Here is a 283,189-nt window from a genome sequence, read left to right as displayed (position 1 = left end):
TGTTTGAACATGAGAAACACAATTAGAAAAGTACTGCAGTGTAATTTTATTAGTAAATGGATTTTATTTGTAAAGGTGAGAACTCCATGTAAATGTTTTTTAAAAGACACTCTTTCTTTGCAGTCTTATTTTCAAGGTGTAACAAAGTGTAGATATATGTGTCTTTCAACAGATATTTACATGAAAGACACACCTAAACATTTGTTAATGGGTCATTTTAATAATTCAGTTTTATTTATATGGTGCCAAATCACAGCAACATTGTAAGGTAAAGACCCTACAATATTACAAAAAAAAGAGAATGAGAATTCCTTCATGGGAACTCCATAAAACAACATCATTCACAGAAGTGTTTATTTTAAAAGTTTGGCACACTTTCATCAAAATGAATGACTGAATAATCAAATATGGCTTATAATATGGCTTATGAAGGTGTTGGATGATCCTGATAGAGGACACACAAACGCACACACACACAGCCATAAAGACTTAAAGGCTGAGAGAGAAAGGGTGACACAGTTGCTATGGTGACAAAAGCCATTGAGAAGAGGGAGGGGGAGGTGTGAAAAATCCTGCTGTTTGGGTCACTGTGAAACGTAATTTACGGCCCCAGAAATGACACGCTTCTTTGCAAAGATCCGGACGAAATGGATGATGTATGAATCTACTGAATGCAAAAAACAGTGAAAAGACCAGAAACCAGAAGCATTTTGTGCTTCAATAATGAATTGTGCAATACATTAGTAAATTCATTTATGAATTCAATTTGGAGTTATTTGAGAGACAAACTCTACGTTTAAGATTAGGCTTCAAACTTTCCTTTTTGCTAAAGTATATAGTTAGGGCTGGATCAGGTGACCCTGAATCCTCCCTTAGTTATGCTGCAATGGGTGTAGGCTGCCGGGGGATTCCCATGATGCATTGAGTAATTCTTCTTCAGTCACCTTTCTCACTCACTATGTGTTAATAAACCTCTCTGCATTGTATCATACTTGTTGTCTGTGAAGGTTCTCAGTCATCCAGGTCGTTGTAGTCTAAGGAGCTTGGAAAGAAAAGCATCTGGACTTCTTTAAGTTTCTTGAAGACGTTTCACCTCTCATCTGAGAAGGTTCTTCAGTTCTAAAAGCAAATGGTGGAGAGTCCCAGATTTTGGGGGGACACTCCCATAGCGCTTAAAATTTTGCTCTTAGAACTGAAGAAGCTTCTCAAATCAGAGGTGAAACATCTTCAAGAAACTTAAAGAAGTCCAGACACTTTACTTTCTGAGCTCCTTAGACAATCATACTTGTTATTAATCTCTGTCTCTCGTCCACAGCATGTCTTTATCCTGTCTTGCTTCACTCACCCCAGCCAATCACAGGAGATGGCCCCGCCCCTCCCTGAGCCTGATTCTGCCGGCAGTTTCTTCCTGTTAAAAGGGAGTTTTTCCTTCCCACTGTCGCCAATGTGCTTGCTCATGGGGGGTCATATGATTGTTGGGTTTTTCTCTGTATGTGTTATTGTAGGGTCTACCTTACAATACAAAGCACCTTGAGGCGACTGTTGTTGTGATTTGCCGCTGTATAAATAAAAGTGAATTGAATTGAGTTAAAAACAATAATTAAGCATCAATATTTCAAACGTAATTAGCCTATGAACCCATTAATAAATACTCCAAATCGAAAATAGATTTCTCAGTTAAAGATTTTCAATCATTTTTTAACATACAATTTAAAAAAGAGAAATAAGTAAATAAATTCTGACATTTAAAATTCCACTCCTCATTTTCAAATCCATTTCCTCCTACTGCATTTTTTTTTCCAGTTAGCTCATGGATTAGCTATCATATTAGCTAATGCATTAGTTTTTGGATTCACTATGGGATTAGCTCTTGGATTAGCTATCCCATTTTTACCATTTCCTTTAAAAAAGCAATGCAAATTAGACACACTGTGCAATTTAAGGAGCTCTTTGATTGGTTAGAGACACATGCTGGCTGCCTGGATTTTTTTTACATTATTGATTGTGCCGATAGCTTTGACCTGCTGAGAAGTGTCTGTTCATTCTCAACTGGGCATCAAGGTCAAGATGATCATTAAGGACCATATTCTCTTAAGCCCAGCCTCTCTAGCACAGTACCATACCTAGTCAAAGATATAGTAAAGATACAGATATTGTATATGAAATTTAGTTATTAATAAAATATATTTAATAAAAACAATAAAAATTAAAAGGCTGAAATTAATTCAGTTTATTAATTTTCTCTGAAATTAATTCAGTTAATGAATTTTCTCTGTAGGGTTTGTGTCTATAAAGGCCCTGAATGCTGTAATGTATACAATAAATGATGTGGAAATCATTTTCACAGAGTTCATAAAGTTATATTATTAAATCCCTGCAGATATTTTGGCTGATGTTTACGTTTTCAGTTGATTTCTATGTGTAGGTTTCTTTGTTGATAACAACTTGGCCTTCTCTGCGAGATAAGGACACACTTCTTTTACTCCAGTTACACCGAATGACTTAACTAAAGTAACAGGTATAATTAAATCTTCATCGTGCTCCTTAGATATATTACCTCCCTGTCCTGTCTGGGACTCTCACCAGCATCGGTCCCACATTGCTATCGATCTTCAACACTTCACTGAGGCAAGGTCATGTTCCATCCTGTTTTAAACATGCTGAGGTAACTCCACATTGAAGAAACTGAATTTTGAATCCAGCTCTACTGATTATTATCGGCCTATTTCAAAATTGCCATTTATAAGCAAATTATTAGAAAAAAATACAGATACAGATTAGAGATTTTTGATCCTTTTCACTCTGGATTTCAGAGGCAGTGCTCCACTGAGACTGCTCTCTTGAAGGCCTATAATGATTTTTTAATGGCCTCTCATGCAGGAAACCACTGATCACAAAATCCTACTTAATAGGCTTAAGGTTTTGGCTGGTGTATCTGGCTCTGCCTTAGACTGGTTTTGTTCCTACTTCCTACTTATCTAATCGGACCTTCTCTGTTAGAACAGACAGGTTTTCTAACATTGCCGCCCTACCCTGCGGGGTTCCACAAGGACGCAATTTTTTATTCAGTGTTTTCATAAAAGACATTTACTACTTCTAGGGAGAACATACATCAGAACAATTTAGAAACCTTTTGTCAACCCCACAATGGAAAATGGCTGAAAACAAAAACAGGTATCACTTTAACCAGCTCCTAATTTGATCAATTCTGCACACAGCTTTGCAGTTTTCAGTCTCACTGAAATGCAGCCAGATGCTGCTCATTTTACATTTTCACTCTTTTCTTCAATTTTTCCTGACAACCTTGCATTTAAATCCACTCCCTCATTTCTCTACCTACCCTGTACCTCTACACTTGCCATCTTCTGAATATCTGCACTTCCTTCTTTCACAGAATAGTATGATCCCAGTCTGTCTCTGCATGCGATTGGCCGCATGGTGTGCCCATGTCACAGTAGAAATCGAAATATTAGACCAGATAACGTTTTTTCCAATCTTCTATTGTCCAATTTTTAAACCCATGTTCTTGAAGAACAGGAAACTGATGAATGCTGATGAAGACTATGGCCATGCCTCAACAAGTGTGTTTGTCTGTTACACGTTGTATGTTTTCTCTTTTTTTGGTTTCATTCTCTGTAAAGAAAAATTGTAGATAAGCAGTTTTTTTAAATTTCCTAAACAGTCCACCAACAATGCCACATTCAACATTATCTAAATCATCAATTTCGCACATTCTGATGCCCAGTTTGAACTTCACCAGGTTGTCTTGATCACATCTACATGCCAAAACGTACTAGGTTGCGGACATGTAATTAGCTAGCTTAGTAGGCAGCTGACACGGGTGCATTTAAAGTGGCTAGTGGCTGAGATCCTTTATCTGGACAGATGTAAGGGATAAATGTAGCTCAGGAGGTAGTGCAGTTCATCTACTAATCAGAGGGTTGGTGGAAGGTTGACTGCACTCAGTCTGCATACTGAATATCTTTGTGCAAGGTGTCAAGTTGCTCTCCGATGCATCCATCAGAGTACGAATTTGTGTGAACATTAGAAACCATTTACTTGGAAAAAACGGAGGACAAATGCTTGTATGAGTGGGAGAATAAGGCAAGTTGTATAGAGTGCTTTCAGTGCTCACATAGAAAGCACTATAAAAAAGCCAGAGTATTTACCATATAGGACCTGCACTACCTGGTTAGAGACAGCCCCACCTTTGCTTTTTTTAGAAGCTGCCCAAGCTACCTGTTTGAAAAATAGATGTTATATCAAGACAAAGCTTTCAAGTTCGCTTTTTGTACAAATTTATTAAAAATCTTAGCCACTTGTATACAAGTCTACAAAAGTATAAATGGTTCAAAAACAACAAAACAAAAACTAGTTTATCTAGGTATAAAACCCAACAGCAGTTCACTACAAACACCGTCTCAATGCACATCAGCTGTAGTTGTGGGATAAGCCATAAACATTAATTTTTGTAGCCAATATTAGCAACAACTTCAATCTCACAGACTTTAATCCAAATGTTGCCAGCATCGGCCTTAAAGTTCCTATATGATAACATGTGTTCCAACTACTTTCAGAACTTTGGCTTCGGAGACTATGCAAAGAAATCACAGTGATTTCATTTCATCTTTTCAATTCTTAACAGATAAAGATAACAGTTTTTAATTCTATTTATTGCAATTTAATATACTTTTTTTGGAGACGTTAGAACAAGATGACATTTTTTAAATGTTTTATTTTGTCTGAAATCCGGACATATTTCCTTCATTTTCATGTAGAAAAACTGTCACATCAGAGAGCAGAAACAGAGCATTTTTTTTTTTTCTCTGTTATTCTCTTATCCAAAATTGGAGGTCACATGACATATCTAGACAGTGGCTTCTTTGTGCTTTGTGTTGCATGTTTTCAGGCTAGAAGTCACCTGTTTTCAGCTCACATTTCATTATCATTTGATACACGGTGACGCTGAGCTGCACGCACACATATCCCGTTTGGCCAGGAATTATCCCAGAGTATGTGACGGAGTTCTCTGTGGGGAGAATGTTATCAGTTCTCCACCTCTTCCTCCTCCTCTGCTTCATTCTCGACCTCGGGCTCCTCTTCCATGCGCTCATCGTCATCCTCTCCTTCCTCAGCTCTGCTCTTATTATTCTCTGTGTCGACCTTCTTCTCTTTATCTTTCCGTTTCTGCTCAGACACCTTCTTTCCCTTCTGTCCCTTTTTATACACTGTTGACAAATACAAACACCTGCTGTTACTTGCAGTTAAATATATTTTACCTTAGGGCTACGATGATTTGTTGACATAATTGCTGACACTGACTAAAAAATAAATACATTTTTTAAAAAAGGGTCAACGTGGGATTTTACTTTTTGTGCAGCCATTTCCCTTGTTGCCAGATTTGGATTTTCATGAAGGAGACTCATCCATGTAGTTTATTGATGATTTAATATGTTTGCCAAAATTTTAAGTGATGCCCAACTCTGCTAAATCATTGCATTCTAAATACTATGCAGCTATCTGCCACCAGGTAGTGCATCACTGTTGAGAAACCATAAATCTTTTCATCTAGGCCTTGTGTTTTTTTAACACTATTAGAATGAGATCAGGGATACAAGTGGAAATTAGTTTTCTTCGAAAGATGGATGGGCAATAGGGTGAGGATTGCAGTCACTCGGAAGCAGTTCAGAGTAAAGCTCCTACTACTATTCCTACCTACTCCATATTGAAAGGAGCCAGCTAAGCTCCAGCCGCGCATGTCTTACCAGGAGGCGGCCCCAGCATAGACCCGGGACACGCTGGCGAGATTACATCTATTAGTTATAATGCATGCACCACACTATTCAGTCGCAATTTAACATCTGTGTGTTTTAAGTGTTTTCCTTCTTCGTTGTCTGTCTGGAGTGTAATGTGTAAGGTTGATAATGCACAATGAGAGGTGCTGCATTGTTAAAAAGCATGATATACTATTAGAGAATGTGATGAATGGTTTAAAATGCCTCTGTTGACAAAGTTTGGGGCAATAAATAATAGTGTGTGTGTGTATATATATCATATCGTTTGATATGATATCATACATACATTCATACATATTTAGGCGTCAAAGAAATTATTCACAAAAGCATCCCTAATACATACATTAGTGTTGTTTTTACCAACTTCACAAGAAATTAATAAAAGTCCTGATGTCACTGAACTTATTGTGGACTTCTTAAAATATCTTTAAAAGCTGAGAGTATTTTCAAAGTTTCACCTTCCAAAGCTTCTCTGAGGGGCTCCAGGAACCTTTCGAACTCCATCTCCTCCATTGCAGCCAAGACGTCTCCTGCATTCAGAGTTTTTCGCTTGGCCTTCATAGCAAAATTATTTGCGCTGAGAAAAAAAAAAAAAAGAAGGGGGGAAACAATAAAACACATTTAAACTGAAGCAGTTGTTTGATTCAGTGTTTGTGAATTAACATTCACATCATAGCATTCTTAGCTTGTTACTGTGCTGGAAATTAGAATAAAAACTGATTTTATTGATGTGCCAAAAGCACAACAAAATAACATGCATTCTTGTTAAACTTTTATTCTATGTATAAAAAATTTTTTAAAAGAGAATTTCGAATATATAAGTACAAAAAATATAAATAAATATATGTGCATGTATGTCAGAGTCATTATAATTTTGGGCTGGGCGATATGAGGAAAATTTCACAAATTTTGGCTACTCCAAAACATGATATATATGGCGATATGTCTTGAGCCCCAGCGCCCCCTGGGGGCAAAGGGGGAGAGCTGTACTGTAAGCCTCAGTGAAGTCAGTTTTATTTTTTTTTATTTTTTTTAAGAAAATATCAGCACGTGTGGTCCACAGAAACCTCAGAGTCTCAGCTTCTTGCTGATAGCTGTTGTAGCTCATATAACAGCGGGTTTAAAGTTTTCTTTGGTGTGTGGGAAGACGTTCACATGGGGAGTTTAAAACAGTCTTAATTTTGCAGTGGATGACTTTTCAGCTGGTGGAATAATTTCGTGGTACTGCTACCTAGGGCTGCTCAATTAATCAAATTTTAATCTTGATTACGGTCTGGGTTTTCAACGATCATTAAAGATGACTGAGCCGATTATTAGCACCTCCCTCGTGCTTTACTCTCGCGCTGCTCCGTGTGGCAAATCGAGCGCACCTCTCTGCGTTTCGAACACGCGTCACAAGAGGACCCGAGGGAAGCTTGGAATGCTCGGAAAGCTAAGTAGAAGTTATTTGGAGAGGAGAGGATAATGGCTGCTGAAGAAAGAATGCCGTTGGTTGAAAAGAGAGATAAAACGACTTCAGTGGTGTGGAAATCAATGTTCCCTCTAAGCTGCGCACGTGCGCAATTGCGCACTGCTGGCACGGTCTCTGCGCACAGAAAATCTGCGTTGCGCACAAAAAAAATCTAACCTGAATTGAAATTAAAATTAAAACTTTAACAATTCTGTTTTGCAGTGTTAGTCAGTGAGTGACTGGCTGCTCCTGTATGGGATTAGAACGATGCCACCTTATCCTATAGTCCAGCCAATAATGCGATTCACATTCGTATATACGCAGCCAATCAACGTCGCTGACAGGCTATGACAGCGTCCTTATGTGCCGACACCGGTGTTTTAGCTGGCAAAGCGGTGTGGCTGATGTGGAGTGAAGCCACGTTAATGACAACGTGTACAACCATTGGAGATGTGAGCAGGACAGACGGAACAACTGACGGAAAAAGTGTGGACTTTATACCAGTTTTTAAATTGTGTTGATAGGCCACGTAAAACCAGAGTTATGATAAAAATATCTCCAATGTTTGGTTTTCTTCCTGAATACTATCGTTGTTTATATTTACTGCGGGAAGAAACGGTAAAAACAGCGTTTTCTAAGGAAAACGCTCGAAAGCACTCTCCGCCTGTGAGCAAAAACAAAACCAAAAACCCCCCGCCCTTTCCTATTGGTCGAAAAAAGTACTGTGTCGACCAATCAAAAAATGATATGGCAACGTGGCATCTAGTTGTTAAGAAACGGGGAAGTTTTAGGAGTGACGGCGGTGTTCTGAGATGTGAGAGATTTGAGACGTTTAGCGCAAATCTTGTGTAGTTAGTGTGTAGTTAGTGTGTAGTTAGTGTGTAGTGTAGTCAATAGTTTTGTTGTGTGTGTCAGAACAATGAGGCGGCTGCTGAATGTTACAGGTGTTACAGCAGTGATACATCTCCTGTTGTCAGGCCTGCAGGTATCAGGCTGTTGTTCTCCTTTATCTCATAGTGGACAGAAATGAGTTTTTGGAGTGGCACAAATAATTTGTGTGGCATCAGATTTGATGCAGAACAGCTGATTGTTCTGTAAATAGTTTGAAATGTTTATTTAAAAATGCCTTGACTGCATTAAAAAAAATAAATAGCTGCAAAAAAGTTTGTTGTTTGCCAAACTGAGTTACTTTTTTGAAGAACTATATAATTAATTGCCCAACATTGGTCATTATATACTGTATTTTGCAGACAGAGTTACAGACTCTCTCCCAGACCACAGACTCATAATACAAGTCAGAGCTTTATGAAAAAAAGAAAAGAAAGAAAGTTTTGTTTTCAAAATTGGAGTTCAAGTTATTTTTACTTCCAATAGTGTTAACATACTACACAGGTCATGAACAGGAGTTTTTACATTTTCATTGTAAGTGGGCTAAAGCAGTTAATTAAAAGTAGTCTAACATAAATGTAAATGCTGTAATTTGATTATTTTAATAAACCATGTAACTTGGATGGATTAGATGCTGGCGTGACCACAGTGCACACGTCTGATGTCGCTCACAGTGGTCCAAGTGTCCGCTCAGGGAGTTTGTGTGTTCGCTCAGACACATGAAATATTAGAGGGAACATTGGTTGGAACATTATGGGTTCACGGAGTCAGACGTGGATCAAATATTGTGCAGTATTTTGAAGTTCACTAAACATAGATGTTTACATTTTTCATTTATTTTTTATATTGCAAACATTTGCACTGTAATCAGTATTTGCACACTATTTTATATTATTTTTTGACAATCTTTAAAGCCATTATTCAATACATTGTTATTGTTAAATAAATATCGTCAAATAATCAAGATCTCAATTTCAGTGAAAATAATCGTGATTATCATTTTTGCCATAATCGAGCAGCCCTACTGCTACCTTTTGTGCCAATAGTTTTACAGCATGTTTTGCAAATTACTGTACTTTGTTTGACATATTTTTCTCTATATAAATATATATAAAGACGCATGCTCAGTGCATTGGGCAGTGTTGGGCGAGGGGTTAATGATGCATTCACAGCGTGTGAGAGGAAATAAAAACTGACTTAAATGCAGACAGCTTAATATTTCCATGGCAACCTATACTCAATGGTTACGTTTAAGCCATTTTAACCATCGTACGTGGAAAAACTTGTGATACAGCGAGCATATTTGAAATATCGCCCGCCCCTATTAATAGTTGCTAAAATAAATAAATAGTGGTCTATCACGTTATGTAAATGGGATTTATTACTTCTTACCAGGAGGTGGCATATAACACAAACACACTGGCTGCTTGGGATATGGCTCTTCTTGCTTCTTTTGACACATTCACCCCATCTGGGAGCTGTTGAAAATAAACAGTACAGAAGTGTTACCTCAGAGCTACACTACATACACATTATCAGAAAACACAGTCAGCGAACAAAGGCCCATAAGGGGTTGGTCAGTATTGCATTAAATTAATTTTTCATGAAATAACAAGGAAATGAAGCTGCATCTGGAGATGATTCCAAGTGTTGAACTTATATTTGTTGGTTGTTCACCAAAACTCAATATGAGGTCCAACATGACTGATCCTGAGCCTGACTGATATATCAGTCAATCAGTATCAATACCAGCCAATAAGGAAACAAGGGACAAGAGTAACATGATTTAACCTGGTTATAAGAGTTGATGTTACAAAATTTGCCCACCAGAGGGCACTGTGCATCTTCCCTGTTGGCAACACCTATTTGGAACACCATAAACATAACCAGCTGAGTCAGGCAGAGCATAATAATTCACAACCTTTTATTCACAGCATAACCTGCTAAGCCTGCAATAATCATTTATCTTTTCTCCAACTACACAATCATAATTATTGATAGTCTAGTATTATAAGTAGTTCTGTCCCTAACTGTGGAATTCTTATCCATGCTTCTCTGCATTGATAATGCAACACAGATTTCTGCCTGCATTGCTTTTTCGAGTGGTGACCGTGAAGTTACATAAGTGTGATCCCCATTGAACATAAAAACAAACAAAAACAGAGAACGTAATGTAGCATTACATTCCCAGGTGATGATGAATATGAAAATCAAAACAACTGTAATTTATCATAAATGCTTTAAAAAAAGAAAGCATATAGATGTCAATAACCTGCGTATGTGTACAAAAATTTGTTGAGACTGGCCCATTAGTTTAGGAGATAATACACACACAGACATATATGCTTACATATGCTATGCTTGTTACAGTAAGGTGTAATAACAGCAACGTGACCATTAGGACTCATTGTGGAGATGGAATCTATATATATTTACAGTGGCTTGCAAAAGTATTCGGCCCCCTTGAAGTTTTCCACATTTTGTCACATTACAGCCACAAACATGAATCAATGTTATTGGAATTCCAGGTGAAAGACCAACACAAAGTGGTGTACACGTGAGAAGTGGAACGAAAATCATACATGATTCCAAACATTTTTTACAAATAAATAACTGCAAAGTGGGGTGTGTGTAATTATTCAGCCCCCTGAGTCAATACTTTGTAGAACCACCTTTTGCTGCAATTCCAGCTGCCAGTCTTTTAGGGTCTGTCTCTACCAGCTTTGCACATCTACAGACTGAAATCCTTGCCCATTCTTCTTTGCAAAACAGCTCCAGCTCAGTCAGATTAGATGGACAGCGTTTCTGAACAGCAGTTTTCAGATCTTGCCACAGATTCTCGATTGGATTTAGATCTGGACTTTGACTGGGCCATTCTAACACATGGATATGTTTTGTTTTAAACCATTGCATTGTTGCCCTGGCTTTATGTTTAGGGTTGTTGTCCTGCTGGAAGGTGAACCTCCGCCCCAGTCTCAAGTCTTTTGCAGACTCCAAGAGGTTTTCTTCCAAGATTGCCCTGTATTTGGCTCCATCCATCTTCCCATCAACTCTGACCAGCTTCCCTGTCCCTGCTGAAGAGAAGCACCCCAGAGCATGATGCTGCCACCACCATATGTGACAGTGGGGATGGTGTGTTCAGAGTGATGTGCAGTGTTAGTTTTCCGCCACACATAGCGTTTTGCATTTTGGCCAAAAAGTTCCATTTTGGTCTCATCTGACCAGAGCACCTTCTTCCACATGTTTGCTGTGTCCCCACATGGCTTGTGGCAAACTGCAAACGGGACTTCTTATGGTTTTCTGTTAACAATGGCTTTCTTCTTGCCACTCTTCCATAAAGGCCAACTTTGTGCAGTGCACGACTAATAGTTGTCCTATGGACAGATTCCCCCACCTGAGCTGTAGATCTCTGCAGCTCGTCCAGAGTCACCATGGGCCTCTTGGCTGCATTTCTGATCAGAGCTCTCCTTGTTCGGCCTGTGAGTTTAGGTGGACGGCCTTGTCTTGGTAGGTTTACAGTTGTGCCATACTCCTTCCATTTCTGAATGATCGCTTGAACAGTGCTCCGTGGGATGTTCAAGGCTTGGGAAATCTTTTTGTAGCCTAAGCCTGCTTTAAATTTCTCAATAACTTTATCCCTGACCTGTCTGCTGTGTTCTTTGGACTTCATGGTGTTGTTGCTCCCAATATTCTCTTAGACAACCTCTGAGGCTGTCACAGAGCAGCTGTATTTGTACAGACATTAGATTACACACAGGTGCACTCTATTTAGTCATTAGCACTCATCAGGCAATGTCTATGAGCAACTGACTGCACTCAGACCAAAAGGGGCTGAATAATTACACACACCCCACTTTGCAGTTATTTATTTGTAAAAAATGTTTGGAATCATGTATGATTTTCGTTCCACTTCTCACGTGTACACCACTTTGTATTTGTCTTTCACCTGGAATTCCAATAAAATTGATTCATGTTTGTGGCTGTAATGTGACAAAATGTGGAAAAGTTCAAGGGGGACGAATACTTTTGCAAGCCACTGTATATCCCTCTTTATAATTCCGGTATAACCCCAGATGTGCTTTCCAGTATTTGCCAAAAATGATTGGTTGGGTCAGCCGGTTTACTGATAATGAGGTTATCTGTGGTCTTATCTCCTCCTGCTTTTGAGCAGAACTGTATCTTGGATTTAAAAAAAAAAACAATAAATAAATATCAGGCCACGACCAACATGTAAACTCATTCTTAGATGAGGGCTTCTCCTGTCACTTTGGTCTATCAGCAGAGTCAAGGCGGTGAATATTCCTCCAGAGCTCAGACTGTATGGAAAACCTTCATGTAGGAAAAGAGTGAGAATGGGTGGAATTCGAAGGCAACTCAGGTACACAAACCTTAGAGACTGCTATAAGCTTAACAAGCAATAAGCTTGACTCATTTAAACATGAAATGAGGAACACTTGTGTACTGGCAGGGTCCTGGAACTGACAGGGTTTCGTATTCCTTTTAATCTGGACCGTTAAGCAGAGACTACCAACAAGCGACTGTCTCTTAAGCAGTAAGTGGCTCTATGTTGTTAGCCCAGCTGCACTGAAACACAAAAATCCAGCTGTTAGTTGTAATGTTCGGGTGTGTAAAGTACTTTATAAATGAGGACCGTGTGAAGGACAGCCTGTCTGAATCGGGTGACAGGTCGTTCTCCAGACCAACAAGCTGGAGTCAGAGACTGATTTACATGCAGCGTAGTGAGGAAAAGTGAGGAAAAGCTGAAGTGTTGGACTCATAATTGTCTGTCTGGTGACTGGGCTCTCCTCACTATTCTCATTTATAATGCGCTTTACAAATCCTAACATTGCAGCTAACAGCTGGATATACCCATTTGAGTGCAGCTAGCCAAACAACAACATCGCTAACCTAAACTAATTTAATAGCAGCAAACAACCAACCCAGTAATGTCAAGTTCTGCAATGACAAGCTGATGTGTTCTAAAAACTTAAAGCACTTCTGTCTTAAATCCAGCTTCACAGTTTTTGAGAGCAGGGCTCCATGGTGTCAATCATGGATAATTTAGGAGGGTTAAAGCTGCTGGTCCCGATGCCATTTGTGGGCACGCATTGCATCATTATGCTGACCAGCTTAGCGCGGTCTTCACCAGACTTTTCCAGTGGTGCATCAATAGTGGACAATTCCCCACATTGTGGAAGACATTTACTATCATACCTATTCCTAAAACCTTTGAAAATATCTTAAAGAGTATTATTGTGTCCTTTATTGCTGATCAACTTGATGCTTCGCAATTTGCTTATCAGCCAAGTAAAAGTGTGGATGACAAGAAACTTTTTAAATTAAACATCATCTATAGGCAACCTCGAAAAACCCAGTTCTCATGCACGACTTCTGTTTGCTGACTCCTCCGCTTGTAATAAGATACAGCCTCATTATCTGAGGGAGAGACTGGCCTCCCAGACCAACTCCTGGTGCCGATTTTAAACTTTCTTACTCAAAGGGTCCAACAGGTCCTTGTTAGTGGACAAATGTCCTGCAGGATTGTGTTGAGCTCTGATTCACCCCAGTGCTGTGTTCATCTGGCTTTTTTAACCACAGGGCTCGCAAAATCGCTAGCCCGACCTCCCGGGGCTAGCGATTTTTCCAGTCGGGCTACCAAAATCTAACTCAGCCCTGCCCGTCGGGCTATCATAGGAAGGAAAAATATATGTCAATGCTGTTCCATTCTTTCGCAAATGTAGCTGGGTAATTATGTCATTGGCATCGATGAGCCACTGTCAATATGTGAAATCGAGTTTGAATTTGTGCTTCTTCTTTTTTTTTACTTTCACTTTCACTTTGCGATCGCGCGAACTGTGTATAGAGAGCAGCAGCACTGATTGGTGAGTGACAGATTAATTGCGCACCAATTCCTCTGGCATTGTCTTATCAATCGTTAGCTTACTATTCAAACGTGACAAGTGAAATTTCCCACAGCAAACTAAAAGCAGCAGGATTTTTATTTTAGTTCTGCTGAGCCAAATAAGACAGGTCAGGGTGAAGAAGGGACAGCCAAAGAAAGCCGACCACAAAACGGAAAAGTTATGACAAATCAGACTATGAGGGAAAAAGAAAGCTCAGCTTTTTTGGTTTCATGGACAAAAGAATTTATGTGGCTGGAATATGACGAGCTAAATAACATGATGTTCTGCCGGGTGTGTCGTGAGTTTCCCTCGATATCTGAGTCGACAAGCGCCGTTGTTACTGGGACCAGTAATTTTGAGAAAGACCCCATCAGAATCCGCAAGAAATGCATTATTGCTCAGTATCTTTCCCAGAACAAACACCAATTGCAAAAACATACTAAAAATAAACCAAGCACAACAAGAAGTTCTGAAAAACCTGTTTAGAACAGTGTACTATGTTCCAAAGAGTATACCATTGGCAAAATGTAGCCATACTTGCAAACTTCAAAAAGCAAATGGCCTCGATCTTGGTTTCAGATTCAGGATCTGACACAGACTGATTCATGTTCTACACAGTTCCAAATATTTGAGTTGATGATTGTAATTTTTATACAATTGTTGTAATTTGTGTTTTAACAATTTTTTGATGGATGTTTTGTTTCCTTTACAATATTATACTTTAATGTATATTACTGTAAAGGAAACAAAAACATCCATCAAAAAATTGTTCTCTTTTTTTTTTTTCCCAGGCTACTTAAATTTATTTTGGGCTACCAAACACTGAAGAGTGCCTGCCCGAAGGGCTACCAGGGATTTCGAAATTTTGCGAGCCCTGAACCCACATGAGTCACTCTGAAGGGGCACACAAACTGCAGCAGCTCTGCACTGAGGAAACAAGCTACATTCGCTTATTTTGTGCAGAATATTGTGGGACGTTACGTTATATTGATCAGCCGCTGCCCACATTAAACTGTGACTGTCACCAGTTAATGTAGTTGTGTTTCCTGAATCAGCAAGTGTTGTTAAACAGGTGAACAGGATTTCCGGTGTTCCAGATTATCTGGCGTGGCAAATTAACTGGTGACGGTCGAACAGATGTGTGGTAGACTTGCTTTTAAGGAGTCGCTACCGACAAACCAGCAAAAAAACACTAAATATTTCATCTGTGACATTTGTGAGGTTACCTCAAACACAGGCCGTCCGCCTTGTTGCTGTTAAACAGCAAGATATTTAAAAATGTCACGAGTTTACCTGGTGATATTCTCATGCACGAGGAGACCGCGAAAACAGCAAACAAATAAACATCACCACGCTGATACTGTTCACAAGACGGCAAAAGTAAACGATCTGGAGAATCTCGTCTTCGTTATCGTCCCCCTTGCACGTTTTATTACTCCGATTTCAGCGTTTTCGCTTCACAACTAAAGCGTGCAGTTTACTTTGTGTGCACTCAAATTGAGTCGAGTCAACTAGCATCACCTGTGGCTAAGTGCCATAGTCTACAGCAAGATTAACTTGTAACACACATCTGCACCACGTTTTAATTTGTTTCGTGCACAATACGTTTGTAACTTTCATTTTTTTCTGTTTGTGCGTCCTGCAAATAAACCTTTAAACTAAATGAAATGGTATTATGTAATTATTTTTGGCCTACATCAGTCGGAAATGCAAAATTATATACACAAAGTTGTAGAAAGTCACCACTCCCATTGTTCATAATGATTTTAATATTTTTTTCCATAACAAAGAAATATGTCTTGAACAAATATATTACACATTAATATTTCCCTAGTGTTGTAACATCACATCCTGTTAGCATAGTCTGCCTGTGTTTTTTCTCTGGAAATGAACATTTTGATCCAATATAGGTAATACATCAACATGGCTGGAGAGAGTTGGTAGTTATATACAGTCTGTATAAGTGTGGTTAATTTAACAAACATTTGTAAGGAGATGGCAGTTACTGTGAATTTACAGCAGTTACACAGTGATTAGTAATAAACAGAGCCAGTCTGATTGAGTAGAGCTTGTGAGAGTGAGTGGATTTAAGAAAGTGAGTGACTCAGGTGTCTCAGTTGGTTTGTCATAAGTTTTTGAGTGTTGAGGTGAGTTTGATTTTTTTTGTTTTAAAGCTAAGCTAAGAATATTCATAATTTAATTTCCAGAACTTGCATATGATGCAAGTGATGACTGACGTATCACATAGCAGCTGGAGCGGTCTCAAATGGAGTTCAGTCCACTACTGCCACCTGTGGCCAAGTGCCATAGCCTACTACCAGATGAACTTGTGACACGGCTGCACTTACACCTGGAGCATTCAAATCGACCCCCAAACATGTGGAAAGATGCAATGCCAGCAATGTGGATTGTCAGGACTAAAACCAGTCATTAAGCAAAGACAACAGGGATCTTTTTTTTTTCTGTTTATTTAGCATTCAGAACATTTGTAGTCACCTTCTGTACAGGGGAAGTCCAGAAAAAACATAAATAATTCACAGTACCTGCCATCTCCTTATGGGAAAAAATATTAAAATCATTATGAACAATGGGAGTGGTGACTTCTATAACTTTGTGTATATAATTTGGCCAAAAATAATTACATAATACCATTTCATTTAGTTTAAAGGTTTATTTGCAAGACGCACAAACAGAAAAAAATGAAAGTTACAAACGTATTGTGCACGAAACAAATTAAAACGTGGTGCAGATGTGTGTTACAAGTTAATCTAGAGCAGGGGTCGGCAACCCTAGGCACGCGTGCCACCGTTGGCACGCGAAGGGTTAACTGATGGCACGCACGACCATAGCTGGACTGGACATCGGGCATACCGGATATTTGCTCGGTGGCCCGATGATTTTTTTTATTTTTTTATTTTTTTATTTTTTGGTGGTGGTGGTTTGGCCAGACGCTGGTCGGTCTGTAAGAATAACTCAGTTGTTTGGTGTTGGCTATGGCGTAGCTTCCAGATTCAGTAAAATTAACAAGTGGTGGAGGCCAGCAGGTGGATGAGGGAAGGGAGGCAGGAGGAGGAGAGACCGAGAGGCGGCCGCCGGTCGGGCGTCAGGTGAACTAAACTTCAGGTAAGAAGTTAATGACCTGCATTCTATCTGGGTCAGATATAAACCAAGTTTAGGTGGAGTTTATTTTCGTTGTGCTGACTTTTTACAGTCAGTTACAATAACTCGTACTGCGTGCTAGCTAGCATGATGGAATTTATATACTGCTGGGCGGGTGCTATGATTTTATTGATAGTGAACTTTATTTTATTCATAAGGTTAGTTAGTAGAGTTGCCAACCGTCCTGTACAAACGGAATTCAGAGAAATTATTACGCGTTTCGTGTTGAGCTGAGAAGGAACACAGTTTGTCCCGTACTTCAGCCAGGATGGAAAAAGACACAAAGCTGGAGTTATTCTGTGTCTTTGCTGCACAGCTGCATCTTCTTCTTCTCTCATTCTCTCCCCTCTCTCTCCTGTTGCTACTTCAATCATGAAACTGATCAATGATCAGCTGATCAGCTTTTCTCTCTTGTTTTTTTATCGCCCACTTTGTGCCAGAAAGAGGAAACCGCCGGATGTCGCACTAAACAACAGCAGCACGTTTAAGCTTGGTCAGCTGTTGTTAGAATTTATTTAATATTAATTTCTAGTATCAGCTGATGTTTGCTGGAGCCACAGCTGTAAAGCTGCTGGTCATGATATCGGTTTGTATATCTGGTGAGAGGGAAACATGCAGATGAAACCAGGAGATGTCCTTACTGAATCATCAGAGCTGAACAGGTGATGGAGAAACAGGTTTACCTTTTAGGTGACATGGATGAGTTGAAGGGAAGTTATGAACTGTTTCTCAGAGACAAATAACACCAGGATCATTTTCTAAGTAGCTGACAGCTGATAATTGTGCAGGGGCGGGTCTAGCAAAGATTTGCCAGGGGGGCCAGGTAGGGCATTAACAGGGAGAGGGGGCACAAAAGAAATACTTTCTTATTCTCATTTAAAATGTCTGGCTGTTATTAAATAATTATCTGAAGCTTACAACCAAAGTTTTTATCTGACGTAAAATGAATAGAAATCATACATTTACCACCAAGACAGTGTACATCACTGTCACAACAGCGTTTGTTTTCATTCAAAGGCTTTATGGCTTTAATATCTGGGGGGCCGGTCTTTAGTCAAAATGCATCCATAGACTCGAGACACAATGCATTTTTGGGACTTTCAGGTGTATGGACCAATGTTTTATTTTCTGATCAAACCAGAAATCTTTAATGAGCAGCTAGATTTGTCTGGCATTAACTGGCTGAGTTAATGCCAGTTAATGCGACATCGAAGCAGCTGGAATCTACAGCTGTGCATGTTCATGGAGCTGCATTTTCACCTGCTGGACATCACTACCTGACAAGTTTAACTGTCTTCAGAACATTGCAGAGGCCTTATTGACAGTATTTGGCTCTACATATCTGTGTGAGCAGATTTTCTCTCACATGAGTGTCCTCAGGTAGCCGTCTGAATGCTGGACACTCGGAGACCTGTGTCTCTGAGTGGGAGACCAGAGATCACATTAACATGTGTGTCTCTGTATTAACAAACATGCCATATTGGCCCAGTTTATTTTTCTTATCATTGTTGTGAGGAGACCATAAATAGCATTTGTATTTTCTGTTGTACAGTTCATTTGCTGTTATGGATAAAAAGTCTTTTTTTGTTTCAAAATAGCTGATAACTATTTGCTGATAGCGGCCAACATTTGCAAACAAATATAATTCTATAAAGTGGTTCTATATAATGTGTAACTGTTCATATAGAGCGTTATTAAATTTATTCCTAATGCAATCATATGGCACACTGACTTCTGAGGAAATTTTAAATGGCACTCGCCATCAAAAAGGTTGCCTACCCCTGATCTAGAGTCTAGATTCTAGACTATGGCACTTGGCCACAGGTGACGCTAGTTGACTCGACTCAATTTGAGTGCACACAAAGTAAACTGCACGCTTTAGTTGTGAAGCGAAAACGCTGAAATCGGAGTAATAAAATGTACGAGGGGGACGATAACGAAGACGAGATTCTCCAGATCGTTTACTTTTGCCGTCTTGTGAACAGTATCGGCGTGGCGACGTTTATTTGTTTGCTGTTTTCGCGGTCTCCTCGTGCATGAGAATATCACCAGGTAAACTCGCGACATTTTTAAATATCTTGCTGTTCAACAGCAACAAGGCGGACGGCCTGTGTTTGAGATAACCTCACAAATGTCACAGATGAAATATTTAGTGTTTTTTTGCTGGTTTGTCGGTAGCGGCTCCTTAAAAGCAAGTCTACCACACATCTGTTCGACAGTCACCAGTTAATTTGCCACGCCAGATAATCTGGAACACCGGCGAGCTGATCGGTGGTGTCGTGAGGGAAATGTCAGCACGTTATTTATGTTACAGAAAGACAGCGGATGGAACATCTGAAAAACGGAGAGTGGACTACATAAGCAAATCTAACCGGTTAACGTAAAAAACAGTTAACCTGGGTCACCGGCGACCTCCCAGAATTGCGTCCTGTATTTGTTTGGCGTATTTAAGCATCCCCAGCGTGTATAAAACAAACAAAAAGACAAACCGCGCGCGACATTGTGACTACTATCGTCTTTCGATGTTCACACTCACCGCCTCCTTGATGATGCGGGTGATTACCGCGTTGGGAAGGTTCAGGTCTTCTGGCCTCTCTGCCATTGTTCTCACTGTTTAATGTGCATTTATCTGGGCCCGCTGTATGTGCACCGCTGTTTCCGCCGCTCTAGGAGAACGGATTTAGCCGTTATCGTTGCTAAAAGGCTGTGGAGGACTGTTACCGCTGAGCTAACCGATTAGCGTCGTTGACAATGCTGTGTGCGTGGAGTTACTCAGTTCAGCAACCCCACGATAAAACTCCCTCCGTTTCAGGGCGTACGTTATATGAAGACACTGATATTTATCTGTTAAGTCTGAAAGGTTCAACTACAAACTCCGGTTGAAATTGTACGCGTTCACGTCAGAGTCGACTTGTTTTCAGACATTTCCCGCGAATCTTCCAACTACCACGAAGCTCCTACGTCAGCAATAAACTTCGACCTCTGACCTTCTTGTGACGTATGTCCGCTGTTAACGGGTGCAAAAAAGTCATTATGTAAAAATATTTTGATACAAATAAATGCATAAAACTGAGCAAAAATTCAAGAGTAGTCGTAAAAGTGTAATGTAAGTGTAATGTTTAATTTTCACAGTATAAAAAATGAAATAAAATATGAAAGTCTTCATCAAGGACTTGTGATTAACAAGTTAACTAATAAGCAAGCATTTCATACCAACGATAGAAATATCCTCCATTTTGGAACATACTAAGATCAAGAATTACAGTTAATTCTTATTTTTACAACAGCATTTGTTTCCATTCAAAGGCTTTATAGCTTTTCCTATAATACCTGGTGGGTACTCTAGTCATAATGCCCGGGTTGATTTTTTTGTCCCAGTTCAGCCCTGCCTTTAACACAGTATGTTGAATCTTAGCCTTGAATGTCCCACTTAGTGCAATGTGTAACATTTATCCATTTACTGCACCTGCAGTACCTGTATGTAGTCAAATGTGTGGTAATGATACAGATAATGAAATGTAGTTATTAATAAAAATGTATGTAATGAAGACCAATTGATTCAGTTGATTAATTTTCTCTGTGTGCTCTGTAGTGTGTGTCTATAAACGCCCTGAATGCTGTGATGTATATAATGAATATAATGAGCTCATTTTATAAAGTTATGTTATTAAATCCCTGCTGATATTTTGGCTGACTTTTATCATTTCAAGTGGACACTTTCAAGTGATTTTTGGGTGTGTAGGTTTGCTTGTTGACAACAACTTGGACTCAGGGAGATGACGAAACACCCACATCTGTTCCATACCACAGTCATGGAGGATGTTACAGTTTTGACAGCACTTTGAACTTAGCATCAAGCTCCCACACAGGAAGACCTTCAACCTTGCAGGAGAGACTGCCTCAGTGATGTTTGACTCTGTGTCCTCTGCTTTACCTCCTAATCTGTTTCTCCTTTAACACACAATTCAAATCATTTCTAACAGAGTCATGTACAGTTATTAAGAATGAAGTCTGTAACTTCCTCACATTTGTACTGTTACTTGTTTCATGAGTTATATTTAGGGAGAGTAAAGTTATTCACATAAATGACTTTTTTCCATTTTGCATTATGTTGTAAATGTACAGATCACTAGTCATACTGAATGTTAATGTGCAGACCAGGTGAATATCAAGTCTAAACTTGTTTAATTACACGTTCAGCAGACATCAAAGAAAACATCCTCATCCAGCTAAACTGGTATATTTTTTCAACCGTATGACCGTATTCCAATCTAAAGTGAATTCACTGTTTGAGCTCAGTTTCACTCTTTAACTCCCAAGAATAACACCTGGCTGAATAATCTTCTGGTTTGATGATTGGCAGATAGTTTAAAACTTTTTGCTAAGGCTGAGAATAAGAAAAGAGAAATGCTAACTGAAAAAAACTACAACAGATGTCTGAATGCATGAATTATTCCCAGGTAAGGATATGCCTAAAAGTTCCTCTGGAAATTTTTCCATGACAAAAATGTTTTATTACGCATCCAAGTTACTTAAGTGTTCTCGGATGAGTTGTGTAATTTTTCTCCCACTGTAAAATGTTGTGTCCACTTGAATTTAACCAACTTTTTGAGGCTGAAAAAGTCATTGTTAGATGCGGAAATTCTCACTAAAACTGAGCGAGAATAAAAGTTCTTGCATAATATGTGAAACTGACCCCTTTGATCACAGGTCATCTTACTAACACCCAAAATCTGGTTTGGTGTTTACATTTCTAATTTCTCCTCCTAATCACCTTCAATTAAAAGGTACAACCCAAAGCTGCTATATCTTAACAGAGTTTAAAGCACTTAACTGAGCGCAATGAAGGGGCAGAATGTAATATCCCAATATGATGACACATGGTCAGAGGTAACTCATGCATAACCCAGCATTTTACAAATGTAAACTTTCTTATTATACGTTGGATTTATTGGTTCTGTAGACCAGCTCAGGGATGTGAACTCTGCCACAGGTCTCATCATCATCTACCTAAAATTAAGGCATTTATTATTTTGTCTGTTCCCTGTTATCTTGCTGGGGGACAGATTTTTGGCTGATCTTAACAAGTGGTCATTGATCTCTCTCTGGAATTGCTGCACGGAGGATGTGACGCCTATGTAAAGTGCTGAGGTTTGTCTCTGTGTTAGGATGAAGCCATCCTCAGCTTCAGGTAAGGAAAAGTGGAACAAAAGATAATTAAATACATCTCTCCACATCTGCTGATGAATTCTTCAAAAACAAGAAACAGTTCGTTAAAAACACTTGAAGTAAAATTCACCACTCATTTACCAGTGACATCCATTAACTGACTAACTACAGTAAAATTAACTGGGACAGAACTGAATTTCAACAGTGTACTGTATAAAGTGAAAGTTTATTTGGCAGATGTGGTGTGATGCGTGTGTGACTTTCAACAGGATCCTCCAAAACTTTACAGTACTCATGCTACTTTACCAAACTCTTGATGCTGGATGTGCAGTTTCTGCTTTACATGCATTCATTGTTTATATTCAACAATCTAAGATCAGATTTTTCACGGGCCAAAGTTGTGTGTATTTCCACATTATTTACTGTTTACATCACAGCATTCCGAGCCTTTATAGCCAGGGCACACTGGAAAATTAAAAAACTGAATCCATTTCAGCTTTGGTTTTCTTTACATATAATTTATAAATAACTAAATTTCACTATCTGTATGTTTACCACACATTGATTACATATAAGTGATGTAGGTGCAGTAAATGGTCAAATGCTACATATACTGAACATTCAATGCTAAGATTCAACATACCGTGGTTAGAGGCTGTGTCTAGTTGAGAATGAATGTGTCCTCTTGTGTAATTAAAACAAATGAACTTAAATCAGTAATGTCATTTCTACTCTCTGCCTTGGCAGAGGGCAGTAATATAAGGAATGATAAAAGTGACAGCTATCATTGTAATCACCCTTTCTCAGTTCTTTTAACACTTAAGTATCAGAAAGTTATTATGGTAACATCTGGACTGATGTGTTTACAGGCAGCATTTTAATCATGGCTCAGTGATTTAAAGGCTGTAGGTTGCAGCCATTGCTCTAACAATGTGTATAAATGTTGAGTGAAAACACTACGTCCAAATGAACAGAATCAGTGTTTTGGGAAAGAGTCCTTTCATCTAAAACAGAGGGATTATGTCACTTAGTATATCCTGCAAAAGTAATACATGTTCCTAAATCATTCATAGATTCTGCACTTTATAATTTTGTCTGGAAAAATAAATATAATTATTTAAATAGATCTGTACTAAATAAACGTTATAATCAAGGGGGTTTAAATATGTTAGATTTCAATACATCAGATGTGATATTCAAGATGAACTGGATCAAATATTTCATTAGAGACAAACATAGATTATGATATTTAACACCAAACCTTAAGAATTCCTTCTTAAATGTGATTTTGATGTCAACAAAATTCCCATTCACTTATCTATTTTTCACAGACAGGCATTATCATGTTGGCTTCTACTCTGCACGTTTTTGTGTTTTCACCTTCAGATCCCCTGTGCCACCTGCTCCTGGATCAAAGACTTCCTCACCAACTGACCTCAATCAGTTCAACTACTTCCAAGCACTTTTTTCTCCAATGTGTGCTGTTCTATTGTTTTATATATATTCCTATGGTTTGTCTATATTCCTCTTGATTGTGTTAATTTTTCCTGTTTGTCATTTATTGGTGCTGTCTTGCTATTTATGTTTTATTCCAGTTTTAATTTCGTTATACATGTGACATGTGACATGTGACAACGACAATAAAGGCATTATTCTATTCTATTCTTGTCTACAAACATAAATTTTCCCAACATAAATCTCTTATTTGAAATAACAAAAACATTAAATACAAAAATAAATCAATGTTTTACAAGAAATGGATCCAAAATAATATTAATTATGTATCTAAACTAATGAATGAAAAACGTCAGGAGTTGTTGAGGACTTTTGATGTCCCAGGGTCTGTGAGAGAACACAGTTTTTGATGCAATTGCAATTATTTTTTTAAGGCTGCTACAAGACAGAAATGGACCAGATATAAAGATATAAAGATGTTCTCATAAATTCATAAATTCTCATAAATTGCATTAATATGTAGGATACAAAAAATTAATTAAAATGTGTCTATGATTCATTGTCCTGTAACTGCTCATTGTCAATTTTATTGGAATAGTAACTTTATGAATACTAATTGTTGGTAACTTAAAAGTCTTTAGTCACCAACAAGGTCAAGGACGTTTACTTTAAAATAATTCATCAAATATTTACAACAAACCATTTTGTTAAAAAATATAGAAATGATTTGCATGAATCTTTTACCTTCTGTAAAACAGTCAGAGAATCAGTTTTGCATCTTATTTTTACGATTGTATTCATATTCAGTTTTTTGGACTGAAACTGAACAATTATTTCAACTATATGCTGGTATTAAAATGAACCTACAAAATAAGGAAGAACTTTTAGATTCTATTTGGAAAACTCTGATACAAAACTCAATTCCCCTTAATTCAAGGCTGAACTGAAAGCCTACCTTGGGACTTTGAAAGGTTTAACAGATTTGAAAAGCCATGAAAAGTATCTTAAAATGCCTTTAAAGATTGTGTTTAAAATATCTGACATGTGGGGTACATGTCAGGTATTTCCTGTATGTTTCATTATTTCTTTTTCTATTTATTTTATTTATTGCTTTACATTGTAAATGTTCTCAACTTCATAAGTCTCGAATTTATATTTTTATATCATATACTTAACTGTGTTTCATGCCAATACTCATAATAAAAAAAGAAAGGGGGGAAAAGGAATGTGAAAGATACTTTGATAGTTAATCTGTTAGCTAATATGGAAGTAATCCCGTACTTAATCCCATGAAATAAATCTTTGATTTTTAAATCATTTTACTTATTTCTCTTCTTTTAAATTGTATTTTAAAAAGGATTTTGAAAATCTATTTTTTGATTTGAAATTCAAACCGAATTTTTTATTGAGAGGTTAATTTTTTAATGTGAAATCCATTTTTGATTTGAAGTGTTTATTAATGGATTAATTCATTTTGAAATATTGACTCAAGTAATGTTTTCTTTTAAATTAAATTATTAAATAATAAATTACTTTAGTCATGTTTAAATAATCAAAATAATTGGTGATTGATTAAAAATGCATATTTTATTTTACAATTCATTACAAAAGCACAAAAATTCTTTATTTTGATACATGTGACGCTTCTGGTCTTCCATATCCGTCCTCTTGAGACAGAGCTGAGGGTGCAGTCCCCATACTAATTCTGCTTTATGGAGTATTGGGTTTACGCATAAACCCCAATTGGCAGGGTACTTTTGAAACCCATTTATAATTAGTAAGGTGTAATTAATGAAGGTAGCAAATATTGGAAAGTCAGAATATATTTTATAACAAAAATTGGTTAGGGCTAGTCTGCGTATAAATACATAAGGATAAACCTATATGAATGCGGACTACTCTCATTACAAAGTGATGTTGGATAAAAAATAAAAGTGCAGAAGAAGAAGGACTTTGGGAAGAGAACTTTCCATATCCCGATGTAGTTCAGATACGGTTCTCCATAAAATATGCAGCAGAGCCAGCTCTTCCCACACCGGTGGATTCTTTAGGAAGTGTAACGAGGTTTGTTTATGCAGCACTACTTTTGTGTACCTCCGACAATTACTGCTACAAACTAAGATAACAATTTTCGGCGTTCTTTAATAAAAAAAAAGGTTTAGAAAAATTCCCAATGGTGTCCATTTTTCAAGTTTTACATTGCGTTTTCTAATTATGTTTATCCTTTAAGCACAGACGGAAGAATTGCGTCGTATTTGTTGGACCTATTTTCTTTAGGATGGCTGTGCTGCGTTTTTCTCTGTCCCTCTGTTGTCCGTGGCCGCCATCTTGAATTTTAATGTTAATTTCTTTTAAAAAATGTGTTTCCTGTGTTATTTTCTTTTAGGGTATCGTGCTACATTTGGATTTGTTTAAAGAAGAGCTGTTTTGTTACGCGACGGTTTAGCGTTTTAAGATCGTAAGTATTCTGTGTGTTTGGTGTTTTTCTTTTTTTTGTTGTCGACTGGGGTTATTTAACGATACCAAGCCGTGTAACGCTCTCAGCTTGCTATTGAACTCATTATGATGTATAACATTACTTACACCGGGTAACTCGTTATTTGCTTTCTTTGATAACGACAGTATATTGTATCTACATGGATTCAGGTACATTAAGTAACTTTTAATTCGCTGAGAAACTGAATATTTAGCCTATCGAGCTAGCTAATGGCTTCCATATCAAACAACCTGTGCTAATGCAGTTTGTTAGCTTGCGTTGGCTGGTGTATTCTAGTTGTTTGCAGGTAGACTGCATACCGTAAACTAGTTACTGGGACATGCTGGGAGCTAAATGCCGTGTAATCACCGAATATTTCATGATTTTTGAGACGACATAAATTTGATGAGGAGAGACTGAATACATGCAGTTAGTCGTTGCTCACTGACGATCAAGTTAAGTTACAAGGTGAAGTTTCATGTCGGCTAACATGATTCGGGGAGTGCGTTAATGCTCGAGGATTCGCTGAGGATTTAAATCAGCAGGCCCGGCAAACGAGCCGTATTTGGTCTTTTTTTGCTGAAATTTAGCAGCTTGATAGGGAAACGTCAGAGCAGTTTGTGATGTCGAATTGGTGTACTGTGGCATGAGATGGTCCTTAAATATGTGCACCAGTCTAACAATACTCGACATCAGCCTTTGTTTTTAATTGCGTTTGATGGGTAGTACTTGTGAGACGTGCTTAGTCTTTGGAAAATACCTAGGCATGTAGCCGGCAAGCTAACCACTCAGGCCTCGTTCGTGGCAATTAGCTTCAGGCTAACGAAGCGAACGGGTGGAGAGAGGGGAGTTGTCAGCAAACAATACCCTGCTATATTCACAACTGTGGTACAATTTCGGCCTCAGATTACGGTGTGGCCTTCCGGGTTTCTACTGCCTCTCCCATTCCCTGAGGATGTTGAGTTCTATAGTAGCTAACGTTAGCTTTTGAACCATAAAGACGAAGCACATTTGCTTCGATCACAACTGCGATGATGCCACACTTTAGCGCCCTGGAAACTGCTCGTATGACAGACTCATAAACATCATGGCATGGTAATGAAGCCGAAAACGTGTCTGTCATATGATGCATGCATTAACAGGACAGCACTGTGTGTATGGATGACAGGAGAGAAGTCATTTCTGGTGCACTTGACAGTAAGGCAATGCAATATATGGAATTAACGCTAAGCGGCGCTCGAGGATTATTGTTCTGAACTGACATTGCCCAAACCTGAAGCGTCTCACAGCGCTGGGTTCATTCACTGATGCTGATCACTTTATGCCAGTAGTGTTTTAAATGGCAGTTTACTGGGCAAACAAAAATAATAACAAATTGTCATCATTGAAAAGCTATAAGCAGCAAATTTGTCCTTTTTGCTTGAAATTAGTTTGAGATTGATTAAAGGAATTTATAGTTCAGATATCAGTGAAATCAGAAAAGAAAGAAATGCAAGAAATATGTTTACCTTCACTGTTCTACCTCTGTGATTGCCAAATGGCATCTGAGTAACTTTTCAAATCAGTCTTCTTTATATAGCGTCATTACACAGCATCGGTTACCCCAAGACACTTTGTATTGTAAGGTACAAACCCTACAGTAACTGTGTTCTGCTGTGTTCTCATTACATTACAAACCCAGATAATGAGGTATCTAAAATGAAGATGCCTTGATGTAGCGACGTTAAACAGAGCAAAAAGTGTTCTTAATGCAACATGAAAAGTTTGTAACCAGCAACTTCAATATTGGTTTGTCATTCAGTCAAAAAATATTCAACTTACCTTGAAGTTAGAAACTGAATATTTGATACCTGTTTTTAAACAGATTAACTCTATCATTCCACTTATATTTTCTGTTAACCAATTGAATTTTTGCAGTTTAAAAATTTCTTGTCCGTTTCTTCTTTCACCAGGTTTCAAAGTCTTGTCCCCAGTCTTCCCCACTCAAGAGTGTTGCTTCATCTCAGAGACTAAATGCAACTGGACCAGGGGTCTTGTGGGCATGAAGTGGCTGGGCGAATCCAAGAACATGGTATTAAATGGCAGACGACATGGAAACAAGTTGACTGGCGAGCAGACTGTGAGCCAGAGCCAGACTCGTTCTCAGCATCCACAACGTGCATCTCTGCGCCACAACAAGAGCCACACCAGAAACCGAAGATGTAGCCGCAGTGAGTTCAAAATGCTTGCTTTGACTAATCCAAGGATTCTTCAGCTGCAGCATACTTTAACTTCAGCATGCTTGTGCTTTTTGTAGGATTTAATGCAGCCAGTCTGGAGGCAGAAAGGCGCTATGTGCCCTCCTCTGGAATGACTGCCAAGGAGTTGTGTGAGAATGACGATCTAACCACGAGCCTCATCCTGGATCCATATCTGGGCTTTCAGACACACAAAATGAACACCAGGTTAGCAAATATGCCTCTGCTAATTTGCTTACAGCTTCTCCTGAGATTATTCCAGATGATAAGCTTGTAGTTACTTTTGTATCTCAAATGTCTCCTGACAGATTTCGACCTATTAAGGGAAGGCAAGAAGAGCTGAAAGAGATAATTGAGCGCTTCAAGAAACACGACAACTTGGAAAAAGCTTTCAAAGCTTTGACATCAGGAGACTGGGCTCGAAATATATTTCTCCACAAGACGAAGGCTCAAGAAAAGCTCTTCAAGCAGCATGTAAGCACACTATTATTATTTTTCCACTATTGTGCAAGCCAGCCATCCAATCACAAAGCTCATTATGTGTTTTCCATAGGTGTTTGTTTATCTGCGCATGTTTGCTACAGACAGTGGGTTTGAGATTCTTCCTTGTAACCGTTACTCATCTGAGCAAAATGGAGCTAAAATTGTGGCAACGAAGGAATGGTGAGAACCAATTGATATATGTTATTAATAACTATGAACTTTGGTTTTGTTTAAACTTGGCCATTGTCTAGTTCAAAAATAATTCCAGTTACAGTGATTTCAAACTTTTGATCTAATAATAATAATTGTAACACTATGAAAGGTCCTTCACAGGATGTGAGTAAAATATAGTAAAATATTCAAAAATAAAATTTCAAAAAGAAGAAACATGAGCAGTTTATTAGAAGTTAGAAGAAACAGATAACCAGAGTTGTGGTAGCGCATGATGTTAACTTACAAACTTGTTTTTAACCTGGGTGATAACCCTTTCTGCCTGATTTAATATCGCAGGAAAAGAAACGATAAGATTGAGTACTTGGTTGGATGCATTGCTGAGCTCTCAGAGAGTGAGGAGAACTTACTGCTGCGGCATGGAGAGAATGACTTCAGTGTCATGTATTCGACCCGCAAGAACTGTGCGCAGCTGTGGCTTGGACCAGCTGCATTCATCAATCATGGTAGTAATCTTCGTTTTACTTGTGGAGATCTTATCACGTCCTCTTGTTAAAAATTTAACATCACTGTTTTTCACGAGTATACTAATTGCTGTGCCCTCCCCCCACAGATTGTCGGCCAAACTGCAAGGTAGGCTTTCTTCAGCGTCTTTTGGGATCAGTCACTTTTAAATGTGGAAACTCAGGTTATTAAGACCTTTTCCGTTTGTCTTCCAAGTTTGTGTCAACAGGTCGGGACACAGCTTGTGTAAAAGTTTTAAGGGACATTGAGCCAGGAGAAGAAATCTCGTGCTACTATGGAGATGGGTTTTTTGGGGAAAACAATGAATTTTGTGAATGCTATACTTGTGAAAGGTAGGAGTATACGTCATGAGAAAACTAAACACAGTGTTTCAGTGTGGGTTGGAAAAACAAAAGAATTTGAGTAAAACAAACTCAGAATCTCAGTTGAGTACAATAAGAACAAATAAATCATACTTCTTTTTTTTCTTTTTTTTTTTCCCCTTCTGTCATGTAGACGAGGTACTGGTGCTTTCAAATCCAAAGCTGGACTGCCAGTGGAAGTACCGGTGATCAACAGCAAGTACGGATTGCGGGAGACAGACAAGCGCCTCAACAGGCTGAAGAAGCTAGGGGAGGGAAACAGGACCTCAGACAGTCACTCTGTAGGCTCGCACACCGATGTAGACTCTCAGGAAATGCCAAAAACACATCAGTGTAAGAGTCCTCTAACAGTTTAACATGTATTTCGTCTATCGCAGCCCAGATGTGAAACTCCTTGGGCAATACTGTCTTATATCTCTTAATTGTACCATGAGTCATCCCCAGTAATCTATATTATTTGTGCTGCAGGACTCCAAAATGTTACATTTGATTTCTTTTTTTTTCTATATACAGTTACTTATCTAAAAACATTATAATGTGCAGCCTTTTCTGTTTTTTCTCCAGCTGCCAGAAAAAGAACATCATCGTCGTCATCATCATCTGGCCTGAAGTATAAAAACAGGACTCAAACCAGACAGACTTTGTCAAGAGCCCTTACTACCTCATGTTCAAAACAAGGTCGTGTAAACAGGGTACCAAAGAGACTAAGATCCCAATCTAAGCCTTCACTAAGTAAAGTCCAGTTGCGAAGTCGGAAGAGGGTTGCAGAGCCCAAGGCACTGGCCAAACGAGAGACCTGCCAGTTGGGTCTCACGGACTCAAAGATGTCGCTGTGTAAAGGCGTCACTGTAAAGAAGGAGAAGGATGGGGAGGAGCTGGTGCAGCAGACACTGGGCCAGCAAGGCTATCTGACACGTCATACTGCCAAGGAAAATGGCCACCTTCCAGCTGTGCAGAGCAGCGAAGGCAGCCAGTGTTCGATGTACAGAACTCGCAGGTCCACAAGGACCCTTGTAAAAGCTCGGGAAACAGCATCTGGTGTTAAGCTAGAGCCCAGCGCCATGGATGGTTTGAGTCCAGTCCCTGGTGGGGTGGTCATCAAAACAGAGCCAGCTGACATGGAGGAGTACCTCCACCACGGAGTTGAGCTAGAGCATCCATCGTTAGATGCTGGCTATGCCAGAAGACGCTCAAGCACCAGGCAGAAACGGCCAGCACGGCTCAGGACCGAGCGGACAATTAAATGCGAAGACACATATGGGGAGTCATTCACGCAAGTGGTTGGCAGCCATGCTGCAGATTTCTCAGATTGTGGAAATATGCTTTTGAGCTTTGCTGACCAACATAGAGACTACAATTGCGTCACCCATGGCAGCAAATCTTTCCACCGGGACAAGGGAAAGGGTAGTTGCCGGTCTCAGGACAAGGGGAAGAAGAAGCGTCGGATCACAAGATACGATGCTCAGTTGATCCTAGAGAATAACACAGGCATCCCCAAACTGACGCTCCGCCGGCGGAGGGATAGCAGCAGTAGCAAGACCACTGACCCCAACGATCCTGTTGGCTCCTCCCATCTTTCTGCATCTACGGTCAATTCGCCTTCTTCGAGCAAAATTAGCATCAAGTTCAGCAAGGATCATGACAAGGATAAAGGCAGCTCCTACATCGCCAAACTGAATAACGGCTTTGCCCCTGTGGTCCACAGCAATTCCACCAAGCTGAAAATCCAGTTGAAGCGGGAGGATGATGCACGAAGACTATCACAGACAAAGGTGGACCAGATTTCCTTTAATGGAGACATGAGTCAAGGTCTAGAGACCAGGAATGGCGGACATCTGACCCAAAAGGTCCTGGCAGACCCTTCGTCTGACGATGAGGACAAGGAAGGGGAGGATGACGATGACTACTTTGATAATGAGTTTGAAGACGATTTCATTCCACTTCCTCCAGCAAAGCGGCTCCGACTCATTGTGGGTAAAGACTCCATAGACATTGATATCTCCTCCAGGAGGAGAGAGGATCAGTCTCTGAGGCTCAATGCATAAGCGGTGGACTTTTCCCTGTAAATATAGACGACCTGCTAATCAACTGTTGTGTTGATGTAAAAGAAGTACAGTAATTTAAAAAGAGAGAGAGAGAGAAATTGAACGTTATTAGAGGGTGCTGTTAACTTGAAACAAATTTGTTGTTCACTCTGTCACTTTATTTCATATAAAGACCAACCACCCAAAATATTGATTAATGGAAATTTTACGAGTCCATCCCGTGATAGGAATCTTTCTCATTTTTGGGAATAATCTAGCTGGCTCCTAAGTGAAAACAGAATTTGTTTTAAGCTAAACTATTCCTTTAAGTAAATGCACTTGTTTATTCATAATGGACGTGGATATTGTAGAAAGTGTACAGTATGGTGATTATTCCTCTCTGTCTCATAGGCAGGTATTTTACTGAACTTTTGGTTTTTGTCTTTTGTTGGTAAGTTTCAGTAGGCAAACTGCACTGAATGAACAGTGTGGAGTGGTTGGTCCAGAGGCATTGTAACATCATCCAGACAGTCCTTTAGGATGCAGGTGCCATGTTCTCATTATTTCAGTAGTTTTCCTGGGAAAGAATGTCTTTTTTCAGAGTATAATTTAAGTTCATCATGTGTATGTATGTATAGAATTGAATTATGATGTTAAATTTGGGCTATCATGAGCTTATCCACAGGAACAGTTTTCATTTATGGTATATCAGGTAGGTAGAGCCTGATCGATCCTTATACTAAATTTTTGCTACCCAAAAATTCAGTATTACATGCTTAAATACAAATAGCAAGTGAGTTGTATTGGAAGAGGGACATGCATTAGTTTAAAGTGAAAAATTAATGAAATGTCAAAAGTTCCTCTTGTGGTAATATGATTCCGACTCCAAAAGTTAGTTAATCTCTGTGGACTCCCATGATAAAAAGTGTTACACAGTTGAACAATTACACATTTTACAGCCGAGTTTTGGTAGCTACCTTGGGAGGTTATTACTTCCTTCGTAACAACTGTGTGACTCTAGATTTTGTTCAAGTCTTTATCGACTTAAGATTATGCATCACTCTTTGTATAACTGATAGTTAGTGCTACACTCTCAGTCTGCAGGATGTCACCTCAGGTGATTGAAGTCACAGAACTGGATCTCTTGTCTGTGTTTTTTGTTGTCTGTCTTAGTACAAAATGTTTTTTTGTTTTTTTTTTGAGTGGTTATTTTTCTGAGAAGTCTGTTCTCCAGGTTTAGGGTGTCGGATTCCTGTGTTTTTGTGTTACTCAGTACTAATGTGCAGGAACAGGTGCAATACACCTTTCTACCAAACAAAGCTAGCATTAGCTGTTAACATAGCACTCCAGCCACTCATTCTCATATGGTCACTTCTGGCTAGAAACAAACAAACAAAAAAATAAGTAAGTAAGTAAAGCAAGCCACAATGCAAATGCTGAGGCTTTAAATAAACTTTTATATTTAGTCTATAGTAATTCACAAAGTAGTTAGCAACTTGCAGTAGAGGCACCCCACCATTTTTCCCCCGCTGTGATGCTACTTTGCTGCAAGTGATATGGACAGCAAGAGGATCTTTTTTTTTTTTTTTTTTTTAAATACATGAATAAAAATGGAAGGAGGCGCTTTAGTGGAGAAAATGTGATGACACCTTTTCTAGACCTTTTTGAATGATTTCTTTCTGCGTTATGTTCCTTTTTAGAAAGGTATTTATATTGAGGCTTCTCAAACAATATGTGTGGATCTACAAAAAGATTTGTGGTAGGCTTATATATTGGTCAGGTTCTGTTATGTGTTGGAAACGACTGACAGAGTAAACAAGTAGTCCAGCTTTAGCAGCAAGGAACATGCATGTGTGTTTTTCATTGTTCAGACATTGAGCACATTTCTTTTCGGTAAATCCCTGTAGCCTATTCAGTGATGTAAATACACACTTTAAGCAGCATAATTTTAAAAAAACAACATCAAAAACAATTTTATAATCCAGCATACATAAAATTGTATTCTTCAAAAATTTTCATTTCTGGAGCTACTCTGTAATGGTAACATGGCACATGTGGTAGTTCAAGGTCATTCAGATCCACTTTTAAAGGCTACCAGTATATGCTTTTGAAATCCGAAATGTTAAAAGTAATGTACAGAATGACTGGCTTCCGTGTCACCGTTGAATGATGTTTTTCTCCACGCTCACTCTGTACTGTGAGAGTTTGTAAAATCAGAAGTGATGTCTGTTGACACTAGACTTTGCAGAGGAACCTTTCACTGTTTCAAATGTTCTTGGTATAGTACTGAGGCTTTCTTTTTTTTCTGTTTTTTTTTTTATACATTCTGTGGTGCTACTTTAATTTCCTTCCCACCTGTTTGATTTTATCTTCCATGTACGAATGGCAGCATTAACCTAGAATTTAGAAATACAGTGTATCACTTATATGTTTAGTCACTTGTTGTTTTTTAGTTTCCTTTACAGGAGCACATATACTTTCCAACAGCATTAGGTGCCTTAAAGAGCATTTTGACACATTTTGACAAAATTTCTCACATAGCTAATCATGAAAGAGTGTAAATGCTAAGCCATCTGCTTTTCCCAGAGAAACACTTCATCAAAAGCCCACCGTCAGTCCTTCTGTATATTATTTTCTTATTGTGTGGATGTAAATGAACAGCCCAAGGGATCAAGACTGAGACTCAATGTTAATCTTATTTCCTGTGTTTAATATGTACTGTTGACATCACCAGCAGCTAATCACCATTTTGACCATGCTCAGTGTGGCCCCAATATCCCCTCCTTTGGACTTGTCCATCCCACACTGTAAACTCTTCCAGGTGTTACCATCTGTGTGGTCCTTGTCCAATAGAAAGCTGTCACAATAACCAGCTCACTCAAAAAGTAAAAAGAAAAACATCTAAACAAATGTGAATAATTTGCGGAAATTTTTAGCTTGTTGCGTGGGTAGTGGGAATCATGTAAAGACAAATAAAAATGGGCAGTGCATATATTGTCCAATATGTAAATCATGTGAACACATCTTGTACTTATTTAACAGTTTTGAATACTTGAAAACTATATAAAGTTTCTTTGTGACTCTTGTTCCTTGAGCGTTTTGAGTTCTGCTGTTAAAGTGTACAATTTTCCCCTATTGGTGCTAGGACATGTACCTTGAAAAGTTCAACATAATCAGGATAATCACTGACCCTAAAATCGGCAGTCTGGTGGTCAAATGTAGGTGATTGTCGATAAGTCAACCCAAGATGTCACAAATCTTGTTATGGGCATATTTACAAAAAAGAGGCAATGTGAGCAGTCATAATCATAGGTCTATTTACAGCAGTTGTGCATTTTCCGAAGAAAGTGCAAACTAATATTAGAAAACATAGTTTAAACACACAATGCAAACTATTTAATCACACCATTGTAATGAAAGTGCTATATAGCATGTTATTTCCTAATATTAAAAACGCTCTGAATCTGGTGTAAGCACTTCAACTGGAATAGCTAAAAAGCAGTATATACCTTTTAGTTCTAAGGTTTTACATATCAACTTCAGATGAATAGCAGCACATTATACAGTGCCATTATTGAACAAAAACTAAGCCAGAAAGTAGAAGCAGTGTGTGAAAACTAAGTCCACCCTTACTACTTCTATTAAGAGGGCAAGTAGCAGCCAGATTCTGCTAATCAGATGTGGTTGATTAACTTATTATTCCAAACAGTTTAAAGTGTCATTCTTCAGTGAGAAAGATTATTAAGTGGAAAATGTCTAAGACAGTCAGTATTCCCAGAAGTCAACATGTCAGTAAATTCACCCCAAGGTGAAACCATGAAATAGTGAAATCATTTTTAAAAATCTGAAGACAAAAATCTCAGGCTCTAAGGGCCTCAGCATGTTAAATGTTGAAGCTCATAACAGTAAACCAAAAAAAGACAGACTAGACCAATATGTAAATATCTGACCATAATGCACAGTACCAGCATATTGATTCCCCCCCCATCAGCTGTCAAGCAGTGGTGGCAGGTTGATAATTTAAACTTCCTATATACCAAAGTATTCTAGAGTTAAATGTGAAGCTATCTGTCTGAAAGCTAAACTGGGTTATGCCACAAGATGATAATCCCATTCCCACGTGTAAATATACAACGGAAATAATCAAGTGGTGGAAATGCCCAGTCAAAGTAAAGCCCTTAACCCAATTGAAATTATGTGATGGGGTCTTAGGTGAGTTGTGCACAGTAGCACAGTGAAAATATCTGTAAGCTATATGAAGTTTCTTGGTATCTCTTGTTCGAGTTCTCATATTGAAGTTCCACGCTTGTTACAACAAACATCCCAGTATGATTTAATGCAAAAAGTGAAGATATCAAGACAAGGTTAAGATTTTGCCATTCACAATCAGTGTTGGTCAAGTTACTTGAAAACAGTAATTAGTTATCCTATTACTTTAATGATTATTTATTTTCAAATCTAATTAGTTACTTTATTACTTTTTAAAAACATGATACACAACCTGAATACGTTATAAAGCAATAGACCTTTCAGCCCAATTCTATTTTTTGTGCATAATTCATCATATAAAATTGAATCAAATGGAAAAGTCTATTTTTAAAACTTTTTTTTATTAGTTTTATTAGTTTTTTGACTTCAAGCAAAGATTGAATTATATGCAGCAGTGTTTGACTGGAAGAAATTTATTTAAACCTATTTTCTGCATATTCCAGCATATAAAATAAAATAAAATAATGTTTTGTGTTTACACTCACTCTCTCAAATAGATAGATGGATGCAAGTAAAACACAGCAAAAAATAAATAATATCAAAGATTCAGCAACTCTTAAATCTATTGTCACCTGTTTAGTAGGAGTGGGGCCGGTGGAGGTTTGCCTGGTGCTGCAGCGGTCATGTCAGTGGGGGAATCCGGGGGTTTCTCTGTGAATTTGATATTCCCATGGCGGTGTGCTCGGTGCTTGCTCAGATTTGAAGTTTAATTTTTTTGCTGTAGAAAGAAGTTTTCTTCCCAGAGTGTACAGCAGACGCTAATGTTTTTGTCACTTTTTACAGACTCAAACTCAAAGCATTTCCACGCTTCAAACGCTGCATGGTCGTACTCTCTCCCGCACTCCATATTATCCATTGTTGCATTTATCCATTGTCGCATGCTTGTACGTCATTGTCACGAGACACTCTCACAAACAAAATCACAGTTTAGTAATGCAGTAATGCAGCGTGCTTATGGGAAAGTAACAGTAAACTAATTACTTTTTTTGCAATATTAATCCCTTACTTTACTTGTTACTTGAAAAAAGTAATCGGGTAAGCATTACTGCCTGTCTCTGTTAACCATTATGTGATGTTCACATCTGTGGGACACATTTCAATATTACCAAAAGAAAAATGTGATTTATTATGATTTCAACTTCAGACTCCTTGCCTTCAGCTCAAACAAAGGATCACACGGGGTTCCACAGCCTAGATGGATATTGCAAAATAGGTAAAGGGAAGACTGAGAGAATATAAACACAGACGATAATGAGGGAACAGGACACAGGTGGGAACACAGCTGAAACTAATCGTGCACTAATGAGACACAGGAAGCAAAACCGAACACAATGCACACAGGACGAGAGACTATCAATGTAAGACAGTCCAGGTGTCAGTGTTAGCCAGTTCCTAAGACATACATGCTTGACACAAAGACAGAAACGTAAGCAAACATAGATGAGGTTGAACCAGACACAGAAACACAATGGAAGAAGGAAAAACTAGAGGAAAATAAGCAAGAATGAAAGAAGAACCAGAGTAAGACTAAGAAATCCCTTAGGTGAACAACTATGATACCAGTACACAATAATGTAACCAAGATTATAAAAATACAAAGCTAAAGAAAACTCAAAACCCTGGGTTAATAACGCAGGGACCATGGCGCGGACTAAGAACACAGTATCAGCTGTCAAGCATGGTGTTCCCACCACCATGCTCTGAGGCTGCCAGTAGTACTAGTACAATGTATAAAGTGGACGGAATAATAAATGAGGAGGACTACCTCTAAATTTCTTAACAGCAGTTCAGATCAACAGCTAGATGGCTAAGACTTAGATACAAATGGGTGTTCCAACCTGACAATGATCCCACACATACATCAAAACTGGTTTTGGAATGGAAAAGCTGACTAACATTAAACTCCTGGAATGACCTCAACCCTATTAAAAATCTGTGGACTATGCTTAAACATCATGTCCATACCAGGAAAGTGACCTATTTAGACAACCTCTACCAATACTGACAGGAAGAGTGAGCAAATGTCCAGTCAAAATTATACCAGAAGGTTGAGGTGTGATTTGATAAGTAACATTAGCAAGTTAGGGTTCATTCATTTAATGTTTTTTTTTTTTTCTCAATATAACCATTCTTATTTCCACCAATATCTTGGTCATGACAGAGTGTTTTTTTAATACAATTTATCACAAAAATGAACGGGGTTGTTATTCATAAATGTGCTCTAACAGAGCTAAATGTCAAATATTAACCATACAGCAGGTAAAATAAGTATTAAACACATCACCAATTTTCTAACTAAATATATTTGGAAAGGTGCTACTGACATGAAACTCTCACCAGATGTCAGTAGCAACCCATCCAATCCACACATGCAAAGAACTGACACCATAGATGTCCATAAATTATGTGTCATTGTGAGAAATGACACAAGGAACAATATTAAACACTGTAAAAATGTATTTATTACTTTGTACAAAGGCCTTTGTTGGTGACGACAGCTTCAAGACTCCTGTACGGAAAAACTAGTTGCATGCATTGCTCAGCTTTGAGCAATGCATGCAGTCTTCAAATCCTGAAGGCACCTTCTGTAAACTGTGAGTTTTAGTTCTTTCCATAAATTTTCATTTGGATTCATGTCAGGTGATTGTTTGGGCCATTCTAGCAGTTTTATTTTCCTTCTCTGAAACCAGTTGAGAGTTTCTTTGGCTGTGTTTGGGCTCATTGCACAAACTGTAAATACCAACTGTCTTAAATTCTCTAAATTTTTAATACTTTTTTCTCTCCTTTTCTCTTTTTTCATTATTATTATTATTATTACTGCTATTTTCTGTTATTTTCTTCTTAATATAAATGCACACTTTCTATATGCTCATGTAAAGCTAAGGAGCACGAGCCAAAGAATTTTCATTATGGGTAAATGTGGCTACACTGTTTATCTGTACATGACAATAAAACTTGAAACTTGAAACATTGTCTAGCACACAGGTGTCGAACTCCAGGCCTTGAGGGCCGGTGTCCTGCAGGTTTTAGATGTGTCTTTGATCCGACACAGCTGATACAAATGGCTAAATGACCTCCTCAGCATGTCTTGAAGTTCTCCAGAGGCCTGGTAATGAACTAATCATGTGTTTCAGAACATTTTCCCATTCATCCTTCCTTAAATTATATGAAGCCTGCCAGAGCCATATGCTGAAAAACAGCTCCACATTATGATGTCCTCACTTTCAAACTTCACTGTTGGTATGGTGCTCCAAACATGGTGTGCATTAAGATATCCAAAGAGTTCACTCTGGCTCATCTGACCAGACTTAATTCTTTCAGTATTTCATAGGGTTGTCTAAATGTTGTTCAGCAAACTTTAAATGCACTTCAACGTGAGTTTTCAAGTGATCCTTGGCTTGGGACAACTCTTCTGATAATTTTACTCTGTGGAAAATCTGGTGGGGAGCACCTGGTTGTAGCCAGTTTGTGGTGATATTATGTTCTTTCCACTTCCTTACTGTGGCTCAAACAGTGCTCATTGGAACCTTCAGTAGTTTAGAAATGTATCTGTAACCAGTGCCATCAGTATGTTTTGCAACAATAAGAATACAAAGGTGTTGCGAGCACTTATTGGCTTTACACATCATGAAATGTTTTTTGTGTGACAACTTGGTAACGACACACCTTTTTTCAGGGCATCATTTGGGATGGAACCAGTTGATATTAACAACCATGCCTACCTCATGGAGTGCTGAACAAAATGGAGTTCTATTTCTCCCACCTCTGTTTACTCAATACTGATTGGCTGGGCTGCAGCAACTTTTGAACTTAACAATTCCTTACATTGTTATAACCCTGTAGCACTGGGCAAGTCTTCTGTATCATTGTTGTGGAGTAAGGGTGTAACAGGGTGGCCCTTAGCAGCTAGAATCACAGTGAGATGGACCAAGGCAAGGGCAGTGGAACGAAAAGTATTTATTTGCCATATAGGTCTCCTTACAAACAATTTACTCGTCGAGCTTCTTCACAGCACAATTAACACTCTCTAATGACAACTGGCAACCTTAAATACTTTCAGCTGTCACAGACTAAACTATTATTCCACTCTCAGATAAATTCTTAAATCCCAACCTTCCACCACAGTATACAATACATCAATTTGAATAAATAAATATATAAATACATTTCACATTTTCAGATTATTAAATATTTTACATTTTAATCTGACACCAAACCCAATATTATAAAAACCCAAGCACAAAAGATTCCCCACATTCCCTTAACCCATGGTCTCTCCCGGAAAACCTTTAAATGGTGTCTGGACCTCTGTCATCCTAGATAAACATTTAGCAACCACATTTGACTTCCCTGGCCTGTACTGGACCGTAAAGGCTCCAGAGACAGGTGCCATCCTGCAATGCGGGCATTCGCATCCCTCATGCGGTTCAGCCACTGGGGGCACGATGATCAGTCTCTAAAGTGAAGTGAGGTCCCAGAAGATAATACCTCAAGGCCTCAATAGCCTATTTCATGGCCAAGCACTCTTTCTCCACCGTCTAATACCTCGTCTCCCTGTCAAGTAGTTTCCGACTCAGAAACACCACAGACCTTCCTTCACCATCCACCTCTTGTTGAAGGACAGCTCCAAGGCCCACTCCTGAAGCATCAGTTTGTAAGATGAATGGCTTGTTGAAGTCTGGGCTGTCCTGCTAGACCTCAGTGCTGCGTTCGATACTGTTGACCATAATATCCTATTAGAGCGATTAGAACATGCTGTAGGTATTACAGGTACTGCACTGCAGTGGTTTGTATCATATCTATCTAATAGACTCCAATTTGTACATGTAAATGGAGAGTCCTCTTCACCCACTAAGGTCAATTATGGTGTTCCACAGGGTTCAGTGCTAGGACCAATTCTATTTACATTGTACATGCTTCCCTTAGGCAGCATCATTAGAAGACATAGCATAAATTTTCACTGCTATGCAGATGACACGCAGCTCTATCTATCCATGAAGCCAGGTAACACACACCAATTAGTTAAACTGCAGGAATGTCTTAAAGACATAAAGACCTGGATGGCCGCTAACTTTCTGCTTCTTAATTCAGATAAAACTGAGGTTATTGTACTCGGCCTGAAAATCTTAGAAATATGGTATCTAAGCAGATTCTTACTCTGGATGGCATTACCTTGGCCTCCAGTAATGCTGTGAGGAACCTTGAGTCATTTTTGACCAGGACATGTCCTTCAATGCACATATTAAACAAATATGTAAGACTGCTTTCTTCCATTTATGCAACATCTCTAAAATTAGAAATATCCTGTCTCAGAGTGATGCTGAAAAACTAGTTCATGCATTTATTACTTCCAGGCTGGACTACTGTAATTCTTTATTATCAGGATGTCCTAAAAACTCACTGAAAAGCCTTCAGCTGATCCAAAATGCTGCAGCAAGAGTCCTGACAGGGACTAGAAAGAGAACATATTTCTCCTGTTTTGGCTTCCTTCATTGGCTTCCTGTTAAATCCAGAATTGAATTCAAAATCCTGCTCCTCACATACAAGGTCTTAAATAATCAGGCCCCATCTTATCTTAATGACCTTGTAGTACCATATCACCCTATTAGAGCACTTCGCTCTCGCACTGCAGGCTTACTTGTTGTTCCTAGAGTATTTAAAAGTAGAATGGGAGGCAGAGCCTTCAGTTTTCAGGCCCCTCTTCTGTGGAACCAGCTTCCAGTTTGGATTCGGGAGACAGACACTATCTCTACTTTCAAGATTAGGCTTAAAACTTTCCTTTTGCTAAAGCACATAGTTAGGGCTGGACCAGGTGACCCTGAATCCTCCCTTAGTTATGCTGCAATAGACGTAGGCTGCCGGGATTCCCATGATGCATTGAGTTTTCCCTTCCAGTCACCTTTCTCACTCACTATGTGTTAATAGACCTCTCTGCATCGAATCATATCTGTTATTAATCTCTGTCTCTCTTCCACAGCATGTCTTTATCCTGTTTTTCTTCTCTCACCCCAACCGGTCTCAGCAGATGGCCGCCTCCCTGAGCCTGGTTCTGCCGGAGGTTTCTTCCTGTTAAAGGGAGTTTTTCCTTCCCACTGTCGCCAAAGTGCTTGCTCATAGGGGGTCATATGATTGTTGGGTTTTTCTCTGTATTTATTATTGTGCTATCTACTGTACAATATAAAGCGCCTTGAGGCGACTTTTGTTGTGATTTGGCGCTATATAAATAAAATTGAATTGAATTGAATTGAATTGGAGCACTGGATGTGTGCAAACTGCTTCCTTGAGGTCTCTGAATGCTTACTCACATTCTTCTGTCCAACGCACTTTGTTGGGGGCTGAGCCCTTTGTGAGGTCATTCAGTGCAGCGGATCACTCTACAAAAGAAGGTATGAATTTCCTGCACCAGCCTACCAGACCCAGAAAACCTCTCACCTTCCTTTTTGTCATCAGAACTGGGAAGGACTGGATTGCTTCGATCGTTCCAACCGGCAGCTTTATCTTCCCAGAGCCAACCACAAAGCCCAAGTACTCCACTTCTCTCTTGGCTATGGAACACTTCTTGGGGTTAATAGTCAGTCCAGCCATTCTGATGCAGTGTAGCACCTTCTGTAGGTGAATGACATGCTCTTCCCAGGACTGGCTGTACACCACCACGTCATCCAGATATGCTGCAGAAAATGCTGACACATCTCTCAGTACATGATCCATTAATCGCTGGAATGTCGCTGGTGCACCTTGAAGCCCAAATGGCATGACTTTAAATTGGTACATACCAAAAGGAGTTTTGAAGGCTGTCTGCTCTTTCACTTCTGGTGCCAAAGCCACTTGCCAGTATCCCTTACACAGATCCGGTGTCGTAATGTACCTTGCTGATCTAACTCTCTCCAACAGGTCATCCACCCTGGGCATTGGGTAGGGATCAAAATTGGATACTGCACTCAATTATCTGAAATCAATACAAAATCTCAGGGTGTCATCTTTCATTGGTACCAAAACAGTCGGGCTGCACCACTCACTACTTGACACCTCAATGATTCCCAGATCCAACATCAGTTTTATTTATTTCTTCAGCGCTGGCACCAACCGCTCTGGAATTCTGTAGCTCTTTTGAGGAACCGGTGCATCCTCCTTCACCCGTATCTTGTGTTGAACCAGTGGGTGTTTCTCGAAAGAGCTGTGGGTCCACGAGTGGTTTTATATCAGCCTGCTCAGTAGGAGACAAATGAGAAAGGTCAACTGAAGCACAAACTGGAATGTTAGTTGGAAAGAACTTCTCCGTCACTTCCTCATCCCTAACTGAACGCACCAGTAACTGATGGACCGGCTCTTGTTGGCTGTGGAATTCTTTCAACAGGGTCACATGAAATGTCTGATATTTTTTTGGCTCTTTCTGGCATATTCAGTTCATAAGTGATTTTACTCACTTGTCTGACGATCTCATATGGTCCATGCCATTTTGTCAGCAGCTTGTTATCGCTGGTGGGAAGCAATAACAGTACTTTCTGACCTGGAAGGGAAGATCCTATCCCTGGCCTTCTGATCGTACCATGTGTTTTGATGTTTTTGTGCAGCTTTCATGTTGTCTTGCACCAATGATGCCATTTTCTCCAATCTCTCTCTCATGTTGATGACATAGGCTGCGATGTTTTCACCCTCTGCTTTGGGGTCCTCCCAGCAGTCCTTAAGCAGATCCAGTGGGCCTCTCACTTGGCAGCTGTACAAAAGCTCAAAAGGCGAGAAGTCAGTAGAAGCCCGCGGGACCTCCCGGTAGGTGAACAGAAGGTATGGCAGCCATTGATCCCAGTCAGCACCTGTCTCAGAGACAAACTTGCACAGCATACTTTTGAGAGTCTGGTTGTATCTCTCCACTAGCCCGTCTGTTATGTATTTTCATTGTTTTTTCCTATCAGCCTACCTCTCTGACATGTCTTCCCAATGTGATGTTTGTGTAAAGTTCGGTCAGAAGGTTCCTTTGTAAGTGCGCATGCGCCATTACCGTGCTGCCTGCTGTAACCCATAATTTCCTTCGGGATTAATAAAGTATTCTGATTCTGATTCTGATAATTTTGGTTGTAATGTTCTGCCGTCTCCTAACTATCTTAGCCCCCACCACGTGGGGGTGGGAACATAACAGTGGTTATACGTCAATGCTGACAGAAAGATAACATGTGTCTCCTCATTAGGATAGTGATTTGTGTTGGTGTGTGTGACTGTAGCCTGTAGATTTGTATTGTTAAATGGTAATTATGAGATGATGCATTTCCAGTACTGGTGGTTCCCAATTCTGCCTGTCAGTTAGCAGCTCACACTAGCTGCTGAAACATGTATATAGTGTATATATGGCTATATTGTATATGAATACCAGATATTATTTTAATATATCTGCACCACTACATTATTTTGGATAAAAAGAAAACTCACAAGTTGCATGTTTCTAATAAACTGAAGAGTAGGCTGATTTATTAAATATTCCCTTTCTTGGGTGAGGAAAATCATACCATATAACTGCGTTAAGTCACATTATGAAAAGATATCAGAGCCTTAAACAGGATAATTTTTACTAAGTGGGTCTAGCAGGGCAGGTGATACACACAGAATCCTTATAAAGATTCAAGATTCAAGGTCTTTATTGTCAATACAACAATATGCACAGTATACAGCGTACCGAAATGCTGTTTCACCCCAAGCCCCCTATGGTGCATTTATAAGAACATAAAAAACATCTCCAAGAGATATAAAACTAGAAATTACAAATAATAACTCGCTAAATTTGGGTAAAATTAAGAGATAAAAAGGTACTATTACTAACTATATCTATGTACAATAAACAAAGGCAGGACAGAGATAATACTAAGTGGTCATGTACAATTACAGTAAAGTGAGATGACTCTGCTGTAGGTATTGAATGCCAGGTTCAAGTTATGGTTAGGACATTGTAGACAAGACGGGAGGAAGACATGTGCAAGGTGCAAAATGTGCAAATATCGTATAATACAGATGTGTTAAAGCATGATGTGACTGAGGTGTGCAAATAAACATATTGTTCCCAGGTCCAGTTTGTTGTGGATTTGTGGAAGTTTTTGTTGTTTGAGTCTTTTGGTGAGTGTTGTAAGATGTTTGTAAAAGTGTTTGTGTTTATCAGTCCTTTGGTAGTGAGTTGAAGGTTCTGATTGCTTGGGGGGAAAAGCTCTTGTAGCGTCTGGCCGTTACGGTTTTGATGCTGCGAAACCGTCTGCCAGATGGAAGGAGGGAGAACAGTGCATGTGAGGGGTGGAAAGTGTCCTTCACTATGCTGTTTGCACATCGGATTATGTGTTTGTCGAAGAGTTGGGAGATGAGTGAGAGAGAGCCTCCAATAATCCTGTCTGCTGTCCTCACTATCCACTGCAGAGACTTCTTTTCAGCGGAAGTGCAATTCCCGTACCAGATAGTGACGTAGTAGCAGAGGACACTTTCAGTGGTTCCATGGTAAAATGATGGGAGGAGGGAGACTGGCCTTATTCAGTTTCCCAAGAAAGTGAAGATGTTGTTTGGCTTTCTTCATGATGGTGGTGATGTCCAGGTTCCAGGAGAGGTCATCTGATACATGCACACCCAGGAACTTCACACTGCTGACCATCTCAACAGCAGATCAAAGAGCAGATAAAAGATGATGTATTACTGTAGACTATATAAGTAGAATATATAAACATCTGCAGAAATAATATACAAAGAACACATACATGTGACAGCAATAATAACCCAAAATAAAACGGGTTCCATAGAACTGAATGAAAAACAATATCGAGATTAATTATAATGGGGTTTTTTTTTTTAACGTGGTCCTGACGCTCCCTCATCCTTTTCCCCGGTCTTTTTTGAATCTGACATGGAGTTTACCTGTGGCTGCAGTTTTTTTTCTAAACCATTCCAAACAATCCTGGTCTTAAGAAATACACTTAATTGTAAACTGATTAGAATCAATCTATCTGGTTGAATGGACTGGCATGCAGTGAATGTTATTTTTATTTTTTTTAACATGCACATTCAAAGTGCTTTATACAACATACCTCATGATCACCCACATTCATACAAGCACTGAGGCAGCCAGGGATTAAATTGACAACCTTCCAGTTAGATGACCTTCACTACCAGCATGCACAACCAGTAGAGTTAAAAAGGGATACAGGCAATGTGTTTGCCATGTTGTGCAAAATTCATGTGGTAAACATTTTATCTACTTAATTAAAATTCACAGATCTGGTTCATTTTCTCACTGCCCAGATTATGTATAAAGCAATAAACAATCTACTTCTGGACAATATTCTAAAATGGTTTTCCAAAATTTAAAACAATCCTGTATTTGTAAAACACGAGTTTTCTCTATATACTGTACTGTATATAGCAGAGATGACAATAAAGTTTACTTTGACTTTGAAGTTTTTGCATGTGTGTGTGTGGAGTGAAGCTGTGGAACAGATTGTTTTTTATATATGCATAATTGTTTATACAAATTTATTTATCTGTAAATTTGTATATCTTTTGATGTGTTACTGGAGTTATAAAAGCAAATACATGTAACAAATTGTAAGGAAGAATTTATGATGGATAGGCCATAAACAGGAAGAAAAAATGTTGACTATTAGTTACTAAATAGTGAAATGGGGGTAAAATAAGCATGTGCTTCTTCCTACTCCTTTTTGAACATTTAAGTTGAACCTAAAGAAAGAACATTAAATTGGTGTTTTATTTTCCTTTTGTTGTGCTTTGTCTCTTGTTTTCTCTGTTGTTGTTATGCTATTTTAACATGTTCAAAATAAAGATACAAAAAGAATACATGTATATGTGTAAGGATTATGGGTTCACTGTGTGGCAGGCAAGGTTAGGACCCAAAATGCAGGATTAAATGACATTACCTGGAACAGAGGAAGACTGAGGACTTAAATACACATGATAACGAGACGATGGGCAACAGGTGGAAACACAGCTGGAACAAAACTGAACACACATGAGATGAGTTACCCTCAAAATAAAGAGGGTACAAAGACACATAAACTTGACATTAGGACAGGGGATAAACAGATGTGGGAGCACATGACAGACCTCTGTCAAAGGATGATGCAGACCAAGAGGCACACGGAGAGCGAGAGAGAGAGAGAGGGCGAGAGACACTGAGACATGACTGGGGAAACTGACATCACAGGGAGGTACAAAGAACTAATGCAGGAAACTAGACACAAGTGGACGGGAAACACAGGGAGAAATGATAACAGAAAGCTAAAGACTCTATCGGAAACTAAGACCAACAGTAAATACAAGGATGAAACACTGAATAACTGGAAAATAAATAACCTCATAAACCTAAAGTAAATCATGAACCTTACTGAAAACTCACTTGTTTACTGTCACTACTTAAGATTTCGTTGCATTGTGTAAAGGTCTTGGCATGAAATAAGGAGTTTTTCACTGAAATCATATACCTGTCTGACCACTTGAGTAAATGGATAGAAATAAATAAGCTGCTAAAATTGTTTATTTTGCAGTCACAATGTGTAAGACTTAAAGATGTTCTATAAATGTCCAATAGAAATCCTCCAGAAGTTTCATGTATCATTGTATATCTTTAGCCTCAGAGTATTAAAACAAGATACCTAGTACATTTAGTAGATTCAAGAATCCAAATTCAAGTTTTGTCTCTTAACATCTTATGTAAGCAAAGAATCAATAAAGCCTCTTTGAAACCCGATGAGTGAAGAGGTCCCAGCTGTGATTCTGAGGTCAGTCCTCAGCTTTAGAGCTCAGATATTGTCACCAGTTTTTAATGTCACGGTTTGCCATGAACCAAACGAAGCCTACAGATCCACAAGTGACTCGTACAGCTTGACGTTGAAGCGAGCAAGCAACTGTCATGATTGTGTGTCTCAGCTGCAGAATGACACCATTTCACCAGCTCATGTTCTGCACTATTGTATATGCTGTGGTCTGTGGAGGAGCATTGTTCTCTTCAAACTGGCTATGATCTCACCATAACCCTCAACCCCCCTGATCAGCGTGTTTGCACTGAATGGCTATATGCAAAATATTATCACTATTCATGATTAACTTGTTTTTTATTTTTTAAAAGTTTCAGTTTGTCACAGTTGAAGCTAGTTTCCGTTATAATTTCTATTCCAATCATCTCACAACCTTTTCTCTGTTCACAGAGGACTGGGAGGAGGAGCTGACCGCCTGGTCGGGGTCTGGACTGGTGGGCTCCCCTGCTGCTGCAGGTGTACATGTGTCTCCATGTTGGGCGAGTGTGTGAGTATATGTATATGTGTGCATGAGGGTGAAAATGCATGTTTGTTTCTGTGTATGCCTGTTTGTCCATGTGTCAGGTCGGGTCTTCGACTCCACCTCTCTTAGACATCTCATGCTCTGGTGGGCCAGCTCTCCTCCATGCCTGTTTCATGTTCTGGGGGGCATGGCTGTGGCTCCCTACACATACTACTAAATACTTAAATGGAGAAACCTTAATGAATACAAGTGCACTCACACACACAGGTGTCCACACAGGTCCTCACAAATGCACACTATCTTGGTCGGCTGCTGCCTCTAAACATATGTATTATTAGTACTGTGCTGCTCAGTAACATTCAATATTTATTATTTACTGTTACTTATGCATGGACTTGTTTTGCTTGTTTGTTTGTTTTCAACAGGTGATGAAGCAGATTTTCAGTGTTTTCTCTCTCTCTCCCTCGCCTTCTGTTAACTTTCTACCCAACTTCTTTCTTTCTTCTTTGCATTCCCCCAGTCTTGTCCATTTTGACTGTAATAACTCAAAATAAAAAAAAAATTCTAATAAAATATGACTATCAACTGGAAAAGTATAGCAAAAGCCGCAATGGTCCACTTGAAAAAATAACTGTGTTGGGCATTTTGTTTGGCCTTTAGATAACAATTCAGTACCATTGATATTTATTTAGAGTCTTTTTCTCCAATTGATCTTTCGGAGTTAACTTCAATAATTAATTCCTCCAAACCATCAACGTGTCTTTTAGACCCCATTCCTACAAGACTGCTTAAACAAGTCCTGCCATTAATTAATGCTTCAATCTTAAATATGATCAACTTATCTCTAATAATCGGCTATGTACCACAGGCCTTCAAGCTGGCTGTAGTTAAACCTTTACTTAAAAAGCATCTCTAGACCCAGCAGTCTTAGCTAATTATAGGCCAATCTCCAACCTTCCTTTCATATCAAACATCCTTGAAAGAGTAGTTGTCAAACAGCTAACAGATCATCTGCAGAGGAATGGCTTATTTGAAGAGTTTCAGTCAGGTTTCAGAGCTCATCACAGCACAGAAACAGCTTTAGTGAAGGTTACAAATGATCTTCTTATGGCCTCTGACAGTGGACTCATCTCTGTGCTTGTCCTGCTAGACCTCAGTGCAGCGTTCGATACTGTCGACCATAATATCCTATTAGCACGATTAGAGCATGCTGTAGGTATTACAGGTACTGCACTGCAGTGGTTTGTATCTTATCTATCTAATAGACTCCAATTTGTTCATGTAAATGGAGAGTCCTCTTCACACGCTGAGGTTAATTATGGTGTTCCACAGGGTTCAGTGCTAGGATCAATTCTGTTTACATTATACATGCTTCCCTCAGGCAGTATCATTAGACTTACTTAGACTTAGACTTAGTTCCTCCTACGCCGGGCGGCGCATCGGGCAGCTAATGATCTCCATCGATGTCGGTCAGCAGCGACTGCTTCAGCTTCGTGCCAAGCAATGTCGACAGTTCTCAGATCGTCCATGAACGTTCGACGCCATGTGATCTTTGGTCGGCCTTGCTTACGCTTGCCAGTGCGTGGGAGCCATGTAATGGCAATCTTGGCTGGGCGATGAGGGGGTAGACGTAAAATATGGCCCGCAAAGCGGAAGCGCCTTTCTGCAACAACATCGGCTAACGGGCGGGTGCCTGCTCTGCGTAAGACCTCTTCATTTGTTATTCGGTCCCGGTAGGAAATTCTCAGGATTCGCCGCAGGCCACATTGTTGAAGCACGTTCAGGTGTTGAGTAATTGCACTTGTTGAGCGCCAGGTTTCACTAGCGTATAGTGCAGTAGGAAAGACGATAGAGTTTAATAGTCTGATCTTGACCCTAACATTCAGGGAGGTCGAGTTCCAAATAGGTTGGAGACGTTGCAGGACACCGACCGCCTTCCCTACTCTGACGTCGACATCCCGATCAGAGATCCCGTCATTCGAGATGATGCTGCCAAGATATGTGAAATTCTCCACCTCTTCAGCACGTTGTTGGTTGATCATGACAGGAACGCGGGCACGTGTATAGCCAACTCGGAGTACCTTGGTCTTTTTGGCACTGATTCTTAATCCAACTTTCGTCGTCTCCCTCTGCAGGGCCGCGGTCAACTTTTGGAGGTCTTCCTGAGTCGAGCCCAGCAGGGCGATGTCATCTGTGAAGTCCAAGTCAGTGAGATTACGCGCTTCGTGCCAGGGGACACCGATGCCAGCTTGGTCAACTGATCGTCGCATGATGAAGTCAATTACCAACAGGAAGAGGAAAGGGGATAGCACGCATCCTTGTCGGACGCCAGTATTGATCTTGAAGAAATCTGTGCAGCCGTCATCCGTCCGGACGCAGCAACAGGAGTTGGAGTAAAGACAACGAAAGACATCTACAAACTGCTGAGGGACTCCATAGTGGCGTAGGATAGCCCATAGAGTCAGCTGGTGGACGCTGTCAAAAGCCTTCTCGAAGTCAATGAAATTAATAGAAATCTTCTTTTGGTATTCCAATGTTTGTTCAATGATCATGTGGAGGGTGAAGATTTGCTCGACGCACGACCACCAGCCACTCCGAAACCCAGCCTGCTCTTCTCGCAATCGTTCGTCCACTGCGCGTCTTAGCCGATTCAAAAGAACGAGGCAAAACACTTTCCCGGGTACCGACAGCAACATGATGCGCCGCCAGTTGTTACAGTCACCCAAATCACCTTTCTTTGGAAGTTTGATGATGGTACCTTTTGTCCAATCATCGGGTACATACGATGTTGACCAGCAGGCGTTTAGGAGTCTTGTAAGGGTGGCTTCTAAATGGGGTCCGCCATGTTTCAGCATTTCGGGGAGAATTTCGTCCAGGCCTGCGGCCTTTCCACTCTTGAGGAGTCGGATCACTGTCTTGACTTCAGCGGTGCTGATTTGTCTGATATCGACAGGAAGGTCCATGGAAGGTGCCAGGTCTTCGGCCTCGAACAGGTGGAGTGGCTCAGGGTGGTTCAGAGTATCACGGAAGTGTTCGACCCAGCGTTGGTCTTGTTCAGCTGCAGTAAGGAGGACGTGTCCATTTTTGTCTCGGATTGGAACACCGCGGCCACCACAAGCCCCAGTTAGATCTCGTACAATGCGATACAAGGTTCGGGTATCGTTCTGATCGGCTGCTTCTTGGGCTTCCATGCCTTTAGCTTCGATCCATTCACGCTTGTCACGCCAGCAGCTGCGTTTGACCTGTCGGGCAAGGTCTCGGTAGGTGGCCATGGCCCTCTCATGCTGGTCTGCAAGAGCATGTGGGTCGGAGGCCACCTGGTCCCGAACTGACTTCGCCAAGCGACGTTGATCGATAAGTTCTCATGAACGGTCGGAGATCCAGCGTTCCTTGAAGCCGCCCCGTCGGCGGCCAATCTTCGATTCTGCTGCACCGACCACAGCCTCTTTTAGCTGAGTTTTCAGTATCATTAGAAGACATAGTATACATTTTCACTGCTATGCAGATGACACCCAGCTCTATCTGTCCATGAAGCCAGATAACACACACCAATTAGTTAAACTGCAGGAATGTCTTAAAGACATAAAGACCTGGATGGCCGCTAACTTTCCAGCCTAGCCTACCTCTAGCCTGGACTACTGCAATTTATTATTATCAGGAAGTCCTAAAAACTCCCTGAAAAGCCTTCAGTTAATCCAAAATGCTGCAGCAAGAGTACTGACAGGGACTAGAAAGAGAGAGCAGATTTGGCTTCCCTTCATTGGCTCCCTGTTAAATCCAGAATTGAATTCAAAATCCTTCACCCCACATACAAGGTCTTAAATAATCAGGCCTTGTCTTATCTTAATTACCTTGTAGTACCATATCACCCTATTAGAGCACTTCGCTCTCACACTGCAGGCCTACTTGTTGTTCCTAAAGTATTTAAAAGTAGAATGGGAGGCAGAGCCTTCAGTTTTTCAGGCCCCTCTTCTGTGGAACCAGCTTCCAGTTTGGATTCGGGAGACAGACACTGTCTCTACTTTTAAGGTTAATAATTAGTTCATTACCAGGCCTCTGAAGAACTTCAAGACACGTTGAGGAGGTAATTTAGTCATTTGGATCAGCTGCATCTAAAAGCTGCAGGACACCGGCCCTTGAGGCCTGGAGTTGGACACCCCTGCTCTAAAAGTAGAATGGGAGGCAGAGCCTTCAGTTTTTCAGGCCCCTCTTCTGTGGAACCAGCTTCCAGTTTGGATTCGGGAGACAGACACTGTCTCTACTTTTAAGATTAGGCTTCAAACTTTCCTTTTTTGCTGGATCAGGTGACTCTGAATCCTCCCTTAGTTATGCTGCCATAGGCGTAGGCTGCTGGGTGATTCCCATGATGCATTGAGTATTTCTTCTTCAGTCCCCTTTCTCGCTCAACATGTGTTAATAGGCGTCTCTGCATTTAATCATGCTTCCATTTAAGCATACTGGCTCTCTTCCAGAGCATGTCTTTTATCCTGTCTTCCTTTTCTCGGCCCAACCGGTAACGGCAGATGGCCCCTCCCCTCCCTGAGCCTGGTTTTGTCGGAGGTTTCTTCCCATTAAAAGGGAGTTTTTTCCTCCCACTGTCGCAACAGTGTTTGCTCATAGGGGGTCATATGATTATTGAGTTTTTCTCTTTATGTATTATTGTACAGTCTCCCTTACAATACAAAGCACCTTGAGGCAACTGTTTTTGTGATTTGGCGCTGTATAAATAGAACTGAATTGAACAATTCTGATTGCTACAATGCCGGAGAGGACAGGCTACAAAACAAACAAACAAAAAAACTATTTGATATTGCATGAGCAATTAATTAATTCACGTTTAAATTTCATTTTTGCATTTCATATAAGAACATTAGTGGTGCAGTTAAATAATCATTTTATGCTTTTATGTTCTGAAACGTAAGTTATAGATTGCAAGTGTCACTTTCTGTCTTCTATCTTGGTTGTCTTCCATCCATCTATTTTATTTGGTGCAAGCAAATATCCATATCTGTATTTTATTGAAAGGCTAAACATTATAAATCTGTTGTAATTATAGAATCCCTGAACAAATTTTAAAGATATAAATTTACTGTGTAGCAAACCTGTAAATGAATGTGCTGCCACACTGCTCCCCCTGGTGGATACATAAAACATTACCACCGATTTTCCTAGATACTTAGCAGCTTTACTACTCACAGTTGCACCATCTATTCTACGTCATTGGCAGGGGATATTATTACTGCCAAGCATCAGCCGATAATCAGTCAGGAATTGGCCGGGCATCCAGCATGGTCCTGTCAGGGACGAGGCGGCTATTTTTAGTGGCTTTATCTGTAAACAACTCCTTGGTGGCCAGACTCCTGGGGTGGACCAGGTTGGCTCTGAGTTCCTAAATGCTCTAGATCAGAGGTGTCTAACTCCAGGCCTCAAGGGCCAGTGTCCTGCAGGCTTTAGATATCACCCTGGGTCAACACACCTGAATCAAATAATTAGTTCATTACCAGGCCTCTGAAGAACTTCAAGACATGTTGAGGAGGTAATCATTTGGATCAGCTGCATCTAAAAGCTGCAGGACACCGGCCCTTGAGGCCTGGAGTTGGACACCCCTGCTCTAGATAATGCCTCTGCAACAACATGAGGAGATCTGGGGTGGTCCCTCTGGATTTGCAGACTAGGGTGGTGGTTTCCATCTTTAAGATGGGGGACTGGAGGGTGTGCTCCAACGACAGGCAGATCACTCTCCTCAGGCTTCCTGGGAAGGTCCTCTATTAGTCAAAACTTGGATACAGGAGGAACAATGGGGTTTTCACAAATTGAACTCTTTGGATGCCATAATAAACACTATGTTTGGAAGTCAAAACACACTGTATATCACCCCAAAATTACCCTACAAAGAGTGAGTGGGCACATCATGGTGTGGAGCTGTTTTTTAGCATATGGCACTGGCAGGGAAAGAAAATAAAGCTGTGGCCCAGCCAATCACCTGACCTGAATCAAATTGAAAATCTATGGAAAGAACTAAAGCTCACAGTTCATAGAACGTGCCTTCAGCATTTGAAGCTTGTTTGTGTGGAAGAATGGCCAAAATCACACCTAAGCAATGCATGTGACTAGTTTCTCTGTACAGGAGGCAGTTTGAGACATTCATGTTCAAAAATTGCCAGATTTCAATGTGAGAAAACCCTGAAAGTGGTACAATGAACTGTTTTTCCAACAAAAAAAGAAATCTTTAGATTGGTTTGAAATTATATTCCTCTTCAAAATAGTTCAGACTTTTTTTCAGATATTACTTGTTTATTAACACTCTCATGATATACTTTGTAATGTCAGTGACATTTTAGCTCTTAGAAAATGAAAGTGGCCGAGCACTCCAAACGCTAACAGAGATGAGAGTGTTCTGTAAAAGGAGAGACATTAGATGTCATGTGTTAATATTTGTACACAATTCTTACAGCATAATATGCTGAGTAGGACCAACATATTTGCTAAGAGTTTAACAAGCCCTATTTCAGATTAAATGATATCATTATGTAAAGCTTTGCTCTTCTTTTTTTTTTAAATCAGTGAATCAGCATGAACAAAAGCAATGATCCAAAGAAAACATTTACTTGCTCGGACTGTGAGTGTGAATTCTCTCCAAGATCACCCAGATCATCAGGCGTGATCAGCAGTAATTTGCTAAGTAAAACACTTTGTGAAAGGACGGGGACTGCTTAGAAAGAAGAAACATAGTTCGGTCCAGCCTTGGTACTTCAGTAATAATATCAACATCAGTATCAGTATCACAATACAGGTCCATAAACAAAATGTATTTTTATTATTAGTTTTATTAACATTTTGCCCACCATTTGCCATTTTAGGGTGGACTCATTTGGCTAGCAGGCTGTTATTTGCACTGGTGACAAAATAAGATATTCACCGTGCTGAGGTCTGTTCCACACGGTTACATTTCGAGCAGAATTCACCGGGCAGCAATGTGTTAAAATAAACACGTGGCATCGTTCTGATTCCATACGAGCTTAAGTGTGACAGTATGAAGGTATTGGGTTTAACAAGCCGTTTCTACAGAAGAATGGAAGTATTTACTGTGACAGAGGAGTCCTGCGCTCCGACACCGACAAGCTACAGCGCGGCGTAGCTCCTCCTCCTGGGGGATGATGGGGACAGTAACTGACAGTTGTTGCTGCCGAGCACGCTGCTTCTTCAGTCCCAGCAGCGGGTCTTTCAGAGGGCACAGGATCCTAACAGAAGTCGCGCTCAACCTTTTCTTCTTCACAATTTACACCGAAACACGTGAGTAACCACAGCTCCGACTGTGTGCGTATAGAGAAACGGCTTCTCTAAAGCCCTATTCTTCTTACCTGTGAGCGTCTGTAGCAGCTATGGTGATTGAGTTCAGCTGATCACGAGTGGAAGTTCGCAAAATCGGCCACATATCAGCTGCTTTGTGGATGCTGTGAGATGAAGGGGTTGGTGATATGGCGCCTCTGGAGAGGATTTATGTGTCTTTGTTCTACGGCTAAAGTGTAGTCTCCTTTACAGTGCTTATAAACTCATCTCTTAGAGTCTCTTGTAGTAGAACCCACAAAAATAAAATAAAATAAAATACCAAAAATATCCCTCAGAAGTTTTCTTGCTGCAAACTTTGTCATTCAGACATGCAGTGATCTGTTTAAAGCCTGAGCAAATGTGGTTCAAAGAGAAACAGAAGGCAGACTCGATGAACTCATTGGACTCTGTTGAAGTGCAGTTTTATTTATCAGGTACAATCCATCTGGGATCTTTTCATGGCCAAGCATTTATTCCCAATATTCGTTTAAAAGCTAATGCACGACTTCACTATTTAATGGTTTAAACTGAGGAAGAAACTTGCCTTTATAGTATGCATACAGTGTACTTAACAGGATACTGCAGTTATAATAAATCTACTTCAAATGAAACAATAAAAACGTTTTTACACCAGCTTTATGCTTGATCCATTAATTACGATTACTATTAATATTGTAGGTAAATAGAAGTAGCTTTGCAAGGTAATGAGTGAGAAGTGTATTTAAGCAAAGTGGTAAAAATATTGTCTTTCTTTTTTTTAACCAAACAAAAGAAATGTGTGACATCATCATATCCATTTGTGGATAATTACTTTTCACATTGCCACTAAACAAGCCACCAATACTGCATCTTTTCACATTATGCTGTACTTCACTTTTATGTAAACCAGTTTGGCAAACTGGTTGTACGTTGCTTATCAGACCAAACTTTTGTCTGTTTATGGATCTGTACTTTTATTCATTTGTTTTGCAAAGAAAGTACAAAATCTAATAGTGTCTAATATATGCAGGTAGAATGCTGGATTAGTTGAAAATGTGCTTGAGCAGGAAAGGAAACAATAGCATGTTCACTGCAAAAGGGAACAAGTATGAAGAAATCAGAGATCAGACAAGCAGCACAGGTACAGACAGTGGTTCTAGAGTACAGTTTGATTGTTTTTCACACTGTTTCACTTCACTACCAACAAGGTCTGTATATGTTGTGACAGGAGTTACAGGCAGGAGTTAAACTAAAGGACAAACAAAACAGATAAACACTGACCACTGTGTAGCCAGAAGCTTCAGTACACTTTCACTTTAATTCTCCAAGTTCTCCAACTTTACTATATTACGATGTTTAGGATGTTTTGCAGTCATACTAAACCCTTCAGCAAACATTGACAAATTAATAAATAATAAATTAATGTTCACAGTGTCCTCCAACTCTCACTGAAAGCAGAGTGGGTTGTCTGTTTGAGGACATGTTTCTGTTATAGATGAAAATGTGGGTCAGTTTGTTTTTTCCATGGTGGCGTCAATGCTCAGCCAATATTTTAGCTGCCTGCTCATCAGAGGTCCTTCATCTCTTTCTTACAATGTGAGACAATAAATCGGTTCAGCTCCAGGGCCAGCTCCACGATTCACTTTGGTGACTTTCCATATACCAAGAACAGAAGAGCATGTCTTGTTGGATAAATTGGACTGCGCTGCATACAGCTGGAGGTTAAACGTCTAAATGACTGTTGGATAAGAATGTTTTCATCTCTGTGAGCTCTGCATCAGTTTGGCTACATTCTGGAAAGATTTGATGAGAAGACTTGGGGGTCTCACAGTTTAACTCAGTGCTACACCTCTACCATTGTGATGCTGCATGTTAAGAGAAGGGGTATATTTCAAACATTAACCCATAGTGAGCCCACAACTTGTTTTTCCTTTTTGGAATTGCCTTAAAGCTAATAATGGGATTACCAATTTTTGGCTCCCTCAATCAAATTCTACTCCACAACTAACAACATGTGGACATGAGTCAAGTTTAACCTCTTAAACCCAAGAGCCTTTCTGAGGTTCCTGCTTGAAAATGACACGACCAAAATGCAATTTAAAAACTCTGTGTATCAAAATAAAGCTAGAGAATTCATCAGAGTTGTAAATTTTACAGCAGATGCTACTGTGTCAAAGTAACTGAGGATGGAACACTGAAACATACAATTTTTTTCCTCATCTAATTTTTTTGTATTTTATTGCACATAACCCTTTTGAAAATATGCTGTAGTAGACATTAAACTCCAGAAAATCATGAATCAATATACTGACATTATCTTTGCAAAGACTGATGCTGCTGAAGTGAAACAGAGCAAAGTTACAGAGGTTTTAGTGAACACATAGGCTGGTTCTGCAATTTGGCACAATCTGTGAGACTTGTTTCTTAAATATTGATGATATTACATGCCTCCAAACAGAATTTTGAAGAATTACCCAAATATACACGCATTACTGCGTCTTGTATGAACATAGAATTTGCACAGTGAAAATAGTCTCTGCAACTTTAAGTTCTCTGGGGAAGTAACTCCGGCTTCTATTTGCATGATGGACCTTGCCTTTTAATCATTTGAGCCTATAGCAGGGGTCGGCAACCTGCGGCTCCGGAGCCGCATGCGGCTCTTTAGTCCTTATAGTGCGGCTCCGCGTGGTTTGGGAAAATAAATTAGAAGTATTTCGCTAAAGTGTATTTTATTTATGTTAGTTCTTTTAAACTTGTAGTTCTAAATTGGAAGATTATTGTGATATTGAAATATAAATATAAAATTATATTCTATTATTTTTTCCTCGCTCAATATAAGCGTCACACTCATGAAGCCGGTATTCCCGCCGAAACACCGTGCATTTATCGAGACTTTCAACCCCAGGTAGGCCAATTATGGATCTTCGGATCCACATTATGTCAGCAGGTCCACCGTGAACTATGTTAAAGACAAACACTGCTCACGCCTCACAGACGACAGATGACAGCTACAGTCCTGCGTAAACTGACTTCGCACAGCACCGATTAGCAGACGCTGTGAGCAGAGGTTCAGGATCAGAAGTCCCATTGTAAACACATCACGGCAGACCCGACGATGTTTGCATGAACGCGCTTTTCAGCATCTCTTTATTGACCACTTTTCACATACGGTTGCTGTACGCATACAGCCGGCTGTAAGCCGCAACTCACAGCCCAACACACACCACCAACAACAACAGCAGAGAGAGCACAGACTTTAAGGCGGCGAGGCGTGATTGCGGGTGCCGCTCAGGTGCGTCCGCCTCCCCTGCAGCGGCGTTGCAGACCACGCCCCGCCGCACACATTAACCAGGTAAAATACATATTTAGGCAGAATTTTGCAAATATCTATTTTTCATTTTTCAGCAGCATAGTGCTTTTTTACCAATTATTTTTTTAAAGTCAGGTCAAGGCTCCAAAAGCCCAAAGGAGATATAAGGGAGGCGGCTCACAACAGTTTTTGTTTGCTACATGGATCATTTTAGTTCAGCTGGGTGTCTTTGCTTTTGTTATATTTCTTTAAGAGTTCAAAATGTGTTAATTACATAAATAAAATGTAATTTTCTCTGTAGCACTTCATGGATTTCATAAGCAGCACACCTTAGTTGTTCACATAAAGGTAGAAAACAATATATACAGTGTTATCTTCATTTTAGATGTCAAAAAGTATTTGCGGCTCCCAGTGTTTTCTTTTGCGTGGAAACCGGGTCCAAGTGGCTCTTTGGGTGTAAAAGGTTGCAGACCCCTGGCCTATAGAATCATGGTAATGTCACTGTGTTTACGTCAATCCCACCAATCACAAATTGCAAATACAGGTAACGCAGACGGCATGACACTCACAGATATTTGATTGGACAATGGTAACCAGGGAAAAAATTGTTTGGTTTTTTGTTTGACAAGAAACTGCTCTGAGGCATTGTGGGAGATCGAGTTATTCAGTTAATGCCTTTTAATTGTGGTGGATTCAAGTTTAGGTATGAAAGAATTCATACTAATGTTTTTCAAGCTTGAAGCATTGTTTTGGTCATGTTTTGCTGCTGGTTCAGTAAATTTTGATCTGAGGGTGACAAAACTTGCACTTTTGGCATCTGTGAGATGTCTCCTTTCAGTAGAGATATTGCTTGTTGGCGTAGTAGTATGTATGTAATATGGCCTTTTTCATCAGTTAGTTTTGGAGTTACTACAAACAGGGAACATATCGGATGATGTGTCTCTTCTCACTGGATGGTGCTGAGGTCTAATCTGACGGCAGCTCCTGTAATCACAAAGAGAACAGAATCATCACAAACTGAAATGTGATGATTATGACTCAGATCTCAAATAAAGCTGCTCCTGTCCTCGCACACTTCAGGATCTTAAGTTCTGCTCTTACATTTTTTTCAGTTCTGCTGACAGCTGACATATGGGCTGTTTGTTAAAAAAGATATAGCCTTATATACCAAATGGAGAGCTGCAAAGATGAGATGATGGAGGTTTCCAGTCTCGTTTCAGTGATGGTCCCACTGGGGTTAACTGTTTTTTTTTTTTTCTTGTTTTTGTTTGTTTGTTTTTGTTTTCCTGGACATTAGCTGCGTTAGTAACAAACTGAGATATCAGCTAGAAACTGGAACTGATTTTATAGTCAGTTTGTGAAGAATTTTCTTTATGTTTTAAGAAAGATAGAAATTGCTGTTCTAAAACTGAAGCGGAGTTTGGGCCCAGGCACGGCTAATGACGTCAGACTTAAAGACTGGATAGGCCACCTCGGGGAACACCCACACCTCAACAGGTGCCTGCTATTGGCTAATTTGTCTATTGTCCAACCAGTCCACAGTGGATTAAAACAATATGATATGTGCTATGATATATTATATCGTGCAAAAATACTAAAACTATGCAACACAAATATCAGAATCAAAGTGAAAATCATGCAAATAAAATCAAAACTGCAAATACAAATAAACACACTAAAATCAGGATAAAACAGACTATAAAACAAATACAAATTTCCACTGGGTGATTTTTACAGCACTGACTTTAATCAGTGTTTGACCTCTGAGTGATTTCTTTAATTGTTTTGGGGGGTTTTTGTTTTTTGGGGGGGAAAGTAAACGCTGGACTTCCTCTCAGCATTCTCACAACAGAGATATTCAAGTTTCTCCGTCTCTGCCAGTCAAAGCTGTTTTGCACCCCAATTTAACGGCATTATGGTAGTAATTTTAATCAAACCTATAACCTATAGCTGGTAAAAAGCCATCCAATCCACACCTGCAAAGAATTCAAACCATAGATGTCCATACATTACGCTATGTGTAATATTGAGTAAAGACACAGGGAGAAAGTATACTTACTGAAATGTATTTAATACTTTGTAGAAAAGCCTTTGTTGGCGATGACAGACTCCTGTATGGAGAAACCAGTTGCATGCATTGCCCAGGTGTGATTTTGGCCAATTATACCACACAGTCTTCAAATCCCGAAGGTCCCGTTTATGAACTCTGAACTTTAGTTCTTTCAATAAATTTTCAGTTGCATTCAGGTCAGGTGATTGGCTGAGCCTTTTAACGCCCAAATATGGCATCCAAAGAGTTCAATTTTGGTCTCATCTGACCAGACTGTATTCTCCTAGTATTTCACAGTCTGTCTAAATGTTGTTCAGCAAACTTTAAATGTCCTTCAGCATGCTTTTTCTTGTCAGAGAATCAGAGAGACTTTATCAATCCCAGAGGGAAATTGAGTTGTCATAGCAGCAATTTTGCAACAAACATCAAGCACTCATATAAAGTGAGTGTGGAAACAGAGATATTGATAGATAAATATTAAGATAAATAGATAGATATAAGAATATAGGTATAAATATACATATAAATATAAAAGGACTAGTATGTGTGCTGTGGTGTACAAAAGTGACAGGGTGCATTGAGGTGTAATTGTGTGGATGCCCTCAAGGGCTTCCACACTATTGAGTTCCTGTTTCTCTTTATTCTTTATCTTTATTATTGTGTGGATGCCCTCAAAGGTATCCACACTATTGAGTTCCTGTTTCTCTTTAAACTTTATTCTTCAAGTTGCTCCCCTGTTTTTCGGCACTTAACTACTCCCTCAGTTTTCAGCCGATTTTCTCCGTTCAAACTCTAAACTGTTCTGCTCTTTCTGCTAATTCCAGCTATGACTTTTGGTGTTTATTACTATTATACTTTTTAAAATATTACACTTTTTTCCTTTAATTTGTCCCATTGAAATGAATGGAAAACTTCCACAATTCTGCTAAAACTTGCTTGTTTTTGAAACGTAACTACTTCCTCATACTTTCACCCAGAAACTCCATTCAAACTTTAAAATGTTCTCAGATTATTGGGCTATTCCTGTGTGATTCAGCTTTTTCAGATCTTCTACCATTTTAATTTTATACCTCTTTAAGTTTTCAGTTCCAAAATTCTGATTTTTCAGAAAATACATGCGTTGCTATGGTTGCTATGCAATTAACTCAGAGTGAGCGCAGGTCTGTTCTGAATTTTCTCTTCATGTCTGAACAACTTCTTGCTACTCGCTCAATTTCCACTCAACCCCCACAAATTATACATCAAAACGTAGGTATTTTTGCTGGCTTTCAGACAATGTCACTATCTTTATTGTGAGATTTACCGTTTTTTTGCAATTTGCCTCGAAGTGACACAAGGTCTGAAAACTCCCCATTCAAAGTCTATGGGGAGGTTTTGAAATTCAGAGCTGAAATTCTGTAACGGGAGGCATTTTCAAATCGCCATATCTCCTTAACAAAGCAAAGTTAGGACATGAGGCTTGTGCCAATATATCTTCAGACACTGCTGACACTCACAGTGGAAGCAGTTTTTACAATTATCTTACCGTTGAGCAATGAATTATGTTTGTTTGAGGGGTGGAAATCTGTCCTCCTCTCAGTTTTCAAACTCTGAAAATGAACCCGTTTCTTCTCTCGTCATATCTCCGCGACGGAGGTACAAAGAGCAATGAAAATCGCAGTCAAAGTACACCAAAGTCCGCTGATTCACCCAGTACAAGAATTATGCTGCTAGCCCTCCTAGTTTTTGAGTTACACGTCGTTTTGTAACTCCAAAAAACGGCGTTTTTCGCCTCTCACCGCGATCTAATTGTGACTGGTCATCAATCTGTTTTTCAGACACCCGCCCCCTGTCCAGGTGGCGCAGTCAGTAATGACACGGCTCTGCAGCTCAAAGGTCGTGGGTTCAATCCCACCTTGGTCAACATTTTTTTTTTCACTACAAATTTATACACTATCACAGACCTGTAATTTATATTGCTAATTTTTTTCACTATAAATGAGTAGTGCAAAAACATACTATGTCTGCAACATCACAGTATATCTGTTATGTTATAGTATTACTACTAAATCACAGTATTTCTGCCAATTCAAATCCCGCTTATGGCAACATTTCTTTCAGTTAACAGTTAAACTTTTTTAACTCAATTTCAGCTTTTTCACCCCTTTTCAGCAAAATTTTCAGTTTTTTCACCACTTTTCAGCACAAAACCCAGCTTTTTCAGCTATATTCAGCAAAAACATCTTTTCAGAAGCAGAAAGAGTTCTGCAGAACTCTTTTCAGCAGAATTTTCACCTCTTTTCAGCCCAAATTCTGCGTATTCACTTCTTCTGCAAAATTTTCAGCCTTTTCACCTCTTATTAGCACAAATCTCAGCTGTTTTCAGGAAAAATTCTTTTGAGCAGAAATTCTGCTGATTCATCTCTTTTCAGCGCAACTTTCTGCTTCTTTACCTCTTTTCAGCAGAAATTCTGCTGATTCACCTCTTTTCTGCAAAATTTTCAGCCTTTTCACCTCTTATCAGCACAATTCTCAGCAGCTTCTGCTAATTTCAGCAGAATTGTCAGTCTGTCCACCTCTTTTTTGTGTAAATGAGTTTGGGTCAGTGAGATGAGTAGCTGCTTTGAGTCTGGCAGGGCCAGGTTCGAATCCTGCTCAGAGTGACATTTTTTTTTCACCACCATACAACTTTTTGTAACTTTTCATCTTTTTCAGCTTTTCAGCAGACAGCTTCAGCGTTAAGGCATCCACACTGCATTTTCGCAGGAAATGCAAATTTTCTAGTTAATACTGTTCCACATGTGTGGACTGACCCAAGTGCATGAATTAAAGATTCTGACAGCAGCAGAAGGAACGACCTCCTGTAACGTTCCCTCAGACAGCCAGGTTGAAGGAACCTGTTGCTGAAACTGCTCTTCAGATTGTCGTTTGTGTTATGGAGGGGGTGGGAGTCATTGTCCATGATTGCCAGCAGTCTTGCCAGCATTCTGTCACTGATCACCTCCTCCAGGGAGGTGAGCTTCATGCCAACAACAGACTCGGCCTTCCTGATGAGTTTGTTCAGTCTGTTTGTGTCCTTTGCTTTGATGCCTGCACCCCAGCATGCCACAGCAAAGAAGATGGTGCTCGCAACAACAGACTGATAAAACATATGGAGCAGACTGCTACATACATTGTAAGATCTGAGCCTTCGTAGAAAGTAAAACCGGCTCAGACCCTTTTTGTAGGCAGCGTCCATGTTGGCAGACCACTTGTGATCCAGTTGAACTCCCAGATACTTGTAGGATGTGACTATTTCGACATCAGTCCCACCACTGCACGCAGGGGAGGGTCGGGATCTGTTTCTGCCAGTCCACCACCAGCTCCTTTGTTTTGGCCACATTCAGCTGCAGGTGATTCACCTCACACCACCTCGCAAATCAGTCCTCTGTACTCCTTTTCCCATCCCATCTCCACACTTCCAATTATGGCTGTGTCATCAGAAAATTTCTGGAGGAGACAAGTTTCTGTGATGTACTTGAAGTCAGCTGTATAGATGGTGAAGAGGAAAGGGGACAGAACAGTTCCCTGGGGTGCACCTATGTTGCTGTTCAGACTCCCTGACACACAGCTCTGCAGTCTCACAAACTGCAGTCTGCCGTCAGGTAGTCTCGGATCCACTAAGACCAGTGGAGCCTCCACCTGCATGTCCTCCAACTTCTCCTTCAGCAGGGAAGGAGAAGTAAACTCCCTGGGCAGATAATACAAGCAAAGTCTGATGTCAAGTAGCTTGACGTCACAGTTGCAGAAACACTCTTTAACAGAGATATGTCCCAGTTACACCACCTGCAGTTCACAAACACACCCACCCCACCTCCTTTTTTCTGCCGCTGGCGTCGGTATCTCTGTCCATCTGAACCGTGAAGAAGCCAGGGATCAATACATTAGAGTCTGGTATCTGATCGTTCAGCCACATTTCAGCGAAGCACATTATGCTGGACTCTCTGAACTCTCTCTGGTTCCAGATGAGCGCTTCCAGCTCATCCATTTTATTCGCTAGGGACCTCACATTCCCCATAATGACTGCCGGCACACAGGGTTTAAATCTCTTCCTCTTCGATCTCTGTTTAACCCCCACTCTACGGCCCAGAGGTCTCCTTGTCAGTTCCTCAGTCTCTCAGTAATACTAAGTTTGACATTAAGCCACAGCATCCACCTGAAAAATACACATGCAAATATCAGGACCAACTTAAAGCTCTTCTGGTGCTAAGTGCTTTATGTTGGTTAAAACTTTAGTCTGATTCAACTTTTTAGTTTTTTGGAACCCAGCCTTTGCAGTGCATTGGTAACAATCAAATACATGAAGGTCAGGGAGGAAATCTATAGTGGAGGCAGAGGGAAAGAGAGAAAAAATCCTCATCATATCATATCATATCATATCATATCATATCATATCATACCATTCCATTCCTTAGTGTGTCAGACATGTAAGAGTCATTGTAAAATTGTCTGACTGTATTTTAACTGCTTTTATAATATGCTTTAAAAGTTTTTTGCTGTTTTGAGTTTTTCCTGCATGCAAAAAATATCTGGTACCCCTCCCAGGAGGTTTTGGCCTCCAATCACAGGAAGATTGTAATAAAAAACATTTTTACCCAGATTTTTTAAAACAGGGCTTTAACCCTTTCGTGCACAGCAGTCACTACAGTAGACAGCTATTCAAAGGCTGTTTTCTTGTATTTGTGTCAGTGTTGATGGTATACTTGCACATAAACCACTATATTGGACACTGATGTGTCACTCCATACCCTGCCACCCACTATTCGTTTAATGTTACTATAGCTGTATGACGTGTTTGATTGTAATTATTGATATTTTACCTTGTCATGCATGAATTATGACAACCTCAATCAGGATTTTTAATCATCTTTTCATGCCTAATATGAATAAAAATATTTAAGAAAAAAATCCTGATTGAGGTTGTCATAATTCCTGCATGAAAGTGTTAATTTACTCAAGCATAAAAACATATTATTAAACATATTATTTGCGTATTGTCAAATGGCCAGAAACAACAGGAAAATACATAACAAGGTAACAAAGACTCTGTGCTCTAACTATAGGCAGACCAATCATGCTTTTAAAAAAAAGAGAGAGAGAGAGAGAAAGAAGACGATGACGAGCCCTGTGGCTTAAAACTAAATGGTAAATGGCCTGTATTTATATAGCGCTTTACTAGTCCCTAAAGACCCCAAGGCGCTTTACACATCCAGTCATTCACCCATTTACACACTGGTGATGGCAAGCTACATTGTAGCCACAGCCACCCTGGGGCGCACTGACAGAGGCGAGGCTGCCGGACACTGGCGCCACCGGGCCCTCTGACCACCACCAGTAGGCAACGGGTGAAGTGTCTTGCCCAAGGACACAATGGCCGAGACTGTCCAAGCCGGGGCTCAAACCGGCAACCTTCCGATTGCAAGGCAAACTCTCAACTCTTGAGCCACGATCGCCCCCACTAACCTCATATATATCGAGCCTCATCCTCCTTTTCCCTTTTTCCCTTCTCCTCCATTGCCATCCACCTGCATGGGCACATAAGCTAATGTGCTATAAACCAACTCCACTTGCAACAATCTTCTCACATTTCTGAATATAAACCTGTAACTGTAATTATCTCATACCAGTATAATTTCACTGATACGATAGTTACAGTACTCAATCTTTTAGAAAAGTGTCAAATCTAATACTTTCTTTGTGAAAACAGCTGGTAAGAATGAAAACAAAAAGAAAAGAAAAAGAAAGACATGATAGCTGGAGGGTCTGCTGTGTAATGATGCGCTCTCCAGATTGCCAGAAATTTATGCGGATCTGCTGACCTGAAGGCGGATTGGCCCTGGGGTCTGTTACTATCTGAGTTGCCTGATTTGGTAGACCCCAGCCTCTATCAGTCTATTAGTGGCTGTGGGGTGTCTTGTTCTATCAGTTGGAAAAACATGCCGGGCAGGGTTTGGGGCTTCCATGATGGTTCATCTTCTTGGTTTCTTCTTTATTGTGTTTCTGCTGCTTGAGATATTTATTAATCACATAATCAGTTGTGGCCATCTGTCTGATGTGCTCATGTTGTTGGATAGTGGTTCTGACACTCACTAATCCATGGCCGCCTTCCGCTTAGTGTTCTGAATTTGGAGTTAAACCCTCCATGTATGGTAAGGAGCCTTCTTGTCTTGATGTTTGTGGCATTTGCCATAGAATACCAGAAGTGGCAGGTCCACCACTGGCATCCTATGCTTTTTACAGATTAGAGCCTGTTTACTATGAGCACATATGACAAACATGAAAGCGTCTGGGTAAGATGTGGAGTATTTATGCTGCTTTTAATGTCATTCAACATGGTGGTGGGTCAGTGATGGTCTGGGGAGGCATATCCATGGAGGGAAGCACAGACCTCCACAAGAGTACTGACAGGGACTAGAAAGAGAGAGCATATTTCTCCTGTTTTGGCTTCCCTTCATTGGCTTCCTGTTAAATCCAGAATTGAATTCAAAATCCTGCTCCTCACATACAAGGTCTTAAATAATCAGGCCCCATCTTATCTTAATGACCTTGTAGTACCATATCACCCTATTAGAGCACTTCGCTCTCACACTGCAGGCTTACTTGTTGTTCCTAGAGTATTTAAAAGTAGAATGGGAGGCAGAGCCTTCAGTTTTCAGGCCCCTCTTCTGTGGAACCAGCTTCCAGTTTGGATTCGGGAGACAGACACTATCTCTACTTTCAAGATTAGGCTTCAAACTTTCCTTTTCGCTAAAGCATATAGTTAGGGCTGGACCAGGTGACCCTGAATCCTCCCTTAGTTGTGCTACAATAGTCGTAGGCTGCTGGGGGATTCCCATGATGCACTGAGTATTTCTTCAGTCACCTTTCTCACTCACTATGCATTGAATCATATGTGTTATTAACCTCTGTCTTCCTTCTGTCACACGAAACCGGTCGCAGCAGATGGCCCCGCCCCTCCCTGAGCCTGGTTCTGCTGGAGGTTTCTTCCTGTTAAAAGGGAGTTTTTCCTTCCCACTGTCACCAAAGTGCTTGCTCATAGGGGGTCATATGATTGTTGGGTTTTTCTCTGTCTGTATTATTGTAGGGTCTACCTTACAATATAAAGCGGCTTGAAGCAACTGTTGTTGTGATTTGGCGCTGTATAAATAAAATTAAATTAAATTGAATACTGATAGAAGTTAAATAGTGTCTCTTTAAGTGAGACATGATTAAAATCATCTAGAATGAAGTTAGGTGCCTCTGGTGAAAGAGATTGCCATTTATTCACTACATCACTGCTGTTATTAAAAGCTGTGGGAACTCCCGGGGCAGGTAAAATGGACAAACTGGTACTGATAAAAGTTCAACATCTGCTGTGCAGATTAATTCCATGACAGTCACAGAGTTACAGTTTCATTCAGTAAAATAAAGACATATATCGCCTCCTTGAGTTTTCTGGGTCACATCGGCCTTTCGATCTAGACAAAAGGGTAATCTGAATCCCGCCAGAAAAAGGTCTAAAATCCTGATTGGCTCCACTAAGCAATGTCTCTATAAAGGCTAAAATGCCACAATCTCTAAAATCCTTTTGGAATCGAATGTTTCCCTGGAGCACACTCAGTTTGCTCCTCAGAACAGCCATGATAACCAAGGGCAGGGGAAGCCGGGTGTTTTCTCAGGAGCAACTTTACACCAGCTAGTTTACCCTGCTTCCTCCTCTTGCCTGACTCACTAGGGATAATTTTCTGTGGAAGAAGAGGCATGTGACGTGTGAAATGCTCATTTATATGTGAGTGTGCACAGATTCTGGACCAAAAAGCCTAGTTTAACAGATATAGCTGATAACCACCACTGTGATACTTACTGTCTCGACTGGGCTTGCCAAGTCAATTAATGCAAAGAAAGCCTGGCTGTGTTGAGCTTCTTTCATAGTATACCCTTGTGCCCTAATCTCACTGTGTGTTGCGTCACTGAGAGCTGCTGAGCTATGTAGTGTTGTGCCTGGTACTAGCAGAGGCTGGGAAAAAGGAGGAGGGGGTAGAAAAGGAGAGGCAGGAGGAGAGTTAAGTCTGCTTGTCGTGTGTTAGTTTTATTTATTTATTACATTTCAGAATGAAACCAAAGGCTGATTGTGTTTCAGCTTTTTTTCTGCTCCTTGTATAATTAAGACTCCATTGCAGAAGAAATAGCACGTTCTAGTGCATTTAAAGTTTGCTGAACAACATTTAGACTGTCTGTGAAATACTGGGGAGAGTCTGATCAGATCAGAGCAAAATTGAACTCTTTGGATGCCATAATACAGATCTTGTTTGGAGGTCAAAAACACCATACCAACAGTGAAGTTTGAAGGTGGAAACATTATGCTGTGAGGCTGTTTATTGGCATATGGTACTGGCAGTCTTCTAAAAATTGAAGGAAGGATGAATGGAAAAATGTACCCAGACATTCTTGATAAAAACTGACTTCCATCTACCAGGATGATGAAGATGAAATAAGGGTGGATGTTTCAGCAATGCAGTGATCCAAAGCACAGCCAAAGAAACTCTCAACTGGTTTCAAAGAAAGAAAATAAAGCTGCTAGAATGGCCCAGCCAATCACCTGACATGTATCCAATTGAAAATCTATGTAAAGAACTAAAACTCACAGTTCAAAACTCACTGGCCAAAATCACACTTGAGCAATGCATGTAACTAGTTTCTCCGTACGGGAGTCTTGAAGCTGTCATCACCAACAAAGGCTTCTGCACAAAGTAATAAATAAATTTCAGTAACAGTGTTCAATATTGTTCCTTGTGTCATTTCTCATTATGACACATAATTTATGGACATCTATGGTTTGATTTCTCTGCATGTGTGGGTTGGATGGGTTGTTACCAGCAACTGGTGAATGTTTCATGTCAAGAGCACCTTTCCAAATATATTTATTTTGAAAATTACAAACATGTTCAATACTTATTTAAGCACTGTGTTGTTGGTCTTGTCATGGAATTTAATGACACCATCAAAATGAATGCCAGGGTTACTTGAATGGCTCATAAAAAATGTCTATGCTTTTGACTTTCACTTTTAGATCACCCAACCCCACTAACAATTTGTCCTTAAAAGATCCAAAGTTTGAAAGCAGACCATAGAAGATCAGCTTAATTTTGTGTGTGTGTGTGTGTGTGTGTGTGTGTGTGTGTGTGTGTGTGTGTGTGTGTGTGTGTGTGTAGTTAGACAGTCACTTCAATCTGACTTTGCTACAGGAATTCACCAAAATCTTTCTCACTGGATATTCTATTCCCACTGCCATCCCTGTAGGTGCCACCCTTTCCAAACTGGAACAAACACTGGTGTAACCCATTTACAGTAACAGGAAAGTGGGTCGCCCACAGGGCTCCACTACCAGGGGAAGCATTGAGCAGGTTTTCCATATCTCACCCAGATTTCCATAGATTTATTGGACAGTAAATGCCACTACTCTGTGGAGGGAGAGCTGATTGATGGTCCATTCAGGTTGGTTTGTTTTTTTTCCATAGATATGAGCCACCACACAGAAGTCATTTGCAGTGTTTGGTATGGCAATCCAGTCAGTTACAGTTGCAAATAGAGAGAAAACCGGCCATGACCATTTGCACCCCTGACCTATTGACCACCTTGACCTTAAAGGGCTATAGGGACAGATTTCAGCAGGTGATCCGGGCGTTGGCATCCTTCATGCAGCGGAGCCATTGCAGCGAGGCAAATGAGCATCCTGAGAGGTAATAACGAAGGGAGTGGACTGGCCACCAGGTGGTCAGACTCCTCCACCGTGATATATGTGACCTTACTCTCTCTGACAGCTTCTGGCTGATGTACACAATGGGTCGGTCGACCCCCTTACCTGCTGGGACAAAATGGCCCCCAGCCCTCTGACACTGCTCCATCCACTGGACCAGATCTGGCTCCCCATTTTGGGTGAGATTAGTCAAGGGACTGGATAACTTTGCAAACCCAGGCACAAACCAACAGTAGTACCCAGCCAGCCCGAAGAACCTTTTTTGATCTTGGGACACGGGCAGGATGCAATGGCTGTTGTTTTCTCCATTTAAGTGCATCCACTCTGTCACACCTGCAACTGGTGCAGAATGCTGCAGCACAGTTTTTAACTGGTAAAAGAAAATTTGAGCATATTACTCCGGTTCTGGCCTCCTTACATTGGCTTCCAATTGAATTTAGAATCTATTTTAAAATCCTTTCACTGGTTTTTAAATCCTTAAATGGTCTGGCACCTGTATATTTGTCCGATCTGCTGAAGCCCTATGTCCCCCCTCGTTCACTCCAGTCAGCTGAGCAGCTGTTGCTCTCAGTCAGTAGATCACGGCTGAAACTTAGAGGAGACTCTACTGTTGCCCCAAAGCTTTGGAATGATCTTCCTCTTCACATTAGGCAATCTGCATCAGTGCTGGTTTTTAAATCCAGATTAAAAACTCATTTTTATTCACTGGTCTTTGACTCAGTGGGTAACTGACACTGTTATTTTATTGTTATTTAATTATTGTAGTTATTATTCTTTTTGTACTTTTTATCTTTCTGCTGTACAGCAGTTTTGTCAGCCGTGTGTTGTTTTTAAAGTGCAATATAAATAAATTATGGTATGGTATCTGAGATTGCACCTGTCTGCCTCACAAGTGCACTGTACCTCCCTCCATCCAACTGCACACTTCTTCGAGTTGGCTGAGTAACTTTGCGAGTAACTTTGAGCTAGAAGAAGAGAGTAATACAAGCACTTTGTCTCCTGGTGAAGGGCCATGCTGCAGCCCCCTCTCCGCCGCATCCTGCAGCCAGCGGGTGAAGGCAAAAGGTCGGTCCTTCGCATACATATGCACCCCCCAGGAACAGACCCAGCTGGGCCATGATAGCCTTACAAACATCCATGAAGGTGATTGGCTGGGCCATTCCAGCAGCTTTAGTTTCTTTTTCTGAAACCAACTGAGAGTTTCCTTGGCTGTGTGTTTGGGATCATTGTCTTGCTGAAGCATACACCCTCATTTGGTCTTCATAATCCTGGTGGATGGCAGCCGATTGTTATCAAGAATGTCTTGGTACATTTTTCCATTCATCCTTGCTTCAATTTTATGAAGACTGCCAGTGCAGTTTCCCCATGCTCACAGATTGAGGTCATACTGGTTTTGCAGGTGTAATCCTTTAGATTTGAGCCCCTGGTCCTGATCTGATCATCATGATCCACAGTGGTTTCTAATTCTTACAGCATCTGTTGCCACTTCTTTACATCAAGATCATCGCTAAAGCTGATCTGTTACAATTAAACTGCATCCTGTAATAATCTCCGCTTCTGGGTCTGTTAATGTAAATTTCTATTATGACTCTTCATTTGTCTCATGTTCACAGATAAATGACCATGGGGATAGGCTGCATAACAGTGAGCAAGTACTTCTTGTTCCTCTTCAACCTCATCTTCTTTGTAAGTATTTTAAATTTACTAGTGACTCATAAAAGTGTTCTGTTGCAGAAAAATGCACCTTTAGGATGGTGTTAGAGCAGCTGTATGTTTGTGATTGAGTTTATTCCATTTCATTCAGTTCATTTCAATTTTATTTAATATTGCGCCAAATCACAACAAGAGTCGCCTCAAGGAGCTTAATATGGTAAGATAAAAACCCTACAATAACAAAGTACATTTGATAACACATAAGTAAGCATGGGAAGACTGCCCGGCTTGTATTGTAGAATATCATGCTTTGGCCTCCTCTACTTTTTAGAAGAATTTTATAGATGTTAGATTGTGTCAAATGGTGCTAAATAGAACAGAATAGAATAGAATATAGTTTATTTTGAGCATGTAAATATAACTAAAATAACAAAAAATTAAACCACTGACAGGTGGTGAGTAACAGATTATCTTGTTACAATGCAATGTTATGTTGGAATACCAAGGGCCCAGGCGTTTAAGGCATTTCTGTCCAGGGTGTACTCTGCCTTTTGCTCTGTGACAGCTGAAATAGACTTTCCACCACCTTAAATTGGATAAGCAGAAGAAAAAGGATGGATCGATATATATGGTTTAAAGTAGTGCTTGTTTTGCTTTGACAGTTTAAGTCAGTTTAAGGCACTAACATCAACAGTCCACCAAAGTGACCAATCTTCCTTTGGGCTCTGCCCTCCAAACAGTGAAAAGTTAAGGTAGTTTATGCTGTGAGTTCTATGTATGCATGTTATTAAATTAACATGTAAGGAATTTAATTGTGCTTGCAATAGTTTGGGGGTGGTTTTTGCGCACTGAACTTTTGGCATACACTACTGGTCAAAAGTTTTAGAACACCCCAATTTTTCCAGTTATTTATTGCAATTCAAGTCGTTCATGTCCAATGAATAGCTTGAAATGATACAAAGGTAAGTGGTGAACTGCCAGACCTTTTTTTAAAAAAGGTAAGGTTACCCAAAACTGAAAAATAATCTACATGTAGGAATTATATAAAAAGGCTTTTTTTTCAAAATGGGTTAACAATTTAAAGCTGTTCAGCAGCAATGGAAGTTGATGAAGCCTTGAAAGCTGGTGCTACTAATTCCTACAGCTGTTCCAACTGTTTTGGATTACTTACAACCCCCTCTGTGTGCATATTAGCAGTGTTGGAACGCACCGTAAAAATCAGCTGAACAGTATTGTACTGCAGAAAGTAGTGCGTTGATGCAAAAATGGTGAGAAAAGGGCAATTATCAATGGAGACAGACCATCATAGCAAAGAAAGTCAAGGTGTCAGTAAGTACAGTTTCCTTCACCATCAAAAGGCACTCAGAAACAAACCCTGACAGGAAGAGGTCTGGCAGACCCAAAGACACAACTGAATCAGAGGACAAGTGTCTGAGAGTTAACAGCTTGTGTGATAGGCGTAAGCAAATCTAAGTTTCAACTATGAAGAGAAGACTTTGAGCTGCAGGTTTGACAGGACGAGTTGCAGCAAAAAAGCCATTGGCAAAGAGGCTTTCCTGGGCCATGAAACACCACCATTGGACTACTGAAGACCGGAAGAAGGGACTGATGATTCAAAATTTGAAATCTTCAGTTCATCACGTAGGATCTTGTACACCATCGAATAGGTGAAAGGATGGTTCCACAGTTCCATCAACTTTCAAACATGGAGGAGGAAGTGTGATGGTCTGGGCCTGTTTTGCTGGATTCAGGGTCGGTGACTTGTACAGAGTGAGAGGCACCCTGAACCAAAATGGCTACCACAGCATTCTGCAGCACCATGCAATACCCTCTGGTATGCACCTAGTTGGTCAGGGATTCATCCTACATCAAAGATAATGACCCACAACATATTGTTCAAGCTATGTCAGAACAACCTCAGGAAAAAAGAACAAGATGGTAAGCTTGAAAACATGGAGTGTCCAGCACAGTCTCCAGACTTAAACCCCATCGAGCTGGTTTGGGATGAACTGGACAGAAGAATGAAAGGTCCACATTTATGGGAAGTTATGCAACAGATATGGGAAGAACTTTCTGAAGAATATTGGATTTCTATTGTGGAAAGAATGCCACAGGTGTGTTCAGCTGTTATATCTGCCAAAGGTGGCTACACTGATGAGTCCAATTGCTTATTTGTACTATGCTTTCATTTCAGAGTGCAATGAGATGTTGAACTGCATAATTTTCAATAAAACATTGGAGAAAGTGAGGTGTTCTAAAACCTTTGACCGGTAGTGTTAATGTAATTCCAAACAGACATAGACAAACAGGCAAACATGTTGTTGGCTTGTTGGCTAATGTTAAGGAATATTCAATACAGCAGCTTTTTGTCAAAATAAAGGTAAAATGTCAAGAAATGAATCAACAATTTGCGGTCTTGCATTAAAACTCTTAATAGAAGTGGGTTTTCATTGTACCTGCATTTCACTCTCTGCATTTGCGGCTTTTGACATAGTCCCTACGGTTTAGTTTCCACTGTGTTCCTATTTGTACTGACAGATATTTCACCTACAGTTTACCTTTAGACATTTCTGAAAACACATAATTTCATGCTTCTCATTGATGAGTTTTTAGCACCAATTTTGATCAAAGTTTATTTTAAAATACATGAAAATCATGGAAATGAAGTGGTGTTTGTAACTATCAAATTTCTGGTATTGTGACATCCTTTCATTCTGATAGTTCTCATGCAGTTCTCATATGTATCCTCCAGCTGTTTGGGGCCGTCATCGTTGGCTTTGGATTTTGGATTCTCCTGGACAGTCAGACTTTCATCGTTGCCCTGAGTAAGTGCTTGATCAGGTGTGAGGTCATCTGTACTTCTCTGTGTGTTTTAACCAGTGGTGGGAAGTAACGAGGTACAAATACTTTGTTACTGTACTTGAATTAATTTTTAGGTATCTGTACTTGAGTGTTTATTTAAATTTATGGTTTTCGGGGTTTTTATTGTTAACTTGGTGTCCCTGGGTCTTTTCCCATGTTGTAGTTGTGTGTCTTTTTTTGAAAGAAGTATTTACACGTTACCATAGCGACCAGAGAGCATTAAGGGCCAGATAGGAGGATCTAACTCTTTATATTGTTGGCGCATTTCAGGAGAACGCTGCTAATAAAGTTAACAATTACAAAGTGAATTCTCATTTATTATTATATTTACAAAATTCCACAGTTTTTGTCTTCGTCGTATTGTTTTATTTTGTTGTATTTATCCGCGACACCTTAAAGGCCGATCCGTGAAAATAGTGTGTGACGTTAAACCGGTCCGTGGCCCAAAAAAGGTTGGGGACCGCTGATCTAGAGTGTATATCCTTTGAGTCAAAGTGGGCTGAAAGGAGTGCAGGTGTCCGTATGTTGTGGTTGCGGTACTTCAAATCTAGCTAGCGTTACATGGAGGAAACATGAAGGGAGTTATATTTTTTAAGTGTCAGGTAATTTGAAATTCAACATTTTTATCAGCTTAACAAACATAAACAAACATACCAACTGTTGTGTGCAGTTTGGCGCAGAGTGTGTTGCTGAAAATAGTTGGCAGTTTGTATGAGATAAAGATGTTAGCTTGTCATACTGTGGTTAATTTATTGTAAAGCACTGTGCTGGACTGGTGCACAGTGGCTGTGGTGTTCATTGCAATTGTTGGTTTACATCAACAATGCTAATTTGCATTTAAGATGATTATGGTTAGATTAATTTGCTGACTCCACATTTGTACCAACATTCTAGTAACAACACAATATACAGTATGCAGTCAGTGTGGAAAATGGGAATCGGCCAAGACATTTTGAGTTGTGATTCTTTTCCCTATGCTGAGACACTACGCAGATCTAAGGGTTCCCCACCTGCTGAATCCCACTGTAACCCCTTATTGTACTAGTTTTACTGTTTAGATGTGGCGGCAAAGTCACCCTCTACCGTGTAGGCAGCAGAATGTTCTTTTTAAAATGGTCTCTCTTCGCTTGCGTCCTACATAACAGATTCAAACTGAGTGCATTCAATAGAATTACAATTTATATTAAATATTTCAATTATCATGTAGGAATATTAATTTTATAATATTAATACAGCACAGGTATTGGTTTCCTTTGTAAAAATGGTAAGTAGGAATGTCCTTCCAGGAGCTACTTTTTACTTTCTTACTTTGAGTACATTTCAGAGCCTATACTTTTTCACTTTTACCTCAGTACTTTTACTTTTACTGGAGTATTTTTTTAACACAGGTATCTATAGTTCTATCTAAGTAAAGAAAGTCTGTACTTTTTCCTCCTGTGGTTTTAACTTTACTTCAGTCACTTTTCTGTGTGTTGTGCTCTTATTGAATAGGAGTATAAAAATAGCATTTGGTGTGAGTCCTACTAAAACAGAAATGTTATATTGTATTTTCTCCAGTGGATCCTTCCCACTAAACCCCTTATGGGTTGCATTTAGGCCAAAAAAAAACAAAAGGCTATGATTAAGAGCCTAAATGTGGCCATGTTCTAGCTCCAAGTGTCACTGTTTGTTTGTGTGACAGGAAGAAAAAAGAAGAAATGCAAACATTGGGAACCTCAGATTTTATGGTTTACTTATTTGAATTGTTAAAAGAAACTATGAAACTCAAAACTGTATCAATATATGATCAGACATAAGCATACCATTCATATTTTGCCAAAGGATTTCATTTTTTGAACATTTTCCAGCAAATTCTGGATAATTGATTTTTTTATTTTTTTTTTAAACAATCATCAGATCCCATTTAAAATAAGGCTAAAATCTGTAAAACAAAGAGACAGCTTACCATGAAATCCCTTTTACAGTAATTATTTTAGTAATGAATCTATGTTTTTTACATCCAATGTATTGATACTTCTGTGACTATACATCATAGACATTAAACCGGTGCAGAGAAACTATGTTACAGCCTATGATACTGATGAGTTATAGATTTTGGCTTTACATTATGATTTTTGGGGGGTTGGTCAAATATAATATATAATAATTTAATCAACATAAAGTATGTGCTACAAACTGTGTTTCCTAAACTTCTTCAATGTAGTAGTATGGACTACCTGTACATTTTTATGTAGTTATTCCATTAGCAACAATATTATCAGTAATTGATCTTAAAGAAGTCTGAAAGCCAACAGTTGTTGGTGATACCAGGAAATTATGTCTTGAGGTGTATGCATGTTGAGTTAAACAAATATATCCAGCTACTTTCCTTAATTTTTTGTATGTTTTGCTCTTTGCCTTCAAGCTGGCAGTAATTAAACCGTTACTTTAAAAGCCATCTCTAGACCCAGCAGTCTTAGCTAATTATAGGCCAATCTCCAACCTTCCTTTCATATCAAAAATCCTTGAAAGAGTAGTTGTCAAACAGCTAACAGATCATCTGCAGAGGAATGGCTTATTTGAAGAGTTTCAGTCAGGTTTCAGAGCTCATCACAGCACAGAAACAGCTTTAGTGAAGGTTACAAATGATCTTCTTATGGCCTCTGACAGTGGACTCATCTCTGTGCTTGTCCTGCTAGACCTCAGTGCTGCGTTCGATACTGTCGACCATAATATCCTATTAGAGCGATTAGAACATGCTGTAGGTATTACAGGTACTGCACTGCAGTGGTTTGTATCATATCTATCTAATAGACTCCAATTTGTTCAAGTAAATGGAGAGTCCTCTTCACACACTAAGGTCAATTATGGTGTTCCACAGGGTTCAGTGCTAGGACCAATTCTGTTTACATTATACATGCTACCCTTAGGCAGTATCATCAGAAGGCACAGCATACATTTTCACTGCTATGCAGATGACAACTCTATCCATCTATCTATCCATGATACCAGATAACACACACCAATTAGTTAAACTGAATATCTTAAAGACATAAAGACCTGGATGACCTGCTTCTAAATTCAGATAAAACTGAAGTTATTGTACTCTATAGCTAGGGCAGGATTAAGTGATCCTGAATTCTCCCTTAGTTACACTGCAGTGCATCTAGGCTGCTTGGGGATTCCCATGATGCATTGTGTGTTTCTTCTTCGTGACCCTTTTCCCTTACTACGGGTTTACACACCTCTCTGCATATTAGTTATTATTAATCACTGGCTCTCTTCCACAGTGTGTCTTTGTCCCATCTTCCTTTTCCTAGCCCCAACTGGTCACGGCAGATGGCCATCCATTCCTGAGCCTGCTTCTGCCGGAGGTTTCTTCCTGTTAAAGATAAAGATAAAGATAAAGATAACCTTTATTAGTCCCACAGGTGGGAAATTTGTTTTGTTACAGCAAAAGTGCAAAGTTATGTAGCAGAAATGAGAAAACACTGGAATGCAATAAAATAAAATAAAATAAAATACTATATACAATAGAATAAAATAGAATACAAATACTATATACAACTGAGTAAGAAAATACAAAAGTACAACTTTGTCAGAGAAAGAATTTCACATATAGCAGTCTTATTGCACGTGTGAGGGTTTGATCAGCTGCAAAAGTCTTTGTTGTGGAGTCTGACAGCAGTGGGGAGGAAAGACCTGCGAAATCTCTCCGTCCCACACCGTGGGTGCCGCAGTCTCCCACTGAAGGAGCTGCTCAGTGCTGTCAGAGTCTCTTGCATGGGGTGGGAGATGTTGTCCAACAGGGATGACAGCTTAGCCGCCATTCTCCTGTCACTCACCACCTCCACTGGGTCCAGAGGGCATCCTAGAACAGAGCTGGCCCTTCGGATCAGCCTGTTCAGTCTCTTCCTGTCCCCAGCAGAGATGCTGCCGCCCCAGCAGACCACTCCATAAAAGATGGCTGAGGCCACCACAGAGTCATAGAAGGTCTTCAGGAGTGGGCCCTCCACTCCAAACGACCTGAGTCTCCGCAGCAGGTACAGCCTGCTCTGCCCTTTCCTGTAGGGGCGTCTGAGTTATGACTCCAGTCCAGTTTGCTGTTCAGATGAACACCAAGGTACCTGTAGCTGTCCACAGCCTCAATGTCCATACCTTGGATGTTCAGTGGTTGCAGTGGAGGATGTTTGTGCCTGCGGAAGTCTACCACCAGCTCCTTGGTTTTACTGGCGTTGATCTGGACGTAGTTCAGCTGGCACCAGTCTACAAAGTCTTGAGTCAGTCCTCTGTACTCCCTGTCGTCCCCATCAGTGATGAGGCCGACTATTGCAGAGTCATCAGAGAACTTCTGCAGGAAGCACTGGGTGGAGTTGTGGGAGAAGTCTGCAGTGTAGATGGTGAAGAGGAACGGAGCCAGAACCGTTCCCTGTGGGGCCCCCGTACTGCAGACGACCCTGTCCGACACACAGCCCTGAGTCCTCACATACTGTGGTCGGTCGGTGAGGTAGTCCAAAATCCAGGTAGTGAGGTGATGGTCCACTCCAGAGTTCTCCAGCTTGTCCTTCAGAACCGAGGGAAGAATAGTGTTGAAGGCACTGGAGAAATCAAAGAACATGATTCTCACAGTGCTCCCAGCGGTCTCCAGGTGAGTGAGGGAATGATGTAGGAGGTGAATGACGGCATCATCCGCTCCAATGCCAGGCTGGTAGGCAAACTGAAGTGGGTCCAGTGATGAACTCACCAGGAGCCGAAGCTGAGCCAGGATCAACCGCTCCAGGGTCTTCATCAGGTGGGATGTCAGAGCCACCGGCCTGTAGCTGTTGAGGTCCTTGGGGCATGAAGTCTTTGGCACTGGTACGACACAGGAGGTTTTCCAGAGCTGTGGGACTCTCCCCAGCCTCAGGCTCAGGTTGAAGAGGTGCTCCATCACCCCACACAGTTGGTCCGCGCAGGACCTGACGACCCTCGAGCTGATGCCATCTGGGCCCACTGCCTTCTTGCCATTAATCCTCCTCAGTTCCCTCCTAACCTATCCTGGGTGGTTGAGAGGAAAAGGAAGTTTTTCCTTCCCACTGTTGCCAAAGTGCTTGCTCATAGGGGTTCATGTGATTGTTGGAGTTTTCTCTGTTTTCTTTGAATTACTGTAGGGTCTTTACCTTAAGATATAAAGCACCTTGAGATAATGAGATAATTAAATGAAGACATAACAGTCAGTGACATTGCTTTTAAAGTTTCTCGTGAAGTTTTTGTGAAGTTCTGTTTTCAACTAAAGAGCTTGGAAAGAAAAGCGTCTGGACTTCTTTGAGTTGCTTGAAGACATTTCACCTGTCATCTGAGAAGCTTCTTCAGTTTTAGGGTCAAATGGTGGAGAGTCCCAGATTTAAACCCTGTGGGAGTATCCCCGCAAGAGGGACAATGGACCCTCTAATGAATTCAGTCAGTCAGGAAAAATCACAAAAAAACAAACAATGGTTATGATTATTTTAGTACTTATTAGGAAGGGTTTTTTTTTTACATTTCTCATCTGCTCTTCTGTATTCACAGATATTTGCTTCTGCAGGTGTTCAAGTTGGGCATGATACTGCCTTACACATAACAGTTATTATTAACAATAGCAGTTAACATATTCCAAATAGAAATACAGATTTAACGCTGGTATCAAAACGTAAAACTTCGATCTGTCCTTAACCCTGACAGAGGACTGTGTGTCTGTATCAGTGCAGTACAGATCAGACGGACATGGTCGCTAAGGATTCTCAATAACCTTGCTATAGATCAAAAGAACACTTGGTGGGACATCAAAATTCTTGAGGGATATAAAATTAAAGTACAAGAATGAACACTAAAATGTCAAAGAGGAAAACTGGATTAAATGTTAGATGTTTAAAGTCTGACCACAGCAGAAACATTTTCATGAATATACTGAATCTTAAACCAAAGGCATATACCAAAAGCTTCAGTTTGGAAACACATCTGTTTGTAGTTGTTCAGTAACTGAAGAGCCATTGTTTGTTATGACTTAGCAGATTGTAAATCTAACATCAGAAAGATCTTTAAAACTTACAAGGTTAACCTGCAGTAAAAATATATCAAGATGGTAAAAAGAGATTAAGAGAAGAGAAAGATGAGTTGTGTCCATGAGGGGGAAAAAGGTACAGACATGACTGAAGAAGGGTCAATGAAGACATATAGAGACAGTGACCAAGTGTAATAGAGAAAGAATAGAACAGTGAACATCACTGAGGATGTTTGTCATCCATGGCTGCTCAGCAGGTGTCCTCATCAGACACAGGGCTCTTTCAGCTCTGTCCAGCATCAGTATGCATCACATCAGCCTAGTGCGCTCACTCCCTTACTCATCACTCCACACTCGCAACCCACAATACATCACTGGCTGGACAAAGCTGAAAGGATGGACAGACGGCCTGATAGCACAAGTCCAGAGAGTTGAGCTCAGGAATGTGGTCATACAACGCAAACCGTATGAAATGTCTACATGTCTCACTTATGTGCAGATGCATTTTTGTATCTGTGTTAATGTTTCACTCCAGTATCCCCACTTTTACTGTTGGATGTCATCTTCTTATACATTTGTATATATATATATATACATATGTATAAGAAGATGACATCCAAAGGAGGAGATAGAAGCCACTGACATCAAGACAAGAAAGCTCCTTATCATGCATGGCGGGTTTCACCCCAAGTCCAACACCCTGAGGCTGTACGCTAAGCGGAAGGAAGGGGGCTGGGAACTGGTGAGTGTCAGCACCACAGTCCAGGATGAGACAACGAACATCCACGAATACATCACCAAGATGGCCCCAACTGACAGCGTGCTCAGTGAATACCTCAGGCAGCAGAAACCCAAGAAAGAGGAGGAAGGCAAGGAACCATCATGGAATAGAATAGAATAGTTTTTTATTGTCACTGTTACAAGAACAGTGAAAGGCAGTTTGGCATCTCTCCATGTGTGTGGAGTACACAGTAGCGTAAGTATTTACACAATAACAGACAAATTACATTTACACAAGAAAGATATGTACAAGTTATACATACACCTGCAAACATACACGCACATACATACATATATGTATATATACATATTTGCATCCGTACATGCATACACACACATATTTCCACATACACGCTTACATCTATATACATACACATACATGCCATCTAACTAGCAGGTGCATTGAGAGGTGCAGTGTGATCAGTGATATTGCACATTGAGTGGGGGGGGTGCTGTTGGAACTATACTAAATAATGTTATAATAAATACAGTTTAAAGAGGTAAGGGTGTTGGTTGCATTGAAGTATAAACAGAAATACGATTTATAAATAAGGTGTAATGTCCATGAGTGTTGGCAGTGCCCCTGCACGGTATGTACCACCGGCAGATAGTGGAGGTGGCTGATATCCAGAAATCCTACCAGTGGCTGGACAAAGCTGGACTGAAAGACAGCACAGAGGCACTAATCATGGCAGCACAAGAACAAGCTCTGAGTACAAGATCCATAGAGGCTGGGGTCTATCACACCAGGCAAGACCCCAGGTGCAGGCTGTGTAAAGATGCCCCAGAGACAATCCAGCACATAACAGCAGGGTGCAAGATGCAACCAGGCAGGGCATACATGGAACGCCATAACCAAGTGGCCGGCATTGTGTACAGGAACATCTGTGCCGAGTATAACCTGGAAGTCCCGAGGTCAAAATGGGAGATGCCCCCAAGGGTGGTGGAGAATGACCGAGCTAAGATCCTGTGGGACTTCCAGATACAGACGGACAAAATGGTGGTGGCTAACCAACCGGACATAGTGGTGGTAGACAAACAGGAGAAGACGGCCGTAGTGATCGATGTAGCGGTTCCGAATGACAGCAACATCAGGAAAAAGGAACACGAGAAGCTGGAGAAATACCAAGGGCTCAGAGAAGAGCTCGAGAGGATGTGGAGGGTGAAGGTAACGGGTGGTCCCAGTGGTAATCGGAGCACTAAGTGCAGTGACTCCCAAGTTAGGTGAGTGGCTCCAACAGATCCCGGGAACAACATCGGAGATCTCTGTCCAGAAGAGCGCAGTCCTGGGAACAGCTAAGATACTGCACAGAACCCTCAAGCTCCCAGGCCTCTGGTAGAGGACCCGAGCTTGAAGGATTGACCGCCCACAAGGGTGAGGGGGGATTTTTTTTTTTTTTCTAGCTGAGCCTCTTGGAGGGCTAAATTCAATTCAATTTTATTTGTACAGGTGGGCCCTACAATAATACATACAGAGCCGAATACAGTGACCTCAGTTTTATCTGAATTAAGAAGCAGAAAGTTAGAGGTCCAGGTCTTTCCTGCAATTTAACTAATTTGTGTGTGTTATCTGGCTTCATAGATAGATATAGTTGGGTATCTATCTACAGATACAGTTGGCACAGAGATGAGTCCACTGTCAGAGGCCATAAGAAGATCATTTGTAACCTTCACTAAAGCTGTTTCTGTGCTGTGATGAGCTCTGAAACCTGACTGAAACTCTTCATATAAGCCATTCCTCTGCAGATGATCTGTTAGCTGTTTGACAACTACTCTTTCAAGACTTTTTGAGATATAATTAGCTAAGACAGCTGGGTCTAGAGATGGCTTTTTAAGTAACAGCTAAAGAGCGAATGACTTCACCAGAGTCCACTAAGTCCATGTTCTGGCCTGATCGTTCTGTTTGCACACACTGACAGAAAGAAGACAGAGAAGTAGAAGAAAATGAAAGTGCCCTCCCCTACTTAATGGGAGCCTTGCAGTGACCCACCCAATTCATCAGGATGCCCGATAAAAGCCAGATTTAGTCTTGACCAGCGCAAAAAAACTCTTTTGGTATCAAAAAGCTGCTGTCAGGGTTTACCAAACAGCTGCAGTGTCAGTTTTGTCACTGAAGCTGGAGACAAATGCCCATGGAAGTGTAAAATCCTTTGAGTAATCTACTAACAGTGCCCTAGTTTATAAACAAAGATGCAGTCAGTTCATTTCAACAATTACCTACCAAGAACAGAGCAGATTAGCAATGCAGATTAGCAGCTCAAAAATGCGTGCAGCCAATGAGGAAGTTAGGGAGGGAGTGTTGTCCTAACAAAAATAATCCAGTGTAAGTGCAGGTTTCAGACCTGTGTCTCTCTGAAAACAGGCTGAAGAAGAATCAGTATGATTTTTCTATTAGGGTCATCTCATTGTGAGAAATTGATGATGTTTGGTCCTGAGGACTGAGACTCAGGTAGAGCACTACACAGTATTCATCCAGTAGGGAGCTTCATTATTACAAATTACTCCGACATATAAACCTGAATTATTTGTGTAACAGCAAACCTGTGAGATGAGAAGAATAACATCAAACATTATTTACCATCAGATTTCAACCCTTCCATGTGTTACAGATGATACTGATACATTGCACAGTAACAGCATTAAATGTACTGTTTTGTTATTGTGCAGAGCATTATTAAATCTGCCCTGTGGGCTCAGTTATTATTGAGGTCGAACTCAAATAAGTATTTAGATTTTGTTTCAGAGGTCACATGGGAACCACAATACAAAAGCAGACTGGGAATCAATATTTTTTTAAGTTATCTGATAGATTTGCAGTGTTTCCGATATTATAGTCAAATTTTAGAAATGTGTTGATAATGAAGACATGCAGTCATCTACTTGGTGTGAAGCGCCACAAATCACCTTCATGCAGTTTGTTTTTTGTTCTTCTCTCAGGTCTGTACTATACGATGTTGAAATGTCAAAATGCTTCAGTTGATGGGACAGTTGATCAATTGCAACACTGATAACAAGTCCACACAGTCTGTTTTACTTTATTGTCTAACTGTAATGTTAGGTATATTTTGTATAACTCCCTACAGCTAGATTTAGGATGACTGGGAAAGTACTAACTCTTGTCTCACTCTTTTTGTTTTGTTTAATTAATGGGACTTAGAAAGATCGAAAGTCTCTTAGATTATTTTCTGAATCTTACACGACATAAAAATCACTTTAGTAAATATCTAGCATTTCATGGCATACAGGCAAAAAACAGAGGGATATGTGCATTTACACAACTACTTTACTGTGTAATTCCAATCCATGGATGAGTCGGGATCTGGTAGGTCAGCTGTAACATTCTTAAATTCAGTCTGACATTTGATCAGGTTGCTCAGTTATGGTTGAATAATGTAAACTTACCATTGTGATGAAATCGCCTTAGAAACAAGTTACAACTCAAACATGCAGGTGTGACCAATATGCTTTGCTACTTAAAAAGCATAAGTTTAATGTATATCCTAACAGTATGGTAGCCATAGTCACATGCTCTGACAGCTTGCAGTTTGTAACCTGAGATCTCTGTTGCTGATCCTCAGAAAACTCCACAGATGTGGAGTTGGCATGCTACATTTTGATCGGAGTTGGAGCTTTCCCCATTCTCATAAGCTTCCTCGGTTGCTTGGGGGCCATTTATGAGATCCGCTCTCTGCTGAGCCTGGTGAGTATGTGTGAGTATGTGTGTGTACCGTCCCCATTTAGACATGATAATGAAAAAATATAAATAATGTAAAGGTTTTCCTGTCAATATTTAACTGATTTTTGCATCCTTACTGAAGACCATTAGTGTGTTACATTAAGAGCCTATTCAACTACTGCAGTAACCCATGTTTTGGAAAGAACAGTTCAGCTAATCACAGTACTTTAAGTCCAGAAGATTTCCACAACAATAAAAGTGTCTACGAGTTCAGTCACACAGAGAGAAAAAAATCAAGCGATATGTTGACAATGCACCTGGAAGGGAGGTTCCATCACCTGGAGAGAAGTTCACATCAGTGTTTCCCAGAGTTCAAATAGAAGACACAACTTGGCATTGGCTATTGAGAGGAGACTGTGCATCAGACCTTTGTGGAGTAATAGCTGCAAATACATTACTGAGGGAGACAAAGTAGAAGATAGCTGAAGAGAAACAAATAGAAAGGACATCAGAACAGTGAGATCTGGACTTTGGTATCTGCACGTGTGCTTACCAAACTATCCACCAACTTCCATTCTATCCAATATCATCATTCAGCAGCTACACCCAGGCCAGAGTAAGGCTAAACCTGGGTTAGTCTCTTGCATACTTGAAACATGCCACCATGTTTTCCAGTGAGCAGTTGAGCCCTTTCATCAGTACCGTTGTTATCCAGTGTTGCAGTCCGCTGTAAATTTTTGTGGCTTTTTTTCTAGCATCTCTACAATGTTTCTTCTAAGTGTTGTGAAAGTAGTGATTGAGGTTTCACACAGCCAATTCTTCTTGATGATAGGAGATTTTGTCAATAAGCAGACTTTTTACATCATTTATTTACAATACTGTCAAAAGTTTTTCCCCCTTCCTGATTTCTTGTTTTTTTCATCTATTTGTGATATTTAAATGTTTCAGATTATAAAACTAAATATATCTTATATATAAATATAAGACAAATGTAACCTGAATAAATGCAAAATTATCATTTCATTTATTTAGGGGAAATAAATAGGGCCTCATTTGGTCAGTTAATCATCATTTGTGGTTCAACAGTAAGAAAGAGACTGGGCAAAAATGCATTCACGTGAGAGTTCGGAGGCGAAAAGCGCTGCTGAGCAAAAAGAACATAAAAGTGTATTTCACATTTGTCAAAAAAACATCTCAATAAGTCCCAACATTTTTGGGGAAAATATTCTATGGACTGAAGGTTTGTGTCCCGTTACAACTGGTGTTACATCTGGTGTCTGGTTACTAACACAGTGTTGCACAAAAAGAATATTATGCCAAAGTCAAACGTGGTGGTGGTAGTGTGGTGTTCTGGGGCTGCTTTGCAGCTTCAGGAGCTGAGTGACTTGTCATAATCGATGGAACCATGAGTTTTGGTCTCTACCAGAAAATTATGAAAGAGAATGACAGGATGTTCAAGTGCTCTTGGGTTAGGATAATGAGTCAAAGCACACCAGCAGGTTCACCACTGAAGTTAGAATCTGGACTTGAATCAGTTTGAGATGCTCTGGCATCACTTTCAGCAAGCTGCTCGTGTTTGAAAACCCCAGCAGGGCTGAATTAAAATAATAAGAAGAGTGGGCCAGAGTTCCTTCCCATTGATGTGAAACACTCATTGCCAATTATCACAAACGCTTAATTTTAGTTTTTGTTGCCATTAAAAATCAAACATTAAAAACATCGTTGCATAGATGGATGGATCTGAAATGTAACAATATATTTAAAAAAAAAAAACAAAATCAGGAAGGAGGAAAAGACTTTTTATCTTTTATCTCTGTTTTTTAAGTGGGCCACAGCACTCTTAACTTAGGGCAGAGGTTCCCAAAGTGTGGGGCCCGCCCCCTAGGGGGGGCGCAGAGCCATTGCAGGGGGGGCGCGGTATGAAAAGACAAAAAAAAAAAAAAAAAAGAGCGCTTGAACACTGTGGACAGGTTTTTGACGAGGCTCCCACACAAACGCAAAGCAGGAGATGAAGCATCGCCAAATATGTTTCCAAACCAAAGACTAGAAAATATGGTGAAGCATATCTTCCCTTTGGCTTCACCTGCACAAGTGCCAAGGTAGGTCTCCCCTGCAAAATTAGTTTCCCTGCGTCGGGAGCAGCGCTGGGCTCTCCAAATCACGGACAAACAGTATCCCACATTCTTGATTTTTAGTTCACAAACACTTCTTGTAATAACTACTCCTGACATTTTGGATATGTTAGCTCTTTATGCAGTAAAGTTACAGCGGGATACAAATAATATCAGGCTGATCCTGCCGTAATTTGTTCCCCCGGTTCAAATCACGGACAAACAGTATCCCACAGCTGTTTATGTTTTTGAACCCATTTTGCACAGAGAGACATTTTTTGAAAAATGTATTGACAGCAATGTTGAATATTATTACACAGGGAAAAAAACAACTACACGTAAAATAATTACACCGTGATGCCTCTGCCTTTCTAAATGCAGGGACAGTAACTGCGTGTGTATATGTAAGCGTGTAAAACCTGCAGATAGTCAGATTAACAGTATTTTGTCTCTATCTGCCATTCTGCAATTCATCTCATGTAAACAATAACGTGGCGCACAGCGTGACGTGAAAAGAGGCACATACCTTTGTCGTTGCGTGACGAACTCTGTAATCCTCGTCCACACATAAACGCAAAAAAGGAGTTTTAAATAATCTCCGTTTTCGGTGAATCGCAACGCCGTTTACGTGTTGACGAAAAGCCCAAACGCATAGAAACAGCTGCGTTTTCAAAAATACCCGTGTAGGTGTGGACGCAGCCTAAAAGAGTTAGTAGTATATTTTATTACTACCTGTAATTTATTGCCGTTTACTTGTATTTGCTTAATTGTTTACTAAATGTTTGAGGTGTGAAATAAACCGCAATGGAGTTTGTAAACAAAATATGGGTGTGTGTGTTTGGAGGATGTGTTTGTGCCGGGGGGTGGGTTAGGTGGTGGTGGGGGGGGCGCGAACATTTTTCTTGTAAAAAAGGGGGCCTGGCAAAAAAAGTTTGGGAACCACTGACTTAGGGAATGGCTGCCTTAGACCAACAAGCAAACAGCTCTGAGCACAAAACAGAACCCAACACTCCTCAAGAGGAGAAGAAAAGATAAAAACAAATATAGCTTCAGATAATGATGACAGTGCTGGGGACATTGTTAATGAGCAACCATGCTAAGGTTTGCTAGCTACCCGCTACACTATGTATCAGGTCATTTGTCTGCATTATCTACAAAGGTAATATTATGTTCTGTTTAATAAAAGTGCCAAATGGTAAAATGCCAAAATTCTCCATCAGGGGAAAACTGCATTTGGATATTGAGTTTATATGCAGTTTATTTGCTGCTCTCCCTCTTGACAACAGTATAACATAATAGAGAGGGATATGCTTGTGTATGCACCACTAACTAACATATAGAAGTGGGTCTGATTGTTCAATTTCAATTTAATTCAATTCAGTTTAATTTATACAGCTGTTCACATGCCCCTAAATTCTTCTATTCACTGTTTCACTGTTCTCTCCGATCCTCCTCAGTACTTCAGCGTCCTCCTGCTCATCCTCATTACTCAGTTTGCAGCTGGTGCCCTCATCTACTTTCAGAAGGATGTGGTGAGTGATGTCAGTTCAAATATTGCAAACATGAGTAATATACATTTTGTCATGCTTTTGTTTGTTCATCCACATGCTGTGATAAATGTACCCACCATGGACACAACCCCTGTGTAAAGAAAAAAAATCTACAGTAACAGTGACAGTGTTCAGACTTAGTTATTTAGTTTGAGGTATTTCAGCCAGAAGTAAAACACGGTGAAAGCTTCATGGTTAAGAATAGTTTTTAAAGTTTTTACTATTTGTTTTTCTTGGTTTATTTTGAGAGATGAGTGTTGAGGTTTTCTTTAGTTTATATCAACTGCACAGTCAGTCCTTTTGCCAAATACAAGCTGGGCACTGGATGTCACAGCATTTTATACTTTACTCTAGAAACTGGCCTGGCTCAGAGAGACAGGAGATTGTGTTCACACAGACAAATGAAAGCAGAACGCAACAAGAACAAGGATGTCAGCTTTTACTGTATCTGAACTTCTGTTGGAAGGTCTTCTCAGCCACTGTCTGCTGCTCAAGTCCAGGCCAAACCTCCCCTACTCCTGCTATGAGTTATGTCAGTCATTGGTTATGTCCAACAACAAATGCTTAGCTGATGAAGCAGAAGATTACCTACATCTGGTGGTTTGGATCAGTTCAGCAGAAGTGTTAAATAATGGTATACAAATACTTTGTTACTTTGAATTTTCATGCATCTCTGCTTTAATTGAGTAGTTCTCTTTATTTTGACTCCCTACATTTTTTACATTTTCAGAACAAGCTCGTTACTTTTGATTTGACAGATTTAAGGCTTCAAACATCAAACCGATTTGATCCTAAACAGCAACACATGAAAGGCAGTCCTGTACGTGTAAATCCCAGATGTCACATAACAAGAACCAAAACTGTGCACTATAGTTAGAGGGTAAAGTGGGTCAGAGTTTTGTTTTTTGGGGGGATTTTTTTGTTTTGTTTTTTACACAATACTGGCCTGACTGCAGGTGTCAATAAGCGGTATTTCAGTATCTAGCCAGCCATACAGAAGATGAGCGAGCATAAAGGTGTAACATGTTGTGGCAGGTCATTTCAAATTCAGTGTTTCTATCAGCTCAACAAACATCAGCAAACACACAAACTGTTTGTGTGCAGTTTGTCTCACAGTGTGTTGCAGCTAAAGCTCCAGCTGCTGTATTTCACAGGGAGAGAAAAGAAAGAGAGCCAACTTCACTCAGATGGAGAAAGATAAGAGGTTAGATTAAAGGTAAGGACTGCTCAGTGGTGTTTGATAAACTGGAAATTCATAGCTTACATGTAAGTCCTCATGTTTTTAAATCAGATATTGGGTCTGCACATGTGATATTAGTTTTTTTCATATTGTGAAACATGAAAAACAAACTGAGGTAGAATAACTGTGTTATTTAAAGGCTTCCTCTGCAGGTTAGTGCAGGATGAACAGGTTAGCTTGCTGTACTGTGATGGGTTTAAAGTAAAGAAACGTTGTGTGAGTGGTGCACAGTGGCTGTGGTTTCATGGTCAAAGTAAAATTACGTTGTAGCAGAGATTCATATGAATTTTAGCTGATGATGCTGAGATTCATTCACCTTCATGCCAATGTTATTCAGTCTAGTATAAAGTTGGTATAAACAATAGACTGTCAGTATAGAGGATGGAAATCAGCCAGGACAACTCGTAAAACATTTGCTCACATCTTGTTGAATTCAGGTGCCTAAATCCACAAAGAGCAGCAGGGCAGCTGATCACAGCATATACACTAAGAAAATGTAGTTCAAGTTCAAATTGTATTCATCACATACACAGTCATATGAGTACAACATGTAGTGAAATGCTTTTGTCCGTGCCAAAAAGAAAACAGTGAAAGTGCACACATCAGGAACAAGAAGAGAAAAAAAGAACTCTACTCAAACTGGGCTCCTAACTGGGAGACCAGTTTGAGGAGAGTACAAAAAACCCTCAGCACAAAAAGAGCACATGAATATTCACATCCACACCATGTAAAGCACGTGACATGCTACGGGGGGGAGGGTGTAGGGTAAGAAGTGACCCGGTCCAGACAGCAACCATCTTGTCCTGCAGCTGGACAGACCCGCCGTCTGCACCGTGTGGTAGCAAGCACAGTCTGAGTACTCTCAGCTCTCCCCGTCGCTTCGATCATAGCGGCCAGCCTTGTGGGGTTTTGACCAGCTGTAACCGCTTTCTTTAATCTTTGATAAGCCAGAGCCGAGCCAGCTCCGATCAGCAAGAACCCTGTTATCATGATTCCAAATAGGTATAAATCTTCTATGTCCTCAATTGACAGTCCCACCAGGACAATCAGGCTCTCTCGAACCCAGGCTTCTCTTTGAGAAAAGAGTGTGAATTGCATTGAGGGACCAGTTGATCAAATCCATAATTCTTTAGGTTTTAGAGAACAAGACTGAAAGGCTCTCTGTGTCACGATTAGTGCTGGCCAACCGTGGGGATGTGGGGCAAAGGAGGACCCAGGCGCAGAGCTCTGAATACAAGCAGTGCGTTTATTTACAGTGAGGTAAATAACAGATGCACAATAAATCCCCGTTGCTCCCTAGACTTCCGTGTGTGTGTCCCACTCCGACGTCCGTGCTCGTGCTCTCCGCTGTCGTGTTTCTGCAAACCCTGTGCTGCTGTCCTCCTTGTTCCACGTTCCTCCTGCAGGAAAACAACAGAAGCAGCCGTCAAACACTGACCCCCGCGGGCATACACGATCCGCACTACCGTACACTGACACACACTGACTTGGAGTTAAACTCAATGATCCCGTGTCGGAAGGAGCGCCATCACCGTCCTAAATAGCTCCCCCGACGAGCCGAATTAGCAGCAGGTGGTGACACGGGCTTCAGGTGTGGCCAGTCCTCCAGCAGAGCCACACCCATCAGGCCTGCGGGTGCCTGTCATCCATCCTGCAGCCACACCTGCAGACACACCCATATACACACACACCCTGCCTATACATACAAAATGTGGAACACAGACATGACAGCATAGTGCAGAAGAAGCACACATCAAATGATAGTAATAATAGTCCACACTGCTCACAGACCCCGAGTCCCCGGAAACGGGTCCACGACACTCTGAGGCTCTCTCTTAAAGTTAGTCAAGACTAGACAAGGACATGAGAAGCCAAGCAGGAAAGATAAGGTGAGGGACAGGGGGAAAGATGCGACCGCCTCCGTCAGAGCCAAGAGCTCTGTCAGAGCTCACATTAGAAATTATTGTGAGTTATGAGTTATTTTCCCCACACTGAGCCATTACAACCAGTTTACTGGTCCCCCACCTGCTGTATCCCACTTTAACCCCTGTACTCATTTTCCTGTTTAGAGGCAAAGTCACCCTCTACAATGTAGACAACAGAAAATAGATTTTAGATTTTAATAGATTTCCTTCTTTTTCTCTGCTCATGTTCTATTTAATTGGTTCAAGCTGAGGACAATTAGAATAAAAAAATCTGACTAAAATAAAGGTTGTATTCCCACCTGCTATTTTGTTATTACATTAATATAGCAGGTTCAGTTAACTTTACACAAATATAGCTGTTTTAAAAAAAACTTGCTCGAAAGAGTCACTTTTTGCTTTCTTACTTTGAGTGCATTTCATTCAGTACTTCAACATTTACTGGAGTACTTTTTAGGTATCCGTACTTCTACTTAAGTACCGAATGTTTGTACTTTTGTACTTAAGTTCAAAATACTTTGTACTTTTGTCATGGGGTGACTGAAGCCTATCCAGCTGCCATAGAGTGACAGACAGGGTTCAACCTGGACAGATCACCAATCTGACACAGAGAGACAGGCAACCACTCACATTCACACCTATGGGCAGTTAAGAATCACCAATTAACCTAACCCCACAGGGCGTAGGTGTTGATAGCCTGGATCTTGTTCTTTTGCCTGATCCTCTGCAGGTACTTGGTGGTTGCAGCTTTCCTAGCGGGCTCTTCATGGTTCCCATTTACCTGTGGGATCCCCAGGTACTTGTAGCTGTCCTCAATGTCTGCAATGTTCAATTCAATTCAATTCAATTTTATTTATGTAGCGCCAAATCACAACAACAGTCGCCTCAAGGCGCTTTATGTTGCCTTCTGGTAGTTCATTCCCCTCAATTCTGACTACCTTCCCTCTCTTTGTTATCATCCAAGTACACTTCTCCAGTCCAAATGACATTCCGATGTCGTTGCTGTATATCCTGGTGGTGTGGATCAGCGAATCCATGTCTCTCTCTTGGCATACAGCTTTTTGTCATCCATGAAGCCGGTGGCTGACGATTGCTCCGTTCCGAAGTCGGTATCCGTAGTCAGTCTTGTCAATGAGCTCACTGAGGGGGTTCAGGCCTATGCAGAACAGCAGTGGGGACAGAGCATCTCCTTGGTAGATCCCACACTTGATGGTGACTTGTGCTATTGGCTTGAAGTTGGCCTCTAGTGTTGTACGCCACATCCCCATTGAGTTCCTGATGAAGGCTCTTAGGGTTCTTCTGATCTTGTATAGTTCTAGGCAATCCAGGATCCATGCGTGGGGCATCGAGTCATAGGCCTTCTTGTCATAATCCAGGCAGTGCACAGGTTGGTCAGTCTGGTTTTCCAGTCTTGGGTAACTGCTCGGTCCACCAGTTGCTGGTGTTTCGCGCCTCTGGTATTCTTGCCATTTCCTTTCTGTGCCCCGCTCATGTATTGAGCCATGTGCCTGTTCATCTTAGCCGCTATGATGCCTGACAGGAGCTTCCATGTGGTACTGAGGCAGGTTATTGAGGCTGGTAGTTGGATGGGACCGGCCCTTTCTGGGGATTCTTGGGGATCAGGACTGTCCAGTCTTCAGTTGGCCTTTCTGGATGTCTCTCATCGACTAGCAGCAGGTTCATTTGTGCTGCCAGACGCTCGTAGGGTGCAGTCAGCTTCTTCAGGTCAGCCGATGTTTTATCTCAAAATAAGCATCTTTTTTGTTTAGGCTGAACAGCATACATTTGCATCCAAACATTTCGCTAGAATTTATATTAGTTGACAATTTTTGCTAACGGCATACAGTTTTGCTCCTACAGTCCTTCTCTTTTTTCTTTTGTCTTTTTGCATTCATACATTTTTTAAACCTAGGAAGTGTAAAATAAGTATAACGATGTTTTCCAAGTATTGTCAAAAGAACCTTTTTTGTACTTTCTTGCAAATGAACTGTAATATTTCCAAGAAAGACCTACACAATATGTTAGTCATCATAAATTAAATGAAGATATGATGGGCTGTAAGTATTGTTGTTACGCTTGACAAAAACTCACATATTCCTTCTAATTAATAAGATTCAAAACATGCCACATTGAGAAATGTTTATTTTACTTAGTGTCTGGCATAGCATGGAGTGAGGGTGTTTTAATTTAGTTCATTTGAATGGTATCCATCCAACAATATATTCACAAAAAGAAGATACAAAAGAGACACGTTGGCTCAAATATGGATACAGTGTGGGCATATTACACTGCCTATTTGTTTATGGTAATACATGTTTCACCAACTCTGTCAGCCTGCTGTCTTTCAGGTCAATGAGCAGATCTCCAAGGTCATCACTAAGGTACTGGACAAATACTCTGGGAACAATTCAACCACAGAGCAGGCCTGGGATTTCATCCAGACGAACGTGAGTTGGAAGCATGGACCTGAAATCCAAACCCATCAATAAAAATATCTTCAGTGGTACAAAATGGCAGAAATGCCCTAGCTAGAAACACAGGAAAATTCATTTTTAACAGGGGGAATTTGAAAACTTGAGGTTAACAATGCTTTACACTTTGTAACTATACAGTTAGACTTGTTCTTGTCAGCTGATGCTGAAAAATGCATTGAAAACCTAAGTGAAACAAAGAAGACAAACTAACTTGAATTTAAGTTTTCTAAAGAGACTAATAAGAATCTGTCTGAAATATATTAGAAAATTTCTTTTTGTACTAGAATTGACCAACAACAATCTTAATTTCCACTTAACGGGTGGCCGGAGCTCAGGAGGTAGAGCAGGGCATCTACTAATTGGAAGGGTGCTCAGGTAAAGTAGTAAAGGGTTATAAAAGGACCAGTACTTTTGCCATTTACCACTTCTCCATAAATGTGTTTAAAGTAGCTCTCTAGATTTCTCTTTTCAGCCAGTTTCTTCTGAAATAATCAGATTTCATTTTTATATGAACAGATTCTATCACTCGTGACAAAATAGCTTTACCTCTCCAAAAGTTGAATCTGTTCATCTGGACGTAGCGTTTTTTGGGAGAAACGTTTCGTCACTCATCCAAGTGACTTCTTCAGTCTCAGCTGACTGCAGGTTTCCCCAACCTTTATAAACAGTACATTTGCATAATGACTGAAACCAGCCCACTGAAGGAACAATGGGCTGTGAGGTCAGTTCCTTAATCATAATTATGCAAATTCCCATGACCATTGATCAACAATCACTGACCAAAACCCACTGATCAAAGAACACTGATCAAAATAGCTTTACAGTCTTGATAAGCAAAAATGACTTAATATCAACCCTTAATTTTCAGTAATCTAAGCCTCAGTTATTTTAATCAGCAGATTTTCCTGAGTTTAAATTTTAGCACTCTTAGTGTGTAGTCACCTTATCTCAACATACTTACAATATAATTATAGAGTAGAATTTTTAATATAAGATAGCTGCATGTTGTAAATACTCCATTTGACTGCATTGTGTGGATCTTAAAGGTCACTTCTAGACATCTGTAATCACAGAAAATTCTCACACTACATAAGTGGAAACTGAACATTTAACTTGTCTAATCCTGGTTCACACCGGCGTTTTCCAAGTGTAACAGTAACTAGAACTAAGGTTTGTGTGATGTCAAAACCTCCCCAGCAACATGTTGACATTAACAGGAATTTCATATAACAATACAATGCTTTCTCACCAGGGAAAAACTCAAAAATAATAACATAAAAACCTACAGTTCAAAATATGAAAGTATATTAATAACATCTGTAAATAAAATATCTTGATATTTTCTTCAGAAATGTTTACATGGGTGTTAAATTGAAAAACATGAAATCAGGCCCAAAGTACCTGCTCCAGAATGAGTATAAAATGATATGTATCAACCCATTCATCAGCCGTTCCAGTCAAACGTCCTTGGGAGTAATGTGTTGGCTTTTACAAATGAAACCTGTGCTTAACTCTGCCCATCTGTAGATGGAGTGTTGTGGCTGGATTGATCGTAGGGATTGGAGTGGTAACATGGTCATCGTCAACAGCTCACAGCTGCTGTTTCCCTGCTCCTGCCAGAACATCTCACTTATTTCTGGAAACTTCTCTGACAGTGGATTCTGTGAGGCTAAGACACCTGACTGGCCTGTATACGATGTGGTAAATGGTGTTTTCCGTTAATCTCACATGTTTGCTGTCTCTTAGATGCATTTCGAGTGAATAAGGTTCTTGTCTTAATCAGGGATGTGCCGCCAGCGTGGAGAGATGGCTCCTCACCAACACTGGGGTTGTGTTAGGCATTTGCCTTGGAGTGACTCTTATTGAGGTACAACATCATTAACTCTCATTAATCTATAACTAGCTGGGTTTCCATGAAAGTAGTTTACAGAAACAAACAATATGCAAAATAATACCTGTTACAGTTCATCGTCACTAAAGTGGCTTAAAAAAACATTTGTGAAACCTTTGGATGGATCTGGATTCTTTGTTAATCATAAAATGTTGTTAATTAAAGTCAAATACAATTTTAACAAAACTAATAAAACAAGCAGCTGCACCTTTCATGTCATTGCTGAACACACTGAATAATCACTCAGTGAAGGCTGAACAGTTCTCAAAAAAGCTCCTCTATTTACAGTGTTGTGACACAAACAAGCGTTACGTTATGCAGAACTTTTTCACAAATTTCTGACAAATCTTTGTCACAAATATTTGTTTGAAAGAAGAAGCACAGCTCACCAACAATTATGTTCTTCAACCTGCAAAGTGAGTGGCTGTTCAGTGTGTGGAATAAAGACTCTTTGTGTTATTATTTTACTCAGACTGTGTTTTAATGTTTGCTACTAAGAATAAGCTCATACCAGACTTGAGAAGTAATCGTGCTGAAATCTTGGTAATTCCAATGTATTGAAACTGTATATTGAGTTTGTTCAAGATGAACAATCTGAGTTGTTTATGAATAAATAACTTAAAAATAGGAAATTTAAAAGTGTCTTTCTCTGGTTGACAGCTGCTGGGGATGATCCTGTCCATCTGCCTGTGCAGGAACGTTCACATGGAGGATTATACCAAAGTGCCAAAGTACTGAAGCTCAGCAGAGGAAGTTACATTACTGAACTCAAGAAACACACAAATAGGGAGCAAAGTATTTGGTGAAATTGTATCCAAGGGTATAATAATGAAATATGTCTATTTTTTTTCCTTAGATTTTATTAGATTTTATCCTCTAAGGCTTTTTGTCAGTCTGGTTTTATTTTAAAAACTTATAGTTTTGAACTTTGGATCAAAGCGCAAAGCTGAAAAATGCTGAGAGGACACTGGGTTAGAGGAGGTTAATAAAGAAAGGTGTAGTAATGGAGGATTTCTTTCCCTGCCAGTGTTGCTGGTTTCCACAGTGCCAATTTGGTGCTGCATGCTTTTAGTTTCCCTTGAAAATCTGAAAGTAAACCATCTGTGCATCTGTAATAGTGAAGTGAAACAGTCTTTCAAAAATGGATATACCTTTCCTTTGGAGGCATTAATGAGAAAAATTAGTCATTGAATTTTAAAAATTTTAGAACTTTCCAATTTGGCCATCATGTTCGTTTTAGGTAAACAGCTGTGCTCCCGGAGAAATTCAGCCACTGGAGTCATTTCAGAGATTTTACCCTTGATTGTTAATCATTCAAATGCTTTTGACAATATACTGTAAAAGACTGAATTTCGAATGATTTGTTAGCAAATCATTCAAAAAAATATATATGCATGTATCCCATATGATGGCCATTTAAAAAAAAATATATGAACTCTGGTGTTTGTATCTACTTTTAATGATTTCCCTGTGATGATAAGATACTTGCAGCACTGTAAAGATGTCAAGAAAAGCAAAGTTTTGGCGATTCTGGAAAGTCCACTTGGTGGATGTTTTGTTTTATTTTTATATGCCAGTGTTTTGAGTTATTGTGTAATGTTATAGTAGTTTGTCTGGAATTTAAGTGTTTATTTGTAAGAATTTGAGTCCAAAAAGTATTCCTTCCAGTGTTTTCTACGGCAGGTCTCTCCTTCAACTTTTAAATGATATTCTTTCCCATTCTCCTAATTGCTTTTAAGTCTGGAAATAATAAAGGAAATAATAAGGTACTAAAAATATACTTGTCTTCTAAAAGTATCACAGTTTACTATTGGCATTTTTAAAAAGCAAATAGACCATTTTTAGGTTTAAGTATGGAACCTTGTTTAATCCAGAAGTTTGAGAAGAGTAGCGCATTAATTGTAACCACTTTTGAACTGTGTCACATGATGGAACTATTTTTAGTACGGATCCTTGGCATTCATTTGTGTACAATTTTAATTACAAGCCAGTATGTGGTTTTCCCAGTGGCCTGTTTTTTGTTTTGTTTTGTTTACAGTCACATAAATAACATCCCATTAACCTTGTAATGGTTTCTAAGAAACAAAAGGATGCATCTGTTTAGAAGTACATGGCCTTCTTCAATTATAGCTTGTTGGTGTCATAAGTATGTACTCATAAATGGATTCATATTTCATTTTGCCAATAAACTGATTACAGTACTTCGGTGTGATTCTTTGTTGCTCACAATGTTGTTAAATATATATTTTTTAAATGTAGTGTACTTTTTTTTTTTACCATGCTCTCTAAATATCTCTAACTCAGAACTTCATCTCTGAGACCATTGTTGTGGTTGTTGTTCTTAGATTAGACTGTTTATGCACCTACATGAGTTTAGCCTGCAGTCTAAAAGACTGCATACATTCTAATGACCAGCAGGGGGCGTCTCCTGATTGCCAATAGAAGCAATCAGGAGAATATGAATAGGAAAATAGAAAAACGGCCCTCAGCCAGTTTTTCCTACATGATAAAAAAAAATACAATAGTAAATGAAAGAAATCTGTCAGCAAGACTCTTTGGTCTTAAATTATATGAAGTTAATGTGTAAAATTAAAATAATCTATAGTTTAATAACTCAAAGCGCTTTATACAACATACCTCATCCATCCATCCACCCATTCATTCAAGCAACCTTTTATTTCTCCTCTCCTTAAGTGCTTTCTATCTACGCTACAATGGACTGGAGAGAAACTTGGGGTTAGCTGGAGTAGCCAGGGATTTAACAACTAACATTTTGATCAGTAGATGACCTGCTCTACCTCCTGAGGTACAGCCATATAGTAAGAACCCTTCCAGCATCCTGGTGGTTCTGCAGCTGATGCTCCCGTACCTCTTATCAGACGGCAAGAGGGAGAACAGGCCGTGAGAGGGGTGGTGGGAGTCTCTGATGATGGAGATAGCTCTGCGTATGCAGCGCTGTTTGTAGATCTCCTCCAGAGGGGCACCAACAATCCTCCTGGCAGTCTTAACAATCCTATTGAGTTATCACTTCTCATTGGACTTGCAACAAGCTACATTGTAGCTTTGAGGAATGGCTCATGGTCAAAGGAAACATTTATTTCACTTGAATCTCTTCCTTTCTACTTTTGTCGCTCTGTCTAGTTTCTTACCACATTAAGTACACCCTCCTCACCTATATAACAGCAATCTCCTGGAACTGCCAGGGTTTGTTACCAATTATTGCCGATACCGCTGTTATTGCTGGAGTGGTTTTCACTGTTGCCTCACAGCAATAAGGTCCTGAGTTTGACTCCACTATCTATTTTCAGTTCTCTTTGCATGTCCATGTTGGCATGGGTTTTCTCAGGGTACTCCTACATCCCGCCACAGTATAAAAACATGTAATTCATGGGGTTATGTACTTTCTAAATTGGTTATTTGGTGATTCTAAATTGCCCATCGGTGTGAATGACTCTTGCATCAGATTGGTGAACTGTCCAGGGTGTACCCCGCCTCTCGCCCTATGGTAGATGGGATAGGCTCCAGTGCCCCCACAACTCGATGAGCGGACGAGAATACAGAAGGGAATGATTCGGCAGCAGCTACCCGGACATATGTTGGTTAATTTGACAAAGTTTGCTCCATCTATTTCTATTTCATCTACTTTCTTTTTATTTTTCTCTTTTAGCTTTTCAGCTCCACTGTTTTGGTTTTGTTTTTCCATCTTTATCAAACACATCATCCACACCAAATTCTATTCGACAAGGTGTATGAGCACACAGGGAAGGTGGGTATGAAGGACTCTTTCAAGCAATCTGACACCCGAGCTTTTGGTTAATAGGGATTACCTGTGACTGCGGAGGAGGTGTGGGTGTTTGCAGAGACAGCTGGAAAGCTGTCGAGAGCAGTCAAAGTACCGAACAGGAAGCTGTGTGGCTGAGCAGCCATGAAGAAAAGCATCTAGTGTTTTGACATGCTGTAAAAATAAACTGTGTAACTATAATTGAACGCTGTGTGGGTCCGTGGTGTGTCAAAGACACTATCTCTGCTTTTAAGATTAGGCTTCAAACTTTCCTTTTTGCTAAAGCATATAGTTAGGGCTGAATCACGTGACCCTGAATCCTCCCTTAGTTATGCTGCAATAAGTGTAGGCTTGACACATTGAGTATTTCTTCTTCAGTCACCTTTCTCACTCACTATGTGTTAATAGACCTCTCTGCATTTAAACATACTTGTTATTAATCTCTGTCTCTCTTCCACAGCATGTCTTTATCCTGTCTTCCTTCTCTCACCCCAACCCGTCGCAGTAGATGGCCCCGCCCCTCCCTGAGCCTGGTTCTGCCGGAGGTTTCTTCCTGTTAAAAGGGAGTTTTTCCTTCCCACAGTCACCAAAGTGCTTGCTCATAGGGGGTCATATGATTGTTTGGTTTTTCTCTGTATGTGTTATTGTAGGGTCTACCTTACAATATAAAACACCTTCACCTTGAGGTGACTTGTTGTGATTTGGCGCTGTATAAATAAAATAAAATTGAATTGAATTGTGGGATGGCATCCTATTCAAATTCTTTAGAATTTGTCATCCGTCAGTTGATGTGGTTGTGTTGATCAGTTTGAATTGTCTCAGTAGAGAGCCATAACTAGGTTTCTGTAACACAGAGTAAATCAATTTTTTGATCAATCATTAAATCATTTACTGATAAGAAAAGAGAAAAGTTTTACACTTAAGTCTCTTTGCTGCAGTTGAGGATATTATAGTGTTTTTCTTTGTGAATTTTTATGTTTAAATCATTTGTTTCTCATTTTTGGTTTGTTTGGTTTTTTTGGTGGTCTGGGAGCAGATGTAGTCTTTATCTTTAAAGCCTACATCATGTTTTGGACACCACTCAGAGAGCCAGCAATTTAAGGAGAGCATGTGGCTAAACATGTCCCTCCTGGTCCGATTGGGAAGGAGACCAGAGAAAACTACGACATTGTTTTCACAAAGTTACACACCGATTCAATATTAATTTTAATGAACTCCAATTGACGTAACCAGGTGTAAAGCATAATGCTGACAAAAATGATAATTTTACAAAATGTACACGTATCTTTAGTCAGTAGTTTCAGGGTTCCCTCAGTGTCGCCTGCTCTGGCCATTGGAAGACATTTCACTATGGTTGCTGGTGTTTCCAGCTTTACATGCCTCAAAACAGAATTGAAAATACCAGAGTTTGTTCCTCGGCAGGTGTGTCACCGAGTGGGGAAAAACGATTAGAGACATGAACAGTTTCGGACTACACTTCCTCTTCACCGTCACCCAGCCAGCCTGTTTTCCCAGGTATTCGGGACCATCTGGTGGCTATGCTACAGGACAGTGTGAGCTACACTGGTACAGCTGAAGATGACATATTTCACATTTCAGTGAAGTCCATTTTTTTAATATTCCTGCAAATCCTGGACCCTCGCAGCAGGACTGTAAAAGAAAATCAAATATCATCTGATCCTGGGCATCTCATACAGTGATCACATTACAAACAATGAAGTCAGCATAACCACTGAACAAATAGGTTGGTTCATTTGAAGATCTTCTGAATACTCTTATGAGGAAAACTCCAATGGTACGGAAACGCCATGGGATCACAGGGACAGGAAAAAGCCATACTCCGAAGAACTTAAGCCCTCGCCCAACAGTGCAATGCCTGGAGAAGCCTGGTGACCTTTCTCTTAGCTTGGCAAACCTACAGTAAGGGATCCAAAGAGTAAAGGGATCGACATAAGACAAAACATAATTCCTCAACTGTGGCAGAGTTGTTGGGGCAATGTTTAGTAGCAGTTTTCATGTTATTTCTGTGGTATGATTTTGCGACTGTTTCTGTTGTTTGTGTAGTGGTTTGAAATCTTTTGTGGCTGAACTTTTTTTCTTTAAGGTCTTCTCACTAGAAGTTTGGATGTTTTTCTGCCATCTTGTAGTCCATATAGACTGTTCTTGAATTCTACTGAAACATGCAGTATAAATCCAAGTCTGTTCATTTTTCCTTTTTCACAAACACCAACAACAATTTTTTTTCTGTGATTCAGAAGAATCAGATTACGTTGAGTCTACTTAGTCTTCAGATTCTGTACTCCTACAGCCAAAGCTTGTAAACTGACACCACAGCAAAAACAAAAATGATAGCACTTTTCATCTTCGGGCTCGGGGTTCTTTGTGTTAGACTCTTGTAAGTATTTGAACTTGTCAAGTCAATCGGTTAACAAATGTGGAGGACACCTCTCGAACAGAGCAGGACAGCTGCACTGTACCTTGGACTGATTCTGTCACACTTGGGTGGAGGAGGTAGGTTTAACCACACAGACACAATCTTAAACAAATATCACTTAACTTGAAAGACATGAAAGGAGATAAAAGAAAAGTTGGAGATTGGCCTATAATTAGCTAAGACTAATTAATAGAGATAGGCTGATCATATTTAGGATTAGTGCATTAACCCTGTAAGACTCAACCCATCAAAAAATGGCCAGAAAATTCAGACTTTTTGGAACTGAGATGTTTAATAACCCTCATAACAAAATCCACACGTTTTTTTTGCTATATCACGTTGTGTATGATATCTTTTAATTATATATTTATTATATATTCTTTGTATCACATTTGATACAAAATGCAACTTTTTGTTAACAACAATGTTAATAATAACATTTTGAAATTATGGGAAGTGTTGATCATGTTGATGAGATAGAGGTCTCAGAAACTCATGTATCAAATATGATACAAAGAGCATTATAGGGCTAATTAATGTTAGGAGCAGACTTATAGAAATGGGGTCTAAAAGACACATTGATGGTAAATGGACTAGTTCATATATAGGACTTTTCTACTCTTTTATGAGTAATTGTTTTCTCCAATTGTTAAAATTTTATTTCTCAAGAATTTCATAAAGTCATTACTAGTTAAGCTTAAAGGAACGGTTGGCTCAACAAAGCTATGACTTTTGGTCAGTCTGCCTACAGTGCTGAACTTATTTTCCTCAATCAGTTTTGAATAGTAAGACGTTCTAGTTTTACAGAGGGGTTTTTAATAAAGCAGCAAACTATTTTTCCAGGCTAAATGATGATTTTCTAATTTAGTGAGACGCCATTTCCTCTCCAGCGTACAAGTTACCTGCTTTAAGATGAGCAATTCTAGTTTGAGGCTCCCTTTTTCAGAGGAGCTACAGTATCCAGAGTCATACACAGTGAAGATGTCAATTTTTTTTAATGAATATTTATATTATTAATAACAAGATAATCAGCCTCTGTCTGAGTAGCATTCAGGTAGCTGCTCTGCACTGTGTTGGCACATGGCATTGAAGAAGATAACGAACTCAGTAACAGCACTTTCAGAAAGACATCTGTTCAAATCTATTCACGACTGCTGTGTAATCCATTAAATCAAATCAAATCCCTTTTATTGTCACATCACATTACTGGTACACTGGTACAGCACATGTGAGTGAAATTCTTGTGTGCAAGCTTCACAAGCAACAGAGTTGTGCAAAAATACAAGAAACATAAGATACAAGCCAAATATAAGAACAGGAATATGAGAATTATAAGAATAAATATATGTACAAATATAAGAATGTATGCACATTACTAAATATGCATACCAAATATGTAAATACATATATATTTATATATGTGGGTGTGCGTATGCAGAAAATATGCAGAGGTCATCAGTATGAATATTGTGCAAAAGAAATGGCATATATGTACAATATGAATATGGCGTGCATAAGTGTCAAAGTTCCAGTAAGTGAAAGTGAGGTGTCTATGAAGTGTTCAGCAGTCTGGTGGCCTGATGGAAAAAGCTGCCCCTCAGTCTGCTGGTTTGGGACCGGGTACTGCAGTTCCTCCTGCCTGATGGAAGTAGTTTGAACAGTTTGTGACTGGGGTCACTGGAATCTTCGATTGTCCTTCCCACTTTCCTCAGGCACCACTTCTTGTAGATGTCCTGGAGGGAGGGAAGCTCAGCTCCAATTATCCTCTTCAGCCCCAAGGGGGTTTCTGAGCTTCCTGCTCGAAAATGCAATGCCTAAATTAAATTGATTATTTCTCTGCAATTACAAACTCTGTCCTTACAATCTTGGTATCAAAATGAAGCTAACACTTGGGACATTTAATCAGAGGTGTAAATATTAAAGCAGATATTACTGTGTCAAAGTTACTGAGACTGGAACACAGAAAAAGTAAGTAGATTTTATTCTCGCCTAATTTTTTTTTGTAATTTTTAGCATATAACCCTTTTAAAAATATGGCTCAGATCATATTTGGTTCCAGAAATCCAGTAACCAACATATAAGCATAATCTATGCAAAGATTTGTGTTTCTAAAGTAAAACAGTGAAAAACTACAGCCCTGTCAATATATGAATATCCAGACGTTGTACAAAAATGTCCAATTTTGGCACACAATTGGACACCATGCCAGTTAATTTTTTTAGGTATTAAAGAGCAGAAATTAATAAATTTTATTAACAGGCCTAAAAATACTTTATTTTAAAATATATTTTTGAAGAATTAACCACACATTTACATGTAATGCCCCTTTTCTGCTGTGCGCTTCATTGGCCTCTGGTCCTTTAAATTCTGATGGGCTGTAACCTTGGTTTCTTTTGGTCAATTTGCATGATTGACACCTCTTTTTAATCGTTTTAGCCAATAGATTCAAAGTAACGATGCCACGTTCACGTCACTTCAACCAATCAGACGTTGTAATGCCAAAACCCACGTGTGTCCAAATTTATTGCATGTGGCGTCTGTCCAGTCACGTGTCTGTAGGTGGGTCTAAAATGGAGGTTGTTGACGGAAAAACGGCTCTGATGCGCTAGGTTGGCATGGTAACTACCTGCTATCGTGGCTACCGGCTACCGGCGAAAATAACGGAGGAAATCAGGACGGTAAGCCAATTTCTGTCGTAGCGCATTTGCGCAGCTGTGTTTTTGTGGTCTTCTTTTGCGGCTAATTCAGTGAATTTTGGTCTGATCGTGGTCAAACTTGCTGTGTGCAGTCAGTGATAGCCCTGGAAGCTAACCAGCCTATTTTTTAACCGGTTATATGAAGTGTGAAGAATTTCTGGTTCGGTTTCGGTGTTTAGCGAACTTCTGCGCATTTACGTAACTGCTCGTTTAATCGCGGCTTGTTTTCGGTGTGTTTGGTGGTTGTAGAAATGGTTTATATGACATTTTAGCTGAGATTCTGAGGTTTCTGTGGATACCACACATGTCTGGATTCATATTTCTCAACCGGCGTTATAACCGATTAAACGTGATCTCCTCCTTTTTTGCCCCCAATGCCGGGGGCGTGGGGCTGAAGAGGTTATCTTATCAGCACACTGCACCACTCTGGAGAGCTTTGCAGTTGTAGGCAGTGCTGTTGCCATACCAGGTAGTGATGCATCCAGTGAGGATGCTCTCAATGGCACAGCAGGAGAAGGTCCTGAGGACGTGGGGGCTCATGCTGAATCTCTTCAGTCTCCTGAGAAAGAAGAGGTGCTGCTGCGCCTTCTTCACTGTTCTGTTCATGTGAACAGACCATGTGAGATCGTTCGCCAGATGTAAACCTAGGAAACAGAAGCTGCTCACTCTCTCCACAGCAGCGCTGTTGATGGTAATGGGGGTGTGTGCTTCTCTATAACTCTGGAAGTCCGGAAGTCCACTATCAACTCCTTTGTCTTTGTGACGTTGAGGGTGAGATGGTTCTTTTGGCACCAGTGTGTCAGGGCGCTGACCTCTTCCCTGTAAGGTCCCTGTAAGGGAACATTATGTTATTGTAATGTTACAATAATTTACATTATTGTAAATTTAAATGTTATTAGGAAATGATCAAAGATTAAGGTCAAGGTCAAGGTCAAATTTATTTATATAGCACATTTCCAGACAGACGATGCTGCACAAAGTGCTTAACAATATAAAAATGCCATTAAAAAGAAACAATGTAAAACAATAATAACAATAAAAAAAAATGATAGACAATAAAATAATTAAAACAATAACTAAGACTATTAAATAAGACCAAAATGCTTGGGTCATAGTGTGTTAAAAGCCAGGGCATAAAAATGTGTCTTTAGTAGTGATTTAAATTGATCAAGTGTTTATGCAGATCTAATATTTAGGGGAAGACTATTCCAAAGTCTGGGACCTGCCACAGAAAAGGCTCTATTGCCACGAGATTTGAGATTAGTCCGTGGGATGGACAGCATTAATTTTGAGTCAGACCTCATGACTTTTCCAGGAGCATAAACAGAAAGGAGCTCAGACAGGTAAGAAGGGGCTCGGGCGTTAAGCGACTTAAAAACAAAAAGTAAAAGTTTAAATTGGATCCTGTAGGAGACAGGAAGCCAGTGTAGAGAAGCTAAAACTGGGTTATATGCTCTCTCTCCTGTTTGGTGCCAGTTAGCAGGCGAGCAGCTGCATTTTGGACCATCTGAAGATGATGAATGGAGGCCTGGTCGAGACCAAAATACAATAAATTGCAGTAGTGCAACCTGCAAGTAAGGAAAAGGTGAATGACACATTCAAAGACGTTAGCCAGGAGGAATGGCTTTACCTTGGCCAGCTGTCTTAAGTGAAAGAAGCAGGATTGGACTCACCTGCTTATTCAATATAAAGGAGCATCAAGGTAGACACCGAGGTTTTTTACATGTGTTTTACAGTAGGAGGAAAGGGGGCCCAGAGTGCTATTGAAGTGATTATTGATGAAGTTGCCGAAAATGACAACTTCAGTTTTATTTTCATTTAGCTTTAGAAAATTTAAGGACATCCACTGTTTGATGTCATCAAGGCAGCGTAATAAGAGCTGGGGACGGTCTGACCCTGCTTTTAAAGGCGGATAAATCTGCAAATTATCAGCAAAGCAGTGGAATGAAATGTTGTACTGCACAAAGATGGAACCCAATGGCAACAAGCAGTGCGAACAGGGTAGGACCCAAAATAGAGCTTTGAGGTACACTGTATTTAAGAGGGGCTATTTTGGAGCTATGGGGGCCCATATTAACATAAAAAGACCTTCCTGACAAGTAGGAACGAAACCACTGGAGGGCAGATCCTTTTAAGCCAGCATGAAATTCCAGCCATGATAACACGATGTCGTGGTCGACCGTGTCAAAAGCTGCTGACAGGTCCAACAATAATAGGGCAGCAGGGCTGCCAGAGTCCAGAGTTAAAAGAATATCATTAAAAATCCTTAAAAGCGCCATCTCATTGCTATTAAAGCACTTTGAGGCGTTGTTGTGATTTGGTGCTGTATAAATACAGGGAGTGCAGAATTATTAGGCAAGTTGTATTTTTGAGGAATAATTTTATTATTGAACAACAACCATGTTCTCAATGAACCCAAAAAACTCATTAATATCAAAGCTGAATGTTTTTGGAAGTAGTTTTAGTTTGTTTTAGTTTTAGCTATTTTAGGGGATATCTGTGTGTGCAGGTGACTATTACTGTGCATAATTATTAGGCAACTTAACAAAAACAAATATATATACATTTCAATTATTTATTTTTACCAGTGAAACCAATATAACATCTCCACATTCACAAATATACATTTCTGACATTCAAAACAAAACAAAAACAAATCAGCGACCAATATAGCCACCTTTCTTTGCAAGGACACTCAAAAGCCTGCCATCCATGGATTCTGTCAGTGTTTTGATCTGTTCACCATCAACATTGCGTGCAGCAGCAACCACAGCCTCCCAGACACTGTTCAGAGAGGTGTACTGTTTTCCTCCTTGTAAATCTCACATTTGATGATGGACCACAGGTTCTCAATGGGGTTCAGATCAGGTGAACAAGGAGGCCATGTCATTAGTTTTTCTTCTTTTATACCCTTTCTTGCCAGCCACGCTGTGGAGTACTTGGACGCGTGTGATGGAGCATTGTCCTGCATGAAAATCATGTTTTTCTTGAAGGATGCAGACTTCTTCCTGTACCACTGCTTGAAGAAGGTGTCTTCCAGAAACTGGCAGTAGGACTGGGAGTTGAGCTTGACTCCATCCTCAACCCGAAAAGGCCCCACAAGCTCATCTTTGATGATACCAGCCCAAACCAGTACTCCACCTCCACCTTGCTGGCGTCTGAGTGGGACTGGAGCTCTCTGCCCTTACCAATCCAGCCACGGGCCCATCCATCTGGCCCATCAAGACTCACTCTCATTTCATCAGTCCATAAAACCTTAGAAAAATCAGTCTTGAGATATTTCTTGGCCCAGTCTTGACGTTTCAGCTTGTGTGTCTTGTTCAGTGGTGGTCGTCTTTCAGCCTTTCTTACCTTGGCCATGTCTCTGAGTATTGCACACCTTGTGCTTTTGGGCACTCCAGTGATGTTGCAGCTCTGAAATATGGCCAAACTGGTGGCAAGTGGCATCTTGGCAGCTGCACGCTTGACTTTTCTCAGTTCATGGGCAGTTATTTTGCGCCTTGGTTTTTCCACACGCTTCTTGCGACCCTGTTGACTATTTTGAATGAAACGCTTGATTGTTCGATGATCACGCTTCAGAAGCTTTGCAATTTTAAGACTGCTGCATCCCTCTGCAAGATATCTCACTATTTTTGACTTTTCTGAGCCTGTCAAGTCCTTCTTTTGACCCATTTTGCCAAAGGAAAGGAAGTTGCCTAATAATTATGCACACCTGATATAGGGTGTTGATGTCATTAGACCACACCCCTTCTCATTACAGAGATGCACATCACCTAATATGCTTAATTGGTAGTGGGCTTTCGAGCCTATACAGCTTGGAGTAAGACAACATGCATGAAGAGGATGATGTGGACAAAATACTCATTTGCCTAATAATTCTGCACTCCCTGTAAATATGTTGAACTGAAATTGAATTAATCAGACAAAAGGGGGTTTTCAGGAAATACTGCTAAATGTTACATTTTTGATGAATTATTAATTCATGTACTAACAGGGACCTAATGTTTAATAATCCATATTTCACTGGTTTACTCTTAGGTGCAGTTATGGATACTATATTATTCTTTCTTTGTAATTTTTTATGTTTTATATAATTTGTTGCCATTTATTTGTTTGGGAGCTGACAGAGGCACAGGGTTTGGGGCCATAACAGGAGGAGAGAAGCTGCAGACAGGCATGTAAGAAAAGCAACTCAGCTTTCTGGTTCCTACTCTGAATGGTGAAGTTTTGGTGGGTTAAATAAATTTGGCCAGATTTCTAGAAATGAGAGCTGCTCCATCCAAAGTGGGATGGATGGTCTCCTAACAAGACCAGTTTTTTTTCCTAGAAAGTAAGTTTGCTGATGTTTCTAGCTCCACATGTCTCAAAACAGAATCACCAGTTACCGGAGTTTGTTCCTTGGCGAGTGGGGAAAATTAATAGAGACATGGATGGGTTGGTAGTGAACGGTGGTCTTATATTTAGAGTACACTTCCTCCTCATTGTCACCCAGCCATCCTGTTTTCCTGGATCTGCCTGGGGAGAGCTAACAGAGCCAACAGAGAGTGTACGTTGGATAAAACACAAGAAGATTATACATAATGTCTTATTTCACAGAGTAAGTTTTAGTTAAACACAGATAAGCTACACAAAAACACCACTGTGCATTGTAACAGGAAGTGATCAGAATCAGAAAATCTTTATTGTCATTGTAACAAGTACAACAAAATTTAGTCCCTGTGGTGTCACAAAGTAAAAGTGATATATATATATATATACCTTTTGTAATTATATTTAATATATATATATATATATATATATATATATATATATATATATATATATATATATATATATATATGTCTCGTAGTGGTTAAACTACACGTCTTTGGAGCAGAAGATCGCAAGTTCGATTCCTGCCTGGGGCGCCTGTATCCAGTAAGGGTCCTAAGGCTAGACCCCCTATGCTAAGCGAGCCTACCGCAGACATGAGCGAGACAGATAAATATGAAGGCATGCCGGCTCGGACGTCGCCCGGATCAACAAGGTCCGCGTCAGGTGTTGAGGAACCAGGGCACCCTGATGACAAGTGGGCTACTGGAACAAGAAGGCATCGGTGGGCAAGAGACGAAAACAGGGCGTTGTTGAATGCTACTACGCAAGTAACCCTGGCGGAAGGGGTTACATGAATAGGATGAGGGACCTATGGATTCTTCGATACCCAACATCCACAATGACGGCGAAACAACTAGTAGCTCAGTGTTCCAACATTCGAAGAAGGGACTGCTATCACAGCTAGAGATTGACGAGGTACAACATAAATGCTACGGCAAGGAGGAGTCAGGGCGCCAGGTCAGGGGAGATATCATCACCCCACCCGAGATTGGGTACATAGCCCCAAGTGCGATAAGAGAAGGATCGTTGAGTGCCAGAGGAACTGACCTGAAGGATAGGATCATGGCCAAGCTTGAAACCTGGATCCCCGTGGCGGTTACCAAGATTACGTGAAGTACCCTCAGAAGGTCTGCTAGATGATGTTAACGCAGCACTACGGATGATACCTACAACCACGATTACCGACACTAACAAGCTGATCTACACTACGGCAGCAGTGATCAGTGAGATGCTTGGCTACAAGTTGAACAGCCACAAGGGGCAATACCCTCCATGGAGAAGGAGGCTAGAGGGCAAGATCAAAGTAGCACGGAGGGAGGTTAGCCAACTAACGGAGTTGCAGAAAGGTGCGACAAAGAAGGTGCATAAGAAATACAGCAAGCTGTCCATACCTGAAGCCTTGGAAACTGCCAAGCAAAGACTCACAGCCTTGGCCACCCGCTTGAGGAGGTACACCAGAGAGAGAGAAGGCAGGAGAATAAACCAGCTGTTCTTCACAGAACCAGCAAAGGTGTACTCTCAGTGGCAAGGGAACAATAACAGAACAGCACCACCAAGGCTGGAGACGGAGCAATACTGGAAGAGCATATGGGAGAAGGACGCAACCCATAACGGCAATGCTCAGTGGCTAGTGGATCTGAGGGCAGACCATAGCGACCTCCCTGAACAGGGTCCAGTAACCATCACAGTGGCAGATATCCAAGAAAGGGTCTCCAGTATGAAGAGTTGGACAGCACCAGGGCCCGACATGGTTCACGCCTACTGGCACTCCACGAGCGTCTGGCAGCACAAATGAACCAGCTGCTAGTTAACGAGAGACACCCGGAATGGCTAACCGAAGGTCGGACGGTCCTCATCCCCAAGGACCCCAAGAAGGGACCGGTCCCATCCAACTACCGACCAATAACCTGCCTCAGTACTACATGGAAGCTCCTGTCAGGCATCATATCGGCTAAGATGAACAGGCACATGGGTCAATACATGGGTCAATGAGCGGGGCACAGAAAGGGATTGGCAAGAATACCAGAGGCGCAAAACACCAGCTACTGGTAGACAGAACGGTCAGCCGAGACTGCAAGACCAGACTGACCAACCTGTGCACTGCCTGGATTGATTACAAGAAGGCCTATGACTCAATGCCCCACAGCTGGATACTGGAATGCCTAGAATTGTACAAGATCAACAGGACCCTAAGAGCCTTCATCAGGAACTCAATGGGGATGTGGCGTACAACACTAGAGGCCAACTCCAAGCCCATAGCACAAGTCACCATCAAGTGCGGGATCTACCAAGGAGATGCTCTGTCCCCACTGCTGTTCTGCATAGGCCTGAACCCCTCAGTGAGATCATTAACAAGACTGGCTACGGATACCGACTACGAAACGGAGCGGTTGTCAGCCACCTCCTGTACATGGATGACATCAAGCTGTATGCCAAGAGTGAACGAGACATCGATTCACTGATACACACTACCAGGCTATACAGCAATGACATTGGAATGTCGTTCGGACTGGAGAAGTGTAGTCGGATGGTAACAAAAAGAGGGAAGGTAGTCAGAACTGAGGGGATTGAACTACCAGAAGGCAACATTGCAGACATAGAGGACAGTTACAAGTACCTGGGGATCCCGCAGCGAATGGGAACCATGAAGAGGGCGCTAGGAAAGCTGCAACCACCAAGTACCTGCAGAGGGTCAGGCAAGTCCTGAGGAGTCAGCTGAACGGTAAGAACAAGATCCGGGCCATCAACACCTCGCCCTGCCCGTGATCAGGTACCCTGCTGGGGTAATAGGCTGGCCAAAGGAGGAGATAGAAGCCACTGACATAAAGACAAGAAAGCTCCTTACCATGCATGGAGGGTTTCACCCCAAGTCCAGCACCCTGAGGCTGTATGCTAAGCGGAAGGAAGGGGCCGGGGACTGGTGAGTGTCAGCACCACAGTCCAGGATGAGACAAGAAACATCCACGAATACATCACGAAGATGGCCCCAACTGACAGCGTGCTCAGTGAATACCTCAGGCAGCAGAAACCCAAGAAAGAGGAGGAAGGCGAGGAACCATCATGGAAGGACAGGCCCCTGCACGGTATGTACCACCGGCAGATAGAGGAGGTGGCTGATATCCAGAAATCCTACCAGTGGCTGGACAAAGCTGGACTGAAAGACAGCACAGAGGCACTAATCATGGCAGCACAAGAACAAGCTCTGAGTACAAGATCCATAGAGGCTGGGGTCTATCACACCAGGCAAGACCCCAGGTGCAGGCTGTATAAAGATGCCCCAGAGACAATCCAGCACATAACAGCAGGGTGCAAGATGCTAGCAGGCAAGGCATACATGGAGCGCCATAACCAAGTGGCCGGCATAGTGTACAGGAACATCTGTGCCGAGTATAACCTGGAAGTCCCGAGGTCAAAATGGGAGATGCCCCAAGGGTGGTGGAGAATGACCGAGCTAAGATCCTGTGGGACTTCCAGATGCAGACGGACAAAATGGTGGTGGCTAACCAACCGGACATAGTGGTGGTAGACAAACAGAAGAAGACGGCTGTAGTGATTGATGTAGCGGTTCCGAATGACAGCAATATCAGGAAGAAGGAACACTAGAAGCTGGAGAAATACCAAGGGCTCAGAGAAGAGCTCGAGAGGATGTGGAGGGTGAAGGTGACGGTGGTCCCCGTGGTAATCGGAGCACTAGGTGCGGTGACTCCCAAGCTAGGCGAGTGGCTCCAGCAGATCCCGGGAACAACATCGGAGATCTCTGTCCAGAAGAGCGCAGTCCTGGGAACAGCTAAGATACTGCGCAGGACCCTCAAGCTCCCAGGCCTCTGGTAGAGGACCCGAGCTTGAAGGATAAAACCGCCCGCAGGGGCGTGCTGGGTGTTAGTTATATAAAAGGTAGCACACAAGCACTCAGTATTATAAATAAAACCTTATTGCACATATAACACTATTGCATAGGATGTGATCCATTGCACTGTACTTGTCAGGTTGAATTGGAGGTGATTACATGTCATTTAATGTTACAGGGTAGAAACTGCTATTTAGACTATTTGTCTTTGTTTTGATGCGAGTATACAGTGGCTTGCAAAAGTATTCGGCCCCCTTGAACTTTTTCACATTTTGTCACATTACAGCCACAAACATGAATCAATGTTATTGGAATTCCAGGTGAAAGACCAATACAAAGTGGTGTACACGTGAGAAGTGGAACGAAAATCATACATGATTCCAAACATTTTTTACAAATAAATAACTGCAAAGTGGGGTGTGCGTAATTATTCAGCCAAAACAAAACATATCCATGTGTTAGACTGGCCCAGTCAAAGTCCAGATCTAAATCCAATCCAGAATCTGTGGCAAGATCTGAAAACTGCTGTTCACAAACGCTGTCCATCTAATCTGACTGAGCTGGAGCTGTTTTGCAAAGAAGAATGGGCAAGGATTCAGTCTGTAGATGTGCAAAGCTGGTAGAGACATACCCTAAAAGACTGGCAGCTGTAATTGCAGCAAAAGGTGGTTCTACAAAGTATTGACTCAGGGGGCTGAATAATTACGCACACCCCACTTTGCAGTTATTTATTTGTAAAAAATGTTTGGAATCATGTATGACTTTCGTTCCACTTCTCACGTGTACACCACTTTGTATTGGTCTTTCACCTGGAATTCCAATAACATTGATTCATGTTTGTGGCTGTAATGTGACAAAATGTGGAAAAGTTCAAGGGGGCCGAATACTTTTGCAAGCCACTGTATCTTTTGCCTGATGGCAGCAGTTGGAACAGATTATGAGCAATGTAAGGAGTCTTTTATAATATTTCCTGTTTTTTCATAAGGCAGCAAGGGCTGTTCAGTTCTTTGCCAGCTCTGTTGTGTTCACACCCCAGTACAGGTCCTCCATGATGTGAACTCTCAGGAAGAGGAGCTCCGACACCATCTCCACCCCATCCCCATTGATGTAAAGTGGTTTAATGTCCGTTTTCTTTTTCCTGAAATCCACAACAATCTTCTTGGTCTTAAATGTGTTCAGGATTAGGTTGTTGTCCCTGCACCACGTTGTTGACACACTCCAGTTCAGCCCTGTAGCCAAACTCATGCTCCCCAGAGATGAGCCCCACCAAAGTGGTGTCGTCTGTAAATTTGACTATGGTGTTACTTTGGTGGGCGGGGGCACAGTCATGTGTATACAGCGTGAAGAGCAGGGGGCTCAGCACACAGGAGAGCTAGTGCTGATGCTGATGGCCGAGGAGATGTGGGGGCCCACCCTTACCCTTTGTGTTTGTCAGAAAGTCCTTAACCCAAAGCAGGTGGAATATGGGAATCCTAGGGTTAACAGCTTGCTCACCAATCTGTGAGGGAGGCTGGTGTAAAAGGCAGAAATTTGTGACTTTTAGCGTGTTTGGAGTGTGCAGTTAGTGTGTGGTAGTGTATAGTGTGGTCATTGTGTTGTTTTGGGCACTGCTGAATGTCACAGTTGCTGCCAAAAAGCCACCAAAGGCAGATAACAGTGTAAACACTGTCTCCAGGTGGAAAACAGGTGCAGCGATACACCTCCTGTTGTCAGGCCGCAGGTTTCATTCCTGTGGTGTTCTCCTCTGTCTTGTGGCAGAAAAACTACTTTTTGGAGTGTTTAATATGTGTGTTGAAGGACATGTCTTGGTCAAAAATGACTCCAAGGTTCCTCACAGTGTTACTGGAGGCCAAGGTAATGCCATCCAGAGTAAGAATCTGGTTAGATAACATATTTCTAAGATTTTCAGTGCCGAGTAAAATAACCTCAGTTTTATCTGAATTAAGAAGCAGAAAGTTAGCGGCCATCCAGGTCTTTATGTCTTTAAGACATTCCTGCAGTTTAACTAATTGGTGTGTGTTACCTGGCTTCATGGATAGATAGAGCTGGGTGTCATCAGCATAGCACTGAAAATGTATGCTATGTCTTCTAATGATGCTGCCTAAGGGAAGCATGTTTAATGTAAACAGAATTGGTCCTAGCACTGAACCCTGTGGAACACCATAATTGACCTTAGTGAGTGGCACAAATAATTTGTGCAGCATCTTATTGTGAGACCTGATTGTTCTCTAATTTTAGTTTTAGTATTTTTAAATGGTTGTACAAAAAACACCTGAGGCATTGGCTGCATTTTTGAGTTTCAAGTTATGAAATCATTCACTAAACACCATTCACTGTCTGTGATTTTTACAGTAAAAAAACCCAAACTTTTTCTACTAGAGTTTTTATGTTTTCTGTGTGATTAGAGATAAATTGTTTTAATAAAGTATGTCATTGATAAAAATAACTAAATTCAGACAGGTGAGATCCCACATAGCAGACAGGTCTGGCGTGGATCTGGTGTCAATCCAGCACTACTGGCTGACTTCTGGCATGGTATGTGGTATGTCATCCAGATATGAGCCAGGCCTGGCATAGATGGCACTGTTTATGTGATGGCATGCCATATCTGGCCCAATTGTGGTTTGGTTTATGTGGCCCAGGCTCATAGACAACAGGTCTGGCCAGGATCTGGCATCAAGCTGGCACTTTTGACTGACTGGTGCCATGGCAGGGTGTATGTCAACCAGATGATGGCACTATTTATGTTCCTATTTTACTATTTTAGGTAGAAGACCCAAATGCCATGTTGCAATACTATACTGCCAACATTTCAAATGCAGGTTTGACAGGTTTGTGAGTGTGCACTTTATCCAAAACCTAGTGAGGGTTTACTCATGTTTACCACTGGGTGGCTGTAGCTAATAGTTTGCACTATTATGTTCCGGCACATGTTGTTATTACATAGCTTGATTATGGTACACATTAGGCTGACATCTGGGGCCAGAGCTGAAACTGTTCTGGGCCAGCACAGGACCACCAGTGTGTCTGCAACTGGCCTTGTGCTGGCCCATGTGTGGGCCACCTCTGGCAAACCAGATCTGGGCCACCAAAGGGCCGTCATTCTTTGCAGTATGTGGGCCATGTGTAAGCACATTGTGTGGGCCAGATCCGGGCCATACCAATTCTGCTATGTGGGATTGTGCTGAAAAGAATGATACCAAACAAGGTAAGGTACAAAAAAAAATTGAAGGTGAAATACAAAGGTAAAATCAAAAGTAGACAAAAATGGCCACTTATATCCTGGAGCCCAAAGGGTTAACTCAATAAAGCATGAAAAATTAGGTTTCAATTTTTGGTGAAAAACATGTTCATGACAGTGCAGATTTCTGACATTTTGTGTAAATTTAAGCATATAACAATTTGATTATTTCTAATAAGTTAGACTTGTGTTTGTAAATGAACCACCACAGTACATATATAGAGTTAAAAATTAAGAAATGCTGATTTGAGCAGCTTCAAAAACATTAACCCCGGGTTCTTGTGTCTCAAGGTAGCACTGGAAAACTGCTCTGCCTGCCGGGCCAGCGTGCCACTTTGCCTTGCTCATACCACTATGAGGACCAGATGCATATTTTCCAGCTATCCATACAATGGAGGAGTCCTCTCAATGAGCTGCTGTGTCACTATATCAAACACAAAGCCTTTCAGAACTGCACGGCTGGCTACACAATCAGCTACAGCCCAGGCAACATCACGCTTACCATCCTGCAGGTCAGACGGGAGGACTTTGGGACTCACATTTGTTCAGTGAGCAAACGGCATGAGTTCTCTGACTACAGCATTGAGCTGGCCAGAATGTCAGGTGAGTTTGACAGGTGAGGTGTGTAGCTTGATATTAACCTCTGTTTGTGCCTCTTATGCATGACCTTATATCTGGAATATACCATCTGGTTTTCATGCTACTAGGGGACCAACACTCAACCTGAATCATTAAAGATTCTTCTCACTATACACATAAAAATGTGTTTGTGATATTCTTTCCTTAAATTTTTGCTAAGAGAACTCCCAGGAAAAGAAATAGGTGTAGTAGTTGTGTAATTTTCCACCTTTCCCTTGGTAAAATGGTAAATGGCCTGTATTTATATAGCGCTTTTATGGTCCCTAAGGACCCCAAAGCGCTTTACATATCCAGTCATTCGCCCATTCACGCACACATTCACACACTGGTGATGGCAAGCTACGTTGTAGCCACAGCCACCCTGGGGCGCACTGACAGAGGCGAGGCTGCCGGACACTGGCGCCACCGGGCCCTCTGACCACCACCAGTAGGCAACGGGTGAAGTGTCTTGCCCAAGGACACAACGACCGAGACTGTCCGAGCCGGGGCTCGAACCGGCAACCTTCCGATTACAAGGCGAACTCCCAACTCTTGAGCCACGATCGTCCTTCCTTAAGAATAGCTTCTTGATGGCCTTCCTTCTATTGAGACCATATCTGCATTTCAACCCCAACTGGTTGTGGCAGATGTCCGCCCCTCCGTGAGCCTGGTTCTGCCGGAGGTTTCTTCCTATTAACCCTAGAACACTATCGCTGGGTGATTTACACCCGAGCAAATACATTTACATGATTTCTCTCTCCTGCAGCTGTTTGCGTGTCGAGGAGCCTGTGCCTTCACCAGGGAAGTCTCAAATGTCCCAGGAATGGGTGGACCAAAGACCAGCTTTCCAGAGTCATTATTTTGTTTTAGGAGGGTTTTTTTTTTCATTTTGTTAGACATGGCACAGTTGAAAGTAAAAGAAGACCACTCTAATTTGTCATGTGTTGTCATATTTTGATATATTTGATTACTTTTTATTGGTTATATTATATCGGGTAAAAATAACCCGGCATTAGTGATTGTGTTACTATTTATAGCGATAGTGTTCTAGGGTTAAAAGGGAGGTTTTTTTCCCATTGTCACAAAGTGATTGCTCAAATGATTGTTGAAGTTTTCACATATTATTGTAGGGTCTTTACCTTACAATAAAAAGCACCTTGGGGGAATGATGTTGTGATTTGGTTTTATAAATAAAACTGAATTGAACTGAATTGCAGTAAACATGGGCAAAAGAGTATCTCGCTGGTCCTATCTTTGGTCTTCTTTTTCCTATTTTTTAACTTTCAGATATTGTTTATCAACTGTAGTTAGATTTTTTAGGCCTGCCAGGTCTTTTCCTTTTTGTCCTCTACTTGTCCAGGTTCCTCATTTTTTAAAGGAAACATTGCACACCATGCTGAGATATGAAACTTTGTTTTAGGATATTTTTATTAGAAAATGCTGATCTCAGCCTGTTTTGGCATCATTGTGACGTCATAGTGCAGTCAGCTTCTTTAGCCAGTAGGCGTGAACCATGTCGGGTCCCGGTGCTGTCCAACTCTTCATACTTGGATGTTTGCCACTGTGAAGGTTATTGGATCCTATTCAGGGAGGTTTCTGTGGTCTGCTCTTAGATCCACTACAAACTGAGCATTGCTGTTATGAGTTGCGTCTTTCTCCCATATGCTCTTTCAGTATCGCTCCATCTCCAGCCTTGGTGGTGCTGTTCTCATATTGTTCCCCTGCCACTGAGAGTAAACCGTGGCTGGTTCTGTGGAGAACAGCTGGTTTATTCTCCCGCCTTCTATCTCTCTGGTGCACCTCTTCAAGCGGCTGGCCGAGGCTGTGAGTCTTTGCTTGGCTCTTTGGACAGCCTGCTGTACTTTTTAGGACCTTCTTCATTGCACCAAGCTTGCCAGCTGACACCAAACCTTTCTAGCGAGGAACATTAAATGTAACTTTAACATTACATTACACAACCTAATGTAATAACTAATTAATTAATACATGTCAACCTCACACATCAAATTCATGGGGCTAATGTTGTCACTGCAGCTTGTCAACAGACTCTAACATTTCAAATCACAAGCAGCGATGGTTGTGGTACTCTAAACTCTAAGTTTTAATATAACCTGCTTGTGTGTCACCAACTGCACTATTTAAATATTTTTTAGCCCAGAATGTAGTGGAGTAATCTTCAAAACAAAACTTCTGAACCAGCATGTTGATGCTGTTCGTGGAAGACTCCAGCCTGCACCTGATATGATGAAATTATCAGTTTTATATGGGGAATTATATCAGTCTAATTCTAACTAGCACATAATACTAATACATTTATTTATAAAGCGCCTTTCAAGACACCCAAGGACACTGTACAATAGGATAAAAAACATAATAGAACAATGACACAATGAAGGACAATAAAACAAAAGGACAAGATAAAATGAACAAACAGTGGGTTCACAGTGAATATGCAGATTTGAACAGATGGGTTTTGAGTTGAGATTTAAACTGGGGGAAAGAACCAATGTTTCTCATATCTGGGGGTAGAGTTCCACAGCCTGGGAGCAGAGCAGCTGAAAGCTCTGCTTCCCATGGTGGTGAGGCAGAAGGAAGGCACAGAAAGCTGGATAGGAGAAGACGATCAAAGTGAGCGGGCAGAAAAGGTAGTGCTTAACAGGTCAGAAAGGTAAGGAGGTGCGAGGTTATGAATGGCCTTGAAGGTGAGCAGAAGAAGTTTGTATATTATCTGGAATTTCACTGGGAGCCAGTGAAGTTCCTGAAGAACAGGGATGATGTGTCAACCTATCTCTAATAATCGGCTATGTACCACAGGCCTTCAAGGTGGCTGTAGTTAAACCTTTACTTAAAAAGCCATCTCTAGACCCAGCTGTCTTAGCTAATTATAGGCCAATCTCCAACCTTCCTTTCATATCAAAAATCCTTGAAAGAGTAGTTGTCAAACAGCTAACAGATCATCTGCAGAGGAATGGCTTATTTGAAGCGTTTCAGTCAGGTTTCAGAGCTCATCACAGCACAGAAACAGCTTTAGTGAAGGTTACAAATGATCTTCTTATGGCCTCTGACAGTGGACTCATCTCTGTGCTTGTCCTGCTAGACCTCAGTGCTGCGTTCGATACTGTTGACCATAATATCCTATTAGAGCGATTAGAACATGCTGTAGGTATTACAGGTACTGCACTGCAGTGGTTTGTATCATATCTATCTAATAGACTCCAATTTGTTCAAGTAAATGGAGAGTCCTCTTCACACACTAAGGTCAATTATGGTGTTCCACAGGGTTCAGTGCTAGGACCAATTCTATTTACATTATACATGCTTCCTTAGGCAGCATCATTAGAAGACATAGCATAAATTTTCAGTGCTATGCAGATGACACGCAGCTCTATCTATCCATGAAGCCAGGTAACACACACCAATTAGTTAAACTGCAGGAATGTCTTAAAGACATAAAGACCTGGATGGCCGCTAACTTTCTGCTTCTTAATTCAGATCAAACTGAGGTTATTGTACTCGGCCCTGAAAATCTTAGAAATATGGTATCTAACCAGATTCTTACTCTGGATGGCATTACCTTGGCCTCCAGTAATGCTGTGAGGAACCTTGAGTCATTTTTGACCAGGACATGTCCTTCAATGCACATATTAAACAAATATGTAAGACTGCTTTCTTCCATTTGCGCAACATCTCTAAAATTAGAAATATCCTGTCTCAGAGTGATGCTGAAAAACTAGTTCATGCATTTATTACTTCCAGGCTGGACTACTGTAATTCTTTATTATCAGGATGTCCTAAAACTCACTGAAAAGCCTTCAGCTGATCCAAAATGCTGCAGCAAGAGTCCTGACAGGGACTAGAAAGAGAGAGCAGATTTCTCCTGTTTTGGCTTCCTTCATTGGCTTCCTGTTAAATCCAGAATTGAATTCAAAATCCTGCTCCTCACATACAAGGTCTTAAATAATCAGGCCCCATCTTATCTTAATGACCTTGTAGTACCATATCACCCTATTAGAGCACTTCACTCTCACACTGCAGGCCTACTTGTTGTTCCTAGAGTATTTAAAAGTAGAATGGGAGGCAGAGCCTTCAGTTTTCAGGCCCCTCTTCTGTGGAACCAGCTTCCAGTTTGGATTCGGAGACAGACACTATCTCTACTTTCAAGATTAGGCTTAAAACTTTCCTTTTTGCTAAAGCATATAGTTAGGGCTGGACCAGGTGACCCTGAATCCTCCCTTAGTTATGCTGCAATAGACGTAGGCTGCCGGGGATTCCCATGATGCATTGAGTTTTTCCTTCCAGTCACCTTTCTCACTCACTATGTGTTAATAGACCTCTGCATCGAATCATATCTGTTATTAATCTCTGTCTCTCTTCCACAGCATGTCTTTATCCTGTTTTTTCTCTCTCACCCCAACCGGTCGCAGCAGATGGCCCCGCCCTCCCTGAGCCTGGTTCTGCCGGAGGTTTCTTCCTGTTAAAGGGAGTTTTTCCTTCCCACTGTCGCCAAAGTGCTTGCTCATAGGGGTCATATGATTGTTGGGTTTTTCTCTGTATTTATTATTGTGCTATCTACTGTACAATATAAAGCGCCTTGAGGCGACTTTTGTTGTGATTTGGCGCTATATAAATAAAATTGAATTGAATTGAATGTGCTGGTAGGAGGGGGTTATGGTGATAATGCGAGCAGCAGAGTTCTGAACCAGTTGAAGCTTATGGAGGGATTTTTGGGGGAGAACATGCAAAAGAGAGTTGCAGTAGTCAATGTGGGAGGTAACAAGACTGTGGACAAGAATGGACGTAGACTGGGTGGAAAGAGACGGACGTAATCTGTTAATGTTGCGTAGATGGAAGTAGGCCAAACAGGTGAGATTATTGATGTGAGATTTATGACACCAAGGCTCTTAACCTGAGGAGAAGGAAGAACTGTGGAGTTATCGATAGTGAGTGAGAAATGGTTCGCCTTCAAAATTTTGGATTTTGTGCCAATAAGGAGGATTTCAGTTTTATCCTCATTGAGCTTTAGAAAATTAGAGCTAACCCAGGATTTAAATTCGGATAGAAATCCAAATAATCCAAATAATCGAAAATGTACCGGCGAGTAGCGGCAGCCAGACGTGCCAGCGTTCACTCGAGCCAGAAGCACATGGCCCAACGGTAACTAGAACAAATATTTTGAAAAGGTCAGAATAGAAGCATCCTAAACATGACCACATTTATGCGACAGACACCAGTCACAACAAACAAAGGACGGGTTATTGCCTTTGTTCCCAAGAGCTCTCTGCTGTATCGTCAGCCCAGGAGCTAAGTCAGACCAGCTAAAACAGGGGCGAATCAATCCTATAATGCTACAAGGGCTGCAAGGCAAGGGGTTCTGGGTAATGTAGTCCATACTAACAGGGACATTTATACAGCCACCCCTGTATTTACACTGCAAATGGACATCATAGCAAAAACGTCTGTTGTACTATAAGGAGGTTTTCCCATCCTGCATCTGAGGCAGGGTAACTAGCTTGGTCGTGTGTAAGTGGGATCTTTTACTTGCCCTTCCACTGATCACACTATACCATCCACCCTAAGAAACACTTTTGAGATTTTCCCCAACTAGCCATATGACCCTGGTCAGCTGAGTCCACTATCACGACAACTTAATCTACAGCAAGATCAGGTGGCATTATGCCACTTCTGTCTGAGCTGAAGGCGATGGAGGCATCTCCAAATGAAATGGCTCTAGAAGTGTTCAGCAATGATCTGGCTTTGTTTCCATCTTTGACTGGCGATAAAGTTAACCTGGTCCATATGCCACCTGTGGAAATGAAGCATCCTGGTGCCCCATGGCCATGAGAATGGGTACGATTGGGTCAGGATCAGCAATATCAGACGATATTTAGCCAAGGGGTTTAGCATTAAGGATCCCTTCCATTTTACTGAGTGTCGTGAAGAGGACTTCTTCAGGCACTATTTGATTTGATCCTTTAGGATGACCTGGAGTGTGGACTTAACTGACCTTATTTCCCTCTCCCAGTCACCTCCAAAATGTGGTGATAGGATCAACACCAACATGCTGTTCAATGACTGCCGGCTTCTTTGCTGGATTTCAGATGTGACCTCAGACACTGAGCATCATGTGTTACATAAAAGATGAATCCTGACACTTTCTGAAGTTAATTGAATGTATTATTATTAGTTTTAAAGTATTTTTTCAAGTTGTAGTTATTGTACTGCATCTTACTTAGTTGTAATGGTTAATGAGCTCATCTAGCATTATGACACTTGTCCATCTGATCAAAACCCCAAATCCCTTGTTACAGTTTGAAACAAGGACCTGAGGCACATACAGGCAGCACTGCAGGAAAAGTGTCCATTTATTTACAATAGTGATCACATGGAGTCACACTTTTGTTATTTCTTGTTTATAATAGTTTGCCGTTTCTGGACTGTGCTGTGCACACTGAGGAGAATGGAAACAATAACATTAAAGTTTACTGGAAGCCCACACACATGGACCACACACTCTTGGACTCCCACCACCCTCTGGAACAAAGACTTCGAGTAATCAGGACCCTACAACACTGGGTAGAAAATGTTCTAGAAGGGAAGGGTTATCAAAATTGGGCTTTCATCAAAATGGCAAAGTTGCACAGTAAAGAAGTTCAGACACCAGCTAGGAAGAATCAGAAAGGAGAGTCTTCTCCAAGCACAACATCCCAGTGTACTTCAGACCCAGCCACACACTTAGACAAAAACTGGTTCATCCCAAAGACAAAACTCCCAAAGACAAGCTAAACAACGTAGTGTATGTTGTGCAGTGCAGCAAGGAATGCTCAGACCTCTACATTAGAGAGACCAAACAGCCACTTCATAAACGCATGGCACAGCATAGAAGAGTCACCTCCACGGGACAAGACTCAGCTGTCTATCTGCATCTAAAGGTCAAAGGTCACTCTTTGAGGATAACAATGTTAACATTTTGGACAGAGAAGACAGATGGTTTGAAAGAGGAGTGAAAGAAGCCATTTATGTCCACTGTGAATGACCACCTTTGAACAGAGGCGGTGGTTTACGACAGCAGTCCCCAATCATGGACCGGAGTCATTTGGTACCGGGCCGCGAGAGTTGTGAAATTTAGGTTTTTCAGGGTTTTTATCGATAACTCGGTTTCCCTAGGTCTTTTCCCGTCTTGTAGTTGTGTGTCTTATTTTGAAAGAAATACCATAGCGACCAGAGGCCATTTGACCTCAGTAAGTAATATGATAGGATGGGGCAAGGTTTTACAATGACCTCACCTGAAACCTCTGCTAATAATGACTCACACACTTTTCACAGCTTAGTTAATGTGCTGATACACATAATCAATAGTGGATCAATGACCCTCTTAGGGACACTCCCACTAGGGTTTAAAATCTGTGACTTTCCACTATTTGGTCTTAGAACTCAAGAAGCTTCTTGGATGAGTGAAACAACTTGAAGAAACTTAAAGAAGCCAATTTGCTTTTCTTTCCAAGCTCTTTAAATAAACACTGTACATATAAGTCATGATATCTATAATAGTACCTGTCCAGTGGCTATTTCCATAACCACATGGAGGCAGGGACCTCACAGAACATCTGTTATTTTTACAAACGTCAAGAAGTCACAAGCAAAGTGAGAGCACACCACAGCACATGGTTTAAACAAGTAAAGTTTATTTATCAAAACGATTTATTATTCACATAGACATAACATTATTTCGTCATCCCCCAAAATACACATTCAGAGCACCACAATGGCAGCCCAATATTAGACTGCTATTAGCTGTCAGCTCTGTAGAGTGGGCAATCATAATGAAGCAGTTCATTTAATTTGTAGATTCAAGCTGCTCTTCATATGTTTGCCCACCAGGTGGCACCAAAAGCTATTGAAAAGCTTTGAGTGATGAACCTTTTTTAAATACAAGCTTCAGTAAGCTTCATTTGCCCATCGCTAGTTTAGGGTCATGTTGAATGAAATGAATCATGTGTAATTTGAAAATCTGTCGTATTATTTTTCTATGCTATCCTCACTGACTAATTACTTGTGACTGGCACCTCATTAGCAAATGAGCAAGCAGTGTTTCACAGTCAGACCCACTCGTCCTTTTTCTTAATCTCAAACAGGACGTCATGATCATCACAGTAACTATTCTCATTTATATAATTGTAACAATGTTTTTTTTGTTTGTTTTTGGGGGGGGTTGACACAAGGGAGGCACTCCCTGATGTTCATTAGAAAAATGTTACACTGGTTTTTATTTTCATTTAATTTTTACATTAAAATACATTTTCTTTAAATGGGTATATAAACTATATAATATTTTAAGTATTAAGTATTAGGGTAGTATGTATATGCGCACCGCAGGGTATTCATTTTAATTTCCATCCTGTTTACTGTGAAGGAAAACTTGAGTCTTGTTTATTTTTTTATTTATACCTGAGAATTAGTCATTTCTTTTTGGGATCATGGCACAAACTGAGGCCTGAAAGAAAGGGAGTCAACTGTGTGTTAACAGCTCTAATGCTAACAAGGCACATTTGTTTTCCTTTAGAGTCTGTTACTTCAGCACCAACGGGTGGAATGAATCAGTCAGGTAAGAAACATTACATTTTCAGTGTTTTTCTGAGGTACTGTTCTCTTCTTATCACTTTGAAAGTCAGAGAAGTCTAACCAGTCTGACATCAAGAAAAGAGTGAACTGCAGCTATTTCTCTGTAAACCCCTGAGGTGGTCATGTGGGGAAATTCCAGTAGATTAACATTTTGTGAAATACTCAGACCTATATGGCACTAAAAGCCATGCCACTATCAAAATCACTTAAATTATCCTCAGTTTGAACTTGAGCAGGGTTTTTTGACATGTCTACATGCTACTGAGTTGCTGCCATATCACTGGCTGATTAGATATTTGAATTCATGTGCAGTTGAGCAAGCTTATCTAATAAAGTATCTGGTAAGTGAATAAAAACAGTTGGACATAGCAAAATTTCCAGTTCCATGTTTAAACACATTATATATCAGCTTTACTTTTCATGGGATATAAATAGTGTGAACGCATGATGTTTAATGTTTCCTTGTCTTTTCAGGCCTGACCTGGAGACTAATTATTCTTCATGCTTTGGCGTGCTTGTTGGTTTGCACATAGAAGAGGAAATTTATATATTTATATACATTAACAGACACAAACCTGTAAATTTACATAGAATCTAAATCCCACCTGTCCAGCAGAGACCTAAATAAAAACTTTGCCAAAGGATACGTGTGTGCTCAATCTTTTTCCAGAGGATGTGAGATGTTACTGTCATTCCTTTGAATTAGGTTGATACATTGGAAAGGTAGTGCAGACCTTTGTTTGGTTTTTACAGACAACCACAACTAAACACAGTGTATCTATTCATACAGCAGGTAAAACTAAGTAAAAGTATTGAACACGTCACCAGTTTTCTTAGTAAATGTATTTCTAAAGGCGCTATTGACATGAAATTCTCACCAGATTTCGGTAACAATCCATCCAATCCACACGTGCAAAGAAATCAAATCATAGATGTTGGGTTAAACTTGCTTGTTTTGGATTTTTTTTGTTTTTTTCCCCCCCTGTGTAGTTCCCCTCAGTTTCTTTGTGTTTGTTCCCTGTGGCCATCCCTCTGTTCTTTATGTCATTCCAATGACTTTGACTTTGACTTTGACTTTTTGGTTGTACTTTGTTAGCCCTGGATTGTCTTTGCTTTTGTGGCCCTTTAGGTAGCAGGATGTTAGAGTTCTTACTTGATTTTCCTAAATATTTGGAAGTTTCCATTTCACATATGATGATGAGAGTAAGTCCAGCTCATGTGAAATATCGTGTTCTAAACTACCCTGAAAATTAGAGATTGTGTTTGAGTTAAACCAACTACACCTATACTGTTCAAGTACCAGAGACAGATGTGCAAACTGTAATGGACTATGAGTGCATAATATATGAATGAATGAATCGAGGACGTTTTTGTTTCGTAAAGCAAAGTTTCATTTTTTTAGTTTAGAGACCCATAAATGTTTATTCTAAAGGTCTTTACACACCGGTTGTGTAAAATCCATGTGAATATGTCGTGCGTTTAAACTGTTTTTCGGACACACCTGTTCTTCATGCAGCTGTTCACACCGACCACTATTTTCACTGGACGAATTTGCGCAATTTTTTGTTCGAACCAAGCTTGTTTTTTCAGATCTGAATCAGGGCTCTAGAGTGCGACCAATTTGGTCGCAAATGCGACCAAATTTTTCAATGGTAACAAAAAAAAAAAAAAAAAATCTCTGCAACTCTCCGTGTGGTCAACAACAGACACACATTATGCCCCTATCGTGGACTAAACCAATCAGAGATAGTCAGGGGCGGGACCTCTCTGATTGGCCATGGTCCAGTTGAAAGTGCAGGTGGATAGAGGGAGGTGAGTAGCTTGAATAAAGCGATCTCGATTCATTAAATCCTGAATCGACTTTTAAATATAAATGTGTTTTGCCAGAAACGCCAGATTCTCAGATTAAAGCTCACAAAACTATTTCAACAACCACCAAACAGCAAATGAGAGCAGGCACACAAAGACGTAAACACAGACCCGACGCATCAGAATCAGCTTTCTGTTTCTCGGCTTTCTCACCCGACGGCCCGAACACGGACACGCTGTCGGAGCTCAGCGATTCTGATGCGTCGGGTCCGCGCTGTGTTTACGTCTTTTTTGCGCTGATTCTGAGCTGCAGATTTTGTCTCTCCAACCAAAATTCGCCGAGCCAGCAGCAAAAGAAGCAGCAAACTACGCTTCACATTTGATCAATGTCCATGAATTCACTCTGAGTTTTGCTGTTTTGCTTCCATCACGATAAAAATCACACTTCATGCACAGCTCTCTCTCTCTCTCTCTCTCTCTGTACTTCAAGAACAGTTTCCCGTCTCAAATCTCTGTTTTCTGCATTATTCATTGGCTTATTACCCACCAGTCTACCGTTGTTTACAGCGCTGTCGGCCGCTGTCTTTTTCTTTTCTTTTTCTTTTTTCACTTAAATGACCTCGGACAAGAAAGCCTAATTTCTGCTGTTCAATACTGAAGAAATTTAAACTTTTTAAAATTATGCAAACTTGCAGAATATTGCAGAATGTTTTTAAGGTTATCTGCTATAAAAAGCCAGACCAGAAAAATCTCCTTCATGTTTTTCTGTTTTATTCTCAGTTACTTTGACACAAAGGCATCTGCTGTGATGTTCACAATTCTGATGATGTCTCATGTGTATCAGTGCTGATAAATGATCAGAATTATAATATTTCTGACTGTCTGAGACTAAATTGAATCGAATCAGGATTATAGAAATTAGCCTAGGCCTGACAGAAGTGGATGTAGCTGTGGGTAATGAGAAAAGATGAAAAGAACTATTGATAACTTTTTTGTTAAGGCCTGATCCGTCTGAAATTCATAGCCAGCTCTGACACGGTGCCATCAATCTTTGAATGCTGAAAAAGCAGCAGTGTATCCAGAAAACACATTATATGCTGCAATAAATGCACTGCCCAAGTGTCCCCTCTCCTCACTGCCTTTCAGCAGCAGGCAGCAGCAAACAGGTCGTCAGAGGAGCCAAGATGATGATTAAGTTTAACATTTTCTACAATATTGACAAAGCACTTTAAGCACAAGATTGTTAGTTAATCATTTAGAAATGAATATTATCTGTATGGACTGCAATTTCCCCCCCAAAAAAGTGCACATGTAAAACTGCGGTGTTAAGCGATGCGGTTGAAAAATTTGAGTGCGCCTAACTTTGGTGCCGGTGCACCGCACCGGTGCGCCCATGGCAAAAAGTTAGTCTAGAGCCCTGTGAATACAGTATTTTTCTGATTATAAGGCGCAGTTGTTCTCCTAACTGAAGTTTGATCCGTTTAAACCTCACGTTAACTTTTATTGAGAGGAAAAAAGTTAGCATTCATCCTCCAGCCTGTGCTAACATAGCTGTGTCACTAGCGATCACTTAGCACATCATTATATACCAGCTAGCCAAAGTTGTGACAAACGTCACTGCTGTTTAGTTTTCTGTCTTCATTTATGTTGGAAGTGATAGCAGAGCTGTACGTTTGAATGTTTCAGAAATCTCTCAGTCAGAACATGCTATATCATGTTTAGGTGGAAGCTAGCGAGCTAACTTCCTGCTAACTTCTAACTCTGTTAAATTTAATAAATTCTGTTTTCATGGATGCCTGGATGTCAAACTTAATTGTTACACCTGGTAAAGCAGCAACACTGATCATTTTATTAAAGATGAAAGAATTTAGACCGTTTTTAACTCTCAGTGATGTTTAGGACCCAGATTACTCCGCGAGGCTCCTGACTACGGTAGCCGTAATGCTCCAACAATCCATCAAGCGGTGCGGCTTCGTAGCTTACCAAAGTCGTACTAAAACAGTTTTTGACAGATTTTTGAGCACCGTGTACCACATAAAATCAGTTCGAGATCAGTAAGCACAACCAGAATTCATACGTAAGGCACAGGATTTTAAGTGCGCCTTATAGTGCGGAAAATACTGCATACAGCCTCACACACACAGCTAGACGCTGCTCTGGGCCAGTCAGCTCCCTGAAACGATTTCCTTGCCTCAGATCTGGTCCCAACTCTGCTAACAAGAGCTCAAACGGCTCCACTGACATTCTTTGACATGTATGATCAACTCCAAGATCAAACCATAATGTTCTCCCTGCTGCTGCTTTCTCATGAGAATTGGATGTCAGTGCTAATAAGTGTGTGTGCTTGTACAAAGGGCATTCAGGCTCTGTATTTACAATCTGTCTAACTGATGAAGATTATGAGGAGGATGTGATGCCTATGTAAAGTGCTGAGGTTTGTCTCTTTGTTAGGATGAAGCCATCCTCAGCTTCAGGTAAGGAAAAGCGGAACAAAAGATAACTAAATACATCTCTCCACAGCCGCTGATGAATTCTACAAAAACAAGAAACAGTTCATTATAAACACTTGCAGTAAAATTCACCACTCATTTACCAGTGACATCCATTAACGGACTAATTACTGCAGAGTAGAATTAACTGGGACAGAACAGAATTTCAACAGTGTACTGTATAAAGTGGAACTTTATTTGGCAAATGTCCAGTAGTCCAGCCTGGAAGTAATAAATGCATGAACTAGTTTTTCAGCGTCACTCTGAGACAGGATATTTCTAACTTTAGAGATGTTGCACAAATGGGAGAAAGCAGTCTTACATATTTGTTTAATATGTGCATTGAAGGACATGTCCTGGTCAAAAATGACTCCAAGGTTCCTCACAGCATTACTGGAGGCCAAGGTAATGCCATCCAGAGTAAGAATCTGCTTAGATACCATATTTCTAAGATTTTCAGGGCCGAGTACAATAACCTCAGTTTGATCTGAATTAAGAAGCAGAAAGTTAGCGGTCATCCAGGTCTTTATGTCTTTAAGACATTCCTGCAGTTTAACTAATTGGTGTGTGTTACCTGGCTTCATGGATAGATAGAGCTGCGTGTCATCTGCATAGCAGTGAAAATTTATGCTATGTCTTCTAATGACGCTGCCTAAGGGAAGCATGTATAATGTAAACAGAATTGGTCCTAGCACTGAACCCTGTTAGAGTCCATACTAGTTACTAAGTCCTGCAACAGACTGGCAACCTGTCCAGGGTGTACCCTGCCTCTTGCCCCAAGACAGCTGGGATAGGCTCCAGCCCCGCCGGGACCCTGAAAAAGGGTTAGGGTTATAGGCCATAAGAAGATCATTTGTAACCTTCACTAAAGCTGTTTCTGTGCTGTGATTAGCTCTGAATGATTAGCACATCATGATTAGATGATGCACGCCATCATCTAATCATGCCTTTATCCCAGGGGCTGTGCCTCCGAGGAACCAGAGCGAGCGACAAGGTTTTCCAAGACCTCTGTCTGTCACTCCACCTGTTCCTGCAGTGTCTCCAGTTGTTTCTGATGCATCGCCACCAGCTGATCCATCAGCCACCATCTGAGGCAGTGCCTAAACTGGATGCCCAGGTTGGGGCTCCGGCATAACGGCCAGGTTTTCAATTCAATTCAATTTTATTTATATAGCGCCAAATCACAACAACAGTTGCCTCAGGGCGCTTTGTATAAAGTGCCTTTGGCACCACTGTGGAAGGACCTGGCACTGTGTGTGTGATGTTCATGATTAACATGCACAACAAAATTCTGGAGAATATGAACATTTGTTTTTGTAAAGTTCTGCTGTAAAAAGTGACTGTAAAATGTGTTGGGTTCATTTTATGAGAGAGAAAAGACAAATATGCTCAAAATTTATTAAAGAGACGTCTTTCTGCTCGCTCAGGAGACCCACACCAACAGAGCACCACACCCAGACAGTAAATGCTTTTTATTATGTGTGATCAGCCGGACACTAAGGTGATTGGTCAAAACAGTTTAGGTCTGGTGTCGGCTCAGGTTTCTTCTTCTGCAGCTTTCTGGCCACTTCGCCCATCACCATGGCAACCACCTCTTATCCTCCGTCAGACCTGCATAAAGACGGAGCTGGAGTGCTTTCCATAAGAGCAGTTTTATGACGGAGGCCCCATTGCTGTGAAGGGTCTAAGTGTATTGTAAAGAAGTTTTGGAAGTAGACTGTTACTCTGATACAAACAGACACAAGACTGTGTAAAAAATAAAACACAAATATGTGATTCTAATTATAAGTTATTCAATTTTATTTATACAGCGCCAAATCACAACAACAGTCTCCTCAAGGCGCTTTATATTGTAAGGTAGACCCTACAATAGCCAATGAGCCTCTCGCATATATTGTGGAATTTGTATAAATATTTTTATATGTGCATTTTATATGTTTATGCATTTAATTTTCTTTACGCAAAGTTTCATCAAGATCGGTCTCATCCAGGAGGAAGTAAGGAACCCACATACATAAAAACTTTACAGTACGATGATTACCCTTAGAAAAGTGTTCCAAAGGCATAATGTTGCATGATGATATTACAGTGTAAACATGTATAAAGGATAATCTGACATAGATTTGGTTGTTAAACTAGAGAAAGACTAGCTCTGTGTATACCTGTGCTGTTAGACCGGCATAAGATGATCTCAAGAATAAAACTAGGTCTGATTTCAATTCAATTTCGGGGAAACCTGCAGTCAGCTGAGACCAAGGAAGTCACTTGGATGAGTGACGAAACATTTCTCCCACTGAAAACGCTACGTCCAGATGAACAGAATCAACCGTTTGGGATTTACTTACCTGGAAGAGTGAGTAAGACCTTTCTGAGTTCTAGCATATTTTTCACTTTGTTTCAAATCATCAAAACATTTTACTATTAGATAACTCCAGTAAAAACTTTGCATTTTTAAAATGAAGATTTCACTTTAGATTGAGTAAGTTAACCATTTGTTCCGGCTGTTTCCCGTAATAAATGGATTAAGTTAAAAACTGCACGTTGTATTTACTGGGGACATCTATGTCGAACGTTAACAACATGAAAATATGACAAATATGCAAAAAAATAAGGAAACAGGAAGGGGGAACTTCACAAAGCTCTGTGTCATGAGAATCTGTTTCACCTGCTCGGTTGATTGTTTTTCCCCCGATTATTATTATTTTTTTCCAGTTTATTTCCTCCTGTCAAACTGTGGCATTTGTGATATTTTGTACTTCTCACATAAATTAATCTATTTATGATGAAGGGTTTTTCTTTTTACCATAGAAATAGCCAACTCCAGCAACAGAACAACCAATCAATTATGCAGCATTTATTGTCAGGTCTTTTATATGGTTTGGGAAACTTGGCATAGGCAATGAAAACAATAAATATGACATTTTCCCTAATGTAGCATTTTACACAATGTACAATATGTGTTTCTTTCTCCACAGCTTGCTTGATAATGTTCTATACACATTTCCAAACAAATAAACCTATCTCCATGCAAAAACCCTGAAAATGGGATGTGCACAAAAAAAGATAATAAAACACTAAATGCATTTCTCGTAATGAATTTGTGTCAATAAAAACTGCTAATAAACCACAAAGAGAAATGAAAAGTTGTGCTGTTTAATCGACATAAAATAGATTAAAAAATGGCCCATCTGCTTAAGAGTTTCCTATGATGGTGCAGTTTGGATAATACTGGCTGTTCCTGCTCATTTCTGCCGAGTTTATTTGTGTGCATGTGTGGAACTGCTTGGATCAGTAGTCAGTGTCAGAGCCCTCGGCATTGTCCACGTTCCGGGAGAGCATGTAGTTGTCCATGTCGATGGAGCGGCAGTTATTGATGGCGTAGCGCAGCCTCTCAGCCATGACAGCCTGGCTTGAGTACGGAGGCAAGCGCAGCTGGAAGAAACACGTCTGAGAGGTGGGCAAGCTGTCATAGGGCTGTGGAGGACACACAACAAATTCCAAATTACAGCAGGCTAAACTCTGCTCTCTTCTTCTAAATTCAATTCAATTCCATTGGCACCAAATCACAACAACAGTGGCCTCAAGCCACTTTATATTATAAGGTAAAGAACAAACAACAATACACTAAAGATTTAATGGAAAGTGAGTGAATGTGAGTGAATGTGAGTGAATGTGAGTGAAGAAGAAACATGCAAGCGGTGATGCATCATGAGAAGCCCCAGCAGGTCAGGCCTATTGCAGCATAACGAAGGAAGGGTTCACGGTCATCCTAGCTATAAGCTTTATCAAAAATGAAAGTCGGAAAAATACAGAGTTTCTGTCTACCAAATCCAAACTGGGCGGTGATTACACAGAAGACGGACGTGAAAGCTGAAGGCTCTGCCTCCCATTCTGCTGTACTTTAAATATCCTGGTGTAACACAGTATTGCCTAGATTAGCTCTTCTCCATGTTTGCTGTGGGAAATGGGCACTAGTTTGAGAGTGGCTTGATGGGGTTGGATTAACTGAAGCCAGGTGTGTTTGACTGCACTGACTCTGCTCTATCTGTAGCCCACACGACAAGCAAGATATTTTGTGACTCTGTGCAGGTATGGCACATGGCCAGATTCAAGATAACTTAGATGAAATATGTTTATGATGGACAGTTTGTTGCTCTGTGAATTGTATAATTAAGATGAGTGATGGAGAAATGAAGCTTTCTGAAGCACTGAAGCTTCATTACTCGAAGCTTTTCAGCACAGTCCTCTTTGGTGACATCTGGTGGCCAAAAATATGAAGAGCAGCATGAAACTACAAATTAAATGAATTGCTCTATTGCAGGGGTGCCCAATCCCAGTCCTCGAGAGCTACTGCCCTGCAGCTTTTAGATGCGTCCTTGTTCCAGCACACCTGAATCAAATGAATGGCTCGTTATCAGGCCTTTGCCAGACTTGATGGCATGCCGAATTGGTAATCCAACTATTTGATTCAGCTGTGTTGGAGTAGGGATGCATCTAAAAGCTGCAGGACAGTAGCTCTCGAGGACTGGGATTGGGCACCCCTGCTCTATTGAGATTGAGATTGTCAACTCTACAGAGCTGAGTTGACGGTTTCTGTTTAATATCATGTGACAGTTTTGTCTGATATCGGGCTGATATAGTGCTTTAATTAATTTTTGGGGTGACAAAATAAACATAAAATATTCTGTCTATTTTATGAACAAATCCAAAATAATTTCCTTTGGGATTATTAAAGTATTCTGATTATGAAATCATTTTGATGACTAAACCTTTCTTGTTTAAACGTGTGCCATGCTGTGTTCTCCCTTTGCCTGTGACTTCTTGATATTTTTTATTCATAAAAAAAAGGACTATATATTATAATGTGCAACGCAATCTTTTAATCGGCTGGGAGTACGCTTGTGCTGTGAGGTCCCTGCCTAGCTTGATTATGTATTTCACCAGTGACCAAAGCTTATATAAGACCACACCAACATAAAACCAGGGTTCACAAAGTGCTGTACATATACAAATAGCATAAACAAATAAAATAAAATTTAATTTAATTTAATAAAATTGCTCCAAAGGGGCTGTAGCTGCCCGTTTGGAGCAGCCACCTCAAAAGGACCTCTAAATTTTTACTTAGTTTTTGGTACCTTAAGGAGCTGCTAAGTGGCAAACCTAAGGGAGCGGGTCGGTGTATATGGCTGTAGTAGCTCTGAGAGGTAAGGTCCATTTAGAGATTTAAAAACAAATAAAAGAACTTTTAAAAACGATCCTAAAATGTACAGGTAGCCAGTGGAGTGAAATTAGAATGGGGGTAATGTGCTCAGACTTTTTTGTTCCAGTTAAAAGACGCACTGCATCATTTTGCACAACCTGCAGACCCACAATAAAGTGTGTTACAATAATCCAGCCTAGATGTAACAAAGGCATGGATTACTGTCTCAAAAAGCTGCTTTGATAAGATGGGCTTTATTTTGGCTGATTGCCTCAAATGAAAAAAAGCCAGATCTCACAAAAACTCTGACCAAGTTTAAGATCTGCCTCCATTTAATTAATGGAGGCTCCCAGACTTGTGATGGTTATAATTCTATCACTATAAATGTAAGGTGTGTTTCTTATGTACATTTTAGACCTGCGGGTAGAACTCCTTATTAAAGTGGTTTTTATTTAGGAATAGGCAGAACATCTTCTTTTTGTTGCTGACTCCATATCTCAATGTCGCGCAGTGGTTCACTATGTCTCGCACAAAAGCTCCACAAAAACACACCACAAATCCTGCCAATGATTCACTTCCTTATAAACCACTGAATCAGGTACTAAAGGAGTGATGTGCTGATGAACTAAGCCTCGGCACAGTGTTTCTGAAGCACTGTGTTGTTTTTTGACACCTGCACCTACTTACTTAATTCACTAATTAAGATGCAGGCCAGGGCTACTATAAGCCCGAGCCTAAAGGCAGAGTCGGTTTGCTGAGGTTGAAGACAAACTGTCCTACATTTTAAGATTAAGATAATGGCTGTAGAGTAAAAACTGTGGACACAGCAGCAGTTGAAAGATATAATTTGAGATGAATCTTGGCTGGGTGAGAGAGAGCCCATCAGGATGCAGGTGTGAGGACCGGTTGCTATAGTGACTCTTGTCAGGTGACCCAGACTTCTGTCAGCTTCAGGTTGAAATAGACAGAAATTTGTCCTGAAACAAATGCTTCCTAAGAGAAAACTGTTGTATCAGAAAAAGTCTTTCACCGTGAGCGCCAACAACTTCTAGTCTACCAATTCTTAAATTTTCACATCTGTCGAGTTTAGTATGTGGATGTCGTGACAGTGTAAAACAGCCTGTGATTTTCAGACGGCATTTAGAACTGTTTTAACATTGTTCCCAGTGGAAGAGTTGGATGGAGGAGGCAGCGCTTTGGGGACATTTATGAGAGAACCATAATATCTATCACAATAACAATAACAGGGGATGAAAGAGGATACCAGTGGTTATTATTTTAGAGTAAAATGATGGGTTTTTTGGTTTTATTTAGCCCATTTTTCAATTTTGTACTTCTACTTTTTACACTTAAGTTTGCTGATAATTTGGTAATCTAATTAAATTAAGCTTATTCAGGAAGTTCAGCTTTGACTATTTCAAATATTTTTAAACATTTCAGGCAAAATCTTTAAATTTCCAGCATTCACATTGCATTTTTGCTAGGAAATGCAAAAATATGTTATTGTACACTCATAACGATAGTTTTCTAATATTGTCCTGAGTTACGCAGCGGTCCATTGAAGATGGAGTACCAAAAGAACCAAAATGCCCCCAGATTAACTTAGACTGAGGTCCTCTGTCTCTGAATTGCCTTATCCAGAGAAAAGTTATTTTACCTGCTCAGCTCATTGCCAATACTTAGATATCTAAATATCACTTAGATTCCCCAGGAATTTAAGGAAAATAATTGTGCATTTATTCGTGATGACAATGCACTGCTTTACTCACCCTGTCCACCTTCATGATCTGAAACCTCTGGGAGATATCAGCTGTGTTAGCAGGGAGCCTGGAGCGACCTGAGACAAAGCGCATGAATAGGACACGCTCCTCGTTGGAGAACTCCTCCAGGGTCTGCCAAAACCATTGCACCAAGGAGTGCTGTTCATCCACCTCTCTGTAGCGCACCACCTTCTTGAGCACATCGCAGCAGATCTCCGGCATGCCACAAACCATCTGCTCCAGCTGCTTGGCAGTGAGCAGGGACAGCAGCGGCACCGGCACGATCCACGACATGCCCTCACGCACTGCTGCCACCTGGAAGAGATGAGCCCATAGGAGAAGACTTATGTCTGTGTTAAGGCCAAAGTCACATGTTTTATCTAATTGTCAGAACGGCTAAATAATAGAGATGTTCTTGTTTGTTTCCAGTCTTGCACACAGCTTGTTTTTATTAGGTTTGCCATGTTGAAACAGCAGACAAACACTGTGTCTGTATCTGGATCATCTATACATTCCCCTGTGAATGCTCAGTGGCTAACAACTTGTGACTGAGAAGTCATTAGCCAACGAAGTTTTGAAACAGTATGACCAAGACGTACAAGACAGACTTTTTTTCGTTCAATTTAATATGACCCAAATAAACTCCAAAGGAAAGTCAAGTCAAAATGCTTCCCAGACGTCTATCCGAAGTCTTTTTTTACAACCACAGCTATGGCCAATAAGCGGGTCTTCGACCCAACACAGGTTTAAGACACTTCCACACGGACCTAATTTTTATGACTTTGAAGTTACAACCATGTTTTTAATAAACACATATTTGTTTGTTTTTTTAAAAAAAGAAAAAGAGATTACAGTACAATCTCTTTTTCTTTTTGCTAGCACAACTAGCAATGTTGTGCTAGTCATCCTTTTTCTTTGCAAATTTTCCAAACAGAAACTTGCGGTGTAATGTATATACACACACACCGAAAGTAAAAATTATCCTCAAAAAAACCACACTGTGAAAAGAGTCAACATCAAGCCACGATGAGCTCGTCCTGATGTTTCTAAACAGGAAACATAAAACACTGAGAATCTGAGTCCATCCAATCTGAGGGGAAATAGTAACATTTTACTATTTCCATATCATTGCATGATTTGAGTTACAATTGCATTTGTTGCCCAAGGCAGTGATCTGATTGGTCAGATCTGTTTATTCAGATCCAGAAAATTGGAAAAATTTAGTTTATGGTGTTGTACTGAATAGGTGAGTCCGAAAAATATTTTTAATACACAAAATATTTGCACAGATTTGACGTGTCCGGTGTGTAAAAGCCATTTCTGTACCTGACGGTCGATTTCATGCAGTCTGTACTCAATAGCTCTTTCCACATATTCCTTCCTGTTGGAGAAAGTGAGAGGGATGCTGTTCCCTCCTGGGATAATGGGGACCATTTTACCATCTGCACTCTGCCCGACAAAGGAATCCAGAGGAATCATCTGCAAAACAAACACAAAAACTATGAGTACTGGCAAAGAGCTCACTGAGGTTAGAGAACTTTACTTTGTAAAGAAAGGGCCTCTGATGGAATTAAATTAATGATTTAAAAATATACCTAGAATCTCCACATCTCTAAGTCCTAAATAATAAACCTTGGGCCCTGTGGATCAGTGATAAACGGGGGAAAAAAGACATCTTTGTCCCCAGATCTGAGTTTGAAAAGAAAAACTGCTGTTTTTCTATATGAATGCGTAGTTAAAAACCAGTTATATCCATGGCCTAAAAGAAGAGGATCAAAATGAGGCTTTGTACTAGAATATGGCCAATTATATTATCAAAGAGAATGCATCAGAAAGACAAAGCATAAAATACAAGTCAATAACTTCTGCAGTCATGGTAAATAAAGCCCACTGTGTAAGGTTTTCTATAAAAGCTTTCCACTAAATCTAACAACCGTTTATTTTTCTGTTCATTTATTCATTTCATCCAACGTATGACAGCTCATGTGGCAGAAATTAGCTCTCATCTACAGCGTGTCTTTTTTTCAGTCTTCCTCCCCTCACCCCCAACTGGCTCCTCCTCCCTGAGCCTGCTGGAGGTTTCTTCCTGTTGAAAGGGCATTTTTCCTTCCCACTTTCGCCAAGAGCTTGCTCATAGGGGGTCTTTCGATTGTTGGGCTTTCTCTATATTACTGTAGGGTCTTTACCTTTCACCTTATAAATCCTAAAAGCGCAAATCAAGCCGTGCATAACGATATATTGCTCTGCCCATCAAAAAGTCATCATTTATCGGACTGACGAATGTCGGTTGGAAAAATTTTAGATATTGCTCAACGTTAGACGATACCCAGCCCGCTTTGCCAATGTAGCCTCTCCCCCGGCCTAATTCCAGGTTGGACCCAGGTAACCGTATCTCAAGCAAAGTAACATTACACAGGTTTTCTTTCATATTTCAACTGTTCTTAAATGTAGACATCTCCTTTGTTTTCTCTGTTGCACTAAAAATGAACCAAACATTGAATTAAATGTTCTATTAAACAATCCCAGTTAACACTGTAACACTGCTGAATGAATGAATGTGTTTGTGGCTGGTGGCTTGCTTTAGTGTGGTTTCAATTTAAATGTCTAAGTATAATCCTCACACGATCCGCCTAACATACAGTCAAAATGCTTTTCTAACCTCATGGAAATTATCCTCCGTGATGCCGCTGTCTTCAATGTGAAGAATGCTTTTGAGTGTCTGCACATAGAGGAGGTCCACTTCCTCCAGGTCCTCCAGCAACAAGGGGATGCAGCACAACTGTTTCCAAACCAAAGGAGCCAAGTGCAGATCCAGGGGCTTCTTGGTGCGGATGGCTACCCCCATAAGAATACCTAAGAATTTAAACTGGAGCATGTGTTCATCCAGGCATGCTGATGGGTTGAGGAGGAATCTATCAAAATCAGAATCAGAATACTTTAATAATCCATAAGGAAACTATGTGGGTTACAGTTGCTCCAAGGCAATAACAATAACAGACTAAACTATTACAAAGTTTACACATTTAAGAAATAGCACAATATACACACATACAAATCGCTCAATTATAAATATCAAGAATATTATAGAGGTGAAATGTAGATCATTGACATTTGACTCTAACCTGTGAAACTTTGTCATTTGTTATTTTATTGTAGAGTGTGTGCAAAAGGGTGTAATTGTTGCAGTGTGTACAGCGTATTAGATGGAGGAGCTGCACAGGCAGGAATGATTTCCTGTGTCGTTCAGTCCTGTGTCTCAGTCCGTGCTCCTGTGACTAGCCAGCAAGTCATGGAGTGTGTGGGAGGTACTGTCCAGCATTGTCCTTATCTTGGACAACACCCACCTGTCAGAAACACCCTAAGGGAGTCCAGCTCCATCCCCATAACATTACTGGCCTTGCCGAGCAGTTTATTGAGTCTGCTGGCATCTGTGACCCTCAACCTGCTGCCCCAGCATGCAACAGCATAGAGGATGGCACTGGCCACAACAGACTCGTAAAATATCCTGAGGGAGTGGTGTAGCTCTGGATTTCAGGCTGACTACAGGTAAGGCTGTAGGTGGGTGAGCATTCACTGCAGTGTCGAAGCTGCTGAAAAACACATTCAACTCATTAGCTCCATCCTCACTGCCCCCAGCTCCTCTGCTGTTGGACGGCCTGAGTCTTGCTGCCACTCCACACCTCTCACATGTGTGAAAGTTGGCAGTGTAGTGTCTAAGGTGACATGGTTGAAGTCACCCGAGATAGCAATGGAAGCAATCGGGTGCTGAGTCTGTAACTGGGCTATAGCAGAGTGGATAATGTCACATGCAGCTGTGGGGTTAGCAGAGGGAGGAACGTAACATTACAAGGGTAAATTCCCTGAGCAAATAATACGGCATCAGTCCAACAGCGCACTGTTCGGGCAACAAATCCGTTTTTTGATTGTTATGTGAGCACCGTTTGTTAACAAGAACAGCAAGCCCTCTTCCTTTCTGCTTACCGCTCGTGGCGCTGTCCCTGTCCGCCGGAATGGTGTGGAAGCCACACTGTCCACTGTCATCGGGAATACCCTGGTGCATCCGTGATTCGGTGAAACACATCAAGCTACACTCACGATATTCCCTTTGACTCCATGTCAGCACTGTTAGCTCGTCTATCTCGTTTGCTAGCAACGTTCCCCAATATAATAGACGGCAGACACGGTTTGTACCTCGTTCTCTCTTGAAGCCTCTGCTGAAAAATGTGGAACCCTTCACGAACGTACGTGTCATCCTTGCGCAGAGGCCATGCTAATCTTCCCTGTATCATATCCAATTTAGCGTACGTGCTTGCCAAAGCAAGCACCAAAGCCATCAAAGGAGTGTCTTTCTTTTATTTCAAACAAAGGATTAGTTACTCTCTTAAAGTCCTAAAACTTCCAACACATTAACTGACCTACATGTTTCATTAAGGTCTTCTCACCTGTCTCTGTTGTAGCCAACCTCTGCTGTGGCATTGGGAGATGGGATGAGCAGGTCTACAACTCCTGTCTCCAGTTCCTATGGATAGATATACATGACAGTGAAGAAGTAGTAGCACTAGTACATCAGACAGCTAGTAAACATACCTGACACATCTCTGTGATGGTGTCATCAAAGACCCCTCCTGCATCGTCAGCACCTTCTCCAACTAGTTTGACCTTCCAGGCTCTTGAGGGAAGTCGGAGATCTGAAGCATTCAACTTTACAACTTGCCGAGCAATCTGTACAAAGATTGGTTTACACTTCCGACCTCTGCAGAGTTCAAATGTGATGGAAAACCAAAGTGAAAAGGAAGAAGGGGGTTTTAAGTTTACCTTTAAGCACAAAATTATATTTATAACATCAGTAGCTGATGAAGTAGTTATGCATCTATTTTTTTTTTTTTTTTTTTTTTTTTACACAGTACAACAATTCCACCCTGGAACAGTTTCAAGCAACCATTAAAACCTCTAAAACACTGACATTCATACCAGTGATGAGTGCATGGAAACCTCTGACCAAAACTGCAGGCTAAAAATAGTTACCAAACAAACGGTGCTCAGTACTGACCGTGTGGAGATCCGTTTGACAGTGATCTGGGGACCGTAGTTCTTGCCCTGCACCATGGTCTTGCCTATCGACCGCACCATAGGCAGCGTATACACTCTGGGAGCCAAAAGGGGCCTTAACTGGCCCTGGACGATTCCCCAGGTACCGGCATTGTAATGGGAGGTACAGCTCTGCAGAATTAAAATGACATTTAGTATTTACCAATTAAGAGGAGCCCAAAATCTTTTGCCTACATTTGTGCAACATCCAAACTACAGGGAAGAAAAAAATCTTTCCAATTAAGATATAACATAGTAGTTCCCTTTCAATCCATACAACACATATAGTTTGGGATATCACGCCCCTGCATGTTGTGGCTTAAGACACTTCTATTCATGCCCTGTGATGACACATATACAACCCTGCACATATAGACTTCTGTAATCACATTGATCCTGCAGTTTTTACACTTCACCTCAGCGTAAGAACTGAGGGGATGCCAAGTTGGGCTAGCTACTGATAGTTAGTGCTGTTGTCTGCTGGCATGAAGTCAGTTTAACTGCCTCGCTGGTGTTAGCCTCCACTGCTCAGTTGGTGTGTGGGCTTCCCACAGAGTGGAAATTTCAAGTCTCCTTGTGTAGCACTGTTGCTTTGCATTTTGGCATGAGTACCAAACGGAAGCAAGCAAAGCAGAAATCTTCTGTTTCTCCCGTCCTAATGAGTGCTGTTTGCATGACAAGGACCAGCATGAGGTTGCCCTGTCTGCCTGGGGACTTACCACGCTAGGAAAAGTAAGCCTGTGTATGTTGTTGCCAGCTCCAGGGCTTGACCCTGGAAAGACGGAAAAAGTGCTAGAACGGCTGTTGCACTGCAATACCCTCGCTAGGGTTCCAGCTTTTCCAAATCTGAAGATGAGGAGTATCTGGTCGATGTCCCTGCAAATATCTGGACTGACCATCTCCTCCACCATCTTAGAAATCTCTGGCAGTTTGTGGAGTTTTTCCTTCCAGCGGATCCGACAACAGCCTATAACTGCCTTCCAGTATTCCCAGACTTTGTCTCCGAGCTAACTGCTTCACCGCTAACCGTCTTGGGTTAGGGAATCCCCAGCTATGGACAGTATTTGGAGCTGGACAGCACAAAGAAGGCTGGCTTAGCCAACCCGCCTCCTACGGAATGGCTGTAGCTGGTAAATTTACCATTTACATTTCTGGAGACATCCCTGGCAGCTTATCTGGCCCCATTCCACATATATGGTGTAGCTGATCCCGCATCTCTTCCATCCAAGCACTGTACATGCTCTGCATCTCAGCTCGACAAGATTTATAATGCTCAGGCGGGCACTGCCCATGCCATGAGCTCAGTCACTATGATACAGTCGTACCAGGCGATGTACCTGGTGGAACTTGGGTCCATTGTTTTCCCCAGACAACTACTTCTACCTTAATGAGAACCACGTCAAAATGGAATACATTCTCCGTGCCCTTTGTGGTGTGCTCCCTAACAGAGAGATGGCTTCAATAATAGTAGCACATCTGACCTTTTCTGACGTCTCAGATAGGGACAGTGCCATCTACTTGGGTGAACCAGTATCTGTTGTCAGGTCATTTGAATCTGAACTGAGGAAGAAGCAGACGGTAGCTTTGCGTGATATCATCCCCAGACATGACACAAATCCCAAGTTCGCAGTTTGGTCTCGCAGGCTAGCTGTTCCTCTTCCCACCGCCAAGAGTGGACCGACTGCTGCTAATGTGGGTGTACCACCAGCGAGAGCCCAGTCTCTGGGGTAACTTCCACGCCAGACAGCCTGGAGCTAAGGTCCACCTTAGGGCCCCAACGCCCAGGAGAAAGAAGTCTCAGTCCTCCTAGCTATGGGATTGAGTTAAGAAATGCAGGGAGATGCTGCTTCCCTTCTGTTTAAGTTGTCAGTCCCACAAGGCACTGCACTTTGCTAACACAGTCTCCCAAGCACAAACCCCCCTGCACACAAAAATATATTTTTGCTGTTTCAGGTTGTAATTCCTAGTTCGGACTTGTCAGATGTTCAGGTGACCACATCAGGTAATCCCACGTTTCTCACCCTCATCAGTGAGAGGAGTCTGAATTTCAGAGCAGCACAGGCTGGTTTCAAGCTCTCAACTTTCTTTGTCCAGTTCTGGGCCAGCATGTATTAGTCAGGATAGAAAATTCAACAGTGGTCTCTTACATAAACGTCCAGGGAGGGGCACGTAATCCTTGACTGTTAAACCTATCTCACTCTCTGCTTTTATGATTTAGTGTTCATTTTCTGTCTCCAAGAGCCACACATGTTGGGGCTGGACTTTCTCTCCAGGCAGGAACCCGGGAGGAGGGAATGAATATTACACCCTTTACTAGTGGCCAGTTGTGGGATCTGTTTGTTGAGGTAAAAGTAGACTTTTTGCCCTCATTCTTCTATGCAATTGACCACGATGCAACCATTTCCATCGGAGGACTTTGGAAAGCGTACATCAGCAGCACCTCTCTCTGACACTAGTGGCCACTAAAGTCTGGCATTCAGAGATTATCAGTCTGCTGGCTGCGAGGCCCTGACAGCCTGCTCTCTATAGGGACCCCCACTTTCAGGCTGAAGGATAGGTGATTCAATTGCATCCAGCACTGTGATGACTGCATGCTTACCTACTGAGAGGTCAATTTCAACAACTAAGGGTCTGCCCCGAGGACTGAGTGCTGACTTTTGGCTTGTGTCTGAAACACAGTGTTTATACAGTGTACTGAGGAAGTCACAGACTGAGACTGAAGACTGAGACAGGGGGGTGCTAATTCAGCTGCATATTTAGGTGACTGGCTCCTTCTAGTGCAGTCGAAACAAGAAGCGACAACACAAATGTCAGATTTCAAGATGCATTTGACCAATCCGAACTTCATAATAAACACCAAAAAGTGTGTACAACATGCACCTTTTCTGGGTTTATCCCTGAACTCAATCACCTTTACAGCCTTTCAGTTATGAGAGTGAAGGTGTTCAGAGCATGCCTTGCTCATTTTCACTGCATAAAATTTGGATTCTGCCTTCAGTTACTGAGGCTGGAGATGCAAATCTAAGTTTAGCCATTTTCTTCTTCTCATTCTGTTCACATCTATGGGTGTGTTTTCAGCTTGTTATAGTCAATGTTTTAGAGGCACTAAACTAACAGTATTTTTCCAGAAGCTGTTTCTGTAGTAGATAAAATATACAGTAAGACATAACTAACACTTAGCATCACTAACAAGTGTCACTGACAGGTCAAATATCAAAGGCTGCTATTTGCCTAAACTAAGCTAAAGCCTATTGGCTGTGTGCAACTTCTTAAGGGCAAATGTGAATCATTCAGAACAATATAACTGATATCACATTACAAAAAATTCTAACAACACATTTTTTACCAAATTTCTAAAAATGTTCTGTACAAGTGTCTTTTGTTTTTATTGTAGTTGTTGCCCACCTGGTTGTTAGGGCTGAGGTTGAGTAGTCTCCATGACGAGTACATGAGGTCAGAGAAGTGGTAGAGGAGCCGCAAACGGGCCCTCACTGCCTCGATGCTCAATTCTTGAAGTCCACTGTACTGAGGAGGCACTGCTGCTGGCAGGCCAAGCTGAAGAGGTACAGATGAGCCTGAGGAAGATTAGACAGAGTGAGATATGATCACCGTGAACATTGAGAAGTGTGGAAAGAAAAATCGACTTTTTCACTCATGGCAAAAGTTACATTAAAGTGATTTTCTGCTGTCATAGTTATTCTAATTATTGCTTGTTGTGGCAGCCATCCAAAGCTCTGTCTCTAGTTCTGTGAATTCCTTTGACATATTTTCTATGTGACATGAAATAGAACTTATTCCATCTCTGGAATAAGGCAGGTTTCTAAGCATAATACATAAAAATAAAACAATTATCCTCTGGTATTTTGTATGTCCCCGCAGCACAGCAGGAAATCTGATATCTGGGAAAAAGTATCAAAATATCAGGAGACATTATGTGAATTTTGTGTGTCTGTGTAACCTGGTGCTCGAGGCGGCACAGAGGGAGCCGTCCACGCTGCACTATGACAGCGTCCAGCAGAGATCTGATGGATGTTCTTGCCCTGCAGCGTTGTTACCAGTGTAGGTTCTCTAACATGGTTGGTGTGTCCCAGACCCAGCTGCACAACACAGTCATAAGTCAACATACATTAATAACGTCCAACCAGAACATTTAAGAATAAGTGTGTATAACAGCTCAAGATCAATTCTGAAAATAAATAAAAACTTACTGCCAGGAATGCAAACAATGCAAACTCGTTAGACTGTTGTGAGACAAGTTAGTTTTACCCTACTGATGGTATGTTGTTGCAGTAGTAATCCTGCACAGTATGAGAGGCACCGCAGGAATCCTGCTTAGACTCAGTGATACCGTAGCACTGTGGATCATTTGTTAGTCTAAGATAGCTGGCCGAGCCCTTTGTGACTGTGCTGGAGGACAGCTGAACGACGCACGTCCCTCTCCAGTTGCACACTGAGATTTGTGGAGAACCTCGTGCTAAATATCTTGCAAATGACCTGATTCTGGGTCAGGGTCCTGTGCGAAGCAGAGCAGCTAATCACTGCTACTACTGAAGGGGTGGCTGTAGCTCAGGAGGTAGAGCAGGTCATCTGCTGCGTTTGATACCTGGCTGCTGTAGTTTGCATGCCAAATATCTGTGGGCAAGATACTAATTCCAATGCTCTCCAAGACAGAAAGCACTTAGATACACTAGAAAAAGTTCAAGTTCTATAAAGCGTTATATAAGAACTAGTCCATTTACCAGCCTGGTTCTGCTGAAGGTTTCTTCCTGAGTTTTTCCTTCCCACTGTCACTAAAGCACTTGCTTGTAGAGTTTTGTTGAGGTTTTCTCTGTTTGTATTATTGTAGGGTCTTTACCTTACTGCATAAAGCACCTTGAGGCGACTGTGTTCTGATTTGGTGCTGTATATAAATAAAACTGAAATCAACTGAATTGAATCTACCAGTCAGTGTAGAGGCCAAAGATGGGCCAGAGACTTCTCTTAGGAGCTTTGAAACACTGACCTGAGAGAGCGTCCCTGCTCATTGGGGGCAACTCATTCTTTTTCTTAGCATTTACAGACCAATCTCAAAATTACCATTTATTGCTAAGAGTTTAGAAAAGGCTATGACTAAGCAGATTACTCCAGTCTTAAACAAAGACAGTGTGCTGGAGAAATTTCAATCTGGGGCTCATTTTACTGAAACTGCTGTTCTTTGAGTGTCCAGTGTTATTTTAATGCAAAGTGACGCTGGAGAATATTCTGACGTTAAACTCTACGTTTGATACTGTCCACCACCATACTTTCCTTGATAGGCTGAAATATTGGGTTAGTGCATCTGGTTCTGCTTTGGAGTGGTTCACATCATATCTGTCTGAATGATACTTTTCTTTGGCTGCTTCTGAGTCCTCGTCCTTTTATCTTGGCTATTGTGTGCCACAAGGTTCTCTATGTGTGTAATATAAGATAGATGACAAGGCTACATTTTTAGTAAATCCAATTACTTCAAATAAGATGAGCAGCAAACAGTATTATTGAGACTCTGACACTTATGTTCCCATGCACAAGCATTGTATGCATGTCACCTGTCCCTCCGAGTTGCTGCCCCAGGTGTAAACATCTCCTGTGGAGGAGAGTACCAGAGTGTGTTCAGCTCCTACAGCGACATCCTGGATGTGGATCCCTGAGAGACCTGGTACCTGTTGGGGCCGGTTGTGGTTCCTGGCTCGACCCTCTGGCAAGCCAATTAGGCGGTCTTCAACAGAAAAGGTAAAAAATATATTTGAATAACATGGCACAGAAAAAATCTCACTTTGACTTCATGGTGAAAAATCAATTGTGTAATTGTCATAATCAGTGTTAAAACCACCAATGGCCAAATCTAAATATCACACTGATTTTAATTTGTTATGTAATAAACTACTGTTTTCGCTAACATTCATTAATATGCTTATACATTATTGTGGCATTAATATCCCATATAAAATAAGAAAAAAATGGGACTGACGGGTTTGTGGGTTTCTGTTATGTCTTATAGAGTTTATACACCATCATAATGTCACTAACAGAGGTTTCTATCTCAGGGCGTACATTATTATTTTTGCATTAATACCATCAACATGGTTTTTGCACAATTACATTTAGCTTTTGTGCAGTCACAGCTGTTTCATCTCACTGCAGATCATGCTGCATTTTAAATGCAGAAAAAAAAAAAAAACACGGTCACGTTGTTCTAAACAATAGAAATACAGTACTAGCAGCACTTCCCTCTCTTGTGTCTTGTCAAGGCATTTCTATTGAACCTGTGGACTTGTGCAAATACTTAAAACTGTCATCGATCACAGTATTTAAGTCACATACTGACCACCTGTTAAAGAAACTGAGGCTGAAGTTGGGGTACCCTGCTGCCACCCTCCTGGTTTAAGGCATCACTCATCAGCCCTCCTGCTCACTCTCAGTTTATCCTGAGGCCTTAAGATATTTAACTGGCTGTAAACCTTTAACACATCAATTTTCTCTGGCTGATTGGTATATCTATAAATATGATTTTGTAAATCTTGGACAATTTTCACCATTTTATTCTTGTAATTTTAATATGCTTGTCTGAAACAGATCTTGTAATGAGAAACTGAGTCTCAAATAAAAATTAAACAAAATAAAAGCGCAGGTATTGGCTAATATGGGCGACATGGCAGCTAGGTCTGTCTTTCGTCGACGGGTGAATAAGACTCCAACGTGGGTGAGAGAAAGACTGAGAACTCAAACTCATCAGCAAAATGTTTTATGAAGTCGTTGATCAAGTGAGCTATAAGAACATTTGCCTACAGACTGGTCTTTAACAAGAATGCAGATTTAAGGCACTTCTAAATTAACTTTGTTTGTAAACCTGGAATAAGCAAAGCTTACCTTGGCCAAACGTGAAAACCTTGCCATCTTTGGTTAAAGCCACGGAAAACTGAGTTCCACAGGCTACTTTTTTAATACCAATCCCACACAGCACGTCCACTTTCTAAGGATTTCAAAACAGATCAGGGTCACAAACAGTTTCACTGTTTGATAGGCCAACAGATGAACTTCAGTTCACTGTTCAGGCATCAGAATGCAGCAGGTACCTGAGGTGAGGACTTGGCTGTGGAATTCCCAAGTCCCAGTTTCCCATAGTCTCCATCGCCAAAGGCCCAAACCATCATTCCATCAGCAGAGACAACTAAAGTGTGGTTCAAACCACAAGCAACCTGAGGATGGAGCACACGACAACACCAACTATCAATAGCTATGATAAGGCTGGACAACTGAAAATAATCAAAAACAATCAGAACTCAAAACTGCCCCAAAGTAGTTTCACCAACCAGAAATAATCTGCCAAAATGTCACAACACTTTGAGCACAACCATATTACTGTAAAAACTTTTAAAAATTCATATTATCAAGGGTGGGAGTAGCTGATGGGGTTGGAAGGTTGGAAGGTTGGTAGCTTGATCGGCTCCAGTCTGTATGCCAAATATCCTTTGGGCACAACACTGTGTATAAACGTGTGAATGGTAAACAGAAGGCAATTACGTAGAAAAAGCATAGAATAAAAAGTGCTCGTATGAGTGGGTGAATTTGGCAAGTTGTACAAACGCCCTTTGAGTGCTCAGGTAGAGTAGAAAAGCTCTATATAAGAACCACTGAAATATTTATTTCACAGTCGTTTTTTTGGATGTCCACAATCAGCATATAGCACCAGTGGATGATGACTGATGTCTTCATATTGTTCTCCAGTATAGAGAACAGTAACAGTGTAACAGTACAGAAATCCTCTGAATGTGCTGCGTATCGAAGCATTTCACAGACACCAACTGTAACAGTAATGAATGTCTTACCTGTCCTACATGGTAGCCCTCCAGAGCAGTGACCTTCTCCGGCAGCTTCTTGTTTGAAGTGTTTCCCAGCCCTAGTCTTCCATAATCACCATTACCAAAAGTGAAAAGCTTCCCATCAGCTGTGACTACGGCCGAATGTTTGAACCCACAAGACATCTAAAGAGTGAAGAAAGCAAAGAGCATTGTAACTGAAACTGCCTTAGAAGGCTCCTATCTCTATGATGTTCTTGTTAAAACCAATAAAGGTGTGCAGAATATGGAGCAGAAGTGTGACCCAAAGAAACCTTAATAGATATATGACAGAATTCTGCAACAGCAAAGATAGTGTCGGAAGTCTAACCCTCAAGAGAAAAAACTTTTAAAATGTTTTTTGGCTCAAAGTAGGCAAACATGTTGAGTTTTATTGTTTCCCACAGAATTACACTGTACACCGCTCAAAAAAGATTAAAAGAACACATCTTAAGGAGACTCTAGCCAGAGTATAACATCTGGAATACCAATCTGATCAGTTAAGTAGCACAGAGGATTAATGGATGCTTTTGTGTTAATAAAATCAACAACAGGGTGGGTGTGGCTCAGGTGGTAGAGCAGATCAGCTACTGAATGGAAGGTTGGTGATTCGTGCCAAATATCCTTGGGCAAGATACTAACCCCAAGTTGCCCTCCGATGTGTTCATTGGTGTGTGAATGTTGGTTAGTTTGCACTTGAATTTAGAAGTGCTTGTATGAGTGGGTGTGAATGAGGTGAATGAGGCATGTTGTATACAGCGTTTTGAGTACTCCGGGAAAGTAGAAAAGCGCTATATAAGAATCAGTGCATTTTAAGGAGCAACAAAGAGAAAACCCCAGCTTTACAGGTGGAAGCCACTGACAGATGAAGAGGGAACTTTTTAGTGTGGTGGGTCCTGGTTCCCCTGGGTGCATGACGATGTCAGGTCTCATGTGCAGACAGTATGAGAGAGTAAGCTGTTCCTAGAGGATGAATTGCCATTTAGTGGCCCCCATGCTCGCATAACCTAAATCCAGTATTACACCTCTGAGATATTATGTTTTGTCTATCTGAACCTCAGGTTGTCTCTCCAAGAGCTCAGTCATACCCTGGTCCAGATCTTGGAGGATATCCCACAACACATGGATATACAAACTATTCAATTTAATTCCATTTTGTTGATACATTTAGATACATGTAATATATACAATATACATATTTACTTATATTTATAAGGCAGACCCTACAAACTACTGAGTACCAATAAAATTTGTACCCTGTCACATCATTGTCTGAATTCAGCCCTCTGTATATATCCAACATGATTTTTTTGGGTACTATGGAATTGAATGAAATTACTGCTGTCAGCATTAATCTCGTTAAAATGACGTTAATGCCATAACCGCATTAACACGGCAAATCTCTGTTAGCGAGTTAACACGGATCGGCCCATGCGAGGGGCTGCACGGCACTAATGCATTGATTAGCTAACTGCGCTAACGTGTTGATGCCGTGCACCCCCCCCCATAACCGTTAATGCAGTTATGGCTTTAATGTCATTTTAACAAGATTAACGTTGACAGCACTAAATGAAATATATTTTTAAGGAGGGTGGAGACTTACCTGGACCACCTCCTCTCCTTGCAGTGCCTCAATCTGTCGGGGTCGTCGCTGGCGGTCGCTGTTTCCATGTCCAAGCTTGCCGTAGTCACCGTCTCCCCAGCTGAACACCTCGCCGCTCTCTGTCAGAGCCATGGAGTGACCATCACTACCGCAAGATGTAACCAACTGGGTCACAACAAAACCTGGTAAGAACGAAAAGCACATGACAGGGTTTATGTCACCAATCCGCTACCAAATGTTCTTTTAGCTCTATATTTCGTGCACACCAACTACCACAAATAATTTGCCTTTTAGCCGTTAAGCGTTCCGCTACATTCAACTGGCTTTGTGCCTGTTTGTTTGTTACTTTTGGTTGTGTACAGATGTTGTCATGTCACCTTGAAGAGCTGAGATGACAGTAAGGACATGCAGGTCATCTGAGTTGCCTTGTCCCAGGCGGCCATAGCTCCCCTCTCCACAGGCCAATACGGTGCCGTTGGGCTGGATCACAAAGGTGCAATTCTGCCCACACACCACCTACGAGAAGTGAGAACGTGAACGAGTAATCAGAATGAAGAGCTCTATGGGCACGTTCTGTCTCAACTGGGTATCTTGATTGCAATTCTTCTGTTTCTCACAGGTAAAAATAAAATACAGCTCACGCTGCTGTTTTAATTATAGAAACAAAGTTCAAAAAACAATATGTCCAGTAGTTTGTCTATGCACCTGCTGTGCCTGAGAGAAGGAAGGGGCAATGGTTGGAACCAGGATATTTCTTCCAGCCTCTGCTAGCTGACCGTGTCGGCCTGCGCCCCACAGAAACACGTCACATTTCCCTCCGAGGTGCCAGTCCTGATCATGAACCCAAACATGAAAAATGGAAGAAAAGAACTGGGTTAAAACTAGATGTAATATTAAATCACGAGGTAGGGATTTGGTTTTCAATTTTTGAGATCAAGAAAAGTTTGTGTTGTGTGGAAATATCCACCTTCCCATCTGGCCTGACATCCCTCTTACTTATCATCAGCCTTCAGTTAATCTCAGTGTTGTTAATGTTGTGATTTTGGTTGATTGAGACACTTTTTACACCACTTTTCACAATGACCTCTTGCTCTCTTTCTGCAGTCAGAGGTATTAGTACCAGATGAACCTGCGGTATTAATTTTAACATCCTATGTTGCCGTGTTGTCAAGTTTTCAGAATTTTAGAAAACTTGACCTCTGACCTTGATCTTGAGGTCAAATTCACTGGAATTCTAATCCATCTAAGATTTTTAGTAGACACCTATGGTTTTAGTTTCCAACTCCTACATTACTTCCACGTTGCTTCCCTGCCTGCTCGGCAGGGTGACAGCAGTACTGCATCGGCCTTTTACGCCGAGGGGTAAAAAAAAAAAAAAAAAGGTTATGATCACTTGTACCTAAATAAATAGATATATAGAGGACTGCAGTTGGATAAAATAGGAAGGGCTGAACGGGTCACACAAAAAAGTGATTTCCACTATTCAGACTATTGTAAATGACTTGGTGGTCTAAAATCTGTTAAATATATATCTCTTGATTGCCATCAGCTCATTTTGATCATATCCCCATCGCAAGGTAAACTCTGCAATCGGTTTTGGGCAAAGTGACTTTTATATAACCTATAGCAGCAGAAACATAACATAACAGTTCTATAAAGATATTTTAGCTGTAAACAAAGCCATAAGTACTGATTATAATGCAGAAGATAGAGTAGGTACAATATTGCAATCATAAAGATACTTGCAAAACATGTTATACTTTATCTCCCCCTGTAACTCCTGCTGACTACATGTTATTTATCAGTATAAGTAAAGACATAAACATTTGAAATCACTTTTTGGTACAACAAGGCAGAGGCAGTGTGTGAATGGGTGGACTGCTGGCTGTTCTGAGTATTGGGGGAACCGTAGCTGAACTGAGCAGAGAGTTCAGAGTGTGGAGAACTAATCTGAGACAATAGAGAGGGAACTGAATTTGGTTCAAATCTAAGGAGCAGAGTTAACGAGGTGAAGCTAAAGAGAAGCAGAGCAGTGCAAACACTGGATGAGAAGCCAAACACACATCATCCAAAATAAATTTTCATAATATTCTTCTTCTGTACTAATTAAACCATTTACATGTGTTAGCTTTTGTGTTCTATTTGTTCATTATTGTATTCTAATATGTATTTTAACCTTCTGTAATGAAACGATTTAATCTTCCTCTTAAACATTTCTAAAAATCTTACTTAAAATCAGAAAAATCATATGAAAATAAGCAGCTAAACTTGTTCAAGAAATGATGTCTCTGCCATTACTACATACTGCAACAGCAGTATAAAGCGTATAAAGCAGTACCCCCCAGAGGGGGGCCATTTATTTCACCTAAACTATCAAAATTACCTCTGGCCTGGAGGTGGCCCATGACATGATCTGTTCATCCATACTAGCTGACCATTTACTGTTGTCCTGTAGAAATAAAAGCAAAGGCTGTTGTTATGAGCTCTACAGTTTTTGACTACATTATAAATTACAGTTTAATCAGCTTTGCTCACCAGGAGCAGAGCCATTTCATCTTTAGGCACAGGTTCCAGGTCAGGAACGGAGAAGGACTCGGGGAAGGCTGCACCACGAGCAAGAGCCTCTGCCGCCTTTACTGTGGTGGAGAAACAGTCCAACCATGCCCACTCACTGGCGCTCCACACAGCGATGCCAGACTCAGGTGGACAGTGTCGAAGGTGGGGCGGCACAGGGGGACGGCACAGAAGCTGGTCCAGATGGAGACCAACAGCCAGAGAGGCAAGGCACTGCATGTACGGGCTGTGGACAAGCTGCTCCCCGCATACAACATGGGGCTGGAAGTAGAGAACAAAGAGAGACATTGTTAGTGTTACATACTATTAATCTGTCATGAATAGTGCAAGTTTGCTTGGATTGGCTTTTATTTTTTTCTCATAGAGTTCTCCAACCCAAATAGGGCTGATGAAGAAGGTTTTTTCAGCCCAAGAAAGAAATGTGCTGATATAATCATCTAATACAACCTCTGACTTCTAGTAGGGGCTATATCGTATCTCCCTCTACCTTCTCATAGGCATACTGCTCCTGCAACATGACAGGCAGTCTCTCCAGGAAAGCTCTCATGCAGGGTGCCAAGTTGAGGCCGACCACACCTTGCTTCTTCAAAGCCGTGCGGCAGGTGGCCAGCACATGGTTAGATGCCATGAACTCTTTGGAGCAGTTCACAACCAACACATCCTGGAAATCAAGCCATACAAAAGGCAAATGAAACTTAACTGAGGACAAATACAATCATACAAAATGATGGAGACATCGGAGTCAAATGAGACAACTTGCCTTTGACCTGTTGGAGCAGACAGCCACGCCCACATCTGAGACCCAGACAATGTTCTGGACAGCCCCTGACCCAGCTACTACAGTCTGGAGTACTGAGCCATCCTGTTGGAAATGGACACACGCACACGCACACAGTGTGTTCAGTGGAAAGCCATTCAGTGTCACTATAAACAGCAGCTTCATTCACAAGTGTAATTAAGTGTCATGTGTTCTTTCCATCTACATGTTTCCAGTCATCTGTGTGTGTACTTACAGTATTTACATATGAACTATGTGACTTCATTTCCATCTGTGTGTATATGTATGTTTCTTACCCGCAGGGACCAGATGTTCATGAGGCCTCCCACTCCTCCAGATGCCAGGGCCAGACCATCAGGACTGAAAGCCAGTGTTCTTACTGGAGTGATGTGGCCCTTTAGCTGGAACACACAAACTGCTCCATCTTCTGACCATCGGGAGGACTGCTGCACATCAATGATAGCACATTGAGGTGGAACAATACATTAACTTATTGCTCAAAAGTAAAGCAAAAGAAACTCAGCTGCTACTGGATGAATTTGGCTAAAGTGCTTTTACAGTAGAATCCTTAAAACACACACAAATACCATTAACTTAGGTTTGGCTTCATTCTCCCACCATCCTTCTGAGTCAGAGGAACAGGAGTCTGTGAAGTTTGAAATGTCTTGAGGAACAGTCCAGACAGAGACCAGACCATTCTGGCAGCATCTGAAAAGCATAATGACCCATAAAAACTTTTTTGCCTCAAAATAATCATTTAGTGTGGAGAAATAACAAAAACAGCAGAAGTGAAATCACAAAACCCAAAACAGAGAGCACATTAATGGTCAACGTACACGGCAAACATGCTGAGGGGCTTCGGACTGCATCCAGGCAAGCTGCACCAGGCCACACCATTAACCAAGGAGGGGTGTCTAAGGCTCTGTAGGCAGTGCCAGCCAGAGCCCGTGTCAGAGCAGGAGTCTGGATTGGCCCACAGTTTCACAGTCTCCTCTTTAGCACACGTCAGCAGGATCTGACCCGTTGGACTCCACTTCATGCTGCTGATCGACTCCTGACAAAAAGATTTGGAATCACTGTCAGCTATAAATGTACATATTATCCATCTAGCTGACAGAAAAACAGCTCTCTCTTTTTGAAATCTAAATGAAAGAATCACAACAAAAACAGAATGACAAAATTACTCCACCTTGTGTGCATCAATGACAACAATGGCTCCTTTATCCAAAGGTTCTTTGGATCCAATCAGCAGCTTTCCATCTGTGTAGCCAACGGCAAAAGGCTTGTCTTCACTGTACCAGGCAATGTGCATTATTGCCACTAAAAGAGAAAAAAAACTTCTGTTTTTCTTTCAGTTACACAAATAAATATCAAAGATGTGGTTGAACCTGAAATAAAAATCTCATACCGTCTTTCCTGTAGCAATGTTCCAGCTCTGTGCGGTGCATACCAGAAGAGTCCAGCACCTCGATGAGGCCCAGTGATCCATCCATTCGACCCACCAGCAGCATGTCTTTGGGCTCCCCACACCACAAGGACTCTGCTTCCTCTTCAGGCCAAGTTAGTGCAGACACCCAGTGAGGCTGCACATCCAAAAGCCCTTTACCACCTTGGAGACAATGAAAGCAGATCCATCTGTTAATTCATTAACACCAAACCAGGTGAAAGTGATTACACCTTCTATTAACCCCAGTGATGGCTCCGGACAGATGGTTCACAAAGCCAGGTGTATGGTGAGGGGCAGAAAATGATGCCTGGAACACATCCGGTGCCCATTCAGTTTTATTTTTAATAGAAGACCTCTCATTCATATTCTACAGGCCTCAGTCACCAGTAATACGAGGTGAGCCACAGATTATAGTGAAACAAGTCCTGCAAAACTCAGTGAAGCTCATCATTAACATATTCAATAACCCCCAGAGAAGACTGGACAAAATGAACTCTTTACCATTAACTTGCCAGATGTTGACCATTTTCTCCATGGCAGAGGCGAGATACTTTCCAGTGACACTCCATGCAAGAGGTGACAGGCAAGGATCGCTGGGAGACCCCAAACCAGACATTCCCTCCTCCAAAGAGTCGTCACTAGTGTAAGATAACATTAAAAAACAAAGTTAGAACTGTACTGAAGTATTTGACACCTTTGGGAGTATTCAAACTTATTTAAAGCCTCATCTAAAAGAACTTTATACAATGATGAAAACTATTTTTTTCTTTTGAAAGGAATGACGTGTGATTCTGTAAAAGAGACTCATGGGACAGGAGCCTTCAGGACCTGCCTTAGCATACTCCAATTTTTAAGATTTATTAAAAAGTAACCCAGTTACTATTTTCAGTATTTAAACTGTTACACAGCAGATAATAACTGCAGCGTCAGTTGAGAAAACCTCTTTTTCCAAATTGTTAACAAATATGGTTTAAAACAGTGTTTGCTGCCACGGCGTGAGTCAGTGTACTGCAGTAAACAGAACATGCCCATCACAAAGGCTGTGGTGTCACTACTTTGAAGTGAACCAGTCACATTAGGATCTCTGTTCCTTTGGACACCAACCTCAAACTGTAAAAGGTCAGGTTGGTTCGATCCTTGAATAACAAACCAAAAACATTTGTCCCACAGGGATCGTTAAAAGGCATCTTAATTCTCAAACTGGTAACTGGGTTTCTGATGGAGAAAAAAGATTTATTGGGGAAAAATAAATACGAACTGGACCAATTACAGCAAGTTGCCTCTGTTTAACTGCATGGGATCCTTAAAAAAAAACCCTTACTCCTTATTGAAGACACAGGTCTGCTGGAGGGTGTACTGGCTCTTGGTTACATTCCATACTCTCACCGTCCCGTCATTGCCACTGGTAGCCAAAAGGCCTTTCTTACTGCACCAACCACAGGTGATGACCTGAAGCAACAACAGGAGGATTATTTTAACTACCAAACAGAAATGGTGCAAACAACCTCACTGTATAATACAGAGAAAGAGCAAACTACCGACCCTGCTCTGGTGAGCCTCTAGTTTGATAAAGGAGCACTTTCGCAGGTCCCCTGCCATGTCAGCAAAAGTCTGCGGACGGTTCTGGTTGTTGTCGCGGTCGTGGGCGGCCAGAGTACGAACTAATTGCTGAGCACCCCACTGGCGATGCTGCGAGGAAAGTCGTGAGGACAGGCAACAAGCTGCCAGAGCGTTGGCCAGCTCCAGAGGGCCTACAGCGGAAGGATTATGGGAAGGATGGGCATACAAATGCGCAATTAGACCTGCTCGACACGGAACACAAAGTGACAAGAATGCCCGGTGAGTGATAGAAGGAGCAACGATGAAAAGACACAAAAAGTACAGAAAATGTGAATATAGAGAAGAAACTGGCACAAGCAGATGAGTTATGTCACTACTACATGAATTAAACAAATACGTGTATGACTGGTATCAGCACCAGGAAGAACATTTTAGAATAAGCAGAAGAACATAACAGCATCACAGAATCACTGTTCTTCTGAGTATAACTGGAGTATATTTATGTGAACAAAAACTACATTTTAATGACTTTTCTTTAATTATTACGAAAAAGTAACACATCATAACATACCAATATGAGATACAACTTCAAGGTAATCAAGATCAATTCCATGAAGTAAGAGAGAAACAATGACAGACGAAATGACATGGAACAGCTAAATGACTTTTCCTCAGAGTCTACAAACCTCTTTTCTCCATATCAGCCTTGTCATAAGCAGGTCTCAGTCTGGCCCCTTTATCTGCCAGGAGGGCCACAAGGGCCTGAGTCACCACAAAGTTAGGCGACGTAACCAGCTTGTTTTCCTCAGCCACGCCACGCAGAAAGCTGGGCAAGAACTTTCTCTGGATGGGGTCGTCCACGGTCGTCAGATTCATGCCTGTAGCCGCAGAGATCAGGTTCTGGGAAAGAAAAGGGGGGAAAAGCATCACCTTAATCAACATTTTTAAAGTGCAAGAAAGCTGAAAGGGGAGACATGGATGATCTGTCTGATGAAATCTGAATCAGTCAGTCTGGTTTGACACTAACTGAACAAAAAAAAGTGCAGACAAATTAAAGATAATGATTGTACTGTTACATTTACATGCAAAAGGAAAACTCAGAACAAAAACTGCTTTGTGTGACTGAAAGAAAAACAAATATTGGCCAATGCATTGGATTCTTAAATCACCAGCTGTCAATCTTAAAATCCCACATGACTTACAGTACTGTGCAAATGTCACAGCTGCACCCCACACCTGCTGCTCAACCTACAAATGCATTTTCCTTACTAATGTTGCACCTTTTAAAGGGAAATAGGCTTTCCAATAGTATCAGATTTATTCATTGTCAAAAAGCATTGTTAAAATAAATAAATAATCAACCCAACATACATTGCTTTACTTTCTGTGGACTTCATCACACCACCTCTGTATACACTGATGATGATTTGGACCATCATAAGACCTGTTGCCCTAGATTTTCAGATCAGTTCTCATATGAATTAGCAAACCTTAACCTTTTCTCCCAGTTTCCCTTCTTTGGCGATCAAGGATGACTTCCTGACAGCCACCTTTCCACTGAGACCATTTCTGATGAGGCACTGGCAAACAGCAGATGGATCAACTGAACACCAGAGCATCTCTTTCTTTGTAGGTCTTTACTGGACTTTTATCCATGTCAAACTATGTCATCTTTGGCATATTTTGCAGACTCGTATAAAAGAAATAACAATAAATTAGGTGCTACAGGCTGCTGGTAGCAAAGTATCTAAAGATAAAAAGGGGTTCATGTCAAGTTGTCAGTTACTGCATGTGTAGATATGCACATACGGTATTTGAGAGAATAAAACTTCGATGTAATGGTATGTTTGAGAAGGAATCTTTTCCTTTTGGACTGAACAAATTTGGGGAATCTCATCACCCAGTGACTGGGTTTTCAATATCTGAACTGAAAATCAAATCAATCATCAGGGAGATACTGGGATGGTGATACTTTACCTGAGTGCACAACTGAACTAGCAGCTTGGCAGCATTGGGACTGTTGGAGGCAAGACAGCCCACTGCTGTGCTGAGGTAAGCCAGGCAGGAGATGGGTTTGCTTGTCTTGGTGGCCCCACGGGGCCTTTCAGCATGGCCTGGGCCTGCAGACGGACTGGTGGAAAGACCAGCTCGGCCCGCTGCCGCGAGGCACATCAGCCTGACCAGAGTCCTAATGTCAGTCAAACCAAGGGACTCTAGACCTGCTGCGAGGCTGCAGCTTGATCCGCTGAATGGGTGGAAGGAGAGAAGAGAGAGAAACTAACTTATTGTTCTGATTTCTGTTTACCTGTGAAACACATTCATAAATATTTAAATTAATATTTTATTTATGAATACACAACCTTATCCAAAGGGTTAAAATAGATGTACTGTAATTATTATGAATACTCTCAGGGCATGAGTTCACACAATATCATATTTATTGACAATCCCATCACGGAACATGATGAATTTCTGAATTCTACAAAAAGCTTGTGTATTTTATTTAGGCTAAAAAAAGTATTTCACGCAGATACAAAAGGCTACCTGACGGACAGCAGGGACAAGGCTCTCATCACCATTGTCCTGGCCAGCAGCACCTGAGCTGCAGCTGTCACCCTCCTCAGTGCCATCACTCGATCATGGGGGTTCTGTAGGGCTGCTGCCTGCTCACCGAGGGTCACCCTACCAGAAGAACTCTTGTCCACTGAGGTCTGACAGCCTGAACACACAAACACACACTTGGTTTACTGCCACTACAGTCACAAACACCCAACTTCTAAAGATAAGAGGCCAAGTTTGCTAGACTGTTCCAGGGCGAAACGCTCTAATGGCATTAAAATGACTTTCATGTGAAGACTGAAATTAAAAGGTGTGGACACAGTTATTTTTGTGGCCTCACATCTGATCTGATGGTGAATTCATGTTTTTTTTTCTTTGTATCTCAGGTTAGGTCCCTGCAAAGTGTTCTGTGTTTAATGGCAGACCTGTCTGTAGTAAAATTCTACTTGGGTTAAATCCTGCACTTCACCCTAGCTGTCATCCACATAGTCACGCCACAGTTTTTAAGGAAAGAGTTTGGCCTTATATCAGGACATGTTGGTTCTATTTTAGCTGGTTCATTGAGCTGAACTGCTTTGCTGCCCAGGAGAAGAACACGGTCCCCTGCACGGTGATTATTGATGTTTTCTAACCTATCTGTAGTAAAGTCTCCTCCATGCTGTTGGTTGCCGTCACCATGGCAATAGAGGCTCCCAACGGGTCACTATCTGGAAACTGGACAGCCTCGGGGACAATCCTGCGCTCGCTCAGACCCAAAGGGCCAGCCAAAAGCTCAAACTCCTCCTCCCCTGTCAACTTCTCATCTTCATCGACGTCAAGCATGTCCCAATCCTCTGCAAGACCGAAAGACACCCGAGTTTAAAATCGAAGGAAAATTCAAAATTTGTCGTGTCAGTTCAACGCATCACATCCACATCCGAACAGTCACCATGCGTTACCTTCATAAACACTGTCTTGCTTTCCCAGAAGGTCAGGAGCCTGTCCCTTGTATCTGAAGTCACACCACAAAATAAAATCACAAAGATTCTAATATGATATAAATAAGTACAGAAATATTTTTTATTATTGTGCTTTTCAGCAGATTTTTCCCCTAATTTAAAACATAATTTTATTGCAGAAGTGTAAAAATCTAATCAACTTCCCGTTGCTTTGTCGGCTGTCACATACTGGAGTGCATACCTTTCCACAATGGGGACTTTGGCTTTGCTTTTGATTGCCAAGTACTTCTCTCTGCAGCCGCCACACAGCAGATAGTAGGGGTTTCCACTCCCACACTCCCCACCGAACCAGCCATCCACGTAGGAGCCGTTGCTGCGGTAGCCTTGCCGGTTGGCGCTGCGCCCACAGCCCGGGTGGCTCTTCTTCATGTGCTGATTGAAATTGGCCACGTTGGCCTCACACAGCTCGCACACTACCACTTCATCTCGATCGTCTGTCTCACACACGTGCTGTGAGTTGATGTACAACAGACACAACGATGTTTTAGAGAGACAAACATTCATGCAATATAATCTGAACCTCTGACAAATATGAATGAGCAGCCAGTTATCAGTACTGAGAATAAAGATCGAGTTATCCAAAACATGAGTTTCATTAGTTGCATGATTTAAGCTTTCAGGGGCAATGTCCTAATGCATGCATGCATGCAAGAAGATTTCAGGGGTAACGTTTAACCAAACAATGTGTTTATTTCAACGTGCATGTAAGTTTATTCAAAGAGATAAGTGATTAAGCGAAACCGCAGAATCATGATGGCAGCTCTGAAGTCACACACCCATGTTGGCCAATCCAGTACCTCCGGGATCCACATTCCCAGAATGTCAGTGTCACTAGCGAGGTCTTGGCCAAACATGGCCTCCATGGTCTCCTCATCAAGGTCCATCTCCAGCTCTTCATCCAGGTTGAAGTCATAAAGTGCACCTGGGTCTTGTTGCTGCTGTAAGGACGAGACCTCCCGACGTGACTGGCTGTGGTGGGCCTGCACTGAGCGGTACAGTCCAGCTACAAAAGAATCAAAGTTTCCCATGAGCTTCTGAGAGGAAGATAAATGTTCACTGTCTTGTAAAGAAAGGTAGGATATACACTTGTGGAATATTCTCACCAGCACGAGCCAACAGTGTGCGTGCAGCCAGGTCAAAGCGGTGTTTCCTGCCAGCAGCAGAGCGGCCTCTGAGTGGGGCACTGCTGGATGCAGATGCACTGTCCTGCTCCAGACCTTCAGGACTAGAAGGCAAAATATACACACTTTAGAGTATTCATAGTCGCAGACTAGCTGTCATTTTGGAGAAAAAGAAACACACTCAATAAACCTTGTCATCCCTGTGTCAGGGAAGTAGACTGGGCACCTCTGTTCTGTGTTGGGGTGACTCTCAGTACTTTCCATTTCTCAGTGAGAGGGTTGTAAAAGTACCACAGATGTAGGGCTGTGCGATATGACCAAAATCTCATATCCCGATATTAAGACATCTATCGTCCGATAACGATATAAATCACAAAAATGTAACATTTTCTGTAAATTCTGTGAATGTCGGGCAGCTCGACTTGCGTGAAGTGTTTCCAGCTGGGCGTCGCGTACCTGGAGTGGAGTGTTTTAACTGATGCATGAAACGATACATTTTTAGACATAGGTTGTAACGGCCGCCGTTTTCTTTGTGAGTATTTATTACACAGCGTGCTGCGGGGAAAAGCCTGTTCTAACGTTTGAGTCTAAGGTTTATTTTTTAGCACCTGACGGCTCTTTTTTGCTTCTCATCCGTAAATACTCTTCATCTTTCACGTGATTCAGTTTATTTTGAAAAGTCTCAACAGGATCTTGAGCTTTATTGTGAAAGGTTTATGTGGAAAATAAACAATTGGACACGAGGTGGTTTTACCGTCGTTGTTGCTAACGACAACGCATAAAAACAAGCGCTTGTCCGTCTGTAGTGTGGTTATATTAAATATAAGAGAAAGAGAGAACTTTAGGAAATTAATATAGCCACTACAGTGACCATCAAAATAATGAAAAAATATTGCCGTAAACAGTTTATTTTGCGACACCACGAAACAAACGATAGCGTAAAATGAAACAATAGACGTTTTCATATCGTCATCAGATATATATCGTTATATCGAACAGCCCTACACAGATGTACATTCTTTCTCTTCAGACACGGCAGAATTTCTTTGAAAATAATCTTTTTTGTCGTCTGGGCTCCAGTTGAATTAAACAGTGAGTTTAAGTTGCAAAAAAGAGAAAATGCATCTATGTGAGCAAGCTCTAAATACTTAGAGCAGCTTGGCCATAAATATCATGGTAATTTTTAATGATTAAAAAAACAACAACAACAACAATTGGGTGCAAAAATGTGAAATTATTTTGGATTTTCTCTCATCTACACAGGTTCAAAAGGAAACGTACTGCCTCAAATATATACAGACACATTACTATTATTTGGTTAAATGAGCCAGAGCAAGACCAGATGCTTTTGGTGACCACCAACAACTTTCTGACATGAATATAACTAGGGCTGTTCGATATAACGATATATATCTGATGACGATATGAAAACGTCTATCGTTTCATTTTACGCTATCGTTTGTTTCGTGATGTCGCAAAATAAACTGTTTACAGCAATATTTTTTCATCATTTTGATGCTCACTGTAGAAGTTCTCTCATTCTCTTATATTTAAAATAACCACACTTCGGACGGACAAGCGCTTGTTTTTATGCGTTGTTGTTAGCAACAATGACGGTAAAACCATTGCGTGGCTCCGCCGTCTGTTTGATTATTTTCCACATAAACCTTTCAAAATAAAGCTGAAGATCCTGTTGAGATTTTTCAAAATAAACTGAATTACGTGAAATAGTGTTTACGGATGAGAAGCTAAAAAGAGCCGTCAGGTGCTAAAAAAAATAAACCTTAGAACACGCCATGTATTAAATACTCACAAAGAAAATTGCGGCCGTTTCAACTTATGTAACACTCGGACTCCAGCTACACGACGCCCAGCTGAAAACACTTCACACAAGTCGAGTTGCCCAAGATTCACAGAATTTACAATAAATGTAAAATTTTTGTGAAAATGTATTATTATCGCGATATGAGATTTTGGTCATATCGCAGAGCCCTAGTTATATTTGGATATTTGACACTGTTCTTCACAGAAGAGTTCATTTAAATGAGTTGATTTCCCGGCACAGAGAATGCGTCTAAACATAGTCCACAAATTTTCAACATGGTTGAGGTTGTCACTTGGGAAGTCTTAATGTTGACCTAATTTTAACCTGCTTTATCCAATTCAGGAAGTTTTGATGTGTCCAAGTTTAGATGTTGATTCGATGTAAAGCTGAAGAATTTGGAAGTAGTCCTTCCTTATTCCACGCACTTTCTGCAACACACCAATGACAGTAGCCCCAGAGCATGGTGCCGCCATCACCATGCTTGTCAGCTGGTACAGTGCTATTAGTTTTAAAAAAAAAAAAAAGAGTTTTACTCCTCCAAGCATACATATTCTCTTTGTCTCATTTGTCCATAAACTTCTCTGGCTTGTCCATGTAGACAACAGAGAATGGTTTAGACAGTGACGTTGGTGTTCCAGCAGTTTTCAGTTTGTGGCATGCTTGAGCCGTTGTCGTTCCAGGGTTGTTCCTGTACATCATAACCAATTTTCTTTCATCTGAAAGTTTGTGTCTTCATTAAGATTTTGGCAAAGTGATGACATGTCTGAATAACCTGCACTTGCGTACATTTCTACCGACAATCTTTGAATAAACAGTTGTTTAGAAATCGCTCCAAGAGACTTTCCCAGCATCTGTAAATTCACAGATGTATTTCTTAGATCTTCAGTTCCTTGGACTTTGCCATTTTTATATTGACAGGGCGAAGCTATCAGTTGGCAATCATGGTCAACAATAAGGAATTAATAGGCCTTGCCTTTATCATTGTAGAACCTTCAGCAATACTTGTTAAAAGATTTTGTTGAATGTATGTTTGATCCTGTGTGGATTGGAGAAAATCCCAAATAAATTCGAATTTGTGCACCCAGTTTTTTTTTTTTAATTCATTAAGGACGTACGCCTGGAAAAAGGACAGTTACTGTGACATACATGTCCATGATGAGTGTATGTAAACTTCTAACCACAACTTTTAAACTTTACTTATCCTACTACTACTCTACTTAATTACGGTTGTAATTAAAATGCAACACGCTGCGAGCTATGAACACGCTGCTGTACCTTTCGCTGAAACCTTCCTCCACTTCGGAAGTGTCTGCGCTGGCTATGACCCCGGGAGAGCACAGATAGGAATTTTTATCCAGAGATTTGGCTCCAGTGATTGCCGTGGCACCAGGACAGGACGAGTCGGAGGCTTCACCACTGACCCCGCCGCCTCTGGCGTGAGGCTCATCGTGCTCGTCCTCCGTTCCTGGATGCTCGATCATCCACATGGCTAGCACGGTGATGTTCTGAGCATCTACCTCTCCTCGAGCACCTGGGATAAAAACATATCATAACAGGTCGACTATTTGTAGGGGAAATCTTGTTATGCCACATCACAGACACATAATGATGCACAGAAACTTTGTTATACAGGAGGAAAAGGTAGGGAACGTTCGAATATTCAAGATTTTAGGTAGAAAAAATAAGTCAACATTTTTATTATTCCTGGAATATAATCTTTTTACCCCGACTTCAAGTATTTTAAAAAGGCACTTGCTCTTTGTCATCACTGTTTTATGATTCTTCGAAAAATGGACAAAGATGGGCCGGTTACTGCAGATAAACTGACCAGTGGCTTCCAGAGCTTTAGTGATCTGGCGCAGGGAGAAGCCCATCTCCAACAGAGGCACAGCAATCGCAGGTGGAGGGGGAGACGTGGACAGTCTGCTGCTGGGGTCTGACAGGGCTGAAGGAAACAACAATGACATCACCATCATCGGGGTCAGGTGGTTGAATATAGTACCAAGAGATGCAAAATGTCAAAGTTGACAAAAAATGCAAAAAGTAAACCAGAATTATATTAAAATATCTGTTTGTGTTTTCTGTTTTTTCAACTTTTCCATAATGGATAAGGTCCAAGCTTTCCATAGGGCAAACAAAGAATACTCATTGCAGTTTGGCATACTTACAGGTACCTGTTCTGTTTTGTGGTCTGGAGGGCTGGGAGTCCGGAGAGGTGAGGCTCTGCCTGCGGCCAACCTCATCTGACGGGGAGGTCGGTAGGGATGACACTGGAGGAGTCTGGGCTCGACGTGTTGGAACAAGAGTGGTGGTGGGGTAACTGGAGAACATTTGCCTGCAGATGGATTAAAATAATCATCTCGCTTTAATCCCACACGGAAAACAAGACTACTCGTTAGCACAAGCTACATAACAATATGTGCCATCTGTTCTGACCTCAGGAGGCTGAGAGGCATGACCCCTGGAGACTCCGAGGCAGGGACGGTCTCTGTATCAGTCACAGGTGTGGTAGCTGTGGTAGTGTCCTCCAGTGAGGAGCTCATAAAGGAGGTGGTGCTGGAAGCTGAGGGACTGGTGGTGACAGGGGTTTGTGCCAACTGTTCACCCTCTGTAACTTCCCCCTCACCTTCTGGTTCACTTCTCACACCTGCGAGAGAGATTTAAAAAAAAAATGTTAATTTGTAGCTTTATTCTATGTGGCTTGATTATAAATTGGACTCTTTTAGGGGTTTTGAACTGAAACTATCTGCATGTTCTCACCAGGCTTTGCCTTCCCACCACTAGGCTCCTCCAACAACCCATTTACAACTAGCTTGTAGATCATAGCCTGCGCCCTCTCCAGGTCTGCCAGTCCCAGGGCTCGCTTGATGGGGGAGCGCATTACTGCCCGCTTCACCATATGACGCATGAGGAACTGCAGAGCTGCCCGCATCTCCACCTCATCCTGGTATACTGGTGAGGTGGCAGCTGTGTTTCCACTGGTGCAGGTGTTCAGATCAGCGTTGTGCCCACTGGGGGTTGCTTCTGGTAACACCTGGAGGTCAGGACAGAACTGGTGGTTAGAAATCTCATAATATTTGACTCAGATCTGTTTTTGATTTCACCAACTTCAGACAATGTATTTACATATGTACTTAACATACTTTACACAAAGATGGAAATGCAAAAAACCAGTCTGAAGAAAACTTGATAAAGGTTTTAGAAGACTAAGTTCCTAGTACTTTGGATGGAAGCAACTGTTCACTCCAGCATCAAATTTAACAAATCAGTCTTGTTAAGTAGAAGTCAAAGATTTCCTGTAAGAAGTCATATGAACTGCACAGCATGCCAAGTGCATGGACTGCTACAGTTTAAGTAAACGTACTAGGCAGGCTTCTTTACCTTTGGTATGAGGAGCAGCTCAGCATACTTGCTGCAGCTCAGCAGCGCACTGAGGGTCTTCATAGCTCCCAGGTAGAGGTAGGACAGCTGCACAGCATGGATCTCTGACTGAGTGGTGATGGCGGAAGGAGAGGGCTCGTGACTGCGGCAGCCATGATCATGGCCTTTCTTCCTGTTCCCATCAGCAGGAACATGAGCAGATGAAGTGAAAAGGCTCTCATTCCCACCTACCCCGCCTCCAGCCACAGAGGAGATCTCACTCTCTGACTTTGAGTTGGGCGCCACGTGTGCTTTCACCTCATCGAGGCTGTGGGACACGCGTAGGTCAGAGGTTGTGGCAGCTGAAGGGGCTCCAACGTTATCTTTTGAGTCGTTACGGTTGTGCCCTTCGCCGTCTGTCTTCTCCTCGCCGCCAGTCGGCTCATGCCCAGTAGAGGGTGTGTTGCGGTGCTTCTTCTCGTGGCGTCGGGCGCTGAGCTTTGTAGTAGTATCCTCGTGAATGCTGGTAAGGTAGGTGAGGTCCAACAACAAGGAGGCAGTGAGGCCACGGAAACGGGCCACATCAAAGGGCAAAGGCTCGCACGGGTCCAGGTTGTACAATGGAGTGTCACTAGGCGACCAGAAAGTTGGGAAGCTTTAATAGAAGGGAGTGGAGAGTGAAAAGAGACAAGGGAAGGAAACACAAAGTGAGGGAAAGGGTAGGAGAGAAAAGGCACAGCATGCGAGACAAATAAAAAAGTGCATTATGTGGGTATAACACATGACCATCCCAGAAGAATGTATGAACGATGAGTCAAAAGCCCAAGTCAAGATGTGAAAGAGTAAAATGGAGCAAGGGAAAACAGAGGGTGAAATGATGATTTAAAAGGAGGACACAGCAGAAAACATGAAGACACATCCAGAAATCACATTCAGCTCCATCTGTGATGTCAACACATTCCAGTAAACACGTGTTCATCAGCAAGACGAACACGTGTCTAGAGGACAGCTCGTTTCACATGCCATGCAAAGTGATGTTACTCTTTTCAAGCCCTGAAGTCATTATTCCAGAGAAACAGAACAACTGTTGCAGTCTAAGCCTTAACCTCCTAAGACCCGAACTCTTTCATGGCATGCATTTTTAAATTCTCTTTGCTATTTGAGCTGTTCGGGACCTGATGAATGTAAAAACCTTGCTCTACAAGGGCCTGATATCCACATATGAGGGCATTTGTTTTACATTTCGATAGAACAGCGGCAGTGTAATGTGCTTCTAACTGCATATCAGGTTAGTATCGTGGTCTAGACAACCCAAAATGTGATGTCCACATATGTGGATGCCAGGTCCTAGGAGGTTAAAGTCACTCTGAACTTTGTCTTACGTCTTTAGTATGTCATAAACATACATGCTGTACATTTAATAAGAATAAGCCAATAAACAGCAGAAAACTTTTCATTCAATACCTGATAGTGACCTCGGCTTCATCCCACTGCACCTTAGCTGAGGTACTGCCTTCCTTCGTCACACCCAGCAGAGTAGCATGCCTCCCAGTCTGTTTGTGCACACATCTGCCTCCGACCCGAAGTCCTGCGTCCGCCCCCCCAATCACTGCCAGGACAGGCCACACCTCTGTGCAGAGGGTTCTCAAGTGGTGCTCCGACAGTTCCCCCAAGCCGTGCTGCCGTCCGTGGCGACCTTTCTCCTCGTCTGTCCGTGTGGGTGTTTCCTGGCTTTCTCTCTGAGTGTCGTGCTCCTCGCGGCTCTGCACCGAGCGGCTCTTTTTCAGCCTCTGTCCTAGGCCGCCGCCAGAAGCGCCAGCTGACTCTCTAAAGCACGGCTTGATTTTGTGAAGTCGTTCAATCATAGTCTTGTTTATGCGATGAGTCCAGTGGTCGGTGCGATGTAGGATGCGGATCAGCTGTATGGTGGCTTCAGCTAGCACTGTGGCCACAGGGCTGCAGACAGGATCCCCAGGTAAGAGGTCTCGCGGTGTTCCCCTCATCTGCATGTCACATATCTTAACCTAGAGACCAAAGATAATGACAAAACATATACAGTAACTAACATATACTCAGAAACAGATCCTTTGAGGTGATTTCAGATTGTGGTAGGTGTTTTAAGTGTTTAATCAACGGTTGTTAGATGAGTGTAGATACAAAGACGCGTCTGACTAGTCAAAAAAAATCATCAGAATTCCAAGAGAACAAATCCATAATGTAATTTTGACTATTCGCAATTCAACAATTCTCTTTTTGGGTCTATCACAAAGATGTTCCAAAGCTGACAGACCTAATCAATAAAACATTTCATGTCGATGACATGTGCTAATTACTTAGCTAATTAATTGTGATTGGTGGACAATATTAGCCTACATACAGGCACATAAAACAGCGTCATGTGTCACATTAGTTTTGCACTGCATGATAAAAAAATACTATGATGAAGATCTAAAGACTTTAAAACTGTTTATTTACTGTTTAATTACTTTTTATAGTGAAGATGATGATGCATTTTCCAGTTTCACTATGAGTTACAACGGTTTTTGAACATTTACAAATTAATTTTAGATACACGTTTCCCAGTTTTGACTGATTAGCAGATATGTTGAACTGTTATGTGTATATGTGAAAACAGACATTACATCATGTGAAATTACTTCACAGATATCTTAAATGAACATTTCCATTAATTAATTAAACAGCTGGCCTCAGTGAGTAAATGTTTAAAAGGACTGACTCAGTCCAGCCACCTACCTTCTCTCCTGGATTACTGCTGTAGAACATCACACAGGGATAGAGCTCCGTGGCATCCACGTCCTCAAAGGCCAACTTGGGCTCCTTCAGAATCAAATGTTGATAGTTAGAGAAAGAACTCTCTCTTTCTAACAAGAGTCTAACTAAAGTCTTTTCACTTGCACAAATAACTGACTGCTCTCCTTTTTCACCCCTCACCTCTCCGTTCTTGCCAAAGGAGACAGTTCTTGCTTCCATATCCAGAACGCAGGTGATGAAATCTCCCTGAGTAAAGCTGCTAAGTGTCAGCGTTTGCTCCCCGTTATGATAGAGGTTTCCACTATATGCTCGGTACAGCCACATATCCGATGTGGTGCGATGGTTGAAGTCGTGCACGGGCCATCGTGACACACCCACGCATGTCCCCTCATTGCCTCGATTCTCCTTCACAATGTAGAACTACAGGTGACAACAAACAAAACTCTGAAACACGTAGAGAGCAAAATAAAAACAAAGGCTACCTCTTCCACCTCTGTGTTAGGGATATATAACAAAACTACGCTTATATTATTATATAAGGAAATCGAGCAGAAAAATTGACTAAAAACAATATTAATCTTATTTTTGAGTGTTGTCCCAATGACAAAAATACTGTACCTTCCACTGGTAGCATCCAGAGGAGATGCCAGTCGAGGCCAGGCCGTAGCCTTTACCCCCGCTGCCGTGTGTCAGCCCCTGACCGTTTTCCACTACACAACACTGAGCCTTTTCTGGGTCAAAGGAAATTTCCTGAATGGGAAGGTTCTCATCTTCCTCCTCTGTATCTCCCTGTGAATTCAAGCAGCTGTCAGCTACATAAACAAATAAAGATAAACATACATCCACTGCTAGGTGATCCTGCACACCTGTAGTTTAAGCTCCTGAACTTTTTCTTTAATCTGGATCGAGTGTTTGGTTTGAGCAATGGGACCTTCCCACATACAGTCAGACAGCAGGGAGAAGAGCCGTTCAATGACCTAGAGGACAAGAAAATATTAAAGCTGGCGGACTGACAACAGTCACATAGCACACACCGAGGACTTGTACAGAGAAACTATTAGCACCTGTGTCATTTGGTCGTCTTCCATGCTAGCCTCACAGGCAGGCAGGACAGCCTCCAAAACATGAAGAGCCAGGAGCCGAGTTCTCAAGTTTCCCACCAGAGGAACGCCTACATTTAATAACCAAAGGGAACGTCATTTTCAGTTAAGTTTATATTTGAGAAAGCACTACACATGATAGTAGTTTCGCATACCTGAGCAGCACTTCTGCGCTGCAATGTTCAGCAGCACCTCAGTCCATTTGGGGGACGCCATCTTGGACTGGATGGCCTTGGAGGACACCACCCTCCTTAGGAAGACCAAGAAGTCACCAAGGTGCAGTTCAGCTGTATGCTGTTTGCGCAGCAAAGCTGAAAATCAACAAAATTGCAATATAAGTATAATAACGGGTTGCACTTACACAAACACAAAAACGGACTTTCTTTGCAGCAAATACTGTTCACACCACATCATCTAAACCTCATACAAAAGGTCATCACTCATGTCAGTGTTGCTAAGTCCTATGATGATTTATCGTTTATATATCTCAAGATTTAAATAAAATAAACAAGCTTTAAACAAACACAGAGATGTAATGGTAAATGGTAAATGGCCTGTATTTGTATAGCGCTTTTACTAGTCCCCCCTAGGGACCCCAAAGCGGTTTACACATCCAGTCATCCACCCATTCACACACACATTCACACACTGGTGGAGGCAAGCTACAGTTGTAGCCACAGCTGCCCTGGTAATGACAACAAACGTGAGTTTCACCTCTGAAGTCTTTCCTTTCAGAGTCGGCGCTGTCCTCATGTTTGCCATCTTCCTGCTCTTTTCCAGCATGAAGAAGACTCACTCCTGCCTGAGATAACAGGTTTTTCAGCTGACTGCAAAGCAGGTCCAGCAGTGACTGGACAACCTTGGGACTCAATTTGTCTGCATATGTTCTGCAAATACAAGGAAAGACACTGGTGTTGCACTGCTTCTGATTTACAAATTCCTCTACTGCACCTTGTTGAGCTCTTACCCCGTGCTGATGGCGAGTATTTGCAGCAGCCGTGTGGAGGCCACCTTCAGGGCAGTGCTGAGCTGAGATACGCCAGGTTTTTGCAGGAGCTGGAGAGGCTGCCCCAGCATGGTCTCTGTCCCGCAGAGCTGGGACAGCACATTCAGCAGCCCACTGGAGATGGCCAGAGACACGTCCACTGGCTGGTAGCGAACGCTCAATGCAAACACAGTCACCAGCAGGAGGCGCTGCTGAGCTTCTACGATGACAAATGAAAAGATCAAAGAAAGGGGTCAAAGAGATGCTGAAGCTCACAGGCTGGGCCTTGTGTTTTAGAGGTTTAGAGTAAGGCAGTTAAGTTCTCTTTTCAAACACGCGAGTGGAAACATAACTTCACATCTACCTGCAGGTGAAGCTATCCTCAGTTCTATACAGCATCACTTTGGATTACCTATGTGGTGCTTGTTTGCCTGAAGTGCTCTTTCCAGTGTGACAGACAGTTGCTGGTAAATCTTATGGACAGCCGTCTGGATTTCCATTTGGAGGCTCCTCTTAGCTGCTTTTACACCATCCTGTCAAAAACACACACACAGCCACACAAAGACAGAGAGTTAAAAAAACAAATCGGTCAGTCCTATAGACATATGCCGAAGGTGAAAATACTGACGCACCTCTTCCTATCAAACAAATGCAGAGATCCTATATTGAGGATACAGCGCACTGCAAGGTACCACAATGAACTGGTAAACTCCTTTCGTACTGCAGGCAGCCCACTCTGAGTTAATGTGCCAGTGTACAGAACTTAATCCCTGAAATATCTTATAAAAAAAAAAAAAAGAACAGAAGGAAATCTCACCACTACCACTCACCCTCATCTGTCAGTATGTGTCTGATATGAGTGGATGAGTCAATGAATTCACTTCTATCCAATGACAGCATTACTAAAGTGAGTTTAGGATATCCTAAACTTTTCTGTTGGTAACCGCTGCTGTTTTTACCACTGTTAGCTGCTGTTAACTGATATTATTGAAACTGCATTTGAAGGCGATTTAGTACTGTTGGACTCGAACGCTCGGTAAATAAATCCTCATACAATGTGAGAATACAATCAGACTCTTCATCAGAAACAAAATGCGACTTTTAGGCCTCGAGCCTAACGTTAGCTTACGTAATGTTAGCGTATAAGCATGCTAATTGTCAGCTGTCCGGAGGCAAGAGGGTTGCATGTCTAATCAGCAGACAAAGAGCAACTGCAACAATGTTGTGCGAGTGTGTTTCGTGTGTTATAGCCGTGACCTCAGCTCAGCAGATGATGAAAGTATCCATGTACAAATATTAAATGGTCATGTATAGTTTAAAAGTGCTATTAGTGATCTTTAAATGAAAAGTATGTGGCTGGTCTCTTGAGCCAGACACCCGCTCTACTTCTGAGATTAGGCTTACTTTTGATCAAACTTGTAGTTAGGGCTGGATCAGGTAACCCTAAATCAGTCCTTAGATATGGTGCTATAGAAATGCTCAAGCTGCTATTTCTCCACTTCCTTCAGTTTATGTGTTTATGTGCCACAACTGAATGCTAGATTTTGTCTGGTCACTCTTGCAGTTGCATTGCTCTAGAGATAATTACTATCAACTCCAGAAGAGTCAATTCTTTTGGGCTTCATTAATAATATTATAATAATTAATATATTAGTATAATATTGACTGACATATTGGTCAATATTAGGTTTTTGTCAATACATTGGTATCTACATTTATACTGGCCAATAAATGAAAATGTAAAAACTAGAGATGGACCGATCCGATATTACGTATCGGTATCGGTCCGATACTGACCTAAATTACTGGATCGGATATCGGCGAGAAATAAAAAATGTAATCCGATCCATTAAATATCAAAAAAAACACCTCACAAAACTTGCGACACGGCGTAACTCGCCTCATAACCGTAGCACGTCGGAGCAGTATGTGTCACGTGATAGAGGGCTGTGTGTATTTGTAGCCTCGCTACCAAACCAGCATTTCATCTCCGAGGAAGTTATCCCAGAGAGAAGTAAAGCAAGTGTGTAAGTTCATCTCTGAATGTTTGTAAAGCATTCCCATGTTAAGCTTAACAACCGATATATGAAGCGACTGACTCTCTCTCTCCCTCACCTTCCTGCGGCTACTTCAATCGTGAAACTGCTTAATGATCAGCTGATCGGCTTTTCTGTCGCGAGTCCGTCTCTCTTCTTTGTTTTTGGCCCACTTTGCACCAGAAAGAGGAAACCAGCGCGAACAACAGCAGCACGTTTAAGCTTGATAAGCTGTTGTTAGAATGTATTTAATATTACTTTCTACACCAGGATCCTTTTCTCGTAGCTGATGGCTGGTAACTGTGCAGGGGCGGATCTAGCAAAGTGTAGCCAGGGGGTAATAGGGCATTAACAGGGAAAAGGGGCACAAAAACATACTTTTCTTTCTTATTCTCATTTAAAATGTCTAGCTTTTAATAAATAATTATCTGAATCTTACACCCAAAGTTTTAATCTGATGTAAAATGTATAGAAGTCCATTACTGTATATAGTAACTGTTAAGTCTAATATACCCTAGTAAGCTATAGTACTTTTTTCTTTGAGAAGGAACCATCTGTGAATTCTGCAATTCTGTTGAAGAAAGATGTTGAATCTATTTAATTATTCTTGAAAAATAATTTATTTCTGTGCATTTTTTTTCACCCTGCATCAAATTAAAGTTGATTACATCGATTAAGCATCATGAGGTGGAGGGTGGGGTTCCTATTTTTTTTGCTGGGAGTTTGCAACCCTATTAGTTAGGTTGCTTAATATTTCTGCTAAGTACTCTTTAAAATACCAGAATAGGGAGGATTAAGTTTATTAGATTGATCAGTGTTGCTGAACTATGAAATATTTTGGGTGCAGTGTATTTTTTACATACAGGTATAACAGAATAGCTTTAGTGTTATTGTTTATTTAAACTTGAGTATGAACTTATACAAAATGCAGCAAGATATTCAAAAAACAGTTTTATTGATTAAAAAACACACTATATCGGATTCATATCGGTATTGGCAGATATCCAAATTTATGATATCGGTATCGGTATCGGACATAAAAAAGTGGTATCGTGCCATCTCTAGTAAAAACGTGAATAAGACACAAGACAGAGACACCCTTTCACCATGTTATCAAAGTTTATGATGAATAGCGTGTCCACTAGAGGGCACTACAGAACTTCGCTGTTTGGAATGCCACAAACATGAGAACCAGCTGATCCAAGCAGACTGGCAGAGGGTAAATGCGTCATCAACAACTTGTTATAAACAGAAAACAAGATTAAAAAAAAAACTGCATTGTCACGTTTGTTTTAGTAAGAACTCATAAATAGCTTCATATAACAAATTATAGTGAAATCAGTTTGTTTTGTGTGTCTGAAAGAAAATGATGTCAGCTGATACATTGTATTTTTAAAACACCAAAAATCAACATTGTGCCTGGAGAAACCCAGTGCAAACAAAGGGACAACATTCAGACTCAAACCCAGAACAGATTTCCTGGTGGTTACAACACCCAAATGAACCAGTGATGTATTTTGATGATGATCGTTATTAACAGTAATTACTTTTGCAAACTTGGATCTATGTTGCCATCAAGAAAGGACAGCAAAGTTGAATCATTTCATTGGCTGGCCCGCTACGTTACTACTGTGACACCTATTACGTACTTGAATTTTTTAACATGCCAAATATCCTGTAAAGACATTAAGATGCAAATCTATGAGAAAACAGATAATGCCTATCATTGTCACAAATTGTCCAGACACTCACAATTCGAGGTATTCCTTATCCTGTGATGAGAGCCATACCTGGTAATGATGCAGCTGCACGTTCTCTCTCTTCAGCACTCCAGTTCCCACAGTGCCAAGGCCAAAACAGCCAGCCAGGAACTGCAACCTGACAGAGGTGAGCAGTGAAGATGACTGGAAGACTGCACTGGATCGATCTGCATTGTTCAGTTGGCTGCCCTTCTCCTCCATGCCTGAGATCAACACCACAATCTGGTGGAGTGCTTCCAAACGCAGCTGGAGACAGAACACATGGAACACTCAAATGAATATTCTGAATATTGACTGATAAGATAGACGTAATTAGCATCAGTAACATTGGTTTGTGAAGCCCTGTTACTAGGCCTGGAGCTGTAGATGTTTTTAGCCAATAAGTATAGCCTAAATAAGTCTTTACAAGGAAGCTGTGTTTGAGTGGGTACGGCAAGCCAGGAGGTAGAGCAACTGGGAGGTCAGTGGATTGATTCCCGGCTACTCTAGAGCAGCGTTTCCCAACCACTGTGCTGCGGCACATAGGTGTGCCGTGCCGTTCCACCTGATTAGTACTCTAAGTGATCGGTGTGAGTAACGGCCAGAACAATTACATCTCTTCCACTAGAGGGCAGTACAACTACCTGCTCTAATTAAATGGGTTGCCAAATGCCAGTAAAACAGAAGAAGACGAAGAAGAAATTACATAATAGTCATGCTGTGAGTGAGACAACACAGCACATAACGGCAATAGATAAATATATGAAAAGAAAAAGTAATCAGCCTGATCTGGGTCCTCGAGAAAATGCAGACCCAGAAGAAGGCCCTAGCATGAGCAGTGGTCAGAAGAAAGCACAAAGGTCTACTGGTGACAAACTGAGCCAGTTTCGCTACACCTGGTGCTTGGGGGGGAAATGATCAGTATGCTTTTTGTGACATTTTTGTTTAATGGTGTGCTGTGTGATTTTTTTAATGTGAAATATGTGCTGTGGCTCCAAATGGTTGGGAAACACTGCTATAGAGTGTGTTAGGCAAGATACTGAATCCAGAATGGATCCATTGAGCACAAATGTTAAACAACGTGCTTGTTTATAGAATAGTGTTTACTGAGGTCATGGCCAAGGGCTGTTTCTTCACAGAATTCTATAAGCCCATAAGTCGTTTCAAAACCATACGTTTTATCCCCTGGTGGCTATTAAAACACGCAAACCACTTTTCAAACCTGGAAGCTACCAACAAGTATTGTTTATACTCTATATGACTTGCAACAAATAGATTCCAAATTTGTGAGAAACACAGATTTGTCCAAACAATGTCTGAAGACCAACTCCTGAGACATGTGGTGCAGAACTATACAGGGCTCTAGACTAACTTTTTGCCATGGGCGCACCAAATTTTTCAACCGCATCGCTTAACACCGCAGTTTTACATGTGCACTTTCTTTTGGGGGGGTCCATACAGACAATATTCATTTCTAAATGATTAACTAACAATCTTGTGCTTAAAGTGCTTTGTCAATATTGTAGAAAATGTTAAACTTAATCATCATCTTGGCTCCTCTGACGACCTGTTTGCTGCTGCCTGCTGCTGAAAGGCAGTGGGGAGAGGGGACACGTGGGCAGTGCATTTATTGCAGCATATAATGTGTTTTCTGGATACACTGCTGTTTTTTCAGCATTCAAAGATTGATGGCACCGTGTCAGAGCTGCCTATAAATTTTAGACGGATCAGGCCTTAACAAAAAAGTTATCAATAGTTCTTTTCATCGTTTCTTATTACCCACAGCTACATCCACTTCTGTCGGGCCTAGGCTGCTCACTAGGGCTGGGTATCATCACTGTAGAGCTGGGCGATATAAGATTTTTTCATATCACGATATGTTTTTTTCATTTCATTTCAGGCGATAACGATATATATCACGATATAAGCCAAATAACTATATTTGTAAGATTTAAATGTGCCGTTGCTCACAAGTAAAATGTGAAATAATCAGCAGCTTGTTTTAATTTAAATATTTATTTCCCATAATAAGTTCAACAGGGTAGATGTACTTAAGGAACATGAGAATTTTTCAGATAAATAAAGGCAAATATTGCAAACTACACAAAAGGCAGCCGCTAAAGCATTTAAGTTTCAAAATAGAACAAACAAAACAGACTAAATTGTCAATTCCACTTAGAAACAAAATGTTAATTCTAAAAATAAATCTTAGTTTGTTTTACAGAAGAACAGACAAAATTGACTAACTTTTGTCAATATCAAATAAACTGAGAACTAAAAGGAAATTTTCAATCTCTCCTTGTTGTATAGCTTTCTGAACTTTCTGAATCCTTTATCATCCGCAACTGAAAATAGTTGTGGATGATTACTATACCATTCTAATGTGATGTTGTTGTCCCTGGCTCTCTTTCTCTCTCTCTCCCTCCCGCTCTGTTCCTGTGCTACTGCGACTGTAACTACCGCCCCCCCCTCTGCTCAGCGCAAAGCACAAGGCTCGCGCGCGGAGTGAAGCGGAAAAAAAAGTGCGAGAGAGGGTGAGAGAAAGAAAGAAAAAAAAAACCCACGGCTCGCGATAAGGAGCCGGCTCGCGTCGTTCACGTCAAGCCATTTCGTTCGCGACCGACACATCACTACGAAACACACTTTCCTCCGTTACCAGCGGCTGGCTGCTTCCCAAACCACACATGCGCGGCTTGGCACTTGTGCTGTACGTAACAAGTCACGTGACGTGACGCTGCGGCTGTGATTGGTTCGGCTCTGCGCTACTTAATTTGGATTGGCTGTTCTTCTTTTCTTTTCTTTTTTTTTTTAAGAGAGCAAGAGAGATGAGGTCTATCGCAATAGTTTAATTTTTCTATCGAGAAAAATTTATTTCGCAATACATATCGTTATCGTTTTATCGCCCAGCTCTACATCACTGATTTCTATAATCCATTCGATTCCGGTTCTCAAAGTCCTGATTCGATTCAATTTAGTCTCAGACGGTCAGAAATATTATAATTCTGATCATTTATCAGCACTGATACACATGAGACATCATCAGAATTGTGAACATCACAGCAGATGCCTTTGTGTCAAAGTAACTGAGAATAAAACACAGAAAAACATGAAGGAGATTTTTCTGGTCTGGCTTTTTATAGCAGATAACCTTAAAAATATTCTGCAATATTCTGCAATTTTGCATAATTTTAAAAAGTTTAAATTTCTTCAGTATTGAACAGCAGAAATTAGGCTTTCTTGTCCGAGGTCATTTAAGTGAAAAAAGAAAAGAAAAAGAAAAGACAGCGGCCGACAGCGCTGTAAACAACGGATGAGACTGGTGGGTAATAAGCCAATGAATAATGCAGAAAACAGAGATTTGAGACGGGAAACTGTTCTTGAAGTACAGAGAGAGAGAGAGAGAGAGAGAGAGAGCTGTGCATGAAGTGTGATTTTTATCGTGATGGAAGCAAAACAGCAAAACTCAGAGTGAATTCATGGACATTGATCAAATGTGAAGCGTAGTTTGCTGCTTCTTTTGCTGCTGGCACGGTGAATTTTGGTTGGAGAGACAAAATCTGCAGCTCAGAATCAGCGCAAAAAAGACGTAAACACAGCGCGGACCCGACGCATCAGAATCGCTGAGCTCCGACAGCGTGTCCGTCTACGTGCTGTCGGGTGAGAAAGCCGAGAAAGACAAAGCTGATTCTGATGCGTCGGGTCTGTGTTTACGTCTTTGTGTGCCTGCTCTCATTTGCTGTTTGGTGGTTGTTGAAATAGTTTTGTGAGCTTTAATCTGAGAATCTGGCGTTTCTGGCAAAACACATTTATATTTAAAAGTCGATTCAGGATTTAATGAATCGAGATCGCTTTATTCAAGCTACTCACCTCCCTCTATCCACCTGCACTTTCAACTGGATCACGGCCAATCAGAGAGGTCCCGCCCCTGACTATCTCTGATTGGTTTAGTCCATGATAGGGGCATAATGTGTGTCTGTTGCTGACCACACGGAGAGTTGCAGAGATTTTTTTTTTTTTTTTTTTGTTACCCGAACAGTTGGTCGCACCGGTGTGACCAAATATTTTTTTTAGTCGCACCATTGAAAAATTTGGTCGCAAATGCGACCAAATTGGTCGCACTCTAGAGCCCTGCTATAGTTTCAATATTTCCTAATGTTCAAATGTAAAAATCATGGTATTGTAGCTGTTAATTTTTCAAGGTACATGGATGGAGTCTTCCTTCAAGCTGCAGTTTGAATGTTTACTGGGTAAACTGTTTTCACTCTGCTGGAGACAGCTATGTTTTCCAGTATCCAGTGTATGTACTCTGTTTTGCCCAGCTCAGTCTTTTCTTTTTGTTGGCCAGTCTCAGACCATGAAGTCACCTCTTCACTGTGATGCTGACACTGGTGTTTGACAGGTGTTATTTAATGCAGCTGCCAGTTTACAACCCGTGAGGTATCTCTGTTTTAAACTACACATTCTCAGATGTTTGTCTTCTTGCACAGTTGTGGATCGGGGCCTCCCACTCCTTTTTCTGTCTATTTTAGAGCCAGTTTTTGCTGCTCGCTAAAGGGATATGGATAAGAGATTTTAAGTTTCCGCACAATTACTCAGAATAGCCTTCCTTTCTCAGGAGAACAATTGATGACTGGAGAACAATAAAATGACTGATGCTTCGGACACTAAACTAACCTAAATAATGCTGTGCCATGGTTTCCAGCTGTGCAGCACAACTGCAAAAGGGTTTTCTACTAATTTATTAGCCTTATAAATTTATTCATTTGGATTAGCAGCTATTCCAGGAATCTGATCCAGAGGACTGACAGCTGTTGATGATAGGCCTCTAAGCAAAACTGTAGAGACATTTTTAAAATATCATCTGACTAATTTGAATTGTTTTTGAATTTCATGATAACGTGTTCTTCTTTGGAAAATAAATACCCAAACTTCTGATGAAGTCTTTATATCATCAGTAGGAATCAGTCAATTTTAGACTGAGTGAAATGAGAGACAGGCATTACAGATTTCGGTCTTCAACAGATTTGTTGAGAAGACAAAGAAAACGTATAAAATACTGCCAGGTCTGTTCTGAAAAGGTATAACCATATAAAAAACAAAAATCCTCCACAAATGAATTAAAAACGTTTCATAGAAGGAAAGAACAAAATCGACTACGCTGACTTTGATTAACCATCATTTGGTTTGACTTCTCGTTAGCGCTGAGGAATCACTCACCTCTGCTCTGCTCTGCTGCTGTTCCATAGCCAGGATAATGGCCTGTGGGCTGGTGGACATACTTTCTTCTGGCTCCTTAAAAGCTGGAGCCAAGCCCACGTCACCACTGATGAAGCTGACCATGTTGTCAATGAGAGCGTGGATGCCCAGCGATCGGCTCAAGTCCAGGTCTGACTCTTCGTACGTTGAACTGTAACTCTGCTGACGGCTCAGCTTGGCCCGAAACCAGGACTCAGCCAGGGAGTCTGGTGAGCTGTGAAGGAGGCCTGAGAAGGAGAAGAAGATCCTGTTTGTTGTATTTGTGCACACAGGGGATCTATTGAGAGATGTGCTGAGTAGCTTTGAAGCACTTAAAAGGAGCGCATTATTACTCGACTGGAGTTCATCAAATGGCCAAATGCCGAATCTACATGCAGGCGCAAGCCTCCATTATGAGTTTGCCTGTGATGGCTGCACCGAGTATCCAACACACACTGAGGAAGAATTCTGCGGCTGAGAAGTGGAATGGGAAACAGGCTAGCGCGTCCACAAAACAACTCAGTCAAAGTATCAGCACTGATGACTTCTTCAAAAGTGCAACCCAGAAATTTCCATGAAAATTCTTCAAAGTAACAGATTACACTCTTCACGAGGAATGAGCCATCATAGTGCAAAGTAACAGTGCAAGCAGAAGAATGGCCTTAATGGAGACATTTATGTGATCCTGATTTCTTTATCTTTCTTTTCTTTACAAAATGAAAAGTTGAGGCTCAAAGAGGGCAGGGTGTGGGTATGGCATTACAGTCATGGAGTTATGAGTTAACAAGAGGAAGAAACATGCCATCGTTTACTTGCTTGAAGTTCCTCTTGTGTTTGGGGCTCAACTGCCCCAAAAGAAGCAAATAAACTATCCGTACAGGAATCAAAAGACAGAGAGACAAGAGTAACATATGAACGATAACAACCGAAAACCTGCATTGTCCTCTCTCCAAACATTAGCGGAGCAAATTAGCGCTTGGTCGTTACCTCTTTTTTTGTGGGAGAATGCCAAGTCTAGGTCAACATTTCTCCTTCCATTCTGAAAGGAAAAAACAGAACCCAACAGTTCAAAGATATGCACATTATGTTACCCTGTGATTCTAAACTGGAGATTCAGGCGGCTGAGGTGGAGGACAAACAGACTCAAGGACAAGTTATGTGTGTGGGCTTTACAGTTGTTGTGTGAAGGAAGGCAACCATTAAAGGTGGAATTCTAATGTCAACTTTGTGATTATTGGACTAACAGATGGCAGTACTGCAGCCACAATGTGTAAATTAATCTGCCTTGTGCCGTGTGTGTGTGTGTGTGTGTGTGTGTGTGTGTGTGTGTGTGTGTGTGTGTGTGTGTGTGTATAATGTTCCACATGTCAGAAGCAAGTGACACATTACAGTGAACATGATTTGCTTATTAACACTGGCACAGGGTTAATGTGTTTACTACCATCATTACTGTGTTCTCTGTGAGATTAAAATGACATTATTTTGTCAAATTAGTGTGGTGGGTCAAAGGAGACCAACTAGTTGTCTAAGTTGTTTGTCAACTGTTCTGCTGATGTAACAAAGAGTGTGTACATGCATTTGATTTACCAAAGTGTAACCTTCTTCATCTGACTCTGGCTGGGACAGGTCAGACTCACTCCTGGACTTCATCAGTCTGTAACTTGGGCTGCTCTGCACTAAACGGCTCTCTGCGCTCAGACTCTCACTTCTGTACACAAACATATCACAGCACTGTTAAATCAATGAGAACAAGACAGCTAAACAACAACAGTTCAACACCATGATTTTCACCTGAATGGTGGCACATACAGCCACATTCATTGTCTCCCTTTTTATAAAAAGGACACAAAGTACAACACAGTGCTCGAAATACAAAACACTGGAATACTTTGAAATTAAAAGGGTAAAGCAGAATTATGTTCACTACGAGAGGTTCTGAGGTGCATACCACAGGCCCCAAACCACTATGGTTTGAAATGTGAGCTATAGAGTTACATTAACACAGTTTTTTTGTGTGCAGACTATTACTTTAATTCAGTAGGTTTAACAAACATTTTATTAAAAAGTTTATTTTTGTTTATGCTTAGGAATGATATTACACCATGATAAATTCAGCACATCTGATGCTGAATTCGTTAACTGATCACTTGCACACTCAATACGAGGCACAACAAGTGAGAAAGGCTGAAAAAACAAACAAACAAAATGAATTACTGTCCAAAGACTTATGGAGTCGTGTAGACAACAAAATTAGCTTGTGTGTTATCTTTTAGTCCTGTGCAGTCACCTTACCTCACTGATATTGGGCACTTAAGACTAGTCAGATCATGACTAACTGAAGACAGCTCTCGATGTAGAGCCTTACAGTTGTGGTCAGTACAGTTCTAGTATAACTATGTAATGTGCTCAGTTAAGATTCTTTCCAATGCTTCACTGTAAAAGTTAACAAGAGCTTGATGCAGGAATTCAGTGTTTTTCCACCCAAGTGACGACTCAAAAACACTTTGAGACCCTTTTTCAAAGCACTTTCATCAAACTACGACCTTTAAATAAGCAGATTTAAAGTAACTATAGAATATCAATCTAATGATAAACTGAGCTATATTAAATATAACTGAAATGTTACATTATAACAGTATATGAAATAATTAAAATAAGTTGGGGGTTTTTAAGTATATATTGTTCCAGTAAAAGAGAAATGCACAATTAATGACTAAATTTCTTGGTAACACATGTGACTGTGCCCAATAATAAAGCAATTTCATTTTTCAGGGATGTCAACAGTAGCATCCTATTTCTCTCTGACCTGGTCATGAAGCTGAGGCACTCCTGTGTCCCTGTAGCTAACTGAGTCTGAGCTTCTTCCTGGTTCTGCTTGGTCAGCTCGCCCAGTACAGGGCTGACTCCCAGTATCAGCAGAGCACAGCGGTGGATCACAGAGTTACAGGCTGCTGTGTAAAGGTCTTGGCCTTCTGGAAGACCCGTACTGCCCCTTCTGCCCTCTTGAGCCAGAATGGTGTCTTCCTCTCCACCTCCTCCTCCTCCATTCCTGGAGCTAGAACCCAGTCCTGTGCTGCTGCTGGCCCGCTCTCTCTCCCGACTGCGAGCCACCTCCCGCGCTGAGAGAAAACATTGAAAGATTTCTGTGTTGTGCCACAATCATACACACACACACACACACGCATGCACACACATACACGCACACACAAAAAGACACACAAATAAGATGCAGTGTTAGAGGACAAAACAGCAGCCACAAAGAATTACTGGAGTCTAATATTCAATACTAAAGCTCGTGCTAAAGCAACACACTGCAAAGCCTTGTTCGGCACATAAATGTCCATATATTAGAGGACATGATTATCAAGTGAAGGTGTTCATAACAGTATGTCAGAAGTTTACACCTTTAAAACTGCCAGATTACACATGCTCATAGGTGCTATGAAACACCTTCCTACTGAGAAAGCTAGCTCATAAACTGTTCAACTTAGAACTTCACAGCATGAGAAATATGCATAAATCAGTTACAATGTTGCAGATTACAGCTGCGCTTTCAAATACATTATACTAAGTAGTGAAACTGTTACAACCTGAATAATAACCATTTATTAATAATACATCTGTATTCATACTAGAACCCTTTTACCAACACTACAGGCTACAGTGACAAGCAAATTCAATAAAAACACAGATGAATAATACAGACAGGATTTTAAAAAGTTAACATTTATTCAGTTATGTTCTCCAACTGGCTACTGCTTTGCACACTAAACACACACACATGCAACTACAGGCACAAGTACTTACTTCCAGCTGTCATTACTTCATGCTCCCTGTCATCCTCTTCATCGTCTTGCTCTTGATGGCCTTCTTCTCTCTCACGGTCAACCCTCTCTTCAAGTTCTGCCTCCTCGTCAATGGTGCGTGTGAAAGAGTGCTCCTGGGGGTCCATGTCCAGAGAGTCCTGATTGTCGGAAATCTGGTCAAATGACAATAATGGCCTGATTTTGGATACCATTGATATGACTATTAAGGTCAGTGGAAATGTGTGTATGCAGTTATGACCATAGTTTCTTGGACAAATACAGAATATATACACAACTTTGCCTGTGTACACCACCATAGTGGGTTTTAAATCAAATAATCAACATGTGCTTAAAGTACACACTTTAACTTCACAATCAATAGGTTTAGCAAAAACTTTGCATTAACTGTTTGGGAATTCCAGAGGTGGTTGTGGCTCATGTGGCGAAGCAGGCTGTCGATCAATCAGTCCCTGGCTACTACAGTCCATGTGTCCAAGTATCCTTGGGCAAGATACTGAACCCTGAGTTGCCCAAGATGCACCCATTGGAGTGCAAGTGGGTGTGTGACTGTTATATAAAGGTGCTTACATAAATTAAATGTGTGTGATTGGCTGAATGAGACCTGTAGTAGAAAGCTCTTTGAGTTGTCAAAAATTGAAGAAAAGAAAAACAATGGCTCAATTACATGGAGATGGTTCGGATTCCAAATGTCAGATGATCAGCAGAATAATGTGTTCTGTAGAGAATCCCTAAAAACTGTTCGGACAAAAGTTTCGAGCACTACTAATCTTTTCCACCATTTACAACAGCGCCATAAAGTGCAGTATGAAGAGTGTGAAACTTTGCTGTATCCCAGATCATAAAGCCTCCTGCACCGAAACAAATCACATTACAAAACTCCCATACCCATGCTGTGCCTTATGAGAAGTGGAGTGACAGTACTAAAGCAGCGGCCTATCATATCGCTAAAGACATGGTCCCCATCTCAACTGTGGAACAAGAGGACTTTATACAGCTGCTAAAAGCCCTGACCGAAGATACCAGATACTAGTCAAAAGTACTTTGCAAGAGAAGTACGGCCAAAAGTATATGCTCACCAAAATGTCTCACTTCCCATTGACCAGCAGGACCTGTGAGCCATACATGAATGTGACTATGCAGTTCATGGAAGACTGGAAACTGAAAAGTGACCATCTCCAGACCAGCTACAGCCCAAGACCACACCGGAGAGCATATAGCTGAAGCCCTGCAGGATGCCCTCACAAGCTGGAAGTTCAACCTGACGGACTGGTTGCTATAACGACTGACAACAGGGCGAATACCTTGGTGGTTGAGGATGCAGTGTTTTGGTCACAGACTTCATGTGGCCATTGGTCAGTACAATAGTGAATCAGCTGATTTGAAATAAGAAAAAAGATTACTAGGCATAACATTAAATAAAAAGTCTGTGAAGGTTCTCAGTCATCCAGGTCATCCAGGTCATCGTAGCATTAAATAAAAAGCTCACAGAATCACCTAAAGAGCTAAATATCTATATTGACAACAAGGCAATTATTTTCATAAGTAATAGCCAGCTTATACATCTACTGGCTATAAACACTGCACCTCACTCACCAGGCGATGCATAAGCGCTGGGGCAGGAATGATGGAGGTGCAGGCGACCGAAACACTTCCAATGGGAACGCCGATGGATGAAGGTGGGACAGGTGATGGATGTTGCCAGCCTTCCAACACCCTCCCTAGGTCTGAGAGGGATGTACCACATGCCGGTAAAGTGCCGGAGGTATATGCCATGCTATGGTTATCATAAGAGATGATGACAAGCTGTATTGAGTGAGTCATGATACTTGGATGGAAGAGGAACACACCCATTTGTTGGACCCAAAAAGCCGTTGGGAAATTATTTTCCAGGTGGCTCATTATAACACCAAGGTTATATGGGATATGATAAAGCTCCGGAGCAAATTATGGCCCAATTTTATTGGCCAGCCATCCAGGCAAATGTGCGCCGATGGTGTGGTCTAAGGAACTTGGAAAGAAAAGCGTCTGAACTTCTTTAAGTTACTTGAAGATGTTTCACCTCTCATCCGAGAAGCTTCTTCAGTTCTAGGGTCAAATGGTGGAGAGTCCCAGATTTAAACCTGTGAGAGGCTACATCCACACTAGCCCGGATAGATTTGAAAATGGCGTTTTCATCTGAAAACTCTCCGCGTCCACACTAGCATTTTCAGTCGTTTTCACAGAGTTGTGCGTCCACATTGAAACGGATGAAAATGCTTACGTTCCAGTCCTGCGCATGCGCAAAAGCGAGTGAGAATTAAAGAATTTGAAGAAAAGCTATCTGGAGCATGTACAAACTGATAAAATTCTTTTTTAGGGCTGTCAAAATTGAGAGCAATCAAAACAACCGCTGTATAATGCACTTCGCTATCTTTGTTATTTGGTCACATGACTGCATCACATGACTAAAATACGTCATCGTTTTAGAAAGTGTGCATTTTCCTGTGTCCACACAGCGACAGGACAGCTGCATTTTGAAATGTATGCGTTTTCGAAACGCTGCGTTTTTCCTTGAGGAAAGGGCCGTCTCAGTGTGGACCGGGGGCCAAAACGTTTTCAAATGAAAACACATTAGTGTGGACGTAGCCAGAGTGTCCCCTCAAAGAGGGACAAAGGACCCCCCTGATGATCCTCTACCTAATCACATGAGCCAAGGTGTGAAAATGGGTGTAGGTCACAATCAGCCAAGGTTTCGGATGAGCTCATTGTGAAACCTGTACAGCACACACTACATTGTTAAGTTTGTGTTTTGGAGTTTTGTCTTTCGGGTGAACCAGTTTGTGTCTGAGTGTGTTGCTGGGTCTGAAGTACACTGGGATGTCGTGCTTGGAGAAAACTCTCCTGAGTTTCTCTGATACACCGGCTACATAGGGGATGACAATGTTGTTGCGTCTGTCTTTCTTATCCTCCCTCGCTGGTGTCTGATCTTCTTTTCTGTGCCTCTTTGCTGACTTTATAAACGCCCAATTAGGATAACTGCATGCTTTAAGTGCTTCCTTTACATGTGTGTGTTCCTTCTTTTTCCCTTCAGGCTTAGAGGGAACATTCTCTGCCCGGTGGTGTAGGGTCCTAATGACTCCAAGTTTTTGTTCCAGAGGGTGATGGGAGTCAAAGAGGAGGTACTGGTCCGTGTGTGTGGGCTTCCGGTAAACTTCAATGTTGAGGTTCCCATTCTCTTCAACGTGCACAGCGCAGTCCAGGAAAGGCAAACAGTTTGTGTCTTCCCTGGTAAACTTTATGTTTTTATCCACGGCGTTGATGTGCGCAGTGAAGGATTCCACTTCTTGTGTTTTGATTTTGACCCAGGTGTCGTCTACATATCTGTACCAGTGGCTGGGTACTCTCCCTTTGAAAGAGCCAAGAGCCTTTCTTTCCACTTCCTCCATGTAAAGGTTGGCTACAATAGGTGACACCGGGGAACCCATGGCACAGCCATGTTTTTATCTGTAGAAACTAGATCTGGGCGATATGACCCAAAATTCATATCTCGATATTTTTTAGCTGGATGGCGATATAAGATATATATCTCGATATTTTTTTAAAGCCATAAAGTAAGAACAAAAAGAGAGTTGTTAGTCAAAGCTGTGTCCCAGATGTCACACAGGCACTTTTATTAACATACAGCGCAGATGTACATGAAAAAAAACTACTCAAAAATAAATTATGAGCATTTATTAAATAATGATGCTCTATAAATAAAAGAAAACTATGTTGTTTTGTGCATAACAAAGAGCTCACAATTGTGCAGTCAAAATGTAAACTAACAGACGCTGAGCATAATAACATAGACAGATTTGACAGCTGCTCTGTTCCCAACTTCTACTGCGTGACTGACAGCCTGGAGTTTGAAATCCGCTTCGTAACCATGTCTCTGAACAGGAGCCATTTATGGTCCTTATACACACACTGTCTGGTAATATTACGTTGAAGCACAGTACGTATCACTCCGCGAGGCTCCTTGGTAGCCGTAATGCTCCGACAATCCATCAAGCGGTGCAGCTCCGTAGCTTAGCAAAGTCGAACTAAAACATTTTTTGACAGATTGCTGAGCGCTGTGTATCACATAAAATCGGTTCGCGGTCATCAAGCACAACCAGAATTCATACAAAAGGCGCGCAGTCAACTTTTGAGAAAATGAAAGGATTTCAGGCCGTGCATGGCGTTAGCGTGGTTAGCTCGTTAACACGTTGATGCCGTCCAGCCCCACGCACGGGGCGATGCGCAGTAACTCATTAACGGAGATTTGCCGTGTCCATCTTGTTGCTGCCTGCAGGAAGCGATGGGGGAGGAGGGGGAGTTGTGTTCAGTGAAGGAGAGGCGAGGTCGAGTAACGTTGCATAGAGACAAAAGTGGACGAAAGAGAGGCAAACTTGCGGCTCCGCAACTATAATTATAACGTAACATAGACTATATCGATATAAAGGATATTGTCACATCTTATATCTCGTATAAAAATATATCGATATTTTTAAAAAACTCGATATATCGCCCAGCTCTAGTAGTTGTATTTGTATACAGTGGCTTGCAAAAGTATTCGGCCCCCTTGAACTTTTCCACATTTTGTCACATTACAGCCACAAACATGAATCAATGTTATTGGAATTCCAGGTGAAAGACCAATACAAAGTGGTGTACACGTGAGAAGTGGAACGAAAATCATACATGATTCCAAACATTTTTTACAAATAAATAACTGAAAACCCTAACCCTTACTATCCAAGGAAAGCATAGGTACATTCAAAGTCTTTAGAAAGTTATCCATTAGAGTGCTTTCCTGCGGGAATTCAGAGGTGTAAAGTTGGGAGTAAAAAGCCCTAAACGCTTTTTACCTTAGTATAGAGCAGGTCTACTTCTTTGATTCGGTTCACTAAATCGACTCGTTCTATACGGGCCTTTTTCTTCATATTAGCAGTATAGGAAATAACTTGTCCCCTGAGAAAGGCTTTTAGTGTATCCCAAATTATTAAGCTAGAAGTTTCTCCTGTGGCATTTGTTTGAAGAAACAAGGTTATTTGTTCTTCCATGAATTCCAGGAAGTTTACATCTGCCAGGAGAGTCGAATTAAAACGCCAGTGTCGTCTGGATTGAGGGATGTCTGGGAAACTCATTGATAGCACAACAGGGGTATGGTCTGATATTACTATGGTCTGGTATTCACAGGATTGGACCCATGGAGTCAGCTGCTTATGAATAAGAAAATAATCGATTCTAGAATAAGTGTGGTGTACCTGTGGGAAAAAAAAAAAAAAAAGAGTACCCTCTTCTGTGGGGGTGTAAGCTGCCAAACATCAGAGACACCACAGTTAGATAAAAAGGATTGGATGAAAAGAGCAGATTTACTGACAGTGCAGCGATTCGGGGAGGATCGGTCTAACACAAGGTCCAGCCAGCAGTTGAGGTCACCACCAAGTATAAGAGAATATGAGCTCAGATCAGGCAACAATGAGAAAGCACGCTGGAAGAAATCTACATCATCAATATTGGGGGCATATATGTTGGCCAACACTACTTTCGTATTATAAAGTTTACCCGAAACAAAAATGTACCGGCCACTCGTATCAGAAATTACATTATGTTTCTCAAAGGAAATATTTTGGTCAATTAGAATAGAAACGCCTCTGGCCTTAGCCTGAAAGGTGGAATGAAAATGCTTCCCTGCCCATCGGGACATAAGACGAGAGTTATCCGAATCACAGAAATGTGTTTCTTGTAGAAAGACAACAGCTGCTTTAAACTGTTTTATATGTGTGAGAGCACCTTCCTTCTTTTCACAGGGTGGTTTAAGCCTTTGACATTCCAGCTTACAAAGTTTAAGCGACTACCCATAGTCCTGCACTGAAAATTTAAGAAAACAAGTGCAGCTGAAAACAGAGTACGAGAAAGATGACAAATAAGAGACTAAAACAGAGAGTAGAATGGTTCCCGGATCCCCCAACTTGACAAAACAACATACAACTACCCCGGCTCTGAAGAATGTCTCCCCCCCCCCCATTCCCCATCCACCCCCCCACCCACAAGACAGCTGCTAAGGAAAAAAACAGCAAGCTCTCCAAAACACACATTGTGTACCCTCCAGAACAATAAACTCTTCCTGTCTAACACTAAGAACTGACTTTAGCTCCCATAACGATGATTTCAGTAAACACAACACTCGTGGATAAGCAGTAGAATTTTGTTAAAGCAGTCAGCATAGAACCACAACACAACCAATGACCAACTTTGGGGACAATAGAAGCAATGAGATATGAATAGCCTCCCTGCTTGTAAATAGCAGAGGAGAAGAAAAAAAAAGAAAAAAAAAGAAGAAGAGACGTCCGTAATGCCTGAATATGAACCAAAGTCCTTGCATATCCCAGGAGAGGAAGATAGTCAGGACAATCTACTCACAGGGCTGTCCCGCGGACAAACGTCAAGACCAGATAAGCAGGCTCTCAGGGTGATTCGGCTGTAGCGGGCAGGTCGTCCAAGTATCTCATCGCTTCATCAGCCGAATGAAGCCAACGTCTTGCGCCGTCAGGAGACGTGATGCGAAGTCGTGCAGGATACAGCAGAGCGGGCTTGAGACCTCGTTTATACAGCTCGGACATCACTTCACGGTACTCCGCTCGCTTGCTCAAAACTTCCGGGCAGTAGTCCTCCACCACGCGAATCTGCCGACCATGGTATTTTAGTTTCCCTCCTCGCCGGGCCTCTCGGATAAGAAGGTCCTTTACCTGGTACCGATGAAGGCGTATAATTACGGGGCACGATCTCTGTCCTGGGGCTGGCTTAGCGGCAGGTATACGGTGGGCTCTGTCGATCTCCAGGCGGGTCGGGAGCCTCTCCTTCCCGAAAACCTCGCAGAGCAAATCTGCAAAGAATTCTGTGGGACGCCCACCTTCAACGCCCTCCTCGAGTCCCAGGATACGCAGGTTTTGGCGCCTACTTCGGCTTTCTAAGTCCGTAACTTTAGCCAGAAGTTTAGTGTTAGATTCGCTGAGATTGGAACAAACGTTCTCGAATTCTCTAACCCGCTGGCTTAAGTCGTCCGCTGCTAGCTCTAAAGATCCGAGCCGCTGGCCATGATCTTCCACCGGAGAGCGGACTTCGTCAAACTTCGACTCCAGTAGGCTAAAAGATGTTTTGAAGTCGCTGGCCAATGCCTCCCTATGCTGCTCCAGAAGGGAGGAGATGGCCGCCATGTTCAGCTTAGGTGTGTTGTCCTCCTTTTCTGCCGCTTTAGTGCGTTTTGAGGCCATGTTAGAACGAGCAAAAACCAATTTCGGAACCCGGAAAATAAAACCTACGCAGTTCAATAGTTTTGTTGTGAATTGGCTGGTTTAGGAGTGGAAAAGGTAGAAAAGTTAGTGGAGCAGTCTTCTCTACATACTACATCCCCCTAGCGACCGGAAGTCCAGGTGTTTTGAAATGTTGTAAGTGGCTGAGTTTATGCTACTGACAATGGGTCTGAGTGGGACACCTTCTTTGTGGATCTTAGGAAGTCCATAAATACAGGGTTGGGCATCCCCTGGGTAAAGGTGGTGATATGTAGGGCGGTCAATGGTTTTGTCCTTTTCAAGGTCTTGAAGGCAAGCGATAACTTTCTTGTTGTAGCTGCTTGTGGGGTCTCGCTTTAAGGCTTTGTAGGCATTGTTGTCACTGAGGAGAGTAGTGATCTTTGTGTGGTAATCCGTTGTGTTTAGAACCACACTGCACCTTCCCTTGTCAGCTGGTAATATAGTGATGTTGTGGTCTCTGCTCAGGGAAGCGACGGCCTTCTTTTCTTGTATCGTGAGGTTAGACAGAGGGACTTTGGCACTGGAGAGGTTGGCTGAAACTTTCATCCTGGTTTGTTCTGCTTCTGTCTGTGATAATTTATTAATCCGTATGGCGGTTTCTGTGGCTGTGATGAGGTCCACTATGGGCAACTGTTGCAGAGAAATGGCAAAATTGAGTCCTTTGGCTAACACTTTCTTTTCAGGTTCCGGTCTGAAAAGTTCTTTACCCATTTCTCCTGACTGTCCTCAGGTGTGTGTTCTTCTCTGAGTTGTGTAGGTTCAGACTGAGGAGTGAGTGTTTTTGAAAACAAGGTGTGGAATTTCCTGCATTGTTTCTTTTCCTTTAGAGTGTTGGGTCCGCTGAGCCTTGTCCACAAACTTGTAAACCTCTTCTAAGATAGGAGAGGGTAGAAGGGTTTTCAGTTCCTGCAGATTCTGGCTAATCTTGCTCTGGAGGCCATCTATAGTGAAATGGACCCGTGTTATCCTTTCACTTAGAAGCTGATTTTGTGCTCTCCGTAGAATCAACTCTGCTCTGTATCCCCTGACAGTGGATCCAAGGCGAAAACTCTTAGGAACAACCTTGCTTTGTCTGCATCTTAGGTTAAAATGAAGATGGATCCTATAATCCGCTAGTTTCCTTGATTCCTTTTCATACACCCGCAACAAGTGAAGGGTGTTCCTCCCAAAATGTACGCCGATGGTGTGCGTCCTGCTCGGAGTCGCCATTACCATTAATGGAGGTCCTGTTTGAGCTCACATTGGCACGGACCTCATCGGGCCATTTCACCGGAGTACACAGGGATATCGCTTTGTATTAGTTCTGGTGGCTTATGCAATACGATATCCTGAAGCAGTGCCTCTGCGCACCATTTCTGCAACGAGTGTGGTGCAGGCACGAGTCTGCAGATATTGACTGACCAGGGCATCACAAGAGAGAGATGAGTTCGGCCCAGAGGTACCAAATTCCAACATTCCAGCCTCCTTCCATTGTAATAACCATCTCACACAGGCGCAGAGAGTAGACGTCCTGCATTGGAACAGCGTTTTGCAGATGTGTTCTCCCCCCTTCCCAGTCGTACCAATCTCATAAAGCACAAAAGGAGGAAGCTATAAAGCTGACTGTGCTAAAAAACAGTTGTTCATTTTGCAACGCTGTGTGTATGGGACCTTTGATCGATCACACACTTGATCTCAATCCAACAAAAGATACTTTTCAGTTACTAAAGACAAAAGTTGGGTGATGGGTCTCTCTGCCCTATGTATTAAAACTCTTATATTTGAAATTATGTTGGTTTGTTCTTAAACAGTTTGTGCTACATTTTTTAACCCCTTAAATTAAAGGTGAAAGTCTATTGTTGAATCACACATTGATTTATTTAAATAGTGGTGTGCAGAGGCAAAACTAAAAAAAAAGAAAAAGCTTTGTTTACTTACCCTCCTCTCACGAGAAGAAGATCGTGTCTGGATGAAGTCCATGTTCTTACAGGCTAGTAAGCGGTTTCGTACCTTAAAAACACTGCGATAGACTTCTGCCAGAGACTTAGATGGTTGATACCTGATAGGAAAATATTTCCTTTAGACAGGTTCTATGGGACAGTATGGAAATGGTTCACGCCATATATTAAAAGGTTTATTTTCTTGTACTACCTGCCCTCTCCACAGGCTTGGCCCAGCAGCCCTGTGTGCTTCAGTAAGGCTGCCAACACAAACCTGGACACAGTGTCTAACAGGGTCTCATTACTGAGAGATGCATTGTCCCAGTCTGCAACAAAATCCACAGTGCAGTCAGTGAATGTATATACCTATAAAGCTAATTGCATTAAAGAAATGGTGGGATTCTGTATATACTCAAAGCAGATGCAAACCTTTGCCAATTGCGTACTCGTGCATGTTGATCCAAAGGCTGTTGGCAGGTTCTTTAGAGGAACCCAGAGCCAAATCCACCAAGACACTCAAGTCAGGATGCAGTGTGCAGTCGAAAGGTTTCTGCTCCTCATTACCAGACAGTGCAGCCTCCAATAATGAGCTGATGCAGGTGTCTGAAGGACAAGCAAACAATTATCTACACAAGTCACAGAAGAAGCGATAAATGAACTCAACTGGACAAGAGCCCTAGGATTCTGATCAGGCAGTCGAACAAAGTAATGTCCTGCTGTAAGTTACATTCACAGCAGAAGGGATCTCGCTCATCTACTCATGTTGCTACTGGTTGTGTATGTTTGCGTACATCCTGTACCTAGCTGGGGGATGTCCATCTCCAAGCCATTGCTAAATAGCGGTGTTTTGAGCCAGTAAACAGTATCTTGTTCCTCCAGTGAGGTGGGAGCTCCCTGCAGCATCCCACCAAGGCAGCGCCCAACTAGTAGGGCGACTGTCCTCTCCAGGTCCACAAGCCACACCCAAGAAAGTGCGGGCTGCGGCAGGGTCATTCCTGAGGCTGGCTCAGCAAAGTCTGAGGTACCTGGAAAAAGACAAATACGTTCTCCAATTTAGCATTCCACCAGATGTCAAGATGGTCCCAACTGCATGGTGTTGAAACATATCACTTTTCATTATAACACTATATGATTTTCATTTTCTCATATCAGACATCAGTGTTACATATAAATGTTAAGGCCAAAAATGAGTCTTGCGAAGTAGCATCTATTCAGCACCTCACACGAACATCTAGCCTAGAGGTCGGCGACGTGCAGCTTGCAAGCCAGGGGTTAGGATTAGGGTTACCCCTAACCCTATTATACTATATGTACCTCTGTCCCTTTCACCTGCATGTGCTGCTCTTCTTCTCCCACTGTTTGGTATGAGCAGCTATGACTCTTTTGATGTTGAAAGTTGCCGACACCTGAGCCGGCAAATTAATCCTCCAATTCTAGTGTATTCTTATGCCAAATTAAAAAAAAATAAATAAAAAAATCATCAAGCTCCTAAATAGAAAAGGTGAAACGTAACTACAGAATATGTGTACACATAATGCCTGCACACATGGCTTTTTGTAAGTACACTGCTGGCTTAGCTGACAAGGGCTCATAAATTAACATCTCCATCAGAAATGATGACATCATGTGTCTGTACATGCATTTACCACATCCCAGGATATTTTGTAACTTTTTTAGGCATTTTTTTTCAAAACTTGACCAAGTTAACCTTGTTCTGAGCTCACCCTGAAGAGGCCACTGCAACTCTTGGTCCTCCAGAGGAGAGGCAGCAGGCAACAGTCTGTTCAAACAATCCAGAGGAGGCAGCAGTTCCAGCAGTTGGCTCAACAGCGGCCTTGCCACCGACACCGGAAGCAGCAGTAAGGCGTTGATTATCTGACACAGCATGCTGCCTGCTGCTGACACGTAGATCACATCTGCAGATGACATGATCATAGTTTTATGACAATGATATAAAACAAAAGAAAGTATCTTCAATGCTAAATGAAAAGAACTTGAACTATCTGAGCAGAATGAGATAACAAGGAAGTGAGAACAGGTCTTTTTAGCCAGATTACAACACAGGTCACTTGATTCCATTCACCTTGTAGCTTCTCCCGTATGCTGCCATTCCAGGAGCTCTCCTTTATCAGCGCTGCAGAGCGGGAGTAGATATCTGTGGCATGTGGCAAGAGCAGCTGCAGATGTTTGTGGAGCAATGACACACTGCTGGAGTTCTGCAAATAAACAGGGTGACAAAAGGTTTTTCTATACTATGTTCATTTTCTTTTATTTGATTTCTTTTATTCGCTAAAAAAGTGACAGACAGACAGATTTTTGATTTTTAACAACATCACTGGGCTGAAATATAATCTACCATCTACAACAGAACACACCACATTATTAAAAACACCACTGAAAAGAAAATTCAGTGAAATTATTCATCAGTAAATAAAACAGAATTTTAGCTTTAACTCTATATTTAACCAGCAAAATTAAAGTTGTATCAACCCATTGCCATTGGAGACCAAGCCACTCCACAGTTTTCAAAGACATAATAAACAGTGGTTCAAGGTGGTTACCTTCAAGAAACATATGAAAACTAGTTTTTATTTCTTGACAAAAGGGACATAATTCACTTGCATCTTTTTTAACCTTGGACACAAAACTACTGACAGCAATGGCACCGTGCAAAATCCTCCACTGTAGATCGCCTGACCTCGTATTGAGTGGGTGTTTATAAAAGACTCTCCATATAGGTTTCTGACATTCCTCAACTTTTAACTTGTCTCTCCACACAGCATCGGTCCTTCCACTCAAGTGCCTTTTATTTAACCCTTGAACTGACATTTTATATAACAGTTTTCCACTCAGCATATGAAAATCTGAATCCCTCCGATTCATAAGCGAGGGTCCTGTCAAGAATGTAAAATCAACATTCAATTCCATTCCTCAAAAAGGATCTCTTTCATCGGAAATCTCTAATCCACGACTATAATCTAACAGCATCTCCTTTTCAACTAAAGTTAAACATTTCAGCCAAAAGTCTAGAATACTCCTCATAATGTGGCTTGATTTCAAACCAATGAAAGATGTTGCTGCTTCTGTGTTCTGAAGGTCTGGTCCATAATTTGTCTCAGTTTGAGAGCCTTTGTCTCAAGCAGTCTTTTCAAAAAAGCAAGTCCAGTTCCATCATGTACATCCGGCCAAGCCCCAAAAAACAACGGTTCCTCTAGAAGCCAAAACAATGAGGAAGCTGGTTCCAGTCTTTTCCAACAGAAAAGGGTCCAAGCTTTAAAAGGCCTTTATAAAACATAGGAATTCCATAGCAAAATATTAAATTACAGTTTAGTAAAAACACGGAAGCATCCATTCCCAACTCTCCTTTTCCTCTTAAAATAACGCTAGTTACTGGTTTCCAGAAAACATCTTCTTCCCTTCCCATCAAGTGTTTCTAAATAAACTGCAGTCTGAAAGCTGCAGCTCTGCTCTCTAGGTTAGCTAGTCCTGTCCGCCTTCTTCTTTGGGCAAAAAAAGCACAGCCTGGGGTATCCAATGTCGATTAAAAAAAACAAACCCCAAAAAACCTTGATCATCAAAGATTGAAGTTTATGTAATAAACCAGGAGGTGGCTCCAAAGAAGCTAATCTATGCCACAATGCAGAACCAGCTAAGTTGTTTATAATCAGCACCCTCCCTCTATATGGGGTAACAACCACCTCCACTTCCCTAATTTTCCCTCAACTTTCTCCAACACCCCTTCCCAGTTTTTGTTTACTGTGTCCTCATCTCCCAAGTACACATCCAGATACTGCAAACCTTCTCTTTTCCACTTCAAACCACCTGGAAGTTGCGGGAGCCCAGCAAGCCAATCTCCTACTGCCAGAGCCTCACTCTTCACCCAATTCACTCGTGCATCTGAAAATCTGCAAAATGTTTCAACGATCGTTCCTAAATTATTTACATCTTGCTGACTTTTAACAACACCATCAGCATATGCAGATAAGTTAAAAGACACGTTAAAACCTGATAAAGACATCCCATCAATAAAAGACCTAACAGTATTTAGCATTGATTCAATAGACAGAGCATATAACATACCAGACATTGAACAACCTTGCCTAATACCTCTACTTACTTTGAAAGGTTTGAACAAACAACCGTTTATCTTCAGTGCACTTTCAACGTCTTCGTACACCATAATCTTGGCAATTAAGTCAATGTCGAGACCGAACGTTTCCAACACACTCCAGAGGTAACGGTGCTCAACCCTGTCAAAAGCCTTTTCTTGGTCCAGAGAAATCAGACCAGTATCACATCCCAGTGAACTGGGAGACTGACTAGTGACATATTATCAACAATAGACCTGTCTGGCACGCAGTATGTTTGTGTTTGGTGGACAACCTGATTCATCACCTTCTTCAGTCTCCTTGGCAGCACTTTTGACAGTATTTTATAATCAGTGCACAATAAAGAGACAGGCCGCCCGTTCTTAATATCCTGGAGATCACCTTTCTTTGGTAACATTGTTAAAACTGCTCTCCTGCAGCTCTGAGGTCTCTGAGCCTTCAGTGAAGCTCTCCTCAAAAACCTCCATGACATTGTCACAAAGGTCAGACCTTGCTCTGTCCTTTCTTTTTTTCCAGCGAAAGGAAAACCTTTGTAGGAGCGTCCATCAGAGAAAGTGGACAAATCTGCAACAAACCTGAGCCCCCTGTGCTCCAGAGTCCATCAAGGCTTTTTTAGATTTGAGGATCTCAAACCAAACTCGGTTTCCTGTGAAATTTGCAGACACCTCCAGCTCCACTATGTCAGTCTCCAGATCTCGCAGAGATTTGGCCGATGAGACAATGACAGTACACTGCTGACACAATTCTTTGATTTCAGTTTTGCAACAAACCCACCACTGACTTAAAGACATAAAATCATCTTTCCTATTTATTTGCTTTATTTGCGTTCTCCACACTGTCAACAAAGATGACCACAGCGCTGATTTCACCCACTGCCAGACTACACTCCTCTACTGAGCAAGGACAACTATGATAAGGACAACTATGGTATGATCTTAAAACCAGTTGTCTCGTAAGTTTAGTGAAGTCTGTTTTGGCGATTTTGCACACTCAAAAAAAAAAAATCAGTAATGCTTAATTTAATCAATTCAGAAAAGTACAGTTCAAAGTTCAAAGTTCAGAAACAAGTCCTCAATCTCTCAGTCAGACTCACCACACGCTCCACCGCCACACTCCCAGCATGCAATGCAGAAAGAACGAAAGAAAGATGCAGGGTACCAAGCACATTTTACACCTCTCCTGTTCTTTTTGTCACAACACACAATCACCGATAGAGAAAAATGGCTTTGCAAATTCAGTTTGCTCTCAGACAAACAAAACCAATGCGACTGAGAGTTTAAAGCCATTTTAATCCTCATTAAAACAACCATGTATGATCTGAAATTAGAGTGCAATCGGAAATAAATAACTTCTTCAAATAAAACATTGTGAGGCTACAAAATTGTGTTGTAATCCCACATCCCATCATCCTGCCATGTTTTGGCAGTTTGAAAACTATTTTCTAAATTATTAAGCATCAAGAATCAAAACAAATGTGTTTACACACTCTAATTATTCTTAAAAACAGGAGCGCAGCCGTACCTCAGTAACAGAGTTGATGTGGCAATATGCTAGAAGTTGCTTCTGCAGAGAGCAGAGAAGTTGGTGGAGGTGAGCCGGCTGGCTGCTGTCAGAGGAGGATGTGCCCTGCTGCAGCTTATCACTGTTCTTCTCCAGCTCACCGAAAGCCTGATCCTGTACAGCACAAACATCTGTGGGTTCAGTTCAGTTCTATTTATTTAACACTAGTCTACAACAGTCAAAGTCAAAGTCATCTTTATTGTCAAAACCATATGTACAGATCATACACAGGAGTCTGAAATCGCAGTGCTCCCACGGTCTGATAAAAATCTCATATACACAACAGTCTCAAGGCGGCTGTTGTTGTGATTTGGTGCTGTATAAATAAAAATGAATTGAATTGAAAAAAAAGTTATTTCATCCAAGTAGTTTCTAGTTTTGTTTTGTTTGTCTGGATGTCAGAGTTCTGCTAGAGCAGAAAACAGAATGATGTGGATAATGAGTCAGAAGACTCAAGAGGAAAAATACAGCCAGAGGCAGTCTAACTAGCATTCTGTGCTCAGTGTGTTCATTTCTCTGTATTAACTTACAGTATAAAAGCCAAGGTTCCTGAGCAGCGTCTTCATGAGAATCTCGGCCAGGTGAGTGTCAGGGTGGCCTGTGGTGGTGCCATAGGCAGGCTCTGGGAGAGCTGTAAAGGCAGGGCCAGAAAGTACCTCTGGGCCATCAGCAGGAGAGCTGTAACCCAGGAGTGAGGCCACGTGGGTGTGGTCCTGGAGGCTGGTCAGGATTATGTCGAGCTGCATCCTCTGTGACACAAAATACAAACATTCATGAGGAAACAGAGCAACACAGGCAACAGAGACAGAACCAATCAGCAAATTCATCTTTCACACCTGAGTAAGTGAGAATATATGAGGGTAATGTAAATCGATGCCATTGCTGCCCACCACTAAGTTCACTTTTGGTCTTTTGTGGCTCCCCTCTGAAATTATTACGCTATTTAACATAAAAAAACAACATTACTAAGATAAGTTACCCACGTTTCAGAGTTTAGTGTGTTATTTCTTCCTGAATCCTGTCCACAACTACGTCTGTTCCTCAGCCTGCTGTGCCTGTATCTACATGGCACTGATGGATTTGTTCCTGATAATGATTAGATTTTATAAAAAAAACAGGTGAAAAAATAACAAATTGAGTTTTAGCTTCTAAAAAAAAAAAAAAAAAAATCTGGATTTGGTACTCTGATTATAACTGTTCTCTACACAGTAACTATAATACCTTTCAATAAGTCTACAAGCAACAACAGAGCCCTCCCGGTGGCTTTAAACCTGGTGTTTGATAGTAACATGATGGATAGCAGGGTCTGAAAAACTATATTATACTACATCTTTTCTGTACAAATATTTACTATTGCTATCAAAAACGGAAAATACAGGGACACAAATACTGACGGGGGGGGGTTTAATGTTCTTTACAGGCTTTAAAGCATCAAGCAACTAAATCTGCGCAGCTCCATCTACGCAGTATGTAGCATCAGGTACCTGTCCTTTGGAGAGACTCTCCCATCTGTCCGGACCCTGAGGTAGCAGAGAGTGAAGAAGCTCCATCCTCTCCCTCAGTGGTGGGAGCAACATGGTTGCCCCCACAGACAGAGTCTCAATCACTGCCTGAAGGAACAAATTATTTTAAAGTCAGTTTTAGGTTTCATTCTGATCACCTCCCATAATCCTTCATGACTTATTCCTGTGTTCAGTCTGGATATTACTCTGGTGATAACAATTATCCAAAGAGCATCTTTTACCTCCTGAATCTCGTCTGGCACAGAGGAGTCCATCAGTCTGAAAAGGAGGTTCCTCAGTGGCCTGGCCTGCCGGCCCAAAATACTTGTTGCTACGCCCCCCGCCAGGGCCAGCGCCAGATGATTGGACAGAAGCCGAAGGCACAGCTTGAGGAAGTTGTGATGCTCCCTTCAAATAAATAAATTTTTTTTTTTAAATCCAGAACTTGGCAAGGTTACATTCTGATTGATTATATATGATTTCACTAAGTGCAAGAAAGACTATACAGCAAGCCCAGAAGGGTTTATAACACCAGTGACGGCTGGTGGCTAACACGCTCACCTGGATGAGGGGAAAGGGAGAGGAGGGACCTCGCTGTTGATGCCATCACAGTATCGCTCAAGGAAGGAGCGCAAATGAGAGAATGTGCTTTCTTCTAGGTCAACGCAGTAGGGCCGATGCCAAGCCACCACTTGCCTAGAAAGAAGTAATAAGTAAATATTAGTAAAGTATGTAAGGTACAGTAAATTACTTTGATCTACAGTAAAGTGTTGTGTCGATGTCAGAAACATAAAGGCCTGTGAAACCAAAATCCAAACAATAACTGTGATAACCACATTTGTATGCATCTCACATGTATGCTTTTAATCAATTAACACCTAGATGTGTTTGTTAAACACCAGTTCTCTCACGCCGTCACCCTCATTAACGCCTGTTGGCCTTTTTCAGCTGTTCCTGGAAGTGTATATCCTTAAAGACCTTAAATTACATAATTAACAAAAAGGCTGAATCACAGTGCTTCTCTTCTAAACTCATCTCCCATGCTGAGAGGTAGGACCTATGAGTACACTCACAGTATCAGGGTATTTGTTTTGATTTGTGCTTTTCAGTGCATTTTTAGAGACTGATTGTTGAGTGACTGCAGTAAAACCCACTACTGTAACCTTTACTCTGAATCACAAGATCAATATGTTGGTTTTGCAGTTTCAGTACTTTTCACGTGTAGTTACTGCACTTTGACTCGTGCTTCCTAGTAGCTGAAAAACAAATTCTAGTGGTCTTGCAACATCAGCTCTTGCCTCCAGTCCCACGTGAATATTTCCAGAGAGAAAATCATCATATGGGATCAGTTTGTGGTAACTGTTGCGGTAGCTGACCTGTCTCTGGGCAGGGCAGTCCAGGCCAGGCTGTGAGAGGTTCCTGCTGAGATCTGCTGAATGGCGACTCCATCCAGGCCGATGACCTTCTTGGGTTTGGTGATTGGCCCTGTGGAGTTCCCCTGCCCACACTGGCCCATAGAGTTGTTGCCCCATGCATATACTTCATTGTCTGCATCGGGATTAAGCACAACACGATCAAAACAGATATGTCATATCTCAAGCTGGAAGTTACATATTACCCTAAATTGACAAGGTCTGCAGATTTGCTATTACATCAGGCTACTTGCAACAGCCCTCAACAAACACAAAAATTTTCTGTGTCAGCAAAAAAATTGACTGACAGAGACAATTTTAGTATGTATTTTAACTGTGATCTCAGGCAGCAAGCACACAAAAAGAGAAAAGTAATACCATGTGACAGGGCCAGGCAGTGGCTGTCCCCTATGGATATGTCCACTACTCTGGTGGTAGCCAGCTCCTCAATAAGTTTAGGTCTGAGTGCGGTGGCCTCAGAGGAACCACAGCCTAGACAAGCACCACAGCCCCAAGCGTACACCTGAAAACAAGAACGGGTTCAGCATCAGCACAGCTTTCTGTCCTGGGCAGTGAAGTGGCACCTCAGAGACAAATAACTGGAAGAACAATATTATGTAACAAATCTTGACCTTAAAATATTGAACTGTCTGTGTCCAACCAGCCGTCTGTTCAGCAGGAATACATAAACAGCTGTATGAAATTCCCTCTTTGGGATAAATGTCCAAGTTTCAAGGATCTAAGCAGCTTGAAACAAGTTAATTTCAAGATGTTTTAAGACCCTTTTGAATCCATTTTAAGGCATTTTTAAAAAAATGGCAACAATATTTTTTCAACAGTACACGTTGAAAATAGGCAGACTGCAATGTAAATGCTGTCACCAAGTGGAAAACAGCGATACACCTCCTGCTGTCAGGCCTGCAGGCCTGTGATGTGCACCTCTGTCCTGTGGTAGACACGAACTCGCAGGTTAAATACCTGCAAGCTTTTTGATGAATGTTAGTGCAGCGTTAGCCACGCAGGGCTTTGTTGCTATAAACACCAAAAATATAGTGTCATGGCAAGTGTATAAGGTGCGAAGGAAAAAAGCTTTTTAAAACGTGTCGGGGAAACTTTTGAAGCATTAAGAAAAATTTAGATTCAACAACTTGAACATGAAGGTGTAATGAAATGAAAATGATTTGATGCTTCAAGAATAACTGTCCAAATAAGGACCTGGAGTGGCACTTTTCAGACATTTTCTATTTCCATTGATAGCAGTTTGAACTTCTTCTGACCTCTGAACTTTGCTCGTTTCTCGTGTAGACAAGTTGAATTAGTCATTCAACAAAACGGTGCACTCTCTTCTAAACTCATCTCACAGGTTGAGCCAAAGGACCTGCACAGTATGAATGTATTTGCTTTGCGGTTTGTGGCAAAACTGTATATATTACACTAGTGAGTTCTGATTTCATATTGGTTAAGGCCTTGAGAAGTAGAAATTTCCCCCTCTGAGAGGGGGCGGGGATCATGTTTAAGCACTTCTATAACAATTGACTTTATAATTTTAAGGTCTATCAAAATAATTTTACAGATATTTTAATGCTTAAAACTAAGATTACTGTATTGCAGACTTTTTATAACTCTTGGTTAGAAGAAACACAAATCATGTCCTACCTGGCCTGTAGAAGTTAATGCAAGAGATGACTGGCTTCCTGCACACACTTTTCTGATGAACATGCCCTGCAGGGCCTCCACTACTTTTGGTTTGTAGACTCGATTAGTATCGCCATGACCCAGTTTCCCTGCAAGACACAGAATGAACATTCTTAAATGAACTTATTTGCAGTTTACACATACTGGCCACTTCATTAGTTACATCAAACATCATGGAATTACTGCAGATTTGTCAGCAAAACATCCTTAATGCGAATCTCCTGTTCCACAACATCCCAAAGTTGCTCTACTGGTTTAAGATCTGAGATCAGTGAAGTCACTGTTGTGTTCGAGAAACCAAGGTGAGATGACCTGCACTTTGCGATGTAGTACATCATCCTTCATGTAGCAGCCATGAGAAGATGGGTGCACTGTGGTAATAAAGAGATGGACACCTAACAGTAGCATTCTCAGTTGGTACTGTAGGGCCCAAAGTGTGCCAAAAAATATCCCCCACATAATTAAACCACCACCTTCAGCTTAAATGACTGGTACAAGGCAGGATCACTCCATACTTTTGTGTTATTCTGAACCTACCAATCTTCTATTGTCCAGTTGCTGTAGACAATCTGACTCAATGTTTAGCAAGCTGTGCAGTCAGAGAAGCTCTTCTGCAGACCCTGGTAGTACCGACTGGTTATTTGAATGAATATTGCATTCCCATCAGCTCAAAGCATCCATTCAACTGGCCATTCTCTGACCTTTGGCATTATTTGTCCCACAGAAGTGCCAATGCAGATGTCCACATTTATACCCTTAGTTCTGAAGTCTATTTGACAAATGAAGGGGTACACACCATTGTCCCCTCCCCCAAATGACCAGACAGTGCGTCCATCCTTTGACAGAGCAATAGTGTGGGAGCTTCCACATGACACCTCTCCAACATTGCTGATGTCTTTGACCAGGGTAGGAATGTTGCGGCTGTTGCTGTCACCGTGACCTGCATTCACACATAATGAAAAGGGTCAGGCTATTTACAATTGGAAATTCTGCAACACAAATGAAAAGCAGCAGATAACCCTGCACTCCCGTGACGCCCATCGTCTGTCATTTAGAAAATATACCAACTGGAATAGAGAGTAATCATCTGTGCGGATATTTTGATGCTCAAAAATGGATGGATGGATCTGCACATTACTTGACAGCAAACGTGAAAATTAATGGACTGTAGCTCGACAACATACCTAATCTTCCAAAGTCTCCTTCTCCCCATGTGTACAGCTCTCCATCTTCACTGACTGCAGCACTGTGTCTGTAGCCAGCAGACACACACACCACCACCTGATACAAAGCATACAAACGCATTGTAATGTTTGCCAATGCCAGGAAATAGAAAACACTCAAAAGACTGTGTGTTTTCTTGTGGTACAGGAGACAACCAACAAGATAATTCACCACGGAAACCGTTAAATCGTCATCTACTAGCACAGGACTGAATTTTACAGTTTCTAGAAGTGGAGAAAATAGACACATCATATTTAAAACATCTAGATTTCACTGCTGCTTTACTGTATTACATGAGTGAAAGTGTATAAATCCTACCTTCCCCTGCAGCGGCCCCTGGATAAGTTTTGGGTATTTCTGTGTTGAGCTGTTCCCATGTCCCAGTTTGCCATAATCACCGTCTCCCCAGCTGAACACCTCACCCTCTGTGGTGAAGGCCAGCGTGTGGCCGTCTGATCCCTTGGATGACGACACCTTTTTGATGGCACGGTGGGGTTCAAAGGTCAACTTTTTGAGGGTCGACTGGTTGTTGGAGTCTCCGAGGCCTAGGCGGCCATAACTGCCCTTCCCGCAGGCCCGCACAGACCCATCCGAGGAAATCACAAAGGTGCAGTACTGGCCTGCCTCAATCTGAAGAGAATAGCGAAGAAGTTTTGTCTCTGTGGTGAAAGGCTGCAGGCTTACTCAACACCATTCTGCAACTGTTACTGAGTGAGTTAGTGAGTGCTACGGTTTGATGCTGGAAAATATGACAAGGCACTACCTATTAGCCATGCTTTAGTTCACGCCAACCTTCTCTAAACAGACAGTAACAGTTTCAATCTGCCATTGCTCCCCTTGCAAACAGCATCTCGTGCCAAAAGTGACACCACATTTTCGATTTTTGTTACTTGGCACATGCAGTGCCGAACAACTGACTGGTCTTTATCACCGTTCTTGTGATATACCACTGCAGGATCTCAGAGATTCTTAGATTAGAGAGACGGGGAAACTGCAACAAACTGTTGTTTCGTGTTTGGACTTCTAGTCCTGCTCTGCTGCATCAGAGCTGCGTGGCCACTGGACTCACAGTGGATCTGCAGAGTCTAACACAGCCTGCTGCTAAAAGCTGCAGTCCAAGACGTTGGCACTGGAGTCTCTGTGAGACGCTGGAGACAGCTGAATCACACTGAGGACCAGAAGTACCAGGCTAACAGCAACTGAACTTCCAAAACGAGAGCTTGTACACTCATAAATTGTGTTTTTCTCTCAGACAGATGAAAATAAATTATAATTTAAATGTCACGTAACTGGGTGGCCTGCCCAAGTTAAGTCTTGTTGGGAAATACTGCAATATGAAATTAATTAGAATATTAAACTCAGTAAAACTATAATCAGAATAACAAAAAACTAGAACACTGGGTCTCAGAGTTCTAAAAGCTTCTCATGTTTCACAATCATTTGTTTCCCAAAACATAAACATACTAAGTTGGAAATGAAATCAGAATCATGTTCACTCCATCATCTCTAAAGTACAGTCCCTGTCTCAATAACAAACACAGTTTTAATCTCTATGAGAAAACCAGTGAAATCTTACATTGAACCATTTTTATGATGAGTAAAAGTCACGCCTCTTTAAAAGACAACATACAATTTGACATTTGAAGCTGATGATAGGTTTCTTAACTTTCTACAAAGAACAGAGTTGAAGAATTGGTGTTTGCTCAGCATATGAAGTTTTACAGTAGAAAGGTTTGCTCTTACAGTTTGTGCATCTGCGAAACTCGAAGCCAGCTTGGGCTGCAGTATCTTCTCTTGTGTTCCCTCCACTAGCTGGTGGCTGCTGTTGCTACCCCACACATACACTTCACAGGTTTCAGACACCACAGGTGTCTCGCCAGTCTGTATGCTGTCTGGGCTAACACAAGTCCGAGAGTAGTCCGATGCCATTCGACATACCTGGGAGAAAACAAAAAGAGGAGCCATTATACTTCTTTCCAGCTGCATAGTTTTATGGTGAAACTCTTCTAGAGTAAGCTTTACATGATTTACAGTTAACAATAATACTCCTTTCTTCTCATGGACTCTCCCTTCAAGCAGAAGGATTAAACATTAGTAAGAAAAAAAAACGTTGAGAGCAAAGCCCGAGCTTTACGCTCACAGGAATTCCTCGTATGTACATTAACTTCATAACTTGTGCCACTTCCCCTTTCAGTTTATTCTGTCGGTAAAACATATGTAGTACGGGATACTGTAGCCCCACGCCCCATGGCTTTAAGGCAGATGATCTGTAATGACATATTTGAGGTCCATCCTGCAACCCAAGTTCATATGCTGTTCACTTCAATAAGAACACCTCTGCTGAGTTGAGCTAGCTACTACTAGTTAGCACTTTTGTCCACTAATTTTAAGCTAGCTCAACTGCTTCTAACAGTCTGGCATAAAGCCCCGAGACACAAAAATGTACTTTTGCTGCCTCAGGGTGTAACTCCCAGTTGTACATGGTATAATCGGTCTCTGAACCACTTCATCTTTTGCTGTTGCTGGTCCATCAGCCAGCCGTGGAGAAGAGCGAAGTTATAACATACAAAGACCTGAAGTGAAACCGAGTGTTAAAAACAATAAACACTGTCCTCTGCAACCACTGTCTGTGCTTTTTATACTCATTTTGATCTTTGAATTTTTCTCCTGTTCCCTCCCGCTTCATTTCTATTGGTCAGGCGAAGGTACGTCCACAAGTACACACAGCGTGGCTTTCAGTCACAGTGACATCACCATTAGCAGTTCTGGTAAATGGACTAATTCTTATAAAGCACTTTTTACTCTATCTGAACAATCAAATCGCTTTACGCAGCTTCTCTTTCACTGATTCACACAAGCACTTTTTTCTATGCAAGTGCTTTCTAACTTTCACGATGAACGGAAAACAACTCATGTTAGCATGTTGCCTAAAGATATTTGCCATGAAAGCTAGAGCACCCAGGGATTGAACCACAGAAGAACTGCTCTACCTCTCGAGCCACAGCCACACAGTTTTAGTCCCCTTGTTTTCCAGTGAGTTATCTGTTCTTTTGCTAGTTCGCTAACATAAACTAATGCAAGTCTATTAGCTGCAACCAACCATCCCGGTGATGGTGGTTACTGGTCTGCTGTTGACATCTCAGCACCAAAAGGAAGAAATGAAAGGCAGTTTTGAACTAACTTGCAAACACAGAACTGTGTCCTCTTAAGTACCAGAGTTTTCTCCTTAAGTAAGGGTCCATCAGAGATTTAGTTTTCCTGGTAGTTCATCAGAGCTCTGTGTCACTTGACCTCTTGGCATTCTGTTTCTATCAAGAGCATGACTCACTTCTTTCGCTAAGTAAACTTTCACAATTAGTCATGTTAGAATTTGGTTATATCAAAACAATACAGTCAAAAAATATTATTGTTGTGCATTCTGTTTTACAGTTAATACTCTCAGTTACAAATCCAATGCACCAGCAGTCTGCTTTCAGTCACAGTGACATCACCATTAGCACTTCAATAATTGGTATGTTAAGTGTTTTGGAGCTACAAGTTATCATCTTTGATAAAGTGGAGTGCTAGCGGCTGTAGTGGAAGATGCAGCCATAAACACAGACATACAGCCGCTAGTTTAGGGCTGTGCGATATGACAAAATATATCTGATGATGATATTAAAGCGTCTATCGTCTTCATCTTATGCTCTGTTGTTTATTTTATGATGCACAAAGTAACCGTTTACCGCAATATTCTTTTGTTGCTTTATCTGACAGCTTGCAGTAGTCACCACAGCATCCCAGAAGGACCAGCCAAAACAAGTTGAGGCGCTCGTTGCTAAACAAGGTGCTACCTCTGCAACAAGGTCTAACACAGACCAGAAAACTGTAATGTGCAAATTATCCTACAAACTGGTCCCCAACACAGACACCAGTACAACAAACCTCTTCTGCGACCTGCAGAAGAATCATGTGAAAGAGTATCAAATCATGAGAGACTGAACCTATCAGTCGATGTACAGGCTTTTTTTAAATATATATTGTTATCGGGATAAGAAACCACTTATATCGGGATATGAGATTTTGGTAATATCGCACAGCCCTGTGCTAGTTAATTGTAAGAAATTCACTCAATCAAAACTACATGAATTTCAATCCCTCAAACTGAGTCAGCAAACGTCTTGCTGCAGCTCACAGCACAAAGAGCATTTTAATTCCATTAAAAATACTCCCAAAGGCACCAGCGCTACAAAAACGACTACAGCTTCCTGTGTCAGCACTCCGGTATCCAGATTCATGAATTAATAAACAGAGTATATTGTTGTTAGTTGTTATGAAGAAAGGTGACAGAGACCAAAGCTGTTTTATTTCACCAGGCTATAAACATGTTTATTTCTGCTGTACAATAAAGCATTTTAACATGGACTCCCATGTTGTGTTCATTGTATGATATTGACTACAATAAATCCACAAAATTTCCAAAGTCATTAGCAGTACTTTCAGCTGCTTGAGGGGCACCACATCAGATCTGGCACAGATTTTAGGCACTCCCTGGAACAACCCTCCCATTAACCCAGGAGTGGGAGTGGCATCAGGAGTGCACCAGCTGCACTACCCTGTGGCTGGGTTTGTGTCTCCTCTCGGTCTAGAAACTTCTCATATTATGTGAAGCTGTTAACACTACGCTATGGAACCCCTGCTTCCAAAGTCATCCTATCATGTGATCTGTTGAGTAGGAATGGGAATTTAATTTATAGTTTCTGATTCCATTATTAATATCACTTACTGATTCGATTCACGTTAGGTTCTCATTGGCACCACTTTGAGAGTCCCCACCATCTCTAAGCAACATTTTAAAGATATTACATTTGCTCAAAGTAAATGCGCGCTGTATGGTTAAATGTTTGTGCATATTTTGAGATAGTTCCCCTCTTTGCTGAGATCACCATTCGAGTCATTACTCAAAAAAACAAAACAATGAATTATACGTTACTCATTACTTTTCTTAAAAGTAATACAGTACATTACTTAATTACTGACCAGAGGAAGTAATTCATAAACCTACAGGCTACAGTTCCGCACACCAACAAAAATCCTCATTCTAATGAAGACACACATATGATCTTTCTCTTGGTATGAACACAAAGTACAGATGAAAACAGCACAAAGCGACTGCCACAGTGATTCTACTGCAGAAAAATAAGCAGACAGAAACTGAGGATCCGAGCCTGGCTGACAATTACTTCTTTTGTTACCTGTTGAAGTTCAGGGTCTGACTGCTGGGCTGGGGTTGACATTTACTCAGCTTGAACACCACTCTGGGTTCCTGACGAGCTTAGCATTAGCATTAGCATTCTGTCGGTGCAGATGTTCGCAAAGAGCCAAAGTTGTGTTATGCAGTCGCCTCTGTCCTGGGTGCAGTATCCACTATACTTTTGTGCTCTCATCCTTTTGTGCAATTAAAATTAAAGTAATGTCCATATCCAGCTGTAGACTGTGTCACTATTTTCCTCCTCTGACACACGAATTGAAATCAGCTGATTGTAGCACAAGTGCAAGTAGAACCAAAAAGCACAATCAATGGGAAAACTAACAATTCCAAGGAACTAAACTGCTGCGGTTCTTGATTACCATCCCTACTTAAGGTCACCTGACACAAGATGTGAGTGAAGGCTGAGGAGCCTGAAGTCCAGTTGATTTCTTTTCAGCTCAGGATTTCAGTATTAAATATGAATATGAATATTTTTGCCAGAGTGCAACAGAACTACCCAACTCAACACCAAAAGTTAAAGTAAATAATTTTTTTACTGCCATTATAAGGTGTTATTTTTGGCCCAATAATACAATTTCTTAAAAGAAAAAAATGCTGCTTGCTTACTTCTTCAAAAAGACAGAGTGCCGCCTCGTATAATGAACACAAGCCATCAGAGGTCCGTGTGGGTTCTCGCCACTGGCTACGATCTGCTGAGGAGCCCTGAAAGAAGACAAAGCATGGACACTGCACTTAATAACACTTATACTCTTGCAGAATACCATTTCTTGTAGAGATTAGGAATGAAATGCATATATTACCAGTTCTGACTGGATTTATAATACTAAAAAGTAATAGGTATATTGTTAACATTTACTTACCAAAGAGCGCCTCATCTGCATGAGGATGTTCATGAAACAATCATAGCTAATGAGGCCTTCTTGGTTCTGTAGCAACTTATTCTGCTCCATTGTACTGACCACAGCTGATGCAGCCAAAGCCATCTCAATCCACTCCAGCAAGTAGCGCAGAGAACCCCTCTGTGAAGCCAGCCCCAGTAGTAGTTCTGAGGCCAGCCGCCGCCCTAAAATATCTGCCCCAGAATTTGGCATTGTCACTCCCTTCAGAAAGGTGGTAACCTGGGACAGGCAGTCCAGTCCCATTGGTGGGATCTTGCTCTCATTGGCAAGAGAGAGTGCAGGCAGGGAGCTAACAACATCAATGGCTGTGTGAATGACATCATTACACAAGTTTATGTTGCTCCCAGGACTTCCACCTGGGTTTGGTGCAGTAGGCATCATCCAGCTCTGGCGCAGCAGAGCAAAGAGAAGGCTCAGGCCAGTGCGAACACCCATCTCGATGAGGGCGTCAGTGCTGGACCGTGGCCGCTCACTGACAGAGTGCAGATCAGCCGAACCCGAGTTGTTCTCCAATGAGTGCTGGTGCTGCTTAACCTTGCCCTTGTCATGATACTTGTTGGAAAGTGCGTAGAAGACGCGTTGAAGCACCAGCACACGTTTCCGCAGAGCGGCAGCAAACGGGGAATCGGAGCACACCATCTTGGCCAATGCCAATTGGCTGCTGAGCAGAGCATCCAGGTAGTGCTCCTGCTCATCACTAGAGAGGGACTCACGCTCAAAGTCTGGGAGCTGGGGGCCCTTCAGACACAGCACCTGCTGGGGCAACAGTACAACCTCTTTGTTGGCCAGCAGCTTTGAGTAGAGCACAGAAACTCCCTCCCGTGTGGCTATGGACTCGCTGTCCTCGGTAATCCATGAGCTGTTCAGGTGCTCCAGCCATTTCAGTTTCACAGGGGGGATCATTAAAGCCATGGCATGTTACTCTGGAGCCATCAGTCCTGAAAACATGGAGTGGGCAAAACGTTAATATTAAATTTGTTTTGATTAAATTTATATATGTACCCTCTTATAGAACAGCTGTCAGAGAACAGTCGTGTTGATATGACCCATTATAAAATAAATACTCCATTGTACCATGATTACATTCATCACTACTGTTGTTTGTGAAGTTTAGTCGTACATTTGAGAATAAAGTCAGCCTGACATGTTTGAAACACTATAAAGGTGTTCTGTTATAACTGGGGCTGTAATAATTCTGAAATCGAGAATGAAATAGCAATACAAACATCTACTATATTGCATTATGGTTCCATCTTACTGTATGTTGGGCCATGTGTTGGGGCTTGGTCTTTTGGACTGGGCAGCCTAATGTGTCCTATACTGCTTTAGAACAGATGAGGATCTGGACAGTTTAAAGACTGGGTCAAAGCTTTTGGTTATTATGTTCCTCAAGCCCATCCTGGGCAGTTTGTGTTGTCTGCAGGGGGAGGCCACTGATGTCAGGGAGTGCCCTGGTACATGTCAGCATAGCATCCACAATGGCTAGGATCCAGTCTTTCCCAGCAGAATATTGCAATGTGGCAAGATAATCAATATTTGCTTCAAATCTCGGTGGTTTAAAGGCTTTAGCTGATCTGTGTAGAAACATGAATCAGAAACTAAATAACTACAATTCTGGAATGTCGTCATGGTACATTTCATTGTAGTATGGCATTTTTTTCCATTATATTTGATTTACATGGTCATTTTTTTTACATTTTTAAGATTTAAAAACTTCAAAATGTGTGCTAACTAAGACACACGTGAAGGGTTACGTGAATTTTATAAAGTTTTCTGCTGTAGTGTAGACAACCAAAGTGTCAGGTCATGTAACCGTGGTCAACATGTCAACTGAAACGCTTACAGACAGCACTTAGATGTTCAGATACCATTAACGTAGAGCAACGGCCCGTGTTAACGCTGCTTTATTGTAGCTTCTAACTAAGGTTAACAAACAGCTACCCACCGGATGATACTTAGGTGTGACACAGCTGGCTTGAATGACGAGCGGTTTAGTAACTTGCTTCTTGTGTCAGATTGGAAAGACTGTTTTTCTGCAATGATAATCACCAGCAGCTAATAGTTTCACAAAGTGACAGCACTGCAGAGGGCTGTCAAAGTAACAGAAATGGCAGTGAGCTTAGCAGCACTGCTAGCGCTTGCGTCAAAACCACAAGCTACATGTTAGTGGTTAGTTTTGAGACGAGGCAAAACAAAACACAACACAAACAACTATCGACCGCTGCTACTGTCAGCGATTGTAGCTAACTTTCTGGACGACCCTCAGTTAGCCAAAGCTTAAAATACCTAAACATAAACGTGACATCTTCATGTGCGGGTGTAACCGGGAGGGGAACAATCTAGTTATGAGCATCCATAGCTGTACATAAAGCACAGGTTTGTGAAAGGTGAGCTATGTTGGCCAGTATTAGCCTGGCTTATCTGCTGTATCATCAGCGCCGAGTGTGTTAGCTTGCTAGCTACAGCTGACTAACGCTAGCTGGGAAAAAAGCTCGCTCACCAGTATAGCGAAAGGCCTCCTTTTCTCTGTGCGGTTACACAACAATCCAACTGAGCTTCATTTCAAACAAAGGCAGTATGGTCAATGCCGTAGCGGTAACGTTAACGTGAAAGGAGACAGTGGCATGGAACGATTTCCATGCTTCCGCCCGCCTCGTCCTGCAGCGAGTGAATCCTGCAAGCGGCAGTGTGTTCACTGTCAACCCCGTACAGAGCCCCAGCCCCGGGCTATGACGCTGAGACCTGTCTATCTCTCTATCTGCCTGTCTGCTTCTCTAGTTGTCTGATTTTCGTTTGTCTGGTCAGTATGTTCCCTTTATTATCTCTGAGTGTCCATGTGCTCAAAACCATCAGCAGTAACACACAGTAGCTCACGACCACAGAGACAAAGGGCTTCATGATAGTCTTCATGGTCAGCTTATTTCGCTGCCATGTCACTTTTAATTATCATTTATGGTATAGGCCTCACCCTGACAGCGTCATTCTGTTCTGTACCATTACAGGTCAAAGCTGTTATCACATAAATACTCTTAAAACTCAACCTTACTGTGAGTGTTTGAATAACTTAAAACTCATACCCAAGTAAATGAAGAAGCACGTTTTTAATATGTTTAGCTCTCGTCTTTCAAAATTTCAAGTATAATTGTTTTCTCTATTTATTTGTTTGTTTATGTATGTATTTATTTATTGTTATTTCTGATCGGATTACCCGGATATTGTACACTGGTCAAGCAAACTAAAGGAATACTTTAAAACACATCAAATTTCAGTGAGGGAAAAAAATAATTCCTATGTAGATATTGGGTAATGTGTTGAGAACAAAAGGATGCCGTATCATTTGATGAAAATGTTCAACCTACAAAGGGCTGAATACAAAGACATGCCAAAAATGAAAGTGAAACAAAAAAAATTATGTTCCAGGCTAGATCATTTTGCAGAAATTTCAGTGCAACTCTATGGCTTCCACACACTTGTATGCATGCCTTCCAATGTCTGGTAATGCTCTTAATGAGACAATGGACGATATCTTCAGGGATTCCTTCCAGATTTCGAGCAGGGCATCACTGACTTCCTGGATAGTCTAAAGTGCAATCTGGCGCCATCAGATGGACCGAAAGATAATATTCCAGAGGAAGCAGGGGGGTAAGTCAATGGTATCAATTCCTTCATTCTCCAGGAAATGTCTGCATATCTTGCCACATGAGGCTGGAAATTGTCATGCAGCAGGAGGACCCACTGTGGCAATATAGGAACATTAACTCCACTTAGCCAGAGGTTGTTTGGTTTGGTTTCCCCAATGTATAAATCCTGGCAATCCTTCTGGCACTTCATACCCTATATTACTCTGTTTGTGTCAGGGGACCCGATCCTTGGGGTGGGTCAATTTTTGGTGCAGTGTGTTTTGGGGTTTAAAAGCCACAGATGCGCTGTGTTTAGAAAAAAATGCACCTAAACTGTGCCGATACTCCAGACACTACAGGATCACTAAAGGTTTTCACTTAGGCAGTAGTTGTCCTTCTCTCCTGGATCGGCTGGTGCTTTCTTTAGGCTCCTTCCCAGATATTTATATATCGGGGAAACCAAACAACCTCTGGGTAAGAGAATGGCACAACACTGACTGTGGGCTGGTTTTAGTTATTGTGCAAATGTACTGTGTATGAGTTTGGGGGAGACCTGCAGTCAGCTGAGACTGAAGAAGTCACTCGAATGAGTGATGAAACGTTTCTCCCATGACCTCACAGCCGCTGCACTCCGGCTGTGAGGTCAGTTCCTTGATCATTAATATGCAAACTGTCATGACCATTGATCAACAACCACTGATCAAAGTCCACTGATCAAGACATTGTACCTTGTTTTCTTTGGTGACCTGCTGCACATTTGTAATTACATTTCAATCAGTAGCGGTTTTTGATACGGGCGACACGGGCGGTTCACCGGGGCGGCATCGTGGTGGGGGGCGGCATCGCGGGCATCGGCAAAAAAAAAAAAAAAATGTACTCGTATTCATGCTGCCCCGACATGATGCCATATTGGGAATGGCATAGCCACCGATCGGTTTTCTATCGCCCATTTGCTGGGAGTAAGGGCGCCCTCCGTTAGCGAGGTGCGCCTGCTGCTTGCGGCACAGGGAGGAGAGGGCGGGGCGGCGGGGGATTCAGTCGCTGGCTGGAGCAGCATCTAATAACCAACTCGCAAAATAAAACAAAATAAAAACAAACCAACAAACACGAAAACACCAGACATTATGATACAGACTTATAATTTGCACCGATGTTTTTTCAAAATTCTATATGCGAAAACTGAGCGCTAGAGCCCTCGGTGCGCCTGCGCGCTGCTGAAGTCAAAGTAAACTTTATTGTCATCTCCGCTACATACAGTCCAGTATATAGAGAGACGAGAGGACGAGGCTCCAGTTACAGCAGTGCAAGTAAACAAACAATAAATATCAGAAGAGAAAGAAAATAAGGACCAATTTAAAATTTATAATTTACAGTTTGATGATTTAAAGTCTCACACACAACCTGTCGAAAGGGGAGGGGGGCACCTGCTTCCAAATAGAGCACATTTTATTCATGATGTTGTAAATCCAAGCCCATTATGTATTCATTATTTGAATCCTGGGTTGTGCAAAATCCCAGAAATAAACCCCAGACAAAGTGAATCTGTGAACTAAGGTGTAGGTTATGTTGTGGTGATCCTCGGGTTGGGGGATTTGTGTTCATACTGGAGTGCAAAATTAAAACCAATGGAAGATGGACAAGAAAAGTTCAAAGCCATCAGGTGCTCAGTTTAGAAAAAAGAGAAAAGAAGAGGAGGAGAAACGAGCAAAAGATACAGGTAAACAGATGTGTCATTGGATAATGGCAGGTCATCCTGAAACAATCAGAATCAGAATACTTTATTAATCCCTAAGGAAATTATGTGGGTTACAGTTGCTCCAAGAAGAAATGGTAAAAATAGTAACAGTAACAGACTAAACTCCAAACAATACATTATGTTACAGATTTTACCCATTTAAGAAATAGCAGTAATATATACAGATCACTCAATTATAAATATCAAGGATTAACAGAGGTGATTATAAATAAATATCAAGAAAATTGACAAGAATATTACAGAGTAGAAAAGAGTAGTTAATGGAGAGTAAATAAATGCCACTTAAGTGTAATCTACTGTGTAAAACACAGTGTAATCTAAAATTCTAATTTGTCACATACACAGTACAACATATAGTGAAATGTAGTGAAATGCTTGTGTCCAAGCTGCATACAGGCTGCAGACTTAGCCGCACCATTCCAGGGATTGGTTTTAGCATGGGGGGTCTAGCCAGGACCCTTACTGGATACAGGGTGGGAATCAAACTTGCAACTCCCCCTCCAAAGGTGTGTAGTCTTAACACAACAATATCCAGCTCCAGGATTACAGTGATAAATGTGAACTTTAAAAAACTAGATTGAAACTATATTAACTCTGGAAAAGTAACTTTTTAACATCATGTTGACTAAAGGTTAACTTTGAAAAATGGAATCTTTCAACTCTAGACGGAGTAAAGATTAACTTAATGTGACTGTGATTAACACTGACACTACATTGTTAAAAGCGCTAACACATTTAACTCTAATCTAAAAGTTAACACAGAGCCTGACCTCTGTAGGTCGGGATCAAATCTTATCTCAAAAAGTGTTCAATTCAGCTCTGTTAGTGGCTTTTTTACTGTGTAAGCAGTGGAGTCAGGGCAGGACGAGATAATATAATTTGTGATGGCTCATGGATTCTCTTCACCTCCTGGATTTACTCAGGTGTGCAAGATTGGTTTATGTACAGATAAAGCCCCCTTGGGCACCGGAGAGTTGATCTGTTCTAGTCTCTGCACACATTTGTTAACTTCACTGGTCAAAGGACCATTTTGCTTAGAATGATGTGGGTCAGGTTAATGCTGATATCTGCTGTAGGAGGCTGACAATGATACAAAAAGGTATATCAGGATGTGGGTTGGTTTTTGTGAACAGGAAAAAGAACAAGAACAAGGAAAACATTACAATATCAAAGACTAAAGGTTAATGTAACTGGACTGACACCCTTACTGCAATCCTACTAAAGAGTTGCATCAGTCTAACTCTGCCCTCACTCAAATATAATAAATATAGCAACTCACAAATGTGTCACAACATAGCATTCCAACAGATGGGATAGAAACATCCGTGTGTGGATTCCCCTCCCAACCTTTCCCTGGAGTCCTGGATTCCCCTGCCTGCACTTTGTATATATCTTGTACATTGGTGACTGTAAATAAACCTTTGACCTTTAACTCTGAAAAGCCTGCTTCTGCGCCTGAGTCCGTTCCATCCGCCTTGACAGTTACATGTGAAAAATTTGGAAAACAATGTTATAGCATTCGATCCTCAGCTTGAACAATTAATTTTTCTAATAGCCCTTTTTCAGATAAAAATAATAAGGGAAAATTTACATTTTTTTCATGCAGTGTTGCTTCCTTGAAATGACTCTGACTAGACCCTAACAGTTTTGTGTTACCCACTTCCACATCAAACATCTGAGGAGAAAAATGGGCATTTACTTGAAGTGGTCTTTGCACTTTGAAAGTCCAATATTCTCTAAGTTTAGCTCTGATTTGCTTCCCGTCAGCTGCTGAGAAAAACATCAGGCTCTTTACCTGATAATGTTCAACTTTCCAGCAGTTAATTTTTTACTTTGTCTGCCTGCTGTTTGCTCTGTGTTACAGTACTTTTATCAAATTTACTGGACCTTCCAACTGTTCCAACCTAATTTAACCCCGTTTCACTTTTTCACTGTAAATAAATGCTGTGTTCACTTGGAGCTTTGCCACAAAGCTTGTTTTCAACATCTTGGATGAGCAGGCATTCCCTCCACTTGCGACAGACCTTCTATGCTCTTCTTCACCATTGCTCAGCTGTGAACTCGGGTTCCTGGCTTCTTCCACCTGCTCTACAAATCATCCGAAGGTGAGTAGGTCCATCCCATTTGTCTCAGGGAATGGGACCTTCTTCAGGTAACTCAACACACCCTTCATCTTCCAGCATCTCTGAAAAACCTCATAACTGGAGACTCACTTGTGAGGGATTTAAGAATAAAAGAGGTTTATACTCTTTTCCAGTTTCAATGATTTTGCCACTTCTACATGACCTCTATCATATGCTTATTATATCATTATATAATCATTTTGATGAAATGACAAAGACTTTGTATAGCGTGAAAAGTGATGCTCAAGGTAATGAAAGCACAGTGAATGACAACCCAGCTCTGAAATTACATTTCAAATTATTCATCAGGTGATCATAAACAGAACTCTAAATGTATCAAAGTCAAGGTATAATTTGTGATAATATTGCTCTGTGTAAGCTGGGTTGCACAGTTTAATTTCTAGGAATCCACCGGGAGAGACTGAATCATGACGCATAATCCTGAGGAAGAAGGAACACGTCAGCAAACACTTTGACTTTTCCTAAGATGTATGTATGTCACAGGAAACCAGACCACATATTTGCCATGGACTTTAAATTGAAACAAAATTTAGACTCTGGTTATAGAATAACAATATGTACTGCAGAAAATAAGATCAGCTCTAAAAAGAACAAGTTAAAAATTACCATAAAATTTGAGCTGTATTCAATTTGTTCTGTGTTCTGTCAATGATTCCACTGATTAATTTGCTAGGACACTTTGGTCTTATGAATTACAATGATACATATTCAAAAGAGAAAAAAAGTCTTTGAAAACGAACTGCACATTTGCTTCCATTCTTAAATTGCAATATATCTATATTATACTATCTGTTTAAAAACAAAACCAACCATTTTGTTGCCATATTAAAATAATATTTTTAAACAAATTATTTTTTTGTAAATGCAAAAAACCAAAAATAAAACACAAGTACAGTATTGACAAATTAAAGAAAAGGTATACATACAACCTAAACTAGGGCATAAATTAAAAATAGCTGTTTCTCCCTTTTTGGAAGCCTTTCTTACATTAGCAGGAGGCTGTTGTTTCCCATCCAGGGGGCTGGTACAAAACACGGGAGAGGCATTTACTTCCCCAAGGAGCCACAGAAACAACTTTTCTTTAAAAACCACTGTTGTATATATTATTCAGCAAATTGGTAAATTGTCAGGCTGTGCCGAGGCCAAAATGGCACACAAAATAGAACTAAGCTTCAACACAAACTCAGATAATCTACCTCAAAAACACTGCTCCCATCCGGAGTCACTTATGTCTACAATAAATGGCTTAAAGGTGTTTTTGCTCTATTTTTGGTTTATGTGCTGGATATGGGGACAGGGGGAGGGGGGGAGACTTTATGTCCGTTTAGCTGGGCTTCTTGCATCTAGAGTGTGCGTCGTTCAGGGTCCGAGAGTTTTAGGATCTGAGTGAGCGTCTGGTGTTTTTCCTGTTTGCTGGTGCTTGCCTGGGTCTGCCCTCCATCGACGGCTCCAGTGAGGCTGTACTTAAAGACCAGCGTTGCCATCTGTTCTTTGCTAGTCTGTCAGCTACCTCCTGTTCTCCTCGTCCAGTCATCACTTTGCTTACCTGCAGTCAATTACCTGAACACTGGTTTTCTTGGCAAGATTCTGCAAACGTCTCCACAGACTCACCCTTGGCATCTAATTAATTACCTCCTTCACCTGCCTGTCCACCTGTCTGCTGTCTTCTCTGGATCATCTGGACTTAAGGTTGGAATCGCATTCTTTAACTCACCTGTCGGACGCTCCCTCGGCTGCCTCCCCTCTAAGCTTAACAACCTACACCTGCTAGTAAGCCATCAAGTCGACTATCCCTCTCTCGTTCTGGTTCTTGCTCATCATCCCCATATCTACCTACACTATCCCTCTGTTGCAGTGCCTCACGTCAGTGATTCTCTGCCTCGTGCTCACGTCCCATCCTATGTCCCCTTGTCATTGTTATTCTTGTTTTTGCAATAAAACTCATATATTCCATTGATGTCTTCTGTTTGGTATTTGCGCTTGGGTCCACTGCCATGTACTGGCTTCCAGGCCCTTAGTCCGCTCAGCAGACAGGAGTCAGTCGTAGGACTCATCTATAAAATTCCATGAATTTATTTTCAACTTGGACTCAAACAACAATTCAGATCCAGAAACACTGATTAACTCACCGCTAACCACGGAGGAATCTTGCCACAGGAATGTGCACACAAGAAGACAAAGGTTAGCTTTTCTCAACAGGATAACCCATTAAACCCTAACCCATCGCCGGTGACGGATTAGGGTTCAAAGCAGGGATGGGAAACTCCAGGCCTCAAGGGCCGGTGTGCCGCAGTGTTCTTGCTTAACCCTGGTTTAAAGGGTAAATTAGGTTAGGGTTTAAAGGGATAAAGTAGAATAAGACAACTATAGTGGAGGAACGTGGTGTTGAACACTGACTGTAGTAGGTCAGTAATCCAACAAAGACTGAAGTTCAGCCACTTTCTTAAGTAGGGGCTTACAAGGTTAACAGAGAGAGGTGTGCAATCACTCACAGGTGGGTGAAGCCCAAGGGTGGGCACCTGTGATAACTCCCACCTCTGCAAAAAACAAAACAAAACCCACCAACACACACAAGAGTGGAATTTTATCATTTTATAATTATACAATGATGATACTTCAAAATTATGCAATTCCATTATTATGACTTATCGATTTGATTCTGTATTGATTCTCACTGTCTCCAGTTTGAGACTCACCACCATCACGAAGCAGCATTTCAAAGACGCTACAGTCCTGCAAATGAACTGAATGTTTGTGCAGATGTTTGTGTATGTTGGAGGTATTACCACTCTTTGTTGTGAACAGTGTTGGGTCATTACTCAAAAAAGTTAATGTACTACACATATTACACAAAACATACTTTTCTTAAAAGTCAGTAACTCAATGATCCAGGTGAGGAAATCCAAAAAGTTGATTCTGCTCATCTGGACGTAGCGTTTTCAGTGGGAGGAGCGTTTCGCCTGTCACGGTCCTGTGTCTGTGACCCAACATTTTGGGTTTTTGAGTTATTAGTCTTTGATTTCATTGTTATGTATAGTTTTTGGTCTCTTGGCTTCTGTCTCTGTGCTTCCTCTGTGTTCCTTGTGTCACATCTGATCTAGTTATGTTTTCATGTCTGTGCTTCTCATTGTTTCAGTGTCAGTCCGTGTCTCTGTGCCTGTTTCCTGTTTTACTTTGATAGTCTCGTGTGCTGTGTTAGTGTTTTCAGTTTTGCTTCCCCCGGTCTCGTTGTGTGTGATTTCTCCCAGCTGTGCTCTCCTCCTGTGTCTCATTCCCTCATTATCCCTCTGTGTATTTAAGCCCTTTGTTTTCCTCTGTTTGTATCATCCATTGCCTTTACCACGTCTCAGGTTTTTAGTTTCTTTGTACTCGTTTCTAATTCCTTCCCAGTTTGGGTTTTGTCAGTTTAGCCTCTGTTGCTTTCTGCTTTTCACACGTTTGTCATAGAAGACGTGACATCATCACTCATCCAAGTGACTTTTTCAGTCTGGAGTATTTGGAGTATGTTACTTAATCACTCCCAGGAGAATTTTTTTATCCTATGTATTACATTACTTTCGTGTTTCTCTGTAAAACAACATAATTAACAGCATAATCTATAGGATACAGTCCTACAGACCAATACATATCCCCATCCTAAGGAACACACTCATGATCTTACTCTTAGTTGATGAGATAAGATGAACCTTTATTAGTCCCAAATGTGGGAAATTATTTTGTTACAGCAGAAAGTGGACAGTGCAAAGTTACAGTAATTCAATTCAGTTCAATTCAATTTTATTTATATAGCGCCAAATCGCAACAACAGTCGCCTCAAGGTGTTTTATATTGCACAGTAGATCGTACAATAATAGATACAGAGTACAGTAGCAAAATTAAGAAAAAACACTGGAATAGGATAAGATAATAAGAATAAGATACTGTACACAATAGAATAGAATAAAATACTATATACAATAGAATAAAATACTACGTTGTCAGAAGAAAAAAAATTACACTTAGTGTTATTGCACATGTGTGGGTTTGTGTGTTTGGTCAGCTGCAAAGTCTTTGTTGTGGAGTCTGACAGCAGTAGGAAGGAAAGACCTGCGAAATGTCTCCGTCCCACACCGTGGGTGCCGCAGTCTCCCACTGAAGGAGCTGCTCAGTGCTGTCAGAGTCTCCTGCATGGGGTGGGAGATGTTGTCCAACAGGGATGACAGCTTAGCCGCCATTCTCCTGTCACTCACCACCTCCACTGGGTCCAGAGGGCATCCTAGAACAGAGCTGACCCTTCTGATCAGCCTGTTCAGTGTCTTCCTGTCCCCAGAAGAGACGCTGCTGCCCCAGCAGACCACACCGTAAAAGATGGCTGAGGCCACTTTTACGGTCTTCAGGAGTGGGCCCTTCACTCCAAAAGACCTGAGTCTCTGCAGCAGGTACAGCCTGCTCTGCCCTTTCTTGTAGAGGGCATCTGAATTATGAGTCCAGTCCAGTTTATTGTTCAGATGAACACCAAGGTACCTGTAGCTATCCACAGCCTCAATGTCCATAACGTGAATGTTTAGATGTTGTAGTGGGGGATGTTTGTGCCTGCGGAAGTCTACCACCAGCTCCTTGGTCTTTCTGGTGTTGATCTTTTCTGCTGGCACCAGTCCACAAAGCCTTGGGTCAGTCCTCTGTACTCCCTGTCGTCCCCATCAGTGATGAGGTCGACTATTGCAGAGTCATCAGAGAACTTCTGCAGGAAGCACTGGGTGGAGTTGTGGGAGAAGTCTGCAGTGTAGATGGTGAAGAGGAACGGAGCCAGCTGACAGCATAAAACAAAGATGAAAACCACAGTGATTCTACTTTAGAAACATGAACAGCCTGATTGCTCATCAATGCTTTAGTTACCTGTTGAAGTTCAGGGTGTGGCTGCTGGGCTTTATCATCACTTAGTTCTTGGCTAGCTTAGCATTAGCATGCTGTTTGCGCAAATGTTTGCAAAGACTCGAAGTTGCATTAACAGTATGACGCAGTTGTTCGTGTCCTGGATGCAGTTTACACTTTATTGCCTCGTTCTTTCCATGCCATGCATTTTCAATAAATTGAGCTTTTGTTCAATTCATTTACGGTGGGTCCTACATTAAAGTAACATACAGTAATCGGGGTGGAGGGTAAGGGCTCTGTCAGTCATTTTAAATAAGAAAGTCTAGATGTAATCGCAGCCTTCATTATAATGATGGTGAACTTCTCAGACTTGTCACCCGGTATTGTGGGTGCCTCACATGCAATATGTTTTGGCCATGTCCTGGGTGGAGGAGGTAAGGACCCAGGATAGGTTGGAGAAATTAAATCTATGGACTGGTATGTTGTGTGCTACTTTATACTGGGGTCAAAACCCCCCAAATGATTGTAATTACTTGAAATTAACAAAAGCTAAAAAGCTTCTAAAAGTGATACCAGAGTCAAAGGATGGTAAAAAAAAAAAGCTTTCAAATGATAATGTGGACTGTGTGTGGAATATAAGCTGCAAGCTGAATGAAAGAGAAATATAAATTTTGTCTCACAAAATGAGTGAATTCAAAGTGACTTTGGAAAAACGATCTATTATAACTTTTCATTTTTAATTTTATTAGCATACTGCTATTATGTGTGCTTTCACGGCAAATGATTACTGTCAGAATATAGGAATACATGCTGCTTTTGATCCGATCACATGGTGTTGGTCAGCATGGAGAGAGATCAGCATGTTGCTGATGAAGACTGCACAGAGAGCTGCTCACAGACATCACATCACAAAGTGTCAATTTTAAGACAGATCAAGTACTGACATACTGTACTAATTTGGGAACCGATCTCTTTGGGACCTTTGTGGAAACAAATAGCATTTCGAGCAAACACAATCTGATGCATTTAAAAATGACCCTGAACATTATACACTGCCTGGCCGAAAAAAAGTCGCCACCTGTTGGACAATTACTGCATTGCAATTACCTTTCAGCTGGCAACAACTTATTTAACCCCAACTGGTGCAATGAGTTGCTTCTCATTTCATAAACAACCATGTCGAGAGACACATCTTGTGGTCATGGAAAAGATGTTAGTGTGTTTGAGAAGGGTCAAATCATTGGGCTCCATCAAGCAGAGAAGACATGTAAGGAGATTGCAGAAACTACTAAAATTGGGTTAAGGACTGGCCAGCGCATTATTAAAAAGTGGAAGGACAGTGGGGACTCATCGTCTTGGAGGAAGAAATGTGGCCGGAACAAAATTCTGAATAATCATGATCGGCAATCACTTAAATGTTTGGTGAAATCAAATTGAAGAAAAACAACAGTAGGACTCAGGGCTATGTTTAATAGTGAAAGTGAGACTCCAAAAGTTGAATCTGTTCATCTGGACGTAGCGTTTTGTGGGAGAAACGTTTCGTCACTCATCCAAGTGACTTCTTCAGTCTCAGCTGACTGCAGGTTTCCCCGACACAAACAGAGTAACATAGTGTACGCTGTTAAGTGCAGGAGGATTGCCAGGATTTATACATCGGGGAAACCAAACAACCTCTAGCGAAGCGGATGGCACAACACAGAAGAGCAACCTCATCAGGCCAGGACTCTGCAGTCTATTTACACCTACAGGCCAGTGGACACTCTTTCAACGATGAGGATGTACACATCCTGGACAGGGAGGAACGCTGGTTTGAGCGCGGAGTCAAGGAGGCCATTTACGTGAAAAGGGAAAGACCATCTCTGAATCGAGGAGGGGGCCTAAGGGTACATCTTTCACCATCTTACAACGCTGTGATTGCAGCCATTCCCCAACTCTCTGTGAATGGTACTCATGGCCATTGATCAGTGTTCTTTGATCAGTGGGTTTTGGTCAGTGATTGTTGATCAATGGTCATGGGAATTTGCATAATTATGATTAAGGAACTGACCTCACAGCCCATTGTTCCCTCAGTGGGCTGGTTTCAGTCATTATGCAAATGTACTGTTTATAAGGTTTGGGGAAAACTGCAGTCAGCTGAGACTGAAGAAGTCACTTGGATGAGTGACGAAACGTTTCTCCCACAAAACGCTACGTCCAGATGAACAGATTCAACTTTTGGAGATTTACTTTCCTGGATGATTGAGAATGCATCAAGAAGTGAAAGTAAGAGCATTTCCACACACACAATATGAAGGGAAGTGAAAGGATTGGGACTGAACAGCTGCGTAGCCGTAAAAAAAAAATCACTAAGCAGTGAGGCAAACTGGAAAAAAAAGGCTTCAGTTTGCTAGGGAGCATAAAGATTGGACTCTGGAGCAATGGAAGAAGGTTATGTGGTCTGATGAGTCCAGATTTACCCTGTTGCAGAGTGATGGGCGCATCAGGGTAAGAAGAGAGGCAGATGAAGTGATGCACCCATCATGCCTAGTGCCTACTGTACAAGCCTGTGGGGGCAGTGCTATGATCTGGGGTTGCTGCAGTTGGTTGGGTCTAGGTTCAGCAACAGTATGTGCTCCAAGAATGTGGGGGCAGTTGACCTCAGTGTGGAGAGCACACTGACCAGCTATATGTTCTATTTCTATTGTATATATTAATCTGTATCTGTGGGTGGACAGCAAAGAAAGAATTTCATTGCACAGAGAAATGCCTTTTCCCTCCTGACACATGACAATAAACACTTTGAATCTTTGAATCAACCTGACTATACTGAATGACCAGGTTATTCCATGAATGAGTTTTTTCTCTCCTGATGGCATGGGCCTATTCCGAGATGACAGTGCCAGGATTCATCGGGCTCAAATTGTGAATTAGTGGTTCTGTAAGCATGAGACATCATTTTCACACATGGATTGGCCACCATAGAGTCCAGACCTTAACCCCATTGAGAATCTTTGGGCTGTGCTGGAGAAGGCTTTGCACAGTGGTCAGACTCTACCATCATCAATTCAAGATCTTGGTGAAAAATTAATGCAACACTGGATGGAAATAAATCCTCTGACACTGCAGAAGCTTATTGAAACAATGCCACAGTGAATGCCCCAAAGCTGAAGGCGGACCAACGAAATATTAGAGTGTGTGACCTTTTAATTTGGTGGCGACTTTTTTGCCAGGCAGTGTATTAAGGCAGAATAACAAAATAGCAAATCTTTCTTTTAGACTTAATGAGAAACAACAAGTAGAAAAGGCATTTTTAAAAAATCTCTGTACTTATTTCCAACATACAGCAAATGAATGTTGATTGTTACAGCGAGGCCTTTGCTTAACATTTAATAGTATTTTAGAACAGAAGATTTTGTTCATATGAAAAAAAGTTTCAGTATGGAAGTATGCAATCTGTTATTTACATATAAAACAAACAGTTTAGTGTGTCTATATCTTTGTGTAATAAATATTTGGGCATGCTACAGTACAATCCTGCTAGCTGCTTTTAAATGTTTTCTATGTGATTTAGTATTTTAAATCATTTTTGTTGTCCAGTTTCACTAAAGTCCAGGTTGATCCCAGAGAGCAGTTCTCCTTCACAGGATCGGTTTAAAAGCTCTTTCAGAGTTTCATTCACGTTGTTGAAAGCTGAGGAGAAGCTGCAGTTGGGGTATCTTCTACCTTCACCTGTATGAAATGACCCCATGACCTCCTGCACCCACTTCACCTCGTTGCTTAGTTCCAGGGCCAGGGCATCAAACCGGCTCTGTCTCTCCTGGAAGCGGTTGCTGATGGCGCCGAGGCTGCAGCTGAAGGCTTGGATGTCATCCTGCAGGCTCCTTTTCAAGGCCTCTACCTTACGGAACTCGTAGCGGATTTGTGAGAGCTCGTGGCGCATGGCCTCATTCTCCTCCTTGTAGCAGGCTTCCTTTTCATTATAAATAGAAACCATGGCATCTATATTTTCCTGCAGAGAATCGTGGGCTGCTGTCAGGCTAATGAATGAGCTCTCCATCTGGTCAATGTCCTCCACAACCTGGGCAAAGCGCTCAAAGTTCACGTAGGTGTTGTTGGGTGGCATGCTTGAGTGGGACTTGATAGTGTACTCCCTCAGGCGCTTGGTCTTTAACTGGCGCCGCTCACTTTTCTTTGGCCCCCTGGCTTTATTTTCTTCCTTGTTCTCATTGGACTAAAGAATTTCAAACACAGAGAGAGATTAACTATGTTTTAAAGAATAATCTTGGGATTCTTGAAAGGTGCTCTACAAATCCAATTTATTATTATTATAAGTAGTAGTAACTTTATTTATAAAGAACCTTTCAAAAACACTGTCAACATGCTTTTTATTCAAAGAATTAAACATTAAATCAACATCAAAAGTTTGAGAGCTAGCATATTAAAATGTGAAAAGAAAGGATAGTATGCTCAGGTTTTTAAGAAAACTTCAGAGATTATATTTTATATTTATTATATAAAATATTTTTTGGCTTAAATATAAGAAGCTAAAAGGACTGGGAACATACGGTTAGGTCTGCAAATGTTGGACAATGATAGTTTTTTGGGTTTTTTTTTTTTGTCATTTTGATTCTTTAAAATAAAAATATTGCATTAAAAATTTCAGAGGCTCAAAAACAACTGGAGAACTGACTGACAAGCAGTTTCATGGCCAGATGAATCCTGTTACCTAATTATTCCCAGACGGAGTACAGTAAGTAGATAAAACAAAAATTTATAGCTTTTCATGGAAGTGAAAAAATGAAATGATTTGGTTTTCCTCCTCCCTGTTCAGGATTTCTGTGGCTGCTTGTGGATCCTTGTTAGGATCCCTGGGGTTTGGACCCGGCGCTTTGGGGAAGTAATTTTGTGTTTTGTGATTCTTTCGTTTCTGAGAATCTCTTATTGTCAGGAGATTTATTCTAAAGCACTTCTTCATTTGAGAATCAGAGAGGAGAAACACAGTTTTACTTGTATACAAGGGCAGCACAGAGCACCCGCAGTGAGAGTGAGGGCTCTGTGACACGCGCTCTGAGACTGCCCTGGCCTTTATTTATACATCAGTGGGTGTTTGTTCCTTACATTGGAATGTGGATGTTTAGGTGTGTGTGTGTGTGTGTGAGACCCCATAAACGACTTCCCTAAACCTGCTGGTCTGGAAGTCCAGCAGTTCATCTAAACAAAATGCACTTAGCCTAAAACTGACATAGATACGTTTATCCTACCGTAAAACAATAAGACAAGGTATGACCTCTCCCATGCTCCCAGGATGTGGGTTTGAATACCAGAACACCCTGGAATGCACACAAAGCCTACTAAAGATCACACATCCTATCACTACACAATCGATTATACACCTCTAAGCATATATGGAAACTTATATCATTAAAAGATTATACTGACTACTAAGTACAATTTTCCATTGACACTTATGTTTTGTTTGTCTTTCTGTATGTACTGATATGAGTAACACTTTTCTTTAGCATGTCTTATATCCTCGGTAGACTCTGTTTATATTCTGGTTCTTCTTGTTTGTCTTGTAATATTTAGTTATTATCTTTTGTGATCCCTTTGTTCAGGTCAGTCAGGTTCCTGCATTTCTCTGGTCTCTGTGTATATCTTCAGTCCCCTTGTCAAGTCTCAGTTACGTTTCCTGTTTTATTGTGATAGTCTCTTGTGTGATGTGTGTTGTGTATAGTTTAATTTCCCTTGCCTCATTATTCCTGATTTCCTGGTGTTATTCTTTATCCTCTAGTGTCTCAGCTCCCTAGTGACTTTTATAATTTGCATTTGTTTTTTGTTTTGCTTCATGTGGTTTTTATTTTAACTCAATAAAGGGCTCGCGTTTTATTTTACCCCCACCTGCCTCTGCATGTTGGATTTTCACACACGGTATCCTGATAATCTCTGCTGACCTGGAGTAAAAATGAATTTAAGATAATCCTAAAACCTGCAATACAACAACAAACCTTACTAACTAAATTTTAGAGAAGCATAATCACACTCTGATCAGTTAATATAGCTCCTGGTTTATATAAATCTATATATAAAGTTTTTCATGCAAGGCAACAACTCAACTAGTAGTTTTTATTACAGCAGTGATGTTCAGTGTTCAGCTGTGTGTTTAGCAAACAGTCATTAAAACCTCACAGATGGCATATCTGTGATGAGCCTAACTAATATTATCAGTACCTTATATGTACCTTTGTGTTTTTTATGACTTGTATTTCACAGACTCGGCAGTCAAGGCACAATGAAAATAAAATACATGAATTTTTGGGGCTAGGGCTGGGTCGTTATGATGATGATTTGAGTCTCACATTTTTAAAATGTGAGACTCAAAATGACTTTTAAAATGTAAGAAAGAAAAATCCAAACCAAGTCTTTAAAAATGGTCTGGTCTAATTAGTTTAACAGCCTCTGTTATTATTAACCACCACTGTCTTCTGTGCAGTGTTTTTTTGCGGTGTCTTTTAGTATGAGCAGATGTTTAATCCTGATGGAAAACCAGAGTGACACTGCCAATTTTTCCATAAGAGCAAATATAATATACACCTAGTTGTCACTTTAAACATTTCATGCAAGGAAAGAAATTAAGACAAACCCAGTGGTCTGCGTCAGCACAATAACCCTCTTCTGGTATTAAACGGTGCAATGCCAGCTTTATGATTGAAAGCTTCGGGGCAAATTACTACGATGCTGCATTTGCAAAAATGTGCCAATGAGAGCAGAATGTTGCCATTTGATCTCCAGGGCAGGAAAGCTGCATTATTACAGTATTGCACCATATAACCCTGAAATCTGAATGTAACAGCTGACCTGTACGATGTGTAGAAGAACACAAAACATTATTCCCAGTCTGATACTGTGCCATCTGTGTGTTAAAGAAAATACTGTCACTGTGCCAGTTGCATAAATACAAAATGAGGCTGGATCTAAATATCCAGTGCGAGGACGGAGTAAACAGTTACAGGACAGAGCAATGACAGCTTTGAGCTGTCCACCGGTAATAATTGTGCTTTCTTTCGGATAAGAGTTCTCCCTGTCATTCCAAATAAATGAACACGCCAACTGCCATAAATCCCATAACCAAAATAACATGTGTCTTCTTCCAGTGTCAAATGTATCAGTTGTATCAATGCTTGCTTTCCAGCTGTGCCCATTCGTTGGAGCACACAGGGGCCGTTTTATTCCTGTCTAATTCAGTTTAGTTGGGCTTGATACCATGTTTGCAGATGATTTTACAGTTTTTGGGCATGGTGGCTTCTGTTATTGCCACTCAGACTGCTACACTGAAAAAACAACATGTTGGATTTACTTAATTCAATAGTGGACATTGGTTGCGCACAATTGTTTTGCTTTGGCAGAAACTTAAACAACTGAGTTAAATCAACACAACTTATTCATATTCCATAAGACTGTGCATTTTATGTTGATAAAATGTGATTGAAACATGTTTAAATGAAGTAAGTTGAGCTCTTGGAATATTTTAATCCTTCACAATTTTGTCACTTTCTTCCAAAACTATTCAATAACTTTTACCCCAATACTATTTGGTCACTTAAATACTACATGTTGTCTTCTATTACATAATGCTCAACAAAGTCTAGAGTCTGGTTTACATAAAAATCAAATGGTTTTACTACGACTTCCATCCTTCTATCTTTATCCGGATTGCAGAGGGGCTGGGCCATAACCCAGAAGTGATAGGGTAAGAGGCAGGGTACACTCAGGACAGCTCGCCAGTCTATCACATAGAGACAAACAACCATTTGCACTCACATTCACACTTATGGGTAATTTAGAATCACCAATTAACCCAACTCTAATAACTGCGGGAGGAAACCAGAATACCCAGAAAGAACCCATTGCAAACTAGCCAGATTGTGGATTTGAAACCAGGACTTTCTTTGTGAGGTAACAGCACTAACCACCACACCACCGAGCTGTCGACCCAGGCTAGACAAAAGTAGGGAAGCTATGATTTCAAGGCTTGATGCAGAATTTTCTGTACATTTTTGTCGTTGACAGGTTAAACCACAATAAATAGCGAAAGCATACATGTGGTGTGTGTGTAGTTGTCTGCCTCTCATAACCCCAGTGATTTTCCTGCAGTTTGAAATCTCGTGTGATCTTGTGAATTTCATGAGTTCAGCAACTAACCACTCATACTAGATTGTATCATGTCATCTCAACCAAAACAAAACAAACTCTCTGTTATGGTGCAGTGTCTGTTTTCTGTCAGTTTGAGCCACTCATGTTCCTGGCCATCTGAACTTGGGATCAGTCCCTCTGTCTGAGGGAAAGAGGCTCATCATATTGGCTTTGACAGGCTGACACCAGGTGCATCCTATTGCCATGCTTTTTAAAAAAATGGCCAGAGGTAAAGCCTTGTCTAACAGAGGCTATCATCTTCACACACAGGCCCTTTGGTGGTTCATTGTGTCCTTTCTCTTGGGTCTACCATCCACTCGGATGCTGGTGGTCTAATTTTGGTTAGTCGGTCACTCTGCAGCACGTATACATCTCCCATATTGTATTGCAACAAGTGAACTAACTGAAACGGCACGAAACATTTTGACTATATCTTTTGTTCCCTGAAACAGAGGAATACGATACAACACCAGATTGCCTCACCACTCAGCTTGGCTTGTGGAATAAACTGATGGATGACTGTGATGATGGGGTTACATATGTGCAGGCGAGGCGTCAAATGTCATCAAAGGTCATCTGCCTTAAAAACAAAGGTGTGTTCAGCCAGGGCATGTGGGGGTGTGATATCCCACACTATGTGTGTTGTTCCTCATTCCTCTCCTTCACGAATCAGAAGTTACAGGCCATGTCTACACTAATACGTTTTCGTTTGAAAGCACATCTTTTTCTCTCCGTTTTGGCCTCCCGTCCACACTGAGACGGCGTTTTCAGTCAAGGAAAACGCAGCGTTTTGAAAACGCTCTCTCCAAAGCGGATACATTTGAAAACACCGTTTTCACGTCGCAGTGTGGACAGCGAACCTGGAGCCTTTTTCAAAAACGATGACACATTTTAGTCATGTGATACAGTCATGTGACCAATTAAACTAAGATAGTGGAGTGCATTATACAGCAGTTGTTTTGTTTGCTCTCAGGTTTGACAGCCTATTAAAGATTAATATCAGTCTGTACAGGCTCCAGATAGCTTTTCTTCAAATTCTTTAATTCTGACTCGCTTTGGCAACTTTGTACTTTTGTGTTACTCGCAGCAACAACTCCACCTCATTGTTAGTCCATTTAAAAAACTCGGTGCTTTTCCTCCACATTTTGCCGCGACGTTTCAAAGAGCCGGAAAGTAAATAAGCAGGAGACAGAAATGAGGCAGGTCGAATCGTCTTGCGTTTCACGCATGCGCAGGACTGGAACGTAAGCGTTTCCAGCCGTTTCAATGTGGACGCACAACTCTGTGAAAACAACTGAAAATGATAGTGTGGACGCGGAGCGTTTTCATACGAAAACAACATTTTCAAATTTATCTGGGCTAATGTGGATGTAGTCATAATGTTTTGTTTTATCTACAAAGAGCTCTTGGACTTCACAATTCAGTTTTTGTCCTAATGTGCAGTGTGAATCGCGTAAAGTCTCCTTGATCAGGTCATTTCAGAGCAACTCTACATTAAGTCTGAATATATTCCTAAATAAGAGACTTCAGTTTTTCATGCTCGAGTCTCCTGTTTCTCTGTAAATTTCTCTGTAGTTTGAAACTGAATTTATAACACAGTGAAGTTTTTAAAAAGCGAAGAGCCCTAAGTGGTTTCTGAGGCATCATTTCTCCATAAAGCTCTCTGATAGCCATGCATTGCTCTGGGAACTGAGATGGCTTTCATAGAAACATTACCTTGATCCATGGGTGATTGAGGGCATCTTGAATTGTTAATCTTTTCCTGTGAGACAAAAAAAAATCTTGCTAACTTTCATTATGTAAAAGTGGTGATGTGACTATAATGAGCTCTCCAGAATTAATGTGCATTTTACTCTCCTGCTGTGGCACAAGTATCCTTCACTAAGCTATCCCTGAGCTCTTACTTCTTATCTTTCTCGAGTAGCTGGCTGATGAAGTTCTTGGCCAGCTTACTGGTGTGACAGAAGAACTCTTCATCAAACTCATAATTTATGGCTGAAATGTTCCCCAGTGTGTCCTGTTTCGTGTCCCCCAGGAAAGGAGAGGCACCACTCAGCCTGGAATAAAACAATAACAAAGTGCAGTTTATTATACTGCTGCATTATTATGTATATGATATTGTAGGAGATGCCACATTAATATTGGTCGAGGATCACTTGCAGAATGTAAGTGATGACACCAATGCTCCACATGTCTGCTTCCAATCCAAGGGGCTCATAGTTGACAATCTCTGGAGCTTTATAGGCAGCCAATAAAAAAATAAATAAATATATACATAAAACAAAAAGGTAAACATTTCCTTGTACTTAGACCTAATATTGCAAACTCTTTAATGCGTTTCTATTTAAGACATGGCAGTTCAAAACCAGATTGCTAACTGGATAACTGGGACCAAACTCCTTTAAAATGTCCAATGCGTTGTAGAACTGCTAGCAGTAAACAATGCTTTTTTCTAGCTATTCTTATTTCTATTATTTTGTGGATATTTTTTCATTATTTTTGTTTATCTTAGTCTTTGTCCAGATTATTTTTTGTGATCAGTTAAGCAAAGCTGAGAGTTGTGATTTTGTGGATAGATCTACATTCCCTAAATCTTCAGGCTGCCAGAGTTTTTGGATGCAGTTATTGAAAGGTGTCTTTTTATGCTGCTTAGTTTTGACTTCATAACAGCTGAGAGGTTTGAGAATCAGTTTAATTTCCTGAGAAGACTTCAAAAATTAAATCTGAGACAGATTGGCAAGCGATGTAAAGATTTTAAAAATGGAATGAAAAAGATTGGGTGACGGTAGCTCAGGAGATAGAGCTTGGTCATCTACTAATCGAAAAAGAAAAAAGTGCTGGTGTGAATGAGGCATGTTGTATAAAGCAATGAGAGTCCCCAGGTAGAGCAGAAAAGCACTATATAAGAACCACTCCATTTACCAACAGTGAAAGAATATGAGCTCTTTGCTACTCCAGTTTATAAATAATAATCTTACCTACAAACTCAGGAGTTCCAAAGATGTTCTTGAACTCAGCTCCAGCTTCAATCTTATGAGCAAGACCAAAATCAATCAGTTTTATTCTTGGCAAGGGCGTGTTCTTATCCAAAAGCATTATGTTTTCAGGCTGCAGAAGACAAGAACATGTACTAAGCAACTTTGAACACTTTACAACTTTGAACATCATCTACATACATTGTCAGATAAGTGATTGTTTATAAATGTCAGGAAAATGTTGTTACAATGTTTTTTTTCACTTAGCACATTCAGATGTGTTGTTACATATGAACACCAGTCAATCATTTTGGACACACCTGGTCTTATTCTTTTTTCTTTTTTTTTTACAGTGTGTGAAATAACACATACTGATGTTTGAAACAAAGAACATGTTAACATGTTAACATGTTAACGTGTTAACTGTTTCACACTCTTTATTCTTTTCACTTCTTCAGTTGTTCTCCGTTTTCTTTACTTTGATCTCTAACTTATCCCACATCCAGCCTAGTTCAAACCATATGGAGTGATGTTTCTTCCAGGAGAGCACCAGGTGCATGTCTGAAACGCTGCTTCAGTTTTAAGATAAGATAAGATAAGATAAGACATTGATTGTTTTCTTGAGTTAGATTGTTAGATTCAGTTTAGAAATACAAAAGCAGCTTTGTAACTGCAGGAATGTCTTAAAGACATAAAGTCCTGAGTGACCTCGAATTTTCTGCTTCTAAATTCTGATAAAACTGAGGTTGTTGCACTAAAAATCTAGGAAATATGGCATCTGGATGGCATTACTTCGGCCTCCAATAATACTGAGGAATCTTGGAGTCATTTTCCACATACAAGGTCTTGAAAATCAGGCCCCATCTTATCTTAATGATCTAGTCACCCCATTAGAGCACTTTGCTCTCAGACTCTGGGCCTACTTTTGGATTCTAGACTAGTTAAAAGTAGAATGGGAGGCAGAGCCTTCAGCTTTCAGGCCCCTCAACTGTGGAACCAGCTTCCAGTTTGGATTTGGGAGACAGACACCCATTCCACATTTAAGATTAGGCTTAACACTTTCCTTTTTGGTACAGCATATAGTTAACGCTGGACCATGTGACCTCTTTGAATCCCTCCCTTAGCTATGATGCAATAGGTCTAGACTGCTGGGGATTCCCATGATGCATTGAGTGTTTCTTCTTCAAACATACTTTTTCACTCATTATCTGTTTATACACCACTTTGCATTTAATTATTTTTAAATGCAATGGTTCTCATCCACAGTGTGTCTTTGTCCTGTCTTGATCACCTCACCCCAACTGGTCGCAGCAGATGGCCCTGGTTCTGCCGGAGGTTTCTTCCTGTTAAAAGGGAGTTTTTCCTTCTCACTGTCGCCAAAGTGCTTACTCATAGTGGGTCATATGATTGTTGGGGTTTTTCAGTTTTCTTAGTATTATTTACCTTACAATATAAAGCGCCTTGAGGCAACTGTTTTTGTAAGTTGGCTCTGTTCGTCATAACCCCTCAGAAGGGACTTGTTCCATCAAACTACTGGTCAATACTGGCCTCAGCACAACATGGAAGCTCCTGTCAGGTATCACAGCAGCTAAGATGGCACATTGATCAATACATGAGGAGGAACCTGAAGGGAATGGGTACAACATTAACTACTGGCAGATAGAGCAGTCACTTGAGACTATAAGACCAAACTCCTGCACTTTCCTGCTCATTGTGTCAGATGTTTAGCTACTCCTTGGCCTCCTTTAGCAGTAATGATACCTGTAACAAATGTAGCATATTGAGCTCTGGAGGCCAGGATTACTGAATTGGAGACTCGGCTTCGCACCCTTCATTCACCCGTAGCTAGTCAGGCCCCTGTAGCTGGTGCAGCCGAAGATAGCGCAGGCCCCGCTAGCTGTTCCCCGGCAGACCCCAAGCAGCTGGGGAAAGAGGGTGGCTGGGTGACGATGAGGAGGAAGCATAGTCTTAAACAGAAGCCCCAGGTACACCACCAACCTGTTCATGTGTCTAACCGTTTTTCCCCACTCGGCGACACACCCGCCGGGGGTCAAACTCTGGTAATTGGTGATTCTGTTCTCAGACATGTGAAGCTAGAGACACCGGCAACCATAGTCAATTGTCTTCCAGGGGCCAGAGCAGGCGACACTGAAGGAAATTTAAAACTGCTGGCTAAGGGTAAACGTAAATACAGTAAGATCATAATTCACGTCGGCAGTAATGACACCCGGTTACGCCAATCGGAGGTCACTAAAATCAATATTGAATCGGTGTGTAAGTTTGCCAAAACAATGTGGGACTCTGTAGTTTTCTCTGGTCCCTCCCCAATCAGACCAGGAGTGACATGTTTAGCCGCATGTTCTCCTTAAATTGCTGGCTGTCTGAGTGGTGTCCCAGAAACGATGTGGGCTTCATAGATAATTGGCAAACCTTCTGGAGGAAACCTGGTCTTGTTAGGAGAGACGGCATCCATCCCACTTTGGATGGAGCAGCTCTCATTTCTAGAAATATGGACCAATTTATTAAACCCCCAAAATATGACTATCCAGAGTTGGGACCAGGAAGCAGAGTTGCAGTCTTACACGCCTCTCTGCAGCTTCTCTCCTCCTGCTACCCCCAAAAACCCATCTCCATTGAGACTGTGTCAGCTCCCAAACAGACAAAAACAAACTAAAACCAGCAATAAACAACTTAAACATAAAAAATCACAAAGAAAGAACAATACAGTATCCACATCTGAACCAAAGAGTAAAACAGTGAAATGTGGATTATTAAATATTAGGTCTCTCTCCTCCAAGTCTCTGTTAGTACATGACTTAATAATTGATCAACAAATCGATTTACTCTGCCTTACAGAAACCTGGTTGCAGCAGGATGATTATGTTAGTTTAAATGAATCAACACCCCGAGTCATTCTAACTACCAGAAACCTCGAAGCACAGGCCGAGGGGGCGGTGGCAGCAATTTTTCACATCAGTCTATTAATTAACGAAAGACCAAGACAGACTTTTAACTCATTTGAAAGCCTGATGCTTAGCCTCGTCCACCCCAGCTGTAAAACTCAGAAACCAGTCTTACTTGTTATCATCTATCGTCCACCTGGGCCTTACACAGAGTTTCTCTCTGATTTCTCAGACTTTTATCTGATTTAGTGCTCAGCTCAGATAAAATAATTATTGTGGGTGATTTTAACATCCATGTAGATGCTAAAAATGACAGCCTCAACATGGCATTTAATCTGTTATTAGACTCAATTGGCTTCTCTCAAAATGTAAAAGAACCCACCCACCACTTTAATCACACTCTAGATCTTGTTTTAACATATGGCATAGAAACTGAACATTTAACAGTGTTTCCTGAAAACCCTCTGCTGTCTGATCATTTCCTGATAACATTTACATTTACAATAATTGATTACACAGCAGCGGAGAGTAGACTTTATCAAAGTAGATGTCTTTCTGAAAGTGCTGTAACTAAGTTTAAGAATATAATCCACCCACTGTTATCATCTTCAATGCCCTGTACCAACATAGAGCAGAGCAGCTATCTGAACGCTACTCCAACAGAGGTCGATTATCTTGTTAATAATTTTACCTCCTCACTACGTGCGACTCTGGATACTGTAGCTCCTGTGAAAACTAAGGCCTCAAATCCAAGTACCTGACTCCGTGGTATAATTCTCAAACACGTAGCCTAAAGCAGATAACTCGTAAGCTGGAGAGGAAATGGCGTGTCACAAATTTAGAGGATCATCATTTAGCCTGGAGAAATAGTTTGTTGCTTTATAAGAAAGCCCTCCATAAAAGCCAGAACATCTTACTATTCGTCACTGATTGAAGAAAATAAGAACAACCCCAGGTTTCTCTTCAGCACTGTAGCCAGGCTGACAAAAGTCAGAGCTCTACTGAGCCAACCATCCCTTTAACGTTAACTAGTAATGACTTCATGAACTTCTTCACAAATAAAATTCTTATCATTAGAGAAAAATTACCAATAATCATCCCACAGATGTAATATTATCTACAGCTACTTTTAGTACCATCGATGTTAAGTTAGACTCTTTTTCTCCAATTGATCTTTCTGAGTTAACTTCAATAATTAATTCCTCCAAACCATCAACGTGTCTTTTAGACCCCATTCCTACAAAACTGCTCAAAGAAGTCCTGCCATTAATTAATTCTTCAATCTTAAATCTGATCAACCTATCTCTAATAATCGGCTATGTACCACAGGCCTTCAAGGTGGCTGTAGTTAAACCTTTACTTAAAAAGCCATCTCTAGACCCAGCTGTCTTAGCTAATTATAGGCCAATCTCCAACCTCCCTTTCATTTCAAAAATCCTTGAAAGAGTAGTTGTCAAACAGCTAACAGATCATCTGCAGAGGAATGGCTTATTTGAAGAGTTTCAGTCAGGTTTCAGAGCTCATCACAGCACAGAAACAGCTTTAGTGAAGGTTACAAATGATCTTCTTATGGCCTCTGACAGTGGACTCATCTCTGTGCTTGTCCTGCTAGACCTCAGTGCTGCGTTCGATACTGTTGACCATAATATCCTATTAGAGCGATTAGAACATGCTGTAGGTATTACAGGTACTGCACTGCAGTGGTTTGTATCATATCTATCTAATAGACTCCAATTTGTACATGTAAATGGAGAGTCCTCTTCACACACTAAGGTCAATTATGGTGTTCCACAGGGTTCAGTGCTAGGACCAATTCTGTTTACATTATACATGCTTCCTTTAGGCAGCATCATTAGAAGACTTAGCATAAATTTTCACTGCTATGCAGATGACACGCAGCTCTATCTATCCATGAAGCCAGGTAACACACACCAATTAGTTAAACTGCAGGAATGTCTTAAAGACATAAAGACCTGGATGGCCGCTAACTTTCTGCTTCTTAATTCAGATCAAACTGAGGTTATTGTACTCGGCCCTGAAAATCTTAGAAATATGGTATCTAACCAGATTCTTACTCTGGATGGCATTACCTTGGCCTCCAGTAATGCTGTGAGGAACCTTGGAGTCATTTTTGACCAGGACATGTCCTTCAATGCACATATTAAACAAATATGTAAGACTGCTTTCTTCCATTTGCGCAACATCTCTAAAATTAGAAATATCCTGTCTCAGAGTGACGCTGAAAAACTAGTTCATGCATTTATTACTTCCAGGCTGGACTACTGTCATTCATTATTATCAGGATGTCCTAAAAACTCGCTGAAAAGCCTTCAGTTAATCCAAAATGCTGCAGCAAGAGTACTGACAGGGACTAGAAAGAGAGAGCAGATTTCTCCTGTATTGGCTTCCCTTCATTGGCTTCCTGTTAAATCCAGAATTGAATTCAAAATCCTGCTCCTCACATACAAGGTCTTAAATAATCAGGCCCCATCTTATCTTAATGACCTTGTAGTACCATATCACCCTATTAGAGCACTTCGCTCTCACACTGCAGGCCTACTTGTTGTTCCTAGAGTATTTAAAAGTAGAATGGGAGGCAGAGCCTTCAGTTTTCAGGCCCCTCTTCTGTGGAACCAGCTTCCAGTTTGGATTCAGGAGACAGACACTATCTCTACTTTCAAGATTAGGCTTCAAACTTTCCTTTTGCTAAAGCATATAGTTAGGGCTGGACCAGGTGACCCTGAATCCTCCCTTAGTTATGCTGCAATAGACGTAGGCTGCCGGGGATTCCCATGATGCATTGAGTTTTTCCTTTCCAGTCACCTTTCTCACTCACTATGTGTTAATAGACCTCTCTGCATTGAATCATATCTGTTATTAATCTCTGTCTCTCTTCCACAGCATGTCTTTCATCCTGTTTTCCTTCTTTCACCCCAACCGGTCGCAGCAGATGGCCCCGCCCTCCCTGAGCCTGGTTCTGCCGGAGGTTTCTTCCTGTTAAAGGGAGTTTTTCCTTCCCACTGTCGCCAAAGTGCTTGCTCATAGGGGGTCATATGATTGTTGGGTTTTTCTCTGTATTTATTATTGTGCGATCTACTGTACAATATAAAGCGCCTTGAGGTGACTTTTGTTGTGATTTGGCGCTATATAAATAAAATTGAATTGAATTGAATTCAAACTGACAAACCAGTGCACCACCTGGATTGACAACAAGAAAGCCTACAATTCAACAGACCCCTAAGAGCCTTCATCATGAACCCAATGCAACACACTAGAAGTCAACTCTCACAAGTCGCCATCAAGTGTGGGATTGACCAAGGAGTGAACATTGATCCACACCACTAGGATCTACAGCAATGATATATGGTGGCGGAGGTGTGGTCCCTGGCTCAGCTGCAGGGGAGGAGTGGTGCAGTGAGCTCAAGGGGGTGGTACTGGGAGGCAGCTGAGCCACAGGTGGTGGTGACTGACTGATGACAGTGTCTCTTTCCGTTTCTCTATATAGTGAAGGCAGAGTCAAGCGGGGACGGAGAGAGCTGGACTGGAACGACTGTGTTCCCTGACTTCACAACTGTCAATAAAACGCAATAATAGTGAGCACAATCATTGTGTGTGTCATGTACTTTAACAAATGGTGCCAAAACCCAGGAGTGGGATGTCTGACCCACACGATGCACCACCTTCCCAGCCTGCACACTTGTTGGCACAGATGCTGGTGGAGTTGGCAACGATGTGTCAAGATCAGGCGGTGGCCCAGTGGGAGCATCTGAATAAGCTGCAGGAACACTCAGACCAGCAGACCAGGGTCTTTGAACAGCTAGTTGGGGCTCCTGCGCCGTCAAAGCCCCTGCCTCTGTCAGTAGTGATGCACAGGATGGGGGACGATGATGATCCTCGGGTTTTTTAGGAGGCATTCCGTGCAACAGCAGAGGTGTGCCAGTGGCCACAAGCAGAGTAGGCCCGCGGCTGATTCTAATACTGTTTGATATTCACTTCGGATCATCAGCTAGGTGGACGTGGCGGTCATGCTGGTGGAGGATCACCTGACTGCGAAAGCAAGGGAGGATGCGCCACCCCCCGCCACCTGGAAATTACCCCCACAGGAGATTTTCCACTGGAGCATTCTCGTGATGACACTCTGCGCTCAGCCTTTGACCAAGTGATTGAGATTGATGGTCACGTGGTGCGCCCTGAAGCTGTGCGGACCTACCCGCGCTTCATGTTCGTGTTATTAAAAGACAGGTTATATTGAGTGAGATGTGACGCTGGCACGGAGGAGACACAAAGCCAGTTGTTGGTGCCACAAGGCCGCGGGGAAATTATAACCCCATGGCAGGGCATATGTGATATGACAAAACTCTGGAGCGAATAATGGCCCAGTTTTATTGGCCGAGCATCTGGGTGGATGTTCGCCGCTGGTGCGCATCCTGCCCAGAATGCCAGCTTGTTAATCAGCCAGCCATTTGAAAAGCGCCTTTGCGCCCGCTCCCACTAATGGAGGTTCCGTTTAAGCGCATTGGCATGGTTCTCATAGGGCCATTTCACCATAGTGCATGTGGCTATCGCTTTGCGTTAGTTCTGGTGGATTATGCAATGGGATACCCAGAAGCAGTGCCACTGCGCGACATCTCTACAAAGTGTGGGGCACAGGCACTGTTTCAGGTCATCTCCCGAGTCGGTATCCTGAAAAAAATATAGACTGACCAGGGCACACCATTCATGTCTCGCACACTGCGGGAACTGTCCAAATTGTTGGGCATTAAATCTGTTCGGATCAGCGTCTACCACTCTCAGACTGACGGGCTGATGGAGTGGCTGAGAAAGACTTTGAAGTCCACGATTTGTAAGTTCATTCACGAGGATGAATGCCATTGGGATCGCTGGTTAGACCCTCAGTTATTTGAGGTTGCAGAGGTGCCCCAGGCCTCCACGGGATTTTCTCCCTTTGAGCTGCTGAAAGCCGCATGGGGTGTTCGACCTGATTAAAGAAAGCTGGGAGGAAGGTCCAAGCCCCGCAGAGAATGAGATTCAATACGTCCTGGACCTGAGAGCGAAACTCCACACTTTGGGAAGGTTATCACGGGAGAATTTGCTCCAGGCCCAACAGTGTCAGCAACGCCTGTATAACAGAGGGGCAAGACTCAGGCAATTTTCTCTGGGAAACAAAGTGCTTGTATTACTCGCTTCTTCTACCTCAAAGTTACTTGCCAAGTGGCAAGGACCCCTCGTGGTCACATGGCGAGTGGGGGGCATTGACTATGAGGTCGCGTGGTCGGACAGGGGAGGGGCCACACAGATTTATCACCTCAACCTCCTGAAAGCTTGAAGCTGAAACTGCTGCTCTGGTGAGCCTGGTCAAGGAGAGAGATGAGTTGGGGCCGGAGGAGCCAAAGTCCCTCATTCCCGCCTCCCTCCATTGTGATGACCATCCCCCTGCCCGGCCGAACGTCTCTCATTGAGCATCATTTTGAAACGCAGCCTGGCGTGATGGTGTGTTCACGGCCCTACAGGGTTCCTGAACATAAAAGGCAAATTGTTAAGAGGGAGTTAGCCGAAATGCTGAAAATGGGAGTAATAGAAGAGTCACACAGCCTGGTGTAGCCTCATTGTTCTCGTGGTGAAGAAAGATGGGTCTATACGGTTCGGTGTCAACTATCGCAAGGTGAATGAAGTGTCACACTTTCATGCTTATCCCATGCCCCGGGTCAACGAGCTCCTGGACAGGTTGGGCACGTCCCGTTTTTTTAATGACACTGGATTTAACCAAGGGGTACTGGCAGATTCCCTTGTCTGCCGAGTCCAAGGAAAAAAAGTCCTTCTCCACTCCGTATGGTTTGTACCAGTTTGTTACCCTTCGGTTCGGCTTGTTCGGCGCCCCAGCCACCTTTCAGCGCCTCATGGACCGGGAGCTGCATCCGCACCCTGCATATGCTGCCACCTACCTGGATGACATGATCATCCATAGTGACACCTGGGCATGTGCAGCAGATGGCTGCGGTCCTGGAGTCCCTGAGGCAGGCGGGGCTCACGGCCAACCCGAAGAATTGTGCGGTTGGATGGAGGGAGGTACAGTATCTGTAGTACCACTTAGGGGGCGGGCAGCTGCGTCCACAGGTGGAAGGAGGTGAGATGGTTTCCAAGGCTGGCAGGTTACTACCACCATGTCGTGCTGGGGTTTGAGGAGCTGACCAGCCACTTGACGGATCTCACCTGCAAGGGTGCTCCAGATCTGGTCCAGTGGACTTTAGATTAGGCCAGACGGCTACCCAACCTCAGTTTGGCAGTGGGTGTGTGTGGTGGAGGTGTGGTCCCTGGCTCAGCTGCAGGGGAGGAGTGGTGCAGTGAGCTCATGGGGGCGGTACCAGGAGGCACGTGACCCACAGGTGGTGGCGATTGACTGATGATGGTGTCTCTTTCCATTTCTCTATATAGTGAAGGCAAGTCAAGTGGGGATGGACAGGGCTGGACTGGAACGGACTGTGTTCCCTGACTTCACAGCAAATAAGATGCAATAATAGTGAGCACAATCATAATGTGTGTCGTGTACTTTTATAATGTCATTTGAACTGGAGAAGTGTAGTTGGATGGTAACAGAGAGGGAAGTTAGTCAGAACTCAGGGGATAGCACTACCAGAAAGCAACACTGAAGACATTGAAGACACCTACTGATTTTTTCTTTTAGTAAATAAAAAATAATTATACAAAGGCAAATATTTCATTATGAACTCTAATCCTATTTGTAGAATTAGATAAATATAAAAAAATCCAATAATAAATAATGGTATGATTTAGCTACAGTGAATTAGCTCCAGTTGTGGTGTACAGTTAAATGCCTCAACAATAATATAGAGTTTGAAATATATTTTATAATTCAAATGATGATTTTTTTTAAATGAAAAAGGTTTATATTATTGTATAACAGACTAATGGGACAGCAGTGCAGAGGTTTCAAAATCTGCCTTAGAATGTGGTTTAAAGCAGCGGTCCCCAACCCCCGGGCCTCGGACCAGTACCGGTCCGTGAGTCGTTTGGTACCGGGCCGCGAGAGTTGAGGCTCAGGTGTGAAATGTATGGTTTTCAGGGTTTTTATCGGTTTTCAGCGTTATTTTGTTATCGTTTTTATCGTTAACTCGGTTTTCCTGGGTCTTTTCACGTGTGTTATGAATAAATCTTCTTTTTTTCGGTACCGGTACTAGTTTTATTTTGTTGTATTTATCCGCGACACCTTAAAGGCCGATCCGTGAAAATATTGTCGGGCATAAACCGGTCCGTGGTGCAAAAAAGGTTGGGGACCGCTGGTTTAAAGGATTTCTTCACGATTAAAGTAATCCAGTGATAGTTGTCAGTATTTCCACTGGTACACAGCAAACAGTTAATAATTGATTTTTCAAATTGTAAACAAATATTGTTTAACAGCCCTTGTGTTGCTGCCACTGTGTAATTCTGTTTAACACAATAACCTGAACTGTCTTTCAAAGTGACTATTCAGATTAGGCCCCCCTCCTCCTTTGGGCTCCGAGTCCGAGATGAGGATGTGTTGGCTGGGTCCTCCAAGACCCCCAGCTGACGATTCCTGCAGCTCAGAATCTAAAACAAAATCCTTTATTGTACATACTTTGATTACTGTTGGGCTTCTTTCCTGGACAGCTCCAGTTAGCCTGCCGTCAGTTCAGCCTTTGCTCTCCACATCCCATTTAAGCGCACTACTTCATAAACTATATGTAGTGGGGAAGGCTTTCGGACCCAGGGGATCACAGGGAGGGTATAAAAGAGGAAGTAGTAGCAGGTGCTCTTCGCTCCTTGCCTGATGAGTGGCTGTGAGCAATTGTGATCTGGAAAGGCAAGCGTCACATTTTAAAACTGATTTTTTTTTTTTTTTTAACTTTCTGGGTTTGCTTTTATGTTAACTGGGCTGGTGCAAGATTAGCCAGGCTATGTGCAATTGCTGAGCTGGAGCTCGCATCTCATGAAAATCAGGTCTTTCATAGGGCTCATGGTGGATGGATTTGCTGTGTTTTAAGATAAATAGATTGCAGTGATACCAATTATTAGTACATGGGATAAGTGTTCCCGTGGGGTCATATTTTTTATTTTATTTTAAAGCACCTGTTTTCTTCTGGTGAGAGCAAGCTACCAGGTGATCGTTACATTGCTGGCAGGTTGCACCATTAAAGGTACACTGTTGGTCGTTGGTGACCTTTTATTGTGATGTTTTGGTTTTATTGCAAACCCTTTTTGTTTTTTTTCTTTTAAAATAATAAACTTTAATGTATCCTGGTGTCATGATCCTGGGTCCTTTTGACACAGCGTTTTGTTTTCTATTATTGTGATTTTGGTTCTGTTCTTCCTCAGTTTAGTGTTTATTCTTTTCTGCCCGTGTATTCCTGTGTCGAGTCTGCGTTTCTGAGTCTGTGTCATTACGTGTATGTGTTTCCTGTTTACTTTGAAGGTCTTTGTCTGATGTCAGTGCGTTCTGTTTACGTTTCCCCTGCCTCGTCAGCTGTGATGTCTTCCAGGTGTGTTTCCCTCCTGTTTCCCATCCCTTGATTCCTGGTGTGTGTATTTATGGTGTGTGTTACCTCGTCCTCGTTGCTGGTTCATCTGCCTCTCTCCGTCCGTTTTCCCGTGTGTTTTCCTGTGCCTCCCTGCATCTTCGTTTCTGGTTGGTTTAGTTAGTTTCGCCCAGTTTAGGTTTTCTTAGCTCCATGCTCACCCTTGCCATTTCTGTTTGTATCTACTTCTGCTTAATAAACTCACTTGCACTAGAGCTGCCGCATTTTGGTCCTAAATAATTCCCACACGGCTTGCCCTGGCAACCCGTGACACCTAGCTGATATTGATCCCTTTGTCCTGTTTATTTTGGGCTCGTTCCTGTAAGAACTCTGTGTCTGAAAGTTTGTATAAGTAGTATAGAGGCCTTTGGCGGCTATTGGGTGGTTTGGATCACTACATATAGGAGACACCTAATAAGATTACCACTGCCAACTGTGCCAGTGAGCCTCCCCTGGCGCTGCTCCCTGAACCCACTGCACCGCTGCTCCCTGGCAGCTGAGTCTCAAGACACAACCCACCACCACAAACATCTTATCTGTGGTGAAAAAAAGAGACTGTGACATATCTTGTTTGGACAAACCTTAAGATCAAAGTGGGCTATCTTTCTGGCGTGAAGGTAGTTCACCCCCTCAAGGATTTGCTTGATGAACTGAGTAGCCTCCTCCTCACTCAGAGACTCCTTCTGGGCCAGGAAATCAAACAGCTCACCACCGGAGACTCTGAAAGGGTTAAAAAATCACTGTAAAAAATGCCGGTTTATCTCTTTTTATTCTTTTCTCCTTCATTTCCCACTGAATAACTTCAGGAGCATACTGTCCGACAACCTTTCACACATTCAATGAGCACGCCTACTCGCCCACTGATGCCGGACAAGTAGGCCTGTCTTGCAGTCGCCGCTCTTCTGTCAGTTCAGTGATTCTTGAGATAAGGGACAAAACATGTCCGCCAGATAAAACCCAATTTTGGGGTTAAAAATATGCATACAAATGTTAACCCAACTGACTAAAAGACAAACCAAGGCAATGTTTATACAAGAAAGCTATGATTTTGCATTTTTTATACATATATATATTTACTTTAAATAGTACAATACATTACCAGTACCTTAAAAATCCATTGTCCAGAAGCAGGTGTAATTAAAATACAGAAAAAAAATTAAAAGTAATGTAAAATTAAACATCATGGCTCTTGTCACTAAGTATTTAAGTCAATACGTTAAATAATATCAAAATATGCAATTGAAAATTTATTTTTACATATTTTTAAGTGATTAAAATCGTGTCCAGAGTTTTTGTCAACACCATCAGAAAAAAAAAAAAAGTACAAAAAATCAGGAATTATTGTGGGTAGCTTACGCTCTGAGGACCCCTTTACCACCACTTCCTGTGATACACATGCCATGAGGTCACTGCTGTGATAAAAAAATTTTTAAATTTAATTTATTGCATACCTTTCTGATAAAACTCTGTGTCACAACCATAGTGCGTCAACACCAAAGTCGATGTAATGCAAGGTTTAATTGGTTATTTTTTGTAAAAAGAGCTTCATTTAGGTAGATTGTAGAAGCCATAAGCAAATGATGAAAAACAAGATGGCTTCTGTCAGAAAAACATGTGTTATGAGAGAAAGTAGGGTATTTTGTCAGCACCATCAGATGTCAGCACCATCAGGATTTTTGTCTGACGGTGTTGACCCTTTTTCTAATGGTGTTGACAAATGCCACAAAAGTGTGCTATTCATCAATTATATTAAGTTATTTTTATTAATATTTCAGTCATATTACTTCCTGTGTATTTTACTGATATTTCTGCTTTACAGATGTGTCGAATATTTGCCTTATCTTGAATCCTCTGAGTCCTCTGCATTTAACCCATTCACTCAGTGATGCAGTGGGCAGCTACAAATCCAGGATAGCCGCTGTTCGTTGGATGTGAATGCCCAACCTTCCGATCATGTGGCATCTACTGAGCTAGCTGTGCCCCGAGAGCTGGTCTTTAAGTGATGATGTATGAATCCTGCTTCCGGGCCCAAACTACTCTGTTTATTAAGCCTGTTGTGTTGTTAAAATGTTTTAATGGTTTTTATCTTGTTCTGTTTAATCTGAACAAGCCCCTAAAAACAGTCAGTGATCCCTGTTGGCCTAACCATCAGAAACCCTTGCATTAACTTTTATCAGGTGGAAAAAAGTTAGCATTCATCCTCCAGCTTCACTGTGTTTATGTTATGCTAACATAGCTGTGTAGCTAGTGATCACCTAGCACATCATTATATACCACCTAGCCAAACTTCAGTAACCCTACAAAAGTCACTGCTGTTTAATTTTCTGTCTTCATTTATGTTGGAATGTAGGTGGAAACCAGCGAGCTAACTTCTAACTCAGCCACACTGATCATTTCATTAAAGATGAAATAATTTAGACAGTTTGTAACTCTCAGTGATGCTGCAGAGTTCCTTTGACTTTCGGATCTGCAGCGGAGTTTGGACCTGGAAATGGCTGATGACAGCAGACTTAAAGACCGGATAGCATTTCTATTGCTTAATACATAATTGTGTTGTGAATATTCATCCTTAATCTGTATAAATGCATATGGTTCAGAAAAATTATAGTAATTACAAGATGGTACATTTCAGGCTAGAATGGCAAAGGAGAACCTGTCAGTAGAGGAACGAAAGAGAAGGAACAGGGAGGATCAAAAAAGGAGAAAAAAAATTAACAGCCAGCCTGAGTTGAAGAAAGAGTTTCTCATAAAGGGAAAGATGGAGAAACAGAGTGAAAGAGGGGAAAAATAAAGAACATCAGTGATCTGAAAGGAAGAGAAAAAAGGCAGAAGAGAAGGTTTTGGAAACAAGCACAGAGAAACATAAGGAAAGAAAGTCCAGCAGGATCACGCAACCACAGAGAACTTTAGGAATCAAGGAGTAGCAGGCAGCTACTTGCTGGTGAACTATTAAGATGTAGAACTTGACATGTGCAAAAACAGAATTGTTATGATGTGTCTTGTGATATTACGTAAGTTGTTAAGGTTTAATGGTCATTTTGAAAGAAATAATATCTTGTTTTCTACTAGTGTGTCACCACAGTCAGCACCTTGTCAACTCCATAATATGGAGTTTTGGTTTATTTTTCTCTTTTGAAGAACCATATATTTTCCTCCCTCATGATCTTCCAATAAAAAAATACATAATTTTCTCAATAAATGTATAATTTGCACGCTGCTAAATATGATTGTTTCTTATAGAGATTAAATGCAAGCTTCTGAAAACATGTATGACTGTAACTCTAATAATAAAAAGCCAAAACAGTCTTAATTTTAAAAGGTGGTATAATTAGTTTGAAAACATATGTGCATAAACAGTAGAACTGTTAGGTGTAGGCTGTGTGCAGACAGGAAGAGGACCCAAAGTGCAGACTACGGAGACAGACGTGAACTCAAAACAGCTTTAATGCTGAACTCAAAAGTGTAACAAAACTAAGAATACAAAATACACTTACGTAGACAGAACACACAGCAAGATAAGGGTAGATCGCGACAAGGACTGATGAAAACACAGGGCTCAAATACATAGAGGAGCAATCAGGAATGGACAACAGGAGGGAAACACAGCTGGGGCAAATCAGAAGCGTAAACTGAACACACTGAGATAAGACAGACCTTCAAAGTAAAACAGGAAACACATAACACAGACTGAACAAAAGACACAGACTCACATGCAGGCACTACAGAGGGAACAGAGACGTGGGACCAGGGCAGACACAGACTGGACACGGGGATATAGCAGACAGGGGAGACCGCAACTAAGGATTACACAGAGACAAACCATAAGACATGACTCTAACAAAAACCCAAAGACTAGAAATTATAAATATAATAAACCCAAAAACCCTGGGTCAACGACCCAGGCATCCTAACAGTACCCCCAAAGGGCTGGCTCCCAGACAGCCCAAACCGAAACACCAAAACAAAACCAACCCAACCAGGGTGGGCGGGCGGGGAACCGGACAGAAACAAAAACACAAGGAGCCAAAAACAAAACACAGGGAACAAAGTCCAAAACAACAGCACCGAGGCCCAGGAACAGTCCAAAAGAAAACAAACAAAAGGGCCCACGAAAGGCGCAGAGGCCCAGGCAACAGTCTCGAAAAGGTTCAGGGGCCGGCCGGAGGTCGACGGCATAACAGCCCAAATCCGGCGGTTCAGGAGGCCGGCCCGGAGGACGACGGCCCAAGAGTCCAGAAAAAGCGTTCAGGAGGCCGGCCGGGCGGGAGACACCGGCGGCGACGGAGCAGGTCAGGAGGCCGGACCAGGCGGGCGGTGGCGCTGCAGGCGACAGCGTGGGAGCCGGAGATGGTGGCGCTGCAGGCGACGCTGAAGCCGGACCAGACGACGGCGCGGATGAAGCCGGACCAGACGACGGCGCGGATGAAGCCGCTGCAGGCAGCGTGGATGAAGCTGCCGCAGGCGGGGATGCTGCAAGCGACGATGTGGGCGCTGCAGGCGGCGATGTAGGTGGTGGCTGAACGGTCTCCCCGGAACCGTCAGTAGAGATGAGGATGTGTTGGCTGGGTCCTCCAAGACCCCAGCTGACGAGGCAGGAGGCTGGGCGGGCCCCTCGGGCCTCCAGCGGGAACAGACGGCTGGGCGGGCCCCGGACCCTCCAGCGGGAACAGACGGCTGGGCGGGCCTCGGGCCTCCAGCGGGAACAGACGGCTGGGCGGGCCCCTCGGCCCTCCAGCGGAGACAGGTGGCTGTGGCTGGACGGGCCTCGGACCCTCCAGCGGAGACAGGTGGCTGTGGCTGGGCGGGCCCCTCGGACCCTCCAGCGGAGACAGGTGGCTGTGGCTGGGCGGGCCTCGGACCCTCCAGCGGAGACAGGTGGCTGTGGCTGGACGGGCCCCTCGGACCCTCCAGCGGAGACAGGTGGCTGTGGCTGGACGGGCCCCTTAAATTGCTGGACCCTCGGTCCAGCAATTTAACCAGCCTTTCCATCTCAGCGTCTGACTCTGAAGTGAAAACGTCTGCGGGGTCCATGTTCTGGTCGCGATCTTCTGTTAGGTGTAGGCTGTGTGCAGACAGGAAAAGGACCCAAAGTGCAGACTACGGAGACAGACGTGAACTCAAAAGTGTAACAAAACTAAGAATACAAAATACACTTACGTAGACAGAACACACAGCAAGATAAGGGTAGATGGCAACAATGACAAACTGAAACACAGGGCTTAAATACATAGAGGGAGCAATCAGGGAATGGACAACAGGAGGGAAACACAGCTGGGGCAAATCAGAACTGACAAGACCAGGAAGCGTAAACTGAACACACTGAGATAAGACAGACCTTCAAAGTAAAACAGGAAACGCATAACACAGACTGAACAAAAGACACAGACTCACATGCAGGCACTACAGAGGGAACAGAGACGTGGGACCAGGGCAGACACAGACACTGACTGGACACGGGGATATAGCGGACAGGGGAGACAGCAACTAAGGATTACACAGAGACAAACCATAAGACATGACTCTAACAAAAACCCAAAGACTAGAAATTATAAATAATATAATAAACCCAAAAACCCTGGGTCAACGACCCAGGCATCCTAATAAGAACAGAGAAGCTGCTAATAGTCAAAATCGCTGAAACAACTTAATTTAAAATATATATTTTTGCGTTTCTTTGTGTCTGTCGGGGTTGACAAAAACCTTGCACTTCTCCAGCAAAAACATAAATGATTAAAAAATGTTAATATGCATACAAATGTTAACCCAACTGACTAAAAGACAAACCAAGGCAATGTTTATACAAGAAAGCTATGATTTTGCATTTTTTATACATATATATATTTACTTTAAATAGTACAATACATTACCAGTACCTTAAAAATCCATTGTCCAGAAGCAGGTGTAATTAAAATACAGAAAAAAAATTAAAAGTAATGTAAAATTAAACATCATGGCTCTTGTCACTAAGTATTTAAGTCAATACGTTAAATAATATCAAAATATGCAATTGAAAATTTATTTTTACATATTTTTTAAGTGATTAAAATCGTGTCCAGAGTTTTTGTCAACACCATCAGAAAAAAAAAAAGTACAAAAAAATCAGGAATTATTGTGGGTAGCTTACGCTCTGAGGACCCCTTTACCACTTCCTGTGATACACATGCCATGAGGTCACTGCTGTGATAAAAAAAATTTTTAAATTTAATTTATTGCATACCTTTCTGATAAAACTCTGTGTCACAACCATAGTGCGTCAACACCAAAGTCGATGTAATGCAAGGTTTAATTGGTTATTTTTTGTAAAAAGAGCTTCATTTAGGTAGATTGTAGAAGCCATAAGCAAATGATGAAAAACAAGATGGCTTCTGTCAGAAAAACATGTGTTATGAGAGAAAGTAGGGTATTTTGTCAGCACCATCAGATGTCAGCACCATCAGGATTTTTGTCTGACGGTGTTGACCCTTTTTCTAATGGTGTTGACAAATGCCACAAAAGTGTGCTATTCATCAATTATATTAAGTTATTTTTATTAATATTTCAGTCATATTACTTCCTGTGTATTTTACTGATATTTCTGCTTTACAGATGTGTCGAATATTTGCCTTATCTTGAATCCTCTGAGTCCTCTGCATTTAACCCATTCACTCAGTGATGCAGTGGGCAGCTACAAATCCAGGATAGCCGCTGTTCGTTGGATGTGAATGCCCAACCTTCCGATCATGTGGCATCTACTGAGCTAGCTGTGCCCGAGAGCTGGTCTTTAAGTGATGATGTATGAATCCTGCTTCCGGCCCAAACTACTCTGTTTATTAAGCCTGTTGTGTTGTTAAAATGTTTTAATGGTTTTATCTTGTTCTGTTTAATCTGAACAAGCCCCTAAAACAGTCAGTGATCCCTGTTGGCCTAACCATCAGAAACCCTTGCATTAACTTTTATCAGGTGGAAAAAGTTAGCATTCATCCTCCAGCTTCACTGTGTTTATGTTATGCTAACATAGCTGTGTAGCTAGTGATCACCTAGCACATCATTATATACCACCTAGCCAAACTTCAGTAACCCTACAAAAGTCACTGCTGTTTAATTTTCTGTCTTCATTTATGTTGGAATGTAGGTGGAAACCAGCGAGCTAACTTCTAACTCAGCCACACTGATCATTTCATTAAAGATGAAATAATTTAGACAGTTTGTAACTCTCAGTGATGCTGCAGAGTTCCTTTGACTTTCGGATCTGCAGCGGAGTTTGGACCTGGAAATGGCTGATGACAGCAGACTTAAAGACCGGATAGCATTTCTATTGCTTAATACATAATTGTGTTGTGAATATTCATCCTTAATCTGTATAAATGCATATGGTTCAGAAAAATTATAGTAATTACAAGATGGTACATTTCAGGCTAGAATGGCAAAGGAGAACCTGTCAGTAGAGGAACGAAAGAGAAGGAACAGGGAGGATCAAAAAGGAGAAAAAAATTAACAGCCAGCCTGAGTTGAAGAAAGAGTTTCTCATAAAGGGAAAGATGGAGAAACAGAGTGAAAGAGGGAAAAATAAAGAACATCAGTGATCTGAAAGGAAGAGAAAAAGGCAGAAGAGAAGGTTTTGGAAACAAGCACAGAGAAACATAAGGAAAGAAAGTCCAGCAGGATCACGCAACCACAGAGAACTTTAGGAATCAAGGAGTAGCAGGCAGCTACTTGCTGGTGAACTATTAAGATGTAGAACTTGACATGTGCAAAAACAGAATTGTTATGATGTGTCTTGTGATATTACGTAAGTTGTTAAGGTTTAATGGTCATTTTGAAAGAAATAATATCTTGTTTTCTACTAGTGTGTCACCACAGTCAGCACCTTGTCAACTCCATAATATGGAGTTTTGGTTTATTTTTCTCTTTTGAAGAACCATATATTTTCCTCCCTCATGATCTTCCAATAAAAATACATAATTTTCTCAATAAATGTATAATTTGCACGCTGCTAAATATGATTGTTTCTTATAGAGATTAAATGCAAGCTTCTGAAAACATGTATGACTGTAACTCTAATAATAAAAAGCCAAAACAGTCTTAATTTTAAAAGGTGGTATAATTAGTTTGAAAACATATGTGCATAAACAGTAGAACTGTTAGGTGTAGGCTGTGTGCAGACAGGAAGAGGACCCAAAGTGCAGACTACGGAGACAGACGTGAACTCAAAACAGCTTTAATGCTGAACTCAAAAGTGTAACAAAACTAAGAATACAAAATACACTTACGTAGACAGAACACACAGCAAGATAAGGGTAGATCGCGACAAGGACTGATGAAAACACAGGGCTCAAATACATAGAGGGAGCAATCAGGGAATGGACAACAGGAGGGAAACACAGCTGGGGCAAATCAGAAGCGTAAACTGAACACACTGAGATAAGACAGACCTTCAAAGTAAAACAGGAAACACATAACACAGACTGAACAAAAGACACAGACTCACATGCAGGCACTACAGAGGGAACAGAGACGTGGGACCAGGGCAGACACAGACTGGACACGGGGATATAGCAGACAGGGGAGACCGCAACTAAGGATTACACAGAGACAAACCATAAGACATGACTCTAACAAAAACCCAAAGACTAGAAATTATAAATATAATAAACCCAAAAAACCCTGGGTCAACGACCCAGGCATCCTAACAGTACCCCCCCCCCCCCCAAAGGGCTGGCTCCCAGACAGCCCAAACCGAAACACCAAAACAAAAACCAACCCAACCAGGGTGGGCGGCGGGGGAACCGGACAGAAACAAAAACACAAGGAGCCAAAAACAAAAACACAGGGAACAAAGTCCAAAACAACAGCACCGAGGCCCAGGAACAGTCCAAAAGAAAACAAACAAAAGGGCCCACGAAAGGCGCAGAGGCCCAGGCAACAGTCTCGAAAAGGTTCAGGGGGCCGGCCCGGAGGTCGACGGCATAACAGCCCAAATCCGGGCGGTTCAGGAGGCCGGCCCGGAGGACGACGGCCCAAGAGTCCAGAAAAACGTTCAGGAGGCCGGCCGGGCGGGAGACACCGGCGGCGACGGAGCAGGTCAGGAGGCCGGACCAGGCGAAGGTGGCGCTGCAGGCGACAGCGTGGGAGCCGGAGATGGTGGCGCTGCAGGCGACGCTGAAGCCGGACCAGACGACGGCGCGGATGAAGCCGGACCAGACGACGGCGCGGATGAAGCCGCTGCAGGCAGCGTGGATGAAGCTGCCGCAGGCGGGGATGCTGCAAGCGACGATGTGGGCGCTGCAGGCGGCGATGTAGGTGGTGGCTGAACGGTCTCCCCGGAACCGTCAGTAGAGATGAGGATGTGTTGGCTGGGTCCTCCAAGACCCCCAGCTGACGAGGCAGGAGGCTGGACGGGCCCCTCGGGCCCTCCAGCGGGAACAGACGGCTGGACGGGCCCCTCGGACCCTCCAGCGGGAACAGACGGCTGGACGGGCCCCTCGGGCCCTCCAGCGGGAACAGACGGCTGGACGGGCCCCTCGGGCCCTCCAGCGGAGACAGGTGGCTGTGGCTGGACGGGCCCCTCGGACCCTCCAGCGGAGACAGGTGGCTGTGGCTGGACGGGCCCCTCGGACCCTCCAGCGGAGACAGGTGGCTGTGGCTGGACGGGCCCCTCGGACCCTCCAGCGGAGACAGGTGGCTGTGGCTGGACGGGCCCCTCGGACCCTCCAGCGGAGACAGGTGGCTGTGGCTGGACGGGCCCCTTAAATTGCTGGACCCTCGGTCCAGCAATTTAACCAGCCTTTCCATCTCAGCGTCTGACTCTGAAGTGAAAACGTCTGCGGGGTCCATGTTCTGGTCGCGATCTTCTGTTAGGTGTAGGCTGTGTGCAGACAGGAAAAGGACCCAAAGTGCAGACTACGGAGACAGACGTGAACTCAAAAGTGTAACAAAACTAAGAATACAAAATACACTTACGTAGACAGAACACACAGCAAGATAAGGGTAGATGGCAACAATGACAAACTGAAACACAGGGCTTAAATACATAGAGGGAGCAATCAGGGAATGGACAACAGGAGGGAAACACAGCTGGGGCAAATCAGAACTGACAAGACCAGGAAGCGTAAACTGAACACACTGAGATAAGACAGACCTTCAAAGTAAAACAGGAAACGCATAACACAGACTGAACAAAAGACACAGACTCACATGCAGGCACTACAGAGGGAACAGAGACGTGGGACCAGGGCAGACACAGACACTGACTGGACACGGGGATATAGCGGACAGGGGAGACAGCAACTAAGGATTACACAGAGACAAACCATAAGACATGACTCTAACAAAAACCCAAAGACTAGAAATTATAAATAATATAATAAACCCAAAAACCCTGGGTCAACGACCCAGGCATCCTAATAAGAACAGAGAAGCTGCTAATAGTCAAAATCGCTGAAACAACTTAATTTAAAATATATATTTTTGCGTTTCTTTGTGTCTGTCGGGGTTGACAAAAACCTTGCACTTCTCCAGCAAAAACATAAATGATTAAAAAATGTTACACCTGGGAGACTGGGAGACAGCCAAAACTTTGTGTAACAATTATATGTAAATATGTTTTTGAAAAATCAAAAAATATATTTTAGAAAATTAAAACCTGTTTTGTCCCTAATCTCAGGAATCACTGAGTTCATATTGGAACACAGAGGACCATCTCCAAACTTTTCACACACAGTTAAAATTGTGAATATTTGGTAGCCAGAAAATGTTATGTCTGGGCAAGTGCCATGCTATCACAGTCGGATGCTGGAATTGACTGAGCTCCTGAGACCGACTTGTTCTTTGACAAATGCTTATAGAAGCAGTCTGCATTCCGAGGTGCTTGATTCTGTACATCTGTGGCCACGGAAGTGACAGAAACACCTGAATTCAATTGCATGGATGGGCGAGTGAATACTTTTGGCAATCTAGTGAATATACTAAATATCTAAAATATATAATATAGTGTATATCTTCATATATCAAATGATTTCTTTTGAAAGATTTTTTTCTTCTCCATGTTTTGTAACCTTTTTTCTCCCCGGTCATGTCCCTGTGTCTGTCTGGTTTCTCCATGTCCTGTCTCTGCAGGTTCCTGGTTTCCCTGGCATGGCTAGTTAATGTCTCTAGTTCTGGTCCCTGAGTTTCTCTTCATGTTAATAGTATCTCTGTGTTTCGTCCTTTTTTCTTCCCAGTCAGTCATGTCTCCCTGTTTTTCTCCAGCCCCTTTATCAAGTTAACGTGTCTTAGTCTGGGTCTCAGTGTGTGTGTTACTTCCTGTTTTATTTTGATAGTCTTGCTTTCATGATGTTCACTTATACAGTACCAATTTAACTTCAGTAGTCACCTCTAGGCAACATATATTATAAGGACATGTTTCAATATCACAACCACATCTAAAGAACGGCAGGCCTTACTTGCCTCACCTATGATCAGTGTTCATGATTCAGTAATAAGAAATGGGGAAAAAAAAGGTAGATTTCCGTCAGCAATGGTGAAAACCATTGCTGACGGAAAAGAACACAAGGGCTCATCTCATTTGCCAAGAAACATCTTGATGACCCTAAAAACTTTGGAGGAACATATTCTATGGACTAAAAAGACAGATGTTTTACTTTTTGTAAGGTTTGCATCCTGTTACATCTCACATAAAACTAAAACAGCAAGTCATAAAAGACTATCAGCAAACATGGTGGTGGTAGTGTGATGTACCGGGGCTGCTTTGATGCTTCAGGATCCAGACAACCTGTTATCAGTAATGGAGCCATGAATTCTACTCTATACCAAAAAATCCTGAAGGAGAACGTCTAATTGTCCGTTTGTGGATGTTAGTTAAAGTCTGGACTTGCGTGTTCCCAAGGGTGGGACAAAATTAATACAATCAACTAATTTTTAGGTAGGTACTTAGGTAATGGTAGTTATTTTCCATTAATAAATGAAAACATAATTTCAAAACTGTTTTACATTGACTCCAGTTATCCTTGTCTAATATTGATCTAAAACATGCAACTTTAGCAGACATGATAAAAAGAAATCAAGAAGGTGTCAAATGCTTTTTCACAACACTGTATCTCAGCCTAGCATGCAGTGTTTTCTTTAAAAAAAAAACATTTGAGAAAACTGGACAAGTAGAGCAGAAAAGAAGAAATGATGGGCTTAAAAAACTATATACAGCAGACGAGCAGTATCTGAAAGTCATGTCCTTCAGAAAAATCCAGCAAAAAACTGTCTTATGGTCCTGCAGGTGATCCTTTTGCAGCCTCATAAGAAATGGGCTCTGCAGAAACTGTAGCTTAACATTACTGAAGCACTGCGGGATGATCTTGACAGAGAACAGAGAACAGAACAAAAGAAAGCCGATATCCAATAAATAGTGTTGAAATGACCTTCCTATTCTATTCATGAAAACTCATATCAAATATTGACTTTCACACTTGTTACCACCAACTCTGAGTTTGCTATAACATGCATGACTTGCAAAATATAGAATATACATGAAGACTTTCCACCGCACTGTATTTTAGAGAAGCTAATTATTTTCTTCTGTCTCTTGAAGCTGATAATCTAAATGAATTGTCACTTTTTTTTTAACCTAAAGTGAGTCTAGTTCCGTAATAATCTTTGAGTAATTATAGTAGTTATAATTAGCTACTCACAGCTCCAGGATAAGCACCACATCAGTGCGGTTCTCATAAACGTCGTGCAGCATGACGATGTTGGGGTGCTGAATCTGCTGGAGGATGTTTACCTCTCGCTCTATTTCCTCTCGCCGCACTCCACGAGAGCTGGCCATGCTCTGCCGTTTTTTGATAAACTTGGCAGCAAATTCCAAACCTGTAGTTTTCTCTCGACATTGCTTCACAATGGCAAACTGCCCACTCAAACACAGAGAGGAAATCACACAATCAAATGAAGATCATTGAAAAAATCACTTATTAACTACCATGCAGAACCATGAACATATCTGCAGGTTTAGATGGAAACAAGGGTACAGTCCTATTGACTGCATATAACCGTCATAAATATTTGGCAAAGACTGGCGCACTACTAAGTTTATGGAAACTACAACATTTGTAGGTCTCTTTATTGACTGCGCAAAATTAGAGTTATGTTAAAATACACCAATGAGTAATTTAGTTATTTGTTTGACTGTTTGACTCCTTACTAATTAGAATGCACCCCACAAATTTCCTCATCTATATTGAAAATGACGAACATTTTCTATAACAAACTGCACAGTTACACCACAGGTCATGTACAGTATTTAACATTCAAATTCACTTATATGACCGTGCAGCTCCATCTATTTTTTTCCTGGTTCACTTCAATGGTTTGTAAGCTGACACTCCACTTCCTGCTCCGCAGCCAGGCTAAGAGCAAATATAACCTCTGCTAAATATAAACAAGTCCTTTAAAAAGCAGTTTGATGTGCATGACATTTGTCTCACTCTCACAACACACAGCAACAAAAGCAAAGCCACACATGCAACTTTGTTTCTCACTTCTCTCAGAAATAGAGCTGATCACTTTTAGAAACCACCTGATATTTAGAGAGTGTGTGTCAGCATCATCAGCTAAAAAGGAAGCTGTGTGCAGCCAAAGACAAATAAAAGACTTTTCACTGGTGCAGTTAATGACCCAGTGTCATTTCCATACTGTTAGAGCACAGACATAACTCTGTGGAAGAGTAACTAATTAGCTAATGCCGTTCAGCAATGTAAGTCAAGTTGGAAAAATATCCCAGTGTACTTTATGTAGGTGTCTACTCTGCAAACATGCCTTATATTTTCTACAGGACTACCAGTGCTGAGCAGTTAAATGAACACGAGAATACACGTTGAAGTAGTTGGTGTTCTGGTTGGTGGTTGAGTTTGTAGTTAATATGCTGCTGTTCTCAATCCATCAGTCTCACTATCTGCATTCTGATTTACATTAAACAAGCCGCAGTTACTCATTAAACTACATTTAAAACAGATGCAAAAACCGTGCACGTCTGTACCTGCCAAGCTCTTCACCAATTTCATAGAAATCTTCCACTTTCTGTTGCTTGAATAGATCCATTACTGCTGCAGTCCCGAGTTTGATATTTGTATTTCTGTCTGTCCTGAAATGACAATTAAATAACACGTAAAAATTGCGCGCTTTATTTAAACAACATGGTCCAAGTTTAAAAAACCATCTACAAATAATAAAGGGCAAAAAGATTTTGAAGCAAGCCTGTCCCCGAAAATAACCAACGCAGTTTCCTGTGTCATCTGGAAATACAGATGACAGAAACTCCAGCGTGTCATGCTAGACAGACGCTACACAACGATAATGTAAAATGTGTCCGCGTTTTTAAAACATACGTAACTCTGTGCTCGTGGACTTCACGTCCTCCTCGTCATGCCCTGTCTCTGTGTCCCCGTGTCCCTGTGTCTGTGTCCCCGTGTCCCTGTCTCTGTGTCCCCGTGTCCCTGTGTCTGTGGCTGCAGCGGTCTGCACAGATCACGAAGTCAGACAGAAAAGTCTCGGAACTTATGTCACAAAATTCCTATAGTTGGAAATAAATGTCGTCGTTATATATCGATACAACTTGTATTCAGAGAAACACTGTGCTCAGTTACAGCATCTGAACGATATATTTGCGTTGGGTAAGATTAACGTGATAAAAATGGTGAGCTCGTGTTAAAGAAAAACGAACCAGTAAAAACTGAGATGCTAACATCGAATTTGTTGAATCAGACACGAACTAATATATCAGGCTGACAAAGAGCTTTTTCATTCCATCGTCTTCTCTTAAGTGAACTACCTGTTCGGTCTGCCTGAATCTCTAACACATGTTGTCACACATGTAACATATGAAAACAAATACACAGTAGTCCTATTTCACGTTTATGAGTGGACTGTTTTAGCAAGATTTGATAGCACTTCATAATGCAGTTAGTAACGTATGGTGCAATTTCCCAAGTAACTTCTCTAAATAACACGTGTAATTTTCCTCCAAATACCAATAATACTTCTGAAATATATACTTACAATGCAATGCAGGTAATAATAGAACAAGAGGTAAGCTATCAAGCAGTTTTAAAGGAAAGGAGAAAAAATATGTGTAAATATTATGTGTAGAAAGAAGGCACAAACCATACTGTAGTTATGGTTATACTGTAGATAGATAGGTGTAGTTAAAGTAAATGGCCTGTATTTATATAGCGCTTTACTAGTCCCTAAGGACCCCAAAGCGCTTTACATATCCAGACATCCACCCATTCACACACATTCACACACTGGTGATGGCAAGCTACATTGTAGCCACAGCCACCCTGGGGCGCACTGACAGAGGCGAGGCTGCCGGACACTGGCGCCACCGGGCCCTCTGACCACCACCAGTAGGCAACGGGTGAAGTGTCTTGCCCAAGGACACAACGACCGAGACTGTCCAAGCCGGGGCTCGAACCGGCAACCTTCCGATTACAAGGCGAACTCCCAACTCTTGAGCCACGATCGCCCCAGAACTGTTCATTAAGCTGTAGCTACATCTTTACCTTCGGTGGGTTGGTAGATTGGTAATAAATAATAAATGTTAGGAAATTACAGCATCAGTTGTGGGATATAATTGTTATTCTACCCAGATTTTTAATTCTCTCTTTCTGCAGTATCAGTACTTGCTTTTTTTAAAATCTCATATTTCTGTTCTGTTTTCAATAAGCAGTAGAATATATAAATTTTATAAAGTAAAAACACTGTTGAGTCTGTTATAGGTAAACAGAACAGAGGTAAGGAGGAGGCGTTGGGTAGGTATGTTGTTACTCTTTCTTTTCCTGTTTTATTTTGTAATCCCTGTTATCAGTGTTACTTTTTGTTTTTCCTAGTCTTTGACCCTTCAGTCTGCTCCAAAATGACAAGTCAATTAGAGTCTAACTGTAGTTATTAAGCTCCCCCTTGCGAAAATGTTTTTGAAATCTTAATAGTCAGGCTTTCCAGTAGGTCTTGTATTGTATTGTATGTTCAGTAATATCCTCCTGTATGGTTTTTTTTTTTTTTTACCGATTCTCTTATTTTCTCCCTTTGCTGCATTTGCTTTTCGCTAATAGTCTTTAAAGTTTTATCATTGTTGACCATAGCACACACACAATGTAGCTATTTGACTTCTATACTTTGCATGTAGTGCACATAATGTACTTTAAGTTGTGACATTAGTAGTTTTATATAGGCTGAGTGGGACAGAGTGAGACTGGGTGTACTTGGAAACCATAAAAAGGAACATGGGGAAAAAAAGTCTTGTAAAGCTATATGTGTTTTTGTATAGATCTGTTAATCCAAGGTACAAACCAAATGAAATATTTACTTTGGGCCAAGCTGTTAAAGTTCAATCTGGAACAAGGAACACAGATAGTAAAATGAAAGTGGTTGTGCAATGTGAGGCAGAAAAGCTGGTGGCAGATGAACTAGATAAACTGAAACAATACCCCGATTCAGATGAGAGACAGAAGTAGTCAAATGAGGCACCGCTCCTTCCTTTAGAAATATTACATCAGAGCAGAGAGTATGCACACTGTATCACCTGTGCTCTGTCAGCAGCTCACATATGGATGTGGATGGAGAAGAGGTCGGGTGTTGAGCTGAATATGGAACCACAGGAAGGAGGGGGCCTGAAGGAGCTGGTGCTTCGATGGTTTACTGAGACACAGGCACCGCTCATCCAGCACAATGGAAACTTCCCTGACTGGTTTCAAGGTCTTGCTACAAGAAAGTAAGCAACATACAAAAGACCTTTGCTGCAGGACATGTAGAGAATAGTGAAGAGAAGATACCCCAGAAAGCTGATTCTGTTCATCTGGACGTAGTGAAGAAGTCACTTTGATGACTGACCAAACATTTCTCCCACTGAGAACACCACGTCCAGATAAACAGAATCAACTTTCTGGGGTTTCCTTATCTAGATGACTGAGCATGCATCAGCACATGAAAAGAAACTACGCTTTTTTCATAGGAAGTTTAAGAATTTCTGCTTTACTGGGGCTTCATCACGTAGTACTTACTTGGGATTTCATTTGAATACTTATTTAAAGGCTACTGTAAATATCTCCCATCACTATTGTGGTTTTACTGTCCGTGTTTATGGCTAGCTACTGAGGAAACGCAGTGTTTGAATATCATTTTCATTCCATGCTACCTTATACCTCACATTAGGACTGCTGACTTGGTGTTAGACGAGGGAAAAACATATAGGTGAACATATTATGTATTTGTATCGCTGATTTATTTTAGGATTGATAGAATCCATTTTTAATTACTTTTCACTGGTAATGATTGGGATAAAAATAGGGATTTAGATAGTGATGTAGCAGCAGTACATGCACTAAGAGGTTTTTTTTCTTATACTTAAATATGTTTTGTTGAAAGCACCCACATTTTTACCTCAATGACTTTTTCAAAGCAAAAGTTTAGCTTTAGTTTTATTCAGAAAATAAAAAACAGCCAATATTCTGTTCCATATTAATTAATATCACAGCCAAAAATGAGGTAAAATATGGATTGTCTTTGTTCATGTCATACTATTTAGATTAAAGCTCCTTCTTAAAAACTGCCATTCAACATAAAAACGAGTCGAGAGCTATGAATCCAAAGTGACTCAGTTATAAGTTATAGTGCATTAGCTACAAGTCTGTTGACATTAATGACCAAAAGGTTCTTGATGAAAGGAACAGAGCAGAAGATGAGTGTCCCTGGTTCCAAGGGATTTTGCTTAGAGCATGAAAAATGTTACCTCTGGATTCAGCATCAATAGAGCTTTCTTTTCTGGGTGATGTAAGAGTGAAATGAATAGTTTCATGACGTGGCAGCGAGATTTTCAAATCCAGTTTGACTGCCGGTTTGTTCAATTGGATCTGTTTTGTTCTCCGCTGCAGGGAAGCAGAGGATCTACTGAGGGATAAAACTATGGGATGTTTTCTCATTCGTCTCAGTGATAAAGCTTTTGGCTACATCCTGTCCTACAAGTAAGGCAAATCATGTCAACTGAACCTTGTTAAACTGTTTCAGTATTCTTCCTCATTCCTCTCTCTGCCTTCTCCCAAGGGGTAATGACCGGTGCCGCCATTTTGTTATCACCCAAAATCAAGATGGACATTTTATCATATCAGGAGACTCTCAGACATACGGCAGTCTCACCGAGCTGATCCAACACTACAAGGTCAGCGCCATCCAGCCCTTTGGAGAATATCTGACCTCCAGCTGTAATGAGGTGAGGCTGTCAGGGTTTATAGAAGTGGAACCCAAGCACAAGACACAGAAGGCAGATTGAATGAACCAAACAGCAAACCATTTGATTAGGCTGGTGCAGAAAAAAGAAGCCCAAAAGCAGTCATCTCAGAATTAGGAAAACACTGGGAAGTATGAACTATATGACACAGGAAATAACCCAAGAGATATCTATTACACTACCACACAATGAACTGAGAGGCCCAGTAAAAAGATGAATTTAACCTGAACCACCCACCTCCCCAAAGTAATATGGAGCTTGAAATTAATGGGTACTTCACCGTGACCTTAGACAACCTCTATAAGATGTAAACCAGGGCTGCACAACTAATTTCCTCATGGGGCCACATGAGAAACTGGGATTGTTGCCTTTTTGTCTTGTCTTTTTATAATCTTAAAAAGAGGTTACAATTATGCGTAATAAAAACACAAATTCTTTTCAGTTCTATCTTTCCTGTTCTGTGAGAAAGAAATGAGTGTATGAAATCAGGTTCAGTGTCTGAGGTAGAAAAGCAAATCACCAGCAAATGCGAGATCTGCCTTCCATTCTGCATCTGAGAGCAGATCTGAAATATCTGGAATGTCGTTGCCTTTCTCCTCAAAAATGAAATTCTGTTCTCTGTTCCCGTATTCTTTTTAGCACACTGCCAGGCTGAACCAACTTCTGGTAGCCTATGTCACCATGTTCAGTCTCATACTATAGACTCCAGCTGAAGAAAACTTAAGCCTGAACTCTGTTTATTTCTGCAGCTTAGCTTCATACTATCACAGACCAGCATACATGTCAACAACAAAAGAAAATTAGCAAGTCCTCTAGATACAAAAAACCAAAATTATTAAACACATGTAGCAGACATATTTAACCTTGCTGCCATGTTAGATGAAGCTGAACTCCTTGTTTACTCTCCCTGTTTCTCCTTATTTCATTGTTCTCTCTCAGTAACCTTTAGCTTCCTTTGCTGTTTTAGACTTTTTTATTACCTTTCTGCATTTACGAGTGTAAAGCTCCATTCAAAATAAGACATTTGTTATTATAGGAAGGCTCAAAACATTTAAAATAAGAAATAACCGCATTTCAAAACTTACAAACCTTTACAGCACACTGCATTGGAGGCAATTTACACTCCCAACTATATCATTTAATATTGTACATACATTGTAACTTGAAACAGTTTTTTACAGAACACTGTATCATCACTGTTAGTGAGTGTTCCAAGCAATTTGGATGATTCAGATTGTGTGCTGTTTATGATTACCGTGGGTTCATACAATAGAGTTCCTAGAGAAGCAAAGTTACATTGGTTTTCTATGAGGAACGTCACCAGAGCTGCATTCATTTCATTCTGGCACATATAAAACTGATTCCTTGGTCACACTTAATTTGTTTGACTGAGCGCCATAGTGCAAAAAAGCAATGCAAACCACTGACGAGAGCAATAGTCGACAGATTTCATAACAGTTCAACATAAACAGCACAAGAGCTAAAGCATGTAAACAGCATGGCGTATTTCTTGTGTTCCTTGCATCCCTGTTTGGTCATGAATGGGCCAATCAATCTACACCACAAAAACTCAAAGGTGGCACCACAATGAGCGGCGGGTGGGAAGGATTCCATTCGTTCTGTAGGGAGATTGCTCATTCTTTTATCTTCCACAGGTTTACTTGGTCTCCAACAGACCACACACTGACAGGTGTAGGATGAAACCAGTTGACTTAATCTTGGGAGCCAGTAGCCAGATTTCATTGATGGTATATCACTGGAGGGGACATAAAACCATATAAAACCACTGTTGCAGTGTTGTGCTATTGTGTATCTTCTGCGTGCTATTTACAACCAATGTGCGAAAACGGTGTACTTCATTATTTATGTATAATGAAGCTCTGCACAGCTTTAGAGCTTGTCCAGAACAGTGCTTCCACATTGCTGTAACACAGCTCTTATCTGAGCATGTTACTCCATGTGACTGAGACAGCTGCTGCTGCCAATTCTGACCTTGGGATAGAGGTCATCTTTGTAGGAGAAACATGAGATTTTCTCATGATGAAAGCACGGTGAACATCTCCATCCTCATTCTTAACATTCAGATAAAATCACTGACTGTACCTAATGGTGCTTGCATCTAAAAAGGATGCAGTTCCTTTTTCATCACCTGTCCAAAGTTTTCAACATCTGGCTATCCTTCTATCTCTAGATTGGCAAGGTCCTCTCTCCATTGCTCCAACCATAGTTTCAGATGTTCGGGCAATGGGTCATCCCATCCTGTGCTTTGACATCTCTTGCAGGATTCTTTTTCTACTGAGCAGATGGGTGGTAATACATCCCAGTGGGTTGTATTTGGATGCAATAGTGGACAGTATTCCACACTGTGTTACAGGTCATTGAGGGATCTCTTATATACCAACATGATGGGAGAAGGTCTTCACCATGTCTGTCTTGAAGGAAGATGATAAACCAACAACTATGTTCCGTCCTAAATGTTTGAATAGTGTAACCCTCATCGTCTTTGCAAAGTATCACTCGTCTGGGTGCTAGTGCTCTGGGGCAGTTGTAGCCAATCAGGAGACCTATTTCACTATTGAGGGGTTAATCTGTGGTTGGTGATAGGCAGGAGGGAGGTGGATGTGTGCTGCAGAGGTGTAACCCCTCACATGGAGACCAGATAGTGTTTTACTGTGCTTTCTCACAGAAATGTCACAGTGTTGACAATCCTTCACACCTGACCTTGCTTTAACCTCCTAGGACCTGGCGTCCACATATGTGGACATCACGTTTTGGGATGTCTAGACCAAGATACAAAATTTTGCTGTACAAGGGCCTGATATCCACCACTTATATTATACTGCCACTGTTCTATCAAAATTTAAAACGAATGTCCTCATGTGGATTTTTTCTCAGAAATGAAAATCAGGTAGTAAAAAAAATAAAAATCAAGTAATTCTTTGTTTTTACATTCATCAGGTCCAAATCAGCCCAAATAGCAAAGAGAAATTAAAAATGCATGCCATGAAAGAGTTCAGGTCTTAGGAGGTCAAAAAGCCATAACACAGCTTATTAGCCCTCAAATACGTCCTTCTGTCTTCTAGAGACCTTTTATGAGGTTTGGGCAGTTGTGAAGCTGATGTGAGTTTGGTGTTCCCCATGTGATCTGGTTGATGTCTTCTCACAGTGTACATTTGTTTTGGTGCTTGGTCCTTTTAATGTCCTTTAGATTCTCACTGTCGCTGCGTGACTTGGGCAAAGAGCAGAGATGAAGGTAATTGGGTTCCAGACGCTTTCAACAACAGGAATGACACTACGTCACTGAAACTGGGAAACTCTCCACTTCCATTAAAGCTTTTGTAACAGGCAGTTATTTTCTCACTGTCATTCAATATTCCCAGGCCCTTTACACGAGGCATTGCTAACATTTATGGAGTCTGTAAAGTTCCTTCCGGATCTTTCGTCTGTATTTTCGGCAGGTTTGATAGCTTCTCTCTAAATGCTCTTTGAAAAACAAATGCCTGACCGTATTGTTGATTATGTTTTTTCCAGAACATGCCTTGTAGACATTACGAGTGGGGCCACACTGTTAAAAAAAAAATCCTAGAAAAACAGTAATTTCTGGCAGCTGGGGCGCCAAAATAATACCATAAAATAACAGAAAATAACTTTCTCATAAAAATACGGTTATTTTCAGTAATGACAATACAGTTTGTTGCTCTAATTTTACTGGGATTTTGCCTTTTTCAAGTGCTTTTAAACATTAAATTAGGAACATGTTAATGTGATTAAACAATGAAATTACCTATAAACAAGGTCAATGAATGTGGCAATATGAATAATAATGCTTAAATGTACAGAAATATAGAGTTAACAGTTGGTTTAAATAATAATGATTGCATGCCCTGGGACAGACTGACAGAGGCGAGGCTGCCATATCGCACGATCAGCCCCTCTGGCCATCACCAGTAGGCGGTAGGTGAAGAGTCTCGACCAAGGACACAACGACCAAGAGTGTCTGAGCCGGGGCTCGAACCAGCAACCTTCTGATTACAAGGCGAACTGCCAACTCTTGAGCCACGATCGCCCTAAACAGCAATAATAATAATAATTAAAGCTGCAAGCAGCGTTATGAGGGTCCTCGCATCCCCCGCGCATCGAGCCACGCCCAACACCTAAAACCAGCACGTCCGATCTGATGTCACATTGATGGAATTCATGCATTTAACCACCAGATAACATTTCATCTCATTGAATCATGATTATAGTCGTCCCACTAGGTGGCGCTCTAACCATTACTGACAAATGGCATAACAAACATTTCCGAGCTTGAGTCTCATCATACCTGCGACCTTTGGGAGAGATTGGACATTGTGTTTTTGAGTGACAGCAGATTACTGCTTTTTGGCGAGTGATTCAAACTCCACGTGCCGCCATGGCCACCCCGTTTCCCTGAACGTAAAAAGCTTCGCAATTTAAGATCACAAAGGTCTTTAGATTCCACACACAGGAGATCGGGTTAATCTGATGAAATCCCTTGGAGGAGTTCGTCAAAGAACGGTGCCTGAAAAGAGGGGAAAATGAGGCCAACATTACACATTAATTTTAAAATGGCTGACTTCCTGTTGTATTTGGGATATTGCTCCAAGAGACTTTTTTGTACATCTTGATATCTTCCATAAGCTTACCAGGTTTCAGACTCATGCATAAAACACAGAGCATCGGCTGTTGTTTTGAAATTTTGTAGGGGGCGCTGTGGAGCCATTTTGCGCTATTCAAGGAAAATGATCACATAATAAGATAGCCCTCATCACATTGGAGGTGTGCGCCAAATTTCAAGACTTTTTAAACTTTCCAAGCTCCTCAAAAGCCACTTAATTGTTCATGGTGAACCGTGTTGCCACTAGGGTGCGCCGTTCGGTTTAAAGTCACAATTCTCACACTGAAGCATCAAGAGGGACTGATGGTGATATTCACCGCTTTTGAGGTGGCCACAATGAACCTGTGAAAATCAGTACAACAAAATTAAAGACATGACATTTCCTGTTGCCACTAGGTGGCGTTCTGCATATTCCTGACAATGGGCACATCAATCTTTTCAGGGCGGGTCTGACATCATGTCTGTAAAGTCTGCTACTGATCAGACTGGATTTCATTGAGTTATACTAATTTGTTTCTTCATGGCGAGACATCAATGTTCGCCATGCTGCTGAGGTCACACCCTTTTGTGAAAACTCACAGTTTTCACTGTAACCCAAGACCAACTGCTTAAGGCTTTCCTGGAGAAATTTGAGGCTGCAGATGTCAACCATAACAATACTGTACCCCAAAGTGTAAAACATGACATTTCCTGTTCCCACTATGTGGCGCTCTAGAGCCATTTCCCAGTGCTCATATGTAAAACCATTAAAATACAAAATTTTTCACCAGACCTGGCATGTGTGCAAAATTTCATGAGTTTTTGAGCATGTTAAAGCCCCCAAAAAGGCAATTCATTTCAATGAAAATAAAATAAAATAAAATAAAATAATAACAATAATAATAATAATGATAATAATAATAATAATAAACAGAGCAGATACAATAGGGGCTTCGCACTCTCAGTGCTCGGGCCCTAATTATTTGATGTAAAAACAGTTTATGAGAATCATTTTATATATTTTTCCATAGCATTACATTTGAATTTAACAGTTCAATCTTTCAAATAACGGACACATATTTGTGAAATCATGATACATTTGTGAATGTATTTTAACAATCTAAATATGCATATGTACAGACAAATACATTTAAAAACAAGAAAATTATGTTTTATTACATTACAGTGATTTTACGTTAATTTACATTTGAAATGTGAAATCACAGTCTATTTATGTAAATTTAATGATATTCTAGAAGAACAGAACAAAACTGTAAAATACACAGTAAAATACTTTTATATTAGGATTTTTTTTTACAGTGCACCAATGGATTTTTTAAAATGGATTTTATCAGCAGCAGAGATGCCCTTTTGGTCTATCAGTAACATTAAGGAGGTTTTCTATTGGATTGGCTCACCACTGAACACTGTTGGTTCCGGTGTGGGTAGTCTGCTCAGCGTTATACTGTCCTGAACAGTTTGTGCTAGTAGAGCAACAGCAGGAGATGGAGATCCCATGGATCTGTCACATGGGTGTGGTGCGCTCTTAGCTGACTGGATACGACCAACCTGCAGTCTTTCTCCGTTATAAGCTTCTTTCTTATGCTCTTCTTCCAGAGTTTGTAATATTTCCCTTTGCTTTCTTTTCTTTTGCACAGTTTGACTTGTTTTGATGCAATATATGGATCCACTGCAGCATGATATTGTGCTGCAGTAGAACCATTGATATCTGCACTGATATCTCCATCAGCACCTGTTAGCCTTTTATATATGATTTTGAAAAAAACAGTTACTGCCTTACATGCATCAATGCTTTTGTCTCAAATCCATGTAACTTCTTATGTCAGCATAGAGTTTCATAATGTCAGTGTCATCCTTCCCTTTTCTTTTCCTTTAAATTGTCTGCAAGTGATGACGAGTATGTTTCGGTTATGTCTGACTTCAGCTTTTCTCTTGGTGATAAGGTGATACGTCTTTTTTTGATTTGTTTTTTAAAACTTCTCCCTTGATGTTAGTAAGAATTTTTTCTGTTGACATTCTGTTGTGTTCAGAGCAGCAAGATTCATCTGTAGTGCTTTGGATGTTAGACTGCAGATATGTCAGCATTTTTACTTGTTATCAGTTGTTTGCTTTATACCCTCCTTCTTTGTTCACTTGCATTTTGAAGCAAGCTTTGTTCATTATTGTCCTCATTACTCACTGATGAAGCTTGTATGTTGTCCATTTTCTGTGTAGCCTAGTCTTTCGTCACTTCAGTTTTTAGAGCACTTGCTGCCACCTGCAAGCCATCATGAATGTACACTTTGACATTTTGAGACACTTTCACAGCAGCTTCTAGCCGAAGAACACTTCAGCCTAAACTGACGGATTTTGTTGTGTATAGAAGTTTAACTCATAACTGTCACAGAACAAGAGCTGAAGAAACTTTAATCAATAAAAGAAGTCCATTAAAAACTATTAGCAACATAAAAATTGCAAGTTGCCATTTTTAGGTGAAACTAAACTAGGTGTTTACTCCCTTTTTCCTTTACTGTTTCACAACTCTATGTTTTGTTACCTTTCAGCAACTAAATGCATAAAGCTCCGTTCAATAATAATAAGACATCTGTTTTTACAGGAAGAGAACAAAAAATGTAGGATATGAAAATAACACATTACAAAACTGTTACACTTTTAGAACAGTATTTGTAAATGGCTTCCAGTGATTCAGTGTTAATGCCCTGAAGTAGTTGGCCATTTTAGTTACATCTTCAACAACACTGAAAATTGTTAGCATTAATAAAAACTACCGGGTGCTTCTCAGTTTATTTTGTTGACTGGACAGGAACACATTCCCAAATGCTTCTTTTTTCTGAGACCATATTAGTGCAACAGAGTCTTCCAAACACTGTTTGATAAGCAGAATGGCTTGCTGTTTTTTATTCCACCAAGTTTATGAAAAATCATAACACTGGTCACATGGCTCCATCCCTGGATATGTAAAGCTTGGTTCAAAAGTTCTTGTTGCTAGCAAAGGTCCAGATGTTCATTCCTACTGCATCAGTCAAGTTCTTGTAATTTTTTACATGTTTAGTTCCATAATAGCAAATTCATTCTTAAACCTTAATCTTGTCTAATGTCTAATCCTTAAATACAGCGGTCTGGTCTCCACAAGCTAATCATACCTTAACATGTGACTGAATTTGATGTCAGTTCCACATCTGTCTGGTTTTGTTTGTTGAAGCTATTATTAGACAATAATGTTGCTTATGATTTTCAGGTGGACACAAATGAACTGTATGATGTGGTGAACTATAACACCAAACAGATGTCTGGGGTGAGCGTGCAGGCACTGCGGACTCTGTGGGATCAGAAAAGTGATCATCACAGCCATATGGGTACTAATCAAAGGATTCAGCAGCAAAATGACCCTCCTGCAGTGCAGCCACCCATACTACCACCCAAATCCACAGCCAGAAAGCTGACGGGGACGGTGTCTGTGGATGCAATGTCTCTTTCCCAGGTAAGCTGGACGCTTGAACTGTCCTTTTTGAAGAATACAGAATTATAAGTGCTGTAATTACATAACATGTAATTAAAAGTGTGCATCTCACCTCATACAAAGCTTTATATTCAAAATACTTCTTAGGGAATTACAATTTTATATTTAATTTTATTCAGTAGCTCAAGAATCATGTAGGAGAAAATTTGTGTAAAACACTGCACGTGCATACTTATATACAAATTATGCTAATGTGTGCAGGTATGCCACACAGTTTTCACAATAATTAAATGTTTGCTTTCAGTGGCAGCATCCAACAACAAAATCAGTTCAATCCAACTTTACAGTTAAAGCTCATTTTGTGCATCAACACAACAAAGATTGCAAAGTAACATAATATGAGAGCTATATTTCATATGTATATGATGAGAACCGCAATACAAGCACCATTATGGACCAAAAAAAAATACAGTAATACTTAAAATTTGTGAAACCTGCATAAATATGACCTAAAATGTGACATAACCCGTAATGCAGACAAATAAAGCACTGATCCAAAAAGAGAGAAAAATGATCCAGTGTTACATTTCTGTAAGAGAAAACTGTGAACCTTTCAGTATCAGGTCTGATCCTTTTGAGCAGCAAGAACTGCAACTAAACAGTTACTGCGCTGTTTGTCAACTCTGGACCTGAGAGCTGTTACACGTTTATGGCATGAACCACTTGCCTGATATTTTACTGTAGAATTTTCTGATAACATTTAGAACTTATTGGTTTGTCAGTGATGGGAGCTATGCTTTCACCTTACAGTCTTGCCATCCAGTATGAGAGAGGCCTGTATTTAGGTTACCGTACTCAGGGGATTGGAAAGCTCATCTGTAACCGGAAGGTTGCTGGTTTGATCCCCCTGCTCTCTCTGTCCTGGTCGTTGTGTCTTTGGGCAAGACACTTTACCCTACCGCCTACTGGTGTTGGCCAGAGGGGCCGATGGCGCGATATGGCAGCCTCGCTTCTGTCAGTCTGCCCCAGGGCAGCTGTGGCTACAACTGTAGCTGCCTCCACCAGTGTGTGAATGTGAGAGTGAATGAATAGTGGAATTGTAAAGCGCTTTGGGTGACTAGAAAAGCGCTATAGAAGTAAAAAAAATATATTAAAAAAAATATGTATATATATATATATATATATATATATATGTACTCTATTACATGCCTTGCTGTTGAAGAGATCTTTGTTGGGCCAGGGTAACAGTGGTCTTGAATTTTCTGTTTAGCCACTGTGTATGAAGTAGAGCTGGGCGATAGAATGATAACGATATGTATTGAGAAATAACTTTTTCTCGATAGAAAAATTAAACTATTGCGATAGGCCTCATCTCTCTTGCGCTCTTAAAAAAAAAAGAACAGCCAATCCAAATTAAGTAGCGCAGAGCCGAACCAATCACAGCCGCAGCGTCACGTCACGTGACTTGTTATGTACAGCACAAGTGCCAAGCCGCACGTGTGTATTTGTTTGGGAAGCAGCCAGCCGTGCAGCCCGGGTAATGAAGGAAATGAATTTGCCGACTAGAGAAAAATCAACCGAGAGCGTGAGCGAAGGTTACCGAAGAAAAAAACAATGATGGTTCCAATGCCGGAGAGACTGTCGAACGGAAGGGCCATAGAAGTTCCGTAGTGTGAAGGTATTTTGGCTATTTCAAGTCTGACAAAAAACAGAGTAGCGCGCACTGTAAATTGTGCCGAAAGCAAGTCTGGAAATACAATAAAGCGGTGCATGCTCAATCTCTGACTGAAAGCGCTAATTCGTCATTCGGCTTTTGTCAGACTAAAGTAACTGTTAAAACTGTTTGAAAAGCTAAGCTATACAACAAGGAGAGATTGAGAATTTCCTTTTAGTTCTCAGTTTATTTGATATTGACAAAAGTTAGTCAATTTTGTCTGTTCTTCTGTAAAACGACCTAAGATTTATTTTTAGAATTAATATTTTGTTTCTAAGTGGAATTGACAATTTAGTCTGTTTTGTTTGTTCTATTTTGAAACTTAAACGCTTTAGCGGCTGCCTTTTGTGTAGTTTGCAATATTTGCCTTTATTTATCTGAAACTGAAGTCTCATGTTCCTTAAGTACATCTACCCTGTTGAACTTATTATGGGAAATAAATATTTAAATTAAAACAAGCTGCTAATTATTTCAAATATAGTTATTTGGCTTATATCGTGATATATATCGTTATAGCCTGAAATGAAAAAAAAACATATCGTGATATGAAAAAATCTTATATCGCCCAGCTCTAGTATGAAGTACACAGAATCTGGTTTGGTGTGCTTTAATTAACTTCAACAAACAAGTACAAAGGTTTACTAATGTGTGGAAAATGTGTTTCCTTACTCGACTCCACACACGTACAAAACAACCACAATTTTATATATGACACAGAACGGTGTTTTGCAGCTTCCTGCATATGTGATATACAGCCTAATAAGAGCGCGCTACAGTCTGATCGCTGTCAGCTGAAAGCACCTATTTTTTTGGAACCCCTTGAACAGCCTTTCATGGCCATAGAATTACTTGATGGCCACTTTCAGCAGGACAATGCACCTGCATATCATTTTTGCTAAAATCACAATTATATCAGAAAGTCTTGCCTGTTCTGAGTTGGTGTTTAAATCTACTCAATTTTATTGAGAATAAAATCTCAGACTTAGTGTTTCAGTTTCGCCTATAGATAATACTAGCTCTTTAGATGGAATGAAATTAAAGTGTAGAAGATACATTAAATATGTTCTGTAATATCCATAGTTCCAGTATGCTGTACTGCCATCTGGCAGATCCACTGTTAATTTTGTTGACCATTTTTTTCTGATGAAAGCAAAATGATGACTAAAATAAAAATTAATGCAGAAGGATAAAACTATGGTGAAATGCACTGACTGATGTATTCAAGCGAATAAAAATTAGATGAAAATATTCTGGAGAGATGAGACCGAATCATAAAAATGTAAGCTGAGCATAAACGTGACACGAGTTTGGAAGTGATTCAATCAGAAGTAATGTCTTTGTTTGCTAAAATTTCACACACATTGATTTACCCAATGTGCTGTCAGCGTTAATCTCGTTAAAATGACATTAACGCCATAACCGCATTAACGCGGCAAATCTCCGTTAGCGAGTTAGTGCCCTGTGCGTGAGGCTGCACGGTGCTAACGCGCTAATGCGTTAACTGCGCTAACGCGTTGATGCCGTGCAGCCCCACGCACAGGGCACTAACTCGCTAACGGAGATTTGCCGCGTTAATGTGGTTATGGCGTTAACGTCATTTTAACGAGATTAACGCTGACAGCACTAATAAAAATACAACAAAATCTCAACAATTGAACGTTTGATGAACATTTGATTTCATGGAAAATAATATGCTTTGCCTACATTATGGCTAAAATTCATTGTTGTTGGCAGTGTTGGGAAGGTGACTTTTAAAATGTATTCCAATACAGATTACAGATTACATGCCCCAAAATGTATTTTGTAACGTATTCCGTTACGTTACTCAATGAGAGTAATGTATTCTGAATACTTTGGATTACTTAATATATTATCATGCTTTTTACAACTACATGAATGTACTATTGCTGTGATTTATTACTGTTACTGAAGGTCCGCGGCTCCGAACCGTAGTAAAGGGATCTCTGGCTAACGCGTTGGGTTCCGTGTCGGGCTCATAGCCGAAAAATAGCTTTACTTTGTTGTTTGGGTCAACTTTGCTTGCGAGAGACAGAGAGAGGCGTTGAAAGGCTCCAACAGAACTTATTGTTTCGGAGGAAAACACGAACACAGTGTACAGTCGAGTCTTAATAGCTTACTTACAACTGGGCTCGTCAGGCACTCTTCTTGGCTGCAGTGGTTATTATTATATTTACATGCTTCCATCTGCCGTTTCTGCTCGATGACAGCTCGGACTTTTCTACTGTCCTTTTCTCCCTCCTCTTGCTCACAGACACATAACGGGTATGGCAGTCCATTCTCCCCGCAGCACGGACTACACTGCCCATGATGCTACATTCTTTAGAGCTATGCCTGTAGCATTCTGCTTATTAGCTTTGCACAACAACAACAACAAAAAGGCGCTCTCTCACCCAGGAAACACAGTCGCAGAGAGAGCGCGTCACCCTGTAACCATGGCAACCGTAACGCTGCTGCCTGGAACAACAGAACGTAGCTGTCAAACAAAACCCAAACAGTCCTGACCCGCCACAGTATGAAACAGGAAAATACCGCCGTGTAATCCATTTATTTCAACAAAGTAACTGTATTCTGAATACCACCTTTTTAAACGGTAACTGTAACGGAATACAGTTACTCATATTTTGTATTTTAAATACGTAACGGCGGTACATGTATTCCGTTACTCCCCAACACTGGTTGTTGGTCTTTTCATTCAAAAGACTAAAGCCAAAATTTTCTGTGAAAATTACTCAAAGTCCAGTCAGTTTCTTACCCACTGTGGCCATGTGCTTGGTCAAAGTAGATCATGTGATTCTTGGGCTTTTCTCTCAAATATTACGGAAATATTGTCATGAACTGGTGCTAAAAAAAATGTAATGTAATGAAATTTATTGAATTTAAAAAAATGCTAGTGAATTGTGTAATTGGACAGCTTTGTCACTCTCATTTTTATTAAGGGTATGCCTCCAGGACCAAAAAGAGGGATTCCTCTAGGATTTACCCTGAGTGGTTCCTTGCCTGATACAACTTCACATCCAATGAAATCCCAGATGGACGCATACAGAGCAGACGGAATCATGGCAAACACAAATTCAGCAGTAATGTCTAACAAAGACTCAGTTGATACAACTGACACAATGTATCCTGGTGATCTTTTTCCTGGCATCACAACCTCTCAGTCGACACAGGTAGAGAGCAGGAGCAAATCCCTACCACAACTGGACAACAACACCACAGAGGAGGAGTACTCCAACCAGCTCAGCAGCCTATCTCTGACATCGCCTGTCCCAGTAAAGAAGGTTACCTGCCAAACCTATTCTCTCCATGCACCCCATGAAAGCGTGATCAGGTCAGAGGAAGGTGATCAGGAAATATCAAGATCCAACCCTCTGTACCAGACCTCTGAGGGGTCTGAAAGCCGTTCAACCCAGCAAGGAGATGACATGTATGCTGAGGTTCCTCCGGCGACAACTCCTGCTAGGCTGCGAGATGACACCTACGAGCAGATCCCTGGTGAGGCAGCCACTGTTCAAGGCAACACTTATGAGACACTGGATGACATGAAGACCAAGAAGTCAAAGTCCACCTGGAGTAAAAGTGTAAGTCTGAAAGAATAGCATGTATTTCAGTTCTTACTGTAAGCAGCAATATATTCATATGTGAATTTTTCTTATGTTCTGCAGAATATGAAGTGGAAGAAATTCCTACCCGACTATAAGAAGAAATAAATGCAAAATCAGTTGTGGAGAACCTCCTTACTTAATATAAATGAGATGAACATTGCCTCCTCCGGTTATTTGTTCTAATATGCAGATGACTGTGTGCTGTGAGTGACTTAGGGATAGCGATAAAGTCAAGATAGGAGGCTTAAAAAAATCCTATTTTACACATAGGTAAGATTAAGAAAATCAAAGCTACAAAAACCCTGACCTGGACAGACGAAGCTTTTTTGGGACTGAAGGCCAATCACAAATGTTTTCAAAAAGGATTGGTTTTGCCTGAGGTTGGGTCCTTGGATATGAACAAAGTCTCATCTGTAGCACCTTCTGTTAAATACTTGCATTTTATTGTTGACAAGAATCTCAGCACTGCTGCCATGGATTCAAATGGGCAAAAGGTTTGAAATCATTACGTTAGGTCCTGATCTTAGCCCTGTTTTAACTCACATCATCAGATCCTTTGAATCTTCATCCTCAAATCAAACCTGATCTCTTAAACCAAACTCAGGGCTGTAACACACAAAAACGTTTATAAATATTCTTATTTACTCACAATTTATTACAATGACTTATTGTCAGCAGATTAGACAAGTGGTCTCCTTTGTCTCCGACCATTATTGTGAAGCACTTTGTGGTTTTTATCCTGTGTAGAGTGCTATTTAAATCAATAAAGTGAAGTAAAGACCAACTGACAATGAGGCTGCTGGTTATGGGCTAACCACATCACTAGTCACATCATGTCAGGATTAATTTTCTAGGTGTCTGAGTCAAACAATGTTAGATCAAAGTTTTATGAATGCCAGCTAACAGCAACAAAACGGCAGTGCTTACTGACAGAAAGATTCAGGATATCCTGAGCAACTCAATTCAGTATTGTGATCGGATAGAAGTGAGCTCTACTGATAGATCCACCCATCTTGGACAGATTTCTCAGTTTTACAGCCTTCTCCAGAGTAAATAGACATATTGACATAGTAAACTTGGCTATCTGAGTTTAAATAACATATATGTGAAAACAGTATGCCACTTCCTAACCAATGAAGAGACAACATTTTTCAAAAGTGTATCCGCTCCAAGAAAGGAGCCAAGATGCTGAAACAAACTGATACGTACTCGGCCCTGGATCATTAAGGGCAACTGTGCTGCAGTACGAGATGAGACAACCATACCTAAGTACACCCAGTACTTTGAAGAGCTTAGAAATGCTCCTGTTGTTATTTTTCTACGTGTCCTTTGGCATCAGTGTCTTGACCCACTGACACCAGCAATAATAGGTTTAGGGAAAAGATTGTGGTTTTAGGTAAAGTAAACTGACAAACAGCAGGGTAAAAAGTGAAGCCAGTGCAAAATCAACAAAACTCCAAATCCTACAGTGGGTGATTTTAAAAAGAAGTTAGTCAGTAAAAAATAAATAATAAAGTGTGCTAACACAGGTAGCTATAGCTACTAGCTATCTGCAGGTCTCAATTCTTCAACTATCTTTAATTATTGTTTTTTATGTAAATGGTTTACAGGCACCATGATACTGAAAAATGCAGCCGATTAGTACACTCTGTCTTACATTCACTTGTTGGAATCACTGAACTGATCTCTTGGTCATTTTTTGTGCTGTCTGGAATTAGATTTATGCCAGTTACTAATTATTTAATTTGTAAGATGACCATTCATCTCATATATTACTGATAATATCCATATTTTCCATATTTTATTTGTTGTTTGTCATAACTTTGATTTTTCTCTTTCTCATCAGTTCAAAAAGTTGTGGCAGATGTGAGTTTTCTCTAACCTGCTTCAAGTGCTTGCTCATAGGTTAATGTTGGGTCTTTCACTGTGTAATATAAATTGCTTTTTGACAGTCATCACTGTAATATTGTGCTATATGAAGAAAATAAAACTGAATTGAATGGGTTTTTTCCACTGTAGTTATAAAAGTTCACATCTTTCTACAGTGGATCACTGAAACCTGTTTTTTGTTGATTATTATTTGTGTAGTTTGATTAAACTGTCAAATTCAAGTCTGTATCAAGTTCTCCTGTGGTGTTTAGAGAGGAGCGCCTTTCAAATGGTGTAGAGCACTAAAAAACTGCTCTCTAAAGTCTTGGCAGGGAGTCTGAGGACAAGTCCAAAAAGGGAAAAATGCTATTTGGCATTTTAAAGACGTCGCCATATCTGTTTTTGTCATGGTCATGCAGCATGCTTAGCGACCAATAAGCCACAGAGCTGAATAAGTAGCTCACATATTTACATGCTAATAGATGCATGGGGAGACTGTCTGTTCAGCATCTTCTTACCAAATGACACAATTAGAAGATCCGACATGATAACCAAGAAGCAGTGTCATGGGCTGCTATATCTGATCACGGCAACCTGAACTCAACTGAAATGATATGGGATAAGTTGGAGAACATGTCATACGTGTTTTCTTTTTCTCTTTGCTTTCTTGTTAGTCAGATGTGAGGTTTCTCTAACCCACTGTTGAGTTGGAATACATGGCAAAGTATCTAACAACACCCTCACAAGTGGATCTCCTTCAAACTGCATGTTGATACATCCTGGGCACTATTCCAGGAACATCTGAGTTTGTTAACCCTGAGTTGAAAGAAACTCCTCGTTTTCTGTTTCAGAAAGAAAATTAACATAATCTCAGACTGTCAAGGTCCCTGAAGAGAAAAGGGTAATTAAATCCACTCAGAAATGAGCAGGAATATACAGGAATGACAACAGACGCTGGGCAACAACAACAACAACAAAAAGGCAGAGCTTAAATGTTTAGAACAGAATAGGGCTCTATTCTCATTGTACATGTACAACAAAATTGTGAGTGCTCCACACCAGCTGTGCTAAAATAAAATATAAATAGGTGTCAGCAGGAATAAATAGCAAACAAGATAGATCTATACAAAAATCAGAGAACAAAATAGTTGCAAAGTGCTTAAAGCAGTGCAAAGAGTTGAATGGAGTCTGTGTGTGAGTGTCCTGAGTGACGGATGTCATTCAGACCATGGCTCAGATCAGTGAGGTGGGT

The 283,189-nt window shown here is 41.2% G+C and overlaps 6 protein-coding genes and 1 non-coding gene across 19 annotated transcripts; 3 read left to right on the top strand and 4 right to left on the bottom strand.

The window, feature by feature from the left end:
- Positions 1-4,281: 4,281 nt before the first annotated feature.
- On the bottom strand, positions 4,282-20,186 carry pole3 (polymerase (DNA directed), epsilon 3 (p17 subunit)). Its single transcript, XM_031757725.2, has 4 exons — positions 19,732-20,186; positions 9,526-9,611; positions 6,254-6,372; positions 4,282-5,228 (listed from the first exon to the last, which is right to left on the bottom strand). The coding sequence occupies exons 1-4, from the start codon at positions 19,795-19,797 to the stop codon at positions 5,047-5,049; spliced, it is 453 nt and encodes a 150-aa protein (XP_031613585.1). The 5' UTR covers positions 19,798-20,186; the 3' UTR covers positions 4,282-5,046.
- A 6,751-nt stretch (positions 20,187-26,937) lies between these two features.
- kmt5b (lysine methyltransferase 5B) lies at positions 26,938-35,183 on the top strand. The gene is made up of 10 exons (XM_031757702.2): positions 26,938-27,492; positions 28,248-28,505; positions 28,592-28,739; positions 28,841-29,006; positions 29,086-29,195; positions 29,526-29,692; positions 29,800-29,819; positions 29,907-30,043; positions 30,207-30,406; positions 30,638-35,183. Exons 1-10 carry the CDS (start codon positions 27,453-27,455, stop codon positions 32,116-32,118), a joined length of 2,727 nt encoding a protein of 908 aa, XP_031613562.1. The 5' UTR covers positions 26,938-27,452; the 3' UTR covers positions 32,119-35,183.
- A 20,526-nt stretch (positions 35,184-55,709) lies between these two features.
- LOC116334313 (CD82 antigen-like) lies at positions 55,710-99,400 on the top strand. 2 transcript variants are annotated; one of them, XM_031757726.2, is made up of 9 exons: positions 55,710-55,914; positions 72,657-72,729; positions 75,449-75,521; positions 85,915-86,036; positions 89,581-89,655; positions 95,184-95,282; positions 96,837-97,010; positions 97,093-97,176; positions 97,861-99,400. In XM_031757726.2, exons 2-9 carry the CDS (start codon positions 72,661-72,663, stop codon positions 97,936-97,938), a joined length of 774 nt encoding a protein of 257 aa, XP_031613586.1. In that variant the 5' UTR covers positions 55,710-55,914; positions 72,657-72,660; the 3' UTR covers positions 97,939-99,400. The 2 variants fall into 2 exon arrangements, with proteins under 2 accessions (XP_031613586.1, XP_039477746.1); XM_039621812.1 differs by lacking the exon at positions 55,710-55,914 and adding an exon at positions 72,108-72,186.
- Positions 99,401-133,947: 34,547 nt separating this feature from the next.
- Positions 133,948-216,135, bottom strand: herc1 (HECT and RLD domain containing E3 ubiquitin protein ligase family member 1). Of its 9 annotated transcripts, none has more exons than XM_031757684.2 (79): positions 215,916-216,135; positions 213,377-214,353; positions 213,123-213,218; positions 209,009-209,203; positions 207,584-207,895; positions 207,226-207,322; positions 206,838-206,981; positions 206,003-206,130; positions 204,725-204,869; positions 204,311-204,482; positions 203,496-203,630; positions 203,177-203,342; positions 202,917-203,042; positions 201,963-202,181; positions 201,394-201,546; positions 197,847-197,979; positions 197,488-197,679; positions 196,564-196,788; positions 196,193-196,366; positions 195,975-196,089; positions 195,762-195,882; positions 186,509-186,680; positions 185,508-185,844; positions 184,289-184,409; positions 183,689-183,740; positions 182,684-182,949; positions 177,518-177,733; positions 174,104-174,224; positions 173,674-173,911; positions 173,421-173,593; positions 172,862-173,017; positions 172,671-172,777; positions 172,473-172,583; positions 172,225-172,395; positions 171,787-172,026; positions 171,589-171,672; positions 170,299-170,858; positions 168,856-169,489; positions 168,235-168,508; positions 167,911-168,121; positions 167,643-167,809; positions 167,303-167,419; positions 166,750-167,005; positions 163,632-163,753; positions 163,305-163,531; positions 162,710-162,978; positions 162,469-162,521; positions 162,163-162,363; positions 161,516-161,690; positions 160,949-161,216; positions 159,658-159,871; positions 158,954-159,213; positions 158,733-158,860; positions 157,913-158,049; positions 157,373-157,573; positions 157,154-157,284; positions 156,801-157,018; positions 156,552-156,672; positions 156,261-156,410; positions 155,947-156,048; positions 155,674-155,847; positions 155,148-155,447; positions 154,996-155,061; positions 153,318-153,443; positions 152,990-153,128; positions 152,613-152,794; positions 151,001-151,156; positions 150,248-150,370; positions 150,042-150,144; positions 148,721-148,890; positions 147,115-147,253; positions 146,562-146,731; positions 143,119-143,288; positions 142,656-142,821; positions 142,511-142,587; positions 140,728-140,980; positions 139,395-139,547; positions 138,078-138,383; positions 133,948-134,582 (listed from the first exon to the last, which is right to left on the bottom strand). In XM_031757684.2, exons 2-79 carry the CDS (start codon positions 214,325-214,327, stop codon positions 134,397-134,399), a joined length of 14,919 nt encoding a protein of 4,972 aa, XP_031613544.1. In that variant the 5' UTR covers positions 214,328-214,353; positions 215,916-216,135; the 3' UTR covers positions 133,948-134,396. The 9 variants fall into 9 exon arrangements, with proteins under 9 accessions (XP_031613544.1, XP_031613545.1, XP_031613550.1 ...); XM_031757685.2 differs by having other exon boundaries at positions 156,261-156,407; XM_031757690.2 differs by having other exon boundaries at positions 158,954-159,162.
- Positions 142,286-142,393, bottom strand: LOC116334319. Its single transcript, XR_004200544.1, has one exon. It is a non-coding gene; the product is annotated as a U6 spliceosomal RNA (small nuclear RNA).
- Positions 216,136-220,686: 4,551 nt separating the features above from the next.
- On the top strand, positions 220,687-282,184 carry si:ch211-112g6.4. 4 transcript variants are annotated; one of them, XM_039621267.1, is made up of 7 exons: positions 220,687-220,896; positions 264,949-265,120; positions 266,280-266,369; positions 266,449-266,614; positions 274,510-274,752; positions 279,403-280,044; positions 280,129-282,184. In XM_039621267.1, the coding sequence occupies exons 2-7, from the start codon at positions 264,960-264,962 to the stop codon at positions 280,171-280,173; spliced, it is 1,347 nt and encodes a 448-aa protein (XP_039477201.1). In that variant the 5' UTR covers positions 220,687-220,896; positions 264,949-264,959; the 3' UTR covers positions 280,174-282,184. The 4 variants fall into 4 exon arrangements, with proteins under 4 accessions (XP_039477201.1, XP_039477256.1, XP_039477282.1 ...); XM_039621322.1 differs by having other exon boundaries at positions 264,946-265,120; XM_039621348.1 differs by lacking the exon at positions 220,687-220,896 and adding an exon at positions 221,323-221,403.
- On the bottom strand, positions 228,302-263,097 carry dapk2a (death-associated protein kinase 2a). The gene is made up of 8 exons (XM_031757710.2): positions 262,388-263,097; positions 261,045-261,266; positions 248,967-249,105; positions 236,934-237,063; positions 236,116-236,191; positions 235,860-236,012; positions 235,672-235,717; positions 228,302-229,996 (listed from the first exon to the last, which is right to left on the bottom strand). Exons 1-8 carry the CDS (start codon positions 262,447-262,449, stop codon positions 229,346-229,348), a joined length of 1,479 nt encoding a protein of 492 aa, XP_031613570.1. The 5' UTR covers positions 262,450-263,097; the 3' UTR covers positions 228,302-229,345.
- Positions 282,185-283,189: the final 1,005 nt, after the last annotated feature.

The sequence above is a fragment of the Oreochromis aureus genome, linkage group 1 (genome assembly GCF_013358895.1).
Source record: "Oreochromis aureus strain Israel breed Guangdong linkage group 1, ZZ_aureus, whole genome shotgun sequence".
Taxonomy (NCBI): domain Eukaryota; kingdom Metazoa; phylum Chordata; class Actinopteri; order Cichliformes; family Cichlidae; genus Oreochromis; species Oreochromis aureus.
The sequence above is the reverse complement of the archived record's forward strand: the minus strand, read 5'-3'. Positions and strand labels throughout refer to the sequence as shown.

Excerpts from the sequence above, each read along its gene's own strand:
- pole3 (XM_031757725.2), bottom strand. The coding sequence starts at position 19,797 with ATGGCAGAGAGGCCAGAAGACCTGAACCTTCCCAACGCGGTAATCACC. Across the intron at positions 9,612-19,731 it reads CCCGCATCATCAAGGAGGCG|CTCCCAGATGGGGTGAATGT; the intron begins GTGAGTGTGAAC and ends TATTTTCAACAG. Across the intron at positions 5,229-6,253 it reads CCTCAGAGAAGCTTTGGAAG|TGTATAAAAAGGGACAGAAG; the intron begins GTGAAACTTTGA and ends ATTTGTCAACAG.
- kmt5b (XM_031757702.2), top strand. The coding sequence starts at position 27,453 with ATGGATGACAGGAGAGAAGTCATTTCTGGTGCACTTGACA. Across the intron at positions 27,493-28,247 it reads CATTTCTGGTGCACTTGACA|GTTTCAAAGTCTTGTCCCCA; the intron begins GTAAGGCAATGC and ends TTCTTTCACCAG. Across the intron at positions 28,740-28,840 it reads ACACACAAAATGAACACCAG|ATTTCGACCTATTAAGGGAA; the intron begins GTTAGCAAATAT and ends GTCTCCTGACAG.
- LOC116334313 (XM_031757726.2), top strand. The coding sequence starts at position 72,661 with ATGACCATGGGGATAGGCTGCATAACAGTGAGCAAGTACTTCTTGTTC. Across the intron at positions 72,730-75,448 it reads TCTTCAACCTCATCTTCTTT|CTGTTTGGGGCCGTCATCGT; the intron begins GTAAGTATTTTA and ends TGTATCCTCCAG. Across the intron at positions 95,283-96,836 it reads GGGATTTCATCCAGACGAAC|ATGGAGTGTTGTGGCTGGAT; the intron begins GTGAGTTGGAAG and ends GCCCATCTGTAG.
- herc1 (XM_031757684.2), bottom strand. The coding sequence starts at position 214,327 with ATGGCTTTAATGATCCCCCCTGTGAAACTGAAATGGCTGGAGCACCTG. Across the intron at positions 203,631-204,310 it reads ACTGCCCTGCCCAGAGACAG|GCAAGTGGTGGCTTGGCATC; the intron begins GTCAGCTACCGC and ends ACTTCTTTCTAG. Across the intron at positions 150,371-151,000 it reads AGGGCTACCATGTAGGACAG|GTTGCTTGTGGTTTGAACCA; the intron begins GTAAGACATTCA and ends CTCCATCCTCAG.
- dapk2a (XM_031757710.2), bottom strand. The coding sequence starts at position 262,449 with ATGGATCTATTCAAGCAACAGAAAGTGGAAGATTTCTATGAAATTGGT. Across the intron at positions 249,106-261,044 it reads GTGGTGCTTATCCTGGAGCT|AGTCTCCGGTGGTGAGCTGT; the intron begins GTGAGTAGCTAA and ends TAACCCTTTCAG. Across the intron at positions 236,013-236,115 it reads GGTGTCATCACTTACATTCT|GCTGAGTGGTGCCTCTCCTT; the intron begins GCAAGTGATCCT and ends GTTTTATTCCAG.
- si:ch211-112g6.4 (XM_039621267.1), top strand. The coding sequence starts at position 264,960 with ATGTGGATGGAGAAGAGGTCGGGTGTTGAGCTGAATATGGAACCACAG. Across the intron at positions 274,753-279,402 it reads ATGCAATGTCTCTTTCCCAG|GGTATGCCTCCAGGACCAAA; the intron begins GTAAGCTGGACG and ends ATTTTTATTAAG. Across the intron at positions 280,045-280,128 it reads AGTCCACCTGGAGTAAAAGT|AATATGAAGTGGAAGAAATT; the intron begins GTAAGTCTGAAA and ends TATGTTCTGCAG.